This window comes from Pelophylax lessonae, assembly GCF_965119305.1.
Source record: "Pelophylax lessonae genome assembly, chromosome: 8".
In the NCBI taxonomy this organism is placed as follows: domain Eukaryota; kingdom Metazoa; phylum Chordata; class Amphibia; order Anura; family Ranidae; genus Pelophylax; species Pelophylax lessonae.
The window spans coordinates 270,062,768-270,328,578 of record NC_138775.1 but is presented as its reverse complement, the minus strand read 5'-3'; the positions used below and the strand labels follow the sequence as shown (position 1 = coordinate 270,328,578).

The window sequence follows — 265,811 nt, the reverse complement described above, 5'->3', positions numbered from 1 at the left end:
GGTTTGTGGGGCAAATCCCCTTCCACTAAGGTCCAAGGAGATTAAAAAAGGATACACCCGAAAGCCTATCTTGGTAATATAAAGTGATTGCAAAGGTTTTCTTTACAAATAAATAAAAAAGAGGTTATACTTACCTTAAGCAGTCCCTTACCTCCTCTTCTGGAGTCCCCGACCGGCGTTCCTCCTACGAGCGCCCCTCAGCAATCCGAGTGCTAAGGCGGCACCCGTACAGACGCACTCCCGAGCCAGACTGTGTGTGTCCTTAGACACCCACCGCTTGGCCTGGCCATGCCCTCCTATTCCTCCTCACAGGATTTGACTCTAGTGATACCTAGTTAAAACAAGCTCTCTATAGGGGAAATCAGGACCACCTTCCTCCTGCTGGGGATCCCTCTAGTGCAGGGATCTCGAAACTATCTAACTATAAAAGGTCAGTTTATTATCCTTCAGACTTTAGAGGGGCCGGACTGTGGCCAGTAGGTGCACAAAATGTCCTGGCATTGGTAACAATGTTGGTTGGTATCAGTGGAAGAATACTGCCCCATCATTGGTGTAAGGGAGAAGAATAGTGCCTTATCAATTGTGTCAGTTGGAGGAATAGTGCCCCATCAATGGTGTCAGTTGGAGGAATAGTGCCCCATCAATGGTGTCAGTGGGAGGAATGGTGCCCCATCAATGGTGTCAGTGGGAGGAATAGTGCCCCATCATTGGTGTCAGTGGGAGGAATAGTGCCCCATCATTGGTGTAAGGGAGAAGAATAGTGCCTTATCAATGGTGTCAGTTGGAGGAATAGTGCCCCATCAATGGTGTCAGTGGGAGGAATAGTGCCCCATCAATGGTGTCAGTGGGAGGAATAGTGCCCCATCATTGGTGTCAGTGGGAGGAATAGTGTCCCATCATTGGTGTAAGGGAGAAGAATAGTGCCCCATCAATGGAGTCAGTGGGAGGAATAGTGCCCCATCAATGGTGTCAGTGGGAGGAATAGTGCCCCATCAATGGTGTCAGTGGGAGGAATAGTGTCCCATCAATGGTGTCATTGGGAGGAATAGTGCCCCATCATTGGTGTCAGTGGGAGGAATAGTGCCCCATCAATGGTGTCTGATTGCCGCCTGACACCGGCGATCTCTCCCCGCTGACAGAGAAGAACGGACGGCTGATGTAAACACAGCCGTCCGTCCTTCTCCCTGCAATGATCACAGAGGCTATGTGATCCTGCTATATAGGATCGCAGGTCTCTTTGATCATCTCACAAGCCCAACCCCCCCACAGTTAGAATCACTCCCCTAGGCTTACATTTAACCCCTTGATCACCAATAGTATTAACCCCTTCCCTGCCAATGGCATTATTACAGTAACAGTGCATATTTTTAGCACTGATTACTGTAGTAATGTCACTGGTACCCCCAAAAGAGTCAAAAATGTCAGTTAGGGGTCCGATCTGTCCACCTAAATGTGGCAGTCCCACAAAAAAATCGCAGATCGCCGCCATTACTAGTAAAAAAAAAAAACAATAAAAATTACATAAATCTTTCCCATAGTTAGTAGACGCGATAACTTTTGTGCAGACCAATCAAAATACGCTTATTGCGATTTTTTTTACCAAAAATATGTAGCGGAAAACAAATTGGCCTAAAATGTTAAAAAAATGTGATTATTACATTTCTTTTGGGGGGGGGGGGGGTGGATGTTATATAGCAGAATGTGAAAAATATTGTTTTTTTTTTTTTCAAAATTGTTGCTCTTTTTTTGCTTATAGAGCAAAAAATAAAAATCGCACAGGTGATCAAATACCACCAAAAGAAAGCTCTATTTGTGGGAAAAAAAGGGTGTCAATTTTATTTGGGTACAGCGTCACACGACCGCGCAATTGTCCGTTAAATTAATGCAGTGCTGAATTGCAAAATAGGGCCTGGTCATTAAGCAGGAAAATCTTCCGGTCTTAAAGTGGTTAAAGAGGGTTACATCCTTGAAATAAAAGTGATCTAAATTTTTTTTTTTTTTTTAAGAGGGACAGTGTAAAAGTAAAAAATAAAAAGTAAAATAAATAGGAAAAAAAAAATTTAAAGCATTCCATCTGTCCAAGCTCGCACACAGAAGCAAACGCATATGCAAGTCGCTTCCACATATGTAAACAGTGTTCAAACCACACATGTGAGGTATCACCGCAATCGTTAGAGCGTGAGCAATAATTCTTGCACTAGACCTCCTCTGTGTTTCTAAACTGGTGACCTTTAGAAAATTTAAAGCGCCCCGTCCCTCCGAGCTCGCACAAAGAAGCGAAGGCATACACAAGTCGCACCCACATATGTAAACGGTTTTCAAATCACACATGTGAGGTATTGCCAAGATCATTAGAGTGAGGGGAATAATTCTAGCACTAGACCTGCTCTGTACCTCTAAACGGATAACCTGTATACATTCTTAAAGTGTCACGTATGGAGATTTTTAAGTACCAAAGTTTGTCGCCATTCAATGAGCATGCTCAATTTTAAAGCATGACATGTTCGGTATCAGTTTACTTGGCGTAGCATTATCTTTCACAATATATGAAAAAATTTGGGCTAACTTTACGGTTTTCTTTTTTTTTTTAATTCAAAAAAGAGTATTTTTTCCCCCAAAAAAACTGCATTTGTAAGACAGCTGAAAAAATACGGTGTGACATAAAGTATTGCAAAGATCTCCATTTTATTCTCTAGGGTCTCTGCTTGAAAAAAAAAAAAAATATATATATATATTATATATATATATATATATATATATATATATATATATATATATACAGTGGTGTATTTTGGTTTTGTGCTGCCCTAGGCAAGGCTAAAATTGGGTGCCCCCTGTAAATTTGCCCCACTCCTTCCTTTTTGAACGTATTTGACTCCCTCCAAAATGTAAGGACTACAAGTCCCAGCATGAACCCCAAAGATCTTATGAGGGGGGGGGGAGCGAGGGGGTGGAAGAGAGAGGGGGTGGGTGGGGGAGGGAGGTGTGAGAGAGAGAGGGGGATGAGAGAGAGAGAGAAGGGGGAGAGAGAGAGGGGGATGAGAGAGAGAGAGAGAGGGGGGATGAGAGAGAGAGAGAGGGGGGATGAGAGAGAGAGAGAGAGAGGGGGGGGAGAGAGAGAGGGGGGAGAGAGGGGGATGAGTGAGAGAGAGAGAGAGAGAGGGAGGGGGATGAGAGCGAGAGAGGGGGGATGAGAGAGAGAGAGAGATAGAGGGGGATGGGAAAGAGAGAGGGGGGTGAGAGAGAGAGAGGGGGGATGAGAGCAAGAGAGAGAGAGAGAGAGAGGGGGGTGGGAGAGAGGGGGGATGAGAGAGAAAGAGAGAAGGAGGGATGAGAGCGAGAGAGAGAGAGAGAGAGGGGGGATGGGAGAGAGGGGGATGAGAGAGAAAGAGAGACGGGGCATGAGAGAGAGAGAGAGGGGGGATGAGAGAGAGAGGGGGGAATGAGAGAGGGGGAATGAGAGAGAGGGAAGAGGGGGGTGAGAAAGAGAGGAGGGGGGTGCAAGAGGCAGCCCTAGAAACCACTGGCCAAAAATATTCTCAGGTGGAGGGGGGGACTTTTTTGCCCCCCCCCTGCAAAGTGCTGCCCTAGGCCAAAATACAGCACTGTATATATATATATATATATATATATATATATATATATAATGTTTGGGGGTTTAAGTAATTTTCAAGCAAAAAATATAGACTTGGTCCTTAAGTGGTTAAATCAATGTGGATTACATTTGACCATGACTATAACCTTACTATGTAGGCCACTGCACACTATTGTTTTTTGGTATTAGCCAGACCATCCCTGCAGGGTTCTCAATGGGATTAAATGTGTAAATGTTTTGGGTTTTACTTAACACAAAAGGTCTACATGATTAGTGACCACATAACACCATCCCATCCTTGATTAGCATTCCTCCCCTGGAGTTCTGCATTGTCTATGTGCTCCTCCACCCACAGCATTTTATTTTCTTATACGTAGGTGTTGGTTTTGCTTGGTCAACATATGGACAAAAAATGTATCCTCTAAGCAATGTTTTTTTGTTTAACTATATAAATTGGTGGCCAGGCTCATGCTGATATCACCTAAACTTATTTCAGTGAAATAAAGGCGATCAGTCAGCAAAATCCAAACCGGTAGATTTTCTCTTTGAGAACAAGGAAAGGTGGGGAGGGGGGAGTCTACTCCATGGATTAACATGCACACTCAGAAGATTGTAATAGTTTATGCTATGAACACTTCACAGAGCAATCATGTAGCAGTCTCCTTTTGGCTAAGATCAGCTCTATTATCTGTTCTTATAAATGTCCGGGGGTATAAGCCTGTTGATTCCCTGTCTCATAGCAGGCATACTGGCTGAAGAATATTCCATCTAGTATGATGGGGTTTGGGAGGGATCCTTCTCCACAAAGGTTTGAAACCTAGTTCCATTAGGTAATGTACAAAGTTTAGTATCCCTCATTTGAGGTTGGACTCCAAGGAACCCAGTGCCTCCTGGTAAGATGGATCTGCCGGCTTTGGTTTGGGGCTTGAAAGGCAGGAAGCCCGTGGAGATCATGCCCTATAGAAGTGATACCCTGAGGTGCCAGAAAATCACTATTGTTTTGAGACCCCCACTGTGAGTCACGTCTGGGGAGTAAGTGGCCTTTGGTTTTGTAACTCTCCCTTAACATTGTTTTGCCCTGGAGCCTTCATCAAGTACCTGGCGGTTCTGCTTTGGCAGATACCCAAGGAGCAGGCAGTGCCATCTTAAGAGCATTAAAGGGCCCTGGGCAATGCAGTGCACTGGGGCCCTGCCTACACAATCACTCACAAGGAAAAAAAAAGGAAATTATCAAAATTATTAGGCTATATTTATTGGTACAGCAGTGCAAGGCTAATGACAGCTTCCAAGTTCGACGGATGGGTCCGGTGAACACACACATGGACGGGAGTCAGACTCGACTGTCCTGTGCGTGCCTGTTCCCATGGAGGCAAACAGGCATTCCTGCAGTTGTGGGCTCCCCCTCCATGGCCCAAGTGGCCTGACAGCAGCGTAGGGCCAACAGGCGCTTGCCACCTGCTAAGTTCGGCGGTGGGATGCACACGGGAATCAGGACTAATGCTTGGCTGGGGCTGGGTCGCTGGGCAGGTGGGGCCACCTGGGAAATTGGGGCCCCCTGGCGTGCCCATTCGGTAAGATGGCCCTGGGGGCAGGATCTGCCTAGCTTTGGCCAGGTGATTTACAGTACTCAGCCACTTTCAAGAGCCTTACACCCTGGAGGGTCACAGATCAAGCAGGAGGACCACCACACCCTCGTGTACTTCAGCACTTTTTTTTAGTTCAGTTTTTATTTCCAGACAACAAAAAAGCAGTCTGATCTTCCAGTATTCATCTCATGTCATCCTTTAGGTAGCTTAAGCAAGTACACAGCTAAATACTGAGTATTGTTGAAAACATACAAATAAAAATCAATATGTCAAGAGAAACCATGAGTATGGCTTCATAGGTAAAGGATCCTGGGCAACCTGACCAAAATGGGACCTGTTATGGAGACTCTCATCCAATGTCCAAGACCTTTTACTATCAGGTTGGGGATCATTTATAAGTCTGCCTGCCCAATTAACTGCCCTCAGTACTCCATTCTTGCTTGACACAAATTTCAGGTGAACTTGAACATTTTTAGAAAGCACATGGCAATTTTAAGTTACTTTCAACCACTTTCAAACAACTGGTAATTTGCATATTATCGCAAGAAGAAACAATCAAAAACCTAGCAATCTACCATCTACTGGTTCAATTAACCACCAGAATTCATATGGTTGTAAAGTCGAAACAGGGCAATAAATTGGTTCTTGCTGGAGAAGGTTCTGAAGTGCTGTGAAATGTGGTTTTCAATGCTTAAGAAAAATGGTTTTACGCTACTCATGCTTTACTTCCCTCTAACTGGCACGGAGTATGGAGTGTATAGTGAATCTATGATCAACTGTGCCTGGAGGAAACCTAAAGTTGCTGGATATCATTGCAAATGTATATTATGAACATACTTAAGAAATAGGTGGTCAAAAACTCAAACACTCCAGGATTTGAAAGAATCTTCTTATCCATTTGAAAAACACATGGAGGGCTTGCCCTTCCTGATCTAATTGATTAGTTCTCACAAACAAAAAAAATATAAAGTTTGGATAAGGATATCCTTAACTTACAACTGAAATATATACCCTTAGTTGCCCCCAGAGTTGTGACCAAAGTCAGATACCTTACCTCCTACTGTTTCCACTACTATGCAAATTTGGGATAATATGCTTAAAAAAAGGATTCCTATCTTCCAGGCTGGGACCAATGACAGCTTTATTCTCTAACTCTTAATTCTCACTAGCCCTAAATTCTCCTACATTTTTAGCCTGGAGCAGAGCAGAAGCTACTTAATTGACTTGTCCCCCGCCTTAGAACTTCCCTCATCTATGAAGAGGGATCAGTTGACCTTGCTTGGGAAGTTTCAACTTTCTAACTTTGGTCACTCCATCTATCCATCCATTGTCTTTACTAACTAGACCCCCTTAGAGTTTTGAGCAATATCTTCTACCCGAACAGAGGCAGACCCATATAGTATCTATGATTCATAAATCTCTTCTATCTGCAATGTTTCCCAAATTTTATTATTTCATTACTAAACAGGAGAAAGTGTTGGGGTGGTCCATACTCCCCACTGACTCAGATAAGGTGATCACACCAAGACATAAAATGTCCATATCGGCTACAGAAACTACAAGATCATGTCCAGATAGTATAGCTGCCCTGTAGGCATGCATATCACAGAACTGACATGCCCTGATACATGTTGGAGATGTCTGAAGGAGGAATTCATGATGACTCACATATGGAGCAAATGCTTGCTCAGTTTACCTTTCTGGGACAAAATCCTAAAAAATGACAATACAATTTTAGACAGTGACATTACACCAGACCCCCTCATTACTCTATTAACAATTTTTCCAGGCTCTATTAGGGCTTGATGACAGTGTGCTCAATCATACAGACATTGGGGTTCTAACCAGGTTACTACAGTGTTGGAGTCGATTTTATACTTTAGGTATTGGCCGATCTAATGTGAGTATGCAAACTGATGGTTGAATACACAAGGAATTAGAAGCACACAAAGATTGTACACATGATCACATATTTATTTTGTTTTTGGTCACACATTTACAGCTCATTCATACTAGTGGTTGGGGGGCAGTAAAACTCCACGGTTGAACCACGGTTTTAACGTCCCACCCAACCACTCCTCCTTTAGCTGCAGAGGCAGCGGCTGCGGGTATACACATGGCACATTGCGAGCATATCATAGTGCAGGGTACAAAGAGTTAAAGCAGGAGGCGAGGAGGTAATACAACTCCTGATCACAACCTGCCAAACATCTCTGAAAAGTAATTAAGGAGTGGATCGCTTTTCAGAGGAGCGGTATATAATGTGGGGGTGAAAAGTTGGAAACGGCGCTACCTAGCGCATGTGCAAAGATGCGGGTGAGAAATAGAGGAAGAAAGTGCTTAGTGCATAGTATATAGTGCAAACATGTGTAGGTGTATATGCCTGTGACAAATTCCAAGTCACTGGCTAAAAGGACGATTTAAAACAATCACCTGGATATGACTAAAATGTGGTGATTTATAATAAATATAGTGGTGGAATACTTTCCAATAAATAACAGTGAAATTAATATTATGGTGAACGATAAGGTAAAAAGGATAAAAAAGTAGTTGCTACAATACAAAGCGGAGAGAATGCTATGAATGCCTTCTTAATGGTATAAATCCAAAAGAGCCACAAGAGGTCGCACTTACCCTATATAATTGATAGTGTGAGTAGGAGCCGAATAGGGTATAAGAAAAATACCTCAAACCTTTTCCCAGAATGTCCTCACGGACCGATGGGTCCCATCTGGGTCCCATCTGGGTATAAAGGGGAGAAGACAACGAACCTCTTAGTGCAGTAGTGAAGGAGAATATTCCAAAAGGCTTGTAGTAACTCACGCTTTAGGATGCAGCAGATCAGCTCAGACTCGTGCAGGCAACGCTGTGGAAGCTTCCGCGTTCCAACTGGGGCGAGCTGCGGACCGGAAGTGACGTTAGGTTCCGCCCTACGTACGTTTCGTCACAGGACGTCTACGGGAGCGGTCAAACCGTTCAAGCAGTCATGACAGTTCACAGAACAATACATTATAAATCTACCCAGCAAACTTACCAGTAAGCCAGCAAAATAAAAAGTCTAAACCGTTTTGACAAATTGTGTTAGGTTTACATTATATATACAGTATCTCACAAAACTGAGTACACCCCTCACATTTTTGTAAATATTTTATTATATCTTTTCATGTGACAACACTGAAGAAATGACACTTTGCTACAATGTAAAGTAGTGAGTGTACAGCTTGTATAACAGTGTACATTTGCTGTCCCCTCAAAATAACTCAACAAACAGCCATTAATATCTAAACCGCTGGCAACAAAAGTGAGTACACCCCTAAGTGAAAAATGTCCAAATTGGGCCCCAAGTGTCAATATTTTGTGTGACCAGCAAAATTTTCCAGCACTGCCTTAACCCTCTTGGGCATGGAGTTCACCAGAGCCTCACAGGTTGCCACTGGAGTCCTCCTCCACTCCTCCATGAAAACATCACAAAGCTGGTGGATGTTAGAGACCTTGCACTCCTCCACCCTCCGTTTGAGGATGCCCCACAGATGGTCAATAGGGTTTAGGTCTGGAGACATGCTTGGCCAGTCTATTAACTTTACCCTCAGCTTCTTTAGCAAGGCAGTGGTCGTCTTGGAGGTGTGTTTGGGGCCATTATGTTGGAATACCGCCGTGCGGCCTAGTCTCAGAAGGGAGGGGATCATGCTCTGCTTCAGTATGTCACAGTATATATTAGCATTCATGGTTCCCTCAATGAACTGTAGCTCCCCAGTGCTGGCAGCACTCATGCAGCCCCAGACTATGACACTCCCACCACCATGCTTGACTGTAGGCAAGACACACTTGTCTTTGTATTCTTCACCTGATTGCTGCCACACACGCTTGACACCATCTGAACCAAATAAGTTTATCTTGGTCTCTCCAGACCACAGGACATGGTTCCAGTAATCCATGTCCTTAGTATGCTTGTCTTCAGCAAACTGCGGTCTTTCTTGTGCATCATCTTTAGAAGAGGCTTCCTTCTGGGATGACAGCCATGCAAACCAATTTGATGCAGTGTGCGGCGTATCGTCTGAGCACTGACAGGCTGACCCCCCCACCCCTTCAACCTCTGCAGCAATGCTGCCAGCACTCATACCTTTATTTCCCAAAGACAACCTTTGGATATGACGCTGAGCACGTGCACTCAACTTCTTTGGTCGACCATGGCGAGGCTGGTTCTGAGTGGAACCTATCCTGTTAAACCGCTGTATGGTCTTGGCCAACTTGCTGCAGCTCAGTTTCAGGGTCTTGGCAATCTTCTTATAGCCTAGGCCATCTTTATGTGGAGCAACAATTCTTTTTTTCAGATCCTCAGAGAGTTCTTTGCCATGAGGTGCAGTGTTGAACTTCCAGTGACCAGTATGAGAGAGTGAAAGTGATAACACCAAATTTAACACACCTGCTCCCCATTCACACCTGAGACCTTGTAACACTAACGAGTCACATGACACTGGGGAGGGAAAATGTCTAATTGGGCCCAATTTGGACATTTTCACTTAGGGGTGTACTCTCTTATGTTGCCAGCGGTTTAGACATTAATAGCTGTTTGTTGAGTTATTTTGAGGGGACAGCAAATTTACACTGTTATACAAGCTGTACACTCACTACTTTACATTGTAGCAAAGTGTAATTTCTTCATTGTTGTCACATGAAAAAAAATAATGAATGTAAACAAAAATGTGAGGGGTGTACTCGCTTTTGTGAGATACTGTATCTATATATATGTATATATATATGTATATATACACATACAGTATTTGCAAATATATGTGAAGCTGCACTGCCACGTCAAGGCACCTCTGCAAAGTGCGGTCCCTAACTCTACTCTAATGTAATTTCCAAATTGAGACACAAATAGCAATAAATAAACTTAAAGTCAAAACTAGTTCAAGAATGTTGAAACAGAGGTTTTTGTTGCATATATTTGCAATATTATGTGAAGTCCCAAAGAACTCCCAGCTTCGGACATGCTATCACCACTGTGAACCTCATTGGGAGGCAGCAGAGCCATTGGATCTACCTTATGGCTTACGGTTGGTCACAGTGACACCTCCCTATACTATGCATACAGCCCTCAAATCTTCCGTAATGCTCCATTCACTTTTGTACAACTCCAAAGCAGCTTGACTTTGGAGTGCAACTTTAATGCAACTTTGAATGGGTATGACTTGGATGCGACTTTGGCTAAAAATAACGGACAACTGCTGCACAACTGTTGCATGTAAAACATTTAGGTATGACTCTCATGCAACTTTTGAGGGTTAACATTGAAGTCTATGGCCCTCAAGTTGCATGAAAGTCTGACCAAAATTGTGCATTAACTACTTTGAAGTCCCTGCAACTTTAAGTTGAACATATATTAATGGTTATCATTGAAAAACACGAGGTATGACTTTTCATCCAACTTTCATGTCCAAAGTCAGATGACAAGTCGTACAAGTGTGAATAGACATTTATAGCCAGTTCAACACATGCCTGAGAAAAAAAAAGGAGCAGCCTCCAACCTCCAATTTTAGCTAATCCAACACACAACAAAGAATAAAATACTGGCCTCCAACCTCCCCTTATAGCCAGTCCAACACACACCTAAATAAAAGTACCAATCTCCAACCTCCCCTACAGTTAATCCAAGACACACCTAAAAAAATACTGGCCTCCAACCTCCCCTTATAGCCAGTCCAGCACCCACCTGAGAAAAAATGCCATCTTCCAACATATCCTATAGCTCAAGGGTATTGAATTCAAATTCATGGAGGTCCGATTAGTAAAATTTTCTTCCAACAGAGGTCAAGATTGCATTTTTGTGCGATGACTCGGATTCTTTACATCACAGCCCAGGTGTGCAGGCACGACATCCCATTCATTTGAATGGGCTGCTGTGTCTGCGTTTTCAGCTGGGAAAAAGCCCTGGCACCTTTTTAAAAATGCAGTCGCATGGAAACTGTATGGTGCGTTTGTACCATGCAATTTCCACGTGCGGGAAATCACACCTTGTATTTCACTGCGCTTAAGAGTCATTGGTACCCTGCACGTTTTCTGTGCAGCTGCTTATCCCCCTTCACATCTTCCCCACCATAGCACTGTCCTTCTTTACATCATCACCCCCCCACACACAGCACTGTCCCCCTTCACATCACCACAGTACTGCCCCTAATAGGCCCCCCACAGCACTGCCCCTTCACCTCCCCCCCAGCACTGCCCCCCTAATATCCCCCCCCCCCAGCAGCACTGCCCCTTTCCCCCCCCCACAGCACTGCCCCTTCACATATCCCCCCAACAGTACTGTCCCTCTCTCATCCCCCAACAGCACTGTCCCTCTCACATCCCCCCACACCACTGCCCCCTTCAAATATCCCCCGACATTACTGTCTCTCTCACATCCCCCCACACCACTGCTACTTTCTGGTAAGAAAACCAACAGCTGATCGCGGCGGTCCTGATAGAGCAGTAGCTCGGGCCGGAAGCGGACCGCGGGCCGCCATTTAGTGATGCCTGCTATAGCTGATCCAACACATGCCTAAAAACAAATTACTGGCCTCCAACCTTCCCTTTTAACCAATCCAACACATGCCTAAACAAAAATACCAGCCTCCAACATCCCCCTTTAGCTGATACAACACGTCTGAAAAAAAATACTGGCCTCCCCCTATAGCCAGTCCAACACGTATCTAAATGAAAGTAGCAGCCTCCAACCTCCACCTTTAGCTGATCTAAGACACAGCTAAAAAAAATATGGCCTCCAACCTCCCCTTTAGCCAGTCCAACACACGCCTTAAAAAAATACTATCCTCCAACCTACCTAATAGCTAATCCAACAGATGCCTAAAAATCAAATTACTGGCCTCCGACCTCCCCTTATAGCCAGTCCAACACACACCTAGATAAAAGTATCAGCCTCCGACCATAACTGATCAGACACACACCTAAAAAAATATTGGCCTCCAACCTTCCCATATAGCCAGTCCAATACATGCCTAAAAAAATACCAGCTTTAACCTCCCCCAATAGCTGGCCCAGCAAATGTGGGTCGCCAACCCGCATACATGTGAACCAGGCCTAAAGCAATAGCAAAGTAATTTATAAATAAAAATACTTGTCCTCCTGCAGGTTTAACCACTTCTGGACCGCAAGGATTTGCCCCCTTAATGACCAGGCCATCAAATCGGAGCTGAGCGCCAGGACCAGTCATCCCCAGGTAGACCGGACACTGCTTGATGGCTATATAATAATGTAATGTGGGCTGCTATGCCTGTGCATCTATAAATGTGCTGCTATGCCCGTGTATGTATGTGTGTATATCTCTATATATCTCTATATCCATCTTATTCTTTCTATCTTATTCTATCTATCTATCTTATTCTTTCTATCTATCTTATTCTATCTATCTATCTATCTATCTATCTATCTATCTATCTATCTATCTATCTATCTATCTATCTATCTATCTATCTATCTATCTATCTATCTTATTCTATCTATCTATCTTATTCTATCTATCTATCTATCTATCTATCTATCTATCTATCTATCTATCTATCTATCTATCTATCTATCTATCTATCTATCTATCTATCTATCTATCTATCTAATTATTTCTATCTTATTCTTTCTATCTTATTCTTTCTATTTATCTATCATCTTATTCTATCTGCAGAGACTTGCTTGTATTAGGCAGTTTCTGTCCGTGTCTGAGCCCTGGAAGAAGCATGTGGGTGTGTGCTGGGAGCCGTCTGATTGGTTACAGGGAGGAGCTAAGCTCTCTCACTCTAGGATCATATTACAAGAGCTGTTTCTATTGAGTGAGTGAACTGTTGAGTGAGTGAAAGTCATCCAGCTCACTGAAAGTATCAATTCAAAAGGAAGACTTGAGGAGCAGAGAAACACGGTATTTAAAAAATGACCACAATATCAATACCGTGGTATGCAATACCGCGATATATCGAATTACTGAAAACCGGCACATCTCTAATCAGCATCCAACCTAGTCCTATAGCTAATTCAGGACACACCTAAAAAATACTGGCATCCAACCTTCCCTTAAAGCCAGTCCAGCACATGCCTGAAAAAAAAAGAATTACTATCCTCCAACCTACTCTATAGCTGATCCGACACATGTCTAAAAACAAATTACTGGCCTCCAACCTCCCCTTAAAGCCAGTCCAACACACGCCTAGATGAAAGTACCAGCCTCCAGCCATAGCAGATCCAACACACACCTAAAAACATACTGGCCTCCAAACTCCCTCTATAGCCAGTCCAATACATGGTTAAAAAAATACCAGCTTTAACCTCCCCCAATAGCTGGCCCAACACCTGAATGAGAAAAAGTATCATCCTCTAACCTCCTCTTTTAGCTAATGCAACTCACGTCAAACAAATTACTGGCCTCCAACCTCCCCTTAAAGCCAGTCCAACACACACCTAAATAAAATGACCAGCCTCCAGCCTCCCCATATAGCTGGTCCAACACACGCCTGAATAGAAATACTGGCCTCCAACCTCCCCCTATAGGAAGTTCAATACTTACCTAAATAAAAGTACCAGCCTGAAACCTCCCCGTGTGGATAAGAAGGGGGGGCAAACCTCAGTATGTTCTTGGTTTCAGACTGGTCACATGCTTTGCATCTTTTCCGTAGTTCAGAAAAAATAATATCTAAAGTCTTGCAATGTTTGTAGGGGGAGCTGATGGCACCTGTGGTCTTGCCATTTCTCCCCATCTGCTGCTGGTGAAAGAGAATCCAAAAAAAAGCTTCTGGTCCTTTGCTTTTAGTTTGGGCTTCTGTTTTAGTTTGGCAGGATCTATGATTTCCTCCATTGTCATCACTGTCGTCAGGTCTGGGGGGCACTGTGAAGAGAAGAAACATTATTACTGAAGATTATGTACATTGATGACCTTTCTATTAGAAATGGTTATACACACTCAGATGACGGGGGAGAATATAGAAAGCAGAACATTGGACAATGCGCTGCCATTGACCTATGTGTGGTTCATATACTTACTATGCTCATGGTAAATGGCGGGCTTACTTCTCCAGCCTCCAGTTCCTTCCAGTCTACGCTCTTAAAAAATGGGTGGCTTCGCAGATCTTTAACAAGAATCTCTCTTCCTTCTGGGCATTTGCATAGGAGCTGTAAAAATATACAAAAAATTAGGTTATCCATGGTACAAAGTAATAAAATAGCTTTTTTTTTTTGCTGATTACAGATGGAGTTTACTTACTTTGTCCCCTATGAGGTCCTTGAGATCCATATCGAAATCCTCAGGGAAAGTTGGACAATGGTTGAGGATGTAGTATGCCAACACCTCTTCCGAATCCATGTCTGTGTAGGCATCTGAATCATTGTCTGGCTTGTCGTCTGAATCATTGCCTGGATCCGCGTCTGAATCATTGCCTGGATCCGCGTCTGAATCATTGCCTGGATCCGCGTCTGAATCATTGCCTGCATCGTCGTCTGAATCATTGCCTGCATCGTCGTCTGAATCATTGCCTGCATCGTCGTCTGACTCATTGCCTGCATCGTCGTCTGACTCATTGCCTGCATCGTCGTCTGACTCATTGCCTGCATCGTCGTCTGAATCATTGCCTGGATCGTCGTCTGAATCATTGCCTGGATCGTCGTCTGAATCATTGCCTGGATCGTTGTCTGAATCATTGCCTGGATCGTTGTCTGAATCATTGCCTGGATCGTCATCTGAATCCCAGCCTGGATCATCGTCTGTATCCCAGCCTGGATCATCGTCTGTATCCCAGCCTGAGTCAGTGTCGGAGCTGTTGAATGGGTAAGTTCCAATCGCCATCTCATACACTATAACTCCCAGGGAGAAATAGTCAACGGCAAATCCATATGGCTCTTCCTTATAGATCTGTGGAAATATTAAAAAGAGTAGAATGGTCAGTACTGATTGTTTTACTGACAATAATATAAAAATATTGAAATAGAGCACCTACCCTCTAGTTCTATATGTATAGTAATTTTGCCGTCATTTTATGTATGTGCTTAAATTAAGTGTTGTATATGGTGAGGCTCTATTACCCTTTCGTAAACAGACATTTCGAATACAATGAATTAAATATATATAAAGTTGATACAGTGTTGAAAAAGTGCAAAAAAGTGCTTCTGACGTGCAATGGATGTGTGAAATATGCAATGGTTTCCAAAGTGCATAGAATAAAATAAATGTGCAAAATAAGGTATCCAGATGTCTCAATTAAACATTCACACATATCATTCCATTGTTTTGTAAAACACTGTGCAATATATATGCAATGTGCAATGCATTCCAAAGTGCTCACAATAAATGTGTAGACATGTTTCGATTATTGCATCTCAAAAACTGAAGAATTGTTGAGATTAATTAAGTGCAAACAGTTGTGACTTCATAAAAGTCACAACACTTTGCACTTAATTAATCTAATTTATCTCAACAATTCTTCAGTTTTTGATATGCAATAATCTAAACACGTCTACACATTTATTCTGAGCACTTTGGAATGCATTGCACATTGCATATATATTGCACAGTGTTTTACATTACTGACAAGAAGACAGGAAAACCAAAATGATCCAATACTCACTTCTGGTGCCATGTATTGTGGAGTGCCGAGGTTGGAAGTCAGCGTTCGGGATGCATGCACCTCTGTTGCTGATAAGCCAAAGTCAGCGATTCTCACATGTCCGACGCTATCCAGCAGAATGTTTTCTGGTTTGAGATCCCGGTGTACAATCCCCCGTTTATGAAGGAACTGCAGTCCACAAAGGATCTCCGCAGTGAGGAATCTGATGGAGAGATAGAAAAGATTATATATGAGGTTATTATATTATATAAACATTTTATATGGTAATCTAGGCCACAAAATAATAAATCATTTATCACAAAGCTTTAATTTAAATTATTTTTAATTATCAGGCATTGTCATGTATGAATGTAATAACTAAATCAGGTTGAAATTAAATATTATCAGTAAAAGGTAGATCATAGCACAATGTATACATAGAAGTGTTTTATAAGGATATTTGAAATTGTTAATTAATTTGTAGTAAATATGCTTTGCGAATTTTTTGTGATAGTAAAGGTGTCCAAATATGATTGAATGTGATTTTACAATCTCTCCTAAAGTGTATGTAAGACCAAAACAGAAAGCAATAAAAAAGCTTCCTCTCTCCATCCCAGTGGCGGCTGGTCAATAGGGGGCGCAGGGGCGAAGGCCCCCCCCCAAGGCTAGTCACTGTGTAAAAATCAGCATAAAAAAAGTGTACCTTTAATATGGTAGCGGGGCGCCGGACACATTGCCGGCTATGGGAGGGGTGGTGCTTTGGCATCACGTGCCTCTTTACTTGTAAGGTGATTGGTGGCCTTTTAGAGTGTCCTCGGGGCGCAGAGCGATGCGCCCAGAACACTCCCACTCTCCGTCTGCCGTCTTGTGATTGGTCCAGCCTGGCAGCATAGCACCAAGCTGGACCCTGAAATGCTGCATCCAAGTAGTGTGTAGCCTGAAGGTAGGTTCACATTCAGCAGATAGTGAGGCTTGTCAGAGCCGCTCAGTGTGTGTGACACTGTCAGGTAATGTTACTGCTTGCAGGGAGAAAGACCAGCTGTCAAAACTCAGCGGTGATGTCGGGGGTGGGCGGGACCGAACAGATATCAAACACCAGCCAAGGGGATGGGTCTGGGCGGCTGCTTCGTTTATGTGGCTCTGCCCCTTTCTTGAGCAGCCCAATCATTGTCTGGTGTTTGACAGCTGCTCTATCCTGCCTACCTCCGACATCACCACTGAGTTTTGACAGCTGGTCTTTCTCCCTGCAAGCAGTTACCTTACCTGACAGTGTCACACACACTGAGCAGGCTCTGAAAAGCCTCACTATCTGCTGAACGTGAAACTCCCCCTCTCCCCTGTTAGTGTCCATAAGTGGTGCCTATCAGTGCCGCCTATCAGTGACCACCAGTGCCGCCTCATCAGTGCCCATCAGTACCACCTATCAGTGCCCACCAGTGCCACCTCAGTGCCCAACAGTACCACCTATCAGTGCCCACCAGTGCCGCCTCATCAGTGCCCATCAGTGACACCCATCAGTGTCCAGCGATGCTGCCAATCAGTGCTGCCTATCGGTGCCGCCTATCAGTACTCATCAGTGCTGCCAATCGGTGCCACCTATCAGTGCTGCCAATCAGTGCCCATCAGTGCAGCCTCATCAGTGCCCATCAGTGCCAATCAGTGCCAATCAGGGCTGCCAATCAGCGCTGCCAAGCAGTTCCCATCAGTGCTGCCTATCAGTCCCTATCAGTGCCTCCTATCAGTGCTGCCACTCAGTGCCCAACAGTGCTGCCTATCGATGCCCATGAGTGCAGGGATAAGGAGAGGAACTCAGTAACCAGGCATATTGTCCATGGGGGGGCTGGCCTGGTTGGGCACAGCTGAAATCTGTTGATATTTATTAATGCCACATGCCGATCTTTAGTATAAAAGGTAATCACCACACTACTATTTACAATAAATTACTAGTAAAATAAAAAAAGTGTCAGTAAAAAGCTTTCTGCTAAGCACTGTTAGGTGTTCCCACACTACAAAAAAAAAAATGTGCAGCGCTAACTCACGAATGGTGGAACCCTCTAATGTATGGAAATCTTAATGCACTTAATTCTTTATGCACTGGTGTGCAGTCATGTTGGAACAGGAAGGGGTCATCCCCAAACTCTTCCCTCAAAGTTGGGAGCATGAAATTGTCCAAAATGTTTTGGTATGCTGACGCCTAAGGGGCCAAGCCCAACCCCTGAAAAACACCCCACACTATAATTCCCCCTCCACCAAATGATTTGGACCAGTGCCCAAAGCAAGGACCATAAAGACATGGATGAGCGAGTTTGAGATGGAGGAACTTGACTGGCCTGCACAGAGTCCTGATCTCAACCTGGGTGGCTAAACTCCAACATAAAAATGCATATTAATACTAAAGAAAAGGCCTTCAAAAAATACAAGGCTGAGGGGTCATTGGCAGCATTCAAGCATTACAAAGAGTGTAATAAGAAATGAAAAGACAAAATCAAGGCGGCTAAAATAGAACACGAGAGACATATAGCGGAAGAGAGTAAAAAGAACCCCAAGAAATTCTTTAAGTATATAAACAGTAAGAAAGCGAGGCCAGAACATGTTGGCCCCATAAAAGATGACAAAGGAAATTTGGCCACAGAGGACAGAGAAAAGGCGGAAGTGTTAAATAATTTCTTCTCTTCAGTCTTCACAAAAGAATCGGGGGGCTACACTAACCCAGCTTGTAATGTTAAACTAAATAATACACCTCAGGAAATACCCCCATGGCTAACAGAGGATAGACTTAGAACTAAACTAGAGAAACTTAACATAATTAAATCACTGGGACCGGATGGCTTGCACCCGAGGGTTCTTAAAGAGCTCAGCCAGGTGATTGCCAGACCATTATTCTTGATCTTTAAGGATAGTCTACAGACGGGTATGATGCCAGCTGATTGGAAAAAAGCCAACGTGGTACCAATATTTAAAAAAGGCCCGAGATATATCCCGGGTAACTATAGGCCAGTCAGCCTAACATCAGTAGTCTGCAAGATTTTGGAGGGGATGTTTAGGGGCCACATACAAGACTTTAGAAATGAAAACGGTATTATTAGTAGTAATCAGCATGGATTCATGAAAAATCGTTCTTGCCAAACCAATCTATTAACCTTCTACGATGAAGTGAGCTGCCACCTAGATAAAGGTAAGCCTGTGGTGTATCTGGACTTTGCAAAGGCATTTGACACCGTTCCCCACAAACGCTTACTGTACAAACTAAGGAATGTAGGTATGGACCATAGGGTGAGTACCTGGATAGAGAACTGGCTCCAGGGGAAGAGTGCAGAGGGTGGCGATAAATGGGGAGTACTCGGATTGGGCAGGTGTGGAAAGTGGGGTCCCCCAAGGTTCTGTCCTGGGACCAATCCTGTTTAATTTATTCATAAATGATCTAGAGGAGGGGATATCTAGTACAATCTCAGTATTTGCGGATGATACTAAACTAAGTATGCCAATATCTTCTATGCAGGATGTGGAAACCTTACAAGCGGACCTGAACAAAATAATGGGGTGGGCAACTACATGGCAGATGATGTTTAATGTTGAAAAATGTAAAGTAATGCACTTGGGCATCAGAAACATGAAAGCAAGCTACTCACTGGGGGGAAACCTCTGGGTGAGTCTAGGATGGAAAAGGACCTGGGGGTACTGGTAGACAACAGGCTTGGCAGTGGCATGCAATGCCAAGCCGCTGCAAGCAAAGCCAACAGAATACTGGCATGTATAAAAAAGGGGATTCACTCCAGAAATAAAGAGATTATTCTCCAAATCTACAAGACTCTGGACCGGCCACATCTGCAGAATGCTGTCCAGTTCTGGGCACCGGTCTGGAGAGAGTCCAGAGAGGGGCAACAAAAATAATTAGGGGAATGGAGGGCATCCGCTATGAGGAAAGACTACAAGCACTGAACTTATTCTCTCTGGAGAAGAGACGAGTGAGGGGGGGATATGATATCAAAGTACAAATACTGTACTGGTGGTGACCCTAGCATAAGGAACAAACTTTTTAGAGAAAGGGAATACAATAAGACACGTGGCCACTCACTAAAACTAGAGGAGAAACCGTTTAACCTTAAAATACGTAAGGGGTTCTTCACTGTCAGAGCAGTAAGGATGTGGACTTCCACAAGCAGTGGTATCAGCAGGAAGTATCGATCGTTTCAAAAACTATTAGATGGGCACCTTAAAGACCACAACATACAGGGGTATACAATGTACGGTTAACAGCAAACACACACACACACACACACACATCATAGGTTGAACTGGATGGACTGATGTCTTTTTTCAACCTCACAAACTATGTAACCTGATAGAACCCCTTTGGGATGAATTAGAGCGAAGACTGCAAGCCAGGCCTTCTCGTCCAACATCAAGTGCCTGACCTCACTAATACGCTTCTGGAAGAATGGTCAAACATTCCCATAGACACACTCCTAAACCTTGTGGACAGCCTTCCCAGAAGAGTTAATGCTGGTGTAGCTGCAAAGGGTGGGCCAACTCAATATTGAACCCTACGGACTAAGACTGGGATGCCATTAAAGTTCATGTGCTTGTAAAGGCAGGCGTCCCAATACTTTTGACAATAGTGTGTGTGTGTGTGTGTGTACACAAGCATGTGTGTTTGAGCTTTGGGGTGCACACCCTAATGCAATAGGCTGTGCACGCCTGACGTTAACCCAATACTGCAACCCCCCTTTATGCATTAACCCATTACTCACACCCCACATCCATGAATTACCACATATTGCACCCCCTTCATCTGTGTACAACATTAACCTTTTGCTGCACCTCTCTATACATTAACTTCTTACTCGCCTCCATCTCCATGAATTACCACATATTGCACCCCCCTCCATCTGTGTGCACCATTAACCCTTTGCTGCACATCTCTATACATTAACCCCTTACGCACCTCCATCTCCATGAATTACCATTTATTGCACCACCCCCCATCTGTGTACATCATTAACCCCTGCTCTTTCCCCCACCTATTGTCATACATTAGTCTTACTGCTCTCTCCATGCATTACCCCTCACTGCACCCCCTCATTGCAATATATAACTCCTTAACCTCTTAGTGATATATATCTATATCTATATCCCTTCCAATCTCCATACTTCCCCTACTGCACTCCCTTATCTTCACATAAATCACAAACCCCCCTCCCCCATATCTACACATCCCTCATCTCCATATGCATTATCTCCCTTACTACTGTACCCTCAATGGGGGGAATACACTGGGATCTGACCAGGGGGGGGGGGGGGGGGGGACACTGCCCGGAATCAGCCATTTATCATTTTGCTTCCACTTCACAATTATGTGTCGGTCTATCACATAAAATACATTTACGTTTTTGGTAGCAAGTTAACATGACTAAATGTGGATTATTTCAAGGGGTGACTGAATACTTTTTAAAGGCACTGTACCTTGATTACTGAAGGCCCCTTTCACTCTTGTGTGACCTCAAAGTCACGCAATTTTTTACCGTGTTTTTTTGCCGCGAAGCAATGCCTATTACATTTTTCTGTTTGCGCCCCCCCCCCCAAAAAAAAAATCTTTTTAGCACCAGCCGCTACTGCTCCATCCAATACTACAAAAAAAGTTTTACATTTACAGACAAACGTTATCAAAAATGACATTGTACAAGGACCCGTTAGATGGAAATCAAATTGATTCATTGGCAGACCTCCATACGATCTATTTGCTTAGAAATCTGAGAAGCGATAGGTTAGAAATTGCCCAATCAGATGAAGGGTTGGAAGCTTCCACTGGATGATGAACTGGCCAATAATGGTTGAATGGATTATAACAGTATCTATATGGACACACTGGGGGAGATTTATTAAAACTGGTGTACACAAAATGTGGTGCAGCACAGTAACCAGCTTCTAGGTTTTTTTGCCAAAGCTTAACTGAACATGCTGAAGTTACTGTTACAGTTTTAGTAAATCTCCCCCTCGGTGACATCTGTAGACACATCGTGATAGATTACTCTCCGGGTAAAATAGATTGTCTGGAATTAGTCTCAGTAGAAAATGAATTATGTCCAATGCCTGGGATGTCTGTTCAGTGTGTGATTGTACATGTATAGGTAGATCTTTGGAAGGACAGATGTACTGAAAGTCAGACAGTCTACTCTCTATTATTGTGATACCCTATTGTATCATCTATCTTGTATCTAGGAAAAGTCTATGCCTTGATGTGATCTATGTTAAGTACTATATTCTACCCCATCCCTATTATCATAATACCCCATTGCCTTACCTTGTTGTCACAATATCTACTGGGGCCCTTTCGTTTAAGAAGTTCTGCAGGTCTCCACCACTCAGGTATTCCATGATAAAGAATAAAAGATCCTGTAAAGAAGAAAGAAAGATCCAGGTTTTAGAAATTATTCGCTCTATGAATCCATAAGCAACTTTGGCTAGGTTGTGAGAAAAGTAGGCGTCACTTACAGCGGCATTCTATAAGGATAACCATTTAACACCAACCTCTCCCACAAAAGTATAAGGTAGAGTCACTTACCTTTGTCTGGAAGGTACCATATGCATGAATGCAGAATGGGCTGGCATGAACTTCCTTCATAATGTGGCTCTCGTTGAGGGTTTCTTTGTAGTCTCTCTTCTTCTTGATCATAATTTTGAGAGCCAGCGGTTGATCACTGGAGGTGTGTGATGCTAAAACCACCTGGAGGGAACAGAGGGAGAGTAAATTTTAGTTGACGATCAGAGAAGTTTATTCACATTTAATACTTTATTTATGGGTCACCAATAATGGTAGAATCACCATAATGGTCTATTATTTACTACAAGGGTCTACGCCGGTGAAACAGCTGAAATTCTGGGATCTTCTCTCACTCTTGGCTGGAGTCTCACTCATCCTGGTGCACAGTGCACTGAGATATACCTCAATAAAAACCACCAACAAAGGTGAGATCATCCCATTTCACTACTCAAACCTTCATGAAGAAGCTGTTGTTCTTCACCACCCTGATTCTTTCTATGTTATATAAAGTTAGATGCCTGAGTGAAGATTGAGTTGAAAACAGCTAAATACATTTCAGATGCATCAAAATCAAATATGTACAATACAAGTCTTATAGATTGTTTTAAATAAAAAGCTGCAACAACCTGAATAGAAAAGCCTGTCCTTTGCCCCCCCCCCCCCTCTGGCCTCTCCCCCAGAAGCAGTGGTCTTCCTACAGAGGTTTGACACGTCCCATTCTGAATCAGAGCCCAGAGCTCTCCAATCAGCATGGAACATGAGCTTTGCCAAAAGAGAGCTGTAGCTCTGACTCATCAGGGGGCATGTCGAACCACTGTAGAGAGACCACTGCTTCCCAAGAGAGAGCCAGCGCCCCACTCTATAACATGCTGGCAATGAACAGGTTTTTCCACTTTGGCATTAGCTGCTAAAGAAAACATTATTTATGATCACCTTTTGTGTTTGTTAATGCACCTGGAACTGATTTATCTGAATGAAATGGAAAGATTTGGGCTTTTAAGTGTATGTTTATGTAGCACTGCCCCCTTGAGGACTGCTGGATATTACACTTTCGGGTCCCCCTGGGTTACCGTTCACAATATTGGCATTCACAATTTAACACTTTACTTCTTGGCTCAGTCAATGATTAGTCCAGGGATATGTAGTTGTTTTTGGTGTTTTATTTTAAATAGGGATGGGAGAATAGAATTGTGGGATACTCCAAATTAACTATTCACAAGATGGAGGACTTCTAATTCTCAATACAGCCAGGCTGTTGATTCTCCCTGCCACTTAGGTGAATTTGGGGTTAAGTTTCTATCCAGATGAATGATTAACTAAATTCTCTTCAGGAGACTTTCCTAGCATCCTCTTTCTCGAACACTGACACCCGTTCTCTGACTATCCTACTCCGGGGTGGCCCCCCTCAGGTCAGGCCTCTTGACACAATCCCCTGTACTCACGGTACTGTTTTTCTACGGTCTCCAGTGTCTCCCCCTCAGTCAGCTTTCCTGGACCTCTGGGTTCAGCTCCGTTCCTCTGGCCCTAAGGACGACCTCCTGATGCCATGTGCCACTGCTACAGAGAAGGAGGCAGCCGCCACCCTCCCTCCAGGACTCACCAGCCAAAGACCCCACAGCACATGTGCTCCTGGCTTTTATACAGGATTCCAAAATGCACAGAGACAGCCAGTCTCTGCCAATCACCAGGACTGTATCAAAGCTTATGTACCCATTGGTGCGGTTTCCTTCCACTGTCCAACATGCCTCCTAATTGGACTAGTGTGAAACACTCTCTAGACCCAATGAATCACATACTGAGCACAATGAGCAGACCTAACTCACAGATCCTGCTCTCTGCTGGACAGGAAGCAAAATAGATTTGCCTGCTGCTCTTCTGATAGGCAGACAGAGCCAAAAACTATACTCTCTAATTATCACCTACCTAGGAGGGTGCTACATTTATCTCTGCAACAGCCACACAGACAGAAATCAAAATACTTAGGGTGAGGGGATTTCTGTCTGTGTCCTTGTTGCAGATTTTCCATCACTTCCTGTCTTGTGAAACCGTTGTCAGCAGGACAGGAAGTGAGGGGAAATCTCTCTAATGTAGTCCTGGATAGTGATAAGGCCAGACAGGGGTTCAAATCCTTCCCCACTCTACCTAAATATTTTAAATCAGAGAAAAGATCTGACCACTTACCTTTCCGAAACTCCCCTCTCCGAGAGGGCAATGGAATCTGAAGCCATCCAATCTTATTGGGATGATCTCCCTAGTGCTAGGGGACCGGCGGTAACATCTTGGTGGAGTCTCGGTGTGGATTTCACCTTCAGTCTCGCTCACTGGGGCAGGCCTGCCGTGTGAGCTGACTCTGCGGTAAGTACCGTATACATCTGCAATAAAAAAAAAAAAAAAAAAAGGAATCAGATTTAGCAACTACATCTACTTTTAATAGATTTTACATTGTAGAACATCAAGTTATAGAGAGAAAAGTTCAAATCTGCAGTGCCAGGGACAAGAACTAAACCCATTATGACAGGGACACAGGGACGGCCACTGTTGGTCTTTATATAAAACTGCTGGTTGCCTGACACTTATCCCAACCCACTGGCTGTGATGCTTTCTACTAGTTAGTGAGACAAGAAGCTGGGCAACAAGTATTTTCAATGATGTGGTGATGGACTTTTATAGTAAAATGAGCAGTGGCGGCCCGTCCAGTTGGGGCGCAGGGGTGCCGCCCCTCCTATCCATGCGTCTGGCCCCCTAATCTACATGCAGGGCGCTGGACGCATGGATTCCAAAGAGGTTTTTTTTTTGAAGCACGTGATTAGAGCCAGAGTCTCTAATAGGCTTCAAAAAAAGGGTGGGCTCGGGGCGCAGAGCACTGTGCCCTGAGCCCACCCAGTTGTGTGACAATAGTGAATGAATATTCGCTATTGTTAGACGGATCCTCCTCCTGGCCAATCAGAATCCTGAGACCCGTTTCCCGATTGGCCGAAAGGAGAAGCCATGCCATTGGCCAAGGAGGAGGAGGAGGGAGGAAACGCAGGTGACTGAGGGGAAGCTGCCGCCGTCTGCCCTCCACATGGGGAGTGAGCCGGCGACCCGGGGGAGGGGGGTATGGTGTGCGGGCTGGTGTGGCCTGTCTGCTGCCCCCCCCCCCAGGCCCATGGAGCACCAACCGCCACTGAAAATGAGTGGGCGGGTCACAAAGGAAGTTGTAAAACTGCAACAAGAAGTCGCTGTCACCTGCCTGGCTGTGCAGTGTGGCAGACCAGCTGAGAAAAATGGCAAATATATTTTAAGTGAAAAGAAAGGGCTTTTTGAACTGGCAGTATTGTTCAGAAAATGTGTCATATGTCATCCCTGAAATCAGACAGGAGACCAGCCACCCACTATGGGGGTCTTACACCAGCCTGACATTCCGCTGATATGTTTCTTTTGGCTGAGAGAGACGAATGTAGTAGGAATATTTATGTATGGTGTTCCTATCATTGGTTTATATAGATATTCATAATGTCTCTTTTATTAGTATATATGAAAGTTCTATTTAACCCAAAAGCAAACATTTATTATATTGCAGCTTACTCATTAGTAGATGTGATAGCTGCATTAGTTTTCTTTCTTTAGGCTTTCCTTTATTTTCACCTGGTGAACCGGCCAGTAAGTCTGTTGTTTATCGACAGAACAAGTTGTCCTGCAAATGTATCAGTTACCCACTTCTGGACCGCCGCCGCAGTTTTACGTCGGTACTTTGACGTTACATATCTGCTGCCATAACCCCGGTATTTTTTGAAACTACGGGCAGTCAGCTTTGACATAAGGGTGGTCCCAGCGGCAGATTCTCCGCGGGATCACCCTTATGGGTGACGGGAGAGGTGCCCCCTTCCCTCCCACCGCTTCCCGGTCGTTTTCCCTGCTTACCGGACCCATCGGTGGTGGGGAAAATGGTCCGATCTGCTGTCCCCTCAGGCAGGAAGTTGAGTGAGGGCAAGATGGTCCTCACTTGACTCTATTGCCTTGGAGGACCGGAGCGGCGTCATACGTCGCTTCCTAGCAACCGATTTAAAGAGCCCATTTTTTTTCCAAGATGAAAATAAATGATTTTTTTTTTTCTTTTTTAGTGTAGATGTGAGATCGGAGGTCTTTTTGATCCCAGATCTCACATTAAAGGGGTCCTGTCATGCTTATTTCTATTACAAGGGATGTTTACATTCCTTGTAATAGAAATAAAAGTGAGCAAAATAAAAATTTTTTAAAAAAAACAGTGTAAAAATAAAAAATAAAAGATAAAATAAATAGGAAAAAAGACATTAAATTGTCCCATCCCTGTTAGCTCGCGCGCAGAAGCAAGCGCATACGCAAGTCGCGCCCATAGATATAAACGGCGTTCAAACCACACATGTGAGGTATTGCCCCGATCGTTAGAGCGAGAGCAATAATTGGAGCCCTAGTCATCCTCTGTAACTCTAAACTGGTAACCTGTAGAAATTTTTAAAATGTCACCGATGGGGATTTTTAATTACCAATGCTTGTCGCCACTCCGCAAGCGTGCGCAGTTTTGAAGCATGACATGTTGGGTATCTATTTACTTGACATAACATTATCTTTCACAGTATAAAAACTTGGGCTAACTTTACTTTTTTCTTATTTTTTAATTTAAAAAAGTGAATATTTTCCCCCCAAAATTGTGTTTATATATAGCAGAAAGTGAAAAATATTGTTTTTTATTTTTTTCAGAATTGTCGCTCTTTTCTTGTTTATAGTGCAAAAAAAAAAAAAAAAAATCGCAAAGGTGATCAAATACCACCAAAAGAAAGCTCTATTTGTGGGGGGTAAAAGGGACATCAATTTTATTTGGGTACAGCGTCACACAACCGCGTAATTGTCCGTTAAGCCGAAGCAGTGACGAATTGCAAAATATGGCCTGATCATTAAGGGGGAAAATCTTCCAGTCCAGAAGTGGTTAAATGTGAACCTTAGAGAACTCCAGGTTTAGGACTACCAAGCTGGCTCAAAACGAACGTTCCTAATCTGTCAGCCTGCTGGATGTGCGGTAATACTCTATGTACCGTAGCTATGGTTACATACAGTATACCGCACTGAGCCAATCACGGCCAGTGATGTATTCTATTAATAAATAAAAAGCCAGCTCGGATTGGCTGAGTCAGAGGTTGTAACATTATCAGCCCGCCTCTCTGACTCCACCAATCCGAGCTGGCTTTGTATTTATTAATAGAATACATCGCTCGCTGTGATTGGCTCAGCGCAGTATACTGCATGTAACCATAGCTACGGTACATAGAGTATTACCGCACATCCAGCGGGCTGACAGATTAGGAACGTTCGTTTTGGGCCAGCTTGGTAGTCCTAAACCTGGAGTTCTCTTCCTCTTAAGGTTCACATTTTATACTCCTGTCTGATTAGTGGGTGTAAAGGAATGGCTGCTAGACAAGACCCCCCATCATCATGTTGTAGGGGGGGGGGAGTCTTATACGGAGAGTAGAGCCCAAAACCTATGTTTTAACTGGAAAATTAGGGGGGTGTCTTATACGCCGGGAAATACGCTATGTACATATAGGAATGTCACCCGTCATCAATGGGGAAAAGTAAAAAAATTAATCTATCAATATCCACAATCAGTGGTGGGACAAGGTATTTCAGCGCCAAGGGCGAGGATGCCAAAATGCACCCCCCCTTCGCAGAGCAGGGGGCGGAGCTAGTAGACGCATTTGCAGCACACAAAAACATATGGTGATGGTTGCTCAGTGCACCAGTATTACTATTCACATTTGTGATTGCTCATCACAGTGATAACAAAGCACACACACACAGCCAATACTGGTACGTCACTAGCCTGGGAGCCAATAGGGGGCGAGCCCGCACCGCCGGAGGCGCGCTCCCGCCCCCGCTCGTTCACTAGGATGCCCGCGCGTGTGACTGGCGGACCCGATGTCAGCCGGTCACTCGCTATCGTCGGGTGGAGAGGGAGAAAGGCAGGCGGCTAATGTAAACAAAGCCGCCTGTCATTCTCCCCTGTGTAAAAGCACAGATCATACGGTCCTGCAATGTAGGACTGTTGATCTCTGCTGTTACACACACAGCCACATCCAATCACAGTTAGAAGCACGCCCCTAGGGACATACTTAACCCCTCCCTCTCCAATAAAGTTAACCCCTTCCCTCCCAGTGTCATTTTTACGGGTAACAGTGCATATGTATAGCACTGATTACTGCAGTAATGTCACTGGTACCCCCAAAAGTGTCAAAAATGTCAGTCAAGGGTCCGATCTGTCCGCCGCAATGTCACAGTCCCGCAAAAAAAAAAAAAATCACAGATCGCCGTTAAAAAAAAAAAAAAAAAATCACAGATTACTCGTTAAAAAAAAAATAAAAATGATAAAAATCTTTCCCTTAGTTAGTAAACGTGATAACTTTTGCGCAAACCAATCAAAATACGCTTTTTGCGATTTTTTTTACCAAACATATGTAGCAGAAAACAAATTGGCCTAAAATGTTAAAAAATTTGGATTTTTAAAAATAATGAAAATTATTGTTATTTTTCCAAAATTGTCTTTTTTTTTGTTTATAGCGCATGATCAAAAAAAAAAAAAAAAAAAATCGCACAGCTGATCAAATACCACCAAAAGAAAGCTCTGTTTGAGGGAAAAAAAGGACGTCAAATTTGTTTAGGTACAGCATCGCACGACCGCGCAATTGTCCGTTAAAGTCTCGCAGTGCCGAATCGCAAAATAGGCCCTGGTCAGGAAGGGGGTAAAATCTTCCGGGGCTTAAGTGGTTAAATAAAGATCTTTATTCCTGTTAGCACTGTGAATTGAGTCTTATCTCTTTGTATAAAGCTTTCTAACAGGTCAGATATTTTTATTTCTGTCCTGTCTAAATATTTGACTTTTTACATTTTTATTTCTGATCTTCCAATATTTCTTTAGCAGTCTCAAACCCCGCCCCCTGACATCAGTCTGAGCTCTTTGTGTGCAGTCTAAACTCAAAACAATAATTACCATCAGTGCCTGTAATATGACACTATCAGAGCTGCAGACAGGAGAGGCTGATCATATAATGTTTCATAAAAAAAGTTTTCTCTGTACTTTCCCTCTGTTATGCTGGCAGTTGGGTGTGGATATTCCCAGTCTTCCTGATTTTAACTGGGGAAGAAGGAAGGAACACTCAGTCAGTCCTGATGGTGATTGGACACATAGAACACCTTAGACTGCTGTCATTATCACACACTGAGCTGCTGCTACACACACGGCAGGTCAGGCTGGTTTGGCTCCGAGGTGACTCTGCTGCTCGGCTCTGCACGCTACAGCCTCCATCTCCCTCACCCGAGGCAGTCATGTGTAGCCCCGCCCCTCAGCTGAATTCCCCAGAGGGAGGAGTGGCCAGAGCTCCTGTCCCTCCCATCATCTTCACACAGCTCCATGATCAACTCTCTGATCCATCCTGTGATAGGGTGCCATCTCTTCTTCCACGCCTCCCACCAGAAGTGTATCTCCTGCGTGCCAATTATCGGCCCGTGGGCGTGTTTTTTGGAGTGGGACCGAGGCATGGAACGCAGTGAGTTTAGTAAGTGACTTCCTCTTCACCGAGAAATGACCAATCCAGCCCACCGGGTGCTCCCGATTGGCCAATCCGGGTCTGGGAGGAGGAGTCACTACATAGAGAAGGAAATTGGCTCTGAGATCGCCCAGAGCAGGGAGGGATAAAAACAGAAGTCTGGGAGGGAGGGTGGTGATGTCCCGCAAACATCGGGAAGCTGTGACAGAGAAAGCAGGAGTGATAGAAAGGATTAGATAGGGGAGGGGGAAGCCGCTGTTAAGAAGCAGGAAAGTTGTGCAGTGTTGGTCTATTCTGGAGCCAATCAGGAAGCGCTGATAGTGTTAGCCCTCCCACCCTCACATGCCCCGCCTCCTCCACTCTGTCACTGGGGGAATAGTACAGCGCGCTGTGCAGGCAGGGGGCGGGGCTACCATCTACTCTACATGCAGGAACAGAGCCGCTCTCTGTCTTACATTGGGCAGAATATTCTGTGCAGGGCAAACTCCGCCCTCTTCCCACAGTAAATCATTCCGCCCAGGGCAGCTGCCCCCCCCCCCCCTAATACTGGCCCTGTCCACAATACTTACCATTCCAGTCTGTCTTGTAGTCTGAGCCATCGACTTTATAGCCGACACCAAAGCATCCAGCGGCCGCTCTAAAGCACCCGCGGAGAAAAGCTCGAGCCCTCTTCATTTTTGTGGGCTTCTTGGTTGGGGTATCTGCAGGTTGTGCAATGATACCATCCATAGGTGGTATTCCAGTGCTCTGTTTATCTTCGGTGTTAATGTGATAAACAGCCTTCTTACACTGAAAAAATCTCATTGTGAAGAATAATTCAAGCACACTTGAAGTATTCAAGAGAAAAAATTACAATACGATTGAATCAAATCACAGTAAATTGCTAGGATGAAATCACAAGCAAAATATCGCCAGAGAAAAAAAAACACGTCTGCACAGTATGCTGACCACTCTGGGGACTGGCAGAATCCAACTGTCAGCTTCTTATATAGGGGCGGCTGATGACATCACAGTCATGTGACCTAACTGCCGTTGTTGTTTTTGGCACTCAGCCAATAACTGACATTTTTTTTTTTTTTTTTTTAAAGGAAGTTTTTTCCTGTTGTATTAGCTTTGTGAATTCAGCCTCTGGGCTCAGTATACAAATCTCACATACCAATATATATATTATTTTATTTTTTTTTAATCAAAATGAGTTTTTTTTTTAATTGAGATTTAAAATTTACAGACCCATGGCTTAACCACTTCAGCTCCGGAAGGTTTTACCCCCTTATTAACCAGGCCATTTTTTTTGCGATTCGACACTGTGTTACTTTAACGACAAATTTTGCAAAAAAATAGTAACAATTTTGAAAAAAACGCCATATTTTTTACTTTCTGCTATAAAATATTCCCAATAAAAAAAATTTAAAAAATCAAACATTTTTTATCAGTTTAGGCCAATTTGTATTCTGCTACATATTTTTGGTAAAAAAAAAAATCCCAAAATGCGTATTTTAATTGGTTTGCGCAAATCTCACATACCAATATATTTATATATATATATATATATATATATATTTTTTTTTTCTTTTAAATCAAAGGGACAGTTTTTTTTAATTGATATTTAAAATTTACAGACCCATGGCTTAACCACTTCAGCTCCGGAAGGTTTTACCCCCCATAATGACCAGGCCATTTTTAGCGATTCGGCACTGTGTTACTTTAACGACAAATTTTGCGGTCGTGCGACGCCGTACCCTAATACAATTGTGTCCTTCTTTTTCCCACAAATAGAGCTTTCTTTTGGTGGTATTTGATCACCTGTGCGTTTTCTTTTAGATTTTGCGCTATAAACAAAAAAAGAGTGACAATTTTGGAAGAAAAAAAACGCCATATTTTTTACTTTCTGCTATAAAATATTCCCAATAAAAAAAAATTTAAAAAATCAAACTTTTTTTTATCAGTTTAGGCCAATTTGTATTTTGCTACATAATTTTGGTAAAAAAAAAAAAATCCCAAAATGCGTATTTTAATTGGTTTGCGCAAATCTCACATACCAATATATATATATATATATATATATATATATATATATATATATATATATATATATATATATATATATATATTTTTTTTTTTAATGAAAGGGAAAGTTTTTTTTAATTGATATTTAAAATTTACAGACCCATGGCTTAACCACTTCAGCTCCGGAAGGTTTTACCCCCCATAATGACCAGGCCATTTTTTCCAATTCGGCACTGTGTTACTGTAACGACAAATTTTGCGGTCGTGCGACGCCGTACCCTAATACAATTGATGTCCTTTTTTTTTTCACACAAATAGAGCTTTCTTTTTGTGGTATTTGATCACCTCTGCGTTTTTTTTAGATTTTGCTCTATAAACAAAAAAAGAGTGACAATTTTGGAAGAAAAAAAACGCCATATTTTTTACTTTCTGCTATAAAATATTCCCAATAAAAAAATTTTAAAAATCATTTTTTTTTTATCAGTTTAGGGCAATTTATATTCTGCTACATATTTTTGGTAAAAAAAAAAAAAAATCCCAAAAAACATATTTTAATTGGTTTGCGCAAAAGTTATAGCTTTTACAAACTACGGAATAGATTTTTGGAATTTTTTGTTTTTATTAGTAATGGCGGCGATCAGCGATTTTTAGCGGGACTGCGACAATGCGGCGGACAGTTCGGACCCCTAACTGACATTTTTGACACTTTTTGGGGACCAGTGACATTACTACAGTAATCAGTGCTAAATAATATGCACTGTTACTGTAATAATGACACTGGCAGGGAAGGAGTTAACACTGGGGGTGATCAAAGGGGTTAATGTATGCCTAACTGTCATTACTGACTGCGTGGGGGAAGGGCTCTCTGACAGGCACAGAGAGATCGGGGGTTGTAGCTTAGCTGAAACTGCTGATCTCTCCCTGCCTGTCTGACAGAAGAGCCGCCTGCTTTGTATTCTATTAATGAATAAAAAGACGGCTCGGATTGGCTGAGTCAGAGGTTGTAACATTATCAGCCCGCCTCTCTGACTCCGCCAATCTGAGCAGGCTTTGTATTCATTAATAGAATACATTGCTTGTTGTGATTGGCCCAGCGCAGTATACTGTATGTAGCCATAGCTACGGTACATAGAGTATTACCGCACATCCAGCGGGCTGACAGATTAGGAACGTTCGTTTTGGGCCAGCTTGGTAGTCCTAAACCCGGAGTTCTCTTCCTCTTAAGGTTCACATTTTATACTCCTGTCTGATTAGTGGGTGTAAAGGAATGGCTGCTAGACAAGACCCCTCATCATCATGTTGTAGGTGGGAGTCTTATACGGAGAGTAGAGCCCAAAACCTATGTTTTAACTGAAAAAATTAGGGGGTCGTCTTATACATCGGGAAATACAGTATGTACATATAGGAATGTCACCCGTCATCAATGGGGAAAAGTAAAAAAATGAATCTATCAATATCCACAATACTTACCATTCCAGTCTGTCTTGTAGTCTGAGCCATCGACTTTATAGCCGACACCAAAGCATCCAGCGGCCGCTCTAAAGCACCCGCGGAGAAAAGCTCGAGCCCTCTTCATTTTTGTGGGCTTCTTGGTTGGGGTATCTGCAGGTTGTGCAATGATACCATCCATAGGTGGTATTCCAGTGCTCTGTTTATCTTCGGTGTTAAAGTGATAAACAGCCTTCTTACACTGAAAAAATCTCATTCTGAAGAATAATTCAAGCACACTTGAAGTATTCAAGAGAAAAAATTACAATTCGATTGAATCGAATCACAGTAAATTGCTAGGATGAAATCACAAGCAAAATATCGCCAGAGAAAAAAAACACGTCTGCACAGTATGCTGACCACTCTGGGGACTGGCAGGATCCAACTGTCAGCGTCCTTATATAGGGGCGGCTGATGACATCACAACATGGTCATGTGACCTAACTGCTGTTGTTGTTTCTGGCACTCAGCCAATAACTGACATTTTTTTTTTTTTTTAAAAGGAAGTTTTCTCCTTTTGTATTAGCTTTGTGAATCCAGCCTCTGGGCTCAGTATACAAATCTCACATACCAATATATATATATATATATATATATATATATATATATATATATATATATTTATATTATTTTTATTTTTTTTATTTATTTATTTTTTAAATCAAAGTGACAGTTTTTTTAATTGATATTTAAAATTTACAGAACCACTTCAGCTCCGGAAAGGTTTTACCCCCCCCCCCCCTTCTTAATGACCAGGCCTTTTTTTGCGATTTAGCACTGTGTTACTTTAACGACAAATTTTGCCGTCATGCGACGACGTACCCTAATGCAATTGATGTCCTTTTTTTCCCACAAATAGAGCTTTCTTTTGGTGGTATTTGATCACCTGTGCGGTTTTTTTTTTAGATTTTGTGCTATAAACAAAAAAGGAGTGACAATTTTGAAAAAAAACGCCATATTTTTTACTTTCTGCTATAAAATATTCCCATTAAAAAATTTTAAAAAATCTAATTTTTTTGATCAGTTTAGGCCAATTTGTATTCTGCTATATATTTTTGGTTAAAAAAAAAATCCAAAAAAGCGTATTTTAATTGATTTGCGCAAAAGTTATACGTTTACAAACTACAGGATAGATTTTTGGAATTTTTTTTCTTTTATTAGTAATGGCGGCGATCAGCGATTTTTAGCGGGACTGCGACATTGCGGCGGACAGATCAGGCTCCTAACTAACATTTTTGACACTTTTTGGGGACCAGTGACATTAATACAGTAATCAGTGCTAAATAATATGCACTGTTACTTAAAAATGACACTGGCAGGAAAGGGGTTAACACTGGGGGTGATCAAAGGGGTTAATGTATGCCTAATTGTCATTACTGACTGTGTGGGGGAAGGGCTCTGTGACAGGCACAGAGAGATCGGGGTTGTAGCTTAGCTGAAACTCCAGATCTCTCCCTGCCTGTCTGACAGAAGAGCCGCCTGCTTTGTTTACATAAGCAGGCGGGTCTTCTCTCGGTTTCTCCAAGGATCGCAGGAGGGCAGCGGCAATCGCATGGCTCATCCCGCTGCCGACGCCTCGTGCACAAAATCACATAGTACTACGTGATTTTGTAAAACATGATATATTTTCTTAAAGCAGACACCCCCAAAGAATAAATGAGTGGTAGTTACAATTTTTTAAGGCCCACGATATTACTGCAAAGGTCTAAGAAACGCAAAATTTCAGTAAAAAACACCCTAAAATGAATATTAGGGCAAACAAACACAATAATCTACCCATATTTTTTGTAGTATATAAAAGATGAGGTTGCACCGAACAAATAAATACCAAACATGTCAATCCTTAAATTTGTGTGTGCCCGTGAAATGGCGACAAACTTCAGTACCCTAAATTTTCCATAGGCGACGCTTTGTAACATGTGTATCTGTAACGCTCTGGGGTTTGGTTTAGTGAACTGGATTTGCAGCTGCAGAATTTCCACTCAGTAGTCTTGTAGAGATGTGTTGAATCACCTTATCCAACTCTCCTGACTCATCATAGTGGCTCAGCCTGCTTCAGTATGCACATACACAAACACTCAGATAAGATGTTGCTGGAGTGATAGATATCTATGCAATAGTATTGAGGTGATATACTGAAGGAATAGGCTTGAGTAGTGATAGCAATTAATGATAGGCACTCAGGTAGTAATGTTGCAGGAGCGATAGCAGATGGTGATAGTTAGTATGCAGGAGAGCTAGCAATCATGTACAAGAAACAGGTGGTAGGTGATAGCAGATGAAGTGTACAGGAGATGCTAGGTTAATGCAAAGATATAAGTTACAGGTGGTAGTAGGCTCAAGAGCTGGCAAACTAGGTAACGCTGCAGGTGATAGGTATTGAAGAGCATGTATCATAGACTTATCAACAGTTCTTAATATGCAGGAATAGATAGCATGTGGTTTGATAGGAAGGGATCCCCTGCGGGGTACTTATCACTAGCTGGTAAGCGAGGTAAAGGATCAGGTAGCGAGGTATAGGATCAGGTAGCGAGGCTCCGGTCAATCCAGGTATAGGGAAGATAGCTGGAGGATTCGGCAGCGTCAGACAGGGATGTATAACGAGCGGTTGCACGAACACCTTGTGAGTGCACACCGGCGGTTGAAATAGCCGCTCAGAGCGGCGCCTAGTGATGACGTCATCAGATGTTAAAGAGACATGCAGCTATATGCGTTCCACCTACCTGAATGGTGGAACGCAATGCGGAAGTAAGAGGCTAGAAAGGTACTGAAAGTACCAGGATCTTACAGTACCCCCCCCCAAAAGGCCGGCTCCAGAAGGCCTATAGCACTGGTCTCTCAGGGTATTTAGAGTGGAACCTTTTTATAAGCCTGGATGCGTGAACGTCAGAAGCATCCAACCAGGTGTCGTCTTGGGGTCCATAGTTTTTCCATCTGATGAGATATTGGAGTTTTCCTCTGTGGATACGAGAATCCAAAATCTCCCTAATCTCAAATTCTTCTCCCCCTTCAACTTGTACTGGAGGTGGAGGCGAGATGGTAGGTCTAATTCCTTGGTTGGGTATATGTGGCTTTAGTAGAGATACGTGGAAAATGGGGTGTATCTTAAGATCTGCCGGTAAAGTGAGTCGAACTGCAGCTGTTCCAATGAGTTTCTCGATTGGGAAAGGTCCCAAAAACAGAGGTCCAAGCTTTTTACTGGGGATTTTTAACCTCAAGTTTTTTGTAGATAGCCAAACAAGATCCCCAATAGTATATTGAGGAGAAGGTCTTTTACGAAGGTCGTAGTACCTTTTTGGTTGGCTATGAGCATGTGAGATGGTGATGTTAAGTAAATCCAGAGAGTCTTTTATTTGGGTGAGATAGTCAGAGGCTACTGGATTACTTGATGGTAGGATGCGTGGTGGAAGAAGTGTGGGATGAAACCCATAGTTTAGGTAGAACGGACTTTGCTTAGTAGTACTGTGGGTTGCATTATTATAAGCAAATTCCGCCAAAGGGAGGAGGTCCACCCAATCATCCTGTAGGTATGAGGTGTAGCAACGCAAATATTGTTCAATACACTGGTTGACTCTTTCAGTTTGTCCATTGGTCTGTGGGTGATAAGGGGAAGTAAGTTTCCGCTCAATACGTAGTATACGACATAGAGCTTGCCAAAACTTAGAGATGAACTGTGAACCCCGGTCAGATAGAAGAGTCTTTGGAATTACATGTAGTTTGAACACATGTTTCACTAGTAATTCCGCTGTTTCCTTAGATGAAGGTAGTCTAGTCTGCGAATAGGAATGAAATGTGCCATCTTTGTCAGATGGTCCACTGACACTAGGATGGTAGTAAATCCTTTGGAAGGTGGTAATTCTACTATAAAGTCTAGAGACACAACTTCCCATGGAACTTTGGGTATTGGTAGACTGCAAAGTAGACCAAATGGTTTTGTAGTGTCAATTTTGGACCTTGCACAGATGTCACACGAGGAAACAAATTTCTGTACAGACGTCTTCATTCCAGGCCACCAAAATTGCCTGGTAAGCAAATTAAATGTCTTAGTCATACCCATATGTCCTGCCATAGGTACGTCATGTGATAGTTCCAAGATTTTAGTATGCATACCAGGAGGTATGTAAAGTTTGTTGTCAAAGTAGAGGAAGCCTTCTGCATCAGCACTTAATTGTGGTGGTGGTGAATCCAGTCCTAGACTGTGCAGAATCTCTTCCTTTAAGGAACGAACAACACCAATAATACGATCATGGGGTATTATAGGAAGTGAAGGGATTTCAGCACAGTTATCTTCGGTTAACCGTGATAACGCATCCGCCTTCTTGTTTTTATCTGCAGGTGTGTAGGTCACTAAGAAATTGAATCTTAGGAAGAATAATGACCAACGTACCTGCCAATGGGAAAGGGTCTTGTTGGTCTGAAGGTATTGGAGATTCTTATGATCTGTATATATGAGTATTGGCAACCGGGTACCTTCAAGTAAATGTCGCCAATTTTCAAGTGCCAGTTTTATGGCAAGCAGCTCTTTTTCACCCACTGGGTAGTTCACCTCTGGGCTACTTAGTGCTTTAGAGAAGAAAGCAACTGGGTGGAGTGGTGAAGTATTCGTTGGTCGTTGGGAAAGAACTGCTCCTACAGCCATATTTGACGCATCCACCTCTAGGATGTATTGGAGGGATGGGTCTGGATGGCGTAGTATGGGAGCAGAAGTGAAGCTTGATTTTAACAAGCGGAAAGCTTTATTTGCTTCTTCAGACCATTTGTATGTTTTTTTCACACTTGTGAGTTGTGTGAGCGGTCTTACAATAGAAGAGAAGTTCTTGATGAACGTCCTATAAAAGTTTGAGAACCCAAGGAATCGTTGTAATGCCTTACGAGTTGTTGGTACAGGCCAATCCAGAATACACGATATCTTGCTCATATCCATCTTGATGCCATTCTTTGATATGATGTATCCTAGGAATAATACTTCTTCCTTATGAAATAGGCATTTCTTCAGCTTTACATATAAATTGTGTGCGAGTAATCTGGACAACACAAGTCTTACATGTCTTACATGTTCAGACAAGGATTGAGAGTAAATGAGTATATCATCCAGATATACCACAACACAAACATTGAGTAGGTCTCTGAAGATGTCATTTATAAACCGCTGGAATGCTGCGGGAGCATTACACAATCCAACGGGCATCACTAGATATTCAAATAGTCCGTATCTAGTTCTGAAAGCCATCTTCCACTCATCCCCATTACGGATGCGGATGAGATTGTATGCCCCTTTTAGGTCCAACTTTGAAAAGTAGGTGGCTCCGCGCACTTGTTCAATGAGTTCCGGAATGAGAGGTAAAGGATAGCGATCCTTTATCGTGATAGTATTTAACTGCCTATAGTCAATGATAGGCCTGAGACTGATCCTTATTGCGGACTGCAGCTGTGGAAGAAGTAGAGGGTCTAATAAACCCTTTCGCTAAATTCTCATCCAAGTATTCCTTAAGATGAGAAAGTTCATCCTGAGATAGAGGATAAACATGTCCGAAAGGTAGTTTACTGTTAGGGAGTAGATCAATAGAACAATCATAGTCCCTATGGGGAGGCAATACTTGAGCATTTTTCTCAAGGAAGACTTCAGATAGATCCTGATAGCATGGTGGTGGTGTGATTTCATCTGACACCATGGACAGGATTTTTTTATGAGATTGGAGGTTACACGTGGTCTCGCAATAGTGAGAGGGGAAGGTTAGTGTCCGCGTTTTCCAATCAATGTTTGGTTGATGTATGTGTAACCAGGGAAGCCCCAAAATAATGGGAAAATGTGGTGATGGTAATACATCAAAGGTGGTGGTCTCAACATGAGACTCGTTAGTAGTAACAAGAAGTGCTTGTGTTTGATTGGTAATTGGACCAGAAGATAACGGAATACCGTTAATTAAACTAACCGAAACAGGAATAGGTTTTGAAATAATAGGTATTTTATTCAAAGCAACAAAACTAGTGTCAATGTAGTTCCCACAAGATCCTGTGTCGATCATAGCCTTGGTAGTGATTCTATTTTGGTCCCACTGTAAGATCAAATGAATGAAAAGGTAGGGATTAGAAAAAGAAGTCGTTAATCCCCCCAGTAACACATGCGAACACTCACCCTTTTTTTTGCGGACAAAGGGACAAACGCTTATCAAATGATCAGCGGGAGCACAATACATGCAGAGATTTTTAAGATTTTCTCCTGGCTCGTTCAACAGACGATAATGGTGGGCGTATGATTCCTACCTCCATAGGAGTAGGGTCAGAAGACGAAAACCGAGAAGGATTGGATAATGGTACTCCCATTTTTTCAGCCTTCCTTTCTCGTAAACGTCTGTCAATATTGATGCTGAGTTGTATTAAGGAATCCAAAGTGCCAGGTAAATCCGCTCGGGCGAGCTCGTCTTTAACGGCTTCGGATAACCCGAGCCTGAACTGGGTTCGCAGAGATGCATCATTCCACCCTGAATCAAGGGTCCATCTCTTGAACTCTGCTACGAAGTCTTCAACAGGTCTCCTTCCCTGTTTTAAAGCCCTCAATTGGCTGTCAGCAGTACTCTGCCTATTTGGGTCTTCATACAGGCTAGAGAGTTCTGCTAGGAACGCAGGACAGGAGTTGAGAAGAGGGTCATTTTTCTCAAAGAGAGAGTCTGCCCAAGCCCGTGGATCACCTGACATATATGAGATAGTGGTGCAGACTTTAATTTGGTCTGTATTGTAAGTACGAAGTTTTAAATTAAAAAGCAATTGACATGCGTTTTTAAATTCACGAAATTTTTTCCGATCACCTGTAAACACTTGTGGAGGGTTTATTTTGGGCTCACGGGGTTGAGCAGCAGTGAGCTGTGATACACGGGCTATCTGCTGTCTCAAAGTCTGATTTTCTTTTTGCACTTTGGTAAGAGAAACAATTAATGCATCTACCTTTTGTGTTAGGTGCATCACATGAGTGGCTAATTCTGCTGAATCCATTTTTTTGGTGTTCGTGCAATCTGTAACGCTCTGGGGTTTGGTTTAGTGAACTGGATTTGCAGCTGCAGAATTTCCACTCAGTAGTCTTGTAGAGATGTGTTGAATCACCTTATCCAACTCTCCTGACTCATCATAGTGGCTCAGCCTGCTTCAGTATGCACATACACAAACACTCAGATAAGATGTTGCTGGAGTGATAGATATCTATGCAATAGTATTGAGGTGATATACTGAAGGAATAGGCTTGAGTAGTGATAGCAATTAATGATAGACACTCAGGTAGTAATGTTGCAGGAGCGATAGCAGATGGTGATAGTTAGTATGCAGGAGAGCTAGCAATCATGTACAAGAAACAGGTGGTAGGTGATAGCAGATGAAGTGTACAGGAGATGCTAGGTTAATGCAAAGATATAAGTTACAGGTGGTAGTAGGCTCAAGAGCTACCAATCTAGGTAACGCTGCAGGTGATAGGTATTGAAGAGCATGTATCATAGACTTATCAACAGTTCTTAATATGCAGGAATAGATAGCATGTGGTTTGATAGGAAGGGATCCCCTGCGGGGTACTTATCACTAGCTGGTAAGCGAGGTAAAGGATCAGGTAGCGAGGTATAGGATCAGGTAGCGAGGCTCCGGTCAATCCAGGTATAGGGAAGATAGCTGGAGGATTCGGCAGCGTCAGACAGGGATGTATAACGAGCGGTTGCACGAACACCTTGTGAGTGCACACCGGCGGTTGAAATAGCCGCTCAGAGCGGCGCCTAGTGATGACGTCATCAGATGTTAAAGAGACATGCAGCTATATGCGTTCCACCTACCTGAATGGTGGAACGCAATGCGGAAGTAAGAGGCTAGAAAGGTACTGAAAGTACCAGGATCTTACAGTATCTCAATTGATGTTTTCACGCATAGGCGCCCCCCACGCATGCGTTTACGTTTGTACGTACATATATGTGAAGGTGGGGGAGGCTTCAAAAATTTTTAGGGTGAGGGATTTTATGTGCTTGTGTGTAACTTTATTTTTTTCTTAACTTTTTCCATCACAAAGAGGACAAAAAGTCCCCTATTTGATGATGTTTAGGTAACAGGTTCTCTTAAAAGACCCTGGATGTCTCCTCTGTGCTCCACTGAATGTTTTGCAATGCAGATTGTACTGCAAAACATTGCTTCCTGGCTATGCTATCTGGGGACATTTAGAGGCTGACCCGACCCAGAAGTGATGTCACAGGCAGGGGAGGACTGGGCCAGGGGGCAGGGGGGCTTCTGCTACAGACATGCCTAAAGGATTCCTGGTGAAGGGAAGTAAAAAGCCCCCGCCGCTGACCTACTAAGTGTGGGATGAAGACAAGGCCATAGTGCAGCCCCCCCCCCCCATCATGGTTGGTGTAAACTGTGTTTGAGCAGAGGCCGGTTCCATGTCCCACTGGAGACTCTCCTCCCCCTGCCAGCCCCAACCAAGCTTTCCCAGCTCTCCCCAACCCAGCCTCTGCGGACCAGGCCGGGAACCCGGATTCAGCTGGTGAGTAAAGAGTACCTGACAGGGCCGGCACTACCACTAGGCAATTTAAGCAGCCGCCTAGGGCGCCTGGCCGTTTCTCGTCACTTCTTACCTCTCCCCTCTCTCGCCACCTCCTTTACTGTACAGCCGGCGCCGCTCAGGACCATCACTGTGTCACTGAGTGTAGGCACCGCGGCTGCAAAAATACACTGCCCGACTCATCTGTCCTGACTGACAGTAGTGAGTCACTCTCTCTATCTCCTCCTGACCTGACACACAGTGAAAGAGGCAGCCCGCGCCTCTATGATCAGAGACACTGACAGACAGGTCACAGTCTGTGACCTGTCTGTCTCTCCCAGACTCTGTGGTGCCTGCCTGGTCCCTCCCACGATCATCCATGCTGCAAGAGTTACACAGACAGCCTTAGCCAGTGTACCGTGAAAAAAACCCTACCGTGAAAATCCCCTACCCTCGTGACCTCCTGTGCACGTACGTCATTCAACAGCTGAGCAGCTTCCCACTGCGCATGCTCACAGCTCCGGAGGGTATGGAATTTTCACGGGGTAGTGTTTTTTAACGTTACACCGCATCAGCTGTTGCCGCGCGTACATTAAATCATCTCCGCTCCAACCCGTCAGAATTCCCTGATCTCGGCTCCAAAATGTAAAAGCGGTGGCAGGTCTATGAAAATATAAATCACAGAGCCGAGATCATGTGGGACGCCGCACCTGCTGATGAATGACACGCACCCGCAGGGAAATCTCAGGGTTGGAGCAGAGATGATTTAATGTAGTGTCTGGGCATATGCCGTGGGAAGCACGGCAACAACTGATATATGACGCGGTGTAATGTTAAAAAATACTACCCCATGAAAATTCCCTACCCTCCGCAGCTGTGAGCATGTGCAGTGGGAAGCTGCTCAGCTGTTGAATGACGTATGTGCACAGGAAGTTACGAGGGTAGGGAATTTTCACGGGGTAGGGTTTTTTAACATTACACCAGCATACATGCTGTCCTGAAGTGTCATGTCAGACATAGGAAATATAGGGGGAACCCAAAAAGCAGCAATTAAAGATGGCAGGGTGACAAAAAAGGGGAAGGCGAGAAGAGAAGAGAAGAGAAGAGAAGAGAAGAGAAGAGGGGGGGGGCGAGAAGCCACCAAAAGCACACAGAATAGAGAAGGGGGAGGGGGGGAGACCCTCACTCGAAGCTCTTTCCAAGGCTACGTTGCCTTATAGAGAGCAGCAATACAACCTCACAAAGTACCTCTCAATCAAGGAGTAGCCCAAATAGAGACCCTGACTGTAAGCCCAGAGACCCATCAAGTCAGCCCTAGCGCCCTCTAACAACAGTACCTGACCTTCCTGTATACACAGTCACACCATGTGAGCAGCATTCTCTTTTGTGGTTTTATAGTGGATCCAAAAGAACCAGGTGTTATGAAATTGGATGTGTCTGTTCTGAAAAGTATGGATTAGTTCCTCCATGGTTGAGATTTTGTCAGCCACCAGAACCATTCCGCAAAAATGACTGGTTGTCCGCCAACAGACAGGGACAAGTAATCAGACTACGTTGACTATATGCATGTCTAACAATTTAAAATATAGGCGCTTAGGTACTTGGAATGATAGAGTAAATAGTGAGCAGGAGTAAATTCCAGAGGAAGACTCGAGATCGCCACCATAATGCGATGGATCTCTCTAAGATGTTTGCAACACTGGGCACTGTCACTAAATATGTATCAATGTGCCAGTGTCCTGGTGGCACATACAGCAGACATCAGAGATTCTAGGGAAGTATTTGTGCCACAGTTATAATTTTAGTTATTTGTGGGGGGCATTCCCAAATTGATTAAACACAACCCGTCCTTCTTTACGGAGCCTGGGCAATCCCTTAAGGCCAATGACACACTACAACAAAGCCCAAAACCCAGAATCCGGTGGAGTCTCTGCTAACATATTACCAAGATTGTACTTTAAATGGAGCAGAGAAAGGAAAACTATAGGTTTGACCATTCCTAGGCCACCCTCCTGCCTGGACAGGTAAGTTACATTGTGTTTGATCAGGTTCAGCCTATTTCCCCATAACAGTTGGAAAAAGCAGCTTTATGCCCTTGCATAGAGAGATTCTGGCAAGATACAGACAAAGCTGACATATAAAAAGGATCAGGTACGTTTTGTTCAAGTCTTTGGCATTGGCATCCACCAACCTGCCTTCCTAATTTCGATGACCATAGTCACCAGGACAAATTTAATGCTCAAAACTTTAATTTCCTGCTGGGGCTCTGGGAAGGCATTCAGAAGTTCGAAGCTTTCACCCTCCTCGCCCATCCAAAAATCATCACTCTTTTCATGGTTAACTTTAGAGCTAGAAGCCTCCATGTACTGCTCTATCACAGAGACCACCTCCTGCGCCTCCTTCATCCCAGAGATAATAACAGACACATCAGCGGCATAGGCCGCGACCTTTAAAGGCAGCACACCAGCAATGCCCAAAGGTATCCCGCACAATGATCCACCCTGTAACTTTCTTATGAAGGGGTCAATTGCGAATGCATATAGCAGGGGGCTCAAGGACACCTCTGGTGCACACCAGAGCCAACCTCAAAAGGCTGTCCAACCAAACCATTAACACGTGGGAAGCCCTCAGCTCCTTTATATAATGTTTTCAGCCAATCTATAAACCTGCCCTGCAGGCCATATCTACCAAGTAGCAAATACAGGTACTCAGATTGACTCAATCAAAAGTCTTCGCCTGATCCAATGTCAGCAAATACTTTCTTCATCCAGCAGCCCTGCATTGCTCCAAGCCTCCCCGATGGCTAAAACTGCTGAAAAGGTACTTCTGCATTGGACCGAGCAGTGCTGATGATTGGACAACAAATCGCCTGCTACTCACACATTGAGGGGTCTTTTTACCTTTTGACTGAAGAATCACAGCAGATTGCCTCTGGAGGGAGGGAGCGAATCCTCTTCTAGACAGCTGTTATAAACCTCTGCTAAAAAGGGAGCCAGAATGGACTTAAAACACTTATAAAATTCAGCTGTCAGCCCATCTGGCCCAGGTGATTTTTTGGTAGCCAGCTTTTCTATAGCATAAACTACCTCATCTGCTGAAATTGACTTTGTCAAATCCATCAAATGCAATGTACCCAATCCTGGAGTAGAATCCAGAAAGCTTTGCATCCTGTCCCGATTAAGGTCCTTTTTTCCCAGAAGGTCTGTGTAATATGACCTGAAGATCTTCAGGATCCCTGATCTAGACTTCACCAGGGAACCCATACTATCCCTCAGCCCTATGACCATCTTAACTGCTATGCCTTGCTTACAGTTCTGGTAAGGATCAGGGGAGTAATATTTCCCATAATCTCTCTCCAGAACCAAGGAGGCATTTTGGTTGTATTGACGCTTCCTAAGAAAAAGCTTCAACTCAGAGATCTCCCCTGGATCTCCGCCATACGAGACAAGACAATATACATACCAAGCTGCTTCTTCTTACACTATAAAAGTGACACTGTGACAGGGCAATGAAGGGGTTAACTGGGGGTGATCAGGGGAGGATCAGGGGGTTAAATCTTTATGAGGGGGTGGCGGGGACCCTAAGCCTCCTTGGGACAGAAATGAATTCGCTAGCGCTAACTCAAGTCACAATCGCACTAATACAAAATACAGAAAAACAGTATATTACATTTGTATTAGTGTGCAATGTGACAGGGGGGAAGGGGTTAACTGGGGGTAATCAGGGGGGGTCAGGAGGTATGAGGGGGTTAAATCTTTATTGGGAGGGGGTGGCGGGTATCCTAAGGATAAAAGGAACGACCAAAAGCGCTAAACCTGGTCACAAGTCACACTTATACGGGTATATAGGAAAATGCTATATACTGTATACAGTGTGTGTTGTGACAGGGGGTGTAGGGGTGATCAGGGGGTTAAATCTTTAAGGGGGGGTGGCGGGGACTCTAAACCTACTTGGGATAGAAACGAAGTCGCTAGCGCTAACTCAAGTTACAATCGCACTAGTACAAAATACAGAAAAGCAGTATATTACGTTTGTATTCGTGTGCAATGTGACAGGGGGAAAGGGGTTAACTGGGGGTGATCAGGGGGGGGGGATTAGGGGGATCAGGGGGTTAAATCTTTATGGGGGGGTGGCGGGTATTTTAAGTGTAAAAGGGAGGGCCGCAAGCGCTACACCTGGTCACAAATCACAATTATACAGGTATATAGGAAAATGCTATATACAGTATACAGTGTGTTGTGACAGGGGGTGTAGGGGTTAACTGGGGGGGGGGGCGATCAGGGGTTAAATGTGCCTATCTAAGTGTGTGTATGTGTGCTTGGTGCAGTACTCACAGTTAGATGTGCTCTCTCCTCTCAATGTATCCAAAAAGGATCATGGGAGGGGAGAGCGGGTCTTTTCTGAGCCTGTGTTTACATTACACCGGCTCAGCATGGAATCTGATTGGGCAGGACCGATCAACAGGTCCAGGGCAAAAATCATTGGCCTGGACCTGATGACTGATTGGTTCTGAACCCAATCAGGTCATCGGCGGCGGTGGGGGCACACGGGAGCGCGCCCCAGAACGTCGGGAGCAAGCGGCGTAGTACTACGTCACTTTGCCTGCACGGGGCTGACTCCCGCAGTAAATGTACTTGCGGCGGTCGGCAAGTGGTTAAGATGCAATGAAGCCAAATCCTTTAATACTAAATCCCTAAAAACTGTGACAGCTGGCGCTATCTTCCCTGGGGGATTAAATAATAAAGGGTTAGACAATCCGGAATGGACAATCTCTGTGGAATGATTGTTGGAAGTAATTGGGCGAGGGTTGGTCAAGATGTATCTTTGAACATTAATTTTCCTTATAAATTTTTGAATATCTATGAAGGTGTTAAATTTGTTCATGGACCTAGGGGGAACAAACTTAAGTCCTCTATCCAAAGTATATAGTTCTTATTCTGACAATTGGACCTTACTTAGATTGAATATACCTGATTGAGTTAGGTTCGTTGTCTTTTTCCTTTTGCGCCTCCCCCCTCTGGTGCCTCTCTTTGGTTGGGACCTCTCTTCCCGTTTTGATTTTCTCTGGGAAAATCCCAATGATGACTCGGCCCAGGTTGGGATTGGTTGTAATTATAAGGAGACATATTTCTAGAATCGACCTCATCATCAAAGTAAGGAGAATGATTTCCCCTATAAGAGTGTTGTTGTAATGGGGACTTTTTATAATGATTGCCACACATATTAGTTAAGGCATAAGGAAAGGGAATTTTTAAGGCTTTTATTCTTCATACTCGCCTTGGCAAGCGCTTGTAAAGAGTCCCTGGTTGAAAGAGACAAGCAAGATTTCAAACACCCCAGATGGGACTCGAACCCACAATCCCTGGCTTAGGAAGCCAGTGCCTTATCCATTAGGCCACTGGGGCTTGTTTTTAATAATGATTGCCACACATATTAGGTAAGGCATGAGGAAAGGGAATTTCTAAGGCTTTTATTCTTTTTTTTTTCTTTTTGTTTTTTTGTTTTTTCCTTTTTAAATCTCTTTTTATAAAAAAAAAATTTATAGCCAACAAGTCATACAAACATAACAAAGAAGAATAATCATAATATCAAAATCTATCCTCTATAGTAATATAAAGAATAGAAAAAAAAAGGGGGGGGGGAAAGAATATCGTTTCTCAACATCTTAACATATTAACATGGGCTGGTCCGATTGATTAATTTTTATTTTTTACTATTGCTATTGGAGATGGGTGTTCCCATATATATCCTAAAATGTTGGTCCGTCAACACTGCATACGTCCATATAATACCTTAATATAGGCAGAGAATAAGTCGGGGAAATCAATTTAAACAAGAAGGTGGTTGCATTATTCAGGCCTACGAATCACTTATCTTTAGTTTTCCCAAAGTTCGTTCTATTTCTGCTTTTAAGTACCAGTCCGTGTATCTGAAAGGTTTCATAAAGTATTGAATGTCCACGTCTGCAAGTTCTTGCTCTATAAAGGATTGTCAAATCATATAAATCGTGAAGAAGTGTCCACATGGACTATTTAATGGTCAACTAAATGTCCCAAAACTCAGGAGTTCTTCCAAACTCTTCAACTTGAAATATGAGCCACCAGATGAGTGATCTCCTTACCAGATAGATAAAGGAAATTAGCCCTCAAAACACCAGATGAAGTGGATCTGCAGCCTCGAATCCAAAAATTGAATCGGTTCCCGGATATTGTTTGCATGTGGAGAGAAATTAAATATCCATAGCGTGACACTGTATGACAATCTCTCAAACACCCAATATGTGAACCTTCACTAAGAAGGTGAAAGGAAAGGCCACCACACCAGTGCAATTAACACTGCCAACGGCCAGGTGATACGTGAATAAGACAGCCCAATAACCACCAAGAGGATATAGAACCGCCACCAAAATCACTGCCTCTTACCAGAGTCTGATTAATACAAGCCAAACAATCAATGACTTCAGTGTGTGCCAAACGCCATATGGAAATAGATGCAGAAATGTGAAGAGACACTCAGAGGTCTGATGATCTAGACCAAAATCACTGCCGCTTACCAGACTGTGACAGGTGACAAGCAAAGGGTCTCAAACAATCCTCTGGATAACTGATGTCAATTGCTCCAAGTCCAGCCGACCAAGCCAAAAAGGGAGACAAAAAAGCACTCCATAGTGTAAAACCAAACAAACTTTAATTCAAAAAAGAAGAGCAACTTACAAATATGTAGATGGAGAAAGCGTGGATAGGATGCGAGCCGCCGGCCGGTCGGCTCCTTCGCCCGTCCTCAAACTCAAAGCAGTGACGTCAGCACGCCGCGACCGACGCACGTTTCGTCAAATATGACGTTTTCAAGGTACTTTGCTTGTCACCTGTCACAGTCTGGTAAGCGGCAGTGATTTTGGTCTAGATCATCAGACCTCTGAGTGTCTCTTCACATTTCTGCATCTATTTCCATATGGCGTTTGGCACACACTGAAGTCATTGATTGTTTGGCTTGTATTAATCAGACTCTGGTAAGAGGCAGTGATTTTGGTGGCGATTCTATATCCTCTTGGTGGTTATTGGGCTGTCTTATTCACGTATCACCTGGCCGTTGGCAGTGTTAATTGCACTGGTGTGGTGGCCTTTCCTTTCACCTTCTTAGTGAAGGTTCACATATTGGGTGTTTGAGAGATTGTCATACAGTGTCACGCTATGGATATTTAATTTCTCTCCACATGCAAACAATATCCGGGAACCGATTCAATTTTTGGATTCGAGGCTGCAGATCCACTTCATCTGGTGTTTTGAGGGCTAATTTCCTTTATCTATCTGGTAAGGAGATCACTCATCTGGTGGCTCATATTTCAAGTTGAAGAGTTTGGAAGAACTCCTGAGTTTTGGGACATTTAGTTGACCATTAAATAGTCCATGTGGACACTTCTTCACGATTTATATGATTTGACATTTATGTAAATATTTGACAACATCACTCATTAGCGCGACTTACCCATTTCATAAGTTTTTGATTGTTTGTCGCAATTTAAGTCGCTGCTGGAATACAATAGTTAGCGCAGTTATATTCCATACTTAATCTATAAAGGATTGCCATTTGTCAAAGAACGTTTTTGTGGAGATATAATGTTGTAAAACCGTATCCGTTCGTTCCTTATGCAATAATGACCAAATCTCCCTTTTAAGAGCAGATAGAGTAGGGGGACTAGGCTGGATCCATGATTTTAGGATGGTCCTCTTAGCCCCCAAAAAACATAGATGTATCCACGGCGGGACAGTGGATGATAAGTTTGCCTGAGAGGTATTATTTGGTAAGTTTATTCCGAATAGCATAAGATGCAGAGATTTCCGTAGGTCGGTATTCATTACCGCATTGGCATAGTGCACTACTCTATCCCAGAACGGAATCACTCTAGGACAGTGCCAAAATCTATGAGCCAGTGTAGGCCTGATTGACTTACAGAGAGAACATATAGCTTTAGTTCTCTTATCTTTGGTGAAGAGGGTTGGAATATAGGCTTTATGAATAAATTTAAATTGAGTCTCTCTCCATATTTCGTTCACCGTAAGTGTCCTGATAAGCCTATAGCCCTGAAATATCAGATGTGAAAACTCTAATCCAGGAAAATCGATATGCCACTTTTCAAACATTCTATCTGTAGAGGGGGGGAGCAGTTCGTCTTGCAATAATTTAAATATTGTGGATATTGAGTAGGACCTCTGTTGTATCAGATTGTCAATCATTGTATGTTGAAAGCCCTCTAACAGGCTTGGCGCACATGAAGATATATACGAAGTTGCTTGGTGGTAGGCCAGGAAGTGAGATTTAGGAAGATCATATTCTGCAGCAAGATCCTGAAAAGATTTAAATTTAAGTCTGGAGGTCCCGCTTTCCATTTGTATCAAAGAGTATGCTTTCACCAAGCCCTTAGATTTCCACTATTCAAAGGCTAGATGGTCCCTTGCCTGGGGAAACATTGGATTTCCCATCAATGATAGATACTTTGAAATGCCTAGTGGAACATGTAATTTCTTGCGGGTTTCCCTCCAGGCTATAAAAGTATCTCCTAGCAAAACATGTTGTTGTATAGTTTTTGGTAAAGATGAGAATTTGCTATGCAGAATGCCCGCCAAACTCAGAGGATGAGCTATTTGCTCTTCCAAAGTGTTGTTAGTGTAACAATTTCCCTCCCCAAGCCAGTCCAGCCCATACCTCAACAAACATGCAAGATTATACAGTCTAACATTTGAAAGACCAGCCCCCCCCCCCCATGTTCTTCGGGAGATGCAACTTTTCCAGCGAGATTCGCGGGGGTTTGCCTTGCCAAATAAATTTTGAGAAAGCTCTGTTCAACATTTGAACATCCTTATGCTTCAATAGAAGCGGTATGGGTTTTATTCTTCATACTCGCCTTGGCAAGCGCTTGTATAGAGTCCATGGTTGAAAGAGACAAGCAAGATTTCAAACACCCCAGATGGGACTTGAACCCACATACTCTCCTTGGCAAGTGTTTGTATAGAGTCCCTGGTTGAAAGAGACAAGCAAGATTTCAAACACCCCACATGGGACTCAAACCCACAATCCCTGGCTTAGGAAGCCAGTGCCTTATCCATTAGGCCACTGGGGCTTGTTTTTTACAATGATTGCCACGCATATTAGTTAAGACATGAGGAAAGGGAATTTCTAAGGCTTTTATTCTTCATACTCGCCTTGGCAAGCGCTTGTAAAAAGTCCCTGGTTGAAAGAAACAAGATTTCAAACACCCCCGATGGGACTATGTAGACCCCTTATGTATTTATACATGGTGATCATATCCTCTCTTAAACTCCTCTTCTCAAGAGAGAATAAATTCAGTTCCTCAAATTTATCCTCATAACTGAGCTCCTCCATGCCTCATATCAGTTTGGTTGCCCTTCTCTGCACTTTCTCCAGCTCCCCGATGTCTGGAGAACTGGTGCCCAAAACTGAACTGCATATTGCAGATGAGGTCCTACTAATGATTTGTACAGGGACAAAATGATATCTCTCTCTGGAGTCCATGCCTCTGTTAATACAAGAAAGGATTTTGCTTGCTTTGGAAACCGCAGCTTGACATTGCATGCTATTATTAAGCTTATGATTATTATTATTATTATTATATAGGATTTATATAGCGCCAACAGTTTGCGCAGCGCTTGATCTACCAGAAAACCCAGATCCTTCTTCACCATTCACTTCCCCCAGTTGCACTCCCCCTAGTATGTATGATGCATACATATTCTTAGCCCCCAAGTGCATAACTTTACAATTATCAACATTAAACCTCATTTGCCACAAAGTTGCCCAATGAAACAATGCATTGAGGTCAACTTGTAAGTTGGAGACATCCTGTAAGGAATTTATTCCACTGCAAAGCTTGGTGTCATCTGCAAAGACTGAAATGGTACTTTTAATCCCAGACCCTATATCATTTATAAAGATATTAAAAAGTAAGGGTCCCAATACTGAACCTTGGGGTACACCACTGATAACCTTAGACCATTCAGAATAAAAATCGTTAACCACTACTCTCTGAATACACTTTTAGTTGTATTTCGTTTTCTATCCATTTACAAACTGATCTTTCCAAGCCTATAGACTTTACCTTACACATTAGCCGTGTGTAGGGAACTGTGTAAAACGCTTTTGCAAAATCCAAGTATACTACGTCCACAGCCATCCCTCTGTCCAAGGTTTTACTTACCTCCTCATAAATAGAAATCGGATTTGTCTGACAACTTCTGTCTTTCATGAATCCATGCTGTCTGTTATGTAAAATACTTTTTCCATCAAGAACTCATCTATGTGGGCTTTTATTAAACTCTCCAGTATCTTCCCGACTTTAGAAGTTAAACTAACTGGTCTATAGTTACTTGATAAAGACTGTGATCCTTTTTTAAATATAGGCACCACATTGGCCATACGCCAATCCAGTGGTACTATTCTAGTCAAATGAAAAGTCCCATTAAAAAGTCCCTAAAAATGAAACAATGACTTTGAAATGACAGAGCTCAATTCTTTTAGGATCTGTGGGTTGATGCCATCCAGGTTCAGGTGCTTTATTCTGTCTAAATAATTCTAGACCATATCACTTTTGAGCCATTATGGATCATTTAGGGCTGTGTCAATACCATCCCCATTATGGTTATAAACTCCCCCATGCTCCTTTGTATACACAGAGCTGAAGAAAGTATTTCATAAATGTGCCTTCTCTTTGTCCACAGTCACCCACTCCAGATTATTTTGTAAAGGGCCTACATGCTCAAACTTGATTTTCTTTACTGTTAATATATTTCAAGAATTTTTGAGGGTTTGTCCTACTATGTTTTGCAATCTGTCGTTCCTTTAGAATTTTTGCATCCTTGATTTCCTTTTTACATATTCTATTATATTCTTTGTAACATTTAAATGATGATAGTGTTCCTTCATTTTTGTATTTGTTTAAAAGCTCTTTTTTGAGTTTTTTATATAAGTGCAGACTAAAGGTACTTATACATCGCCGGTATGCATTCTGGTACTGATAGGATATCACAGAGGGATGCTTCTAACTGCACACCTATTGGTAATTAGTCATCATTAGTGTTAGGCGAATGGTTTGGGCCGAGCGATAGTTCAGCCTGTTCGGCAAACACCTTAATTTTCGGGGTGCTTGGCAGATTGTTTGCTCGCCGAGCGACCCACAATGCACTGCGTGCTGCACAGTGCATTCTAGGGCCTTAATTGGATGAAGTGTTGCACCGCTTTACTGATAAGGGCACAGAGCAATGTCAGAGCCCTGATTGGACAAAGTGATGATGACTTTATCCAATCACGACTCAGTGATTATAGTCCCACCCCACACTATAAAAGGATCCTTTCCAAGGGAAGCTTTTGCAGTGCATTGTTGGAGTGGAAGATAGATAGAGCAGGGCTCAGTTTGCTACTAGCGAGTTAATGTGTACACTGATTGTGACTCTGAGTGTAGAGTGTTAGTGTAGTGCTATTATAGTGTCAGTATAGTGTGTTGTCAGTATAGTGTTAGTGTAGTGCAGTGTTTTAGTGCTATATACAGTGCTTTATACACCTTTATTTTTTTGGTAGCTGCATGTTTTTTTTTTTTTTTTGTCCCCTGCCTGCCCCCTTTTTTTTAAATTGTCAGCCAGAGTTTTCTGACTGTGACGCTGGTGTTCCCCTTTTATTTATTTATTTATTTTTAATAGTTTTTTCATTTCTGTCAGCGTCAGTCCTCAATTTAAAGTGCACCAAACACCACTTTTCATTCAATAAAGTGCATACAATCATACATTTCCCAGTTTCTATTAAATGTGGGTAATAAGATCCTCCCCCCCTCCCCCCTCATCATGTCTGGAAGGCCAACCAGGAGAGGCAGATGTTCCCATGCCACTATGAGGGGCCCAGCAGTGTCTGTGTCCACAGGCAAAGGTGGACATGGTCTGTCCTCAGACAAAGCATAATTTCCTCTGTTTAGTGATGTTGCCCATGCTATCCCGCCACAGCATGCAAGGGAGGTGGTGGACTGGCTTACTAAACCATCCTCATCCTCTATGACCCAAGTTGACACTAGTGCGCAGTCCACTGCAGCTGCCAGAGCAGGTTATTCTGCCTCTAGAAGGTTGTGGGATGAAGGCACCACCAAAGACCAATTTTTCCACAACTGTTTTTGACGGGGCCATCACATTTCAATTCTTTACAGCAAGGCAATTCTTGCATTAATCAAGAGTACCTCCATAGGGTTACAGTGTAAAGGCACCACCAACACCCAAAGCCCAATTTTTCTGCACCTGCTACTTCTATCCAAAGTCTGCAAAAGAGACACCACAATTTATACAAAAAAAATCTCTAATCTTGTTCCGAGTGCAATACATTGTGGCCCCCAAGCCGTTGTCTTACCTCTGTGCTTGCCAACAAGGGTTTCTCCACCAAGTACTAAGTCATGTTTTGCTTGGGGATCAAATACTTATTTTACTCTCTGAACTGCAACTCAATTCATAACATTTGTATCATGTGATTTATTTGTGATATTCTGTCTGTATGATTTAAAATACACCTATGATAAAAAAAATTATAGACCCTTCATTTCTTAATTTCAAGTGGGCAAACTTACAAAATCTGCAGGGGATCAAATAACTATTTTCCAGACTGTAATAGCAATATTTCATAGGTGTGGGACCGCCGTGGAAGCTGAGAACTACTGTTGTATTTTCCGCCACTTCATTGTTTAATGTGGTCTTCCAGGTCCTGTGCCGATTGGTTGCTGTTCTGCATAGTAAACACTCAGCATGGTTGCCATTCACAGAAAACCTTGTGTTTTTTCAATAAATACAAGGCATTCTCTGACTTGACAAGGTGGGGATCATGATGTTAGCACCCCACCTCTCCACCTAACCAATCAGAGAATGCCTTATTATCATTGAAAATAAACAGTGTTCTGTGAATAGCAGCCGTGCTGAGTGAGCAACAACCCTTGTTCACTATGCAAAAGAGAGGATTTCTCAGTATTGGACCTGGAAAATAATGTTGAACACTGTAAAAGCAATGAGTACTACTGTGATTCTCTGCTTCCACAGCAGTCCCATAGGTATGGAATATGTATACTTACAATGCTTTTCAGCCGGTAATGCTGAATCATGTAAAAGCAATCTAATTGCTTTTACATGTGGTGGAAAGGGTCCCCACCACCTTCCGCTGCCTTTCTGGGCTCTCCCATTCCACCAGGAAGCCAGAGACTGAAGCCACCGGCTGACCATAGAGATGAAGGAGGACCAAAACTTCCTCAATCATCTTTATGGTCTATGAAACTGGAAACGACCAGGATACTTTTCCAGTTTTGGTTTGAGGTTTTCAAACCATTACCAGCTTAACAGGATCTGATTAACCACTTAAGCCCCGGAAGATTTTACCCCCATTCCGACCAGGGGGTATTTTGCGATTCGGCACTGCGTGACTTTAACGGACAATTGCGCGGTCGTGCGACGCTGTACCTAAACGAATTTGGCGTCCTTTTTTTCCCACAAACAGAGCTTTCTTTTGGTGGTATTTGATCACCTGTGCGATTTTTTGATCACGCGCTATAAACAAAAGAAGAGCGTCAATTTTGCAAAAATAGCAATATTTTTCACATTTTTTTATATGAAATTCCCCAAAAAAAAAATTTAAAAATCAAAATTTTTTTACTTTTTCGGCCAATTTGTTTTATGCTACCTATGTTTGGTAAAAAAAATCGCAAAAAGCGTATTTTGATTGGTTTGCGCAAAAGTTATCGCGTTTACTAACAAAGGGAAAGATTTCTGTCATTTTTGTTGTTTTTTTTTTTAACGTGTAATGGCGGCGATCTGCGATTTTTTTGCGGTACTGCGACATTGGGGCGGACAGATAGGACCCTTGACTGACATTTTTGACACTTTTGGGGCTACCAGTGACATTTCTACAGTAATCAGTGCTATATATATGCACTGTTACTGTAAAAATGCACTGGTAGTGAAGGGGTTAACTTTATTTGGGAGGGAGGGGCTGTGTGTGTCCCTAGGGGCGTGCTTTCTACTGTGATTGGCTGGGGCTTGAGCTGTATGGACACTGATCAACGGATCTACATACTAGATCCGAGTGATCAGTATCCTAACAGCAAGGAGAATGACAGGCAGCTTGTTTACACAGGCTGCCTGACATTCTCCCTCTCCCCCCGCCGATCGCGGAGTGACCGGCGGACATCGGGTCCGCCGGTCACACGCGCGGGGGGGTCCGTGACCACGCGGGAGCGGGAGCGCGCCTCCGGGGGCGCGCGCTCGCTCCCTAGACCCTCACAAGCTAGTGACGTAGCCCTACGTCACTTTGCCTGTGAGGGGCTGACTGCCGACGTAGATCGGCGTTAGGCAGTCGGCAAGTGGTTAAACTCATCTCAGTTTGACCAGATGCTTTTAAGGGCAGATGAGAGATCTGGCATCTAAAAGTTTCAACTATGGAGATTTTTAAGTACTGTAGTTTGTCGCTATTCAACGGGTGTTTGGTATCTATTTATTCAGTGGAAAATCATCTTTTTATAGTTTATAAAAAAAAATGGCTATTAATTGTGTTTTTGTACATTAGAATTCATTAATTTGCATTTTTTCCCAAAAATTTGCGTTTGAAAAAGCCACTGCACAAATACCGTGTGACATAAAAAAATTGCAAAACCCCATTTGATTCTCTAGGGCTTCTGCTTAGAAATAGATAGTTTGGGGGTCTAAGTAATTTTCTAGCAAAACAAAAAAATGCAAATATTCACATGTATGAGAGAAGTGTCAGAATTGGCCTGATATTGAGGTTGTTAAATGCTCACTGAAATCATACTTTTATTTACGTATATCCTTATTTTCCAGACTGCAATTGACACAAAGCCAGAAACATACCAGAAGGAAAACATGTTTGTCTTCTTCAGTATGTAACTCTCCGGCGTTTATTTGTGTGGTGTGGATTTGCAGCTGGGGAAGTTACACTCAGTAGTCATGTAGAGATGTGTTGAACTACCATATCCAACTCTCAAGACTCATCATTGTGCATCAGCCTGTCTCAGCAAGCACATACACAAACACAGACACTCATTAAAGATGTTCCTGGAGTGATATGTTTATATGTGAAAGTATAGAGGTGATACTGAGGGGACAGGCGTGGATAGTGATAGTAATGGTAAGAGGTAACAGATGGTGATAGTAAGCACTTAGGATAGCAATCATGTACAGGTAACAGGTGGTAGTGAAGAGCAGATGAAGTGTACAGGAGATGCTAGGCTAGTGCAGTGACAAGATGGTAATAGGCTCAAGAGCTTGCAATCTAAGTAGCGGTGCAGATGTTAGATGTAACAGTATAGTTCTTAGAGTAGCAATAGTCTTTAGTAAGCAGAGTAGTAGTGAAAGTAGATTAGGAAGGTATTCCCCTGTGGGGTACTTATCACTGGTAGGTTTGTAAGGAGAGGGTTCCGGCGGTGAGGTAATGATCTTGTAGCGAGATACAAGATGTTGTAGCAAGTCTTCGGTCAATCCAGGTATTAGGGAATAGCTGGAGGATTCGGCAGCGTTAGGTAATGCTGTAGCACGAACACATGTGAGTGAATGCCGGCGGTTGAAATAGCCGCTCAGAGCGGCACTCACTGATGAGGTCATGGAATTTAAAGGGACAGGTACTAGATGCGTTCCACCTATCTATATGGTGGAACGTAATGTACAAATAATAGGCTGGAAGGGTACCGCAGGTACCAGGATCTTACACAGTACAGTGTCTGACTTACAAAAGCTTGTTCCTGCAAAGCAAATCCATTTCTTCAGCAGCCAATGGCCAGCAGATAGTGTAAGGCCTACAACGGGAACGAGTTCAGTTACTCAGGACAATACGAACTACTCCAAGGACCTAATGACTAATAGACAAACTAAGTCACCCTCTTCCACTTTAAAGAACAAAACCGTTAAAAGGTCATTGTCGGCTAATGTGAAGTTTAATATACAATTTTTATCTTCAGATGGGACAAAACAGAAGGCTGAGTTAGTGAGGGAAGAGAAAGAGCCTACAGACAGACAGTTCAGGTATAGAGAAGTCAAAAAGATTTGGCAGGAAAGCAAACAATGCCCAAAACCTGGCCTGGCTTGGGAGGAAAGGGCTCAGCTTAGTCAGCTGGGAACAGTCATAAATGGAGTCAACCCCAAGAAGAGAGTAGACTATGACCGAGGTTCCCATTCCAGGCCACAGCAAGTCTCAAAGCCTTCTGGCTCAAGCAGTGCAAGATCATCCATGCCAAGGCCGAACAGTGTGGTGGAAATGCAAAGATGGAGCTACATAACTATCTCAAAACCTCTATCGCCACCAGGACACCAACAAGGCTCTTCAGAGATTGGCAGTTTATTTCCAGCTGTAGAGTCTCACCTTATGAAACATTCTCCAAGATCTGGGAGAAGATGTGATAATTCTCCCAACACTCTTACCACGAGACCCCTGGTGTTGGAGGCCAGAAAAGGAAGACAAAGTTACCTGCCAGCGGAAATACATCCACAGGGAGTCGAAATCCAGACTCACCAAGCAGAGAAGATAACGTCTTCTCCCAGACAAGACAACAGAACACAACAACGTGAGTTCACACGTCATAAATTCATCATGGTCATCTCCAATGCTTGGGAATCCTGAAATGAAAAGTCCTGTCCATGAATTTGGCAAAGAGCAAACAAAAAAATCTGGTACCTTTACAGCCCCTCATACTACAATCCCAGTTATCAGCATCCCAACGGCACAAACAGATACTTCCGAATAAATGTTTCTATCAGATTTTTCCAGATTTTTGTTTGCATCAAAATAATTATTACTTTATTTGTTTTTAAAGGTATCCAAGTTTGTATCAGTAATGAAACAATTAAAAATGCAGGAAAATATAAAAGCTTTAGGTCCGGTTCACACTGATGCGATGCGGGAAGGCTGCGAACTCGCAGCCTGTTCCCGCATCGCACACGCACCCCCGGCAGTTCACACTGCCATATGCGATCCGCTGGGGGTGTCAATGTAATCTTAACGACACCCCCAGTTTGATCGCATATCGCAGTGCGATCGTGCAGTTCGCACAGGATCGGATCGCACAAGTGTGAACTGCTGTGCGATCCGATCCTGATGCGGCTGCAAAAATGCCTCCTGTGCGTGTTTGCTGCGGGTGCGATGCGAATTTAGCCATACAGTTTGTATGGCTAAACTCGCACCGCACAGCCAATCGCATGTAATGTCGGAGCAGTGCGCTCCGACATTACATGCGAACCCCGCACACGCACAAGTGTGAACCGGGGCTAAATATATATTTTTGTAGAGTTTCTTATCGCAACTTGACGATGGGCTGGTGACCAAGTTGTATTAACCACTTAACCACCGGAAGATTTAACCAGGCCATTTTTTGAGATATGGCACTGCGTTAATTTAACTGACAACACTGTACCCAAATAAAATGTATGTCCCTTTTTCCCCCACAAAGAGAGATTTCTTTTGAGGGTCTGCAGTTTTTATTTTTTGCACTATAAACAAAAAAAGACCAACAATTTAAAAAAAAAAAAAAAAACTATATTTTTTACTTTTTGCTATGAAACATATCCAATAACAAACATTGTAAAAAATCAAATGTCTTCATAAATTTAGGCCAATATGTATTCTACTACATATTTTTTGTTAAAAATAAAAAATAAATCTGAATAAGTGTATATTGATTGGTTTGTTATAGCGTCTACAAACTATGCAATTTTTTTTTTTTTTTGTACTAGCAATGGCGGAAATTAGTGACTTATAGTGGGACTGCGATATTGCAGCAGACATTCTGACACTGACATTTTTTTGGGCATCAGTGACACTAATACAGTGATCAATGCTAAAAATATGCATTGTCACTGTACTAATGACAGGGGTTAACATCAGGGGCGATCAAAGGGTTAACAGTGTGCCTAGCTGGTGTTTTTCTAAACTGTGGAAGTTAATAGGGGAAGAAATGCTATGCAGGGACTCAAATTCCATCCCTTCCCTCCTGTCAGAACGGCGATCTGCCTTGTTTACATAGAAGATCGCAGTTCTGTGTCTTTTCGTGTCGGTTGACAAATATGCAATGCGGGAACCCTGCAAATCCGCTGAGGGTTCCCGCATCGCACTCAACTCAAAGGCAGTTCAAACTGCCATATGCGAATCGCTGGGGGTGTCAATACAAAGTTAACAACACCCCCAGATTGGTTCGCATATGGCAGTGCGAACTGTCAATTCGGACATGAATCAGATCGCATAAGTGTGAACACCCATGTGATCCGATTCTGGTGCGGACCAAAAAAAGTGTCCTGTGTGACTTTGGTCCAAATGCAATGGGAATTCAGCCATACAATCTGTATGGCTGAATTTGCAACGCTCAGATATTATATGTGATTTGCAGAGCAGTGCACTGCAAATGCGATGACAGACATCACATGGTATATGTGTGAACCGGCACTTTCTCACAATATGTGGGTTCCGGCGGAGATCGAGTCTGGGATACATGCTGATCAGCTTTCGCTGTGTGTAAGAGGGAGCAAGCCCCCGGCGGCGTGCATGTGCGTCCCATACCTGGAAGTGTCGGATCCTGTATATATACGTGATTCGGCACACAGGTGCCGTCCTGTAGCAGTATAATTGCTATAGGGCGAACCTAAACTGGGTAATTGCAGTAGAGCAAAGTAAGGCCACTGCGATGTCTGGTCTACAAGACCGACTGAATTACAGTTAAAACGGTATTTCAACACCGTGTTTAGTTGGTTGCCTGGAACTCATCTTTCATTTCCTATCACCCCCTGCACACCTGTTGAAATGTCAAATCAGGCTGATGGTTGAAGTGTTGGCACTCACTACTGCAATGGGAGAGGAAAGACCGCAGGATTTAAAATCTACCTGCAGCTAGTAGTATCAGATCCTGCCAGCCGGTGTTCAGTTGGAAAAATGTTTAGCACATAAAAGGCCAGGCAGAGGAGTCCTGATAGATGTCAAGGAGCAGTGGCGGCTGGTGCTCCATGGGCGCGGGGGGGGGGCGTCAGACGGACTGCAACATACTACCCCCCCGAACCACACCAGGCCACACACCATAACCCCCCACCCCCGGCGCCGGCTCACTCACCCTGCCTGGACATATAGAGGGAAGGCAGGGAGCAGCAGCAAACGGCTGCTTCGTTTTCCTCAATGGCGAATGGCATGGCTTCTCCTTTCGGTCAATCGGGAAACGGGTGTCAGGACCCGCTCCCTGATTGGCCAGGAGGAGGATCCGTGTGACAATAGCGAATATTCATTCGCTATTGTCACACAACTGGGTGGGTTCACTGCGCCCCCAACCCACCCTTTTTTTTAGCCTATTAGAGCCCCATTGAACTCCATGTGTCCAGGGCCCTGCATGTAGATTAGGGGGCCGGACGCATGAATCACCAAATATAGTGCAGGAACTACTTTTTCAAATTGTTGCGGCACCGCAAAGTCGGCATCGCTCCGATTTGAACGGTTCCATTGCCGACAATACGGTGCGACTTGTCATGGGTTTTGGACCTGTCAAATCGCATGACAAGTCACGCCGGTGTGAACCAGGGCTAAAATCTAGAAAATGATTGGTGACTATGCACAGCTGCACCAGACTCTGTGTGCGCTAGTTTTACTAAATCCTCCCCTCCTCAAAGGGTTCTGATAGGTGTCAAGAGGTGGAGACTCCAAAAAAAGTTAGAATCTCCATCTTCAGGGTAAAGCTTCGTACACACGATCAGATTATCGGACTAATTTTCTTCCGTTTTTTGTTGCATGCTAATCTCATATGGAAAGTGAAGAGGTTACTTAACATACGAAATTTCCCCGTACAACAGAATTCAACTTCAGAAGTGATGTCATGTGTTGAATTGTTCTGTATGTTTTCTTTCATTTCTGAGCATGCCTAGTCTTGTTCTTACGATTTATTTCAGACAAAAACTGTACTAATTAAACAAAAATCCCAAAAATCGGAATGGGCTGTCGAAAGCACTATAATAACGATCCGAAAATCAGCAGATCTTTCATCGGACGAAATTATACTTCCGATTTTCCTATCGTGTGTACGGGCCTTAAAGCAGACAAAAAACAGAGAGGTCAAAAGTAAAACCTAAGATGGCTAGTCAGAAATATATACGTTTTTTCTACAGCCAGCCTATATTAACCACTTGCCGACCGCCCACCGCAGTTTTACTGCAGCAGGCTGGCTCGGCTGCGCCAAATGACGTAGTACTATGTCGGTCACGCACGTGGTGCTGGGGGGCAAGCACATGCCACCGCCAGTGTGCTCCCATCCCCACTAGGCAGCAGGGATGCTGATGCACAAGGCCGGCAGCCGTGATTGCTGCAGAGCACCTGTGATCGCTCCCCGCTGGGAGAGAAGAACGGTCAGCTGTTGTAAACACAGCCGATCTTTCTTCTCTCTGAAATGATCACTTCAATCATCCTTCTATATAGGATCGCAGGTCTCTATGGTCATTTCACAAGTCCTTCCCCCCACAGTTAGAAACACTCCCCTAGGCTCACACTTAACCCTTTGATCACCTAGGGTTAACCCCTTCCCTGCCAGTTTCACTATTACAGTAACAGTGAATGTTTTTAGCACGGATTACTGTAGTAATGTCACTGGTCCCCCCAAAAGTGTCAAAAATGTCAGTTAGGGGTCCAATCTGTCCGCCGCAAAATCGCAGATCGCTGCCATTACTAATAAAAAATAAAAATAAATAAAAATGACATAAATCTTTCCCCTAGTTTGTAGACGCGATAACTTTTGCGCAAACCAATCAAAATACACTTATAGTGATTTTTTTTTTTTTTTTTTTTTAGCAAAAATATGTAGCAGAATACAAATTGGCCTAAAAGGATGAACAAATTTGATTTTCAAATTTTTTTTTTTTTGGGAATGTTATATAGTAGAATGTGAAAAATATTGTTTTTTTTTTTTTTTCGCAGAATTGTCGCTCTTTTATTGTTTATAGCGCAAAAAATAAACATTACAGAGGTGATCAAATACCACCAAAAGAAAGCTCTATTTGTGGGGGAAAAGGGACATCAATTTTATTTCTGTACAGCATCGCATCGCATCGTGCCCCATCAATGGTGTCATTGGGAGGAATAGTGCCCCATCATTGGTGTCAGTGGGAGGTATAGTGCCCCATCAATGGTGTCTGATTGCCGCCTGACACCGGCGATCTCTCCCCGCTGACAGAGAAGAACGGACGGCTGATGTAAACACAGCCGTCCGTCCTTCTCCCTGCAATGATCACAGAGGCTATGCGATCCTGCTATATAGGATCGCAGGTCTCTTTGATCATCTCACAAGCCCAACCCCCCCCCACAGTTAGAATCACTCCCCTAGGCTTACATTTAACCCCTTGATCAACAATAGTATTAACCCCTTCCCTGCCAATGGCATTATTACAGTAACAGTGCATATTTTTAGCACTGATTACTGTAGTAATGTCACTGGTACCCCCAAAAGAGTCAAAAATGTCAGTTAGGGGTCCGATCTGTCCGCCGCAATGTAGCAGTCCCACAAAAAATCGCAGATCGCCGCCATTACTAGTAAAAAAAAAAAACAATAAAAATGACATAAATCTTTCCCATAGTTAGTAGACGCGATAACTTTTGTGCAGACCAATCAAAATACGCTTATTGAGTTTTTTATTACCAAAAATATGTAGCGGAAAACAAATTGGCCTAAAATGTTAAAAAAATGTGATTATTACATTTCTTGGGGGGGGGGGGGGGAATGTTATATAGCAGAATGTGAAAAATATTGTTTTTTTTTTTTCAAAATTGTTGCTCTTTTTTTGCTTATAGAGCAAAAAATTAAAATTGCACAGGTGATCAAATACCACCAAAAGAAAGCTCTATTTGTGGGAAAAAAAGGACGTCAATTTTATTTGGGTACAGCGTCACACGACTGCGCAATTGTCCGTTAAATTAATGCAGTGCTGAATTGCAAAATAGGGCCTGGTCATTAAGCAGGAAAATCTTCCGGTCTTAAAGTGGTTAAAGAGGGATGTTTACATCCTTGAAATAAAAGTGATCTAAATTTTTTTTTTTTTTTTTTTAAGAGGGACAGTGTAAAAGTAAAAAATAAAAAGTAAAATAAATAGGAAAAAAAAAATTTAAAGCATCCCATCTGTCCAAGCTCACGCACAGAAGCAAACGCATACGCAAGTCACTTCCACATATGTAAACAGTGTTCAAACCACACATGTGAGGTATCACTGCGATCGTTAGAGCGTGAGCATAAATTCTTGCACTAGACCTCCTCTGTGTTTCTAAACTGGTGACCTTTAGAAAATTTAAAGCGCCCCGTCCCTCCGAGCTCGCACAAAGAAGCGAAGGCATACACAAGTCGCACCCACATATGTAAACGGTTTTCAAATCACACATGTGAGGTATTGCCAAGATCATTAGAGCGAGGGGAATAATTCTAGCACTAGACCTGCTCTGTACCTCTAAACGGATAACCTGTATACATTTTTAAAGTGTCACGTATGGAGATTTTTAAGTACCAAAGTTTGTCGCCATTCAATGAGCATGCTCAATTTTAAAGCATGACATGTTCGGTATCAGTTTACTTGGCGTAACATTATCTTTCACAATATATGAAAAAATTTGGGCTAACTTTACGGTTTTCTTTTTTTTAATTCAAAAAAGAGTATTTTTTCCCCAAAAAAAACTGCATTTGTAAGACAGCTGAAAAAATACGGTGTGACATAAAGTATTGCAACGATCTCCATTTTATTCTCTAGGGTCTCTGCTTGAAAAAAAAAAAAAACAAATATATATATATATATATATATATATATATATATATATATATATATATATTATATATATATATATATATAATGTTTGGGGGTTTAAGTAATTTTCAAGCAAAAAATATAGGCTTGGTCCTTAAGTGGTTAAATCAATGTGGATTACATTTGACCATGACTATAACCTTACTATGTAGGCCACTGCACACTATTGTTTTTTGGTATTAGCCAGACCATCCCTGCAGGGTTCTCAATGGGATTAAATGTGTAAATGTTTTGGGTTTTACTTAACACAAAAGGTCTACATGATTAGTGACCACATAACACCATCCCATCCTTGATTAGCATTCCTCCCCTGGAGTTCTGCATTGTCTATGTGCTCCTCCACCCACAGCATTTTATTTTCTTATACATAGGTGTTGGTTTTGCTTGGTCAACATATGGACAAAAAATGTATCCTCTAAGCAATGTTTTTTGTTTAACTATATAAATTGGTGGCCAGGCTCATGCTGATATCACCTATTTCAGTGAAATAAAGGCGATCAGTCAGCAAAATCCAAACCGGTAGATTTTCTCTTTGAGAACAAGGAAAGGTGGGGAGGGGGGAGTCTACTCCATGGATTAACATGCACACTCAGAAGATTGTAATAGTTTATGCTATGAACACTTCACAGAGCAATCATGTAGCAGTCTCCTTTTGGCTAAGATCAGCTCTATTATCTGTTCTTATAAATGTCCGGGGGTATAAGCCTGTTGATTCCCTGTCTCATAGCAGGCATACTGGCTGAAGAATATTCCATCTAGTATGATGGGGTTTGGGAGGGATCCTTCTCCACAAAGGTTTGAAACCTAGTTCCATTAGGTAATGTACAAAGTTTAGTATCCCTCATTTGAGGTTGGACTCCAAGGAACCCAGTGCCTCCTGGTAAGATGGATCTGCTGGCTTTGGTTTTGGGCTTGAGAGGCAGGAAGCCCGTGGAGATCATGCCCTATAGAAGTGATACCCTGAGGTGTCAGAAAATCACTATGGGTTTGAGACCCCACTGTAAGTCACGTCTGGGGAGTAAGTGGCCTTTGGTTTTGTAACTCTCCCTTAACATTGTTTTGCCCTGGAGCCTTCATCAAGTACCTGGCGGTACCATGGCAGTGCCATCTTAAGAGCATTAAAGGGCCCTGGGCAATGCAGTGCACTGGGGCCCTGCCTACACAATCACTCACAAGAAAAAAAAAGGAAATTATCAAAATTATTAGGCTATATTTATTGGTACAGCAGTGCAAGGCTAATGACAGCTTCCAAGTTCGACGGATGGGTCCGGTGAACACACACATGGACGGGAGTCAGACTCGACTGTCCTGTGCGTGCCTGTTCCCATGGAGGCAAACAGGCATTCCTGCAGTTGTGGGCTCCCCCTCCATGGCCCAAGTGGCCTGACAGCAGCGTAGGGCCAACAGGCGCTTGCCACCTGCTAAGTTCGGCGGTGGGATGCACACGGGAATCAGGACTAATGCTTGGCTGGGTCGCTGGGCAGGTGGGGCCACCTGGGCAATTGGGGCCCCCTGGCGTGCCCATTCGGTAAGATGGCCCTGGGGGCAGGATCTGCCTAGCTTTGGCCAGGTGATTTACAGTACTCAGCCACTTTCAAGAGCCTTACACCCTGGAGGGTCACAGATCGAGCAGGAGGACCACCACACCCTCGTGTACTTCAGCCCTTTTTTTAGTTCAGTTTTTATTTCCAGACAACAAAAAAGCAGTCTGATCTTCCAGTATTCATCTCATGTCATCCTTTAGGTAGCTTAAGCAAGTACACAGCTAAATACTGAGTATTGTTGAAAACATACAAATAAAAATCAATATGTCAAGAGAAACCATGAGTATGGCTTCATAGGTAAAGGATCCTGGGCAACCTGACCAAAATGGGACCTGTTATGGAGACTCTCATCCAATGTCCAAGACCTTTTACTATCAGGTTGGGGATCATTTATAAGTCTGCCTGCCCAATTAACTGCCCTCAGTACTCCATTCTTGCTTGACACAAATTTCAGGTGAACTTGAACATTTTTAGAAAGCACATGGCAATTTTAAGTTACTTTCAACCACTTTCAAACAACTGGTAATTTGCATATTATCGCAAGAAGAAACAATCAAAAACCTAGCAATCTACCATCTACTGGTTCAATTAACCACCAGAATTCGTTTGGTTGTAAAGTCGAGACAGGGCAATAAATTGGTTCTTGCTGGAGAAGGTTCTGAAGTGCTGTGAAATGTGGTTTTCAATGCTTAAGAAAAATGGTTTTATGCTACCCATGCTTTACTTCCCTCTAAGTGGCACGGAGTATGGAGTGTATAGTGAATCTATGATCAACTGGGCCTGGAGGAAACCTAAAGTTGCTGGATATCATTGCAAATGTGTATTATGAACATACTTAAGAAATAGGTGGTCAAAAACTCAAACACTCCAGGATTTGAAAGAATCTTCTTATCCATTTGAAAAACACATGGAGGGCTTGCCCTTCCTGATCTAATTGATTAGTTCTCACAAACAAAAAAAAATATAAAGTTTGGATAAGGATATCCTTGACTTACAACTGAAATATATACCCTTAGTTGCCCCCAGAGTTGTGACCAACGTCAGATACCTTACCTCCTACTGTTTCCACTACTATGCAAATTTGGGATAATATGCTTAAAAAAGGATTCCTATCTTCCAGGCTGGGACCAATGACACCTTTATTCTCTAACTCTTAATTCTCACTAGCCCTAAATTCTCCTACATTTTTAGCCTGGAGCAGAGCAGAAGGTACTTAATTGACTTGTCCCCCGCCTTAGAACTTCCCTCATCTATGAAGAGGGATCAGTTGACCTTGCTTGGGAAGTTTCAACTTTCTAACTTTGGTCACTCCATCTATCCATCCATTGTCTTTACTAACTAGACCCCCTTAGAGTTTTGAGCAATATCTTCTACCCGAACAGAGGCAGACCCATATAGTATCTATGATTCATAAATCTCTTCTATCTGCAATGTTTCCCAAATTTTATTATTTCATTACTAAACGGGAGAAAGTGTTGGGGTGGTCCATACTCCCCACTGACTCAGATAAGGTGATCACACCAAGACATAAAATGTCCATATCGGCTACAGAAACTACAAGATCATGTCCAGATAGTATAGCTGCCCTTTAGGCATGCATATCACAGAACTGACATGCCCTGATACATGTTGGAGATGTCTGAAGGAGGAATTCATGATGACTCACATATGGAGCAAATGCTTGCTCAGTTTACCTTTCTGGGACAAAATCCTAAAAAATGACAATACAATTTTAGACAGTGACATTACACCAGACCCCCTCATTACTCTATTGACAATTTTTCCAGGCAAATTTAAATCCATAAAAAAAAAAAGGTCTATTAGGGCTTGATGACAGTGTGCTCAATCATACAGACATTGGGGTTCTAACCAGGTTCCTACAGTGTTGGAGTCGATTTTATACTTTAGGTATTGGCCGATCTAATGTGAGTATGCAAACTGATGGTTGAATACACAAGGAATTAGAAGCACACAAAGATTGTACACATGATCACATATTTATTTTGTTTTTGGTCACACATTTACAGCTCATTCATACTAGTGGTTGGGGGGCAGTAAAACTCCACGGTTGAACCACGGTTTTAACGTCCCACCCAACCACTCCTCCTTTAGCTGCAGAGGCAGCGGCTGCGGGTATACACATGGCACATTGCGAGCATTTCATAGTGCAGGGTACAAAGAGTTAAAGCAGCAGGCGAGGAGGTAATACAACTCCTGATCACAACCTGCCAAACATCTCTGAAAAGTAATTAAGGAGTAGATCGCTTTTCAGAGGAGCGGTATATAATGTGGGGGTGAAAAGTTGGAAACGGCGCTACCTAGCGCATGTGCAAAGATGCGGGTGAGAAATAGAGGAAGAAAGTGCTTAGTGCATAGTATATAGTGCAAACATGTGTAGGTGTATATGCCTGTGACAAATTCCAAGTCACTGGCTAAAAGGACGATTTAAAACAATCACCTGGATATGACTAAAATGTGGTGATTTATAATAAATATAGTGGTGAAATACTTTCCAATAAAGAACAGTGAAATTAATATTATGGTGAACGATAAGGTAAAAAGGATAAAAAGGTAGTTGCTACAATACAAAGCGGAGAGAATGCTATGAATGCCTTCTTAATGGTATATCTCCAAAAGAGCCACAAGAGGTCGCACTTACCCTATATAATTGATAGTGTCAGTAGGAGCCGAATAGGGTATAAGAAAAATACCTCAAACCTTTTCCCAGAATGTCCTCACGGACCGATGGGTCCCATCTGGGTATAAAGGGGAGAAGACAACAAACCTCTTAGTGCAGTAGTGAAGGAGAATATTCCAAAAGGCTTGTAGTAACTCACGCTTTAGGATGCAGCAGATCAGCTCAGACTCGTGCAGGCAACGCTGTGGAAGCTTCCGCGTTCCAACTGGGGCGAGCTGCGGACCGGAAGTGACGTTAGGTTCCGCCCTACGTACGTTTCGTCACAGGACGTCTACGGGAGCGGTCAAACCGTTCAAGCGGTCATGACAGTTCACAGAACAATACATTATAAATCTCCCCAGCAAACTTACCAGTAAGCCAGCAAAATAAAAAGTCTAAACCGTTTTGACAAATTGTGTTAGGTTTACATTATATATACAGTATCTCACAAAACTGAGTACACCCCTCACATTTTTGTAAATATTTTATTATATCTTTTCATGTGACAACACTGAAGAAATGACACTTTGCTACAATGTAAAGTAGTGAGTGTACAGCTTGAATAACAGTGTACATTTGCTGTCCCCTCAAAATAACTCAACAAACAGCCATTAATATCTAAACCGCTGGCAACAAAAATGAGTCCAAATTGGGCCCCAAGTGTCAATATTTTGTGTGACCAGCAAAATTTTCCAGCACTGCCTTAACCCTCTTGGGCATGGAGTTCACCAGAGCCTCACAGGTTGCCACTGGAGTCCTCCTCCACTCCTCCATGAAAACATCACAAAGCTGGTGGATGTTAGAGACCTTGCACTCCTCCACCCTCCGTTTGAGGATGCCCCACAGATGGTCAATAGGGTTTAGGTCTGGAGACATGCTTGGCCAGTCTATTAACTTTACCCTCAGCTTCTTTAGCAAGGCAGTGGTCGTCTTGGAGGTGTGTTTGGGGCCATTATGTTGGAATACCGCCGTGCGGCCTAGTCTCAGAAGGGAGGGGATCATGCTCTGCTTCAGTATGTCACAGTATATATTAGCATTCATGGTTCCCTCAATGAACTGTAGCTCCCCAGTGCTGGCAGCACTCATGCAGCCCCAGACTATGACACTCCCACCACCATGCTTGACTGTAGGCAAGACACACTTGTCTTTGTATTCTTCACCTGATTGCTGCCACACACGCTTGACACCATCTGAACCAAATAAGTTTATCTTGGTCTCTCCAGACCACAGGACATGGTTCCAGTAATCCATGTCCTTAGTATGCTTGTCTTCAGCAAACTGCGGTCTTTCTTGTGCATCATCTTTAGAAGAGGCTTCCTTCTGGGATGACAGCCATGCAGACCAATTTGATGCAGTGTGCGGCGTATCGTCTGAGCACTGACAGGCTGACCCCCCCATCCCTTCAACCTCTGCAGCAATGCTGCCAGCACTCATACCTTTATTTCCCAAAGACAACCTTTGGATATGACGCTGAGCACGTGCACTCAACTTCTTTGGTCGACCATGGCGAGGCTGGTTCTGAGTGGAATCTATCCTGTTAAACCGCTGTATGGTCTTGGCCAACTTGCTGCAGCTCAGTTTCAGGGTCTTGGCAATCTTCTTATAGCCTAGGCCATCTTTATGTGGAGCAACAATTCTTTTTTTCAGATCCTCAGAGAGTTCTTTGCCATGAGGTGCAGTGTTGAACTTCCAGTGACCAGTATGAGAGAGTGAAAGTGATAACACCAAATTTAACACACCTGCTCCCCATTCACACCTGAGACCTTGTAACACTAACGAGTCACATGACACCGGGGAGGGAAAATGTCTAATTGGGCCCAATTTGGACATTTTCACTTAGGGGTGTACTCGCTTATGTTGCCAGCGGTTTAGACATTAATAGCTGTTTGTTGAGTTATTTTGAGGGGACAGCAAATTTACACTGTTATACAAGCTGTACACTCACTACTTTACATTGTAGCAAAGTGTAATTTCTTCAGTGTTGTCACATGAAAAAAAAAAAAAATTTAAACAAAAATGTGAGGGGTGTACTCGCTTTTGTGAGATACTGTATCTATATATATGTATATATATATGTATATATACACATACAGTATTTGCAAATATATGTGAAGCTGCACTGCCACGTCAAGGCACCTCTGCAAAGTGCGGTCCCTAACTCTACTCTAATGTAATTTCCAAATTGAGACACAAATAGCAATAAATAAACTTAAAGTCAAAACTAGTTCAAGAATGTTGAAACAGAGGTTTTTGTTGCATATATTTGCAATATTATGTGAAGTCCCAAAGAACTCCCTGCTTCGGACATGCTATCACCACTGTGAACCTCATTGGGAGGCAGCAGAGCTATTGGATCTACCTTATGGCTTACGGTTGGTCACAGTGACACCTCCCTATACTATGCATACAGCCCTCAAATCTTCCGTAATGCTCCATTCACTTTTGTACAACTCCAAAGCAGCTCGTATACACCACCATGTATATATCACTTCCCTGAGGAGACCCCCATACACCGCCATGTATATATCACATCCCTAAGGAGACCCCCCATACACCGCCATGTCTATATCACATCTTGGATATCCCTGAGGAGACCCCCATACGCCATGTATATATATCACATCCCTGAGGAGACCCCATACACCACCATGTATATATCACATCTTGCACTTTTGTACAACTCCAAAGCAGCTCGACTTTGGAGTGCAACTTTAATGCAACTTTGAATGGGTATGACTTGGATGCAACTTTGGCTAAAAATAACGGACAACTGCTGCACAACTGTTGCATGTAAAACATTTAGGTATGACTCTCATGCAACTTTTGAGGGTTAACATTGAAGTCTATGGCCCTCAAGTTGCATGAAAGTCTGACCAAAATTGTGCATTAACTACTTTGAAGTCCCTACAACTTTAAGTTGAACATATATTAATGGTTATCATTGAAAAACACGAGGTATGACTTTTCATCCAACTTTCATATCCAAAGTCAGATGACAAGTCGTACAAGTGTGAATAGACATTTATAGCCAGTTCAACACATGCCTGAGAAAAAAAAAGGAGCAGCCTCCAACCTCCAATTTTAGCTAATCCAACACACAACAAAGTATAAAATACTGGCCTCCAACCTCCCCTTATAGCCAGTCCAACACACACCTAAATAAAAGTACCAATCTCCAACCTCCCCTACAGTTAATCCAAGACACACCTAAAAAAATACTGGCCTCCAACCTCCCCTTATAGCCAGTCCAGCACACGCCTGAAAAAAATGCCATCTTCCAACATATCCTATAGCTCAAGGGTATTGAATTCAAATTCATGGAGGTGCGATTTGTAAAATTTTCTTCCAACAGAGGTCCAGATTGCATTTTTGTGCAATGACTCGGATTCTTTATATCACAGCCCAGGTGTGCAGGCACGACATCCCATTCATTTGAATGGGCTGCTGTGTCTGCGTTTTCAGCTGGGAAAAAACCCTGGCACCTTTTTAAAAATGCAGTCGCATGGAAACTGTATGGTGCGTTTGTACCATGCAATTTCCATGTGCGGGAAATCGCACCTTGTGTTTCACTGCGCTTAAGAGTCAATGGTACCCTGCACGTTTTCTGTGCAGCTGCTTATCCCCCTTCACATCTTCCCCACCATAGCACTGTCCTTCTTTACATCATCACCCCCCACACACAGCACTGTCCCCTTCACCTCCCCCCCAGCACTGCCCCCCAAATATCCCCCCCAACAGCACTGCTCCTTTCCCCCCCCCCACAGCACTGCCCCTTCACATATCCCCCAACAGTACTGTCCCTCTCTCATCCCCCAACAGCACTGTCCCTCTCACATCCCCCCACACCACTGCCCCCTTCAAATATCCCCCGACATTACTGTCTCTCTCACATCCCCCCACACCACTGCTACTTTCTGGTAAGAAAACCAACAGCTGATCGCGGCGGTCCTGATAGAGCAGTAGCTCGGGCTGGAAGCGGGCCGCGGGCCGCCATTTAGTGATGCCTGCTATAGCTGATCCAACACATGCCTAAAAACAAATTACTGGCCTCCAACCTTCCCTTTTAACCAATCCAACACATGCCTAAACAAAAATACCAGCCTCCAACATCCCCCTTTAGCTGATACAACACGTCTGAAAAAAAATACTGGCCTCCCCCTATAGCCAGTCCAACACGTATCTAAATGAAAGTAGCAGCCTCCAACCTCCACCTTTAGCTGATCTAAGACACAGCTAAAAAAAAATATGGCCTCCAACCTCCCCTTTAGCCAGTCCAACACACGCCTTAAAAAAATACCATCCTCCAACCTACCCAATAGCTAATCCAACAGATGCCTAAAAATCAAATTAATGGCCTCTGACCTCCCCTTATAGCCAGTCCAACACACACCTAGATAAAAGTACCAGCCTCCGACCATAACTGATCAGACACACACCTAAAAAAATATTGGCCTCCAACCTTCCCATATAGCCCATATAGCCAGTCCAATACATGCCTAAAAAAATACCAGCTTTAACCTCCCCCAATAGCTGGCCCAGCAAATGTGGGTCGCCAACCCGCATACATGTGAACCAGGCCTAAAGCAATAGCAAAGTAATTTATAAATAAAAATACTTGTCCTCCTGCAGGTTTAACCACTTCTGGACCGCAAAGATTTGCCCCCTTAATGACCAGGCCATCAAATCGGAGCTGAGCGCCAGGACCAGTCATCCCCAGGTAGACCGGACACTGCTTGATGGCTATATAATAATGTAATGTGGGCTGCTATGCCTGTGCATCTATAAATATGCTGCTATGCCCGTGTATGTATGTGTGTATATCTCTATATATCTCTATATCCATCTTATTCTTTCTATCTTATTCTATCTATCTATCTTATTCTTTCTATCTATCTTATTCTATCTATCTATCTATCTTATTCTATCTTATTCTATCTATCTATCTTATTCTATCTATCTATCTTATTCTATCTATCTTATTCTATCTATCTATCTATCTATCTATCTATCTATCTATCTATCTATCTATCTATCTATCTATCTATCTATCTATCTATCTATCTTATTCAATCTATCTATCTAATTATTTCAATCTTATTCTTTCTATCTTATTCTTTCTATCTATCTATCATCCTATTCTATCTGCAGAGACTTGCTTGTATTAGGCAGTTTCTGTCTGTGTCTGAGCCCTGGAAGAAGCATGTGTGTGTGTGCTGGGAGCCGTCTGATTGGTTACAGGGAGGAGCTAAGCTCTCTCACTTTAGGATCATATTACAAGAGCTGTTTCTATTGAGTGAGTGAACTGTTGAGTGAGTGAAAGTCATCCAGCTCACTGAAAGTATCAATTCAAAAGGAAGACTTGAGGAGCAGAGAAACACGGTATTTAAAAAATGACCACAATATCAATACCGTGGTATGCAATACCGCGATATATCGAATTACTGAAAACCGGCACATCTCTAATCAGCATCCAACCTAGTCCTATAGCTGATTCAGGACACACCTAAAAAATACTGGCATCCAACCTTCCCTTAAAGCCAGTCCAGCACACGCCTGAAAAAAAAAGAATTACTATCCTCCAACCTATTCTATAGCTGATCCGACACATGTCTAAAAACAAATTACTGGCCTCCAACCTCCCCTTAAAGCCAGTCCAACACACGCCTAGATGAAAGTACCAGCCTCCAGCCATAGCAGATCCAACACACACCTAAAAACATACTGGCCTCCAAACTCCCTCTATAGCCAGTCCAATACATGGTTAAAAAAATACCAGCTTTAACCTCCCCCAATAGCTGGCCCAACACCTGAATGAGAAAAAGTATCATCCTCTAACCTCCTCTTTTAGCTAATGCAACTCACGTCAAACAAATTACTGGCCTCCAACCTCCCCTTAAAGCCAGTCCAACACACACCTAAATAAAATGACCAGCCTCCAGCCTCCCCATATAGCTGGTCCAACACACGCCTGAATAGAAATACTGGCCTCCAACCTCCCCCTATAGGAAGTTCAATACTTACCTAAATAAAAGTACCAGCCTGAAACCTCCCCGTGTGGATAAGAAGGGGGGGGGGCAAACCTCAGTATGTTCTTGGTTTCAGACTGGTCACATGCTTTGCATCTTTTCCGTAGTTCAGAAAAAATAATATCTAAAGTCTTGCAATGTTTGTAGGGGGAGCTGATGGCACCTGTGGTCTTGCCATTTCTCCCCATCTGCTGCTGGTGAAAGAGAATCCAAAAAAAAGCTTCTGGTCCTTTGCTTTTAGTTTGGGCTTCTGTTTTAGTTTGGCAGGATCTATGATTTCCTTCATTGTCATCACTGTCGTCAGGTCTGGGGGGCACTGTGAAGAGAAGAAACATTATTACTGAAGATTATGTACATTGATGACCTTTCTATTAGAAATGGTTATACACACTCAGATGACGGGGGAGAATATAGAAAGCAGAACATTGGACAATGCTCTGCCATTGACCTATGTGTGGTTCATATACTTACTATGCTCATGGTAAATGGCGGGCTTACTTCTCCAGCCTCCAGTTCCTTCCAGTCTACGCTCTTAAAAAATGGGTGGCTTCGCAGATCTTTAACAAGAATCTCTCTTCCTTCTGGGCATTTGCATAGGAGCTGTAAAAATATACAAAAAATTAGGTTATCCATGGTACAAAGTAATAAAATAGCTTTTTTTTTTTGCTGATTACAGATGGAGTTTACTTACTTTGTCCCCTATGAGGTCCTTGAGATCCATATCGAAATCCTCAGGGAAAGTTGGACAATGGTTGAGGATGTAGTATGCCAACACCTCTTCCGAATCCATGTCTGTGTAGGCATCTGAATCATTGTCTGGCTTGTCGTCTGAATCACTGCCTGTCTTGTCGTCTGAATCATTGCCTGGATTGTCGTCTGAATCATTGCCTGGATCCACATCTGAACCATTGCCTGGATCCGTGTCTGAATCATTGCCTGGATCCGCGTCTGAATCATTGCCTGCATCGTCGTCTGAATCATTGCCTGCATCGTCATCTGAATCATTGCCTGCATCGTCGTCTGACTCATTGCCTGCATCGTCGTCTGACTCATTGCCTGCATCGTCGTCTGACTCATTGCCTGCATCGTCGTCTGACTCATTGCCTGTATCGTCGTCTGAATCATTGCCTGGATCGTCGTCTGAATAATTGCCTGGATCGTCGTCTGAATCATTGCCTGGATCGTCATCTGAATCCCAGCCTGGATCATCGTCTGTATCCCAGCCTGGATCATCGTCTGTATCCCAGCCTGAGTCAGTGTCGGAGCTGTTGAATGGGTAAGTTCCAATCGCCATCTCATACACTATAACTCCCAGGGAGAAATAGTCAACGGCAAATCCATATGGCTCTTCCTTATAGATCTGTGGAAATATTAAAAAGAGTAGAATGGTCAGTACTGATTGTTTTACTGACAATAATATAAAAATATTGAAATACAGCACCTACCCTCTAGTTCTATATGTATAGTAATTTTGCCGTCATTTTATGTATGTGCTTAAATTAAGTGTTGTATATGGTGAGGCTCTATTACCCTTTAGTAAACAGACATTTCAAATACAATGAATTAAATATATATAAAGTTGATACAGTGTTGAAAAAGTGCAAAAAAGTGCTTCTGACGTGCAATGGATGTGTGAAATATGCAATGGTTTCCAAAGTGCATAGAATAAAATAAATGTGCAAAATAAGGTATCCAGATGTCTTAATTAAACATTCACACATATCATTCCATTGCTTTGTAAAACACTGTGCAATATATATGCAATGTGCAATGCATTCCAAAGTGCTCACAATAAATGTGTAGACATGTTTCGATTATTGCATCTCAAAAACTGAAGAATTGTTGAGATAAATTAGATTAATTAAGTGCAAACAGTTGTGACTTCATAAAAGTCACAACACTTTGCACTTAATTAATCTAATTTATCTCAACAATTCTTCAGTTTTTGATATGCAATAATCTAAACACGTCTACACATTTATTCTGAGCACTTTGGAATGCATTGCACATTGCATATATATTGCACAGTGTTTTACATTACTGACAAGAAGACAGGAAAACCAAAATTATCCAATACTCACTTCTGGTGCCATGTATTGTGGAGTGCCGAGGTTGGAAGTCAGCGTTCGGGATGCATGCACCTCTGTTGCTGATAAGCCAAAGTCAGCGATTCTCACATGTCCGACGCTATCCAGCAGAATGTTTTCTGGTTTGAGATCCCGGTGTACAATCCCCCGTTTATGAAGGAACTGCAGTCCACAAAGGATCTCCGCAGTGAGGAATCTGATGGAGAGATAGAAAAGATTATATATGAGGTTATTATATTATATAAACATTTTATATGGTAATCTAGGCCACAAAATAATAAATCATTTATCACAAAGCTTTAATTTAAATTATTTTTAATTATCAGGCATTGTCATGTATGAATGTAATAACTAAATCAGGTTGAAATAAAATATTATCAGTAAAAGGTAGATCATAGCACAATGTATACATAGAAGTGTTTTATAAGGATATTTGAAATTGTTAATTAATTTGTAGTAAATATGCTTTGCGAATTTTTTGTGATAGTAAAGGTGTCCAAATATGATTGAATGTGATTTTACAATCTCTCCTAAAGTGTATGTAAGACCAAAACAGAAAGCAATAAAAAAGCTTCCTCTCTCCATCCCAGTGGCGGCTGGTCAATAGGGGGCGCAGGGGCGAAGGCCCCCCCCCCCCCAAGGCTAGTCACTGTGTAAAAATCAGCATAAAAAAAGTGTACCTTTAATATGGTAGCGGGGCGCCGGACACATTGCCGGCTATGGGAGGGGTGGTGCTTTGGCATCACGTGCCTCTTTACTTGTAAGGTGATTGGCGGCCTTTTAGAGTGTCCTCGGGGCGCAGAGCGATGTGCCCAGAACACTCCCACTCTCCGTCTGCCGTCTTGTGATTGGTCCAGCCTGGCAGCATAGCACCAAGCTGGACCCTGAAATGCTGCATCCAAGTAGTGTGTAGCCTGCAGGTAGGTTCACATTCAGCAGATAGTGAGGCTTGTCAGAGCCGCTCAGTGTGTGTCTGACACTGTCAGGTAATGTTACTGCTTGCAGGGAGAAAGACCAGCTGTCAAAACTCAGCGGTGATGTCGGGGGTGGGCGGGACCGAACAGATATCAAACACCAGCCAAGGGGATGGGTCTGGGCGGCTGCTTCGTTTATGTGGCTCTGCCCCTTTCTTGAGCAGCCCAATCATTGGCTGGTGTTTGACAGCTGCTCTATCCTGCCTACCTCCGACATCACCACTGAGTTTTGACAGCTGGTCTTTCTCCCTGCAAGCAGTTACCTTACCTGACAGTGTCACACACACTGAGCAGGCTCTGAAAAGCCTCACTATCTGCTGAATGTGAAACTCCCCCTCTCCCCTGTTAGTGTCCATAAGTGGTGCCTATCAGTCCCGCCTATCAGTGACCACCAGTGCCGCCTCATCAGTGCCCATCAGTACCACCTATCAGTGCCACCAGTGCCACCTCAGTGCCCAACAGTACCACCTATCAGTGCCCACCAGTGCCGCCTCATCAGTGCCCATCAGTGACACCCATCAGTGCCCAGCGATGCTGCCAATCAGTGCTGCCTATCGGTGCCGCCTATCAGTACTCATCAGTGCTGCCAATCGGTGCCACCTATCAGTGCTGCCAATCAGTGCCCATCAGTGCAGCCTCATCAGTGCCCATCAGTGCCAATCAGTGCCAATCAGGGCTGCCAATCAGTGCCAATCAGGGCTGCCTATCAGTCCCTATCAGTGCCTCCTATCAGTGCTGCCACTCAGTGCCCAACAGTGCTGCCTATCGACGCCCATGAGTGCAGGGATGAGGAGATGAACTCAGTAACCAGGCATATTGTCCATGGGGGGGCTGGCCTGGTTGGGCACAGCTGAAATCTGTTGATATTTATTAATGCCACATGCCGATCTTTAGTATAATAGGTAATCACTAGGGATGATCGAACGGTTCGGGTCCACCATCGGTTCGGCCCGAACATTGGGTGTTCGAGGTTCGGCCGAATTTAGAACTTTTTGCCCAAAAAGTTCGGAATTCGGCAACCAGAACCGCCCAAAATGCAATGCTTCAGGAAATGGGCTTTAAAAGCCCGTGATTGGACCAGAACCATTAGCAAAAGCCAATTGAGGGGGCAGGAGAATGCTAGGAATGTGATTGGAGTGACAAGGGGGTCCCTAGACCAATCATTAGTGAATACGCCCCCCAGTATATAAGATCGCCCCCGCCATATTCCCAGCATTGTTATACTGGACATGGAAGAGAGTGGAAGCAGTTCTGTTAATTTTACTTTAAAAGTGTCATTTAGCTATTTTTAGTGTGAGGAAAGGGATATCTAGTGTAGTTAGAGTGCTCCTTTACACTTAAGTTAGCTTCAAAAATTTAGTTTCTGTAGGGAAAGTGTTAAGTGTCAGGGGACCGTAGTGTAGTGTAGGGTTAACTGACAGTGACTGCTATGGCAGGGTGACAAAACCCTTCCATAGCAGGGTGACCGCTATAGAGAAATGATCATTTCTCTGCTTCGGGACAGGTATGTGGCTTCTCACCAGCAAGCATTTTTTAATGCTGCAGGGGCTGCCACTGCCAGTGCTTTTTTGAGGACATGTTTGATGTCAGACATGACATCTGAATATGTGTATAGGGGGAATATATAGACATATATGTCTGAATATATACCCCTAGACATATATAGGTGTGATAGTAGCAGAAATAAATGCTTGCGCTAATGAAATCATTTACAGTAATATATTTCTGCTACTATCACACCTATATATGTCTAGGGGTATATATTCAGACATATATGCCTATATATACCCCCTATACACATGTTCAGATGTTTTGCCTGCCTCAAAAGAACCCCAAAAAATGCCAAAAAAACGCTAGTGTCAAAAAAAAAAAAATGCCCAGGTGTGTTTTTGCTGGCATTTTTTGGGGGGTTTTGGAGGCAGGCAAAACATCAGAACTTGTGCACAGTACCACTATACACAAGTTCAGATGTTTTGCCTGCCTCAAAAGAACCCCAAAAAATGCCAAAAAAAACGCTAGCGTCAAAAAAAAAATGCCCAGGTGTGTTTTTGCTGGCATTTTTTGGGGGGTTTTGGAGGCAGGCAAAACATCAGAACTTGTGCACAGTACCACTATACACAAGTTCAGATGTTTTTCCTGACTGCAAAGAACCCAAAAAAATGCCTGCTATTAAACCGGCAAGGTGTTACAGCAGAGAAGCCATATTCCTGTGCTTAAAGTTTTCTAATACAAACAATCTTTTTTTTTATGGTTCTGGACATGCTACAGAGCTGAAACTTCACAGGTACACCTTTTAGACCCCCCAGACACAAAATCACACAAAAAAAAGTTCTTAAAAATTGTCATTTTTGATAAAAAAGCCAATTATTGAAAAATTAAAAAAAAAAAAAAAAAAAAAAGAGATTTTTTGATTTTTACTTTGGATTTAGTATCTGGGGGGTCTAATGTGAGTGCATGTGAAGTTTCAGCTCTGTAGCATGTCCAGAACCCCCCAAAAATTAGCATTTTCTTATAATTTTTATTAGAACAGGAATACGGCTTCTCTACGGCGCTTTTTCTTGCATTTATCGGGCATTTTTGGAGGCAGGCATGACTTTTTTTGGATTTAGTGTCTGGGAGGTCTAAAAAGTGTACCTGTGAAGTTTCAGCTCTGTAGCATGTCCAGAACCAGAAAAAAGATAATTTTTCAGTAGAGCAGGGATGGTGGGACCCCTCTTTTACACTTATATGATCTTTTTTTGGGGTTCTGGACATGCTACAGAGCTGAAACTTCACAGGTACACCTTTTAGACCCCCCAGACACAAAATCACACAAAAAAAGTTCTTAAAAATTGTCATTTTTGATAAAAAAGCCAATTATTGAAAAATTAAAAAAAAAAAAAAAAGAGAGATTTTTTGATTTTTGGATTTAGTGTCTGGGGGGTCTAAAAAGTGTACATGTGAAGTTTCAGCTCTGTAGCATGTCCAGAACCATAAAAAAAAAGATCGTTTGTATTAGAAAACTTTAAGCACAGGAATATGGCTTCTCTGCTGTAACACCTTGCCGGTTTAATAGCAGGCATTTTTTTGGGTTCTTTGCAGTCAGGAAAAACATCTGAACTTGTGTATAGTGGTACTGTGCACAAGTTCTGATGTTTTGCCTGCCTCCAAAATTCCCCAAAAAATGCCAGCAAAAACACACCTGGGCATTTTTTTTTTTTGACGCTAGCGTTTTTTTTGGCATTTTTTGGGGTTCTTTTGAGGCAGGCAAAACATCTGAACATGTGTATAGGGTGTATATATAGGCATATATGTCTGAATATATACCCCTAGACATATATAGGTGTGATAGTAGCAGAAATATATTACTGTAAATGATTTCATTAGCGCAAGCATTTATTTCTGCTACTATCACACCTATATATGTCTAGGGGTATATATTCAGACATATATGTCTATATATCCCCCCTATACACATGTTCAGATGTTTTGCCTGCCTCAAAAGAACCCCAAAAAATGCCAAAAAAAACGCTAGCGTCAAAAAAAAAAAATGCCCAGGTGTGTTTTTGCTGGCATTTTTTGGGGAATTTTGGAGGCAGGCAAAACATCAGAACTTGTGCACAGTACTACTATACACAAGTTCAGATGTTTTTCCTGACTGCAAAGAACCCAACAAAAATGCCTGCTATTAAACCGGCAAGGTCTTACAGCAGAGAAGCCATATTCCTGTGCTTAAAGTTTTCTAATACAAACGATCTTTTTTTTTCTGGTTCTGGACATGCTACAGAGCTGAAACTTCACATGCACACTTTTTAGACCCCCCAGATACTAAATCCAAAGTAAAAATCAAAAATCTCTTTTTTTTTTTTTTTTTTTAAATTTTTCAATAATTGGCTTTTTTATCAAAAATGACAATTTTTAAGAACTTTTTTTTGTGTGATTTTGTGTCTGGGGGGGTCTAAAAGGTGTACCTGTGAAGTTTCAGCTCTGTAGCATGTCCAGAACCAGAAAAAAAGATCATATAGGTGTTAAAGTTAAAGGAGGCTCCCGAACCACATCCCTGTTCTACTGAAAAATTATCTTTTTTTTTTTCATGGTTCTGGACATGCTACAGAGCTGAAACTTCACATGCACACCTTTTAGACCCCCCAGATACTAAATCCAAAGTAAAAATCAAAAAAATCTCTTTTTTTTTTTTTTTTAATTTTTCAATAATTGGCTTTTTTATCAAAAATGACAATTTTTAAGAACTTTTTTTTGTGTGATTAATAGTTAATGGGGCATGACCCAGAACCCTAGGCACTTTTTAGGGGCATTTATTGGGTTTTAGGGCTTAAAAATGGTGTTTTTTGATTACAGAAGTTCGGGTCCCATTGATTTCAATGGGGTTCTGAAATCCGGGCCGAACTTTCGTGAAGTTCGGGTGTTCTGGTCGAACCGAACTTTTCAAAAGTTCGATCATCCCTAGTAATCACCACACTACTATTTACAATAAATTACTAGTAAAATAAAAAAACTGTCAGTAAAAAGCTTTCTGCTAAGCACTGTTAGGTGTTCCCACACTACAAAAAAAAAATGTGCAGCGCTAACTCACGAATGGTGGAACCCTCTAATGTATGGAAATCTTAATAAAGTTAAACATTACCACAATGCCTGTCTCTGTAGTATGTAACTGCACATAAAAAAGGCATCAAACTGAAAACAAGACATAAACATGAAGGTGGAAACTCCTCTTATAGATATTTGCCATACAGATTAACTTCAAGTGCAATAATTCCAGAGATATGTGATTTCACATGTAATACACATCAAAAGGAAAATAAGGCATATATATTTTTCAAAACTTAGCAGGGATGGTGGAACCCCTCTACAGATATTTGTCATACAATTTAAGTGCAAAAACTTTTTAGTTGGAAGGTTCACACCAGTAGAGAAATTTTTATTTTTTAGATTCTTACACCTAATTTTATATGTTTTAGTTACTATTATAATGTAAATTATTGCACTTGAAGTTAATTTTCCACCACCCATGCTAAGTCTATGTCTTTATGGACCTTTCTTTATGCACTGGTGTGCAGTCATGTTGGAACAGGAAGGGGTCATCCCCAAACTCTTCCCTCAAAGTTGGGAGCATGAAATTGTCCAAAATGTTTTGGTATGCTGACGCCTAAGGGGCCAAGCCCAACCCCTGAAAAACACCCCACACTATAATTCCCCCTCCACCAAATGATTTGGACCAGTGCCCAAAGCAAGGACGATAAAGACATGGATGAGCGAGTTTGAGGTGGAGGAACTTGACTGGCCTGCACAGAGTCCTGACCTCAACCTGGGTGGCTAAACTCCAACATAAAAATGCATATTAATACTAAAGAAAAGGCCTTCAAAAAATACAAGGCTGAGGGGTCATTGGCAGCATTCAAGCATTACAAAGAGTGTAATAAGAAATGTAAAGACAAAATCAAGGCGGCTAAAATAGAACACGAGAGACATATAGCGGAAGAGAGTAAAAAGAACCCCAAGAAATTCTTTAAGTATATAAACAGTAAGAAAGCGAGGCCAGAACATGTTGGCCCCATAAAAGATGACAAAGGAAATTTTGCCACAGAGGACAGAGAAAAGGCGGAAGTGTTAAATAATTTCTTCTCTTCAGTCTTCACAAAAGAATCGGGGGGCTACACTAACCCAGCTTGTAATGTTAAACTAAATAATACACCTCAGGAAATACCCCCATGGCTAACAGAGGATAGACTTAGAACTAAACTAGAGAAACTTAACATAAATAAATCACTGGGACCGGATGGCTTGCACCCGAGGGTTCTTAAAGAGCTCAGCCAGATGATTGCCAGACCATTATTCTTGATCTTTAAGGATAGTCTACAGACGGGTATGATGCCAGCTGATTGGAAAAAAGCCAACGTGGTACCAATATTTAAAAAAGGCCCGAGATATATCCCGGGTAACTATAGGCCAGTCAGCCTAACATCAGTAGTCTGCAAGATTTTTGAGGGGATGTTAAGGGGCCACATACAAGACTTTAGTAATGAAAACGGTATTATTAGTAGTAATCAGCATGGATTCATGAAAAATCGTTCTTGCCAAACCAATCTATTAACCTTCTACGATGAAGTGAGCTGCCACCTAGATAAAGGTAAGCCTGTGGATGTGGTGTATCTGGACTTTGCAAAGGCATTTGATACCGTTCCCCACAAACGCTTACTGTACAAACTAAGGAATGTAGGTATGGACCATAGGGTGAGTACCTGGATAGAGAACTGGCTCCAGGGGAAGAGTGCAGAGGGTGGCGATAAATGGGGAGTACTCGGATTGGGCAGGTGTGGAAAGTGGGGTCCCCCAAGGTTCTGTCCTGGGACCAATCCTGTTTAATTTATTCATAAATGATCTAGAGGAGGGGATATCTAGTACAATCTCAGTATTTGCGGATGATACTAAACTAAGTATGCCAATATCTTCTATGCAGGATGTGGAAACCTTACAAGCGGACCTGAACAAAATAATGGGGTGGGCAACTACATGGCAGATGAGGTTTAATGTTGAAAAATGTAAAGTAATGCACTTGGGCATCAGAAACATGAAAGCAAGCTACTCACTGGGGGGAAACCTCTGGGTGAGTCTAGGATGGAAAAGGACCTGGGGGTACTAGTGGACAACAGGCTTGGCAGTGGCATGCAATGCCAAGCCGCTGCAAGCAAAGCCAACAGAATACTGGCATGTATAAAAAAGGGGATTCACTCCAGAAATAAAGAGATTATTCTCCAAATCTACAAGACTCTGGACCGGCCACATCTGCAGAATGCTGTCCAGTTCTGGGCACCGGTCTGGAGAGAGTCCAGAGAGGGGCAACAAAAATAATTAGGGGAATGGAGGGCATCCGCTATGAGGAAAGACTACAAGCACTGAACTTATTCTCTCTGGAGAAGAGACGAGTGAGGGGGGATATGATATCAAAGTACAAATACTGTACTGGTGGTGACCCTAGCATAAGGAACAAACTTTTTAGAGAAAGGGAATACAATAAGACACGTGGCCACTCACTAAAACTAGAGGAGAAACGGTTTAACCTTAAAATACGTAAGGGGTTCTTCACTGTCAGAGCAGTAAGGATGTGGACTTCTCTTCCACAAGCAGTGGTATCAGCAGGGAGTATCGATCGTTTCAAAAAACTATTAGATGGGCACCTTAAAGACCACAACATACAGGGGTATACAATGTACGGTTAACAGCAAACACACACACACACACACATCATAGGTTGAACTGGATGGACTGATGTATTTTTTCAACCTCACAAACTATGTAACCTGATAGAACCCTTTTGGGATGAATTAGAGCGAAGACTGCAAGCCAGGCCTTCTCGTCCAACATCAAGTGCCTGACCTCACTAATACGCTTCTGGAAGAATGGTCAAACATTCCCATAGACACACTCCTAAACCTTGTGGACAGCCTTCCCAGAAGAGTTAATGCTGGTGTAGCTGCAAAGAGTGGGCCAACTCAATATTGAACCCTACGGACTAAGACTGGGATGCCATTAAAGTTCATGTGCTTGTAAAGGCAGGCGTCCCAATACTTTTGACAATAGTGTGTGTGTGTGTGTGTGTGTGTGTGTGTACACAAGCATGTGTGTTTGAGCTTTGGGGTGCACACCCTAATGCAATAGGCTGTGCACGCCTGACGTTAACCCAATACTGCAACCCCCCTTTATGCATTAACCCATTACTCACACCCCACATCCATGAATTACCACATATTGCACCCCCTTCATCTGTGTACAACATTAACCTTTTGCTGCACCTCTCTATACATTAACCCCTTACTCGCCTCCATCTCCATGAATTACCACATATTGCACCCCCCTCCATCTGTGTGCACCATTAACCCTTTGCTGCACATCTCTATACATTAACCCCTTACTCGCCTCCATCTCCATGAATTACCATTTATTGCACCACCCCCCATCTGTGTACATCATTAACCCCTGCTCTTTCCCCCACCTATTGTCATACATTAGTCTTACTGCTCTCTCCATGCATTACCCCTCACTGCACCCCCTCATTGCAATATATAACTCCTTAACCTCTTAGTGATATATATCTATATCTATATCCCTTCCAATCTCCATACTTCCCCTACTGCACTCCCTTATCTTCATATAAATCACAAACCCCCCTCCCCCATATCTACACATCCCTCATCTCCATATGCATTATCTCCCTTACTACTGTACCCTCAATGGGGGGAGTACACTGGGATCTGACCAGGATCAGTATGGGGGGGGGGGGGACACTGCCCGGAATCAGCCATTTATCATTTTGCTTCCACTTCACAATTATGTGTCGGTCTATCACATAAAATACATTTACGTTTTTGGTTGTAAGTTAACATGACAAAATGTGGATTATTTCAAGGGGTGACTGAATACTTTTTAAAGGCACTGTACCTTGATTACTGAAGGCCCCTTTCACTCTTGTGTGACCTCAAAGTCACGCAATTTTTTACCGTGTTTTTTTGCCGCGAAGCAATGCCTATTACATTTTTCTGTTTGCGCCCCCCCCCCCCCCCCCAAAAAAAAATTTTTTTAGCACCAGCCGCTACTGCTCCATGAAATACTACAAAAAAAGTTTTACATTTACAGACAAAACGTTATCAAAAATGACATTGTACAAGAACCCGTTAGATGGAAATCAAATTGATTCATTGGCAGACCTCCATATGATCTATTTGCTTAGAAATCTGAGAAGCGATAGGTTAGATATTGCGCAATCAGATGAAGGGTTGGAAGCTTCCACTGGATGATGAACTGGCCAATAATGGTTGAATGGATTATAACAGTATCTATATGGACACACTGGGGGAGATTTATTAAAACTGATGTACACAAAATGTGGTGCAGCACAGTAACCAGCTTCTAGGTTTTTTTGCCAAAGCTTAACTGAACATGCTGAAGTTACTGTTGCGGTTTTAGTAAATCTCCCCCTCGGTGACATCTGTAGACACATCGTGATGACATCTGTAGACACATCGTGATAGATTACTCTCCGGGTAAAATAGATTGTCTGGAATTAGTCTCAGTAGAAAATGAATTATGTCCAGTGCCTGGGATGTCTGTTCAGTGTGTGATTGTACATGTATAGGTAGATCTTTGGAAGGACAGATGTACTGAAAGTCAGACAGTCTACTCTCTATTATTGTGATACCCTATTGTATCATCTATCTTGTATCTAGGAAAAGTCTATGCCTTGATGTGATCTATGTTAAGTACTATATTCTACCCCATCCCTATTATCATAATACCCCATTGCCTTACCTTGTTGTCACAATATCTACTGGGGCCCTCTCTACGAAGAAGTTCTGCAGGTCTCCACCACTCAGGTATTCCATGATAAAGAATACAAGATCCTGTAAAGAAGAAAGAAAGATCCAGGTTTTAGAAATTATTCGCTCTGTGAATCCATAAGCAACTTTGGCTAGGTTGTGAGAAAAGTAGGCGTCACTTACAGCGGCATTCTAAGAGGATAACCATTTAACACCAACCTCTCCCACAAAAATATAAGGTGGAGTCACTTACCTTTGTCTGGAAGGTACCATATGCATGAATGCAGAATGGGCTGACATGAACTTCCTTCAAAATGTGGCTCTCGTTGAGGGTTTCTTTGTAGTCTCTCTTGTTCTTGATCATGATTTTGAGAGCCAGCGGTTGATCACTGGAGGTGTGTGATGCTAAAACAACCTGAAGGGAACAGAGGGAGAGTAAATTTTAGTTGACGATCAGAGAAGTTTATTCACATTTAATACTTTATTTATGGGTCACCAATAATGGTAGAATCACCATAATGGCCTATTATTCACTACAGGGGTCTACACCGGTGAAACAGCTGAAATTCCGGGACCTTCTCTCACCCTTGGCTGAAGTCTCACTCATCCTGGTGCACTGAGATATACCTCAATAAAGAATCCACCAAGAAAGGTGAGATCATCCCATTTCACTACTCAATCCTTCATGAAGAAGCTGTTGTTCTTCACCACCCTGATTCTTTCTATGTTATATAAAGTTAGACGCCTGAGTGAAGATTGAGTTGAAAACAACTAAATACATTTCAGATGCATCAAAATCAAATATGTACAATACAAGTCTTATAGATTGTTTTAAATAAAAAGCTGCAACAACCTGAATAGAAAAGCCTGTCCTTTGCCCCCCCCCCCTGGCCTCTACCCCAGAAGCAGTGGACATGTCCCATTCTGAATCAGAGCCCAGAGCTCTCCAATCAGCATGGAACATGAACTTTGCTGATTGGAGAGCTGTAGCTCTGACTCATCAGGGGGCATGTCGAACCACTGTAGAGAGACCACTGCTTCCCAAGAGAGAGCCAGCGCCCCACTCTATAACATGCTGGCAATGAACAGGTTTTTCCACTTTGGTATTAGCTGCTAAAGAAAACATTATTTATGATCACCTTTTGTGTTTTTTAATGCACCTGGAACTGATTCATCTGAATGAAATGGAAAGAATTGGGCTTTTAAGTGTATGTTTATGTAGCACTGCCCCCTTGAGGACTGCTGGATATCACACTTTCGGGTCCTCCTGGGTTACCGTTCACAATATTGGCATTCACAATTTAACACTTTACTTCTTGGCTCAGTCAATGATTAGTCCAGGGATATGTAGTTGTTTTTGGTGTTTTATTTTAAATAGGGATGGGAGAATAGAATTGTGGGGTACTCCAAATAAACTATTCACAAGATGGAGGACTTCTAATTCTCAATACAGCCAGGTTGTTGATTCTCCCTGCCACTTAGGTGAATTTGGGGTTAAGTTTCTATCCAGATGAATGATTAACTAAATTCTCTTCAGGAGACTTTCCTAGCATCCTCTTTCTCGACCACTGACACCCGTTCTCTGACTATCCTACTCCGGGGTGGCCCCCCTCAGGTCAGGCCTCTTGACACAATCCCCTGTACTCACGGTACTGTTTTTCTACGGTCTCCAGTGTCTCCCCCTCAGTCAGCTTTCCTGGACCTCTGGGTTCAGCTCCGTTCCTCTGGCCCTAAGGACGACCTCCTGATGCCATGTGCCACTGCTACAGAGAAGGAGGCAGCCGCCACCCTCCCTCCAGGACTCACCAGCCAAAGACCCCACAGCACATGTGCTCCTGGCTTTTATACAGGATTCCAAAATGCACAGAGACAGCCAGTCTCTGCCAATCACCAGGACTGTATCAAAGCTTATGTACCCATTGGTGCGGTTTCCTCCCACTGTCCAACATGCCTCCCAATTGGTCTAGTGTGAAACACTCTCTAGACCCAATGAATCACATACTGAGCACACTGAGCAGACCTAACTCACAGATCCTGCTCTCTGCTAGACAGGAAGCAAAATAGATTTGCCTGCTGCTCTTCTGATAGGCAGACAGAGCCAAAAACTATACTCTCTAATTATCACCTACCTAGGAGGGTGCTACATTTATCTCTGCAACAGCCACACAGACAGAAATCAAAATACTTAGGGTGAGGGGATTTCTGTCTGTGTCCTTTATGCAGATTTTACATCACTTCCTGTCTTGTGAAACCGTTGTCAGCAGGACAGGAAGTGAGGGGAAATCTCTCTAATGTAGTCCTGGATAGTGATAAGGCCAGACAGGGGTTCAAATCCTTCCCCATTCTACCTAAATATTATAAATCAGAGAAAAGATCTGACCACTTACCTTTCCGAAACCTCCCTCTCCGAGAGTGCAATGGAATCTGAAGCCATCCAATCTTATTGGGATGATCTCCCTAGTGCTAGGGGACCGGCGGTAACATCTTGGTGGAGTCTCGGTGTGGATTTCACCTTCAGTCTCGCTCACTGGGGCAGGCCTGCCGTGTGAGCTGACTCTGCGGTAAGTACCGTATACATCTGCAATAAAAAAAAAAAAAGGAATCAGAATTAGCAACTACATCTACTTTTAATAGATTTTTCATTGTAGAACATCAAGTTATAGAGAGAAAAGTTCAAAACTGCAGTGCCAGGGACAAGAACTAAACCCATTATGACAGGGACACAGGGACAGCCATTGTTGGTCTTTATATAAAACTGCTGGTTGCCTGACACTTATCCCAACCCACTGGCTGTGATGCTTTCTACTAGTCAGTGAGTCAAGAAGCCGGGCAACAAGTATTTTCAATGATGTGGTGATGGACTTTTATAGTAAAATGAGCAGTGGCGGCCCGTCCAGTGGGGGCGCAGGGGTGCCGCCCCTCCTATCCATGCGTCTGGCCCCCTAATCTACATGCAGGGCGCTGGACGCATGGATTCCAATGAGGTTTTTTTTTTTGAAGCACGTGATTAGAGCCAGAGTCTCTAATAGGCTTCAAAAAAAGGTGGGCTCGGGGCGCAGAGCACTGTGCCCTGAGCCCACCCAGTTGTGTGACAATAGCGAATGAATATTCGCTATTGTTACACGGATCCTCCTCCTGGCCAATCAGAATCCTGAGACCCGTTTCCCGATTGGCCAAAAGGAGAAGCCATGCCATTGGCCAAGGAGGAGGAGGAGGAGGGAGGAAATGCAGGAGACTGAGGGGAAGCTGCCGCTGCCTGCCCTCCACATGGGGAGTGAGCCGGCGACCCGGGGGAGGGGGTATGGTGTGCAGGCTGGTGTGGTCCGTCTGCTGCCCCCCCCCCAGGCCCATGGAGCACCAACCGCCACTGAAAATGAGTGGGCGGGTCACAAAGGAAGTTGTAAAACTGCAACAAGAAGTTGCTGTCACCTGCCTGGCTGTGCAGTGTGGCAGACCAGCTGAGAAAAATGGCAAATATATTTTAAGTGAAAAGGAAGGGCTTTTTGAACTGGCAGTATTGTTCAGAAAATGTGTCATATGTCATCCCTGAAATCAGACAGGAGACCAGCCACCCACTATGGGGGTCTTACACCAGCCTGACATTCCGCTGATATGTTTCTTTTGGCTGAGAGAGACGAATGTAGTAGGAATATTTATGTATGATGTTCCTATCATTGGTTTATATAGATATTCATAATGTCTCTTTTATTAATATATATGAAAGTTCTATTTAACCCAAAAGCAAACATTTATTATATTGCAGCTTACTCATTAGTAGATGTGATAGCTGCATTCGTTTTCTTTCTTTAGGCTTTCCTTTATTTTCACCTGGTGAACCGGCAAGTAAGTCTGTTGTTTATCGACAGAACAAGTTGTCCTGCAAATGTATCAGTTACCCACTTCTGGACCGCCGCCGCAGTTTTACGTCGGTACTTTGACGTTACATATCTGCTGCCATAACCCCGGTATTTTTTGAAACTGCGGGCAGTCAGCTTTGACATAAGGGTGGTCCCAGCGGCAGATTCTCCGCGGGATCACCCTTATGGGTGACGGGAGAGATGCCCCCTTCCCTCCCACCGCTTCCCGGTCCTTTTCCCTGCTTACCGGACCCATCGGTGGTGGGGAAAATGATCCGATCTGCTGTCCCCTCAGGCAGGAAGTCGAGTGAGGGCAAGATGGTCCTCACTTGACTCTATGGCCTTGGAGGACCGGAGCGACATCATACGTCGCTTCCTAGCAACCGATTTAACCACTTAAGCCCCGGAGGATTTGGCTGCTAAACGACCAGAGGGTATTTTGCGATTCGGCACTGCGTGACTTTAACGGACAATTGCGCGGTCGTGCGACGCTGTACCTAAACGAATTTGGCGTCCTTTTTTTCCCACAAACAGAGCTTTCTTTTGGCGGTATTTGATCACCTGTGCGATTTTTTGATCACGCGCTATAAACAAAAAAAGAGCGTAAATTTTGCAAAAATAGCAATATTTTTCCCTTTTTTTTATATGAAATTCCCCCCAAAAAAAATGTAAAAATCAAAATTTTTTAATATTTTCGGCCAATTTGTTTTATGCTACCTATGTTTGGTAAAAAAAATCGCAAAAAGCGTATTTTGATTGGTTTGCGCAAAAGTTATTGCGTTTACTAACAAAGGGAAAGATTTTTGTCATTTTTGTTGTTTTTTTTTTAACGCGTAATGGCGGCGATCTGCGATTTTTTTTGCGGTACTGCGACATTGCGGCGGAAAGATCGGACCCTTGACTGACATTTTTGACACTTTTGGGGTTACCAGTGACATTTCTACAGTAATCAGTGCTATATATATGCACTGTTACTGTAAAAATACACTGGTAGTGAAGGGGTTAACTTTATTTGAGAGGGAGGGGCTGTGTGTGTCCCTAGGGGCGTGATTCTAACTGTGATTGGCTGTGGCTTCAACTGTATGCAGAGTGATCAATGGATCTACATAGTAGATCCATGTGATCAGCTCTCATACAGAGAGGAGAATGACAGGCAGCTTGTTTACACAAGCTGCCTGACTTTCTCCCTCTCCCCCGCCGATCGCAGAGTGGCCGGCGGCGATCGGGTCCGCCGGTCACACGCGCGGGGGGGTCCGTGACCACGCGGGAGCGGGAGCGCGCCTCCGGCGGCGCGTGCTCGCTCCCTAAACCCTCACAGGCGAGCGACGTAGACCTACGTCACTTTGCCTGTGAGGGGCTGACCGCCGCCGTAGATAGTCGTGCGGCGGTCGGCAAGTGGTTAAAGAGCCCATTTTTTTTCCAAGATGAAAATAAATGACTTTTTTTCTTTTTTAGTGTAGATGTGAGATCGGAGGTCTTTTTGATCCCAGATCTCACATTAAAGGGGTCCTGTCATGCTTATTTCTATTACAAGGGATGTTTACATTCCTTGTAATAGGAATAAAAGTGATCAAAATAAAAAAATAAAAAAAACAGTGTAAAAATAAAAAATAAAAGATAAAATAAATAGGAAAAAAAGACATTAAATTGTCCCATCCCTGTTAGCTCACACGCAGAAGCAAGCGCATACGCAAGTCGCGCCCATAGATGTAAACGGCGTTCAAACCACACATGTGAGGTATTGCCGCGATCGTTAGAGCGAGAGCAATAATTGGAGCCCTAGACCTCCTCTGTAACTCTAAACTGGTAACCTGTAGAAATGTTTAAAATGTCACCGATGGGGATTTTTAAGTACCAATGCTTGTCGCCACTCCCCAAGCGTGCGCAGTTTTGAAGCATAACATGTTGGGTATCTATTTACTTGGCATAACATTATCTTTCACATTATAAAAACTTGGGCTAACTTTACTTTTTTCTTATTTTTTTATTTAAAAAAGTGAATTTTTTTCCCCAAAAATTGTGTTTGTATATAGCAGAAAGTGAAAAATATATTTTTTTTCAGAATTGTCGCTCTTTTCTTGTTTATAGTGCAAAAAAAAAAAAAAATCGCAAAGGTGATCAAATGCCACCAAAATAAATCTCTATTTGTGGGAAAAAAAGGACGTCAAATTCGTTTAGGTACAGCGTCGCACGACCGTGCAATTGTCCGATAAAGTCACGCAGTGCCGAATCGCAAAATAGGCCCTGGTCAGGAAGGGGGTAAAATCTTCCAGGGCTTAAGTGGTTAAATAAAGATCTTTATTCCTGTTAGCACTGTGAATTGAGTCTTATCTCTTTGTATAAAGCTTTCTAACAGATCAGATATTTTTATTTCTGTCCTGTCTAAATATTTGACTTTTTACATTTTATTTCTGATCTTCCAATATTTCTTTAGCAGTCTCAAACCCCGCCCCCTGACATCAGTCTGAGCTCTTTGTGTGCAGTCTAAACTCAAAACAATAATTACCATCAGTGCCTGTAATATGACACTATCAGAGCTGCAGACAGGAGAGGCTGATCATATAATGTTTCATATATAAAGTTTTCTCTGTACTTTCCCTCTGTTATGCTGGCAGTTGGGTGTGGATATTCCCAGTCTTCCTGATTTTAACTGGGGAAGAAGGAAGGAACGCTCAGTCAGTCCTGCTGGTGATTGGACACACAGAACACCTTAGACTGCTGTCATTATCACACACTGAGCTGCTGCTACACACACGGCAGGTCAGGCTGGTTTAGCTCCGAGGTGACTCTGCTCGGCTCTGCACTCTACAGCCCCGCCCCTCAGCTGAATTCCCCAGAGGGAGGAGTGGCCAGAGCTCCTGTCCCTCCCATCATCTCCACACGGCTCCATGATCAACTCTCTGATCCATCCTGTGATAGGGTGCCCATCTCTTCTTCCACGCCTCCCACCAGAAGTGTATCGCCTGCAAGCCAATTATCGGCCCGGGGGCGTGTTTTTTGGAGTGGGACCGAGGCATGGAACGCAGTGAGTTTAGTAAGTGACTTCCTCTTCACCGAGAAATGACCAATCCAGCCCACCGGGTGCTCCCGATTGGCCAATCCGGGTCTGGGAGGAGGGGTTACTACATAGAGAAGGAAATGGGCTCTGAGATCGCCCAGAGCAGGGAGAGATAAAAGCAGAAGGCTTTGGGGTGGTGATGTCCCGCGAACATCGGGAAGCTGTGAGAGAAAGCAGGAGTGATAGAAAGGATTAGATAGGGGAGGGGGAAGCCGCTGTTCAGAACGGGGAAAGTTGTACAGTGTGCATCTATTCTGGAGCCAATCAGGAAGCGCTGATAGTCGGAGCCCTCCCACCCTCACCTGCCCCGCCTCCTCCACTCTGTCACTGGGGGAATAGTACAGCGCGCTGTGCAGGCAGGGGGCGGGGCTACCATCTACTCTACATGCAGGAACAGAGCCGCTCTCTGTCTTACATTGGGCAGAATATTCTGTGCAGGGCAAACTCCGCCCTCTTCCCCACAGTAAATCATTCCGCCCAGGGCAGCTGCCCCCCCCCCCTAATACCGGCCCTGTCCACAATACTTACCATTCCACTCTGTCTTGTAGTCTGAGCCATCGACTTTATAGCCGACACCAAAGCATCCAGCGGCCGCTCTAAAGCACCCGCGGAGAAAAGCTCGAGCCCTCTTCATTTTTGTGGGCTTCTTGGTTGGGGTATCTGCAGGTTGTGCAATGATACCATCCATAGGTGGTATTCCAGTGCTCTGTTTATCTTCGGTGTTAATGTGATAAACAGCCTTTTTACACTGAAAAAATCTCATTGTGAAGAATAATTCAAGCACACTTGAAGTATTCAAGAGAAAAAATTACAATACGATTGAATCAAATCACAGTAAATTGCTAGGATGAAATCACAAGCAAAATATCGCCAGAGAAAAAAAAACACGTCTGCACAGTATGCTGACCACTCTGGGGACTGGCAGGATCCAACTGTCAGCTTCTTATATAGGGGCGGCTGATGACATCACAGTCATGTGACCTAACTGCCGTTGTTGTTTTTGGCACTCAGCCAATAACTGACTTTTTTTTTTTTTTTTTAAAGGAAGTTTTCTCCTTTTGTATTAGCTTTGTGAATTCAGCCTCTGGGCTCAGTATACAAATCTCACATACCAATATATATATATATATATATATATATATATATATATTTTTTTTTTTTTTTTTTATCAAAATGACAGTTTTTCTTAATTGAGATTTAAAATTTACAGACCCATGGCTTAAACAACTTCAGCTCCGGAAGGTTTTACCCCCTTAATAACCAGCCCATTTTTTTTGCGATTCGACACTGTGTTACTTTAACGACAAATTTTGCAAAAAAAGAGTAACAATTTTGAAAAAAACGTAATATTTTTGACTTTCTGCTATAAAATATTCCCAATAAAAAAATTTAAAAAATCAAACTTTTTTGATCAGTTTAGGCCAATTTGTATTCTGCTACATATTTTTGGTAAAAAAAAAAAAATCCCAAAATGCGTATTTTAATTGGTTTGCGCAAATCTCAAATACCAATATATATATATATATATATATATATATATATATATATATATATATATATATATAAATATATATATTTTTTTTTTTTTAAATCAAAGTGACAGTTTTTTTAAATTGATATTTAAAATTTACAGACCCATGGCTTAACCACTTCAGCTTCGGAAGGTTTTACCCCCCATAATGACCAGGCCATTTTTTGCGATTCGGCACTGTTACCTTAACGACAAATTTTGCGGTCGTGTGACGCCGTACCCTAATACAATTGATGTCCTTCTTTTTTCCCCACAAATAGAGCTTTCTTTTGGTGGTATTTGATCACCTTTTTTTTTTTTTTTTTTTTTTTTAGATTTTGCGCTATAAATAAGAAAAGAATGATAATTTTGAAAAAAAAAAAAAAAAAAACGCCATATTTTTTACTTTCTGCTATAAAATATTCCCAATAAAAAAAAAGAAAAATCTAATTGTTTTTATCAGTTTAGGCCAATTTGTATTCTGCTACATATTTTTGGTAAAAAAAAAAATATTCCCAAAAAACGTATTTTAATTGGTTTGCGCAAAAGTTATAGCGTTTACAAACTACGGGATAGATTTTTGGAATTTTTTTTGTTTTGTTTTTATTAATAATGGCGGCTTTCAGCGATTTTTAGCGGGACTGCGACATTGCGGCGGACAGATCGGGCCCCTAACTGACTTTTTTGACACTTTTTGGGTACCAGTGACATTAATACAGCAATCAGTGCTAAATAATATGCACTGTTACTGTAATAATGACACTGGCAGGGAAGGGGTTAACACTGGGGGTGATTAAAGGGGTTAATGTATGCCTAACTGTCATTACTGACTGTGTGGGGGAAGGGCTCTGTGACAGGCACAGAGAGATCAGGGTTGTAGCTTAGCTGAAACTGCTGATCTCTCCCTGCCTGTCTGACAGAAGAGCCGCCTGCTTTGTATTCTATTAATGAATAAAAAGCCAGCTCGGATTGGCTGAGTCAGAGGTTGTAACATTATCAGCCCGCCTCTCTGACTCCGCCAATCCGAGCAGGCTTTGTATTTATTAATAGAATACATCGCTCGCTGTGATTGGCTCAGCGCAGTATACTGTATGTAACCATAGCTACGGTACATAGAGTATTACCGCACATCCAGCGGGCTGACAGATTAGGAACGTTCGTTTTGGGCCAGCTTGGTAGTCCTAAACCTGGAGTTCTCTTCCTCTTAAGGTTCACATTTTATACTCCTGTCTGATTATTGGGTGTAAAGGAATGGCTGCTAGACAAGACCCCATCATGTTGTAGGGGGGAGTCTTATACGGAGAGTTGAGCCCAAAACCTATGTTTTAACTGAAAAAATTAGGGGGTCGTCTTATACATCGGGAAATACAGTATGTACATATAGGAATGTCACCCGTCATCAATGGGGAAAAGTAAAAAAATGAATCTATCAATATCCACAATACTTACCATTCCAGTCTGTCTTGTAGTCTGAGCCATCGACTTTATAGCCGACACCAAAGCATCCAGCGGCCGCTCTAAAGCACCCGCGGAGAAAAGCTCGAGCCCTCTTCATTTTTGTGGGCTTCTTGGTTGGGGTATCTGCAGGTTGTGCAATGATACCATCCATAGGTGGTGTTCCAGTGCTCTGTTTATCTTCGGTGTTAATGTGATAAACAGCCTTCTTACACTGAAAAAATCTCATTGTGAAGAATAATTCAAGCACACTTGAAGTATTCAAGAGAAAAAATTACAATACGATTGAATCAAATCACAGTAAATTGCTAGGATGAAATCACAAGCAAAATATCGCCAGAGAAAAAAAAACACGTCTGCACAGTATGCTGACCACTCTGGGGACTGGCAGGATCCAACTGTCAGCTTCTTATATAGGGGCGGCTGATGACATCACAGTCATGTGACCTAACTGCCGTTGTTGTTTTTGGCACTCAGCCAATAACTGACATTTTTTTTTTTTTTTTTTAAAGGAAGTTTTTTCCTGTTGTATTAGCTTTGTGAATTCAGCCTCTGGGCTCAGTATACAAATCTCACATACCAATATATATATATATATTATTTTATTTTTTTTTAATCAAAATTAGTTTTTTTTTTTTAATTGAGATTTAAAATTTACAGACCCATGGCTTAACCACTTCAGCTCCGGAAGGTTTTACCCCCTTATTAACCGAGCCATTTTTTTTTGCGATTCGACACTGTGTTACTTTAACGACAAATTTTGCAAAAAATAGTAATAGTTTTGAAAAAAACGCCATATTTATTACTTTCTGCTTTAAAATATTCCCAATAAAAAAAATTTAAAAAATCAAACATTTTTTTATCAATTTAGGCCAATTTGTATTCTGCTACATATTTTTGGTAAAAAAAAAAAATTCCAAAATGCGTATTTTAATTGGTTTGCGCAAATCTCACATATCAATATATATATATATATATATATATATATATATTTTTTTTTTTTTTTTCTTTTAAATCAAAGGGACAGTTTTTTTTAATTGATATTTAAAATTTACAGACCCATGGCTTAACCACTTTAGCTCCGGAAAGTTTTACTCCCTAAATAACCAGGCCATTTTTTTGCGATTCGACACTGTGTTACTTTAAAGACCAATTTTGCAAAAAAATAGTAACAATTTTGAAAAAAACACCATATTTTTTACTTTCTGCTATAAAATATTCCCAATAAAAAAATTTAAAAAATCAAACTTTTTTTATCAGTTTAGGCCAATTTGTATTCTGCTACATATTTTTGGTAAAAAAAAAAAAATCCCAAAATGCGTATTTTAATTGGTTTGTGCAAATCTGACATACCAATATATATATATATACATATATATATATATATATATATATATATATATATATATATATATATATATATATATATATAATATATATAAATATATATATATATATATATATATTTTTTTAATTAAAGTGACAGTTTTTTTTAATTGATATTTTAAATTTACAGACCCATGGCTTAACCACTTCAGCTCCGGAAGGTTTTACCCCCCATAATGACCAGGCCATTTTTTCCAATTTGGCACTGTGTTACTTTAACGACAAATTTTGCGGTCGTGCGACGCCGTACCCTAATACAATTGATGTCCTTTTTTTTCCCCACAAATAGAGCTTTCTTTTGGTGGTATTTGATCACCTGTGCATTTTTTTTAGATTTTGCGCTATAAACAAAAAAAGAGTGACAATTTTGAAAAAAAAAAAACGCCATATTTTTTACTTTCTGCTATAAAATATTCCCAATAAAAAAAAACACATTTTTTTTATTTTTTTTATCAGTTTAGGCCAATTTGTATTCTGCTACATATTTTAGTTAAAAAAAATCCCAAAAAGCGTATTTTTATTGGTTTGCGCAACAGTTATAATGTTTACAAACTACGGGATAGATTTTTGGAATTTCCCGATAAAAAAAAAAAATCAAATCTTTTCATCAGTTTAGGCCAATTTGTATTCTGCTACATATTTTTGTAAAAAAAATTCCAATAAGTGTATTTTGATTGGTTTGCGCAAAACTTATCACGTCTACAAACTAGGGGAAGGATTTATGTCATTTTTATTGTTTGTTTTTTATTAGTAATAGTGGCGATCAGCGATTTTTAGCGGGACTGCGACATTGCGGCGGACAGATCGGGCCCCTAACTGACACTTTTGACACTTTTTGGGGACCAGTGACATTAATACAGTAATCAGTGCTAAATAATATGCACTGTTACTGTAATAATGACACTGGCAGGGAAGGGGTTAACACTTGGGGTGATCAAAGGGGTTAATGTATGCCTAACTGTCATTACTGACTGTGTGGGGGATGGGCTCTGTGACAGGCACAGAGAGATCGGGGTTGTAGCTTAGCTGAAACTGCTGATCTCTCCCTGCCTGTCTGACAGAAGAGCCGCCTGCTTTGTATTCTATTAATGAATAAAAAGACGGCTCGGATTGGCTGAGTCAGAGGTTGTAACATTATCAGCCCGCCTCTCTGACTCCGCCAATCTGAGCAGGCTTTGTATTCATTAATAGAATACATCGCTCACTGTGATTGGCTCAGCGCAGTATACTGTATGTAGCCATAGCTACGGTACATAGAGTATTACCGCACATCCAGCGGGCTGACAGATTAGGAACGTTGGTTTTGGGCCAGCTTGGTAGTCCTAAACCTGGAGTTCTCTTCCTATTAAGGTTCACATTTTATACTCCTGTCTGATTAGTGGGTGTAAAGGAATGGCTGCTAGACAAGACCCCCCATCATCATGTTGTAGGGGGGGGAGTCTTATACGGAGAGTGGAGCCCAAAACCTATGTTTTAACTGGAAAAATTAGGGGGTCGTCTTATACATCAGCAAATACGGTATGTACATATAGGAATGTCACCCGTCATCAATGGGGAAAAGTAAAATAATGAATCTATCAATATCCACAATACTTACCATTCCAGTCTGTCTTGTAGTCTGAGCCTTCGACTTTATAGCCGACACCAAAGCATCCAGCGGCCGCTCTAAAGCACCCGCGGAGAAAAGCTCGAGCCCTCTTCATTTTTGTGGGCTTCTTGGTTGGGGTATCTGCAGGTTGTGCAATGATACCATCCATAGGTGGTGTTCCAGTGTTCTGTTTATCTTCGGTGTTAATGTGATAAACAGCCTTCTTACACTGAAAAAATCTCATTGTGAAGAATAATTCAAGCACACTTGAAGTATTCAAGAGAAAAAATTACAATACGATTGAATCAAATCACAGTAAATTGCTAGGATGAAATCACAAGCAAAATATCGCCAGAGAAAAAAACACGTCTGCACAGTATGCTGACCACTCTGGGGACTGGCAGGATCCAACTGTCAGCTTCCTTATATTGGGGCGGCTGATGACATCACAGTCATGTGACCTAACTGCCGTTGTTGTTTTTGGCACTCAGCCAATAACTGACATTTTTTTTTTTTTTAAAGGAAGTTTTCTCCTTTTGTATTAGCTTTGTGAATCCAACCTCTGGGCTCAGTATACAAATCTCACATACCAATATATATATATATATATATATTATTTTATTTTTATTTTTTTTATTTTTTTATTTTTTAAATCAAAGTGACAGTTTTTTTAATTGATATTTAAAATTTACAGAACACTTCAGCTCCGGAAGGTTTTACCCCGCTTAATGACCAGGCCATTTTTTGCGATTTAGCACTGTGTTACTTTAACGACAAATTTTGCGGTCGTGCGACACTGTACCCTAATACAATTGATGTCCTTTTTTTTCCCACAAATAGAGCTTTCTTTTGGTGGTATTTGATCACCTGTGCGTTTTTTTTTTAGATTTTGCGCTATAAACAAAAAAAGAGTGACAATTTTGAAAAAAAAAACGCCATATTTTTTACTTTCTGCTATAAAATATTCCCATTAAAAAAATGGTTAAAAATCAAATTTTTTTTTATCAGTTTAGGCCAATTTGTATTCTGCTATATATTTTTGGTTTAAAAAAAAATCCCAAAAAGCGTATTTTAATTGATTTGCGCAAAAGTTATAGCGTTTACAAACTACAGGATAGATTTTTGGAATTTTCTTTCTTTTATTAGTAATGGCGGCGATCAGCGATTTTTAGCGGGACTGCGACATTGCGGCGGACAGATCGGGCTCCTAACTAACATTTTTGACACTTTTTGGGGACCAGTGACATTAATACAGTAATCAGTGCTAAATAATATGCACTGTTACTGTATAAATGACACTGGCAGGGAAGGGGTTAACACTGGGGTGATCAAAGGGGTTAATATATGCCTAACTGTCATTACTTACTGTGTGGGGGAAGGGCTCTGTGACAGGCACAGAGAGATCGGGGGTTGTAGCTTAGCTGAAACTCCTGATCTCTCCCTACCTGTCTGACAGAACCATCTTTGTTTACATAAGCAGGCGGGTCTTCTCTCGGTTTCTCCAAGGATCGCAGGAGGGCAGCAGCAATTGCATGGCTCCTCCCACAGCCCGCTGCCGACGCCTCATGCACAAAATCACAAAGTACTACGTGATTTTGTAAAACCTGATATATTTTCTTAAAGCAGACACCCCCAAAGAATAAATGAGTGGTAGTTACAATTTTTTAAGGCCCACGATATTACTGCAAAGGTCTAAGAAACGCAAAATTTCAGTAAAAAACACCCTAAAATGAATATTAGGGCAAACAAACACAATAATCTACCCATATTTTTCGTATTATATAAAAGATGAGGTTGCACTGAAAAAATAAATACCAAACATGTCAATCCTTAAATTTGTGTGCGCCTGTGAAATGGCGACAAACTTCAGTACCCTAAATTTTCCATAGGCGACGCTTTGTAACATGTGTATCTCAATTGATGTTTTCACGCATAGGCGTGGTATATATATAGACGTACATATATGTGAAGGTGGGGGAGGCTTCAACATTTTTTGGGGTGAGGGATTTTATGTGCTTGGGTGTAACTTTATTTTTTTCTTAACTTTTTCCATCACAAAGAGGACAAAAAGTCCCCTATTTGATGATGTTTAGGTAACAGGTTCTCTTAAAAGACCCTGCATGTCTCCTCTGTGCTCCACTGAATGTTTTGCAATGCAGATCGCACTGCAAAACATTGCTTCCTGGCTATGCTATCTGGGGACATTTAGAGGCTGACCCAGAAGTGATGTCACAGGCAGGGGAGGACTGGGCCAGGGGGCAGGGGGGCTTCTGCTACAGACATGCCTAAAGGATTCCTGGTGAAGGGAAGTAAAAAGCCCCCGCCGCTGACCTACTAAGTGTGGGATGAAGACAAGGACAGAGCGCAGCCCCCCCCCCAGCATGAATGGTGTAAACTGTGTCTGAGCAGAGGCCGGTTCCATGTCCCACTGAAGACTCTCCTCCCCCTGCCAGCCCCAACCGAGCTTTCCCAGCTCTCCCCAACCAGCCTCTGCTGACCAAGCCGGGAACCCGGATTCAGCTGGTGAGTAAAGAGTACCTGACAGGGCCGGCACTACCACTAGGCAATTTAAGCAGCCGCCTAGGGCGCCTGGCCGTTTCTCGTCACTTCTTACCGCTCCCCTCTCTCGCCACCTCCTTTACTGTACAGCTGGCGCCGCTCAGGACCATCACTGTGTCACTCAGTGTAGGCACCGAGGCTGCAAAAATACACTGCCCGACTCATCTGTCCTGACTGACAGTAGTGAGTCACTCTCTCTCTCTCCTCCTGACCTGACACACAGTGAAAGAGGCAGCCCGTGCCTCTATGATCAGAGACACTGACAGACAGGTCACAGTCTGTGACCTGTCTGTCTCTCCCAGACTCTGTGGTGCCTGCCTGGTCCCTCCCACGATCATCCATGCTGCAAGAGTTACACAGACAGCCTGAGCCAGTGTTCCGTGAAAAAAACCCTACCCGTGAAAATCCCCTACCCTCGTCACCTCCTGTGCACGTACGTCATTCAACAGCTGAGCAGCTTCCCACTGCGCATGCTCACAGCTCCGGAGGGTATGGAATTTTCACGGGGTAGTGTTTTTTAACGTTACACCGCATCAGCTGTTGCCGCACGCACATTAAATCATCTCCGCTCCAACATTAAATCATCTCCGCTCCAACCCGTCAGAATTCCCTGATCTCGGCTCCAAAATGTAAAAGCGGCGGGTCTATGAAAATATAAATCATGGAGCCGAGATCATGTGGGACGCCGCACCTGCTGATGAATGACACGCGCCCGCAGGGAAATCTCAGGGTTGAAGCAGAGATGATTTAATATAGTGGCTGGGCTTGCACAGTGGGAAGCGCGGCAACAACTGATATATGTAACGTTAAAAAAATACTACCCCATGAAAATTCCCTACCCTCCGCCGCTGTGAGCATGCACAGTGGGAAGCTGCTCAGCTGTTGAATGACGTACGTGCACAGGGAGTGACGAGGGTAGGGAATTTTCATGGGGTAGGGTTTTTTAACATTACACCAGCATACATGCTGTCCTGAAGTGTCATGTCAGACATAGGAAATATAGGGGGAACCCAAAAAGCAGCAATTAAAGATGGCAGGGTGACAAAGAAGGGGAAGGCGAGAAGAGAAGAGGGGGGGGGGGGGGCGAGAAGCCACCAGAAGCACACAGAATAGAGAAGAGGGGGGGAGACCCTCACTCGAAGCTCTTTCCAAGGCTACGTTGCCTTATAGAGAGCAGCAATACAACCTCATAAAGTACCCCTCAATCAAGGAGTAGCCCAAATAGAGACACTGACTGTGAGCCCAGAGACTCATCAAGTCAGCCCTAGCACCCTCTAACAACAGTACCTGACCTTCCCGTATACACAGTCACACCATGTGAGCAGCATTCTCTTTTGTAGTTTTATAGTGGATCCAAAAGAACCAGGTGTTATGAAATTGGATGTGTCTGTTCTGAAAAGTATGGATTAGTTCCTCCATGGTTGAGATTTTGTCAGGCACCAGAACCATTCCGCAAAAATGACTGGTTGTCCGCCAACAGACAAGTAATCAGACTACATTGACTATATACTCAAAAGGTAAGGAGACACAGAGGTACTCCTGAAAGAATCAACTGGGGACACCAAAAATAGGTGAAAAAGGTGATGGAACTTTATTGTTGCACAAACAACTGAAAATCATCAAACATGGTGTATAGATGGTGTAGCATGACTCACAGTTAAAATAACTGTGAGTCATGCTACACCATCTATACACCATGTTTGATGATTTTCAGTTGTTTGTGCATCAATAAAGTTCCATCACCTTTTTCACCTATTTTTGGTGTCCCCAGTTGATTCTTTCAGGAGTACCTCTGTGTCTCCTTACCTTTTGAGTATATACTATTGTCTTTCAACGGCCACCAACTAGGTCTGTCTGGAGGGGTTTAAACTACTTTTCCTGCCACGTATCAGGCACCCCAACCCGGTGGCAACCCTTGGGAGTCTACTCCCCCCCCCCTTTTTATTACGTTGAATATATGCATGTCTAACAATTTAAAATATAGGCGCTTAGGTACTTGGAATGATAGAGTAAATAGTGAGCAGGAGTAAATTCCAGAGGAAGACTCGAGATCACCACCATAATGCGATGGACCTCTCTAAGATGTTTGCAACACTGGGCACTGTCACTAAATATGTATCAATGTGCCAGTGTAACGCTCCTGCGTTTTTATAGTAAGCTGGATTTGCAGCTGCAGAATCTCCACTCAGTAGTCATGTAGAGATGTGTTGGAATACCAGATCCAACTCTCCAGACTCATCACTGTGGGCCTGTCTGCTTCAGCATACAGATATACACACACTCAATAAGATGTTCCTGGAGTGATGGGATGTATCTGTGTAATGTTCCGGTACCTTTGGTACCCTAAATTACACTTTTCACAAGTGTATGCGCCCCACCATTTACTTTTGGAAAGGTGCGCATACACCTTTAAGACTGGAGCTGTCATCACTCAGCGCCGGACTAGATGGCTATTTAAGGCGTCGGTTCTCACTCACATGTGTTTGTTCAAACACCCTTACCTGGATGCTAACCTTGCTTGAAGCTTCCATGCTTGCAAGCTTACCTCGCTGACGGAACCTCGCCGCGCTGATCCCTGTATCCCGCTACTGGATCATCCGCCTCTCCTGAACCACCCTTCGGCTGTATCGCTAATAGTGCTAAGTACCCCGCAGGGGAATTCTCTATAAACTTATACTAAGCTTACACTATCTAGCTCTGCATAGTAAAGACTGTTTATTACATCTGCATAACTAGATTGCTAGCTCTTGAGACTACTGCTACTTTTCTGCACTGGGTTGATCTCTTTTGTATGTCCACCTGCTATTCTGTCATCTGCTACCATACAACATTGCTAAACCTTCCTGCATCCATCTGCTACTGTCTCACCTTCAAGTGTCTATCACCTACCACCTCCACTCAACCTATCCCTCAACCTTCATCATTGTGTTACCACATACATAAAGTCATTCTAGGAACCAGCTTGCTAATTGTGTGTATTTACTGGCTGAAATAAGACCTTCCACACATGATGAGTCATTGAGGTTGGGAATGGTATCTCAGCATATCTCTTACATGACTACTGACGTGGAAACTATTTCTGCAGCTGAAAATCCACACCATATAAGAAACGCAGGAGCGTTACAGATTGAACGAACCAAAAAATGGATTCAGCAGAAATAACCACTCAGGTGACACAATTAAAACAGCAAGTATCTGCGTTAATACACGCACTTGCTGAATTAAAAGAAGACAATCAGGCTCTGTCGCAGCAGGTAATTAGACTGACACAACTTACCTCTGCTCAGTCCCCTGAACCCAAGATAAATCCCCCTTTGGTATTTACAGGCGATCGCAAAAAATTTCGCGAATTTAAAAACGCATGTGAGTTACTTTTTTTGCTAAAACCTCGTACCTACCTTACTGATCACATTAAGGTTTGTACTATTATTTCTTACCTATCAAATGATCCTCGAGCCTGGGCAGATTCTCTTTTTGAGAAAAACGACCAGCTTCTCAACTCCTATGCCTTGTTCCTGGCAGAGCTCACTAGCCTATATAATGACCCCAATAGGCAGAGTACTGCTGATCTTCAGTTAAGATCCTTGAAACAAGGAAGGAGGCCTGTAGAAGACTTTGTCGCAGAGTTCAAGAGATGGACCCTTGATTCAGAATGGAATGATGCATCTCTGAAAACCCAATTTAGGCTTGGCCTATCAGAAGCCGTTAAGGACGAGCTCGCCCGAGCGGATCTGCCAAAAACCCTGGATGCACTAATACAACTCTGTATTACCATAGATAGAAGACTACGAGAAAGAAAGGCTGAAAATATGGGAATGCCATTATCCGTTTCCTCTCGGAGTCTGGCCGTTGACCCCGTTCCTATGGAGATAGGAACCATACGCCCACCGCTATCAACTCTGGAAAAAGCCAAAAGACGAAATGAAAATCTCTGCTTGTACTGTGCATCCCCGGATCACAAGATAAACGTCTGTCCCCTAGTCAACAAAAAGAAGGGTGAGTGTTCACATGTCTCCCTAGGAGGTTAGACAACTTCATTCACTAACCCCTACATTTCTGTTTTTTTGACATTACAGTGGGACCAGAACAGGATTACTACTAAGGCCATGATTGACACAGAATCTTGTGGAAATTATATGGATATATGTTTTGCTGCTTTAAATAAAATTCCTATTATTTCTAAACTCAAACCTGTCTCAGTAAGTCTTATTACCGGTGTTCCGTTATCCTCTGGTCCGATCACCGATCAGACACAAGCACTTCTAGTCACTATTAACGAGTCTCATAGGGAGACTTCTACCTTCGATTTAATACCATCACCCCACTTTCCCATTGTGTTGGGACTTCCCTGGTTGCACACACACCAACCAACCATAGATTGGAAGAAACGGTCCTTGACCTTCCCTTCTTGTTATTGCGAGGAAACGTGTAACCTCCCGTTTTCTGGGAAGATTCTGTCTGTGGTGACAGATGAGATTGCACCACTATGTTATCAGGATCTTTCTGAGGTTTTTTTTGAGAAAAATGCTCAAGCATTACCTCCTCATCGAGACTATGATTGTAGCATTGATCTACTCCCAAATAGCAAATTGCCGTTCGGTCATGTTTATCCTCTTTCACAGGATGAACTTGCCCATCTCAAAACCTATTTGGATGAGAACTTGGAAAAAGGTTTTATTAGACCTTCCACTTCTTCCACAGCAGCAGGACTCTTTTTTGTTCGCAATAAAGATTCAAGTCTCAGACCTATCATCGACTACAGGAAATTGAATGCTATCACAATAAAAGATCGCTATCCTCTACCGCTTATCCCTGAGCTCATTGAGCAGGTGCGTGGAGCTACCTATTTTTCAAAATTAGACCTGAAAGGAGCATACAATCTCATTCGAATCCGTGATGGACACGAGTGGAAGACTGCATTCAGAACTAGATACGGATTGTTCGAATATCTTGTGATGCCATTCGGCCTATGCAATGCCCCTGCAGTTTTCCAACGATTTATAAACGATATTTTTAAAGACTTACTAGATGTCTGTGTTGTGGTATATCTGGACGATATACTTATATATTCACGGACCCTGTCTGAACACATAAGACATGTAAGACTTGTATTATCGAGATTGCTTGCACATAATCTTTATGTGAAGCTGAAGAAATGCTTGTTCCATAAAGATGAGGTACTCTTTCTAGGCTACATCATATCCAAAACAGGAATCGAGATGGACATGAGTAAAATATCCTGCATTCAGGATTGGCCTACACCAACTACACGCAAGGCGCTACAGCGATTCCTGGGATTTGCAAATTTCTACAGGAAGTTCATAAAAAACTTTTCTGCTATTGTGAGACCCCTCACACAGCTCACTAGCATAAAAATACCATTTAAATGGTCAGAAGAAGCAAATAAGGCTTTCCACTTGTTAAAGACAAGGTTTACTTCCGCTCCCATATTACGCCATCCAGACCCATCCCTCCAATACATTCTGGAGGTAGATGCGTCAAACATGGCAGTAGGAGCAATACTCTCCCAACGACCTACCCACACTTCACCACTTCATCCAGTCGCTTTTCTTTCTAAATCCCTGAGCAGTCCCGAGATAAATTACCCCGTGGGTGAAAAGGAACTGCTTGCTATAAAATTGGCTCTGGAGAATTGGCGACATTAACTCGAAGGCACCCAACTACCAATAATTATATACACGGACCATAAAAACCTCCAATATCTTCAGACTAGCAAAACTCTCTCGCATCGACAGGTACGATGGTCACTATTCTTTCTAAGGTTTAACTTCCTAGTGACCTACACACCTGCAGATAAGAACAAAAAGGCGGATGCACTATCACGACTAACTGAAGAAAACTACTTTGAAATCCCTTCCGTTCCTATAATACCTCACAAACGCATTATTGGAGTTGTCCGTTCCTTAAAGGAAGAGGTTCTGCATGGTATAAGTTTGGATTCACCCCCACCACAACTAAATACTGATGCAGAAGGCTTCCTCTACTACAACGACAAACTTTACATACCACCTACCCTACGCACCAAGATCTTGGAATTATCACATGATGTGCCTATGGCAGGACATATGGGTATGACAAAGACTTTCAATTTGATTTCTCGACAATTCTGGTGGCCTGACATGAAAACATCTATACAAAAATTCGTCTCTTCATGCAATGTCTGTGCCAGGTCCAAAATTGACACTATGAGACCATCCGGTCTACTATGCAGTCTACCAATACCCCAAACTCCATGGGAGGTTTTGTCATTGGACTTCATCGTAGAATTGCCTCCTTCCAAAGGATTTAATACCATCTTGGTGTCAGTGGACCATCTGACAAAGATGGCACATTTCATTGCTATTCGCAGACTACCTTCGTCCAAACAAACGGCAGAACTCCTGATGAAACATGTCTTCAGATTACATGGTATCCCAAAAACTCTTCTGTCTGACCGTGGTTCCCAATTTATTTCTAAATTCTGGCAAGAACTATGTCACATACTATGGATTGAGCGGAAGCTCACTTCTCCTTACCATCCGCAGACCAACGGACAGACTGAAAGAGTCAAACAATGCATCGAGCAGTATTTACGTTGTTACACTTCTTACCAACAGGATGATTGGTTGGATCTTCTCCCCCTGGCAGAATTTGCCTACAACAACGCAACTCACAGTACAACCAAGCAGAGTCCGTTCTACTTGAACTATGGGTTCCATCCCTCTATTCTCCCTCCACGCATCCTTCCTTCAAATAACCCAGTAGCCTCAGACTATCTTACCCAAATAAAGGATTCTCTGGGTTTACTAAATACTACCATTGCACACGCTCACAGTCAACAAAAGAAGTACTATGATCTTCGTAGAAGACCTTCTCCACAGTATACTATCGGGGACCTTGTTTGGCTCTCAACAAAAAACTTGAGACTGAAGATCCCTAGCAAAAAGCTTGGACCTCTGTTCTTGGGACCTTTCCCAATCAAGAAACTTATTGGAAAAGCTGCAGTGCAGCTTACATTGCCAATGGACCTAAAAATCCATCCCATTTTCCATGTGTCGCTACTAAAACCCCATGTTCCGGACCAAGGAATAAGGCCTAATATTCCACCTCCCCCTCCTGTACAAGTTGAAGGTGGAGAAGAATACGAGATAAAAGAGATTCTGGATTCTCGTATCTACAGAAGAAGACTTCAGTACTTGGTTAGATGGAAGAACTATGGGCCCCAAGACGACACCTGGCTAAACACCTCTGACATACATGCCCCTAGATTAATCCGCAATTTTCATGCGAGATACCCAGACAAACCAGCTCCAGAGGCCTTCAGGAGCAGGCCTTAAGGGGGGGGGGGTATTGTAATGTTCCGGTACCTTTGGTACCCTAAATTACACTTTCCACAAATGTATGCGCCCCACCATTTACTTTTGGAAAGGTGCGCATACACCTTTAAGACTGGAGCTGTCATCACTCAGCGCCGGACTAGATGGCTATTTAAGGCGTCGGTTCTCACTCACATGTGTTCATTCAAACACCCTTACCTGGATGCTAACCTTGCTTGAAGCTTCCATGCTTGCAAGCTTACCTCGCTGACGGAACCTCGCCGCGCTGATCCCTGTATCCCGCTACTGGATCATCCGCCTCTCCTGAACCACCCTTCGGCTGTATCGCTAATAGTGCTAAGTACCCCGCAGGGGAATTCTCTATAAACTTATACTAAGCTTACACTATCTAGCTCTGCATAGTAAAGACTGTTTATTACATCTGCATAACTAGATTGCTAGCTCTTGAGACTACTGCTACTTTTCTGCACTGGGTTGATCTCTTTTGTATGTCCACCTGCTATTCTGTCATCTGCTACCATACAACATTGCTAAACCTTCCTGCATCCATCTGCTACTGTCTCACCTTCAAGTGTCTATCACCTACCACCTCCACTCAACCTATCCCTCAACCTTCATCATTGTGTTACCACATACATAAAGTCATTCTAGGAACCAGCTTGCTAATTGTGTGTATTTACTGGCTGAAATAAGACCTTCCACACATGATGAGTCATTGAGGTTGGGAATGGTATCTCAGCATATCTCTTACATGACTACTGACGTGGAAACTATTTCTGCAGCTGAAAATCCACACCATATAAGAAACTCAGGAGCGTTACAATCTGACAGTATGGAGGTGATGTGCTGAAGGGACAGGTGTGAGCAGTGACAGTAATGGTAAGCACTTGATAGTAATGTTCAGGAGAGTAGTAGATGGTAATAGGTAGAATGCAGATAGGTTAGTAATCATGTATGGTAACAGGTGGTAAGGACAGCAGATGACATATACAGGATAGACTAACCCAGTGCAAGGATAGATGGTAGTAGACTCAAGAGCTAGCAATCTATGCAACAGTGCAGATGATAGAATTAGTATGCATAGATAGTAACAGTTCTTAATGTGCAGAAGTAGATAGTGTAAGTTAGTTATGGAGGTTTCCCCTGTGGGGTACTTATCACTAGTAAGGTTAGTAAGTAGAGGGGTCCAGTAGTGAGGGAGTGATCCGGTAGCGAGATACGGGATCAGTAGCGAGGTTCCGGTCTGTTCCAGGTAAAGGCAAATAGCTGGAGGCTCCGGCAGCGAGACAAGGCTTGTGAGCATGTGGTAACAATAGTGAAAGCAGTATGCCAAGAGTGATCGGGTAGCGAAATACAGGATCAGATAGTGAAACAAGTTCAGGTAGCGAGATACAAGAGCGAGTGACATCAGGTATGGCTGCTTCACAGACGGCTTGAACGAACTAACCATGCGGTTAGAACGAACAATGTGAGAGAGAAAGCCGGCGATTGAAATAGCCGCTGAGCGTGTAACGCTCCTGCGTTTCATGTATGGTGCGGATTTTCAGCTGCAGAAATATTCCACTTCAGTAGTCATGTAAGAGAGATGCTGAGATACCATTCCCAACCTCAATGACTCATCATGTGTGGAAGGTCTTAATTCAGCTAGTAAATACACACACTCAACAAGCTGGTTCCTAGAGTGACTTTATGTATGTAGTAACACAGTGATGAAGATTTAAGAGACAGGTTGAGTGGAGGTGGTAGGTGACAGACACTTGAAGGTAAGACAGTAGCAGATGGATGCAGGCAGGTTTAGCAATCATGTATGGTAGCAGATGACAGAGTAGCAGGTGGACATACAAGAGAGATCAACCCAGTGCAGGAATAAGTAGCAGTAGTCTTAAGAGCTAGCAATCTAGATATGCAGATGTGATAAATAGTCTTTACTATGCAGAGCTAGATAGTGTAAGCTTAGTATAAGTTTATAGAGAGTTCCCCTGCGGGGTACTTAGCACTAATAGCAATACAGCCGAAGGTTGGTTCAGGAGGAGCGGATGATCCGGAAGCGGGATACAGGGATCAGCGCAACGAGGTTCCGTCAGCGAGGTATGCTTGCAAGCACGAAAGCTTCAAGCCAAGTTAGCATCCAGGTAAGGGTGTTTGAACGAACACATGTGAGTGAGAACCGGCGATTTAAATAGCCATCTAGTCCGGCGCTGAGTGATGACAGCTTCAGTCTTAAAGGTGTATGCGCACCTTTCCAAAAGAGAATGGTGGGGCACATACACTTGTGAAAAGAGTAATTTAGGGTACCAAAGGTACCGGAACATTACAATACCCCCCCCCCCCCCTTAAGGCCGGCTCCTGAAGGCCTCTGGAGCTGGTTTGTCTGGGTATCTCGCATGAAAATTGCGGATTAATCTAGGGGCATGTATTTCAGAGGTGTTTAGCCAGGTGTCGTCTTGGGGCCCATAGTTCTTCCATCTAACCAAGTACTGAAGTCTTCTTCTGTAGATACGAGAATCCAGAATCTCTTTTATCTCGTATTCTTCTCCACCTTCAACTTGTACAGGAGGCGGAGGTGGAATATTAGGCCTTATTCCTTGGTCCGGAACATGGGGCTTCAGTAGCGACACATGGAAAATGGGATGGATTTTTAGGTCTATTGGCAATGTAAGCTGTACTGCAGCTTTTCCAATAAGTTTTTTGATTGGGAAAGGTCCCAAGAACAGAGGTCCAAGCTTTTTGCTAGGGATCTTCAGTCTTAAATTTTTTGTTGAGAGCCAAACGAGGTCCCCGATAGTGTACTGTGGAGAAGGTCTTCTGCGAAGATCATAGTACTTCTTTTGTTGACTGTGAGCGTGTGCAATGGTAGTATTTAATAAACCCAGAGAATCCTTTATTTGGGTAAGATAGTCTGAGGCTACTGGGTTGTTTGAAGGAAGGATGCGTGGTGGAAGAATAGAGGGATGAAACCCATAGTTCAAGCTGTAACGCTCCTGCGTTTCATGTATGGTGTGGATTTTCAGCTGCAGAAATATTCCACTTCAGTAGTCATGTAAGAGAGATGCTGAGATACCATTCCCAACCTCAATGACTCATCATGTGTGGAAGGTCTTAATTCAGCTAGTAAATACACACACTCAACAAGCTGGTTCCTAGAGTGACTTTATGTATGTAGTAACACAGTGATGAAGATTTAAGAGACAGGTTGAGTGGAGGTGGTAGGTGACAGACACTTGAAGGTAAGACAGTAGCAGATGGATGCAGGCAGGTTTAGCAATCATGTATGGTAGCAGATGACAGAGTAGCAGGTGGACATACAAGAGAGATTAACCCAGTGCAGGAATAAGTAGCAGTAGTCTTAAGAGCTAGCAATCTAGATATGCAGATGTGATAAATAGTCTTTACTATGCAGAGCTAGATAGTGTAAGTTTAGTATAAGTTTATAGAGGGTTCCCCTGCGGGGTACTTAGCACTAATAGCAATACAGCCGAAGGTTGGTTCAGGAGGAGCGGATGATCCGGAAGCGGGATACAGGGATCAGCGCAGCGAGGTTCCGTCAGCGAGGTATGCTTGCAAGCACGAAAGCTTCAAGCCAAGTTAGCATCCAGGTAAGGGTGTTTGAACGAACACATGTGAGTGAGAACCGGCGATTTAAATAGCCATCTAGTCCGGCGCTGAGTGATGACAGCTTCAGTCTTAAAGGTGTATGCGCACCTTTCCAAAAGAGAATGGTGGGGCGCATACACTTGTGAAAAGAGTAATTTAGGGTACCAAAGGTACCGGAACATTACAGAGCGGCGCTCAGCGATGACGTCATCCGACTTAAAGGTATATGCGTTCCACCTAACTAAGAAGGTGGGACGCAATATTAAAAGGAAAATGGCAAATAAGGGTACCAAAGGTACCAGAATCTTACAGCCAGTGTCCTGATGGCACATACAGCAGACATCAGAGATTCTGGGGAAGTATTTGTGCCACAGTTATAATTTTAGTTATTTGTAGGGGGCATTCCCAAATTGATTAAACACAACCCCTCCTTCATTACGGAGCCTGGGCAATCCCTTAAGGCCAATGACACACTAAAACAAAGCCCAAAATCCTCTTCTCCAGAAGCTTCCTGGGGAGGGACTTGATATCCCCCACTGTCACCTGCCACTGTCAAAGTATTTTCACACACGGGGCAACATAAGCCGGAAGCTTGCCATGTCGGACTCTCAGACTTTTTACTGGCCCGCCATCTTACCAACATTGTGGAAAAGGCCTAAACCGAGATTGAAAAATACCCACCCATCCCAGCGGAGTCTCTGCTAACATATTACCAAGATTGTACTTTAAAAGGAGCAGAGAAAGGAAAACTATAGGTTTGACCATTCCTAGGCCACCCTCCCGCCTGGACAGGCAAGTTAGATTGTGTTTGATCAGGTTCAGCCTATTTCCCCATAACAGTTGGAAAAAGCAGCTTTATGCCCTTGCATAGAGAGATTCTGGCAAGATACAGACAAAGCTGACATATAAAAAGGATCAGGTACTGTCTTATGAAGGGTTCAAATGCGAATGCATATAGCAGGGGGCTCAAGGACACCTCTGGTGCACACCAGAGCCAACCTCAAAAGGCTGTCCAACCAAACCATTAATACGTGGGAAGCCCTCAGCTCCTTTATATAATGTTTTCAGCCAATCTATAAACCTGCCCTGCAGGCCATATCTACCAAGTAGCAAATACAGGTACTCAGATTGACTCAATCAAAAGTCTTCGCCTGATCCAATGTCAGCAAATACTTTCTCCATCCAGCAGCCCTGCATTGCTCCAAGCCTCCCCGATGGCTAAAACTGCTGAAAAGGTACTTCTGCATTGGACCGAGCAGTGCTGATGATTGGACAACAAATTGCCTGCTACTCACACATTGAGGGGTCTTTACCTTTTGACAGAAGAATCACAGCAGATTGCCTCTGGAGGGAGGGAGCGAATCCTCTTCTAGACAGCTGTTATAAACCTCTGCTAAAAAGGGAGCCAGAATGGACTTAAAACACTTATAAAATTCAGCTGTCAGCCCATCTGGCCCAGGTGATTTTTTGGTAGCCAGCTTTTCTATAGCACGAACTACCTCATCTGCTGAAATTGACTTTGTCAAATCCATCAAAGGCAATATACCTAATCCTGGAGTAGAATCCAGAAAGCTTTGCATCCTGTCCCGATTAAGGTCCTTTTTTCCCAGAAGGTCTGTGTAATATGACCTGAAGATCTCCAGGATCCCTGATCTAGACTTCACCAGGGAACCCATACTATCCCTCAGCCCTATGACCATCTTAACTGCTATGCCTTGCTTACAGTTCTGGTAAGGATCAGGCGAGTAATATTTCCCATAATCTCTCTCCAGAACCAAGGAGGCATTTCGGTTGTATTGACGCTTCCTAAGAAAAAGCTTCAACTCAGAGATCTCCCTTGGATCTCCGCCATACGAGACAAGACAATATACATACCAAGCTGCTTCTTCTTACACTATAAAAGTGACACTGTGACAGGGCTATGAAGGGGTTAACTGGGGGCGATCAGGGGAGGATCAGGGGGTTAAATATTTATGGGGGGGTGGCGGGGACCCTAAGCCTCCTTGGGACAGAAACTAATTCGCTAGCGCTAACTCAAGTCACAATCGCACTAATACAAAATACAGAAAAACAGTATATTACGTTTGTGTGCAATGTGACAGGGGGAAGGGGTTAACTGGGGGTAATCAGGGGGGGTCAGGAGGTATCAGGGGGTTAAATCTTTATTGGGAGGGGGTTGCGGGTATCCTAAGGATAAAAGGAACGACCGCAAGCGCTAAACCTGGTCACAAGTCACACTTATACGGGTATATAGGAAATGCTATATACTGTATACAGTGTGTGTTGTGACAGGGGGTGTAGGGGTGATCAGGGGGTTAAATCTTTATTGGGGGGGTGGCGGGGACTCTAAACCTACTTGGGACAGAAACGAAGTCGCTAGCGCTAACTCAAGTCACAATCGCACTAATACAAAATACAGAAAAGCAGTATATTATGTTTGTATTAGTGTGCAATGTGACAGGGGGAAAGGGGTTAACTGGGGGTGATCAGGGGGGATTAGGGGGGATCAGGGGGTTAAATCTTTATGGGGGGGTGGCGGGTATTTTAAGTGTTAAAAGGGAGGGCCGCAAGCGCTACACCTGGTCACAAATCACAATTATACAGGTATATAGGAAAATGCTATATACAGTATACACTGTGTGTTGTGACAGGGGGTGTAGGGGTTAACTGGGGGGGGGGGGGCGATCGGGGGTTAAATGTGCCTATCTAAGTGTGTGTATGTGTGCTTGGTGCAGTACTCACAGTTAGATGTGCTCTCTCCTCTCAATGTATCCAAAAAGGATCATGGGAGGGGAGAGCGGGTCTTTTCTGAGCCTGTGTTTACATTACACAGGCTCAGCATGGAATCTGATTGGGCAGGATCGGTTCTTAACCCAATCAGGTCATCGGTGGCGGTGGGGGCGCGCAGGAGCGCACCCCAGAACGTCAGGAGCGAGCGGCGTAGTACTACGTCACTTTGCCTGCACGGGGCTGACTGCCGCAGTAAATGTACTTGCGGCGGTCGGCAAGTGGTTAAGAGGCAATGAAGCCAAATCCTTTAATACTAAATCCCTAAAAACTGTGACAGCTGGTGCTATCTTCCCTGGGGGATTAAATAATGAAGGGTTAGACAATCCGGAATGGACAATCTCTGTGGAATGATTGTTGGAAGTAATTGGGCGAGGGTTGGTCAAGATGTATCTTTGAACATTAATTTTCCTTATAAATTTTTGAATATCTATGAAGGTGTTAAATTTTTTCATGGACCTAGGGGGAACAAACTTAAGTCCTCTATCCAAAGTATATAGTTCTGATTCTGACAATTGGACCTTACTTAGATTGAATATACCTGATTGAGTTAGGTTCGTTGTCTTTTTCCTTTTGCGCCTCCCCCCTCTGGTGCCTCTCTTTGGTCGGGACCTCTCTTCCCGTTTTGATTTTCTCTGGGAAAATCCCAACGATGACTCGGCCCAGGTTGGGATTGGTTGTAATTATAAGGAGAAATATTTCTAGAATTGACCTCATCATCAAAGTAAGGAGAATGATTTCCCCTATAAGATTGTTTTTGTAATGTGGACTTTTTATAATGATTGCCACACATATTAGTTAAGGCTTAAGGAAAGGGAATTTTTAAGGCTTTTATTCTTCATACTCGTCTTGGCAAGCGCTTGTAAAGAGTCCCTGGTTGAAAGAGACAAGCAAGATTTCAAACACCCCAGATGGGACTCGAACCCACAATCCCTGGCTTAGGAAGCCAGTGCCTTATCCATTAGGCCACTGGGGCTTGTTTTTAATAATGATTGCCACACATATTAGCTAAGGCATGAGGAAAGGGAATTTCTAAGGCTTTTATTCTTTCTTTTTTTTTTTTTTGTTTTTTCCTTTTTAAATCTCTTTTTATAAAAAAAAAAATTTTTTATAGCCAACAAGTCATACAAACATAACAAAGAAGAATAATCATAATATCAAAATCTATGCTCTATAGTAATATAAAGAATAGAAAAAAAAAAAAAAAAAAGGGGGAAAGAATATCGTTTCTCAACATCTTAACATATTAACATGGGCTGGTCCGATTGATTAATTTTTTTTTTTTTACTATTGCTATTGGAGATGGGTGTTCCCATATATATCCTAAAATGTTGGTCCGTCAACACTGCATACGTCCATATAATACCTTAATATAGGCAGAGAATAAGTCAGGAAATCAATTTAAACAAGAAGGTGGTTGCATTATTCAGGCCTACGAATCACTTATCTTTAGTTTTCCCAAAGTTCGTTCTATTTCTGCTTTAAAGTACCAGTCCGTGTATCTGAAAGGTTTCATAAAGTATTGAATGTCCACGTCTGCAAGTTCTTGCTCTATAAAGGATTGCCATTTGTCAAAGAATGTTTTTGTGGAGATATAATGTTGTAAAACTGTATCCGTTCGTTCCTTATGCAATAATGACCAAAGCTCCCTTTTAAGAGCAGATAGAGTAGAGGGACTAGGCTGGATCCATGATTTTAGGATGGTCCTCTTAGCCGCCAAAAAACATAGATGTATCCACGGCGGGACAGTGGATGATAAGTTTGCCTGAGAGGTATTATTTGGCAAGTTTATTCCGAATAGCATAAGATGCGGAGATTTCCGTAGGTCGGTATTCATTACCGCATTGGCATAGTGCACTACTCTATCCCAGAATGGAATCACTCTAGGACAGTGCCAAAATCTATGAGCCAGTGTGGGCCTGATTGACTTACAGAGAGGACATATAGCTTTAGTTCTCTTATCTTTTGTGAAGAGGGCTGGAATATAGGCTTTATGAATAAATTTAAATTGAGTCTCTCTCCATATTTCGTTCACCGTAACTGTCCTGATAAGCCTATAGCCCTGAAGTATCAGATGTGAAAACTCTAATCCAGGAAAATCGATATGCCACTTTTCAAACATTCTATCTGTAGAGGGGGGGGGGCAGTCTTGCAATAATTTAAATATTGTGGATATTGAGTAGGACCTCTGTTGTATCAGAGTGTCAATCATTGTATGATGAAAGCCCTCTAACAGGCTTGGCGTACATGTAGATATATACGAAGTTGCTTGGTGGTAGGCCAGGAAGTGAGATTTAGGAAGATCATATTCTGCAGCAAGATCCTGAAAAGATTTAAATTTAAGTCTGGAGGTCCCGCTTTCCATTTGTATCAAAGAGTATGCTTTCACCAAGCCCTTAGATTTCCAATATTCAAAGGCTAGATGATCCCTTGCCTGGGGAAACATTGGATTTCCCATCAATGATAGATACTTTGAAATGCCTAGTGGAACATGTAATTTCTTGAGGGTTTCCCTCCAGGCTATAAAAGTATCTCTTAGCAAAACATGTTGTTGTATAGTTTTTGGCAAAGATGAGAATTTGCTATGCAGAATGCCCGCCAAACTCAGAGGATGAGCTATTTGCTCCTCCAAAGTGTTGTTAGTGTAACAATTTCCCTCCCCAAGCTAGTCCAGCCCATACCTCAACAAACATGCAAGATTATACAGTCTAACATTCGGAAGACCAGCCCCCCCCCCCCCATGTTCTTCGGGAGATGCAACTTTTCCAGCAAGATTCGCGGGGTTTGCCTTGCCAAATACATTTTGAGAAAGCTCTGTTCAACATTTGAACATCCTTATGCTTCAATAGAAGCGGTATGGTTTTTATTCTTCATACTCGCCTTGGCAAGCGCTTGTATAGAGTCCCTGGTTGAAAGAGACAAGCAAGATTTCAAACACCCCAGATGGGACTCGAACCCACAATCCCTGGCTTAGGAAGCCAGTGCCTTATCCATTAGGCCACTGGGGCTTGTTTTTTATAATGATTGCCACACATATTAGTTAAGGCATGAGGAAAGGGAATTTCTAAGGCTTTTATTCTTCATACTCACCTTGGCAAGCGCTTGTAAAAAGTCCCTGGTTGAAAGAGACAAGATTTCAAACACCCCAGATGGGACTATGTAGACCCCTTATGTATTTATACATGGTGATCATATCCTCCCTTAATCTCCTCTTCTCAAGAGAGAATAAATTCAGTTCCTCAAATTTATCCTCATAACTGAGCTCCTCCATGCCTCATATCAGTTTGGTTGCCCTTCTCTGCACTTTCTCCAGCTCCCCGATGTCTGGAGAACTGGTGCCCAAAACTGAACTGCATATTGCAGATGAGGTCCTACTAATGATTTGTACAGGGGCAAAATTATATCTCTCTCTGGAGTCCATGCCTCGGTTAATACAAGAAAGGACTTTGCTTGCTTTGGAAACCGCAGCTTGACATTGCATGCTATTAATAAGCTTATGATTATTATTATTATATAGGATTTATGTAGCGCCAACAGTTTGCGCAGCGCTTGATCTACCAGAAAACCCAGATCCTTCTTCACCATTCACTTCCCCCAGTTGCACTCCCCCTAGTATGTATGATGCATACATATTCTTAGCCCCCAAGTGCATAACTTTACAATTATCAACATTAAACCTCATTTGCCACAAAGTTGCCCAATGAAACAGTGCACTGAGGTCGACTTGTAAGTTGGAGACATCCTGTAAGGAATTTATTCCACTGCAAAGCTTGGTGTCATCTGCAAAGACTGAAATGGTACTTTTAATCCCAGACCCTAAATCATTTATAAAGATATTAAAAAGTAAGGGTCCCAACACTGAACCTTGGGGTACACCACTGATAACCTTAGACCCTTCAGAATAAAAATTGTTAACCACTACTCTCTGAATACACTTTTAGCTGTATTTCGTTTTCTATCCATTTACAAACTGATCTTTCCAAGCCTATAGACTTTACCTTACACATTAGCCGTGTGTAGGGAACTGTGTCAAACGCTTTTGCAAAATCCAAGTATACTACGTCCACAGCCATCCCTCTGCCCAAGGTTTTACTTACCTCCTTATAAATAGAAATCCGATTTGTCTGACAACTTCTGTCTTTCATGAATCCATGCTGTCTGTTATGTAAAATACTTTTCCAGCAAGAACTCATCTATGTGGGCTTTTATTAAACTTTCCAGTATCTTCCCGACTTTAGAAGTTAAACAAACTGGTCTATAGTTACTTAATAAAGACTGTGATCCCTTTTTAAATATAGGCACCACATTGGCCTTACGCCAATCCAGTGGTACTATTCTAGTCAAATGAAAAGTCCCATTAAAAAGTCCCTAAAAATGAAAGAATGGCTTTGAAATGACAGAGCTCAATTCTTTTAGGATCTGTGGGTGTATGCCATCCAGGTTCAGGTGCTTTATTCTGTCTAAATAATTCTAGACCATATCACTTTTGAGCCATTATGGATCATTTAGGGCTGTGTCAATACCATCCCCATTATGGTTATGAGCTCCCCCATGCTCCTTTGTATACACAGAGCTGAAGAAAGTATTTCATAAATGTGCCTTCTCTTTGTCCCCAGTCACCCACTCCAGATTATTTTGTAAAGGGCCTACATGCTCAAACTTGATTTTTTTTACTGTTAATATATTTCAAGAATTTTTGGGGGTTTGTCCTACTATCTTTTGCAATCTGTCGTTCGTTTAGAATTTTTGCATCCTTGATTTCCTTTTTACATATTCTATTATATTCTTTGTAACATTTAAATGATGATAGTGTTCCTTCATTTTTGTATTTGTTTAAAAGCTCTTTTTTGAGTTTTTTATATAAGTGCAGACTAAAGGTACTTATACATCGCCGGTATGCATTCTGGTACTGATAGGATATCACAGAGGGATGCTTCTAACTGCACACCTATTGGTAATTAGTCATCATTAGTGTTAGGCAAATGGTTTGGGCCGAGCGATAGTTCAGCCTGTTCGGCAAACACCTTAATTTTCGGGGTGCTCGGCAGATTGTTTGCTCGCCGAGCGACCCACAATGCACTGCGTGCTGAACAGTGCATTCTAGGGCCTTAATTGGATGAAGTGTTGCACCGCTTTACTGATAAGGGCACAGAGCAATGTCAGAGCCCTGATTGGACAAAGTGATGATGACTTTATCCAATCACGACTCAGTGATTATAGTCCCACCCCACACTATAAAAGGATCCTTTCCAAGGGAAGCTTTTGCAGTGCATTGTTGGAGTGGAAGATAGATAGAGCAGGGCTCAGTTTGCTACTAGCGAGTTAATGTGTACACTGATTGTGACTCTGAGTGTAGAGTGTTAGTGTAGTGCTATTATAGTGTCAGTATAGTGTGTTGTCAGTATAGTGTTAGTGTAGTGCAGTGTTTTAGTGCTATATACAGTGCTTTATACACCTTTATTTTTTTGGTAGCTGCATGGTTTTTTTTTTTTTTTGTCCCCTGCCTGCCCCCTTTTTTTTAAATTGTCAGACAGAGTTTTCTGACTGTGACGCTGGTGTTCCCCTTTTATTTATTTATTTATTTTTAATAGTTTTTTCATTTCTGTCAGCGTCAGTCCTCAATTTAAAGTGCACCAAACACCACTTTTCATTCAATAAAGTGCATACAATCATACATTTCCCAGTTTCTATTAAATGTGGGTAATAAGATCCTCCCCCCCTCCCCCCTCATCATGTCTGGAAGGCCAACCAGGAGAGGCAGATGTTCCCATGCCACTATGAGGGGCCCAGCAGTGTCTGTGTCCACAGGCAAAGGTGGACATGGTCTGTCCTCAGACAAAGCATAATTTCCTCTGTTTAGTGATGTTGCCCATGCTATCCCGCCACAGCATGCAAGGGAGGTGGTGGACTGGCTTACTAAACCATCCTCATCCTCTATGACCCAAGCTGACACTAGTGCGCAGTCCACTGCAGCTGCCAGAGCAGGTTATTCTGCCTCTAGAGGGTTGTGGGATGAAGGCACCACCAAAGACCAATTTTTCCACAACTGTTTTTGACGGGGCCATCACATTTCAATTCTTTACAGCAAGGCAATTCTTGCATTAATCAAGAGTACCTCCATAGGGTTACAGTGTAAAGGCACCACCAACACCCAAAGCCCAATTTTTCTGCACCTGCTACTTCTATCCAAAGTCTGCAAAAGAGACACCACAATTTATACAAAAAAAATCTCTAATCTTGTTCCGAGTGCAATACATTGTGGCCCCCAAGCCGTTGTCTTACCTCTGTGCTTGCCAACAAGGGTTTCTCCACCAAGTACTAAGTCATGTTTTGCTTGGGGATCAAATACTTATTTTACTCACTGAACTGCAACTCAATTTATACCATTTGTATCATGTGATTTATTTGTGATATTCTGTCTGTATGATTTAAAATACACCTATGATAAAAAAAATTATAGACCCTTCATTTCTTAATTTCAAGTGGGCAAACTTACAAAATCTGCAGGGGATCAAATAACTATTTTCCAGACTGTAATAGCAATATTTCATAGGTGTGGGACCGCCGTGGAAGCTGAGAATTACTGTTGTATTTTCCGCCACTTCATTGTTTACTGTGGTCTTCCAGGTCCTGTGCCGATTGGTTGCTGTTCTGCATAGTAAACACTCAGCATGGTTGCCATTCACAGAAAACCTTGTGTTTTTTTCAATAAATACAAGGCATTCTCTGACTTGACAAGGTGGGGATCATGATGTTAGCACCCCACCTCTCCACCTAGCCAATCAGAGAATGCCTTATTATCATTGAAAATAAACAGTGTTCTGTGAATGGCAGCCGTGCTGAGTGAGCAACAACCCTTGTTCACTATGCAAAAGAGAGGATTGCTCAGTATTGGACCTGGGAAATAATGTTGAACACTGTAAAAGCAATGAGTACTACTGTGATTCTCTGCTTCCACAGCAGTCCCATAGGTATGGAATATGTATACTTACAATGCTTCAATGTAACCAATGCTACTTATCCAATGTAACCATGTAATAAAAACCATACTTGGAATTCAGCTTAAACCATTTCCCTCCTGTAGGACGTACCCATACGCCCTCGGGTTGAAGTGATTATACCAGGGCCATGGCTGCAGCTGCAGTCATGACATCAGTATCAATCTTTTCAGCCGGTAATGCTGAATCATATAAAAGCAATCTAATTGCTTTTACATGTGGTGGAAAGGGTCCCCACCACCTTCCGCTGCCTTTCTGGGCTCTCCCATTCCACCAGGAAGCCAGAGACTGAAGCCACCGGCTGACCATAGAGATGAAGGAGGACCAAAACTTCCTCAATCATCTTTATGGTCTATGAAACTGGAAACGACCAGGATATTTTTCCAGTTTTGGTTTGAGGTTTTCAAACCATTACCAGCTGATTAAGGATCTGATTAAGGATCTGATTAAGCTCATCTCAGTTTGACCAGATGCTTTTAAGGGCAGATGAGAGATCTGGGGTCTAAAAGTTTCAACTATGGAGATTTTTAAGTACTGTAGTTTGTCGCTATTCAACGGGTGTTTGGTATCTATTTATTCAGTGGAAAATCATCTTTTTATAGTTTATAAAAAAAAAATGGCTATTATATTGTGTTTTTGTACATTAGAATTCATTAATTTGCATTTTTTCCCAAAAATTTGCGTTTGAAAAAGCCACTGCACAAATACCATGTGAAATAAAAAAATTGCAAAACCCCATTTGATTCCCTAGGGCTTCTGCTTAGAAATAGATAGTTTGGGGGTCTAAGTAATTTTCTAGCAAAACAAAAAAATGCAAATATTCACATGTATGAGAGAAGTGTCAGAATTGGCCTGATATTGAGGTTGTTAAATGCTCACTGAAATCATACTTTTATTTACGTATATCCTTATTTTCCAGACTGCAATTGACACAAAGCCAGAAACATACCAGAAGGAAAACATGTTTGTCTTCTTCAGTACAGTGTCTGACTTACAAAAGCTTGTTCCTGCAAAGCAAATCCATTTCTTCAGCAGCCAATGGCCAGCAGATAGTGTAAGGCCTACAACGGGAACGAGTTCAGTTACTCAGGACAATACGAACTACTCCAAGGACCTAATGACTAACAGACAAACTAAGTCACCCTCTTCCACTTTAAAGAACAAAACCGTTAAAAGGTCATTGTCGGCTAATGTGAAGTTTAATATACAATTTTTATCTTCAGATGGGACAAAACAGAAGGCTGAGTTAGTGAGGGAAGATAAAGAGCCTACAGACAGACAGTTCAGGTATAGAGAAGTCAAAAAGATTTGGCAGGAATGCAAACAATGCCCAAAACCTGGCCTGGCTTGGGAGGAAAGGGCTCAGCTTAGTCAGCTGGGAACAGTCATAAATGGAGTCAACCCCAAGAAGAGAGTAGACTATGACCGAGGTTCCCATTCCAGGCCACAGCAAGTCTCAAAGCCTTCTGGTTCAAGCAGTGCAAGATCATCCATGCCAAGGCCGAACAGTGTGGTGGAAATGCAAAGATGGAGCTACATAACTATCTCAAAACCTCTATCGCCACCAGGACACCAACAAGGCTCTTCAGAGATTGGCAGTTTATTTCCAGCTGTAGAGTCTCACCTTATGAAACATTCTCCAAGATCTGGGAGAAGATGTGATAATTCTCCCAACACTCTTACCACGAGACCCCTGGTATTGGAGGCCAGAAAAGGAAGACAAAGTTCCCTGCCAGCGAAAATACATCCACAGGAAGTCAAAATCTAGACTCACCAAGCAGAGAAGATAACGTCTTCTCCCAGACAAGACAACAGAACACAACAACAAGGTGACAACATGAGTTCACACGTCATAAATTCATCATGGTCATCTCCAATGCTTGGGAATCCTGAAATGAAAAGTCCTGTCCATGAATTTGGCAAAGAGCAAACAAAAAAATCTGGTACCTTTACAGCCCCTCATACTACAATCCCAGTTATCAGCATCCCAACGGCACAAACAGATACTTCCGAATAAATGTTTCTATCAGATTTTTCCAGATTTTTGTTTGCATCAAAATAATTATTAATTTATTTTTTTTTAAAGGTATCCAGGTTTGTATCAGTAATGAAACAATTAAAAATGCAGGAAAATCGCAGCTTGACGATGGGCTGGTGACCAAGTTGTATTAACCACTTAACCACCGTAAGATTTAACCAGGCCATTTTTTGAGATATGGCACTGCGTTAATTTAACTGACAACACTGTACCCAAATAAATTGTATGTCCCTTTTTCCCCCACAAAGAGAGATTTCTTTTGAGGGTCTGCAGTTTTTATTTTTTGCACTATAAACAAAAAAAGACCAACAATTTAAAAAAAAAAAAAAAACTATATTTTTTACTTTTTGCTATGAAACATATCCAATAACAAACATTGTAAAAAATCAAATGTCTTCATAGGCCGATATGTATTCTACTACATATTTTTTGTTAACCACTTGCCGACCGCCGCACGACTATCTACGTCGGCGGTCAGCCCCTCACAGGCAAAGTGACGTAGGGCTACGTCACTAGCTTGTGAGGGTCTAGGGAGCGAGCGCGTGCCGCCGGAGGCGCGCTCCCGCTCCCGCATGGTCACGGACCCCCCCGCGCGTGTGACCGGCGGACCCGATGTCCGCCGGCCACTCTGCGATCGGCGGGGGAGAGGGAGAAAGTCAGGCAGCTTGTGTAAACTGTCATTCTCCCCTCTGTATGAGAAATGATCATATGGATCTACTATGTAGATCCGTTGATCACTCTGCATACAGCTGAAGCCACAGCCAATCACAGTAAGAATCACGCCCCTAGGGACACACACAGCCCCTCCCTCTCAAATAAAGTTAACCCCTTCACTACCAGTGTATTTTTACAGTAACAGTGCATATATATAGCACTGATTACTGTAGAAATGTCACTGGTAACCCCAAAAGTGTCAAAAATGTCAGTCAAGGGTCCGATCTGTCCGCCGCAATGTCGCAGTACCGCAAAAAAAATCGCAGATCGCCCCCATTACGCGTTAAAAAAAAAAACAACAAAAATGACATAAATCTTTCCCGTAGTTAGTAAACGCAATAACTTTTGCGCAAACCAATCAAAATACGCTTTTTGCGATTTTTTTTACCAAACATAGGTAGCATAAAACAAATTTTGATTTTTACATTTTTTTGGGGGGGAATTTCATATAAAAAAAAGTGAAAAATATTGTTATTTTTGCAAAATTTACGCTCTTTTTTTGTTTATAGCGCGTGATCAAAAAATCGCACAGATGATCAAATACCGCCAAAAGAAAGCTCTGTTTGTGGGAAAAAAAGGACGCCAAATTCGTTTAGGTACAGCGTCGCACGACCACTCAATTGTCCGTTAAAGTCACGCAGTGCCGAATCGCAAAATACCCCCTGGTCGTTTAGCAGCCAAATCCTCCGGGGCTTAAGTGGTTAAAAATAAAAAAGAAATCCGAATAAGTGTATATTGATTGGTTTGTTATAGCGTCTACAAACTATGCAATTTTTTTTTTTTTTGGTACTAGCAATGGTGGAAATTAGTGACTTATAGTGGGACTGCGATATTGCAGCAGACATTCTGACACTGACATTTTTTTGGGCATCAGTGACACTAATACAGTGATCAATGCTAAAAATATGCATTGTCACTGTACTAATGACAGGGGTTAACATCAGGGGCGATCAAAGGGTTAACAGTGTGCCTAGCTGGTGTTTTTCTAAACTGTGGAAGTTAATAGGGGAAGAAATGCTATGCAGGGACTCAAATTCCATCCCTTCCCTCCTGTCAGAACGGCGATCTGCCTTGTTTACATAAGAAGATCGCAGTTCTGTGTCTTTTCGTGCCGGTTGACAAATATGCAATGCGGGAACCCTGCAAATCCGCTGAGGGTTCCCGCATCGCACTCAACTCGCAGGCAGTTCAAACTGCCATATGCGAATCGCTGGGGGCGTCAATACAGAGTTAACAACACCACCAGATTGGTTCGCATATGGCAGTGCGAACTGTCAATTCGGACATGAATCAGATCGCATAAGTGTGAACACCCATGTGATCCGATTCTGGTGCGGACCAAAAAAAGGGTCCTGTGTGACTTCGGTCCAAATGCAATGGGAATTCAGCCATACAATCTGTATGGCTGAATTTGCAACGCTCAGATATTATATGTGATTTGCAGAGCAGTGCACTGCGAATGCGATGACAGACATCACATGGTATATGTGTGAACCGGCACTTTCTCACAATATGTGGGTTCCGGCGGAGATCGAGTCTGGGATACATACTGATCAGCTTTTGCTGTGTTTAAGAGGGAGCAAGCCCCGGCGGCGTGCATGTGCGTCCCATACCTGGAAGTGTCGGATCCTGTATATATACGTGATTCGGCACACAGGTGCCGTCCTGTAGCAGTATAATTGCTATAGGGCGAACCTAAACTGGGTAATTGCAGTAGAGCAAAGTAAGGCCACTGCGATGTCTGGTCTACAAGACCGACTGAATTACAGTTAAAACGGTATTTCAACACCGTGGTTAGTTGGTTGCCTGGAACTCATCTTTCATTTCCTATCACCCCCTGCACACCTGTTGAAATGTCAAATCAGGCTGATGGTTGAAGTGTTGGCACTCACTACTGCAATGGGAGAGGAAAGACCGCAGGATTTAAAATCTACCTGCAGCTAGTAGTATCAGATCCTGCCAGCCGGTGTTCAGTTGGAAAAATGTTTAGCACATAAAAGGCCAGGCAGAGGAGTCCTGATAGATGTCAAGGAGCAGTGGCGGCTGGTGCTCCATGGGCGCGGGGGGGGGCGTCAGACGGACCGCAACATACTACCCCCCCGAACCACACCAGGCCACACACCATAACCCCCACCCCCGGCGCCGGCTCACTCACCCTGCCTGGACATATAGAGGGAAGGCAGGGAGCAGCAGCAAACGGCTGCTTCGTTTTCCTCAATGGCGAATGGCATGGCTTCTCCTTTCGGTCAATCGGGAAACGGGTGTCAGGACCCGCTCCCTGATTGGCCAGGAGGAGGATCCGTGTGACAATAGCGAATATTCATTCGCTATTGTCACACAACTGGGTGGGTTCACTGCGCCCCCAACCCACCCTTTTTTTTAGCCTATTAGAGCCCCATTGAACTCCATGTGTCCAGGGCCCTGCATGTAGATTAGGGGGCCGGACGCATGAATCACCAAAAATAGTGCAGGAACTACTTTTTCAAATTGTTGCGGCACCGCAAAGTCGGCATCGCTCCGATTTGAACGGTTCCATTGCCGACAATACGGTGCGACTTGTCAAGGGTTTTGGACCTGTCAAATCGCATGACAAGTCACGCCGGTGTGAACCAGGGCTAAAATCTAGAAAATGATTGGTGACTATGCACAGCTGCACCAGACTCTGTGTGCGCCAGTTTTACTAAATCCTCCCCTCCTCAAAGGGTTCTGATAGGTGTCAAGAGGTGGAGACTCCAAAAAAATGAGAATCTCCATCTTCAGGGTAAAGCTTCGTACACACGATCAGATTATCGGACTAATTTTCTTCCGTTTTTTGTTGCATGCTAATCTCATATGGAAAGTGAAGAGGTTACTTAACATACGAAATTTCCCGTACAACAGAATTCAACTTCAGAAGTGATGTCATGTGTTGAATTGTTCTGTATGTATTCTTTCATTTCTGAGCCTAGAGACTAGGCATTCTTGTTCTTACGATTTATTTCAGACAAAAACTGTACTAATTAAACAAAAATTGGACGCTGTGTTCACCTACAATAAAAATTATATAGCCTGCACTTCCGGTTTTTGTCGTCCCAAAAATCGGAATTGGCTGTCGAAAGCACTATAATAACGATCCGAAAATCAGCAGATCTTTCATCGGACTAAATTTTACTTCCGATTTTCCTATCGTGTGTACGGGCCTTAAAGCAGACAAAAAACAGAGAGGTCTAAAGTAAAACCTAAGATGGCTAGTCAGAAATATATACGTTTTTTCTACAGCCAGCCTATATTAACCACTTGCCGACCGCCCACCGCAGTTTTACTGCAGCAGGCTGGCTCAGCTGCGCCAATTGACGTAGTACTATGTCGGTCACGCACGTGGTGCTGGGGGGCAAGCACATGCCACCGCCAGTGTGCTCCCATCCCCATTAGGCAGCAGGGATGCCGATGCACAAGGCCGGCGGCCGTGATTGCCGCAGGGCACCTGTGATCGCTCCCCGCTGGGAGAGAAGAACGGTCAGCTGTTGTAAACACAGCCGATCTTTCTTCTCTCTGAAATGATCACTTCAATCATCCTTCTATATAAGATCGCAGGTCTCTATGGTCATTTCACAAGTCCCTCCCCCCACAGTTAGAAACACTCCCCTAGGCTCACACTTAACCCTTTGATCACCTAGGGTTAACCCCTTCCCTGCCAGTTTCACTATTACAGTAACAGTGAATGTTTTTAGCACTGATTACTGTAGTAATGTCACTGGTCCCCCCAAAAGTGTCAAAAATGTCAGTTAGGGGTCCGATCTGTCCGCCGCAAAATCGCAGATTGCTGCCATTACTAATAAAAAATAAAAATAAATAAAAATGACATAAATCTTTCCCCTAGTTTGTAGACGTGATAAGTTTTGCACAAACCAATCAAAATACACTTATAGCGATTTTTTTTTTTTTTTTAGCAGAATACAAATTGGCCTAAAAGGATGAACAAATTTGATTTTCAAATTTTTTTTTTTTTTTTGGGAATGTTATATAGTAGAATGTGAAAAATATTGTTTTTTTTTTTTTTTTTTGCAGAGTTGTCGCTCTTTTATTGTTTATAGCGCAAAAAATAAACATTACAGAGGTGATCAAATACCACCAAAAGAAAGCTCTATTTGTGGGGGAAAAGGGACATCAATTTTATTTGTGTACAGCATCGCACGACCACACAATTTTATGTTAAAATAACGCAGTGCCAAATTACAAAAAATGGCCTGGTCATTAAGGGGGAAAAATCCTTCCGGGCCAGAACTGGTTAATAAAAGAAAGTGGTGTGCTGTGTTTAGCTTAATAGTAGAGTTGAATCAATTTTTGATTTTTTTTTTGCATAAATTATATTTTTCTTTTCTTTGGCAAATAAACAATAAAAAAATAAAAATGGTTTTCAATGTTTAAATAAAAGGAATGGTAGAGAAGTGAATAGTTACTATGTGGAAATATGGTTTTACTACCACAATACAATTTTGTACTGTCTTTGTTATTTTTTTTTTATTTGCCCTAACAGTTAAATTTTCACTACAGGTTTGTGGGGCAAATCCCCTTCCACTAAGGTCCAAGGAGATTAAAAAAGGATACACCCGAAAGCCTATCTTGGTAATATAAAGTGATTGCAAAGGTTTTCTTTACAAATAAATAAAAAAGAGGTTATACTTACCTTAAGCAGTCCCTTACCTCCTCTTCTGGAGTCCCCGACCGGCATTCTCCGTCGTTCCTCCTACGAGCGCCCCTCAGCAATCCGAGTGCCAAGGCGGCACCCGTACAGACGCACTCCCGAGCCAGACTGCGTGTGTCCTTAGACACACACCGCTTGGCCTGGCCATGCCCTCCTATTCCTCCTCACAGGATTTGACTCTAGTGATCCCTAGTTAAAACAAGCTCTCTATAGGGGAAATCAGGACCACCTTCCTACTGCTGGGGATCCCTCTAGTGCAGGGATCTCGAAACTATCTAACTATAAAAGGTCAGTTTATATCCTTCAGACTTTAGAGGGGCCGGACTGTGGCCAGTAGGTGCACAAAATGTCCTGGCATTGGTAACAATGTTGGTTGGTGTCAGTGGAAGAATACTGCCCCATCATTGGTGTAAGGGAGAAGAATAGTGCCCCATCAATGGTGTAAGGGAGAAGAATAGTGCCTTATCAATGGTGTCAGTTCGAGGAATAGTGCCCCATCAATGGTGTCAGTGGGAGGAATAGTGCCCCATCAATGGTGTCAGTGGGAGGAATAGTGCCCCATCATTGGTGTCAGTGGGAGGAATAGTGCCCCATCATTGGTGTAAGGGAGAAGAATAGTGCCTTATCAATGGTGTCAGTTGGAGGAATAGTGCCCCATCAATGGTGTTAGTGGGAGGAATAGTGCCCCATCATTGGTGTCAGTTGGAGGAATAGTGTCCCATCATTGGTGTAAGGGAGAAGAATAGTGCCCCATCAATGGAGTCAGTGGGAGGAATAGTGCCCCATCAATGGTGTCAGTGGGAGGAATAGTGCCCCATCAATGGTGTCAGTGGGAGGAATAGTGTCCCATCAATGGTGTCATTGGGAGGAATAGTGCCCCATCATTGGTGTCAGTGGGAGGAATAGTGCCCCATCAATGGTGTCTGATTGCCGCCTGACACCGGCGATCTCTCCCCGCTGACAAAGAAGAACGGACGGCTGATGTAAACACAGCCGTCCGTCCTTCTCCCTGCAATGATCACAGAGGCTATGCGATCCTGCTATATAGGATCGGAGGTCTCTTTGATCATCTCACAAGCCCAACCCCCCCACAGTTAGAATCACTCCCCTAGGCTTACATTTAACCCCTTGATCACCAATAGTATTAACCCCTTCCCTGCCAATGGCATTATTACAGTAACAGTGCATATTTTTAGCACTGATTACTGTAGTAATGTCACTGGTACCCCCAAAAGAGTCAAAAATGTCAGTTAGGGGTCCGATCTGTCCGCCGCAATGTGGCAGTCCCACAAAAAATCGCAGATCGCCGCCATTACTAGTAAAAAAAAAAAACAATAAAAATGACATAAATCTTTCCCATAGTTAGTAGACGCGATAACTTTTGTGCAGACCAATCAAAATACCCTTATTGCGATTTTTTTTACCAAAAATATGTAGCGGAAAACAAATTGGCCTAAAATGTTAAAAAAATGTGATTATTACATTTCTTTGGGGGGGGGGGGGGGATGTTATATAGCAGAATGTGAAAAATATATTTTTTTTTTTTCAAAATTGTTGCTCTTTTTTTTGCTTATAGAGCAAAAAAATAAAAATCGCACAGGTGATCAAATACCACTAGTGTTGAGCGAACACGGACTGTATTATTCGTGTTCGTACCGAATAATTGGATTTTTTTTACCCGAACACGGACACGGACACTTTACTGTATGTTCGGGTAAAAATCCGTGTTCGGTCGTTTTATTTCCGGGTTTTGCATGCTTTGGCGCTCTTTTCATGGCGGGCTTTCAACAGCCAATCAACAATCGTTTAACTGGTGTGCCTTAAGCCATCCCAGCCATGCCTGCAAATGTCTTAGTAGCTGTGATTGGCCGTCTGAAGCATGTGACCAAGTCTTTATAAGTTCGAGGCAGCCGCAGCGGCGTCATTATGCTGCTTAGATTCAGGGACAGAGCACACATCAACGTGCTGGCTGCTGATTAGGGAAAGATAGGCAGGAAAAAACCATTTGTGTCCGGATAGAATTGAGGGACAGGTCGGAGTGTTTAGGCAGGGCGAGTTTTAGGCATTTTAGGGATAGAGTCTGCTGAATTATAGGGTCAGTGTCTTCTACAAACTACAATCGATATTGCTGTGTGGGGGGTGGGGTGAATCTGCACTCAATCCTGATCTACGATCTCTTCTCAATCCTGTTAGGGACAGAGTCTGCTGAATTTTAGGGAAACTGTGTTCTACAAACTACAATCGATATTGCTGTGTGGTGTGGGATTGGAGATAGGCAGGTGTCAGTGATCCACATCCATTTTTCTGTGTGTGAGCTGCAGTGAACACAATCTTTTTGGGCTGCAGTGAACACAATCTTTTTGGGCTGCAGTGAACACAATCTTTTTGGGCTGCAGTGAACACAATCTTTTTGGGCTGCAGTGAACACAATCTTTTTGGGGTGCAGTGAACAAAATCTTTTTGGGGTGCAGTGAACACAATCCTTTTTGGTGTGCAGTGAACACAATCTTTGTGGGGTGCAGTGAACAAAATCCTTTGTGGGGTGCAGTGAACACAATCTTTTTGGGGTGCAGTGAACAAAATCCTTTTTGGGGTGCAGTGAACAACATCCTTTTTGGGGTGCAGTGAACACAATCTTTTTGGGGTGCAGTGAACAAAATCCTTTGTGGGGTGCAGTGAACACAATCTTTTTGGGGTGCAGTGAACACAATCTTTTTGGGGTGGAGTGAACAACATCCTTTTTGGGGTGCAGTGAACAAAATCCTTTTTGGGGTGCAGTGAACAAAATCATTTTTGGGATGCAGTGAACACAATCTTTTTGGGGTGCAGTGAACACAATCTTTGTGGGGTGGAGTGAACAACATCCTTTTTGGGGTGCAGTGAACAACATCCTTTTTGGGGTGCAGTGAACACAATCTTTTTGGGGTGCAGTGAACACAATCTTTGTGGGGTACAGTGAACAGAATCTTTGTGGGGTGCAGTGAACACAATCTTTGGGGGGTACAGTGAACACAATCTTTTTGGGGTGCAGTGAACACAATCTTTGTGGGGTGCAGTGAACACAATCTTTTTGGGGTGGAGTGAACAAAATCATTTTTGGGGTGCAGTGAACAACATCCTTTTTGGGGTGCAGTGATCAAAATCCTTTTTGGGGTGCAGTGAACACAATCTTTTTGGGGTGCAGTGAACAAAATCCTTTGTGGGGTGCAGTGAACACAATCTTTTTGGGGTGCAGTGAACACAATCTTTTTGGGGTGGAGTGAACAACATCCTTTTTGGGGTGCAGTGAACAAAATCCTTGTGGGGTGCAGTGAACAAAATCCTTTGTGGGGTGCAGTGAATGGCTGCTGATTAGGGAAAGATAGGCAGGAAAAAACCATTTGTGTCCGGATAGAATTGAGGGACAGGTCGGAGTGTTTAGGCAGGGCGAGTTTTAGGCATTTTAGGGATAGAGTCTGCTGAATTATAGGGTCAGTGTCTTCTACAAACTACAATCGATATTGCTGTGTGGGGGGTGGGGTGAATCTGCACTCAATCCTGATCTACGATCTCTTCTCAATCCTGTTAGGGACAGAGTCTGCTGAATTTTAGGGAAACTGTGTTCTACAAACTACAATCGATATTGCTGTGTGGTGTGGGATTGGAGATAGGCAGGTGTCAGTGATCCACATCCATTTTTCTGTGTGTGAGCTGCAGTGAACACAATCTTTTTGGGCTGCAGTGAACACAATCTTTTTGGGCTGCAGTGAACACAATCTTTTTGGGCTGCAGTGAACACAATCTTTTTGGGCTGCAGTGAACACAATCTTTTTGGGGTGCAGTGAACAAAATCTTTTTGGGGTGCAGTGAACACAATCCTTTTTGGTGTGCAGTGAACACAATCTTTGTGGGGTGCAGTGAACAAAATCCTTTGTGGGGTGCAGTGAACACAATCTTTGTGGGGTGCAGTGAACACAATCTTTTTGGGGTGGAGTGAACAAAATCATTTTTGGGGTGCAGTGAACAACATCCTTTTTGGGGTGCAGTGATCAAAATCCTTTTTGGGGTGCAGTGAACACAATCTTTTTGGGGTGCAGTGAACAAAATCCTTTGTGGGGTGCAGTGAACAGAATCTTTGTGGGGTGCAGTGAACACAATCTTTGGGGGGGTACAGTGAACACAATCTTTTTGGGGTGCAGTGAACACAATCTTTGTGGGGTACAGTGAACAGAATCTTTGTGGGGTGCAGTGAACACAATCTTTGGGGGGTACAGTGAACACAATCTTTTTGGGGTGCAGTGAACACAATCTTTGGGGGGTACAGTGAACACAATCTTTTTGGGGTGCAGTGAACACAATCTTTGTGGGGTGCAGTGAACACAATCTTTGGGGGGGTACAGTGAACACAATCTTTTTGGGGTGCAGTGAACAACATCCTTTTAGGGTGCAGTGAACACAATCTTTGTGGGGTGCAGTGAACAACATCCTTTTAGGGTGCAGTGAACACAATCTTTGTGGGGTACAGTGAACAGAATCTTTGTGGGGTGCAGTGAACACAATCTTTGGGGGGTACAGTGAACACAATCTTTGTGAGGTGCAGTGAACACAATCTTTGTGGGGTGCAGTGAACACAATCATTGTGGGGTGCAGTGAACTCAATCTTTGTGGGGTACAGTGAACACAATCTCATACTTCTGAAGATTTGAGGGTGCTGCCTGTTCCATACTCCCCCTACTCCTCATCTAGCCTTTTAGGGGTACAAACAATAGTAATTGGGGCCTAGTGTGGTTGTGTACGTGTGATATACATACACTTTTTTTGGATCATATTTTCTATTCCGCTATTTAATCAAAAACCTTTGGGGATCAGTTAAATTGGGGGATAGTCTGTGTTGGTACGTGTGAGAGAGATCCACCTTTCCAAGTTGTTGGGGTTCATCTCATACTTCTGAAGGTTTGAGGGTGCTGCCTGTTCCATACTCCCCCTACTCCTCATCTAGCCTTTTAGGGGTACAAACAATAGTAATTGGGGCCCAGTGTGGTTGTGTACGTGTGATATACATACACTTTTTTTGGATCATATTTTCTATTCCGCTATTTAATCAAAAACCTTTGGGGATCAGTTAAATTGGGGGATAGTCTGTGTTGGTACGTGTGAGAGAGATCCACCTTTCCAAGTTGTTGGGGTTCATCTCATACTTCTGAAGGTTTGAGGGTGCTGCCTGTTCCATACTCCCCCTACTCCTCATCTAGCCTTTTAGGGGTACAAACAATAGTAATTGGGGCCCAGTGTGGTTGTGTACGTGTGATATACATACACTTTTTTTGGATCATATTTTCTATTCCGCTATTTAATCAAAAACCTTTGGGGATCAGTTAAATTGGGGGATAGTCTGTGTTGGTACGTGTGAGAGAGATCCACCTTTCCAAGTTGTTGGGGTTCATCTCATACTTCTGAAGGTTTGAGGGTGCTGCCTGTTCCATACCCCCCCTACTCCTCATCTAGCCTTTTAGGGGTACAAACAATAGTAATTGGGGCCTAGTGTGGTTGTGTACGTGTGATATACATACACTTTTTTTGGATCATATTTTCTATTCCGCTATTTAATCAAAAACCTTTGGGGATCAGTTAAATTGGGGGATAGTCTGTGTTGGTACGTGTGAGAGAGATCCACCTTTCCAAGTTGTTGGGGTTCATCTCATACTTCTGAAGGTTTGAGGGTGCTGCCTGTTCCATACTCCCCCTACTCCTAGCCTTTTAGGGGTACAAACAATAGTAATTGGGGCCTAGTGTGGTTGTGTACGTGTGATATACATACACTTTTTTTGGATCATATTTTCTATTCCGCTATTTAATCAAAAACCTTTGGGGATCAGTTAAATTGGGGGATAGTCTGTGTTGGTACGTGTGAGAGAGATCCACCTTTCCAAGTTGTTGGGGTTCATCTCATACTTCTGAAGGTTTGAGGGTGCTGCCTGTTCCATACCCCCCCTACTCCTCATCTAGCCTTTTAGGGGTACAAACAATAGTAATTGGGGCCTAGTGTGGTTGTGTACGTGTGATATACATACACTTTTTTTGGATCATATTTTCTATTCCGCTATTTAATCAAAAACCTTTGGGGATCAGTTAAATTGGGGGATAGTCTGTGTTGGTACGTGTGAGAGAGATCCACCTTTCCAAGTTGTTGGGGTTCATCTCATACTTCTGAAGGTTTGAGGGTGCTGCCTGTTCCATACTCCCCCTACTCCTCATCTAGCCTTTTAGGGGTACAAACAATAGTAATTGGGGCCCAGTGTGGTTGTGTACGTGTGATATACATACACTTTTTTTGGATCATATTTTCTATTCCGCTATTTAATCAAAAACCTTTGGGGATCAGTTAAATTGGGGGATAGTCTGTGTTGGTACGTGTGAGAGAGATCCACCTTTCCAAGTTGTTGGGGTTCATCTCATACTTCTGAAGGTTTGAGGGTGCTGCCTGTTCCATACTCCCCCTACTCCTCATCTAGCCTTTTAGGGGTACAAACAATAGTAATTGGGGCCCAGTGTGGTTGTGTACGTGTGATATACATACACTTTTTTTGGATCATATTTTCTATTCCGCTATTTAATCAAAAACCTTTGGGGATCAGTTAAATTGGGGGATAGTCTGTGTTGGTACGTGTGAGAGAGATCCACCTTTCCAAGTTGTTGGGGTTCATCTCATACTTCTGAAGGTTTGAGGGTGCTGCCTGTTCCATACTCCCCCTACTCCTCATCTAGCCTTTTAGGGGTACAAACAATAGTAATTGGGGCCCAGTGTGGTTGTGTACGTGTGATATACATACACTTTTTTTGGATCATATTTTCTATTCCGCTATTTAATCAAAAACCTTTGGGGATCAGTTAAATTGGGGGATAGTCTGTGTTGGTACGTGTGAGAGAGATCCACCTTTCCAAGTTGTTGGGGTTCATCTCATACTTCTGAAGGTTTGAGGGTGCTGCCTGTTCCATACTCCCCCTACTCCTCATCTAGCCTTTTAGGGGTACAAACAATAGTAATTGGGGCCCAGTGTGGTTGTGTACGTGTGATATACATACACTTTTTTTGGATCATATTTTCTATTCCGCTATTTAATCAAAAACCTTTGGGGATCAGTTAAATTGGGGGATAGTCTGTGTTGGTACGTGTGAGAGAGATCCACCTTTCCAAGTTGTTGGGGTTCATCTCATACTTCTGAAGGTTTGAGGGTGCTGCCTGTTCCATACTCCCCCTACTCCTCATCTAGCCTTTTAGGGGTACAAACAATAGTAATTGGGGCCCAGTGTGGTTGTGTACGTGTGATATACATACACTTTTTTTGGATCATATTTTCTATTCCGCTATTTAATCAAAAACCTTTGGGGATCAGTTAAATTGGGGGATAGTCTGTGTTGGTACGTGTGAGAGAGATCCACCTTTCCAAGTTGTTGGGGTTCATCTCATACTTCTGAAGGTTTGAGGGTGCTGCCTGTTCCATACTCCCCCTACTCCTCATCTAGCCTTTTAGGGGTACAAACAATAGTAATTGGGGCCCAGTGTGGTTGTGTACGTGTGATATACATACACTTTTTTTGGATCATATTTTCTATTCCGCTATTTAATCAAAAACCTTTGGGGATCAGTTAAATTGGGGGATAGTCTGTGTTGGTACGTGTGAGAGAGATCCACCTTTCCAAGTTGTTGGGGTTCATCTCATACTTCTGAAGGTTTGAGGGTGCTGCCTGTTCCATACCCCCCCTACTCCTCATCTAGCCTTTTAGGGGTACAAACAATAGTAATTGGGGCCTAGTGTGGTTGTGTACGTGTGATATACATACACTTTTTTTGGATCATATTTTCTATTCCGCTATTTAATCAAAAACCTTTGGGGATCAGTTAAATTGGGGGATAGTCTGTGTTGGTACGTGTGAGAGAGATCCACCTTTCCAAGTTGTTGGGGTTCATCTCATACTTCTGAAGGTTTGAGGGTGCTGCCTGTTCCATACCCCCCCTACTCCTCATCTAGCCTTTTAGGGGTACAAACAATAGTAATTGGGGCCTAGTGTGGTTGTGTACGTGTGATATACATACACTTTTTTTGGATCATATTTTCTATTCCGCTATTTAATCAAAAACCTTTGGGGATCAGTTAAATTGGGGGATAGTCTGTGTTGGTACGTGTGAGAGAGATCCACCTTTCCAAGTTTTTGGGGTTCATCTCATACTTCTGAAGATTTGAGGGTGCTGCATGTTCCATACTCCTCTTCCTCATCCTCCCTTTAGGGTAGGAAAAAATTTAATCGGGCCTAGTCTGTGTTTGTACGTGTGAGATACACAGTTTTTTATCCTATTCCGCTATTCAATACACACCCTTTTGGTGTAAAAAACATTAAATTGCGGCATAGTTTGCATATTTGACATTTGCATATATTGTGCCTTGTTGCGCTGTTTTGGGTACTCCACCAACATGGCCAGTGGCAATGACGCCATTCTCAGCTTAACTATCCCACTTCTATGCCTCCTTGAAAAAACAATTTGGGCGATGATGGAAGAGGATGTGGCACAGGATGAGGAGGAGGAGGAGGAGGATGAAGAGGTAACATTTCAAAGGCTTTCAGGGCAGTCATTCGCAAGGGGCTCCGAGGGTGGGTTCCTGCACACACAAACGCCAGGGACACAATTGTCCAGCAGGGGCACAGTTCTGGAGGATGAGGAGGATGAGGAGGAGGAGGAGCTGGAGGAGGAGATGGAACCATGTTCACAGCAGGGTGGCACCCAGGCCAGCTCATGGCCATCACTGGTGCGTGGCTGGGGGGATACAGAGGACACGGACGATACACCTCCCACAGAGGACAGCCTTTCGTCGCCTCTGGGCAGCCTGGCACACATGAGCGATTACATGCTGCAGTGTCTCCACAACGACCGCCGAGTTGCCCACATTCTAACTTGTGCTGATTACTGGGTGGCCACGCTGCTGGATCCCCGTTACAAGGACAACGTACCGTCCTTAATTCACTCACTGGAGCGCGATCGCAAGATGCGCGAGTACAAGCGCACGCTGGTAGACGCCATGCTGCTGGCATTCCCATCTGACAGCGGGGCCACAGTGGAAGCACAAGGCAGAGGAGGAGGAGGAGGAGGTCGCCAACGCAACCAGGGCACCGCCAGCACCTCAGAAGGCAGGGTTAGCATGGCCGAAATGTGGAAAAGCTTTGTCAGCACGCCACAACAAACAGCAGCACCAGCAGCTCAGATGGAACGTCTTAGCAGGAGGCAGCATTTTACCAACATGGTGGAGCAGTATGTGTGCACACGCCTACATGTAGTGAATGACGGGTCTGCCCCCTTCAACTTCTGGGTCTCCAAATTGGGCACATGGCCTGAGCTTGCCCTTTACGCCTTGGAGGTGCTGGCGTGCCCTGCAGCCAGTGTATTATCTGAACGGGTATTTAGCACGGCTGGGGGCGTTATAACAGACAAGCGCAGCCGCCTGTCCAGAGACAATGTGGACAAGCTCACGTTCATTAAAATGAACCAGGCATGGATCCCACGGGACTTTTCCGTACCTTATGCAGAATAGCAATGGATACCGACCTTACCCACCCATTGTTCCATTTTTGCTCTTTCTCACTCTTTTGGGGTGTACCCTCATTTAAAATTTTTGAAAAGAAGCAGTGTTGGCTACCTCGTCCTCCTCCTCAGGGCCAGATTAATGTAGGGGCTATTGGAGCTGCAGCTCCAGGCCCCTACCTTTTATATAGGCCCCGGGTTGGCCATATTCACTGTTACCGCTCTTCTGTCACTTGTAAACACAGAAGTCTGGCTTCTATGCTCGCTTCCCCAGGCAGCACCCTCAGAACCTCCCCACACAGCGTGAAGGCCGGACAAGGAGGGACAGTTGGCGATGCATGGATGTGTTTATGGGCTTCAGAGACAGCATCCCATGTTGAATTAGGCATGCATGGCTGCACCCTTCCTCCTCTGGGTGCATGGCAAGGCACGGCCCTTAAGGCCCTTCAAAATCCTCAGCACCAAGCCCATGATGCTGTTAATCCGGCCCTGGTCCTCCTCCACCGCCGCTTCCACCTACACCGCCCATAGGTGTGCGCAGCCTATTGCATTAAGGTGTGCACCCCAAAGTTGAAATACACATGCATGTGTTTGCCAGCAGGGAGAGTAATGTATCGGGGCCATGTACCTGTAGGCAAGGAGAAATAGAGCAGAGCAGGTCCCAGGGAGATCTTTCCCATCTCCTCACTGGCAATGCTATGTGCCCTAGGTGATTAGGGTGTGCCCAGGCACACCCAGCACACCCTGTGCGCACGCCTATGTCACCGCCACATCCACCACCACCTCAACCTCCCTCCTACTCCATATGGGCCTCGTCCTTCAGAGATGAAGAAGAACATTGTTTTATTTTTCTGTTTTTTTTTGTTGTTTTAAGTTATTTCCCTATCCACATTTGTTTGCAGAGCACTTGCCATGCTCTTAATTACGTTTTGCTGCCATTTGCAGCACTCTAGCCCTTTCCTTTGGTGTTTTAGAGCCATTTTAGTGCCTTAAAGTTCGGGTCCCCATTGACTTCAATGGGGTTCGGTGTCCGGGAAAAGTTCGGTAAAAGTCTGGGACACGGACCCGGACTTTTTTTTAAAGTTCGGCCGAACCCGTCGAACACGGACATCTAGGTGTCCGCTCAACCCTAAATACCACCAATTGTCCGTTAAATTAATGCAGTGCTGAATTGCAAAATAGGGCCTGGTCATTAAGCAGGAAAATCTTCCGGTCTTAAAGTGGTTAAAGAGGGATGTTTACATCCTTGAAATAAAAGTGATCTAAATTTTTTTTTTTTTTTAAGAGGGACAGTGTAAAAGTAAAAAATAAAAAGTAAAATAAATAGGAAAAAAAAAATGTAAAGCATCCCATCTGTCCAAGCTCGCGCACAGAAGCAAACGCATACGCAAGTCGCTTCCACATATGTAAACAGTGTTCAAACCACACATGTGAGGTATCACTGCGATCGTTAGAGCGTGAGCAATAATTCTTGCACTAGACCTCCTCTGTGTTTCTAAACTGGTGACCTTTAGAAAATTTAAAGCGCCCCGTCCCTCCGAGCTCGCACAAAGAAGCGAAGGCATACACAAGTCGCACCCACATATGTAAACGGTTTTCAAAGCACACATGTGAGGTATTGCCAAGATCATTAGAGCGAGGGGAATAATTCTAGCACTAGACCTGCTCTGTACCTCTAAACGGATAACCTGTATACATTTTTAAAGTGTCACGTATGGAGATTTTTAAGTACCAAAGTTTGTCGCCATTCAATGAGCATGCTCAATTTTAAAGCATGACATGTTCGGTATCAGTTTACTTGGCGTAACATTATCTTTCACAATATATGAAAAAATTTGGGCTAACTTTACGGTTTTCTTTTTTTTTAATTCAAAAAAGAGAATTTTTTCCCCAAAAAAAACTGCATTTGTAAGACAGCTGAAAAAATACGGTGTGACATAAAGTATTGCAACGATCTCCATTTTATTCTCTAGGGTCTCTGCTTGAAAAAAAAAAAAAAAATATATATATATATATATATATATATATATATATATATATAATGTTTGGGGGTTTAAGTAATTTTCAAGCAAAAAATATAGGCTTGGTCCTTAAGTGGTTAAATAAATGTGGATTACATTTGACCATGACTATAACCTTACTATGTAGGCCACTGCACACTATTGTTTTTTGGTATTAGCCAGACCATCCCTGCAGGGTTCTCAATGGGATTAAATGTGTAAATGTTTTGGGTTTTACTTAATACAAAAGGTCTACATGATTAGTGACCACATAACACCATCCCATCCTTGATTAGCATTCCTCCCCTGGAGTTCTGCATTGTCTATGTGCTCCTCCACCCACAGCATTTTATTTTCTTATACTTAGGTGTTGGTTTTGCTTGGTCAACATATGGACAAAAAATGTATCCTCTAAGCAATGTTTTTTGTTTAACTATATAAATTGGTGGCCAGGCTCATGCTGATATCACCTAAACTTATTTCAGTGAAATAAAGGCGATCAGTCAGCAAAATCCAAACCGGTAGATTTTCTCTTTGAGAACAAGGAAAGGTGGGGAGGGGGGAGTCTACTCCATGGATTAACATGCACACTCAGAAGATAGTAATAGTTTATGCTATGAACACTTCACAGAGCAATCATGTAGCAGTCTCCTTTTGGCTAAGATCAGCTCTATTATCTGTTCTTATAAATGTCCGGGGGTATAAGCCTGTTGATTCCCTGTCTCATAGCAGGCATACTGGCTGAAGAATATTCCATCTAGTATGATGGGGTTTGGGAGGGATCCTTCTCCACAAAGGTTTGAAACCTAGTTCCATTAGGTAATGTACAAAGTTTAGTATCCCTCATTTGAGGTTGGACTCCAAGGAACCCAGTGCCTCCTGGTAAGATGGATCTGCCGGCTTTGGTTTGGGGCTTGAGAGGCAGGAAGCCCGTGGAGATCATGCCCTTTAGAAGAGATACCCTGAGGTGCCAGAAAATCACTATGGGTTTGAGACCCCACTGTGAGTCACGTCTGGGGAGTAAGTGGCTTTTGGTTTTGTAACTCTCCCTTAACATTGTTTTGCCCTGGAGCCTTCATCAAGTACCTGGCGGTTCTGCTTTGGCAGATACCCAAGGAGCAGGCAGTGCCATCTTAAGAGCATTAAAGGGCCCTGGGCAATGCAGTGCACTGGGGCCCTGCCTACACAATCATTCACAAGAAAAAAAAAGCAAATTATCAAAATCATTAGGCTATATTTATTGGTACAGCAGTGCAAGGCTAATGACAGCTTCCAAGTTCGACGGATGGCTCTGGTAAACACACACATGGACGGGATTCAGACTCGACTGTCCTGTGCGTGCCTGTTCCCGTGGAGGCAAACAGGCATTCCTGCAGTTGTGGGCTCCCCCTCCATGGCCCAAGTGGCCTGACAGCAGCGTAGGGCCAACAGGCACTTGCCACCTGTTGGCCCTATCTTCAGGACTAATGCTTGGCTGGGGCTGGGTCGCTGGGCAGGTGGGGCCACCTGGGCAATTGGGGCCCCCTGGCATGCCCATTCGGTAAGATGGCCCTGGGGGCAGGATCTGCCTAGCTTTGGCCAGGTGATTTACAGTACTCAGCCACTTTCAAGAGCCTTACACCCTGGAGGGTCACAGATCGAGCAGGAGGACCACCACACCCTCGTGTACTTCAGCACTTTTTTTTAGTTCAGTTTTTATTTCCAGACAACAAAAAAGCAGTCTGATCTTCCAGTATTCATCTCATGTCATCCTTTAGGGAGCTTAAGCAAGTACACAGCTAAATACTGAGTATTGTTGAAAACATACAAATAAAAAACAATATGTCAAGAGAAACCATGAGTATGGCTTCATAGGTAAAGGATCCTGGGCAACCAGACCAAAATGGGACCTGTTATGGAGACTCTCATCCAATGTCCAAGACCTTTTACTATCAGGTTGGGGATCATTTATAAGTCTGCCTGCCCAATTAACTGCCCTCAGTACTCCATTCTTGCTTGACACAAATTTCAGGTGAACTTGAACATTTTTAGAAAGCACATGGCAATTTTAAGTTACTTTCAACCACTTTCAAACAACTGGTAATTTGCATATTATCGCAAGAAGAAACAATCAAAAACCTAGCAATCTACCATCTACTGGTTCAATTAACCACCAGAATTCGTTTGGTTGTAAAGTCGAAACAGGGCAATAAATTGGTTCTTGCTGGAGAAGGTTCTGAAGTGCTGTGAAATGTGGTTTTCAATGCTTAAGAAAAATGGTTTTACGCTACTCATGCTTTACTTCCCTCTAAGTGGCACGAGTATGGAGTGTATAGTGAATCTATGATCAACTGGGCCTGGAGGAAACCTAAAGTTGCTGGATATCATTGCAAATGTGTATTATGAACATACTTAAGAAATAGGTGGTCAAAAACTCAAACACTCCAGAATTTGAAAGAATCTTCTTATCCATTTGAAAAACACATGGAGGGCTTGCCCTTCCTGATTTAATTGATTAGTTCTCACAAACAAAAAAATATATAAAGTTTGGATAAGGATATCCTTGACTTACAACTGAAATATATACCCTTAGTTGCCCCCAGAGTTGTGACCAACGTCAGATACCTTACCTCCTACTGTTTCCACTACTATGCAAATTTGGGATAATATGCTTAAAAAAAGGATTCCTATCTTCCAGGCTGGGACCAATGACACCTTTATTCTCTAACTCTTAATTCTCACTAGCCCTAAATTCTCCTACATTTTTAGCCTGGAGCAGAGCAGAAGGTACTTAATTGACTTGTCCCCCGCCTTAGAACTTCCCTCATCTATGAAGAGGGATCAGTTGACCTTGCTTGGGAAGTTTCAACTTTCTAACTTTGGTCACTCCATCTATCCATCCATTGTCTTTACTAACTAGACCCCCTTAGAGTTTTGAGCAATATTTTCTACCCGAACAGAGGCAGACCCATATAGTATCTATGATTCATAAATCTCTTCTATCTGCAATGTTTCCCAAATTTTATTATTTCATTACTAAACGGGAGAAAGTGTTGGGGTGGTCCATACTCCCCACTGACTCAGATAAGGTGATCACACCAAGACATAAAATGTCCATATCGGCTACAGAAACTACAAGATCATGTCCAGATAGTATAGCTGCCCTGTAGGCATGCATATCACAGAACTGACATGCCCTGATACATGTTGGAGATGTCTGAAGGAGGAATTCATGATGACTCACATATGGAGCAAATGCTTGCTCAGTTTACCTTTCTGGGACAAAATCCTAAAAAATGACAATACAATTTTAGACAGTGACATTACACCAGACCCCCTCATTACTCTATTAACAATTTTTCCAGGCAAATTTAAATCCATAAAAAAAAAGGTCTATTAGGGATTGATGACAGTGTGCTCAATCATACAGACATTGGGGTTCTAACCAGGTTCCTACAGTGGTGGAGTCGATTTTATACTTTAGGTATTGGCCGATCTAATGTGAGTATGCAAACTGATGGTTGAATACACAAGGAATTAGATGCACACAAAGATTGTACACATGATCACATATTTATTTTGTTTTTGGTCACACATTTACAGCTCATTCATACTAGTGGTTGGGGGCAGTAAAACTCCACGGTTGAACCACGGTTTTAACGTCCCACCCAACCACTCCTCCTTTAGCTGCAGAGGCAGCGGCTGCGGGTATACACATGGCACATTGCGAGCATTTCATAGTGCAGGGTACAAAGAGTTAAAGCAGGAGGCGAGGAGGTAATACAACTCCTGATCACAACCTGCCAAACATCTCTGAAAAGTAATTAAGGAGTGGATCGCTTTTCAGAGGAGTGGCAGTCCCTGCGGTACATGTGAAGAACAATGGAGTCTGCCTCTAATAGGATTCCAGGTTACAGACACATGTCCTGAAAGGCCTATTCCTCTCTCCGGAGACACTTCAGGTCTATTGGCTTTGTCCTGGAAGGTCCAAAATTTAACAGGAATTTCCATTTTTGTTCCATATGCAGAGTGACTCATTAACAAGGTTATGCTGAGGCTAAGCTCAGGGTCATGTTACTTTGGGCAAATTAAAACAATTCCTAAACAAATGGGGACGGTTGTCCATTGAGGTGGAAATTGTATGCCGGATAAAGTTTTCATTGTTAGCTTTCAGAGTACAGTAGGGCTCCTACATATCACAGGATGGATAATTGTGTTGCCTATTAGGGCAGGCCATGAACTGAACTATTTCCTGCAACCTGTGAAATTCACTCAATTTTTGCCCAGGACCAGAGGATCTTTTTTATTCCTGACCGAAGGGCCTGCCATGGCATTTCACTGTGGCACTAAGCACTTTATGCAGTTCAGTTTTGGGCACCAGTTCTCAAAAAGGATATCGGGGAACTGGAGAAAGTGCAGAGAAGGGCAACCAAACTGATAAGAGGCATGGAGGAACTCCGCTATGAGGAAAGATTAGAGGAACTGAATTTATTCTCTCTTGAGAAGAGGAGATTAAGGGGGGGGGATATGATCACCATGTATAAATACATACGGGGTCCATATAGTGAACTTGGTGTTGAGTTATTCACTTTAAGGTCAACACAGAGGTCAAGGGGGCACTCTTTATGTCTAGAGGAAAACAGATTTAGTCTCCAAATACGGAAAGGTTTCTTCACCTTAAGAGCTGTGAAAATGTGGAATCGACTCCCTCCAGAGGTGGTTCTGTCCAGCTCAGTAGATTTCTTTAAAAAAGGCCTGGATTATTTCCTAGGTGTACATAATATAAATGGGTACTGATATTTATAGGTAAAGTTGATCCAGGGAATATCAGGTTGCCTCTCAGGGGATCAGGAAAGAATTTTTTTCCCCTGCTGTAGCAAATTGGATCATGCTTTGCTGGGGTTTTTTCGCCTTCCTCTGGATCAACTGCGGGTATAGGATTGTGTGTATGTGATTGTAGGGTTGAGTTTTCGTTTCTGTTTTTTATTGGTTGAGCCAGATGGACTTGTGTCTTTTTTCAACCTGACTAACTATGCAACTTATCCTCTTTCATTTGTCCTTTTTTATGTGTGTTTGTCTTTTTGCATGGTACGCACTTTTTTCACAGCACGATTAGTAAGGTGTAGGTCCTCGGGCCTGCCCTGAATGTCTTGGGAAAGGGTGGACATGGCCTTCTGGTCTCGTCCTCCCTCTCTGTCATGGGTTCTTCCTTAGGGGGAGCCCCACTCAGTGTTTTGGTTGGACTGTTTTGGCAGTCCTCCCAGAGAATGGGGCCTGCATGGTTTTGGTTAGGTGAGCCAGTGAGTACCCCAGTCCCTTTCAGGAGCCTTGTGCCCCGGGGGATTAGGGCAAGGGTCCTTCCTCTTCGGAGGAGGACCCCGTGTACACCCTGTGCACTTTTTTGTGTTCCCACTTTTGCGCGTGCACTTTTTTTTTTGCATTGGGTGTTACGTTTTAGAGTATGTTTCAGGACACCATGGGGCTTAAAAAAACAAACAAACACAGACAGTGTTGCCACGCACCAGTATTTCTAATGCCAGTAAATGCTGGTGAAAGGAAAAGGTTGCCATTAAAAAATTGTGCATGTGCAGCTTGGGTTTTGAGCTGGCAGAGACCACCCAAGTGGCTGCTACAGTGTGTTCATTGGGGTCTGGCAGAAGCGGTGCCTGAGTATGTCATGTGATTTCATGGTGCAAGGGAGCTGAGCGGAGCGGCCGGAGCCTCGTGTGCAGGTCTGTGGGATGGGAGCAAGTCAAGCCGGGAGTTAGTGCTGTTTGGACTGGAGTCAGTGCTGCTGCACACTGCTGTCAGTGTCACTGTGAGGGTCAGTGTCATGTGTGTGTGCCGCCGATTCTAATTTCCTGCCCTCCTGAGTCCTGTCTCTGAGATACCGCTTGCCGCCCGCCCGCCACAGATATACTGCGGCAGGCTGGCTTCGGCTGCGCGAATCGCAGTACCTGTACGTTGCTCCTCGGGAGCGAGTGTGGGGGCACGCAGGTGAAAATGAGTGAGTGTGGAAAATGATCTGTGGGGTCGGCGGCCACGATTGCCACCGGGCTCCCGCGATCACTCCCTGGGAAGAAAAAACGGCGGTCTGTCGTTGTAAACACGGCAGACCGTTGTTCTGTCATCAATCAACACAGGGCTCCTGTGTTTCTCCTATTTAGTGTTGATTCCATAAGCCCACCCCCCTCACAGTTAGAAAACAGCCCCTAGGCTCACATTTAGCCCTTTGATCACCCCTGGTATTAACCCCTTTCCTGCTAGTGTCATTACTACAGTAACAGTGCATATTGTTAGCACTGATTTCTATAGTAATTTCACTGGTCCCCCCAAAAGTGTCAAAAATGTGAATTAGGTGTCTGCTGCAATGTCGCAGTCCTGCTAAAAATTACAGATCGCCGCCATTACTAGTAAAAAAAAAAAAGATGACAGTTCTTTCCCCTAGTTTGTAGATGCGATGACTTTTGCGCAAACCAATCAAAATACACTCATTGGGATTTTTTTTACCAAAAATATGTAGCAGAATATAAATTGGCCTAAATGGATGAAAAAATTTGATTTTTAATTTTTTTTATTGGGAATGTTTTAGAAAAAGTAACAGAAACAGTAAAAGTTTACAGAAAGTAAAAAATATTGTTTTTATTTTTTTTTTTTCAAAATCGTCGCTCTTTTTTTGTTTATAGCGCAAAAAAAAAAATTGCACTGCTGATCAAATACCGCCAAAAGAAATCTCTGTTTGTGGGAAAAAAGGACATAAATTTTATTAGGGTACAGCGTTGCACAACCGCGCAATTGTCAGTTATAGTACAGCAGTGCGGAATCGCAAAAAATGGCCTGGTCATTAAGGGGGAAAATCTTCGGGTCCAGAAGTGGTTAAAAATACAATAAGAAATATGTTTTTTGCCTTAATATCTACCTTAGCTGCCTACCGCCCACCGTACAGTCTCCATATGAGACTAGCATGCAAAAAGAGAAGATGGACGATTAATCATCTGATATTCATCCGATATTCTCATAGTGTGTACAAGCCTTAAGCCGGCCTTAGGTAGCATATTTACATGGAGAGTAGGGGGAGCTAAAAGGGCCTACATCAGTGGTTGGTAACTTATGAGCTAAAGGGGGCCTCAAATGCAGCCCCTGACATCACCAAAGGGCTGTACATAATGTTCAATATATGTAATGCTTTGGAGGACTGTCAGAAACTTCAGATCTAATAGAGGAAATGGGGGTCAGAGAGTGAGGACAGGATACATTGTTGGAGGGGGATATGCTGCAGAAGACAATGCAAAACTGGGAACATGAGGCTTCTAGAGATCAATGCTATTATCCTAATCAATGTTCCCACTACAGACTGCTGAGGTCCAATCAGGCCCGGACTGGCACACAAAACAGGTCCGGAATTCTAGACTGGGCAGCCAATTCCTTCAGGGATCATGGTGGAAGGGGGGGGGGAGTAGGCGCCCACTGGGGTGGCCGGCGATGGGACGCCCACAGAGCTGGTCCTCCAAACTGTATCGCAAACCCCACCAACTTCCCCCACCCCAAAAGACCCCCCATTGATAGACCCCCCCCCACCTACTGCCCTTCCCCTGACCCCAACTACTACCTCTTCCCTTCTCTTTTTTGTGTGGATTGTGCTGCGACATATGTCCATTAGCAAGATGCATTGGGATGCCATTCAGAATGAATTGCACCGCATCACACAAACTGGCGTGATGTGGGACCTATATGTAACCACAACAAAGTAATGTTAATGGGCCCTAATATTTTGCAATTTTTTTAAATCTCTTTATGAATTTTCAATTAATTTAATTTTAGATACTTTGTACAATTTCACTTTTTCCATGCTGCACTAATTTCTTTATATTTATAAAGGTGAGATATGGTCAGGAAATGCTGCCTAGTTTTCAGTCACTTGTCCGGTTCTGAACTTATTCACCCTTTTAGCTTTGAAGGCTTAACAATTAGAAACAAAGCTGAGCGGTGACACCCCACCCAGGGTGCTAGTCAGAAGTTCTGCTTTATACTTCATATGTTATAATGAGAGGTCTCATGTGCAGGGAGGAGAGGAGGAGGTCATCTGTCAAGGATTTATAGGACTTAAAGTGATTGTAAAGTCAGAAGGTTTTTTATCTTAATGCATTCTATGCAGGGGAGAACTGGGCCAGGAGGCAGGGGGGCAATTGCCACACGGACTGCTCTGATGCCCCATAAAAAGGCTGCACCGCTTCTGCCACAGACATGCCTAAAGTATTCATGGTGAAGGGAAGTAAAAAGTCTCCGCTGCTGACCTACTAAGTGTGGGATGAAGACAAAGACAGAGCGCAGGCCTCCATGGAAGGGGTAAACTGTGTCTGAGCAGAGGCCAGTTCCATGCCTCACTGGGGACTCTCCTCCCCTGGCCAGCCCTGACCGAGCTTTCCCAGCTCCACTTAACCAGCCTCTGCTGGCCAAGCTGGGAACCCAGATTCGGCTGGTGAGTAAAGAGTACCTGGAACGGAGCTTCAGCATGGAATGGGGGTCAGGAGGAGAAGTGGGAGAGTGAAAGGGGGTCCAAGTCACTGCACCATGGGCCTTTAGTTTGTACTTGCCCCCTGGGCGAAAGGTGCCAATTAGCCCCTGGTTACAGGTGTGTCAACTTCCCACGTACCTGACTGATGAGCCCGATAGTGCAGAGGAAGGCCTCCCTTACGTATCTGACTCGCGGCCCCTGGTAGAGCAGACAGGTGGCACGAGAGAGCAGAATGGTATGAGGGCCTGGCGGGTCAGCTGTTGGACGGGTAGCTCCAAGGTCCCAGATGCTCTAAGAGGAGACAACCAGCAGGTAGGAGGATCCCAACAGCAGGCAGGCAGAAGGACGGAACATCCGAGTCCACACTCACTCTGGGGGTTCACAGGCAAACAGATCAGTTCACAGGCCGGGTCAACAACAGGCGGGCGGCGTGGAATCCAAAGGAGCATGCAGGTACAAGGTCAGAGGGGAGCCGAGGTCAGGTGCAGGCAGAAAGCAAGGGAAGTCCAAAGTCAAGCCGGGTCGTACAGGAGATCAATCACAGAAGCAGGTAAACAGGAGCAGGGGTCACAGGAAGCTGCGGATCAGACAGCAAGGACATAATGCTGCTGCAGAGTTTAAATAGAGCAGCCTGTTGCCAATCACTGCAATTAGGCTGCAGACTCTGCACTAAGTTAACCCCTTAGGTAGCAGACCTATGACATTGCCCCCCCCCCCCCCCCTAAAGGGCAGCCTCCGGATGCCCAATTGAGCCAACTTCTCGGCATGGGATCTCTTGAAGGATTGCATTAGTTCCTTAGCATGAATATTGCTTTCAGGCTCCCAAGAGTTATCTTCCGGTCCATACCCCTTCCATTTAATTAGGTACTGAACCTGATTGTACCTCCTTCTACAATCCAAGATTGTTTCCACCTCAAATTCCTCCTCTCCATTGACTATTACAGGCTCTGGTGGACCAGTATTTCGTTCAGGAAAAGGATTCGGAACCACAGGTTTCAACAGAGTCACATGGAAGACGGGGTGAACTTTAAGTGAATCGGGTAATTCCAGCTCATGGGCTACATCATTGATCTTCCTCTTAACAGGGAAGGGACCCAAAAACTTAGGGCCCAATTTTTTTGAGGGGCAAGCCATTTTCAAGTTCACTGTAGACAACCATACCTGGTTGCCAGGTTCCAGAATTAGTTCTCCTCGCTTCTTCCTGTCAAAGATCTTTTTATTATACTCCTGTGTCTTGGCCATAGTCTCTTGTAAAAGTTTGTTGTTTTCAGAGAAGAAATTCATTGTTTCAGAGACTGCAGGGATTGAGCATTCAGGTATAATACTAGGCAGGAAGGATGGGTGAAAGCCGTAATTAGCAAAAAACTGAGTTTGTTTGATGGCAGAATGGAAAGAATTATTATAAGCAAACTCGGCAATGGGGAGTAAAGAGACCCAGTCATCTTGGGAGAAGGAAGAGAAGCAACGGAGGTACTGCTCCAGGGTCTGGTTGGTTCTTTCTGTTTGTCCGTTCGTCTGAGGGTGGTATGCGGAGGAAAAAGCCAATTCAATCTCTAGAGAACCACACAGAGCTTTCCAGAACCTGGAGGTGAACTGGACACCCCGGTCGGACACGATATTGGCTGGAACACCATGGAGCCTTACAATTAGTGTTGAGCGAACACGGACTGTATTATTCGTGTTCGTACCGAATAATTGGATTTTTTGTACCCGAACACGGACACGGACACTTTACTGTATGTTCGGGTAAAAATCCGTGTTCGGTCGTTTTATTTCCGGGTTTTGCATGCTTTGGCGCTCTTTTCATGGCGGGCTTTCAACAGCCAATCAACAATCGTTTAACTGGTGTGCCTTAAGCCATCCCAGCCATGCCTGCAAATGTCTCAGTAGCTGTGATTGGCCGTCTGAAGCATGTGACCAAGTCTTTATAAGTTCGAGGCAGCCGCAGCGGCGTCATTATGCTGCTTAGATTCAGGGACAGAGCACACATCAACGTGCTGGCTGCTGATTAGGGAAAGATAGGCAGGAAAAAACCATTTGTGTCCGGATAGAATTGAGGGACAGGTCGGAGTGTTTAGGCAGGGCGAGTTGTAGGCATTTTAGGGATAGAGTCTGCTGAATTATATAGGGTCAGTGTCTTCTACAAACTACAATCGATATTGCTGTGTGGGGGGTGGGGTGAATCTGCACTCAATCCTGATCTACGATCTCTTCTCAATCCTGTTAGGGACAGAGTCTGCTGAATTTTAGGGAAACTGTGTTCTACAAACTACAATCGATATTGCTGTGTGGGGGGTGGGGTGAATCTGCACTCAATCCTGATCTACGATCTCTTCTCAATCCTGTTAGGGACAGAGTCTGCTGAATTTTAGGGAAACTGTGTTCTACAAACTACAATCGATATTGCTGTGTGGGGGGTGGGGTGAATCTGCACTCAATCCTGATCTACGATCTCTTCTCAATCCTGTTAGGGACAGAGTCTGCTGAATTTTAGGGAAACTGTGTTCTACAAACTACAATCGATATTGCTGTGTGGTGTGGGATTGGAGATAGGCAGGTGTCAGTGATCCACATCCATTTTTCTGTGTGTGAGCTGCAGTGAACACAATCTTTTTGGGCTGCAGTGAACACAATCTTTTTGGGCTGCAGTGAACACAATCTTTTTGGGCTGCAGTGAACACAATCTTTTTGGGCTGCAGTGAACACAATCTTTTTGGGGTGCAGTGAACAAAATCTTTTTGGGGTGCAGTGAACACAATCCTTTTTGGTGTGCAGTGAACACAATCTTTGTGGGGTGCAGTGAACAAAATCCTTTGTGGGGTGCAGTGAACACAATCTTTTTGGGGTGCAGTGAACAAAATCCTTTTTGGGGTGCAGTGAACAACATCCTTTTTGGGGTGCAGTGAACACAATCTTTTTGGGGTGCAGTGAACAAAATCCTTTGTGGGGTGCAGTGAACACAATCTTTTTGGGGTGCAGTGAACACAATCTTTTTGGGGTGGAGTGAACAACATCCTTTTTGGGGTGCAGTGAACAAAATCCTTTTTGGGGTGCAGTGAACAAAATCATTTTTGGGGTGCAGTGAACACAATCTTTTTGGGGTGCAGTGAACACAATCTTTGTGGGGTGCAGTGAACACAATCTTTTTGGGGTGGAGTGAACAACATCCTTTTTGGGGTGCAGTGAACAAAATCCTTTTTGGGGTGCAGTGAACAACATCCTTTTTGGGGTGCAGTGAACACAATCTTTTTGGGGTGCAGTGAACACAATCTTTGTGGGGTACAGTGAACAGAATCTTTGTGGGGTGCAGTGAACACAATCTTTGGGGGGTACAGTGAACACAATCTTTGTGAGGTGCAGTGAACACAATCTTTGTGGGGTGCAGTGAACACAATCATTGTGGGGTGCAGTGAACTCAATCTTTGTGGGGTACAGTGAACACAATCTCATACTGAAGGTTTGAGGGTGCTGCCTGTTCCATACTCCCCCTACTCCTCATCTAGCCTTTTAGGGGTACAAACAATAGTAATTGGGGCCTAGTGTGGTTGTGTACGTGTGATATACATACACTTTTTTGGGATCATATTTTCTATTCCGCTATTTAATCAAAAACCTCTGGGGATCAGTTAAATTGGGGGATAGTCTGTGTTGGTACTTGTGAGAGAGATCCACCTTTCCAAGTTGTTGGGGTTCATCTCATACTTCTGAAGGTTTGAGGGTGCTGCCTGTTCCATACTCCCCCTACTCCTAGCCTTTTAGGGGTACAAACAATAGTAATTGGGGCCTAGTGTGGTTGTGTACGTGTGATATACATACACTTTTTTGGGATCATATTTTCTATTCCGCTATTTAATCAAAAACCTCTGGGGATCAGTTAAATTGGGGGATAGTCTGTGTTGGTACGTGTGAGAGAGATCCACCTTTCCAAGTTGTTGGGGTTCATCTCATACTTCTGAAGGTTTGAGGGTGCTGCCTGTTCCATACTCCCCCCTACTCCTAGCCTTTTAGGGGTACAAACAATAGTAATTGGGGCCTAGTGTGGTTGTGTACGTGTGATATACATACACTTTTTTGGGATCATATTTTCTATTCCGCTATTTAATCAAAAACCTCTGGGGATCAGTTAAATTGGGGGATAGTCTGTGTCGGTACGTGTGAGAGAGATCCACCTTTCCAAGTTGTTGGGGTTCATCTCATACTTCTGAAGGTTTGAGGGTGCTGCCTGTTCCATACTCCCCCCTACTCCTAGCCTTTTAGGGGTACAAACAATAGTAATTGGGGCCTAGTGTGGTTGTGTACGTGTGATATACATACACTTTTTTGGGATCATATTTTCTATTCCGCTATTTAATCAAAAACCTCTGGGGATCAGTTAAATTGGGGGATAGTCTGTGTTGGTACGTGTGAGAGAGATCCACCTTTCCAAGTTGTTGGGGTTCATCTCATACTTCTGAAGGTTTGAGGGTGCTGCCTGTTCCATACTCCCCCTACTCCTAGCCTTTTAGGGGTACAAACAATAGTAATTGGGGCCTAGTGTGGTTGTGTACGTGTGATATACATACACTTTTTTGGGATCATATTTTCTATTCCGCTATTTAATCAAAAACCTCTGGGGATCAGTTAAATTGGGGGATAGTCTGTGTTGGTACGTGTGAGAGAGATCCACCTTTCCAAGTTGTTGGGGTTCATCTCATACTTCTGAAGGTTTGAGGGTGCTGCCTGTTCCATACTCCCCCTACTCCTAGCCTTTTAGGGGTACAAACAATAGTAATTGGGGCCTAGTGTGGTTGTGTACGTGTGATATACATACACTTTTTTGGGATCATATTTTCTATTCCGCTATTTAATCAAAAACCTCTGGGGATCAGTTAAATTGGGGGATAGTCTGTGTTGGTACGTGTGAGAGAGATCCACCTTTCCAAGTTGTTGGGGTTCATCTCATACTTCTGAAGGTTTGAGGGTGCTGCCTGTTCCATACTCCCCCTACTCCTCATCTAGCCTTTTAGGGGTACAAACAATAGTAATTGGGGCCTAGTGTGGTTGTGTACGTGCGAGATACATACACTTTTTTTGATCATATTTCCTATTCCGCTATTCAATAAAAACCTTTGGGGATCAATTAAATTGCGGGATAGTCTGTGTCGGTACGTGTGAGATCCACCTTTCCAAGTTTTTGGGGTTCATCTCATACTTCTGAAGCTTTGAGGGTGCTGCCTGTTCCATACTCCTCCTCCTCCTCATCCATCCTTTTAGGTGTACAAACAATAGTAATTGGGGCCTAGTGTGCTTCTGTACGTGTGAGATACATACACATTTTTTGATCATATTTCCTATTCCGCTATTCAATAAAAACCTTTGGGGATCAATTAAATTGCGGAATAGTCTGTGTCGGTACGTGTGAGATCCACCTTTCCAAGTTTTTGGGGTTCATCTCATACTTCTGAAGCTTTGAGGGTGCTGCCTGTTCCATACTCCTCCTCCTCCTCATCCATCCTTTTAGGTGTACAAACAATAGTAATTGGGGCCTAGTGTGTTTCTGTACGTGCGAGATACATACACTTTTTTTGATCATATTTCCTATTCCGCTATTCAATAAAAACCTTTGGGGATCAATTAAATTGCGGGATAGTCTGTGTCGGTACGTGTGAGATCCACCTTTCCAAGTTTTTGGGGTTCATCTCATACTTCTGAAGCTTTGAGGGTGCTGCCTGTTCCATACTCCTCCTCCTCCTCATCCATCCTTTTAGGTGTACAAACAATAGTAATTGGGGCCTAGTGTGCTTCTGTACGTGTGAGATACATACACATTTTTTGATCATATTTCCTATTCCGCTATTCAATAAAAACCTTTGGGGATCAATTAAATTGCGGAATAGTCTGTGTCGGTACGTGTGAGATCCACCTTTCCAAGTTTTTGGGGTTCATCTCATACTTCTGAAGCTTTGAGGGTGCTGCCTGTTCCATACTCCTCCTCCTCCTCATCCATCCTTTTAGGTGTACAAACAATAGTAATTGGGGCCTAGTGTGTTTCTGTACGTGCGAGATACATACACTTTTTTTGATCATATTTCCTATTCCGCTATTCAATAAAAACCTTTGGGGATCAATTAAATTGCGGGATAGTCTGTGTCGGTACGTGTGAGATCCACCTTTCCAAGTTTTTGGGGTTCATCTCATACTTCTGAAGCTTTGAGGGTGCTGCCTGTTCCATACTCCTCCTCCTCCTCATCCATCCTTTTAGGTGTACAAACAATAGTAATTGGGGCCTAGTGTGTTTCTGTACGTGCGAGATACATACACTTTTTTTGATCATATTTCCTATTCCGCTATTCAATAAAAACCTTTGGGGATCAATTAAATTGCGGGATAGTCTGTGTCGGTACGTGTGAGATCCACCTTTCCAAGTTTTTGGGGTTCATCTCATACTTCTGAAGCTTTGAGGGTGCTGCCTGTTCCATACTCCTCCTCCTCCTCATCCATCCTTTTAGGTGTACAAACAATAGTAATTGGGGCCTAGTGTGCTTCTGTACGTGTGAGATACATACACATTTTTTGATCATATTTCCTATTCCGCTATTCAATAAAAACCTTTGGGGATCAATTAAATTGCGGGATAGTCTGTGTCGGTACGTGTGAGATCCACCTTTCCAAGTTTTTGGGGTTCATCTCATACTTCTGAAGCTTTGAGGGTGCTGCCTGTTCCATACTCCTCCTCCTCCTCATCCATCCTTTTAGGTGTACAAACAATAGTAATTGGGGCCTAGTGTGCTTCTGTACGTGTGAGATACATACACATTTTTTGATCATATTTCCTATTCCGCTATTCAATAAAAACCTTTGGGGATCAATTAAATTGCGGAATAGTCTGTGTCGGTACGTGTGAGATCCACCTTTCCAAGTTTTTGGGGTTCATCTCATACTTCTGAAGGTTTGAGGGTGCTGCCTGTTCCATACTCCCCCTACTCCTAGCCTTTTAGGGGTACAAACAATAGTAATTGGGGCCTAGTGTGGTTGTGTACGTGTGATATACATACACTTTTTTGGGATCATATTTTCTATTCCGCTATTTAATCAAAAACCTCTGGGGATCAGTTAAATTGGGGGATAGTCTGTGTTGGTACGTGTGAGAGAGATCCACCTTTCCAAGTTGTTGGGGTTCATCTCATACTTCTGAAGGTTTGAGGGTGCTGCCTGTTCCATACTCCCCCCTACTCCTAGCCTTTTAGGGGTACAAACAATAGTAATTGGGGCCTAGTGTGGTTGTGTACGTGTGATATACATACACTTTTTTGGGATCATATTTTCTATTCCGCTATTTAATCAAAAACCTCTGGGGATCAGTTAAATTGGGGGATAGTCTGTGTCGGTACGTGTGAGAGAGATCCACCTTTCCAAGTTGTTGGGGTTCATCTCATACTTCTGAAGGTTTGAGGGTGCTGCCTGTTCCATACTCCCCCCTACTCCTAGCCTTTTAGGGGTACAAACAATAGTAATTGGGGCCTAGTGTGGTTGTGTACGTGTGATATACATACACTTTTTTGGGATCATATTTTCTATTCCGCTATTTAATCAAAAACCTCTGGGGATCAGTTAAATTGGGGGATAGTCTGTGTTGGTACGTGTGAGAGAGATCCACCTTTCCAAGTTGTTGGGGTTCATCTCATACTTCTGAAGGTTTGAGGGTGCTGCCTGTTCCATACTCCCCCTACTCCTAGCCTTTTAGGGGTACAAACAATAGTAATTGGGGCCTAGTGTGGTTGTGTACGTGTGATATACATACACTTTTTTGGGATCATATTTTCTATTCCGCTATTTAATCAAAAACCTCTGGGGATCAGTTAAATTGGGGGATAGTCTGTGTTGGTACGTGTGAGAGAGATCCACCTTTCCAAGTTGTTGGGGTTCATCTCATACTTCTGAAGGTTTGAGGGTGCTGCCTGTTCCATACTCCCCCTACTCCTAGCCTTTTAGGGGTACAAACAATAGTAATTGGGGCCTAGTGTGGTTGTGTACGTGTGATATACATACACTTTTTTGGGATCATATTTTCTATTCCGCTATTTAATCAAAAACCTCTGGGGATCAGTTAAATTGGGGGATAGTCTGTGTTGGTACGTGTGAGAGAGATCCACCTTTCCAAGTTGTTGGGGTTCATCTCATACTTCTGAAGGTTTGAGGGTGCTGCCTGTTCCATACTCCCCCTACTCCTCATCTAGCCTTTTAGGGGTACAAACAATAGTAATTGGGGCCTAGTGTGGTTGTGTACGTGCGAGATACATACACTTTTTTTGATCATATTTCCTATTCCGCTATTCAATAAAAACCTTTGGGGATCAATTAAATTGCGGGATAGTCTGTGTCGGTACGTGTGAGATCCACCTTTCCAAGTTTTTGGGGTTCATCTCATACTTCTGAAGCTTTGAGGGTGCTGCCTGTTCCATACTCCTCCTCCTCCTCATCCATCCTTTTAGGTGTACAAACAATAGTAATTGGGGCCTAGTGTGCTTCTGTACGTGTGAGATACATACACATTTTTTGATCATATTTCCTATTCCGCTATTCAATAAAAACCTTTGGGGATCAATTAAATTGCGGAATAGTCTGTGTCGGTACGTGTGAGATCCACCTTTCCAAGTTTTTGGGGTTCATCTCATACTTCTGAAGCTTTGAGGGTGCTGCCTGTTCCATACTCCTCCTCCTCCTCATCCATCCTTTTAGGTGTACAAACAATAGTAATTGGGGCCTAGTGTGTTTCTGTACGTGCGAGATACATACACTTTTTTTGATCATATTTCCTATTCCGCTATTCAATAAAAACCTTTGGGGATCAATTAAATTGCGGGATAGTCTGTGTCGGTACGTGTGAGATCCACCTTTCCAAGTTTTTGGGGTTCATCTCATACTTCTGAAGCTTTGAGGGTGCTGCCTGTTCCATACTCCTCCTCCTCCTCATCCATCCTTTTAGGTGTACAAACAATAGTAATTGGGGCCTAGTGTGCTTCTGTACGTGTGAGATACATACACATTTTTTGATCATATTTCCTATTCCGCTATTCAATAAAAACCTTTGGGGATCAATTAAATTGCGGAATAGTCTGTGTCGGTACGTGTGAGATCCACCTTTCCAAGTTTTTGGGGTTCATCTCATACTTCTGAAGCTTTGAGGGTGCTGCCTGTTCCATACTCCTCCTCCTCCTCATCCATCCTTTTAGGTGTACAAACAATAGTAATTGGGGCCTAGTGTGTTTCTGTACGTGCGAGATACATACACTTTTTTTGATCATATTTCCTATTCCGCTATTCAATAAAAACCTTTGGGGATCAATTAAATTGCGGGATAGTCTGTGTCGGTACGTGTGAGATCCACCTTTCCAAGTTTTTGGGGTTCATCTCATACTTCTGAAGCTTTGAGGGTGCTGCCTGTTCCATACTCCTCCTCCTCCTCATCCATCCTTTTAGGTGTACAAACAATAGTAATTGGGGCCTAGTGTGTTTCTGTACGTGCGAGATACATACACTTTTTTTGATCATATTTCCTATTCCGCTATTCAATAAAAACCTTTGGGGATCAATTAAATTGCGGGATAGTCTGTGTCGGTACGTGTGAGATCCACCTTTCCAAGTTTTTGGGGTTCATCTCATACTTCTGAAGCTTTGAGGGTGCTGCCTGTTCCATACTCCTCCTCCTCCTCATCCATCCTTTTAGGTGTACAAACAATAGTAATTGGGGCCTAGTGTGCTTCTGTACGTGTGAGATACATACACATTTTTTGATCATATTTCCTATTCCGCTATTCAATAAAAACCTTTGGGGATCAATTAAATTGCGGGATAGTCTGTGTCGGTACGTGTGAGATCCACCTTTCCAAGTTTTTGGGGTTCATCTCATACTTCTGAAGCTTTGAGGGTGCTGCCTGTTCCATACTCCTCCTCCTCCTCATCCATCCTTTTAGGTGTACAAACAATAGTAATTGGGGCCTAGTGTGCTTCTGTACGTGTGAGATACATACACATTTTTTGATCATATTTCCTATTCCGCTATTCAATAAAAACCTTTGGGGATCAATTAAATTGCGGAATAGTCTGTGTCGGTACGTGTGAGATCCACCTTTCCAAGTTTTTGGGGTTCATCTCATACTTCTGAAGGTTTGAGGGTGCTGCCTGTTCCATACTCCCCCTACTCCTAGCCTTTTAGGGGTACAAACAATAGTAATTGGGGCCTAGTGTGGTTGTGTACGTGTGATATACATACACTTTTTTGGGATCATATTTTCTATTCCGCTATTTAATCAAAAACCTTTGGGGATCAGTTAAATTGGGGGATAGTCTGTGTTGGTACGTGTGAGAGAGATCCACCTTTCCAAGTTGTTGGGGTTCATCTCATACTTCTGAAGGTTTGAGGGTGCTGCCTGTTCCATACTCCCCCTACTCCTAGCCTTTTAGGGGTACAAACAATAGTAATTGGGGCCTAGTGTGGTTGTGTACGTGTGATATACATACACTTTTTTGGGATCATATTTTCTATTCCGCTATTTAATCAAAAACCTTTGGGGATCAGTTAAATTGGGGGATAGTCTGTGTTGGTACGTGTGAGAGAGATCCACCTTTCCAAGTTGTTGGGGTTCATCTCATACTTCTGAAGGTTTGAGGGTGCTGCCTGTTCCATACTCCCCCTACTCCTAGCCTTTTAGGGGTACAAACAATAGTAATTGGGGCCTAGTGTGGTTGTGTACGTGTGATATACATACACTTTTTTGGGATCATATTTTCTATTCCGCTATTTAATCAAAAACCTTTGGGGATCAGTTAAATTGGGGGATAGTCTGTGTTGGTACGTGTTAGAGAGATCTACCTTTCCAAGTTGTTGGGGTTCATCTCATACTTCTGAAGGTTTGAGGGTGCTGCCTGTTCCATACTCCCCCTACTCCTAGCCTTTTAGGGGTACAAACAATAGTAATTGGGGCCTAGTGTGGTTGTGTACGTGTGATATACATACACTTTTTTGGGATCATATTTTCTATTCCGCTATTTAATCAAAAACCTTTGGGGATCAGTTAAATTGGGGGATAGTCTGTGTTGGTACGTGTGAGAGAGATCCACCTTTCCAAGTTGTTGAGGTTCATCTCATACTTCTGAAGGTTTGAGGGTGCTGCCTGTTCCATACTCCCCCTACTCCTAGCCTTTTAGGGGTACAAACAATAGTAATTGGGGCCTAGTGTGGTTGTGTACGTGTGATATACATACACTTTTTTGGGATCATATTTTCTATTCCGCTATTTAATCAAAAACCTTTGGGGATCAGTTAAATTGGGGGATAGTCTGTGTTGGTACGTGTGAGAGAGATCCACCTTTCCAAGTTGTTGGGGTTCATCTCATACTTCTGAAGGTTTGAGGGTGCTGCCTGTTCCATACTCCCCCTACTCCTAGCCTTTTAGGGGTACAAACAATAGTAATTGGGGCCTAGTGTGGTTGTGTACGTGTGATATACATACACTTTTTTGGGATCATATTTTCTATTCCGCTATTTAATCAAAAACCTTTGGGGATCAGTTAAATTGGGGGATAGTCTGTGTTGGTACGTGTGAGAGAGATCCACCTTTCCAAGTTGTTGGGGTTCATCTCATACTTCTGAAGGTTTGAGGGTGCTGCCTGTTCCATACCCCCCCTACTCCTCATCTAGCCTTTTAGGGGTACAAACAATAGTAATTGGGGCCTAGTGTGGTTGTGTACGTGTGATATACATACACTTTTTTTGGATCATATTTTCTATTCCGCTATTTAATCAAAAACCTTTGGGGATCAGTTAAATTGGGGGATAGTCTGTGTTGGTACGTGTGAGAGAGATCCACCTTTCCAAGTTGTTGGGGTTCATCTCATACTTCTGAAGGTTTGAGGGTGCTGCCTGTTCCATACTCCCCCTACTCCTCATCTAGCCTTTTAGGGGTACAAACAATAGTAATTGGGGCCCAGTGTGGTTGTGTACGTGTGATATACATACACTTTTTTTGGATCATATTTTCTATTCCGCTATTTAATCAAAAACCTTTGGGGATCAGTTAAATTGGGGGATAGTCTGTGTTGGTACGTGTGAGAGAGATCCACCTTTCCAAGTTGTTGGGGTTCATCTCATACTTCTGAAGGTTTGAGGGTGCTGCCTGTTCCATACTCCCCCTACTCCTAGCCTTTTAGGGGTACAAACAATAGTAATTGGGGCCTAGTGTGGTTGTGTACGTGTGATATACATACACTTTTTTTGGATCATATTTTCTATTCCGCTATTTAATCAAAAACCTTTGGGGATCAGTTAAATTGGGGGATAGTCTGTGTTGGTACGTGTGAGAGAGATCCACCTTTCCAAGTTGTTGGGGTTCATCTCATACTTCTGAAGGTTTGAGGGTGCTGCCTGTTCCATACCCCCCCTACTCCTCATCTAGCCTTTTAGGGGTACAAACAATAGTAATTGGGGCCTAGTGTGGTTGTGTACGTGTGATATACATACACTTTTTTTGGATCATATTTTCTATTCCGCTATTTAATCAAAAACCTTTGGGGATCAGTTAAATTGGGGGATAGTCTGTGTTGGTACGTGTGAGAGAGATCCACCTTTCCAAGTTGTTGGGGTTCATCTCATACTTCTGAAGGTTTGAGGGTGCTGCCTGTTCCATACTCCCCCTACTCCTCATCTAGCCTGTTAGGGGTACAAACAATAGTAATTGGGGCCCAGTGTGGTTGTGTACGTGTGATATACATACACTTTTTTTGGATCATATTTTCTATTCCGCTATTTAATCAAAAACCTTTGGGGATCAGTTAAATTGGGGGATAGTCTGTGTTGGTACGTGTGAGAGAGATCCACCTTTCCAAGTTGTTGGGGTTCATCTCATACTTCTGAAGGTTTGAGGGTGCTGCCTGTTCCATACTCCCCCTACTCCTCATCTAGCCTTTTAGGGGTACAAACAATAGTAATTGGGGCCCAGTGTGGTTGTGTACGTGTGATATACATACACTTTTTTTGGATCATATTTTCTATTCCGCTATTTAATCAAAAACCTTTGGGGATCAGTTAAATTGGGGGATAGTCTGTGTTGGTACGTGTGAGAGAGATCCACCTTTCCAAGTTGTTGGGGTTCATCTCATACTTCTGAAGGTTTGAGGGTGCTGCCTGTTCCATACCCCCCCTACTCCTCATCTAGCCTTTTAGGGGTACAAACAATAGTAATTGGGGCCTAGTGTGGTTGTGTACGTGTGATATACATACACTTTTTTTGGATCATATTTTCTATTCCGCTATTTAATCAAAAACCTTTGGGGATCAGTTAAATTGGGGGATAGTCTGTGTTGGTACGTGTGAGAGAGATCCACCTTTCCAAGTTGTTGGGGTTCATCTCATACTTCTGAAGGTTTGAGGGTGCTGCCTGTTCCATACTCCCCCTACTCCTAGCCTTTTAGGGGTACAAACAATAGTAATTGGGGCCTAGTGTGGTTGTGTACGTGTGATATACATACACTTTTTTGGGATCATATTTTCTATTCCGCTATTTAATCAAAAACCTTTGGGGATCAGTTAAATTGGGGGATAGTCTGTGTTGGTACGTGTGAGAGAGATCCACCTTTCCAAGTTGTTGGGGTTCATCTCATACTTCTGAAGGTTTGAGGGTGCTGCCTGTTCCATACTCCCCCTACTCCTAGCCTTTTAGGGGTACAAACAATAGTAATTGGGGCCTAGTGTGGTTGTGTACGTGTGATATACATACACTTTTTTGGGATCATATTTTCTATTCCGCTATTTAATCAAAAACCTTTGGGGATCAGTTAAATTGGGGGATAGTCTGTGTTGGTACGTGTGAGAGAGATCCACCTTTCCAAGTTGTTGGGGTTCATCTCATACTTCTGAAGGTTTGAGGGTGCTGCCTGTTCCATACTCCCCCTACTCCTAGCCTTTTAGGGGTACAAACAATAGTAATTGGGGCCTAGTGTGGTTGTGTACGTGTGATATACATACACTTTTTTGGGATCATATTTTCTATTCCGCTATTTAATCAAAAACCTTTGGGGATCAGTTAAATTGGGGGATAGTCTGTGTTGGTACGTGTGAGAGAGATCCACCTTTCCAAGTTGTTGGGGTTCATCTCATACTTCTGAAGGTTTGAGGGTGCTGCCTGTTCCATACTCCCCCTACTCCTAGCCTTTTAGGGGTACAAACAATAGTAATTGGGGCCTAGTGTGGTTGTGTACGTGTGATATACATACACTTTTTTGGGATCATATTTTCTATTCCGCTATTTAATCAAAAACCTTTGGGGATCAGTTAAATTGGGGGATAGTCTGTGTTGGTACGTGTGAGAGAGATCCACCTTTCCAAGTTGTTGAGGTTCATCTCATACTTCTGAAGGTTTGAGGGTGCTGCCTGTTCCATACTCCCCCTACTCCTAGCCTTTTAGGGGTACAAACAATAGTAATTGGGGCCTAGTGTGGTTGTGTACGTGTGATATACATACACTTTTTTGGGATCATATTTTCTATTCCGCTATTTAATCAAAAACCTTTGGGGATCAGTTAAATTGGGGGATAGTCTGTGTTGGTACGTGTGAGAGAGATCCACCTTTCCAAGTTGTTGGGGTTCATCTCATACTTCTGAAGGTTTGAGGGTGCTGCCTGTTCCATACTCCCCCTACTCCTAGCCTTTTAGGGGTACAAACAATAGTAATTGGGGCCTAGTGTGGTTGTGTACGTGTGATATACATACACTTTTTTGGGATCATATTTTCTATTCCGCTATTTAATCAAAAACCTTTGGGGATCAGTTAAATTGGGGGATAGTCTGTGTTGGTACGTGTGAGAGAGATCCACCTTTCCAAGTTGTTGGGGTTCATCTCATACTTCTGAAGGTTTGAGGGTGCTGCCTGTTCCATACTCCCCCTACTCCTAGCCTTTTAGGGGTACAAACAATAGTAATTGGGGCCTAGTGTGGTTGTGTACGTGTGATATACATACACTTTTTTGGGATCATATTTTCTATTCCGCTATTTAATCAAAAACCTTTGGGGATCAGTTAAATTGGGGGATAGTCTGTGTTGGTACGTGTGAGAGAGATCCACCTTTCCAAGTTGTTGGGGTTCATCTCATACTTCTGAAGGTTTGAGGGTGCTGCCTGTTCCATACTCCCCCTACTCCTAGCCTTTTAGGGGTACAAACAATAGTAATTGGGGCCTAGTGTGGTTGTGTACGTGTGATATACATACACTTTTTTGGGATCATATTTTCTATTCCGCTATTTAATCAAAAACCTTTGGGGATCAGTTAAATTGGGGGATAGTCTGTGTTGGTACGTGTGAGAGAGATCCACCTTTCCAAGTTGTTGGGGTTCATCTCATACTTCTGAAGATTTGAGGGTGCTGCATGTTCCATACTCCTCTTCCTCATCCTCCCTTTAGGGTAGGAAAAAATTTAATCGGGCCTAGTCTGTGTTTGTACGTGTGAGATACACAGTTTTTTATCCTATTCCGCTATTCAATACACACCCTTTTGGTGTAAAAAACATTAAATTGCGGCATAGTTTGCATATTTGACATTTGCATATATTGTGCCTTGTTGCGCTGTTTTGGGTACTCCACCAACATGGCCAGTGGCAATGACGCCATTCTCAGCTTAACTATCCCACTTCTATGCCTCCTTGAAAAAACAATTTGGGCGATGATGGAAGAGGATGTGGCACAGGATGAGGAGGAGGAGGAGGAGGATGAAGAGGTAACATTTCAAAGGCTTTCAGGGCAGTCATTCGCAAGGGGCTCCGAGGGTGGGTTCCTGCACACACAAACGCCAGGGACACAATTGTCCAGCAGGGGCACAGTTCTGGAGGATGAGGAGGATGAGGAGGAGGAGGAGCTGGAGGAGGAGATGGAACCATGTTCACAGCAGGGTGGCACCCAGGCCAGCTCATGGCCATCACTGGTGCGTGGCTGGGGGGATACAGAGGACACGGACGATACACCTCCCACAGAGGACAGCCTTTCGTCGCCTCTGGGCAGCCTGGCACACATGAGCGATTACATGCTGCAGTGTCTCCACAACGACCGCCGAGTTGCCCACATTCTAACTTGTGCTGATTACTGGGTGGCCACGCTGCTGGATCCCCGTTACAAGGACAACGTACCGTCCTTAATTCACTCACTGGAGCGCGATCGCAAGATGCGCGAGTACAAGCGCACGCTGGTAGACGCCATGCTGCTGGCATTCCCATCTGACAGCGGGGCCACAGTGGAAGCACAAGGCAGAGGAGGAGGAGGAGGAGGTCGCCAACGCAACCAGGGCACCGCCAGCACCTCAGAAGGCAGGGTTAGCATGGCCGAAATGTGGAAAAGCTTTGTCAGCACGCCACAACAAACAGCAGCACCAGCAGCTCAGATGGAACGTCTTAGCAGGAGGCAGCATTTTACCAACATGGTGGAGCAGTATGTGTGCACACGCCTACATGTAGTGAATGACGGGTCTGCCCCCTTCAACTTCTGGGTCTCCAAATTGGGCACATGGCCTGAGCTTGCCCTTTACGCCTTGGAGGTGCTGGCGTGCCCTGCAGCCAGTGTATTATCTGAACGGGTATTTAGCACGGCTGGGGGCGTTATAACAGACAAGCGCAGCCGCCTGTCCAGAGACAATGTGGACAAGCTCACGTTCATTAAAATGAACCAGGCATGGATCCCACGGGACTTTTCCGTACCTTATGCAGAATAGCAATGGATACCGACCTTACCCACCCATTGTTCCATTTTTGCTCTTTCTCACTCTTTTGGGGTGTACCCTCATTTAAAATTTGTGAAAAGAAGCAGTGTTGGCTACCTCGTCCTCCTCCTCAGGGCCAGATTAATGTAGGGGCTATTGGAGCTGCAGCTCCAGGCCCCTACCTTTTATATAGGCCCCGGGTTGGCCATATTCACTGTTACCGCTCTTCTGTCACTTGTAAACACAGAAGTCTGGCTTCTATGCTCGCTTCCCCAGGCAGCACCCTCAGAACCTCCCCACACAGCGTGAAGGCCGGACAAGGAGGGACAGTTGGCGATGCATGGATGTGTTTATGGGCTTCAGAGACAGCATCCCATGTTGAATTAGGCATGCATGGCTGCACCCTTCCTCCTCTGGGTGCATGGCAAGGCACGGCCCTAAGGCCCTTCAAAATCCTCAGCACCAAGCCCATGATGCTGTTAATCCGGCCCTGGTCCTCCTCCACCGCCGCTTCCACCTACACCGCCCATAGGTGTGCGCAGCCTATTGCATTAAGGTGTGCACCCCAAAGTTGAAATACACATGCATGTGTTTGCCAGCAGGGAGAGTAATGTATCGGGGCCATGTACCTGTAGGCAAGGAGAAATAGAGCAGAGCAGGTCCCAGGGAGATCTTTCCCATCTCCTCACTGGCAATGCTATGTGCCCTAGGTGATTAGGGTGTGCCCAGGCACACCCAGCACACCCTGTGCGCACGCCTATGTCACCGCCACATCCACCACCACCTCAACCTCCCTCCTACTCCATATGGGCCTCGTCCTTCAGAGATGAAGAAGAACATTGTTTTATTTTTCTGTTTTTTTTTGTTGTTTTAAGTTATTTCCCTATCCACATTTGTTTGCAGAGCACTTGCCATGCTCTTAATTACGTTTTGCTGCCATTTGCAGCACTCTAGCCCTTTCCTTTGGTGTTTTAGAGCCATTTTAGTGCCTTAAAGTTCGGGTCCCCATTGACTTCAATGGGGTTCGGTGTCCGGGAAAAGTTCGGTAAAAGTCCGGGACACGGACCCGGACTTTTTTTTAAAGTTCGGCCGAACCCGTCGAACACGGACATCTAGGTGTCCGCTCAACCCTACTTACAATTTCTTTGACGAAAGTTTTTGCAGTTTCCACAGCCGAGGGTGTACCTTTCATGGGCATAAAATGGGCCATTTTGGACAGTCTGTCCACCACCACGAAGATGGTAGAAAAACCCTCTGCTGGGGGGAGTTCCACAATGAAGTCCATTGAGATCATTTTCCAGGGTCTCTCTGGAACGGGCAATGGCTTCAGTAAACCCCAGGCCTTTACCCTGCTGTTCTTGCTTCGGGAGCAAGTAGTACAAGACTCCACATAGCTCTTACAGTCGCCTACCACCTGAGGCCACCAGAACGTGCGTTGTACCAGTTCGGCCGTCTTCAGGGCACCGAAGTGTCCGGCCAGCTTGTGGTCATGACAGAGCTCTAACACCGTCATTCTTAAGTCCTTAGGTACAACAATTTTACCTTCATGCCACAGTAGGCCATCCTGTGCCTGTGAGCTGGTTTCAGAGGACGAAGCAATCTCAGCAGAAGCCTGTTTGAGTCGGGATAGGAGATTCTCCTGTAATACAAGAAAGTTTCCTGAGGGAAGGATGGTGTCTTGGAGTGTGGATCTTTCAGGGTCGTTGAACATACGTGAAAGTGCATCTGGTTTTGTATTCTTCGACCCTGGCCTGTACGTTATATGGAATGAGAATCTAGAGAAAAAAAGTGCCCACCTTGCCTGCCGAGGTTTTAATCTCTTAGCCGTTCTCAGATATTCTAGATTCTTGTGGTCTGAATAGATAAGAATGGGATGGGATGTGCTGCACCTTCAAGTAAGTAACGCCATTCTTCCAATGCGGCCTTGATGGCCAAGAGCTCGCGGTCTCCCACATCATAATTACTTTCCGCTATTGATAATTTGCGGGAAAAGAAAGCAACCGGGTAAAGTAGGGCTTTAGCTCCTTGCCGTTGAGACAGCACAGCCCCACTGCAACTTCAGAGGCGTCAACTTCAAGAACAAACGGTAAGGCAGGGTCAGGGTGCTTCAAGATGGGTGCTGACGTGAACAGCTTCTTGAGGGCTTCAAAAGCAGATTGCGCTTTGGGAGACCAGAGGAATCGGGTTCCTTGCTTAGTTAGTTCGGTAATGGGGGCGATAATAGCACAGAACCCCCTAATAAACTTCCGGTAGAAGTTGGCAAACCCGATGAAGCGTTGAACCCTCTTTCTGTTCATAGGAGCTGGCCAATCTAAGATGGCGGTGACTTTCTGAGGGTCCATCTTGATGCCTTCAACAGAGATGATCAGACCTAAGAACTGGATACACTGAAGTTCAAAGTCGCACTTCTCCGGTTTGGCGTAGAGGCCATGTTGCCGTAGTCGGGTTAGCACATTTCGGACATGTCTACGGTGGTCATCAACTGAGGAGGAGAAAATCAGGATGTCATCCAGGTACACGATGACGTACAAGTCCAGATAGTCACGGAAAATGTCATTGACAAAGTGCTGAAAGGTGGCCGGTGCATTGCATAACCCAAAAGGCATGACTAGGTACTCAAAGTGCCCGAATCGAGTATGAAATGCCGTTTTCCATTCGTCTCCTTCTCGAATACGGATTAGATTGTATGCTCCCCGCAGATCCAGTTTAGTGAAGATGACTGCGGCTCCCAGTCTTTGAAACAGTTCGGGCACAAGAGGCAGAGGATAACGGTTCTTTACAGTAATCTTGTTCAATTCTCTGTAGTCTATGCAGGGTCGCAGTGAATGGTCCTTCTTTTCAACAAAGAAGATGCCTGCACCAGCCGGAGAGGTAGATGGGCGAATAAACCCTTTTCTTAGGTTGTCATCAATATAGTCCTTTAGCGTGCCCAATTCAAGCTCAGTTAAAGGGTAAATCCTTCCGAAAGGGACCTCAGCTCCTGGTAACAGTTCAATAGGGCAGTCGTAGGACCTATGAGGAGGGAGAGTCTCTGCACCCTTCTTACTGAATACGTCCAGAAAATCGTGGTATGCCACTGGGATTGATTTTTGTAATTCAAGGTCTGAGTCAAGGCAGAGTAAGGATGAGGGGTTGACTGAAGGTTCTTGCAGGCAATGTTGCTGGCAATAGCTTGAAGGAAATGTGATTTCTCCAGTGGCCCAGTTGATTTGGGGGTTATGGGCCTGTAGCCAGGGCATACCTAGGATGATGGGGAACAGAGGTGATGAAATGGCATCCAGGCGTAAAAACTCTTGGTGATGGGAAGCAATGATAGTAAGCAAAGGGACTGTCTCTTGTGTGACTGGACCGGATTTAATGACAGAGCCATCAGCAAGATGTACAGCTAGTCCCCGGGCCTTTGGTTGAAGTGGAATGAGGTGTTTGGCTGCAAACGTCAAGTCTATGAAGAAGCTGCAGGCTCCGGAATCAATTATGACGGATACCTGGATACTCCTTCCTGGGAGCTGTAACATGATGGGGAGAGTAAGATGAGAGGCTTGGTTAGGTGAAACAGGAACATGCACTGAGTAGATTGAAAGGCACTTACGCATCTTTGCAGGGCAGGACCTCACATAATGCCCTGGTTCCCCACAGTACATACAGAGGTTATTGATCTGCGCTGTCGTTCCTCCATGGTGAGAGAGGGACGAAGCAAGCCCAACTGCATGGGTTCGGAGGTGTCCGGGCCCGGAGCGACTGGAGCAGAAGGAGTCTGGCTGGAGAAACTGGGAACTTTAGGTAGCATCCAAGTTGGCCGATATTGGCCTGAGGATCTTTCAGAGCGACGTTCCCTTAGACGTCGGTCAATCTGAATTAACAAGTTAATAAGTGCGTCCAGGGATTGGGGTATCCCAACTCGTGCCAGTTCATCTTTTAAAGGATCAGATAGTCCCATCTGAAATTGGTAACGAAGGGCCGCATCGTTCCAATTGGTATCAGAACTCCAACGCCTGAACTCGGCCACATAGTCCTCTGCGGCTCTGTGGCCTTGTTGAAGTGCATGTATTGCGGCCTCAGCGGTAGCAGTCTGCTGGGGGTCCTCATAAAGTTGGGACATCGCTTCAAAGAACGTGGTGAGGTTGCTTAGCGATTCGGCCTTTTGTTCCAGAAGGCGATGTGCCCAGGCTTGGGGTTCTCCGGTCAACAAGGAGATAACGAAGCCCTCTTTGGTTGCTTCCAAAGAAAAGGTGCGGGGTTGCAGGGCAAAATAGAGTTCACAAGCATTATGAAAGACTCTGTATTTGCTACGTTCACCCGAAAATCTTTCGGGTGTGGGTACCCTTGGTTCTGGTGGTAACATCACTACCGCAGGTGCGGATGAGGTAGCACCTGTAGGGTTGGCGGGAGATGACAGAATTTGAACTCGTTCTTCCAGCCGAGTATATCCCTCTTGTAGATCCTTAACAGCTTGTGTCAGACCCGCCAGATGTCGGCACAGTTCTTCCATGGGGGAGGTTCCTCGCTCGGGCTCAGACATGGCTGTCTGATACTGTCAACTTCCCACGTACCTGACTGATGAGCCGATAGTGCAGAGGAAGGCCTCCCTTACGTATCTGACTCGCGGCCCCTGGTAGAGCAGACAGGTGGCACGGGAGAGCAGAATGGTATGAGGGCCTGGCGGGTCAGCTGTTGGACGGGTAGCTCCAAGGTCCCAGATGCTCTAAGAGGAGACAACCAGCAGGTAGGAGGATCCCAACAGCAGGCAGGCAGAAGGACGGAACATCCGAGTCCACACTCACTCTGGGGGTTCACAGGCAAACAGATCAGTTCACAGGCCGGGTCAACAACAGGCGGGCGGCGTGGAATCCAAAGGAGCATGCAGGTACAAGGTCAGAGGGGAGCCGAGGTCAGGTGCAGGCAGAAAGCAAGGGAAGTCCAAAGTCAAGCCGGGTCGTACAGGAGATCAATCACAGAAGCAGGTAAACAGGAGCAGGGGTCACAGGAAGCTGCGGATCAGACAGCAAGGACATAATGCTGCTGCAGAGTTTAAATAGAGCAGCCTGTTGCCAATCACTGCAATTAGGCTGCAGACTCTGCACTAAGTTAACCCCTTAGGTAGCAGACCTATGACAAGGTGTGGCTTTCCACATCACAGGGAAAACATTGCATTTAGAAAAAACTGAATTTTTGTAAAATCTTACCTGTAAAATTCCTTTCTCTGAGTCCTCCGACAGTCGCTGCCTCCTCTAAGTCATCACTGTTGGGTATTGTCCTCTGCTCCGCAGGAGTAGCTAGGCATATAGACTTAGTTCAAAACAAAAGGCATTTGCATATACACACCCCTGGGGGCTGTCCCATCTTGTCAATACCCCCCTGCAGTGATCACTCCAAACTCAGTTTGGTAGCATAGCAGTAGGTAAAAAGAACCCCAAAAGAGGGGCGGGGGCGGCGACTGTCAGAGGACTCAGAGGAAGGAATTTACAGGTAAGATTTTACAAAAATTCAGTTTTCTCTTACGTCCTCCGACAGTCGCCGCCTCCTCTAAGTCATCACTGTTGAGATGTCCCAAAGCAGTATAGACATGAGGGGTGGGAGACGCAACCGTAGAAAAGGCAACGCAGTACCCACATCAGAGAAAGGAATCTTACATGCACCGTAAGAGAACCTACTGGGCAACAGAAAAAACAATGCTCAACAGGAGCAACAGCCCAGGAAAGCAAATACCAACAGCCAGGGACCCAGAAAAAACTCAAGGGTCCTTCATGGCACTGCCGCACTGAGAACCTTGCGGCCAAAGGAAGCATCAGCTGATGCCAGAACATCTACTTTGTAGAATTTTGAAAAGGTGTGCATCGACGACCAAGTCGCAGCCTTGCACACCTGGGCCACCGAGGCCCGATGCCAATAGGCCCAGGACGCACTCAAAGATCTGGTAGAGTGCGCCTTAACAGGGAAGGGTGGAACCCGTTCCTTCAAGGCATAAGCCTGCTCAATGGTCTTTCTGATCCATTTGGCAATTGTTGCGGCAGACGCAGCCATGCCCTTCCGAGATCCCTCAGGAAGGACAAAAAGGGAATCCGTCTTACGAAAGGATTCCGTAGACGACAGGTAAACCCTGATCGCCCTGACAACATCCAAGGAATGCAAGGCAATCTCTTTAGGATGCTTGGGCTTCGTACAAAGCGAAGGTAGGACAATGTCCTCATTAAGGTGGAACACAGAGATCACCTTAGGAAGAAAGGACGGGGGAGGTCACAAAACCACCTTATCCTTGTGAATTATCAAGTAAGGAGAGCGGCAAGACAACGCCGCCAGCTCCGGCACTCTGTGAGCCGAAGTGATCGCCACTAAAAAAGTGACCTTTTTTGACAGCAGAGGCAACGATATCTCCCGGATGTTTTTAAAGGGAGCACGCTGTAACACAGACAGAACCAAGTCCCATGGAGGTAAAGGCTCCTTCCTGGGAGGAGCCAAATGTCGCACACCTTGAATGAAGGTGCGACTCAAGAAATGAGACGCCACAGGGCGTTGGAAAAGGATAGCCAGTGCAGACACCTGGCCCTTAATCGTGGCCAGCGCCAGGCGCTGGTCCACCCCAGACTGAAGGAAAGCCAACACTCTTGACACCGAGTACGAGCGAGGGGAAAACCCCCTGGACTCACACCAGGCGAAATAGGCCTTCCAGGTACGGTAATAGATCTTACCTGAGGAGGTTTTCCTAGCCTTGATAAGAGTAGGGATAACCTCAGGGGAGAGACCCCTGTCCCTCAGGACCTGGGTCTCAACAGCCAGGCCATGAAAGCCAGCGACTGTAAAGCAGGATGGAAGATCGGTCCTTGAGACAGTAGATCTTCCCGCATTGGCAGTCGCCACAAAGGCGCCACTGCCAGATGAACAACGTCGGCGTACCAGGACTGGCGAGGCCAGTCCGGCGCCACCAGAATCACAAAGTGCGGTTCCGAGGTTAACCTGCGGAGGAACCTGGACAGCAACTGAATCGGAGGAAAGGCATACATCAGACGATACTGATGCCAAGGGGCCACTAACGCATCCGAGGCGTCCGCCAGCGGATCGCGCGTTCTTGCCAAGAACCTTTCCATCTTTCGGTTTAGCCGAGATGCGAACAAATCCACATCCGGGGATCCCCACTTCGCACACAGCATTTGGAAGACCTTCGGGTGTAGGGACCATTCTCCCTGGTCCAGGGTCTGGTGGCTCAGATAGTCGGCCTGCCAATTCTCCACACCCGGAATGTGAACTGCTGAGATCGCCGGGACATGAGTCTCGGCCCAAGACAGAATTTCGGTCACCGCCCGGGCCGCCCAGGCACTCCTGGTGCCCCCTTGGTGGTTGATGTAAGCCACCGCTGTAGCATTGTCCGTCTGTATCCGTACAGGACGACCCCGAAGACGGTCCGACCACTGGAAGAGACAGAGTTTGATCGCTCGCAATTCCAGCACATTTATCGGGAGGGAGGATTCCTCCTCCGACCAAGTGCCCTGGGCAGACAGGTTGCCCAGGACCCCACCCCAGCCCAACAGGCTGGCATCCGTGGAAATCACCGTCCACACCAACGGACAGAAGGACTTGCCCTCCGCCACCAACGGGGACTGGAGCCACCACAGAAGAGCCAATCTGGTCCGACGAATCAATGAGACACTCAGATCCAGAGACTGAGGCAGTCTGTCCCACCTGGCCAGGATCTCCGCCTGGAGAGCCCGCGTGTGAAACTGAGCAAAGGGTATCGCCTCGAAGGCAGACACCATTAACCCCAGGGACCGCATACAGGTCCTGAGTGACGAGAACGGATTGTCCCTGAGGGACCTGAGCTCGTCCTGCAAGGTCCGGAGCTTTTCCTCCAGCAAGAACACCTTTGCCTGAGCAGAGTCCAGAACCATTCCCAGATAAGGAAGACGAACCGATGGAGACAACGTCGATTTCTGAACGTTGATGGTCCATCCGAACTCCTGGAGCGTCTGCACCGTGATGGACAGATTGCGCACTAGGTCCTGGCTGACACGTGATCTCAGAAGTAGATCGTCCAGGTAACCCAAGACCACAATGCCCTGGGCCCTCAGCAGGCCCAGAACCGGCGCCAACACTTTGGTAAAAACCCTTGGTGCCGAAGCAAGACCGAAAGGTAACGCCACAAACTGGTAGTGGTCCTCTGCGATAGCAAACCGAAGGTACCGCTGATGACCATCGATAATGGGGATGTGCAGGTACGCATCCTTGAGATCTATCGAGGCCAGGAATTCCCCTGGGCTCAGGGAGGCCACCCCCGAGCGGAGAGACTCCATACGGAACTTCCGAACGCGCACAAAGCGGTTCAGCGCCTTCAGGTCCAGAATAGGACGCACTTTGCCCTCCTTTCTGGGCACAGTGAACATATTGGAATAAAACCCCTGAAACCTGTCCCGATGAGGCACCGGGACAATCACCCCCTGAGCAAGAAGGTCCTGAACCGCTCAGTGCAGATCCTGCAGATGCCCCGGAGGCAAACGAAGATTTGAGGGAAAGAATCTGTCCGCCGACCGGGAAAGGAATTCGATCTTGTATCCCGATCGAATGATTTCCTAAACCCCCCTGTCCGATATCTGGAGCAGCCAAGGTCGGAGGAAACCGCGCAAACGTCCCCCCACCCCTGAAATGGGTGAGGGCGCCCCTTCAGGCAGAGGCGGACTGACTCACCGAGCCGGCATTGCCTGACTTCTGCTTACCCGCCCAGGGCTTCTTCTGGCCGCCCTGGGTCTTGAAGGGCTTGCCCTTGGATTGGTTCCGAAAGGCACGAAAGGACCCCCTGATTGGATCTAGGCGCAGAACCCCGATTGCCTCGAAAGGACTTATTCTTCGGATTCTGGGGCAGCATGGTGCTCTTGCCCCCCGTGACGCCTTTTACCAGGGTATCCAACGCCTCACCAAAAAGGCGAGAGCCAGCATAGGGAAAATCAGCAACTGTTTTCCGCGAGGACTGGTCAGCCGACCAGCTCTTCAGCCATATCAGTCGTCGGTTAAGTACCCAGACACTAGACAGGCGTGCTACTAAGGGGGCCTCATTTAAGGCCGCATCACACAGATACATGATTCCTTGGTGGTTTTGATCCACCATTTCCAGCCGGGCAGGCGGAACATCATCAGACACGAGGTTGCTCCTAAGCATCTTAGTCCAATCAGCAACCGCCTGAGCCACCAACACGGACGCAAAAATGGGTTTGAGCAACGAGCCCGCCACCGTATAGGAATGGCGGGCTAAAGCCTCCAACCGCCGGTCCGTGTGATCCCGGAAAACCGGGGAATCCTCCGTAGGAATCAAGGAAGCCTTGTTTAACATGGCAACAGTGTGATCCACCTGTGGGGGCACACACCATCGCGATTCCGTAGCTGGTGCAAAGGGATAAAGCAATTTGAACCGACTAGGCACCATGAATGGACGTTTTAACGTGTGCCACATTTCATTAACAGTGTAATGAAACTCAGCGGGGCAGGGAAAAACCTGCGCCGACTTGCGGGTCCTGTGCGTCCCAAATGAGGACACAACGCCCGGAGGACTGGGCTCATCCTCCAAATGTAGTGTTTCCTTAACAGAAACAATTAATTCATCCATGGTCGCCTGCTCTTGAGGCGACCCCGGGGAGGAGGTATCAACCCTCCCCACCTCTGCCTCCCCTTCGGACCCCAGGGGGTCCAAGGATGAGCGGGACCCTGAAAAGGGCATGCTCGCCGCAGCAGCAGCCATATCACCATCTGAATCAGAGGAGAGAGACAATCTGGGCCTCTTCTAGCAGCACGTTCAGCCATCAGCATTTCCATATTTGACACCAAAGTCGCCAATAACAGCGCAAGAATTAAGTACTGTCCCTTTAAGATCGCTGCGGAGTGCGCAGCCCACCGCTACAGCTACAGTGACAAAAGACCCCCAAACAGGAGAAGAAAAAAACTGAGCCAGAAGCGACAATACAGAAAGATATTGAGATAAAGAAAAGATATTTATTTCCCAAAGACAACCTTTGGATATGACGCTGAGCACGTGCACTCAACTTCTTTGGTCGACCATGGCGAGGCCGGATCTGAGTGGAACCTATCCTGTTAAACCACTGTATGGTCTTCTTATAGCCTAGGCCATCTTCTTATAGCCTAGGCCATCTTTATGTGGAGCAACAATACTTTTTTTTCAGATCCTCAGAGAGTTCTTTGCCATGAGGTGCAGTGTTGAACTTCCAGTGACCAGTATGAGAGAGTGAAAGTGATAACACCAAATTTAACACACCTGCTCCCCATTCACACCTGAGACCTTGTAACACTAACGAGTCACATGACACCGGGGAGGGAAAATGTCTAATTGGGCCCAATTTGGACATTTTCACTTAGGGGTGTACTCGCTTATGTTGCCAGCGGTTTAGACATTAATAGCTGTTTGTTGAGTTATTTTGAGGGGACAGCAAATTTACACTGTTATACAAGCTGTACACTCACTACTTTACATTGTAGCAAAGTGTAATTTCTTCAGTGTTGTCACATGAAAAAAAATAATAAATTTAAACAAAAATGTGAGGGGTGTACTCGCTTTTGTGAGATACTGTATCTATATCTATATCTATATATATATATATATATATACACATACAGTATTTGCAAATATATGTGAAGCCTCACTGCCACGTCAAGGCACCTCTGCAAAGTGCGGTCCCTAACTCTACTCTAATGTCATTTCCAAATTGAGACACAAATAGCAATAAATAAACTTAAAGTCAAAACTAGTTCAAGAATGTTGAAACAGAGGTTTTTGTTGCATATATTTGCAATATTATGTGAAGTCCCAAAGAACTCCCAGCTTCGGACATGCTATCACCACTGTGAACCTCATTGGGAGGCAGCAGAGCCATTGGATCTACCTTATGGCTTACGGTTGGTCACAGTGACACCTCCCTATACTATGCATACTAGGCCTGCAGAATATAATCGCCGAATCGATGCATCGCGATGCGACCCTTCACGATTCTGCATCGATTCGGGGTGACTGCAAAATCGATTACCTAATGACCTCATTTCCGGGGGCGGGGGCGAGTTGTCTGTCAGTACAGATTGTAATGGCGGCCCTGGCGAGTGATGAGAGTGGCGGCGGTGGTGGCCGGGCCTCGCGGGAGAGAGGAGAGCGGAGCTATCAGTGCTCTGGTCCCAGGAAGATTCGGGGCGGCCGCGGCCTTCCCAGCCGGAGATGTGACGGCGGAGGATGACGAGAACCAGGAGAGCGGCAGAGCCAGGTGAGGGGGCGGACAGGGGAAGCACACTGAGGGAGAGGGGGAGCCGGACTATCCGGCATGGTCACAGCAACTAGGAAAGATCTGTGCCAGTGAAGAGACACACACCGATATTAGAAACATTACAGATTGCTTTGTATTGTGCTCCCCGAAGTCATGTGATTCTTCCTGTCCTCTGCAGACGGTCAGACATGCTGGGGTTACACTGCACATTGTTACTAGAGATGAGACATGCTGGGGTTAGTATATCATAAATCACATCCCTGATATTCTTGAGGAGACCTCCATACACAAGTGGTGTATGGAGGTCTCCTCAGGGATATCCAGGATGTGATATAGACATGGCGGTGTATGTGGGTCTCCTCAGGGATGTGATATATACATGGCATATGGGGGTCTCCTCAGGGATATCCAGGATGTAATATAGACATGGCAGTGTATAGGGGTCTCCTCAGGGATGTGATATAGACATGGCGGTGAATGGGGGTCTCCTCAGGGATGTGATATAGACATGGCAGTGAATGGGGGTCTCCTCAGGGATGTGATATAAACATGGTGGTGTATGGGGATCTCCTCAGGGATGTGATATATACATGGTAGTGTATGGGGGTCTCCTCAGGGATGTGATATAGACATGGTGGTGAATGGGGGGTCTCCTCAGGGATGTGATATAAACATGGTGGTGTATGGGGGTCTCCTCAGGGATGTGATATATACATGGTGGTGTATGGGGGTCTCCTCAGGGATGTGATATATACCACCATGTATATATCACTTCCCTGAGGAGACCCCCATACACCGCCATGTATATATCACATCCCTGAGGAGACCCCCCATACACCGCCATGTCTATATCACATCTTGGATATCCCTGAGGAGACCCCCATACGCCATGTATATATATCACATCCCTGAGGAGACCCCATACACCACCATGTATATATCACATCCTGGATATCCCTGAGGAGACCTCCATACACCGCCATGTATTTATCACATCCCTGAGGAGACCTCCTATATGTTTGCAGTTCACTATGCAGGGCTTGCAGGCCATGCCAGGTCCAGGGAAGTGTCCTTTAAAAAAAAAATAAAAATGATTCTTTAATTTGTGACTGCTTAATTGTTTGTTTTTTTTTTTTTATAAAGTTTTGAAAACCATTGGGCAGTGGGCTGGGCATGGGCTGGGCATGGGCATTGGGGAGTAATCGTGATGCATCGTGATGCATCGCGGAATCGAATCCTATCAAATCGTGACCCTAATAATCGTATTCGCATTGAATCGTGAGGTAAGTGAAGATGTGCAGCCCTAATGCATACAGCCCTCAAATCTTCCGTAATGCTCCATTCACTTTTGTACAACTCCAAAGCAGCTCGACTTTGGAGTGCAACTTTAATGCAACTTTGAATGGGTATGACTTGGATGCAACTTTGGCTAAAAATAACGGACAACTGCTGCACAACTGTTGCATGTAAAACATTTAGGTATGACTTTCATGCAACTTTTGAGGGTTAACATTGAAGTCTATGGCCCTCAAGTTGCATGAAAGTCTGACCAAAGTTGTGCATTAACTACTTTGAAGTCCCTGCAACTTTAACCACTTGCCCACCGCTCACATTGAGCGTACTGCGGCAAAGTGGCTCGTTCCCGTCCAGCGACGTAGACCTACCTCGCTGGACTCCTCCCCCTGTAGGCGGCGCTCGCGCGCCGCCGGAGGCGCGCTCCCGCTGTTTTCATTCACAGCGGGAGTCGGGCCAGGGGAGAAGCAGCGGCGATCGTCGGGGAATCGAGTGAGGAGATCCGCCCGCCTGTGTAAACAGAGCGGGCGGATCTCCATAGTGACAGGGACTGACAGATCGGAGTGTTCAGCATAGCTGGACACCGGATCTGTCCCTGTCTCACACAGTCACCTCCCCCCCCACACGTCAGTAAGCACCAGGCATACATTAACGCCTCCCTCTCCAATAAAATTAACCCCTTCACTGCCAGTGTCATTTTTACAGTAACAGTGCATATGTATAGCACTGATTACTGCAGTAATGTCACTGGTACCCCCAAAAGTGTCAAAAATGTCAGTCAAGGGTCCGATCTGTCCGCTGCAATGTCGCAGTCCCACAAAAAAAATCGCAGATCACCGCCATTACGCGTTAAAAAAAAAACCACCAAAAATGACAGAAATCTTTCCCTTTGTAAGTAAACGCAATAACTTTTGCGCAAACCAATCAAAATACGCTTATTGCGATTTTTTTTACCAAACATAGGTAGCAGAAAACAAATTGGCCAAAAATTTAAAAAAAATTTGATTTTTACATTTTTTTGGGGGGGAATTTCATATAAAAAAATGTTAAATATATTGTTATTTTTTTAAAATAAACGCTCTTTTTTTGTTTATAGCTCAAAAAGTAAAAATCGCACAGGTGATCAAATACCACCAAAAGAAAGCTCTGTTTGTGGGAAAAAAAAGGACGTAAATTTCGTTTGGGTACGGCATCGCACGACCGCGCAATTGTCAGTTAAAGTCGCACAGCACCGAATCGCAAAAAGTGGCCTGGACGGAAGACAGCAAAATCCTCTGGTGGTAAAGTGGTTAAGTCGAACATATATTAATGGTTATCATTGAAAAACATGAGGTATGACTTTTCATCCAACTTTCATGTCCAAAGTCGGATGACAAGTCGTACATGTGTGAATAGACATTTATAGCCAGTTCAACACATGCCTGAGAAAAAAAAAAAGGAGCAGCCTCCAACCTCCAATTTTAGCTAATCCAACACACAACTAAGAATAAAATACTGGCCTCCAACCTCCTCTTATAGCCAGTCCAACACACACCTAAATAAAAGTACCAATCCCCAACCTCCCCTACAGTTAATCCTGAAAAAAAATGCCATCTTCCAACATATCCTATAGCTCAACGGTATTGAATTCAAATTCATGGAGGTTTGATTAGTAACATTTTCTTCCAACAGAGGTCCAGATTGCATTTTTGTGCAATGACTCGGATTCTTTATATCACAGCCCAGGTGTGCAGGCACGGCATCCCATTCATTTGGATGGGCTGCTGTGTCTGCATTTTCAGCTGGGAAAAAGCCCTGGCACCTTTTTAAAAATGCAGTCGCATGGAAACTGTATGGTGCGTTTGTACCATGCAATTTCCATGTGCGGGAAATCGCACCTTGTATTTCACTGCGCTTAAGAGTCAATGGTACCCTGCACGTTTTCTGTGCAGCTGCTTATCCCCCTTCACATCTTCCCCACCATAGCACTGTCCTTCTTTACATCATCACCCCCCCCCATACACAGCACTGTCCCCCTTCACATCACCACAGCACTGCCCCTAATATGCCCCCCACAGCACTGCCCCTTTCACCTCCCCCCAGCACTGCCCCCCTAATATCCCCCCAACAGCACTGCCCCTTCACCCCCCCACAGCACTGCCCCTTCACATATCCCCCCAACAGCACTGTCCCTCTCTCATCCCCCAACAGCACTGTCCCTCTCACATCCCCCCACACCACTGCCCCCTTCAAATATCCCCCCACAGTACTGTCTCTCTCATATCCCCCCACACCACTGCTCCTTTCTGGTAAGAAAACCAACAGCTGATCGCGGCGGTCCTGATAGAGCAGTAGCTCCGGCCAGACGCGGACCGCGGGCCGCCATTAAGTGATGCCTGCTATAGCTGATCCAACACATGCCTAAAAACAAATTACTGGTCTCCAACCTTCCCTTTTAATCAATCCAACACATGCCTAAACAAAAATACCAGCCTCCAACATCCCCCTTTAGCTGATACAACACGTCTGAAAAAAAATACTGGCCTCCCCCTATAGCCAGTCCAAAACGTATCCAAATGAAAGTAGCAGCCTCCAACCTCTACCTTTAGCTGATCTAAGGCACAACTAAGAATAAAATACTGGCCTCCAACCTCCCCTTATAGCCAGTCCAACACACACCTAAATAAAAGTACCAATCTCCAACCTCCCCTACAGTTAATCCAAGACACACCTAAAAAAAAATACTGGCCTCCAACCTCCCCTTATAGCCAGTCCAGCACACGCCTGAAAAAAAATGCCATCTTCCAACATATCCTATAGCTCAAGGGTATTGAATTCAAATTCATGGAGGTCCGATTAGGAAAATTTTCTTCCAACAGAGGTCCAGATTGCATTTTTGTGCGATGACTCGGATTCTTTACATCACAGCCCAGGTGTGCAGGCACGACATCCCATTCATTTGAATGGGCTGCTGTGTCTCCGTTTTCAGCTGGTAAAAAGCCCTGGCACCTTTTTAAAAATGCAATCGCATGGAAACTGTATGGTGCGTTTGTACCATGCAATTTCCATGTGCGGGAAATCATACCTTGTATTTCACTGCGCTTAAGAGTCATTGGTACCCTGCATGTTTTCTGTGCAGCTGCTTATCCCCCTTCACATCTTCCCCACCATAGCACTGTCCTTCTTTACATCATCACCCCCCCCACACACAGCACTGTCCCCCTTTATATCACCACAGCACTGCCCCTAATATGCCCCCCACAGCACTGCCCTTTCACCTCCCTGCCAGCACTGCCCCCCTAATATTCCCCCCAACAGAACTGCCCCTTCCCCCCCCACAGCACTGTCCCTCTCTCATCCCCCAACAGCACTGTCCCTCTCACATCCCCCCACACCACTGCCCCCTTCAAATATCCCCTGACATTACTGTCTCTCTCACATCCCTCCACACCACTGCTCCTTTCTGGTAAGAAAACCAACAGCTGATCGCGGCGGTCCTGATAGAGCAGTAGCTCGGGCCGGATGCGGACCGTGGGCCGCCATTTAGTGATGCCCGCTATAGCTGATCCAACACACGCCTGAAAACAAATTACTTGCCTCCAACCTTCCCTTTTAACCAATCCAACACATGCCTAAACAAAAATACCAGCCTCCAACATCCCCCTTTAGCTGATACAACACGTCTGAAAAAAAATACTGGCCTCCCCCTATAGCCAGTCCAACACGTATCTAAATGAAAGTAGCAGCCTCCAACCTTCACCTTTAGCTGATCTAAGACATAGCTAAAAAAAATATGGCCTCCAACCACCCCTTTAGCCAGTCCAACACACGCCTTAAAAAAATACCATCCTCCAACCCACCCAATAGCTGATCCAACAGATGACTAAAAATCAAATTACTGGCCTCCGACCTCCCCTTATAGCCAGTCCAACACACACCTAGATAAAAGTACTAGCCTCCGACCATAACTGATCAGACACACACCTAAAAAAATATTGGCCTCCAACCTTCCCATATAGCCAGTCCAATACATGCCTAAAAAAATACCAGCTTTAACCTTCCCCAATAGCTGGCTCAGCAAATGTGGGTCGCCAACCCGCATACATGTGAACCAGGCCTAAAGCAATAGCAAAGTAATTTATAAATAAAAATACTTTTCCTCCTGCAGGTTTAACCACTTCTGGACCACAAGGATTTGCCCCCTTAATGACCAGGCCATCAAATCGGAGCCGAGCGCCAGGACCAGTCATCCCCAGGTAGACTGGACACTTCTTGATGGCTATATAATAATGTAATGTGGGCTGCTATGCCTGTGCATCTATAAATATGCTGCTATGCCCCTGTATGTATGTGTGTATATCTCTATATATCTCTATATCTATCTTATTCTTTCTATCTATCTAATTCTATCTTATTCTATCTATCTATCTTATTCTTTCTTTCTATCTATCTATCTTATTCTATTTATCTATCTTATTCTATCTATCTATCTCTTTCTATCTTATTCTTTCTATCTATCTATCATCTTATTCTATCTGCAGAGACTTGCTTGTATTAGGCAGTTTCTGTCTGTGTCTGAGCCCTGGAAGAAGCATGTGGGTGTGTGCTGGGAGCCGTCTGGTTACAGGGAGGAGCTAAGCTCTCTTACTCTAGGATCATATTACCAGAGCTGTTTCTATTGAGTGAGTGAACTGTTGAGTGAGTGAAAGTCATCCAGCTCACTGAAAGTATCAATTCAAAAGGAAGACTTGAGGAGCAGAGAAACAGGGTATTTAAAAATGACCACAATATCAATACCGTGGGTATGCAATACCGCGATATATCGAATTACTGAAAACCGGCACATCTCTAATCAGCATCCAACCTAGTCCTATAGCTGATTCAGGACACACCTAAAAAATACTGGCATCCAACCTTCCCTTAAAGCCAGTCCAGCACACGCCTGAAAAAAAAAGAATTACTATCCTCCAACCTACTCTATAGCTGATCCGACACATGTCTAAAAACAAATTACTGGCCTCCAACCTCCCCTTAAAGCCAGTCCAACACACGCCTAGATGAAAGTACCAGCCTCCAGCCATAGCAGATCCAACACACACCTAAAAACATACTGGCCTCCAAACTCCCTCTATAGCCAGTCCAATACATGGTTAAAAAAATACCAGCTTTAACCTCCCCCAATAGCTGGCCCAACACCTGAATGAGAAAAAGTATCATCCTCTAACCTCCTCTTTTAGCTAATGCAACTCACGTCAAACAAATTACTGGCCTCCAACCTCCCCTTAAAGCCAGTCCAACACACACCTAAATAAAATGGCCAGCCTCCAGCCTCCCCATATAGCTGGTCCAACACACGCCTGAATAGAAATACTGGCCTCCAACCTCCCCCTATAGAAAGTTCAATACTTACCTAAATAAAAGTACCAGCCTGAAACCTCCTCGTGTGGATAAGAAGGGGGGGGGGCAAACCTCAGTATGTTCTTGGTTTCAGACTGGTCACATGCTTTGCATCTTTTCTGTTGTTCAGAAAAAATAATATCTAAAGTCTTGCAATGTTTGTAGGGGGAGCTGATGGCACCTGTGGTCTTGCCATTTCTCCCCATCTGCTGCTGGTGAAAGAGAATCCAAAAAAAAGCTTCTGGTCCTTTGCTTTTAGTTTGGGCTTCTGTTTTAGTTTGGCAGGATCTATGATTTCCTCCATTGTCATCACTGTCGTCAGGTCTGGGGGGCACTGTGAAGAGAAGAAACATTATTACTGAAGATTATGTACATTGATGACCTTTCTAATAGAAATGGCTATACACACTCAGATGACGGGGGAGGATATAGAAAGCAGAACATTGGACAATGCGCTGCCATTGACCTATGTGTGGTTCATATACTTACTATGCTCATGGTAAAGGGCGGGCTTAATTCTCCAGCCTCCAGTTCCTTCCAGTCTACGCTCTTAAAAAATGGGTGGCTTCGCAGATCTTTAACAAGAATCTCTCGTCCTTCTGGGCATTTGCATAGGAGCTGTAAAAATATACAAAAAATTAGGTTATCCATGGTACAAAGTAATAAAATAGCCCTTTTTTTGCTGATTACAGATGGGGTTTACTTACTTTGTCCCCTATGAGGTCCTTGAGATCCATATCGAAATCCTCAGGGAAAGTTGGACAATGGTTGAGGATGTAGTATGCCAACACCTCCTCCAAATACATGTCTGTGTAGGCATCTGAATCATTGTCTGGCTTCTCGTCTGAATCATTGCCTGGCTTGTCGTCTGAATCATTGCCTGGACCGCTGTCTGAATCATTGCCTGGATTGTCGTCTGAATCATTGCCTGGATCCGCGTCTGAATCATTGCCTGCATCGTCGCCTGAATCATTGCCTGGATCCGCGTCTGAATCATTGCCTGCATCGTCGTCTGAATCATTGCCTGCATCGTCGTCTGAATCATTGCCTGCATCGTCGTCTGAATCATTGCCTGCATCGTTGTCTGAATCATTGCCTGCATCGTCGTCTGAATCATTGCCTGCATCGTTTTCTGAATCATTGCCTGGATCGTCGTCCAAATCCCAGCCTGGATCGTCGTCTGAATCCCAGCCTGGATCATCGTCTGAATCACTGCCTGAGTCAGTGTCGGAGCTGTTGAATGGGTAAATTCCAATCGCCATCTCATACACTATAACTCCCAGGGAGAAATAGTCAACGGCAAATCCATATGGCTCTTCCATATAGATCTGTGGAAATATTAAAAAGAGTAGAATGGTCAGTACTGATTGTTTTACTTACAATAATATAAAAATATTGAAATACAGCACCTACCCTCTAGTTCTATATGTATAGTAATTTCGCCGTCATTTTATGTATGTGCTTAAATTAAGTGTTGTATATGGTGAGGCGCTATTACCCTTTAGTAAACAGACATTTTGAATACAATGAATAAAATATATATAAAGTTGCTACAGTGTTGAAAAAGTGCAAAAAAGTGCTTCTGACATGCAATGGATGTGTGAAATATGCAATGGTTTCCAAAGTGCATAAAATAAAATAAATGTGCAAAATAAGGTATCCAGATGTCTTAATTAAACATTCACATATATCATTCCATTGTTTTGTAAAACACTGTGCAATATATATGCAATGCATTTCAAAGTGCTCAGAATAAATGTGTAGACATGTTTCGATTATTGCATCTCAAAAACTGAAGAATTGTTGAGATAAATTAGATTAATTAAGTGCAAAGAGTTGTGACTTCATAAAAGTCACAACACTTTGCACTTAATTAATCTAATTTATCGCAACAATTCTTCAGTTTTTGATATGCAATAATCTAAACACGTCTACACATTTATTCTGAGCACTTTGGAATGCATTGCACATTGCATATATATTGCACAGTGTTTTACATTACTGACAAGAAGACAGGAAAACCAAAATGATCCAATACTCACTTCTGGTGCCATGTATTGTGGAGTGCCGAGGTTGGAAGTCAGCGTTCGGGATGCATGCACCTCTGTTGCTGATAAGCCAAAGTCTGCGATTCTCAAATGTCCGACGCTATCCAGCAGAATGTTTTCTGGTTTGAGATCCCGGTGTACAATCCCCCGTTTATGAAGGAACTGCAGTCCACAAAGGATCTCCGCAGTGAGGAATCTGATGGAGAGATAAAAAAGATTATATATGAGGTTATTATATTATATAAACATTTTATATGGTAATCTAGGCCACAAAATAATAAATCATTTATCACAAAGCTTTAATTTAAATTATTTTTAATTATCAGGCATTGTCATGTATGAATGTAATAACTAAATCAGGTTGAAATAAAATATTATCAGTAAAAGGTAGATCATAGCACATGGATATTTGAAATTGTTAATTAATTTGTAGTAAATATGCTTTGCGAATTTGTTGTGATAGTAAAGGTGTCCAAATATGATTGAATGTGATTGTACAATCTCTCCTAAAGTGTATGCAAGACCAGAGCGCCCCGAACACTCCCACTCTCCGTCTGCCGTCTTGTGATTGGTCCAGCCTGGCAGCATAGCACCAAGCTGGACCCTGAAATGCTGCATCCAAGTAGTGTGTAGCCTGCAGGTAGGTTCACATTCAGCAGATAGTGAGGCTTGTCAGAGCCGCTCAGTGTGTGTGACACTGTCAGGTAATGTTACTGCTTGCAGAAAGAAAGACCAGCTGTCAAAACTCAGCGGTGATGTCGGGGGTGGGCGGGACCGAACAGATATCAAACACCAGCCAATGGGATGGGTCTGGGTGGCTGCTTCGTTTATGTGGCTCTGCCCCTTTCTTGAGCAGCCCAATTATTGGCTGGTGTTTGACAGCTGCTCTATCCTGTCTACCCCCGACATCACCACTGAGTTTTGAAAGCTGGTCTTTCTCCCTGCAAGCAGTTACCTTACCTGACAGTGTCACACACACTGAGCGGCTCTGACAAGCCTCACTATCTGCTGAATGTGAAACTCTCCTCTGTTAGTGTCCATAAGTGATGCCTATCAGTCCCGACTATCAGTGCCCACCAGTGCCGCCTCATCAGTGCCCATCAGTACCACCTATCAGTGCCCACCAGTGCCACCTCATCAGTGCCCACCAGTGCCACCTCAGTGCCCAACAGTACCACCTATCAGTGCACATCAGCCCCACCTATCAGTGCCCACCAGTGCCGCCTCATCAGTGCCCATCAATGACACCTATCAGTGCCCAGCGATGCTGCCTATCGGTGCTGTCTATCAGTACTCATCAGTGCTGCCAATCGGTGCCACCTATCAGTGCTGCCAATCAGTGCCCATCAGTGCAGCCTCATCAGTGCCCATCAGTGCCCATCAGTGCCAATCAGCGCTGCCAAGCAGTTCCCATCAGTGCTGCTTATCAGTCCCTATCAGTGCCTCCTATCAGTGCTGCCACTCAGTGCTGCCTATCAATGCCCATGAGTGCAGGGATGAGGAGATGAACTCAGTAACCAGGCACATTGTCCATGGGGGGGCTGGCCTGGTTGGGCACAGCTGAAATCTGTTGATGATTATTAATGCCACATGCCGATCTTTAGTATAATAGGTAATCACCACACTACTATTTACAATAAACTACTAGTAAAATAAAAAGTGTCAGTAAAAAGCTTTCTGCTAAGCACTGTTAGGTGTTCCCACGCCACAAAAAAAAATGTGCAGCGCTAACTCACGAATGGTGGAACCCTCTAATGTATGGAAATCTTAATAAAGTTAAACATTACCACAATGCCTGTCTCTGTAATATGTAACTGCACATAAAACACGCATCAAACTGAAAACAAGACATAAACATGAAGGTGGAAACTCCTCTTATTGATATTTGCCATACAGATTAACTTCAAGTGCAATAATTCCAGAGATATATGATTTCACATGTAATACACATCAAAAGGAAAATAAGGCATATATATATTTCAAAACTTAGCAGGGATGGTGGAACCCCTCTACAGATATTTGTCATACAATTTAAGTGCAAAAACTTTTTAGTTGGAAGGTTCACACCAGTAGAGAACTTTAGAATTTTTATTTTTTAGATTCTTACACTTAATTTTATATGTTTTAGTTACTATTATAATGTAAATTATTGCACTTGAAGTTAATTTTCCACCACCCATGCTAAGTCTATGTCTTTATGGACCTTTCTTTATGCACTGGTGTGCAGTCATGTTGGAACAGGAAGGGGTCATCCCCAAACTCTTCCCTCAAAGTTGGGAGCATGAAATTGTCCAAAATGTCTTGGTATGCTGACGCCTAAGGGGCCAAGCCCAACCCCTGAAAAACACCCCACACTATAATTCCCCCTCCACCAAATGATTTGGACCAGTGCCCAAAGCAAGGACCATAAAGACATGGATGAGCGAGTTTGAGGTGGAGGAACTTGACTGGCCTGCACAGAGTCCTGACCTCAACCTGGGTGGCTAAACTCAAACATAAAAATGCATATTAATACTAAAGAAAAGGCCTTAAAAAAATACAAGGCTGAGGGGTCATTGGCAGCATTCAAGCATTACAAAGAGTGTAATAAGAAATGTAAAGACTAAATCAAGGCGGCTAAAATAGAACACAAGAGACATATAGCGGAAGAGAGTAAAAAGAACCCCAAGAAATTCTTTAAGAATATAAACAGTAAGAAAGCGAGGCCAGAACACATTGGCCCCATAAAAGATGACAAAGGAAATTTGGCCACAGAGGACAGAGAAAAGGCGGAAGTGTTAAATAATTTCTTCTCTTCAGTCTTCACAAAAGAATCGGGGGGCTACACTAACCCAGCTTGTAATGTTAAATTAAATAATACACCTCAGGAAATACCCCCATGGCTAACAGAGGATAGACTTAGAACTAAACTAGAGAAACTTAACATAAATAAATCACTGGGACCGGATGGCTTGCACCCGAGGGTTCTTAAAGAGCTCAGCCAGGTGATTGCCAGACCATTATTCTTGATCTTTAAGGATAGTCTACAGACGGGTATGATGCCAGCCACATACAAGACTTTAGTAATGAAAACGGTATTATTAGTAGTAATCAGCATGAATTTGTGAAAAATCGTTCTTGCCAAACCAATCTATCAACCTTCTACGATGAAGTGAGCTGCCACCTAGATAAAGGAAAGCCTGTGGATGTGGTGTATCTGGACTTTGCAAAGGCATTTGACACCGTTCCCCACAAACGCTTACTGTACAAACTAAGGAATGTAGGTATGGACCATAGGGTGAGTACCTGGATAGAGAACTGACTCAAGGGGAGAGTCCAGAGGGTGGCGATAAATGGGGAGTACTCGGATTGGGCAGGTGTGGAAAGTGGGGTCCCCCAAGGTTCTGTCCTGGGACCAATCCTGTTTAATTTATTCATAAATGATCTAGAGGAGGGGATATCTAGTACAATCTCAGTATTTGCGGATGATACTAAACTAAGTATGCCAATATCTTCTATGCAGGATGTGGAAACCTTACAAGCGGACCCGAACAAAATAATGGGGCGGGCAACTACATGGCAGATGAGGTTTAATGTTGAAAAATGTAAAGTAATGCACTTGGGTATCAGAAACACGAAAGCAAGCTACATACTGGGGGGAAACCTCTGGGTGAGTTTAGGATGGAAAATTACCTGGGGGTACTAGTGGACAACAGGCTTGGCAGTGGCATGCAATGCCAAGCCGCTGCAGGCAAAGCCAACAGAATACTGGCATGTATAAAAAAGGGGATTCACTCCAGAAATAAAGAGATTATTCTCCAAATCTACAAGACTCTGGTCCGGCCACATCTGGAGAATGCTGTCCAGTTCTGGGCACCGGTCCTCAGGAAGGATGTGCTGGAACTGGAGAGAGTCCAGAGAGGGGCAACAAAAATAATTAGGGGAATGGAGGGCATCCCCTATGAGGAAAGACTACAAGCACTGAACTTATTCTCTCTGGAGAAGAGACGAGTGAGGGGGGATATGATATCAAAGTACAAATACTGTACTGGTGACCCTAGCATAAGGAACAAACTTTTTAGAGAAAGGGAATACAATAAGACACGTGGCCACTCACTAAAACTAGAGGAGAAACGGTTTAACCTTAAAATACGTAAGGGGTTCTTCACTGTCAGAGCAGTAAGGATGTGGAATTCTCTTCCACAAGCAGTGGTATCAGCAGGGAGTATCGATAGTTTAAAAAAACTATTAGATGGGCACCTTAAAGACCACAACATACAGGGGTATACAATGTACGGTTAATAGCAAACACACACACACACACACACACATCATAGGTTGAACTGGATGGACTGATGTCTTTTTTCAACCTCACAAACTATGTAACTATGCAACTATGTAACCTGATAGAACCCCTTTGGGATGAATTAGAGCAAAGACTGCGAGCCAGGCCTTCTCGTCCAACATCAAGTGCCTGACCTCACTAATACGCTTCTGGAAGAATGGTCAAACATTCCCATAGACACACTCCTAAACCTTGTGGACAGCCTTCCCAGAAGAGTTAATGCTGGTGTAGCTGCAAAGGGTGGGCCAACTCAATATTGAACCCTACGGACTAAGACTGGGATGCCATTAAAGTTCATGTGCGTGTAAAGGCAGGCATCCCAATACTTTTGACAATATAGAGTGAGTGTGTGTGTGTGTGTGTGTGTGTGTGTGTGTATATATATATATATATATATATATATATATTTATACACACACATATATATATACACACACAAGCATGTGTGTTTGAGCTTTGGGGTGCACACCCTAATGCAATAGGCTGTGCACGCCTATGACGTTAACACAATACTGCAACCCCCCTTTATGCATTAACCCATTACTCACACCCCATATCCATGAATTACCACATATTGCACCCCCTTCATCTGTGTACAACATTAACCTTTTGCTGCACCTCTCTATACATTAACCCCTTACTCGCCTCCATCTCCATGAATTACCACATATTGCACCCCCCTCCATCTGTGTGCACCATTAACCCTTTGCTGCACCTCTCTATACATTAACCCCTTACTCACCTCCATCTCCATGAATTACCATTTATTGCACCACCCCCCATCTGTGTACATCATTAACCCCTGCTCTTTCCCCCACCTATTGTAATACATTAGTCTTACTGCTCTCTCCATGCATTACCCGTCACTGCACCCCCTCATTGCAATATATAACTCCTTAACCTCTTATTGATATATAGCTATATCTATATCCCTTCCAATCTCCATACTTCCCCTACTGCACTCCCTTATCTTCATATAAATCACAAACCCCCCCCATATCTACACATCCCTCATCTCCATATGCATTATCTCCCTTACTACTGTACCCTCAATGGGGGGAGTACACTGGGGACTGACCAGGATCAGTATGGGGGGGGGGGGGGGGGGGGGAGACACTGCCCGGAATCAGACATTTATCATTTTCCTTCCACTTCACAATTATGTGTCGGTCTATCACATAAAATACATTTACGTTTTTGGTTGTAAGTTAACATGACAAAATGTGGTTTATTTCAAGGGGTGACTGAATACTTTTTAAAGGCACTGTACCTTGATTACTGAAGGCCCCTTTCACTCTTGTGTGACCTCAAAGTCACGCAATATTTTACCGTGTTTTTTTGCTGCGAAGCAATGCCTATTACATTTTTCTGTTTGCGCCCCCCCAAAAAAAAAATTTTTAGCACCAGCCGCTACTGCTCCATCCAATACTACAAAAAAAGTTTTACATTTACAGACAAACGTTATCAAAAATGACATTGTACAAGGACCCGTTAGATGGAAATCAAATTGATTCATTGGCAGACCTCCATACGATCTATTTGCTTAGAAATCTGAGAATCGATAGGTTAGAGATTGCGCAATCAGATGAAGGGTTGGAAGCTTCCACTGGATGATGAACTGGCCAATAATGGTTGAATGGATTATAACAGTATCTATATGGACACACTGGGGGAGATTTATTAAAACTGGTGTACACAAAATGTGGTGCAGCACAGTAACCAGCTTCTAGGTTTTTTTGCCAAAGCTTAACTGAACATGCTGAAGTTACTGTTACAGTTTTAGTAAATTTCCCCCTCGTGACATCTGTAGACACATCGTGATAGATTACTCTCCGGGTAAAATAGATTGTCTGGAATTAGTCTCAGTAGAAAATGAATTATGTCCAGTGCCTGGGATGTCTGTTCAGTGTGTGATTGTACATGTATAGGTAGATCTTTGGAAGGACAGATGTACTGAAAGTCAGACAGTCTACTCTCAAGCCTATTATTGTGATACCCTATTGTATCATCTATCTTGTATCTAGGAAAAGTCTATGCCTTGATGTGATCTATGTTAAGTACTATATTCTACCCCATCCCTATTATCATAATACCCCATTGCCTTACCTTGTTGTCACAATATCTACTGGGGCCCTTTCGTTTAAGAAGTTCTGCAGGTCTCCACCACTCAGGTATTCCATGATAAAGAATAAAAGATCCTGTAAAGAAGAAAGAAAGATCCAGGTTTTAGAAATTATTCGCTCTATGAATCCATAAGCAACTTTGGCTAGGTTGTGAGAAAAGTAGGCGTCACTTACAGCGGCATTCTATAAGGATAACCATTTAACACCAACCTCTCCCACAAAAGTATAAGGTAGAGTCACTTACCTTTGTCTGGAAGGTACCATATGCATGAATGCAGAATGGGCTGGCATGAACTTCCTTCATAATGTGGCTCTCGTTGAGGGTTTCTTTGTAGTCTCTCTTCTTCTTGATCATAATTTTGAGAGCCAGCGGTTGATCACTGGAGGTGTGTGATGCTAAAACCACCTGGAGGGAACAGAGGGAGAGTAAATTTTAGTTGACGATCAGAGAAGTTTATTCACATTTAATACTTTATTTATGGGTCACCAATAATGGTAGAATCACCATAATGGTCTATTATTTACTACAAGGGTCTACGCCGGTGAAACAGCTGAAATTCTGGGATCTTCTCTCACTCTTGGCTGGAGTCTCACTCATCCTGGTGCACAGTGCACTGAGATATACCTCAATAAAAACCACCAACAAAGGTGAGATCATCCCATTTCACTACTCAAACCTTCATGAAGAAGCTGTTGTTCTTCACCACCCTGATTCTTTCTATGTTATATAAAGTTAGATGCCTGAGTGAAGATTGAGTTGAAAACAGCTAAATACATTTCAGATGCATCAAAATCAAATATGTACAATACAAGTCTTATAGATTGTTTTAAATAAAAAGCTGCAACAACCTGAATAGAAAAGCCTGTCCTTTGCCCCCCTGGCCTCTCCCCCAGAAGCAGTGGTCTTCCTACAGAGGTTTGACACGTCCCATTCTGAATCAGAGCCCAGAGCTCTCCAATCAGCATGGAACATGAGCTTTGCTGATTGGAGAGCTGTAGCTCTGACTCATCAGGGGGCATGTCGAACCACTGTAGAGAGACCACTGCTTCCCAAGAGAGAGCCAGCGCCCCACTCTATAACATGCTGGCAATGAACAGGTTTTTCCACTTTGGCATTAGCTGCTAAAGAAAACATTATTTATGATCACCTTTTGTGTTTGTTAATGCACCTGGAACTGATTTATCTGAATGAAATGGAAAGATTTGGGCTTTTAAGTGTATGTTTATGTAGCACTGCCCCCTTGAGGACTGCTGGATATTACACTTTCGGGTCCCCCTGGGTTACCGTTCACAATATTGACATTCACAATTTAACACTTTACTTCTTGGCTCAGTCAATGATTAGTCCAGGGATATGTAGTTGTTTTTGGTGTTTTATTTTAAATAGGGATGGGAGAATAGAATTGTGGGATACTCCAAATTAACTATTCACAAGATGGAGGACTTCTAATTCTCAATACAGCCAGTCTGTTGATTCTCCCTGCCACTTAGGTGAATTTGGGGTTAAGTTTCTATCCAGATGAATGATTAACTAAATTCTCTTCAGGAGACTTTCCTAGCATCCTCTTTCTCGACCACTGACGCCCGTTCTCTGACTATCCTACTCCGGGGTGGCCCCCCCTCAGGTCAGGCCTCTTGACACAATCCCCTGTACTCGCGGTACTGTTTTTCTACGGTCTCCAGTGTCTCCCCCTCAGTCAGCTTTCCTGGACCTCTGGCTTCAGCTCCGTTCCTCTGGCCCTAAGGACAACCTCCTGATGCCATGTGCCACTGCTACAGAGAAGGAGGCAGCCGCCACCCTCCCTCCAGGACTCACCAGCCAAAGACCCCACAGCACATGTGCTCCTGGCTTTTATACAGGATTCCAAAATGCACAGAGACAGCCAGTCTCTGCCAATCACCAGGACTGTATCAAAGCTTATGTACCCATTGGTGCGGTTTCCTCCCACTGTCCAACATGCCTCCCAATTGGTCTAGTGTGAAACACTCTCTAGACCCAATGAATCACATACTGAGCACACTGAGCAGACCTAACTCACAGATCCTGCTCTCTGCTAGACAGGAAGCAAAATAGATTTGCCTGCTGCTCTTCTGATAGGCAGACAGAGCCAAAAACTATACTCTCTCATTACCACCTACCTAGGAGGGTGCTACATTTATCTCTGCAACAGCCACACAGACAGAAATCAAAATACTTAGGGTGAGGGGATTTCTGTCTGTGTCCTTGTTGCAGATTTTCCGTCACTTCCTGTCTTGTGAAACCGTTGTCAGCAGGACAGGAAGTGAGGGGAAATCTCTCTAATGTAGTCCTGGATAGTGATAAGGCCAGACAGGGGTTCAAAGCCTTCCCCACTCTACCTAAATATTTTAAATCAGAGAAAAGATCTGACCACTTACCTTTCCGAAACTCCCCTCTCCGAGAGGGCAATGGAATCTGAAGCCATCCAATGTTATTGGGATGATCTCCCTAGTGCTAGGGGACCGGCGGTAACATCTTGGTGGAGTCTCGGTGTGGATTTCAGCTTCAGTCTCGCTCACTGGGGCAGGCCTGCCGTGTGAGCTGACTCTGCGGTAAGTACCGTATACATCTGCAATAAAAAAAAAAAAAGGAATCAGATTTAGCAACTACATCTACTTTTAATAGATTTTTCATTGCAGAACATCAAGTTATAGAGAGAAAAGTTCAAAACTGCAGTGCCAGGGACAAGAACTAAACCCATTATGACAGGGACACAGGGACGGCCATTGTTGGTCTTTATATAAAACTGCTGGTTGCCTGACACTTATCCCAACCCACTGGCTGTGATGCTTTCTACTAGTCAGTGAGTCAAGAAGCCGGGCAACAAGTATTTTCAGTGATGTGGTGATGGACTTTTACAGTAAAATGAGCAGTGGCGGCCCGTCCAGTGGGGGCGCAGGGGTGCCGCCCCTCCTATCCATGCGTCTGGCCCCCTAATCTACATGCAGTGCGCTGGATGCATGGATTCCAATGGGGCTTTTTTTTTTTTTTTTTTGAAGCACGTGATTAGAGCCAGAGTCTCTAATAGGCTTCAAAAAAGGGTGGGCTCGGGGCGCAGAGCACTGTGCCCTGAGCCCACCCAGTTGTGTGACAATAGCGAATGAATATTCGCTATTGTTACACGGATCCTCCTTCTGGCCAATCAGAATCCTGAGACCCCTTTCCCGATTGGCCAAAAGGAGAAGCCATGCCATTGGCCAAGGAGGAGGAGGAGGGAGGAAACGCAGGAGACTGAGGGGAAGCCGCCGCTGCTGCCTGCCCTCCACATGGGGAGTGAGCCGGCGACCCGGGAGAGGGGGTATGGTGTGCGGGCTGGTGTGGTCTGTCTGACGACCCCCCCCCCCCCGCCAGTCCCATGGAGAGCCAACCGCCACTGAAAATGAGTGGGCGGGTCACAAAGGAAGTTGTAAAACTGCAACAAGAAGTCGCTGTCACCTGCCTGGCTGTGCAGTGTGGCAGACCAGCTGAGAAAAATGGCAAATATATTTTAAGTGAAAAGGAAGGGCTTTTTGAACTGGCAGTATTGTTCAGAAAATGTGTCATATGTCATCCCTGAAATCAGACAGGAGACCAGCCACCCACTATGGGGGTTTTACACCAGCCTGACATTCCGCTGATATGTTTCTTTTGGCTGATAGAGACACGAATGTAGTAGGAATATTTATGTATGGTGTTCCTATCATTGGTTTATATAGATATTCATAATGTCTCTTTTATTAGTATATATGAAAGTTCTATTTAACCCAAAAGCAAACATTTATTATATTGCAGCTTACTCATTAGTAGATGTGATAGCTGCATTCGTTTTCTTTCTTTAGGCTTTCCTTTATTTTCACCTGGTGAACCGGCCAGTAAGTCTGTTGTTTATCGACAGAACAAGTTGTCCTGCAAATGTATCAGTTACCCACTTCTGGACCGCCGCCGCAGTTTTACGTCGGTACTTTGACGTTACATATCTGCTGCCATAACCCCGGTATTTTTTGAAACTACGGACAGTCAGCTTTGACATAAGGGTGGTCCCAGCGGCAGATTCTCCGCGGGATCACCCTTATGGGTGACGGGAGAGGTGCCCCCTTCCCTCCCACCGCTTCCCGGTCGTTTTCCCTGCTTACCGGACCCATCGGTGGTGGGGAAAATGGTCCGATCTGCTGTCCCCTCAGGCAGGAAGTCGAGTGAGGGCAAGATGGTCCTCACTTGACTCTATTGCCTTGGAGGACCGGAGCGGCGTCATACGTCGCTTCCTAGCAACCGATTTAAAGAGCCCATTTTTTTTCCAAGATGAAAATAAATGATTTTTTTTTTCTTTTTTAGTGTAGATGTGAGATCGGAGGTCTTTTTGATCCCAGATCTCACATTAAAGGGGTCCTGTCATGCTTATTTCTATTACAAGGGATGTTTACATTCCTTGTAATAGAAATAAAAGTGAGCAAAATAAAAAAAATTAAAAAAAAAACAGTGTAAAAATAAAAAATAAAAGATAAAATAAATAGGAAAAAAGACATTAAATTGTCCCATCCCTGTTAGCTCGCGCGCAGAAGCAAGCGCATACGCAAGTCGCGCCCATAGATATAAACGGCGTTCAAACCACACATGTGAGGTATTGCCCCGATCGTTAGAGCGAGAGCAATAATTGGAGCCCTAGTCATCCTCTGTAACTCTAAACTGGTAACCTGTAGAAATTTTTAAAATGTCACCGATGGGGATTTTTAATTACCAATGCTTGTCGCCACTCCGCAAGCGTGCGCAGTTTTGAAGCATGACATGTTGGGTATCTATTTACTTGACATAACATTATCTTTCACATTATAAAAACTTGGGCTAACTTTACTTTTTTCTTATTTTTTAATTTAAAAAAGTGAATATTTTCCCCCCAAAATTGTGTTTATATATAGCAGAAAGTGAAAAATATTGTTTTTTATTTTTTTCAGAATTGTCGCTCTTTTCTTGTTTATAGTGCAAAAAAAAAAAAAAAAAATCGCAAAGGTGATCAAATACCACCAAAAGAAAGCTCTATTTGTGGGGGGTAAAAGGGACATCAATTTTATTTGGGTACAGCGTCACACAACCGCGTAATTGTCCGTTAAGCCGAAGCAGTGACGAATTGCAAAATATGGCCTGATCATTAAGGGGGAAAATCTTCCAGTCCAGAAGTGGTTAAATGTGAACCTTAGAGAACTCCAGGTTTAGGACTACCAAGCTGGCTCAAAACGAACGTTCCTAATCTGTCAGCCTGCTGGATGTGTGGTAATACTCTATGTACCGTAGCTATGGTTACATACAGTATACCGCACTGAGCCAATCACGGCCAGTGATGTATTCTATTAATAAATAAAAAGCCAGCTCGGATTGGCTGAGTCAGAGGTTGTAACATTATCAGCCCGCCTCTCTGACTCCACCAATCCGAGCTGGCTTTGTATTTATTAATAGAATACATCGCTCGCTGTGATTGGCTCAGCGCAGTATACTGCATGTAACCATAGCTACGGTACATAGAGTATTACCGCACATCCAGCGGGCTGACAGATTAGGAACGTTCGTTTTGGGCCAGCTTGGTAGTCCTAAACCTGGAGTTCTCTTCCTCTTAAGGTTCACATTTTATACTCCTGTCTGATTAGTGGGTGTAAAGGAATGGCTGCTAGACAAGACCCCCCATCATCATGTTGTAGGGGGGGGGGAGTCTTATACGGAGAGTAGAGCCCAAAACCTATGTTTTAACTGGAAAATTAGGGGGGTGTCTTATACGCCGGGAAATACGCTATGTACATATAGGAATGTCACCCGTCATCAATGGGGAAAAGTAAAAAAATTAATCTATCAATATCCACAATCAGTGGTGGGACAAGGTATTTCAGCGCCAAGGGCGAGGATGCCAAAATGCACCCCCCCTTCGCAGAGCAGGGGGCGGAGCTAGTAGACGCATTTGCAGCACACAAAAACATATGGTGATGGTTGCTCAGTGCACCAGTATTACTATTCACATTTGTGATTGCTCATCACAGTGATAACAAAGCACACACACACAGCCAATACTGGTACGTCACTAGCCTGGGAGCCAATAGGGGGCGAGCCCGCACCGCCGGAGGCGCGCTCCCGCCCCCGCTCGTTCACTAGGATGTGTGTGACTGGCGGACCCGATGTCAGCCGGTCACTCGCTATCGTCGGGTGGAGAGGGAGAAAGGCAGGCGGCTAATGTAAACAAAGCCGCCTGTCATTCTCCCCTGTGTAAAAGCACAGATCATACGGTCCTGCTATGTAGGACTGTTGATCTCTGCTGTTACACACACAGCCACATCCAATCACAGTTAGAAGCACGCCCCTAGGGACATACTTAACCCCTCCCTCTCCAATAAAGTTAACCCCTTCCCTCCCAGTGTCATTTTTACGGGTAACAGTGCATATGTATAGCACTGATTACTGCAGTAATGTCACTGGTACCCCCAAAAGTGTCAAAAATGTCAGTCAAGGGTCCGATCTGTCCGCCGCAATGTCACAGTCCCGCAAAAAAAAAAAAAATCACAGATCGCCGTTAAAAAAAAAAAAAAAAAAATCACAGGATTACTCGTTAAAAAAAAAACAATAAAAATCTTTCCCTTAGTTAGTAAACGTGATAACTTTTGCGCAAACCAATCAAAATACGCTTTTTGCGATTTTTTTTACCAAACATATGTAGCAGAAAACAAATTGGCCTAAAATGTTAAAAAATTTGGATTTTTAAAAATAATGAAAATTATTGTTATTTTTCCAAAATTGTCTTTTTTTTTGTTTATAGCGCATGATCAAAAAAAAAAAAAAAAAAAAAAAAAAAAAAAAAAAAATCGCACAGCTGATCAAATACCACCAAAAGAAAGCTCTGTTTGAGGGAAAAAAAGGACGTCAAATTTGTTTAGGTACAGCGTCGCACGACCGTGCAATTGTCCATTAAAGTCACGCAGTGCCGAATTGCTAAATAGGCCCTGGTCAGGAAGGGGGTAAAATCTTCCGGGGCTTAAGTGGTTAAATAAAGATCTTTATTCCTGTTAGCACTGTGAATTGAGTCTTATCTCTTTGTATAAAGCTTTCTAACAGATCAGATATTTTTATTTCTGTCCTGTCTAAATATTTGACTTTTTACATTTTATTTCTGATCTTCCAATATTTCTTTAGCAGTCTCAAACCCCGCCCCCTGACATCAGTCTGAGCTCTTTGTGTGCAGTCTAAACTCAAAACAATAATTACCATCAGTGCCTGTAATATGACACTATCAGAGCTGCAGACAGGAGAGGCTGATCATATAATGTTTCATAAAAAAAGTTTTCTCTGTACTTTCCCTCTGTTATGCTGGCAGTTGGGTGTGGATATTCCCAGTCTTCCTGATTTTAACTGGGGAAGAAGGAAGGAACACTCAGTCAGTCCTGATGGTGATTGGACACACAGAACACCTTAGACTGCTGTCATTATCACACACTGAGCTGCTGCTACACACACGGCAGGTCAGGCTGGTTTGGCTCCGAGGTGACTCTGCTCGGCTCTGCACGCTACAGCCTCCATCTCCCTCACCCGAGGCAGTCATGTGTAGCCCCGCCCCTCAGCTGAATTCCCCAGAGGGAGGAGTGGCCAGAGCTCCTGTCCCTCCCATCATCTTCACACAGCTCCATGATCAACTCTCTGATCCATCCTGTGATAGGGTGCCATCTCTTCTTCCACGCCTCCCACCAGAAGTGTATCTCCTGCGTGCCAATTATCGGCCCGGGGGCGTGTTTTTTGGAGTGGGACCGAGGCATGGAACGCAGTGAGTTTAGTAAGTGACTTCCTCTTCACCGAGAAATGACCAATCCAGCCCACCGGGTGCTCCCGATTGGCCAATCCGGGTCTGGGAGGAGGAGTCACTACATAGAGAAGGAAATTGGCTCTGAGATCGCCCAGAGCAGGGAGGGATAAAAACAGAAGTCTGGGAGGGAGGGTGGTGATGTCCCGCAAACATCAGGAAGCTGTGACAGAGAAAGCAGGAGTGATAGAAAGGATTAGATAGGGGAGGGGGAAGCCGCTGTTAAGAAGCAGGAAAGTTGTGCAGTGTTGGTCTATTCTGGAGCCAATCAGGAAGCGCTGATAGTGTTAGCCCTCCCACCCTCACATGCCCCGCCTCCTCCACTCTGTCACTGGGGGAATAGTACAGCGCGCTGTGCAGGCAGGGGGCGGGGCTACCATCTACTCTACATGCAGGAACAGAGCCGCTCTCTGTCTTACATTGGGCAGAATATTCTGTGCAGGGCAAACTCCGCCCTCTTCCCACAGTAAATCATTCCGCCCAGGGCAGCTGCCCCCCCCCCCCAATACTGGCCCTGTCCACAATACTTACCATTCCAGTCTGTCTTGTAGTCTGAGCCATCGACTTTATAGCCGACACCAAAGCATCCAGCGGCCGCTCTAAAGCACCCGCGGAGAAAAGCTCGAGCCCTCTTCATTTTTGTGGGCTTCTTGGTTGGGGTATCTACAGGTTGTGCAATGATACCATCCATAGGTGGTATTCCAGTGCTCTGTTTATCTTCGGTGTTAATGTGATAAACAGCCTTTTTACACTGAAAAAATCTCATTGTGAAGAATAATTCAAGCACACTTGAAGTATTCAAGAGAAAAAATTACAATACGATTGAATCAAATCACAGTAAATTGCTAGGATGAAATCACAAGCAAAATATCGCCAGAGAAAAAAAAACACGTCTGCACAGTATGCTGACCACTCTGGGGACTGGCAGGATCCAACTGTCAGCTTCTTATATAGGGGCGGCTGATGACATCACAGTCATGTGACCTAACTGCCGTTGTTGTTTTTGGCACTCAGCCAATAACTGACATTTTTTTTTTTTTTTTAAAGGAAGTTTTCTCCTTTTGTATTAGCTTTGTGAATTCAGCCTCTGGGCTCAGTATACAAATCTCACATACCAATATATATTAATAGATATATATATATATATTTTTTTTTAATCAAAATGACAGTTTTTTTTAAATTTAGATTTAAAATTTACAGACCCATGGCTTAACCACTTCAGCTCCGGAAGGTTATACCCCCTTAATAACCAGGCCATTTTTTTTGCTATTCGACACTGTGTTACTTTAATGACAAATTTTGCAAAAAAATAGTAACAATTTTGAAAAAAACACCATATTTTTTACTTTCTGCTATAAAATATTCCCAATAAAAAAAATTAAAAAAATCAAACTTTTTTTATCAGTTTAGGCCAAATTGTATTCTGCTACATATTTTTGGTAAAAAAGAAAAAAATCCCAAAATGCGTATTTTAATAGGTTTGCGCAAATCTCACATACCAATATATATATATATATATATATATATATATATTTTTTTTTTTTTTTTTTTAATCAAAGTGACATTTTTTTTTAATTGATATTTAAAATTTACAGACCCATGGCTTAACCACTTCAGCTCCGGAAGGTTTTAACCCTCCCCCCCCCCTATAATGACCAGGCCAGTTTTTTGCGATTCGGCACTGTGTTACTTTAACGACAAATTTTGCGGTCGTGCGACAATGTACCCTAATACAATTTATGTCCTTTTTTTCCCCACAAATAGAGCTTTCTTTTGGTGGTATTTGATCACCTGTGCGTTTTTTTTTAGATTTTGCGCTATAAACAGAAAAAGAGTGACAATTCTGAAAAAAAAAAAAAAAAAACGCCATATTGTTCACTTTCTGCTATAAAATATTCCCAATAAAAAAAATAAAAAAAAACATAAATTTTTTATCAGTTTAGGCCAAACTAGGGGAAAGATTTAGGTCATTTTTATTTATTTATTTGTTTTTATTAGTAATGGCGGCGATCAGCGATTTTTAGCAGGACTGCGACATTGCGGCAGACAGATCGGGCCCCTAACACTTTTTGGGGACCAGTGACATTACTACAGTAATCAGTGTTAAATAATATGCACTGTTACTGTATAAATGACACTGGCAGGGAAGGGGCTAACACTGGGGGTGATCAAAGGGGTTAATGTATGCCTAAGTGTCATTACTGACTGTGTGGGGGAAGGGCTCTGTGACAGGCACAGAGAGATCGGGGGTTGTAGCTTAGCTGAAACTGCTGATCTCTCCCTGCCTGTCTGACAGAAGAGCCGCCTGCTTTGTATTCTATTAATGAATAAAAAGACAGCTCGGATTGGCTGAGTCAGAGGTTGTAACATTATCAGCCCGCCTCTATGACTCCGCCAATCCGAGCAGGCTTTGTATTTATTAATAGAATACATCGCTCGCTGTGATTGGCTCAGCGCAGTATACTGTATGTAGCCATAGCTACGGTACATAGAGTATTACCGCACATCCAGCGGGCTGACAGATTAGGAACGTTCGTTTTGGGCCAGCTTGGTAGACCTAAACCTGGAGTTCTCTTCCTCTTAAGGTTCACATTTTATACTCCTGTCTGATTAGTGGGTGTAAAGGAATGGCTGCTAGACAAGACCCCCCCATCATCATGTTGTAGGGGGGAGTCTTATACGGAGAGTAGAGCCCAAAACCTATGTTTTAACTGGAAAAATTAGGGGGTCGTCTTATACATCGGGAAATACGGTATGTACATATAGGAATGTCACCCGTCATCAATGGGGAAAAGTAAAAAAAATGAATCTATCAATATCCACAATACTTACCATTCCAGTCTGTCTTGTAGTCTGAGCCATCGACTTTATAGCCGACACCAAAGCATCCAGCGGCCGCTCTAAAGCACCCGCGGAGAAAAGCTCGAGCCCTCTTCATTTTTGTGGGCTTCTTGGTTGGGGTATCTGCAGGTTGTGCAATGATACCATCCATAGGTGGTGTTCCAGTGCTCTGTTTATCTTCGGTGTTAATGTGATAAACAGCCTTCTTACACTGAAAAAATCTCATTGTGAAGAATAATTCAAGCACACTTGAAGTATTCAATAGAAAAAATTACAATACGATTGAATCAAATCACAGTAAATTGCTAGGATGAAATCACAAGCAAAATATCGCCAGAGAAAAAAAACACGTCTGCACAGTATGCTGACCACTCTGGGGACTGGCAGGATCCAACTGTCAGCGTCCTTATATAGGGGCGGCTGATGACATCACAACATGGTCATGTGACCTAACTGCTGTTGTTGTTTCTGGCACTCAGCCAATAACTGACATTTTTTTTTTTTTTTAAAAGGAAGTTTTCTCCTTTTGTATTAGCTTTGTGAATCCAGCCTCTGGGCTCAGTATACAAATCTCACATACCAATATATATATATATATATATATATATATATATATATATATATATATATTTATATTATTTTTATTTTTTTTATTTATTTATTTTTTAAATCAAAGTGACAGTTTTTTTAATTGATATTTAAAATTTACAGAACCACTTCAGCTCCGGAAAGGTTTTACCCCCCCCCCCCTTCTTAATGACCAGGCCTTTTTTTGCGATTTAGCACTGTGTTACTTTAACGACAAATTTTGCCGTCATGCGACGACGTACCCTAATGCAATTGATGTCCTTTTTTTCCCACAAATAGAGCTTTCTTTTGGTGGTATTTGATCACCTGTGCGGTTTTTTTTTTAGATTTTGTGCTATAAACAAAAAAGGAGTGACAATTTTGAAAAAAAACGCCATATTTTTTACTTTCTGCTATAAAATATTCCCATTAAAAAATTTTAAAAAATCTAATTTTTTTGATCAGTTTAGGCCAATTTGTATTCTGCTATATATTTTTGGTTAAAAAAAAAATCCAAAAAAGCGTATTTTAATTGATTTGCGCAAAAGTTATACGTTTACAAACTACAGGATAGATTTTTGGAATTTTTTTTCTTTTATTAGTAATGGCGGCGATCAGCGATTTTTAGCGGGACTGCGACATTGCGGCGGACAGATCAGGCTCCTAACTAACATTTTTGACACTTTTTGGGGACCAGTGACATTAATACAGTAATCAGTGCTAAATAATATGCACTGTTACTTAAAAATGACACTGGCAGGAAAGGGGTTAACACTGGGGGTGATCAAAGGGGTTAATGTATGCCTAATTGTCATTACTGACTGTGTGGGGGAAGGGCTCTGTGACAGGCACAGAGAGATCGGGGTTGTAGCTTAGCTGAAACTCCAGATCTCTCCCTGCCTGTCTGACAGAAGAGCCGCCTGCTTTGTTTACATAAGCAGGCGGGTCTTCTCTCGGTTTCTCCAAGGATCGCAGGAGGGCAGCGGCAATCGCATGGCTCATCCCACAGCCCGCTGCCGACGCCTCGTGCACAAAATCACATAGTACTACGTGATTTTGTAAAACATGATATATTTTCTTAAAGCAGACACCCCCAAAGAATAAATGAGTGGTAGTTACAATTTTTTAAGGCCCACGATATTACTGCAAAGGTCTAAGAAACACAAAATTTCAGTAAAAAACACCCTAAAATGAATATTAGGGCAAACAAACACAATAATCTACCCATATTTTTTGTAGTATATAAAAGATGAGGTTGCACCGAACAAATAAATACCAAACATGTCAATCCTTAAATTTGTGTGTGCCCGTGAAATGGCGACAAACTTCAGTACCCTAAATTTTCCATAGGCGACGCTTTGTAACATGTGTATCTGTAACGCTCTGGGGTTTGGTTTAGTGAACTGGATTTGCAGCTGCAGAATTTCCACTCAGTAGTCTTGTAGAGATGTGTTGAATCACCTTATCCAACTCTCCTGACTCATCATAGTGGCTCAGCCTGCTTCAGTATGCACATACACAAACACTCAGATAAGATGTTGCTGGAGTGATAGATATCTATGCAATAGTATTGAGGTGATATACTGAAGGAATAGGCTTGAGTAGTGATAGCAATTAATGATAGGCACTCAGGTAGTAATGTTGCAGGAGCGATAGCAGATGGTGATAGTTAGTATGCAGGAGAGCTAGCAATCATGTACAAGAAACAGGTGGTAGGTGATAGCAGATGAAGTGTACAGGAGATGCTAGGTTAATGCAAAGATATAAGTTACAGGTGGTAGTAGGCTCAAGAGCTGGCAAACTAGGTAACGCTGTAGGTGATAGGTATTGAAGAGCATGTATCATAGACTTATCAACAGTTCTTAATATGCAGGAATAGATAGCATGTGGTTTGATAGGAAGGGATCCCCTGCGGGGTACTTATCACTAGCTGGTAAGCGAGGTAAAGGATCAGGTAGCGAGGTATAGGATCAGGTAGCGAGGCTCCGGTCAATCCAGGTATAGGGAAGATAGCTGGAGGATTCGGCAGCGTCAGACAGGGATGTATAACGAGCGGTTGCACGAACACCTTGTGAGTGCACACCGGCGGTTGAAATAGCCGCTCAGAGCGGCGCCTAGTGATGACGTCATCAGATGTTAAAGAGACATGCAGCTATATGCGTTCCACCTACCTGAATGGTGGAACGCAATGCGGAAGTAAGAGGCTAGAAAGGTACTGAAAGTACCAGGATCTTACAGTACCCCCCCCCATAAGGCCGGCTCCAGAAGGCCTATAGCACTGGTCTCTCAGGGTATTTAGAGTGGAACCTTTTTATAAGCCTGGATGCGTGAACGTCAGAAGCATCCAACCAGGTGTCGTCTTGGGGTCCATAGTTTTTCCATCTGATGAGATATTGGAGTTTTCCTCTGTGGATACGAGAATCCAAAATCTCCCTAATCTCAAATTCTTCTCCCCCTTCAACTTGTACTGGAGGTGGAGGCGAGATGGTAGGTCTAATTCCTTGGTTGGGTATATGTGGCTTTAGTAGAGATACGTGGAAAATGGGGTGTATCTTAAGATCTGCCGGTAAAGTGAGTCGAACTGCAGCTGTTCCAATGAGTTTCTCGATTGGGAAAGGTCCCAAAAACAGAGGTCCAAGCTTTTTACTGGGGATTTTTAACCTCAAGTTTTTTGTAGATAGCCAAACAAGATCCCCAATAGTATATTGAGGAGAAGGTCTTTTACGAAGGTCGTAGTACCTTTTTGGTTGGCTATGAGCATGTGAGATGGTGATGTTAAGTAAATCCAGAGAGTCTTTTATTTGGGTGAGATAGTCAGAGGCTACTGGATTACTTGATGGTAGGATGCGTGGTGGAAGAAGTGTGGGATGAAACCCATAGTTTAGGTAGAACGGACTTTGCTTAGTAGTACTGTGGGTTGCATTATTATAAGCAAATTCCGCCAAAGGGAGGAGGTCCACCCAATCATCCTGTAGGTATGAGGTGTAGCAACGCAAATATTGTTCAATACACTGGTTGACTCTTTCAGTTTGTCCATTGGTCTGTGGGTGATAAGGGGAAGTAAGTTTCCGCTCAATACGTAGTATACGACATAGAGCTTGCCAAAACTTAGAGATGAACTGTGAACCCCGGTCAGATAGAAGAGTCTTTGGAATTACATGTAGTTTGAACACATGTTTCACTAGTAATTCCGCTGTTTCCTTAGATGAAGGTAGTCTAGTCTGCGAATAGGAATGAAATGTGCCATCTTTGTCAGATGGTCCACTGACACTAGGATGGTAGTAAATCCTTTGGAAGGTGGTAATTCTACTATAAAGTCTAGAGACACAACTTCCCATGGAACTTTGGGTATTGGTAGACTGCAAAGTAGACCAAATGGTTTTGTAGTGTCAATTTTGGACCTTGCACAGATGTCACACGAGGAAACAAATTTCTGTACAGACGTCTTCATTCCAGGCCACCAAAATTGCCTGGTAAGCAAATTAAATGTCTTAGTCATACCCATATGTCCTGCCATAGGTACGTCATGTGATAGTTCCAAGATTTTAGTATGCATACCAGGAGGTATGTAAAGTTTGTTGTCAAAGTAGAGGAAGCCTTCTGCATCAGCACTTAGTTGTGGTGGTGGTGAATCCAGTCCTAGACTGTGCAGAATCTCTTCCTTTAAGGAACTAACAACACCAATAATACGATCATGGGGTATTATAGGAAGTGAAGGGATTTCAGCACAGTTATCTTCGGTTATCCGTGATAACGCATCCGCCTTCTTGTTTTTATCTGCAGGTGTGTAGGTCACTAAGAAATTGAATCTTAGGAAGAATAATGACCAACGTACCTGCCAATGGGAAAGGGTCTTGTTTGTCTGAAGGTATTGGAGATTCTTATGATCTGTATATATGAGTATTGGCAACCGGGTACCTTCAAGTAAATGTCGCCAATTTTCAAGTGCCAGTTTTATGGCAAGCAGCTCTTTTTCACCCACTGGGTAGTTCACCTCTGGGCTACTTAGTGCTTTAGAGAAGAAAGCAACTGGGTGGAGTGGTGAAGTATTCGTTGGTCGTTGGGAAAGAACTGCTCCTACAGCCATATTTGACGCATCCACCTCTAGGATGTATTGGAGGGATGGGTCTGGATGGCGTAGTATGGGAGCAGAAGTGAAGCTTGATTTTAACAAGCGGAAAGCTTTATTTGCTTCTTCAGACCATTTGTATGTTTTTTTCACACTTGTGAGTTGTGTGAGCGGTCTTACAATAGAAGAGAAGTTCTTGATGAACGTCCTATAAAAGTTTGAGAACCCAAGGAATCGTTGTAATGCCTTACGAGTTGTTGGTACAGGCCAATCCAGAATACACGATATCTTGCTCATATCCATCTTGATGCCATTCTTTGATATGATGTATCCTAGGAATAATACTTCTTCCTTATGAAATAGGCATTTCTTCAGCTTTACATATAAATTGTGTGCGAGTAATCTGGACAACACAAGTCTTACATGTCTTACATGTTCAGACAAGGATTGAGAGTAAATGAGTATATCATCCAGATATACCACAACACAAACATTGAGTAGGTCTCTGAAGATGTCATTTATAAACCGCTGGAATGCTGCGGGAGCATTACACAATCCAACGGGCATCACTAGATATTCAAATAGTCCGTATCTAGTTCTGAAAGCCATCTTCCACTCATCCCCATTACGGATGCGGATGAGATTGTATGCCCCTTTTAGGTCCAACTTTGAAAAGTAGGTGGCTCCGCGCACTTGTTCAATGAGTTCCGGAATGAGAGGTAAAGGATAGCGATCCTTTATCGTGATAGTATTTAACTGCCTATAGTCAATGATAGGCCTGAGACTGATCCTTATTGCGGACTGCAGCTGTGGAAGAAGTAGAGGGTCTAATAAACCCTTTCGCTAAATTCTCATCCAAGTATTCCTTAAGATGAGAAAGTTCATCCTGAGATAGAGGATAAACATGTCCGAAAGGTAGTTTACTGTTAGGGAGTAGATCAATAGAACAATCATAGTCCCTATGGGGAGGCAATACTTGAGCATTTTTCTCAAGGAAGACTTCAGATAGATCCTGATAGCATGGTGGTGGTGTGATTTCATCTGACACCATGGACAGGATTTTTTTATGAGATTGGAGGTTACACGTGGTCTCGCAATAGTGAGAGGGGAAGGTTAGTGTCCGCGTTTTCCAATCAATGTTTGGTTGATGTATGTGTAACCAGGGAAGCACCAAAATAATGGGAAAATGTGGTGATGGTAATACATCAAAGGTGGTGGTCTCAACATGAGACTCGTTAGTAGTAACAAGAAGTGCTTGTGTTTGATTGGTAATTGGACCAGAAGATAACGGAATACCGTTAATTAAACTAACCGAAACAGGAATAGGTTTTGAAATAATAGGTATTTTATTCAAAGCAACAAAACTAGTGTCAATGTAGTTCCCACAAGATCCTGTGTCGATCATAGCCTTGGTAGTGATTCTATTTTGGTCCCACTGTAAGATCAAATGAATGAAAAGGTAGGGATTAGAAAAAGAAGTCGTTAATCCCCCCAGTAACACATGCGAACACTCACCCTTTTTTTTGCGGACAAAGGGACAAACGCTTATCAAATGATCAGCGGGAGCACAATACATGCAGAGATTTTTAAGATCTTCTCCTGGCTCGTTCAACAGACGATAATGGTGGGCGTATGATTCCTACCTCCATAGGAGTAGGGTCAGAAGACGAAAACCGAGAAGGATTGGATAATGGTACTCCCATTTTTTCAGCCTTCCTTTCTCGTAAACGTCTGTCAATATTGATGCTGAGTTGTATTAAGGAATCCAAAGTGCCAGGTAAATCCGCTCGGGCGAGCTCGTCTTTAAGGGCTTCGGATAACCCGAGCCTGAACTGGGTTCGCAGAGATGCATCATTCCACCCTGAATCAAGGGTCCATCTCTTGAACTCTGCTACGAAGTCTTCAACAGGTCTCCTTCCCTGTTTTAAAGCCCTCAATTGGCTGTCAGCAGTACTCTGCCTATTTGGGTCTTCATACAGGCTAGAGAGTTCTGCTAGGAACGCAGGACAGGAGTTGAGAAGAGGGTCATTTTTCTCAAAGAGAGAGTCTGCCCAAGCCCGTGGATCACCTGACATATATGAGATAGTGGTGCAGACTTTAATTTGGTCTGTATTGTAAGTACGAGGTTTTAAATTAAAAAGCAATTGACATGCGTTTTTAAATTCACGAAATTTTTTCCGATCACCTGTAAACACTTGTGGAGGGTTTATTTTGGGCTCACGGGGTTGAGCAGCAGTGAGCTGTGATACACGGGCTATCTGCTGTCTCAAAGTCTGATTTTCTTTTTGCACTTTGGTAAGAGAAACAATTAATGCATCTACCTTTTGTGTTAGGTAAAGAAAGGGGGGGTAAACCTGGCGCACAACTAGGGAAATGAGTGTCCAAAAACTTCCACAAGCTCCAATACAGACAGTATGCTACTTAAATGGCACAGTAGCCTAAAGATATTGAATTGAATTAGAAGAGTCCATAAAAAGTCCATGTACATACGTCTCCATATGCTACACTCCGCAAGCTGCTCTGTAAGCAAGTAGAAGGGACTTGTGGCGAGCTGTAAGAGGAAAAACAGGCGCCACACTAAGTGCAGTATATCTGGATAAACGTTTAATAGACCAAATAGAAAGGTACTCACAAACGATGATATAAAAACAGCATATCAGTAGTAAAGGAAATGGTAATCCCAGTGTCCAAATTCAGGATGGCACAAGCGGTCTCAAAGCATCGGGCTGTAACGAGTGGAGGATCGATACTTCCCGTCTACTGGGGACACAGCGCTGGCCGCTCTGACGTGATGTAGGAAGGACAATCCGCACCCTGAGGAAGAGATTCGGTGAGCACCGCAGGTTTGTGGAGGCTGGTAATGATAAGCACAGTGTTCCACGCCACTTCCTGCTGCATCATGAACACCTGTCTCTCGGCCTCAGGGTGTGGATTATCGAGTCCATACCTGCTACTTTGGCGCCTGCAGAACGTTTTAAGAGATTATGCCAAAGGGAGGCCTATTGGATATATACTTTGGACACTTTAGTGCCGGGTGGTTTGAACGAAGAAATTGAGACCAACACTCTCATATGACTCCATCCAATAATTTTGGATTGGACGTCTGAGAATAATGCCCCACCACCTTTTTTATACCCTTTTATAACAATTATGTATGGAGCCAGAATAGGATACATTAGTGGATGGTTATATTGGCTGATGGTCTTTTGGATGATTTTATCCTCTTTTCTACGGTGTTTTATATATATATATATATTTTTATATATTTTTTTTATATATATTTTTATATATAAAATTTTTTTTTAAAAAAGAATAATGATATTCTTTAGTATAATGATATCTATACATATATTTACGGTTCTATTATTACTATATCATTGTATTATGATAATATATCCCTATGTGTAACAATATGTGGATGTATACATATACAATGTGCATTTTAAACTTGTATAATTTAATGTTAGCATTTTTTATTTTTTTATTATTTTTTTTTTTTTTTTTTTTTTTTTTTTTTTTTTTTTTTTTTTTTATTATTATTTTATTATATTATTTTTAGTTTTATTTTTATTTTTATTTTCTCATTATCCTTTTCCTCCTTTTTTTCAATTTTTTCATTTTTTCTTATTTTTTTATTTTTTTATTTTTTCCAACCATTATTATCATTATTATTTTTCTTATTATTTATATTATTATTTATTTTATTTTTATTTTTATTTTTATTTTTATTCTTATTTATTTTCACATCAATCCCTATTTCCATTTATTCCGAAATTTCTTATTTTGTTGAGAACTAGTTATAACAGATTTCTTGTTACTATATATTTGACTACTGCTCTGGTTTCTTTTCATAATGTACACTGCCCCTGTTCAGTATCACAGCGGGTTCCTCTTGAGTGAGGATTATTGGCACTCTTTAGGACCCAGCTGGCTCTGCCTCCTTGTCTACTTAAGCCCTTGAGCAAAATGGCGCATTATCGGCCTGAGGAAGGAGCGCATGCTCCGACAACGCGTCGCCGGCGCCAGTACGTATCCCGGAAGTGACGTCAGAGCGGCCAGCGCTGTGTCCCCAGTAGACGGGAAGTATCGATCCTCCACTCGTTACAGCCCGATGCTTTGAGACCGCTTGTGCCATCCTGAATTTGGACACTGGGATTACCATTTCCTTTACTACTGATATGCTGTTTTTATATCATCGTTTGTGAGTACCTTTCTATTTGGTCTATTAAACGTTTATCCAGATATACTGCACTTAGTGTGGCGCCTGTTTTTCCTCTTTTGTGTTAGGTGCATCACATGAGTGGCTAATTCTGCTGAATCCATTTTTTTGGTGTTCGTGCAATCTGTAACGCTCTGGGGTTTGGTTTAGTGAACTGGATTTGCAGCTGCAGAATTTCCACTCAGTAGTCTTGTAGAGATGTGTTGAATCACCTTATCCAACTCTCCTGACTCATCATAGTGGCTCAGCCTGCTTCAGTATGCACATACACAAACACTCAGATAAGATGTTGCTGGAGTGATAGATATCTATGCAATAGTATTGAGGTGATATACTGAAGGAATAGGCTTGAGTAGTGATAGCAATTAATGATAGACACTCAGGTAGTAATGTTGCAGGAGCGATAGCAGATGGTGATAGTTAGTATGCAGGAGAGCTAGCAATCATGTACAAGAAACAGGTGGTAGGTGATAGCAGATGAAGTGTACAGGAGATGCTAGGTTAATGCAAAGATATAAGTTACAGGTGGTAGTAGGCTCAAGAGCTACCAATCTAGGTAACGCTGCAGGTGATAGGTATTGAAGAGCATGTATCATAGACTTATCAACAGTTCTTAATATGCAGGAATAGATAGCATGTGGTTTGATAGGAAGGGATCCCCTGCGGGGTACTTATCACTAGCTGGTAAGCGAGGTAAAGGATCAGGTAGCGAGGTATAGGATCAGGTAGCGAGGCTCCGGTCAATCCAGGTATAGGGAAGATAGCTGGAGGATTCGGCAGCGTCAGACAGGGATGTATAACGAGCGGTTGCACGAACACCTTGTGAGTGCACACCGGCGGTTGAAATAGCCGCTCAGAGCGGCGCCTAGTGATGACGTCATCAGATGTTAAAGAGACATGCAGCTATATGCGTTCCACCTACCTGAATGGTGGAACGCAATGCGGAAGTAAGAGGCTAGAAAGGTACTGAAAGTACCAGGATCTTACAGTATCTCAATTGATGTTTTCACGCATAGGCGCCCCCCACGCATGCGTTTACGTTTGTACGTACATATATGTGAAGGTGGGGGAGGCTTCAAAAATTTTTAGGGTGAGGGATTTTATGTGCTTGTGTGTAACTTTATTTTTTTCTTAACTTTTTCCATCACAAAGAGGACAAAAAGTCCCCTATTTGATGATGTTTAGGTAACAGGTTCTCTTAAAAGACCCTGGATGTCTCCTCTGTGCTCCACTGAATGTTTTGCAATGCAGATTGTACTGCAAAACATTGCTTCCTGGCTATGCTATCTGGGGACATTTAGAGGCTGACCCGACCCAGAAGTGATGTCAAAGGCAGGGGAGGACTGGGCCAGGGGGCAGGGGGGCTTCTGCTACAGACATGCCTAAAGGATTCCTGGTGAAGGGAAGTAAAAAGCCCCCGCCGCTGACCTACTAAGTGTGGGATGAAGACAAGGCCATAGTGCAGCCCCCCCCCCCCATCATGGTTGGTGTAAACTGTGTTTGAGCAGAGGCCGGTTCCATGTCCCACTGGAGACTCTCCTCCCCCTGCCAGCCCCAACCAAGCTTTCCCAGCTCTCCCCAACCCAGCCTCTGCGGACCAGGCCGGGAACCCGGATTCAGCTGGTGAGTAAAGAGTACCTGACAGGGCCGGCACTACCACTAGGCAATTTAAGCAGCCGCCTAGGGCGCCTGGCCGTTTCTCGTCACTTCTTACCTCTCCCCTCTCTCGCCACCCCCTTTACTGTACAGCCGGCGCCGCTCAGGACCATCACTGTGTCACTGAGTGTAGGCACCGCGGCTGCAAAAATACACTGCCCGACTCATCTGTCCTGACTGACAGTAGTGAGTCACTCTCTCTATCTCCTCCTGACCTGACACACAGTGAAAGAGGCAGCCCGCGCCTCTATGATCAGAGACACTGACAGACAGGTCACAGTCTGTGACCTGTCTGTCTCTCCCAGACTCTGTGGTGCCTGCCTGGTCCCTCCCACGATCATCCATGCTGCAAGAGTTACACAGACAGCCTTAGCCAGTGTACCGTGAAAAAAACCCTACCGTGAAAATCCCCTACCCTCGTGACCTCCTGTGCACGTACGTCATTCAACAGCTGAGCAGCTTCCCACTGCGCATGCTCACAGCTCCGGAGGGTATGGAATTTTCACGGGGTAGTGTTTTTTAACGTTACACCGCATCAGCTGTTGCCGCGCGTACATTAAATCATCTCCGCTCCAACCCGTCAGAATTCCCTGATCTCGGCTCCAAAATGTAAAAGCGGTGGCAGGTCTATGAAAATATAAATCACAGAGCCGAGATCATGTGGGACGCCGCACCTGCTGATGAATGACACGCACCCGCAGGGAAATCTCAGGGTTGGAGCAGAGATGATTTAATGTAGTGTCTGGGCATATGCCGTGGGAAGCACGGCAACAACTGATATATGACGCGGTGTAATGTTAAAAAATACTACCCCATGAAAATTCCCTACCCTCCGCAGCTGTGAGCATGTGCAGTGGGAAGCTGCTCAGCTGTTGAATGACGTATGTGCACAGGAAGTTACGAGGGTAGGGAATTTTCACGGGGTAGGGTTTTTTAACATTACACCAGCATACATGCTGTCCTGAAGTGTCATGTCAGACATAGGAAATATAGGGGGAACCCAAAAAGCAGCAATTAAAGATGGCAGGGTGACAAAAAAGGGGAAGGCGAGAAGAGAAGAGAAGAGAAGAGGGGGGGGGGGGCGAGAAGCCACCAAAAGCACACAGAATAGAGAAGGGGGAGGGGGGGAGACCCTCACTCGAAGCTCTTTCCAAGGCTACGTTGCCTTATAGAGAGCAGCAATACAACCTCACAAAGTACCTCTCAATCAAGGAGTAGCCCAAATAGAGACCCTGACTGTAAGCCCAGAGACCCATCAAGTCAGCCCTAGCGCCCTCTAACAACAGTACCTGACCTTCCTGTATACACAGTCACACCATGTGAGCAGCATTCTCTTTTGTGGTTTTATAGTGGATCCAAAAGAACCAGGTGTTATGAAATTGGATGTGTCTGTTCTGAAAAGTATGGATTAGTTCCTCCATGGTTGAGATTTTGTCAGGCACCAGAACCATTCCGCAAAAATGACTGGTTGTCCGCCAACAGACAGGGACAAGTAATCAGACTACGTTGACTATATGCATGTCTAACAATTTAAAATATAGGCGCTTAGGTACTTGGAATGATAGAGTAAATAGTGAGCAGGAGTAAATTCCAGAGGAAGACTCGAGATCGCCACCATAATGCGATGGATCTCTCTAAGATGTTTGCAACACTGGGCACTGTCACTAAATATGTATCAATGTGCCAGTGTCCTGGTGGCACATACAGCAGACATCAGAGATTCTAGGGAAGTATTTGTGCCACAGTTATAATTTTAGTTATTTGTGGGGGGCATTCCCAAATTGATTAAACACAACCCGTCCTTCTTTACGGAGCCTGGGCAATCCCTTAAGGCCAATGACACACTACAACAAAGCCCAAAACCCAGAATCCGGTGGAGTCTCTGCTAACATATTACCAAGATTGTACTTTAAATGGAGCAGAGAAAGGAAAACTATAGGTTTGACCATTCCTAGGCCACCCTCCTGCCTGGACAGGTAAGTTACATTGTGTTTGATCAGGTTCAGCCTATTTCCCCATAACAGTTGGAAAAAGCAGCTTTATGCCCTTGCATAGAGAGATTCTGGCAAGATACAGACAAAGCTGACATATAAAAAGGATCAGGTACGTTTTGTTCAAGTCTTTGGCATTGGCATCCACCAACCTGCCTTCCTAATTTCGATGACCATAGTCACCAGGACAAATTTAATGCTCAAAACTTTAATTTCCTGCTGGGGCTCTGGGAAGGCATTCAGAAGTTCGAAGCTTTCACCCTCCTCGCCCATCCAAAAATCATCACTCTTTTCATGGTTAACTTTAGAGCTAGAAGCCTCCATGTACTGCTCTATCACAGAGACCACCTCCTGCGCCTCCTTCATCCCAGAGATAATAACAGACACATCAGCGGCATAGGCCGCGACCTTTAAAGGCAGCACACCAGCAATGCCCAAAGGTATCCCGCACAATGATCCACCCTGTAACTTTCTTATGAAGGGGTCAATTGCGAATGCATATAGCAGGGGGCTCAAGGACACCTCTGGTGCACACCAGAGCCAACCTCAAAAGGCTGTCCAACCAAACCATTAACACGTGGGAAGCCCTCAGCTCCTTTATATAATGTTTTCAGCCAATCTATAAACCTGCCCTGCAGGCCATATCTACCAAGTAGCAAATACAGGTACTCAGATTGACTCAATCAAAAGTCTTCGCCTGATCCAATGTCAGCAAATACTTTCTTCATCTAGCAGCCCTGCATTGCTCCAAGCCTCCCCGATGGCTAAAACTGCTGAAAAGGTACTTCTGCATTGGACCGAGCAGTGCTGATGATTGGACAACAAATCGCCTGCTACTCACACATTGAGGGGTCTTTTTACCTTTTGACTGAAGAATCACAGCAGATTGCCTCTGGAGGGAGGGAGCGAATCCTCTTCTAGACAGCTGTTATAAACCTCTGCTAAAAAGGGAGCCAGAATGGACTTAAAACACTTATAAAATTCAGCTGTCAGCCCATCTGGCCCAGGTGATTTTTTGGTAGCCAGCTTTTCTATAGCATAAACTACCTCATCTGCTGAAATTGACTTTGTCAAATCCATCAAATGCAATGTACCCAATCCTGGAGTAGAATCCAGAAAGCTTTGCATCCTGTCCCGATTAAGGTCCTTTTTTCCCAGAAGGTCTGTGTAATATGACCTGAAGATCTTCAGGATCCCTGATCTAGACTTCACCAGGGAACCCATACTATCCCTCAGCCCTATGACCATCTTAACTGCTATGCCTTGCTTACAGTTCTGGTAAGGATCAGGGGAGTAATATTTCCCATAATCTCTCTCCAGAACCAAGGAGGCATTTTGGTTGTATTGACGCTTCCTAAGAAAAAGCTTCAACTCAGAGATCTCCCCTGGATCTCCGCCATACGAGACAAGACAATATACATACCAAGCTGCTTCTTCTTACACTATAAAAGTGACACTGTGACAGGGCAATGAAGGGGTTAACTGGGGGTGATCAGGGGAGGATCAGGGGGTTAAATCTTTATGAGGGGGTGGCGGGGACCCTAAGCCTCCTTGGGACAGAAATGAATTCGCTAGCGCTAACTCAAGTCACAATCGCACTAATACAAAATACAGAAAAACAGTATATTACATTTGTATTAGTGTGCAATGTGACAGGGGGGAAGGGGTTAACTGGGGGTAATCAGGGGGGGGTCAGGAGGTATGAGGGGGTTCAATCTTTATTGGGAGGGGGTGGCGGGTATCCTAAGGATAAAAGGAACGACCAAAAGCGCTAAACCTGGTCACAAGTCACACTTATACGGGTATATAGGAAAATGCTATATACTGTATACAGTGTGTGTTGTGACAGGGGGTGTAGGGGTGATCAGGGGGTTAAATCTTTAAGGGGGGGTGGCGGGGACTCTAAACCTACTTGGGATAGAAACGAAGTCGCTAGCGCTAACTCAAGTTACAATCGCACTAGTACAAAATACAGAAAAGCAGTATATTACGTTTGTATTCGTGTGCAATGTGACAGGGGGAAAGGGGTTAACTGGGGGTGATCAGGGGGGGGGATTAGGGGGATCAGGGGGTTAAATCTTTATGGGGGGGTGGCGGGTATTTTAAGTGTAAAAGGGAGGGCCGCAAGCGCTACACCTGGTCACAAATCACAATTATACAGGTATATAGGAAAATGCTATATACAGTATACAGTGTGTTGTGACAGGGGGTGTAGGGGTTAACTGGGGGGGGGGCGATCAGGGGTTAAATGTGCCTATCTAAGTGTGTGTATGTGTGCTTGGTGCAGTACTCACAGTTAGATGTGCTCTCTCCTCTCAATGTATCCAAAAAGGATCATGGGAGGGGAGAGCGGGTCTTTTCTGAGCCTGTGTTTACATTACACCGGCTCAGCATGGAATCTGATTGGGCAGGACCGATCAACAGGTCCAGGGCAAAAATCATTGGCCTGGACCTGATGACTGATTGGTTCTGAACCCAATCAGGTCATCGGCGGCGGTGGGGGCACACGGGAGCGCGCCCCAGAACGTCGGGAGCGAGCGGCGTAGTACTACGTCACTTTGCCTGCACGGGGCTGACTCCCGCAGTAAATGTACTTGCGGCGGTCGGCAAGTGGTTAAGATGCAATGAAGCCAAATCCTTTAATACTAAATCCCTAAAAACTGTGACAGCTGGCGCTATCTTCCCTGGGGGATTAAATAATAAAGGGTTAGACAATCCGGAATGGACAATCTCTGTGGAATGATTGTTGGAAGTAATTGGGCGAGGGTTGGTCAAGATGTATCTTTGAACATTAATTTTCCTTATAAATTTTTGAATATCTATGAAGGTGTTAAATTTGTTCATGGACCTAGGGGGAACAAACTTAAGTCCTCTATCCAAAGTATATAGTTCTTATTCTGACAATTGGACCTTACTTAGATTGAATATACCTGATTGAGTTAGGTTCGTTGTCTTTTTCCTTTTGCGCCTCCCCCCTCTGGTGCCTCTCTTTGGTTGGGACCTCTCTTCCCGTTTTGATTTTCTCTGGGAAAATCCCAATGATGACTCGGCCCAGGTTGGGATTGGTTGTAATTATAAGGAGACATATTTCTAGAATCGACCTCATCATCAAAGTAAGGAGAATGATTTCCCCTATAAGAGTGTTGTTGTAATGGGGACTTTTTATAATGATTGCCACACATATTAGTTAAGGCATAAGGAAAGGGAATTTTTAAGGCTTTTATTCTTCATACTCGCCTTGGCAAGCGCTTGTAAAGAGTCCCTGGTTGAAAGAGACAAGCAAGATTTCAAACACCCCAGATGGGACTCGAACCCACAATCCCTGGCTTAGGAAGCCAGTGCCTTATCCATTAGGCCACTGGGGCTTGTTTTTAATAATGATTGCCACACATATTAGGTAAGGCATGAGGAAAGGGAATTTCTAAGGCTTTTATTCTTTTTTTTTTCTTTTTGTTTTTTTGTTTTTTCCTTTTTAAATCTCTTTTTATAAAAAAAAAAAATTATAGCCAACAAGTCATACAAACATAACAAAGAAGAATAATCATAATATCAAAATCTATCCTCTATAGTAATATAAAGAATAGAAAAAAAAAAGGGGGGGGGGAAAGAATATCGTTTCTCAACATCTTAACATATTAACATGGGCTGGTCCGATTGATTAATTTTTATTTTTTACTATTGCTATTGGAGATGGGTGTTCCCATATATATCCTAAAATGTTGGTCCGTCAACACTGCATACGTCCATATAATACCTTAATATAGGCAGAGAATAAGTCGGGGAAATCAATTTAAACAAGAAGGTGGTTGCATTATTCAGGCCTACGAATCACTTATCTTTAGTTTTCCCAAAGTTCGTTCTATTTCTGCTTTTAAGTACCAGTCCGTGTATCTGAAAGGTTTCATAAAGTATTGAATGTCCACATCTGCAAGTTCTTGCTCTATAAAGGATTGTCAAATCATATAAATCGTGAAGAAGTGTCCACATGGACTATTTAATGGTCAACTAAATGTCCCAAAACTCAGGAGTTCTTCCAAACTCTTCAACTTGAAATATGAGCCACCAGATGAGTGATCTCCTTACCAGATAGATAAAGGAAATTAGCCCTCAAAACACCAGATGAAGTGGATCTGCAGCCTCGAATCCAAAAATTGAATCGGTTCCCGGATATTGTTTGCATGTGGAGAGAAATTAAATATCCATAGCGTGACACTGTATGACAATCTCTCAAACACCCAATATGTGAACCTTCACTAAGAAGGTGAAAGGAAAGGCCACCACACCAGTGCAATTAACACTGCCAACGGCCAGGTGATACGTGAATAAGACAGCCCAATAACCACCAAGAGGATATAGAACCGCCACCAAAATCACTGCCTCTTACCAGAGTCTGATTAATACAAGCCAAACAATCAATGACTTCAGTGTGTGCCAAACGCCATATGGAAATAGATGCAGAAATGTGAAAAGACACTCAGAGGTCTGATGATCTAGACCAAAATCACTGCCGCTTACCAGACTGTGACAGGTGACAAGCAAAGGGTCTCAAACAATCCTCTGGATAACTGATGTCAATTGCTCCAAGTCCAGCCGACCAAGCCAAAAAGGGAGACAAAAAAGCACTCCATAGTGTAAAACCAAACAAACTTTAATTCAAAAAAGAAGAGCAACTTACAAAAATGTAGATGGAGAAAGCGTGGATAGGATGCGAGCCGCCGGCCGGTCGGCTCCTTCGCCCGTCCTCAAACTCAAAGCAGTGACGTCAGCACGCCGCGACCGACGCACGTTTCGTCAAATATGACGTTTTCAAGGTACTTTGCTTGTCACCTGTCACAGTCTGGTAAGCGGCAGTGATTTTGGTCTAGATCATCAGACCTCTGAGTGTCTCTTCACATTTCTGCATCTATTTCCATATGGCGTTTGGCACACACTGAAGTCATTGATTGTTTGGCTTGTATTAATCAGACTCTGGTAAGAGGCAGTGATTTTGGTGGCGGTTCTATATCCTCTTGGTGGTTATTGGGCTGTCTTATTCACGTATCACCTGGCCGTTGGCAGTGTTAATTGCACTGGTGTGGTGGCCTTTCCTTTCACCTTCTTAGTGAAGGTTCACATATTGGGTGTTTGAGAGATTGTCATACAGTGTCACGCTATGGATATTTAATTTCTCTCCACATGCAAACAATATCCGGGAACCGATTCAATTTTTGGATTCGAGGCTGCAGATCCACTTCATCTGGTGTTTTGAGGGCTAATTTCCTTTATCTATCTGGTAAGGAGATCACTCATCTGGTGGCTCATATTTCAAGTTGAAGAGTTTGGAAGAACTCCTGAGTTTTGGGACATTTAGTTGACCATTAAATAGTCCATGTGGACACTTCTTCACGATTTATATGATTTGACATTTATGTAAATATTTGACAACATCACTCATTAGCGCGACTTACCCATTTCATACGTTTTTGATTGTTTGTCGCAATTTGAATCGGTTCCCGGATATTGTTTGCATGTGGAGAGAAATTAAATATCCATAGCGTGACACTGTATGACAATCTCTCAAACACCCAATATGTGAACCTTCACTAAGAAGGTGAAAGGAAAGGCCACCACACCAGTACAATTAACACTGCCAACGGCCAGGTGATACGTGAATAAGACAGCCCAATAACCACCAAGAGGATATAGAACCGCCACCAAAATCACTGCCTCTTACCAGAGTCTGATTAATACAAGCCAAACAATCAATGACTTCAGTGTGTGCCAAACGCCATATGGAAATAGATGCAGAAATGTGAAGAGACACTCAGAGGTCTGATGATCTAGACCAAAATCACTGCCGCTTACCAGACTGTGACAGGTGACAAGCAAAGTACCTTGAAAACGTCATATTTGACGAAACGTGCGTCGGTCGCGGCGTGCTGACGTCACTGCTTTGAGTTTGAGGACGGGCGAAGGAGCCGACCGGCCGGCGGCTCGCATCCTATCCACGCTTTCTCCATCTACATTTTTGTAAGTTGCTCTTCTTTTTTGAATTAAAGTTTGTTTGGTTTTACACTATGGAGTGCTTTTTTGTCTCCCTTTTTGGCTTGGTCGGCTGGACTTGGAGCAATTGACATCAGTTATCCAGAGGATTGTTTGAGACCCTTTGCTTGTCACCTGTCACAGTCTGGTAAGCGGCAGTGATTTTGGTCTAGATCATCAGACCTCTGAGTGTCTTTTCACATTTCTGCATCTATTTCCATATGGCGTTTGGCACACACTGAAGTCATTGATTGTTTGGCTTGTATTAATCAGACTCTGGTAAGAGGCAGTGATTTTGGTGGCGGTTCTATATCCTCTTGGTGGTTATTGGGCTGTCTTATTCACGTATCACCTGGCCGTTGGCAGTGTTAATTTTCGGGGTGCTTGGCAGATTGTTTGCTCGCCGAGCGACCCACAATGCACTGCGTGCTGCACAGTGCATTCTAGGGCCTTAATTGGATGAAGTGTTGCACCGCTTTACTGATAAGGGCACAGAGCAATGTCAGAGCCCTGATTGGACAAAGTGATGATGACTTTATCCAATCACGACTCAGTGATTATAGTCCCACCCCACACTATAAAAGGATCCTTTCCAAGGGAAGCTTTTGCAGTGCATTGTTGGAGTGGAAGATAGATAGAGCAGGGCTCAGTTTGCTACTAGCGAGTTAATGTGTACACTGATTGTGACTCTGAGTGTAGAGTGTTAGTGTAGTGCTATTATAGTGTCAGTATAGTGTGTTGTCAGTATAGTGTTAGTGTAGTGCAGTGTTTTAGTGCTATATACAGTGCTTTATACACCTTTATTTTTTTGGTAGCTGCATGTTTTTTTTTTTTTTTTGTCCCCTGCCTGCCCCCTTTTTTTTAAATTGTCAGCCAGAGTTTTCTGACTGTGACGCTGGTGTTCCCCTTTTATTTATTTATTTATTTTTAATAGTTTTTTCATTTCTGTCAGCGTCAGTCCTCAATTTAAAGTGCACCAAACACCACTTTTCATTCAATAAAGTGCATACAATCATACATTTCCCAGTTTCTATTAAATGTGGGTAATAAGATCCTCCCCCCCCTCCCCCCTCATCATGTCTGGAAGGCCAACCAGGAGAGGCAGATGTTCCCATGCCACTATGAGGGGCCCAGCAGTGTCTGTGTCCACAGGCAAAGGTGGACATGGTCTGTCCTCAGACAAAGCATAATTTCCTCTGTTTAGTGATGTTGCCCATGCTATCCCGCCACAGCATGCAAGGGAGGTGGTGGACTGGCTTACTAAACCATCCTCATCCTCTATGAACCAAGTTGACACTAGTGCGCAGTCCACTGCAGCTGCCAGAGCAGGTTATTCTGCCTCTAGAAGGTTGTGGGATGAAGGCACCACCAAAGACCAATTTTTCCACAACTGTTTTTGACGGGGCCATCACATTTCAATTCTTTACAGCAAGGCAATTCTTGCATTAATCAAGAGTACCTCCATAGGGTTACAGTGTAAAGGCACCACCAACACCCAAAGCCCAATTTTTCTGCACCTGCTACTTCTATCCAAAGTCTGCAAAAGAGACACCACAATTTATACAAAAAAAATCTCTAATCTTGTTCCGAGTGCAATACATTGTGGCCCCCAAGCCGTTGTCTTACCTCTGTGCTTGCCAACAAGGGTTTCTCCACCAAGTACTAAGTCATGTTTTGCTTGGGGATCAAATACTTATTTTACTCACTGAACTGCAACTCAATTCATAACATTTGTATCATGTGATTTATTTGTGATATTCTGTCTGTGTGATTTAAAATACACCTATGATAAAAAAAATTATAGACCCTTCATTTCTTAATTTCAAGTGGGCAAACTTACAAAATCTGCAGGGGATCAAATAACTATTTTCCAGACTGTAATAGCAATATTTCATAGGTGTGGGACCGCCGTGGAAGCTGAGAACTACTGTTGTATTTTCCGCCACTTCATTGTTTAATGTGGTCTTCCAGGTCCTGTGCCGATTGGTTGCTGTTCTGCATAGTAAACACTCAGCATGGTTGCCATTCACAGAAAACCTTGTGTTTTTTCAATAAATACAAGGCATTCTCTGACTTGACAAGGTGGGGATCATGATGTTAGCACCCCACCTCTCCACCTAACCAATCAGAGAATGCCTTATTATCATTGAAAATAAACAGTGTCCTGTGAATAGCAGCCGTGCTGAGTGAGCAACAACCCTTGTTCACTATGCAAAAGAGAGGATTTCTCAGTATTGGACCTGGAAAATAATGTTGAACACTGTAAAAGCAATGAGTACTACTGTGATTCTCTGCTTCCACAGCAGTCCCATAGGTATGGAATATGTATACTTACAATGCTTTTCAGCCGGTAATGCTGAATCATGTAAAAGCAATCTAATTGCTTTTACATGTGGTGGAAAGGGTCCCCACCACCTTCCGCTGCCTTTCTGGGCTCTCCCATTCCACCAGGAAGCCAGAGACTGAAGCCACCGGCTGACCATAGAGATGAAGGAGGACCAAAACTTCCTCAATCATCTTTATGGTCTATGAAACTGGAAACGACCAGGATACTTTTCCAGTTTTGGTTTGAGGTTTTCAAACCATTACCAGCTTAACAGGATCTGATTAACCACTTAAGCCCCGGAAGATTTTACCCCCATTCCGACCAGGGGGTATTTTGCGATTCGGCACTGCGTGACTTTAACGGACAATTGCGCGGTCGTGCGACGCTGTACCTAAACGAATTTGGCGTCCTTTTTTTCCCACAAACAGAGCTTTCTTTTGGTGGTATTTGATCACCTGTGCGATTTTTTGATCACGCGCTATAAACAAAAGAAGAGCGTCAATTTTGCAAAAATAGCAATATTTTTCACATTTTTTTATATGAAATTCCCCAAAAAAAAAATTTAAAAATCAAAATTTTTTTACTTTTTCGGCCAATTTGTTTTATGCTACCTATGTTTGGTAAAAAAAAATCGCAAAAAGCGTATTTTGATTGGTTTGCGCAAAAGTTATCGCGTTTACTAACAAAGGGAAAGATTTCTGTCATTTTTGTTGTTTTTTTTTTTAACGTGTAATGGCGGCGATCTGCGATTTTTTTGCGGTACTGCGACATTGGGGCGGACAGATCGGACCCTTGACTGACATTTTTGACACTTTTGGGGCTACCAGTGACATTTCTACAGTAATCAGTGCTATATATATGCACTGTTACTGTAAAAATGCACTGGTAGTGAAGGGGTTAACTTTATTTGGGAGGGAGGGGCTGTGTGTGTCCCTAGGGGCGTGCTTTCTACTGTGATTGGCTGGGGCTTGAGCTGTATGGACACTGATCAACGGATCTACATACTAGATCCGAGTGATCAGTATCCTAACAGCAAGGAGAATGACAGGCAGCTTGTTTACACAGGCTGCCTGACATTCTCCCTCTCCCCCCGCCGATCGCGGAGTGACCGGCGGACATCGGGTCCGCCGGTCACACGCGCGGGGGGGTCCGTGACCACGCGGGAGCGGGAGCGCGCCTCCGGGGGCGCGCGCTCGCTCCCTAGACCCTCACAAGCTAGTGACGTAGCCCTACGTCACTTTGCCTGTGAGGGGCTGACTGCCGACGTAGATCGGCGTTAGGCAGTCGGCAAGTGGTTAAACTCATCTCAGTTTGACCAGATGCTTTTAAGGGCAGATGAGAGATCTGGCATCTAAAAGTTTCAACTATGGAGATTTTTAAGTACTGTAGTTTGTCGCTATTCAACGGGTGTTTGGTATCTATTTATTCAGTGGAAAATCATCTTTTTATAGTTTATAAAAAAAAATGGCTATTAATTGTGTTTTTGTACATTAGAATTCATTAATTTGCATTTTTTCCCAAAAATTTGCGTTTGAAAAAGCCACTGCACAAATACCGTGTGACATAAAAAAATTGCAAAACCCCATTTGATTCTCTAGGGCTTCTGCTTAGAAATAGATAGTTTGGGGGTCTAAGTAATTTTCTAGCAAAACAAAAAAATGCAAATATTCACATGTATGAGAGAAGTGTCAGAATTGGCCTGATATTGAGGTTGTTAAATGCTCACTGAAATCATACTTTTATTTACGTATATCCTTATTTTCCAGACTGCAATTGACACAAAGCCAGAAACATACCAGAAGGAAAACATGTTTGTCTTCTTCAGTATGTAACTCTCCGGCGTTTATTTGTGTGGTGTGGATTTGCAGCTGGGGAAGTTACACTCAGTAGTCATGTAGAGATGTGTTGAACTACCATATCCAACTCTCAAGACTCATCATTGTGCATCAGCCTGTCTCAGCAAGCACATACACAAACACAGACACTCATTAAAGATGTTCCTGGAGTGATATGTTTATATGTGAAAGTATAGAGGTGATACTGAGGGGACAGGCGTGGATAGTGATAGTAATGGTAAGAGGTAACAGATGGTGATAGTAAGCACTTAGGATAGCAATCATGTACAGGTAACAGGTGGTAGTGAAGAGCAGATGAAGTGTACAGGAGATGCTAGGCTAGTGCAGTGACAAAATGGTAATAGGCTCAAGAGCTTGCAATCTAAGTAGCGGTGCAGATGTTAGATGTAACAGTATAGTTCTTAGAGTAGCAATAGTCTTTAGTAAGCAGAGTAGTAGTGAAAGTAGATTAGGAAGGTATTCCCCTGTGGGGTACTTATCACTGGTAGGTTTGTAAGGAGAGGGTTCCGGCGGTGAGGTAATGATCTTGTAGCGAGATACAAGATGTTGTAGCAAGTCTTCGGTCAATCCAGGTATTAGGGAATAGCTGGAGGATTCGGCAGCGTTAGGTAATGCTGTAGCACGAACACATGTGAGTGAATGCCGGCGGTTGAAATAGCCGCTCAGAGCGGCACTCACTGATGAGGTCATGGAATTTAAAGGGACAGGTACTAGATGCGTTCCACCTATCTATATGGTGGAACGTAATGTACAAATAATAGGCTGGAAGGGTACCGCAGGTACCAGGATCTTACACAGTACAGTGTCTGACTTACAAAAGCTTGTTCCTGCAAAGCAAATCCATTTCTTCAGCAGCCAATGGCCAGCAGATAGTGTAAGGCCTACAACGGGAACGAGTTCAGTTACTCAGGACAATACGAACTACTCCAAGGACCTAATGACTAATAGACAAACTAAGTCACCCTCTTCCACTTTAAAGAACAAAACCGTTAAAAGGTCATTGTCGGCTAATGTGAAGTTTAATATACAATTTTTATCTTCAGATGGGACAAAACAGAAGGCTGAGTTAGTGAGGGAAGAGAAAGAGCCTACAGACAGACAGTTCAGGTATAGAGAAGTCAAAAAGATTTGGCAGGAAAGCAAACAATGCCCAAAACCTGGCCTGGCTTGGGAGGAAAGGGCTCAGCTTAGTCAGCTGGGAACAGTCATAAATGGAGTCAACCCCAAGAAGAGAGTAGACTATGACCGAGGTTCCCATTCCAGGCCACAGCAAGTCTCAAAGCCTTCTGGCTCAAGCAGTGCAAGATCATCCATGCCAAGGCCGAACAGTGTGGTGGAAATGCAAAGATGGAGCTACATAACTATCTCAAAACCTCTATCGCCACCAGGACACCAACAAGGCTCTTCAGAGATTGGCAGTTTATTTCCAGCTGTAGAGTCTCACCTTATGAAACATTCTCCAAGATCTGGGAGAAGATGTGATAATTCTCCCAACACTCTTACCACGAGACCCCTGGTGTTGGAGGCCAGAAAAGGAAGACAAAGTTACCTGCCAGCGGAAATACATCCACAGGGAGTCGAAATCCAGACTCACCAAGCAGAGAAGATAACGTCTTCTCCCAGACAAGACAACAGAACACAACAACGTGAGTTCACACGTCATAAATTCATCATGGTCATCTCCAATGCTTGGGAATCCTGAAATGAAAAGTCCTGTCCATGAATTTGGCAAAGAGCAAACAAAAAAATCTGGTACCTTTACAGCCCCTCATACTACAATCCCAGTTATCAGCATCCCAACGGCACAAACAGATACTTCCGAATAAATGTTTCTATCAGATTTTTCCAGATTTTTGTTTGCATCAAAATAATTATTACTTTATTTGTTTTTAAAGGTATCCAAGTTTGTATCAGTAATGAAACAATTAAAAATGCAGGAAAATATAAAAGCTTTAGGTCCGGTTCACACTGATGCGATGCGGGAAGGCTGCAAACTCGCAGCCTGTTCCCGCATCGCACACGCACCCCCGGCAGTTCACACTGCCATATGCGATCCGCTGGGGGTGTCAATGTAATCTTAACGACACCCCCAGTTTGATCGCATATCGCAGTGCGATCGTGCAGTTCGCACAGGATCGGATCGCACAAGTGTGAACTGCTGTGCGATCCGATCCTGATGCGGCTGCAAAAATGCCTCCTGTGCGTGTTTGCTGCGGGTGCGATGCGAATTTAGCCATACAGTTTGTATGGCTAAACTCGCACCGCACAGCCAATCGCATGTAATGTCGGAGCAGTGCGCTCCGACATTACATGCGAACCCCGCACACGCACAAGTGTAAACCGGGGCTAAATATATATTTTTGTAGAGTTTCTAATCGCAACTTGACGATGGGCTGGTGACCAAGTTGTATTAACCACTTAACCACCGGAAGATTTAACCAGGCCATTTTTTGAGATATGGCACTGCGTTAATTTAACTGACAACACTGTACCCAAATAAAATGTATGTCCCTTTTTCCCCCACAAAGAGAGATTTCTTTTGAGGGTCTGCAGTTTTTATTTTTTGCACTATAAACAAAAAAAGACCAACAATTTAAAAAAAAAAAAAAAAACTATATTTTTTACTTTTTGCTATGAAACATATCCAATAACAAACATTGTAAAAAATCAAATGTCTTCATAAATTTAGGCCAATATGTATTCTACTACATATTTTTTGTTAAAAATAAAAAATAAATCTGAATAAGTGTATATTGATTGGTTTGTTATAGCGTCTACAAACTATGCAATTTTTTTTTTTTTTGTACTAGCAATGGCGGAAATTAGTGACTTATAGTGGGACTGCGATATTGCAGCAGACATTCTGACACTGACTTTTTTTGGGCATCAGTGACACTAATACAGTGATCAATGCTAAAAATATGCATTGTCACTGTACTAATGACAGGGGTTAACATCAGGGGCGATCAAAGGGTTAACAGTGTGCCTAGCTGGTGTTTTTCTAAACTGTGGAAGTTAATAGGGGAAGAAATGCTATGCAGGGACTCAAATTCCATCCCTTCCCTCCTGTCAGAACGGCGATCTGCCTTGTTTACATAGAAGATCGCAGTTCTGTGTCTTTTCGTGTCGGTTGACAAATATGCAATGCGGGAACCCTGCAAATCCGCTGAGGGTTCCCGCATCGCACTCAACTCACAGGCAGTTCAAACTGCCATATGCGAATCGCTGGGGGTGTCAATACAAAGTTAACAACACCCCCAGATTGGTTCGCATATGGCAGTGCGAACTGTCAATTCGGACATGAATCATATCGCATAAGTGTGAACACCCATGTGATCCGATTCTGGTGCGGACCAAAAAAAGTGTCCTGTGTGACTTTGGTCCAAATGCAATGGGAATTCAGCCATACAATCTGTACGGCTGAATTTGCAACGCTCATATATTATATGTGATTTGCAGAGCAGTGCACTGCAAATGCGATGACAGACATCACATGGTATATGTGTGAACCGGCACTTTCTCACAATATGTGGGTTCCGGCGGAGATCGAGTCTGGGATACATGCTGATCAGCTTTCGCTGTGTGTAAGAGGGAGCAAGCCCCCGGCGGCGTGCATGTGCGTCCCATACCTGGAAGTGTCGGATCCTGTATATATACGTGATTCGGCACACAGGTGCCGTCCTGTAGCAGTATAATTGCTATAGGGCGAACCTAAACTGGGTAATTGCAGTAGAGCAAAGTAAGGCCACTGCGATGTCTGGTCTACAAGACCGACTGAATTACAGTTAAAACGGTATTTCAACACCGTGTTTAGTTGGTTGCCTGGAACTCATCTTTCATTTCCTATCACCCCCTGCACACCTGTTGAAATGTCAAATCAGGCTGATGGTTGAAGTGTTGGCACTCACTACTGCAATGGGAGAGGAAAGACCGCAGGATTTAAAATCTACCTGCAGCTAGTAGTATCAGATCCTGCCAGCCGGTGTTCAGTTGGAAAAATGTTTAGCACATAAAAGGCCAGGCAGAGGAGTCCTGATAGATGTCAAGGAGCAGTGGCGGCTGGTGCTCCATGGGCGCGGGGGGGGGCGTCAGACGGACTGCAACATACTACCCCCCCGAACCACACCAGGCCACACACCATAACCCCCCACCCCCGGCGCCGGCTCACTCACCCTGCCTGGACATATAGAGGGAAGGCAGGGAGCAGCAGCAAACGGCTGCTTCGTTTTCCTCAATGGCGAATGGCATGGCTTCTCCTTTCGGTCAATCGGGAAACGGGTGTCAGGACCCGCTCCCTGATTGGCCAGGAGGAGGATCCGTGTGACAATAGCGAATATTCATTCGCTATTGTCACACAACTGGGTGGGTTCACTGCGCCCCCAACCCACCCTTTTTTTTAGCCTATTAGAGCCCCATTGAACTCCATGTGTCCAGGGCCCTGCATGTAGATTAGGGGGCCGGACGCATGAATCACCAAAAATAGTGCAGGAACTACTTTTTCAAATTGTTGCGGCACCGCAAAGTCGGCATCGCTCCGATTTGAACGGTTCCATTGCCGACAATACGGTGCGACTTGTCATGGGTTTTGGACCTGTCAAATCGCATGACAAGTCACGCCGGTGTGAACCAGGGCTAAAATCTAGAAAATGATTGGTGACTATGCACAGCTGCACCAGACTCTGTGTGCGCCAGTTTTACTAAATCCTCCCCTCCTCAAAGGGTTCTGATAGGTGTCAAGAGGTGGAGACTCCAAAAAAAGTTAGAATCTCCATCTTCAGGGTAAAGCTTCGTACACACGATCAGATTATCGGACTAATTTTCTTCCGTTTTTTGTTGCATGCTAATCTCATATGGAAAATGAAGAGGTTACTTAACATACGAAATTTCCCCGTACAACAGAATTCAACTTCAGAAGTGATGTCATGTGTTGAATTGTTCTGTATGTTTTCTTTCATTTCTGAGCATGCCTAGTCTTGTTCTTACGATTTATTTCAGACAAAAACTGTACTAATTAAACAAAAATCCCAAAAATCGGAATTGGCTGTCGAAAGCACTATAATAAACGATCCGAAAATCAGCAGATCTTTCATCGGACGAAATTATACTTCCGATTTTCCTATCGTGTGTACGGGCCTTAAAGCAGACAAAAAACAGAGAGGTCAAAAGTAAAACCTAAGATGGCTAGTCAGAAATATATAAGTTTTTTCTACAGCCAGCCTATATTAACCACTTGCCGACCGCCCACCGCAGTTTTACTGCAGCAGGCTGGCTCGGCTGCGCCAAATGGCGTAGTACTATGTCGGTCACGCACGTGGTGCTGGGGGGCAAGCACATGCCACCGCCAGTGTGCTCCCATCCCCACTAGGCAGCAGGGATGCTGATGCACAAGGCCGGCAGCCGTGATTGCTGCAGAGCACCTGTGATCGCTCCCCGCTGGGAGAGAAGAACGGTCAGCTGTTGTAAACACAGCCGATCTTTCTTCTCTCTGAAATGATCACTTCAATCATCCTTCTATATAGGATCGCAGGTCTCTATGGTCATTTCACATGTCCCTCCCCCCACAGTTAGAAACACTCCCCTAGGCTCACACTTAACCCTTTGATCACCTAGGGTTAACCCCTTCCCTGCCAGTTTCACTATTACAGTAACAGTGAATGTTTTTAGCACGGATTACTGTAGTAATGTCACTGGTCCCCCAAAAGTGTCAAAAATGTCAGTTAGGGGTCCAATCTGTCCGCCGCAAAATCGCAGATCGCTGCCATTACTAATAAAAAATAAAAATAAATAAAAATGACATAAATCTTTCCCCTAGTTTGTAGACGTGATAAGTTTTGCACAAACCAATCAAAATACACTTATAGCGATTTTTTTTTTTTTTTTTTAGCAAAAATATGTAGCAGAATACAAATTGGCCTAAAAGGATAAACAAATTTGATTTTCAAATTTTTTTTTTTGGGAATGTTATATAGTAGAATGTGAAAAATATTGTTTTTTTTTTTTTTTTGCAGAATTGTCGCTCTTTTATTGTTTATAGCGCAAAAAATAAACATTACAGAGGTGATCAAATACCACCAAAAGAAAGCTCTATTTGTGGGGGAAAAGGGACATCAATTTTATTTGTGTACAGCATCGCACGACCACACAATTTTATGTTAAAATAACGCAGTGCCGAATTACAAAAAATGGCCTGGTCATTAAGGGGGAAAAATCCTTCCGGGCCAGAACTGGTTAATAAAAGAAAGTGGTGTGCTGTGTTTTCTTAGCTTAATAGTAGAGTTGAATCAATTTTATCTGCAATGTTTCACAAATTTTATTATTTCATTACTAAACGGGAGAAAGTGTTGTGGTGGTCCATACTCCCCACTGACTCAGATAAGGTGATCACACCAAGACATAAAATGTCCATATCGGCTACAGAAACTACAAGATCATGTCCAGATAGTATAGCTGCCCTGTAGGCATGCATATCACAGAACTGACATGCCCTGATACATGTTGGAGATGTCTGAAGGAGGAATTCATGATGACTCACATATGGAGCAAATGCTTGCTCAGTTTACCTTTTTGGGACAAAATCCTAAAAAATGACAATACAATTTTAGACAGTGACATTACACCAGACCCCCTCATATCTATTAGGGCTTGATGACAGTGTGCTCAATCATACAGACATTGGGGTTCTAACCAGGTTCCTACAGTGGTGGAGTCGATTTTATACTTTAAGTATTGGCCGATCTAATGTGAGTATGCAAACTGATGGTTGAATACACAAGGAATTAGAAGCACACAAAGATTGTACACATGATCACATATTTATTTTGTTTTTGGTCACACATTTACAGCTCATTCATACTAGTGGTTGGGGGGCAGTAAAACTCCACGGTTGAACCACGGTTTTAACGTCCCACCCAACCACTCCTCCTTTAGCTGCAGAGGCAGCGGCTGCGGGTATACACATGGCACATTGCGAGCATTTCATAGTGCAGGGTACAAAGAGTTAAAGCAGGAGGCGAGGAGGTAATACAACTCCTGATCACAACCTGCCAAACATCTCTGAAAAGTAATTAAGGAGTGGATCGCTTTTCAGAGGAGTGGCAGTCCCTGCGGTACATGTGAAGAACAATGGAGTCTGCCTCTAATAGGATTCCAGGTTACAGACACATGTCCTGAAAGGCCTATTCCTCTCTCCGGAGACACTTCAGGTCTATTGGCTTTGTCCTGGAAGGTCCAAAATTTAACAGGAATTTCCATTTTTGTTCCATATGCAGAGTGACTCATTAACAAGGTTATGCTGAGGCTAAGCTCAGGGTCGTGTTACTTTGGGCACATTAAAAAAATTCCTAAACAAATGGGGACGGTTGTCCATTGAGGTGGAAATTGCATGCCGGATAAAGTTTTCATTGTTAGCTTTCAGAGTACAGTAGGGCTCCTACATATCACAGGATGGATAATTGTGTTGCCTATTAGGGCAGGCCATGGAAGGAACTATTTCCTGCAAACTGTGAAATTCACTCAATTTTTGCCCAGGACCAGAGGATCTTTTTTATTCCTGACCGAAGGGCCTGCCATGGCATTTCACTGTGGCACTAAGCACTTTATGCAGTTCAGTTTTGGGCACCAGTTCTCAAAAAGGATATCGGGGAACTGGAGAAAGTGCAGAGAAGGGCAACCAAACTGAGAGGCATGGAGGAACTCCGCTATGGGGAAAGATTAGAGGAACTGAATTTATTCTCTCTTGAGAAGAGGAGATTAAGGGGGGGATATGATCACCATGTATAAATACATAAGGGGTCCATATAGTGAACTTGGTGTTAAGTTATTCACTTTAAGGTCAACACAGAGGTCAAGGGGGCACTCTTTATGTCTAGAGGAAAACAGATTTAGTCTCCAAATACGGAAAGGTTTCTTCACCTTAAGAGCTGTGAAAATGTGGAATCGACTCCCTCCAGAGGTGGTTCTGTCCAGCTGAGTAGATTTCTTTAAAAAAGGCCTGGATTATTTCCTAGGTGTACATAATATAAATGGGTACTGATATTTATAGGTAAAGTTGATCCAGGGAATATCAGGTTGCCTCTCAGGGGATCAGGAAATAATTTTTTTCCCCTGCTGTAGCAAATTGGATCATGCTTTGCTGGGGTTTTTTCGCCTTCCTCTGGATCAACCGCGGGTATAGGATTGTGTGTATGTGATTGTAGGGTTGAGTTTTCGTTTCTGTTTTTTATTGGTTGAGCCAGATGGACTTGTGTCTTTTTTTCAACCTGACTAACTATGCAACTTATCCTCTTTCATTTGTCCTTTGTTATGTGTGTTTGTCTTTTTGCATGGTACGCACTTTTTTCACAGCACGATTAGTAGGGTGTAGGTCCTCGGGCCTGCCCTGAATGTCTTGGGAAGGGGTGGACATGGCCTTCTGGTCTCGTCCTCCCTCTCTCTCATGGGTTCTTCCTTAGGGGGAGCCCCACCCAGTGTTTTGGTTGGACTGTTTTGGCAGTCCTCCCAGAGAATGGGGCCTGCATGGTTTTGGTTAGGTGAGCCAGTGAGTACCCCAGTCCCTTTCAGGAGCCTTGTGCCCCGGGGGATTAGGGCAAGGGTCCTTCCGCTTCTAGGGAGGACCCCGTGTACACCCTGTGCACTTTTTTGTGTTCCCACTTTTGCGCGTGCACTTTTTTTTTTGCATTGGGTGTTACGTTTTAGAGTATGTTTCAGGACACCATGGGGCTTAAAAAATCAAACAAACACAGACAGTGTTGCCACGCACCAGTATTTCTCATGCCAGTAAATGATGGTGAAAGGAAAAGGTTGCCAGTAAAAAATTGTGCATGTGCAGCTCGGGTTTGGAGCTTGCAGAGACCACCCAAGTGGCTGCTACAGTGTGTTCATTGGGGTCTGGCAGAAGTGGTGCCTGAGTATGTCGTGCGATTTCATGGTGCAAGGGAGCTGAGCGGAGCGGCCGGAGCTTCGTGTGCAGGTCTGTGGGATGGGAGCAAGTCAAGCCGGGAGTTAGTGCTGTTTGGACTGGAGTCAGTGCTGCTGCATACTGCTGTCAGTGTCACTGTGAGAGTCAGTGTCATGTGTGTGTGCCGCCGATTGTAATTTCCTGCCCTCCTGAGTCCTGTCTCTGAGATACCGCTTGCCGACCGCCCGCCACAGATATACTGCGGCAGGCTGGCTCGGCTGCGCGAATCGCAGTACCTGTACGTTGCTCCTCAGGAGCGAGTGTGGGGGCACGCAGGTGAAAATGAGTGAGTGTGGAAAATGATCTGGCCACGATTGCCACCGGGCTCCCGCGATCACTCCCTGGGAAGAAAGAACGGCGGTCTGTCGTTGTAAACACGGCAGACCGTTGTTCTGTCATCAATCAACACAGGGCTCCTGTGTTTCTCCTATTTAGTGTTGATTCCATAAGCCCACCCCCCTCACAGTTAGAAAACAGCCCCTAGGCTCACATTTAGCCCTTTGATCACCCCTGGTATTAACCCCTTTCCTGCTAGTGTCATTACTACAGTAACAGTGCATATTGTTAGCACTGATTTCTATAGTAATTTCACTGGTCCCCCCAAAAGTGTCAAAAATGTGAATTAGGTGTCTGCTGCAATGTTGCAGTCCTGCTAAAAATTACAGATCGCCGCCATTACTAGTAAAAAAAAAAAATGACAGTTCTTTCCCCTAGTTTGTAGATGCGATGACTTTTGCGCAAACCAATCAAAATACACTCATTGGGATTTTTTTTACCAAAAATATGTAGCAGAATATAAATTGGCCTAAATGGATGAAAAAATTTGATTTTAAATTTTTTTTATTGGGAATGTTTTAGAAAAAGTAACAGAAACAGTAAAAGTTTACAGAAAGTAAAAAATATTGTTTTTATTTTTTTTTTTTCAAAATCGTCGCTCTTTTTTTGTTTATAGCGCAAATAAAAAAAATTGCACTGCTGATCAAATACCGCCAAAAGAAATCTCTGTTTGTGGGAAAAAAGGACATACATTTTATTAGGGTACAGCGTTGCACGACCGCGCAATTGTCAGTTATAGTACAGCAGTGCGGAATCGCAAAAAATGGCCTAGTCATTAAGGGGGAAAATCTTCGGGTCCAGAAGTGGTTAAAAATACAATAAGAAATATGTTTTTTGCCTTAATATCTACCTTAGCTGCCTCCCGCCCACCGTACAGTCTCCATATGAGACTAGCATGCAAAAAGAGAAGATGGACGATTAATCATCTGATATTCATCCGATATTCTCATAGTGTGTACAAGCCTTAAGCCGGCCTTAGGTAGCATATTTACATGGAGAGTAGGGGGAGCTAAAAGGGCCTACATCAGTGGTTGGTAACTTATGAGCTAACGGGGGCCTCAAATGCAGCCCCTGACATCACCAAAGGGCTGTACATAATGTTCAATATATGTAATGCTTTGGAGGACTGTCAGAAACTTCAGATCTAATAGAGGAAATGGGGGTCAGAGAGTGAGGACAGGATACATTGTTGGAGGGGGATATGCTGCAGAAGACAATGCAAAACTGGGAACATGAGGCTTCTAGAGATCAATGCTATTATCCTAATCAATGTTCCCACTACAGACTGCTGAGGTCCAATCAGGCCCGGACCGGCACACAAAACAGGTCCGGAATTCTAGACTGGGCAGCCAATTCCTTCAGGGATCATGGTGGAAGGGGGGGGGGAGTAGGCGCCCACTGGGGTGGCCGGCGATGGGACGCCCACAGAGCTGGTCCTCCAAACTGTATCGCAAACCCCACCAACTTCCCCCACCCCAAAAGACCCCCCATTGATAGACCCCCCCCCACCTACTGCCCTTCCCCTGACCCCAACTACTACCTCTTCCCTTCCCTTTTTTGTGTGGATTGTGCTGCGACATATGTCCATTAGCAAGAAGCATTGGGATGCCATTCAGAATGAATTGCACCGCATCACACAAACTGGCGTGATGTGGGACCTATATGTAACCACAACAAAGTAATGTTAATGGGCCCTAATATTTTGCAATTTTTTTAAATCTCTTTATGAATTTTCAATTAATTTAATTTTAGATACTTTGTACAATTTCACTTTTTCCATGCTGCACTTATTTCTTTATATTTATAAAGGTGAGATATGGTCAGGAAATGCTGCCTAGTTTTCAGTCACTTGTCCGGTTCTGAACTTATTCACCCTTTTAGCTTTGAAGGCTTAACAATTAGAAACAAAGCTGAGCGGTGACACCCCACCCAGGGTGCTAGTCAGAAGTTCTGCTTTATACTTCATATGTTATAATGAGAGGTCTCATGTGCAGGGAGGAGAGGAGGAGGTCATCTGTCAAGGATTTATAGGACTTAAAGTGATTGTAAAGTCAGAAGGTTTTTTATCTTAATGCATTCTATGCAGGGGAGAACTGGGCCAGGAGGCAGGGGGGCAATTGCCACACGGACTGCTCTGATGCCCCATAAAAAGGCTGCACCGCTTCTGCCACAGACATGCCTAAAGTATTCATGGTGAAGGGAAGTAAAAAGTCTCCGCTGCTGACCTACTAAGTGTGGGATGAAGACAAAGACAGAGCGCAGGCCTCCATGGAAGGGGTAAACTGTGTCTGAGCAGAGGCCAGTTCCATGCCTCACTGGCGACTCTCCTCCCCTGGCCAGCCCTGACCGAGCTTTCCCAGCTCCACTTAACCAGCCTCTGCTGGCCAAGCTGGGAACCCAGATTCGGCTGGTGAGTAAAGAGTACCTGGAACGGAGCTTCATCATGGAATGGGGGTCAGGAGGAGAAGTGGGAGAGTGAAAGGGGGTCCAAGTCACTGCACCATGGGCCTTTGGTTTGTACTTGCCCCCTGGGCGAAAGGTGCCAATTAGCCCCTGGTTACAGGTGTGTCAACTTCCCACGTACCTGACTGATGAGCCCGATAGTGCAGAGGAAGGCCTCCCTTACGTATCTGACTCGCGGCCCCTGGTAGAGCAGACAGGTGGCACGGGAGAGCAGAATGGTATGAGGGCCTGGCGGGTCAGCTGTTGGACGGGTAGCTCCAAGGTCCCAGATGCTCTAAGAGGAGACAACCAGCAGGTAGGAGGATCCCAACAGCAGGCAGGCAGAAGGCCGGAACATCCGAGTCCACACTCACTCTGGGGGTTCACAGGCAAACAGATCAGTTCACAGGCCGGGTCAACAACAGGCGGGCGGCGTGGAATCCAAAGGAGCATGCAGGTACAAGGTCAGAGGGGAGCCGAGGTCAGGTGCAGGCAGAAAGCAAGGGAAGTCCAAAGTCAAGCCGGGTCGTACAGGAGATCAATCACAGAAGCAGGTAAACAGGAGCAGGGGTCACAGGAAGCTGCGGATCAGACAGCAAGGACATAATGCTGCTGCAGAGTTTAAATAGAGCAGCCTGTTGCCAATCACTGCAATTAGGCTGCAGACTCTGCACTAAGTTAACCCCTTAGGTAGCAGACCTATGACATTGCCCCCCCCCCCTAAAGGGCAGCCTCCGGATGCCCAATTGAGCCAACTTCTCGGCATGGGATCTCTTGAAGGATTGCATTAGTTCCTTAGCATGAATATTGCTTTCAGGCTCCCAAGAGTTATCTTCCGGTCCATACCCCTTCCATTTAATTAGGTACTGAACCTGATTGTACCTCCTTCTACAATCCAAGATTGTTTCCACCTCAAATTCCTCCTCTCCATTGACTATTACAGGCTCTGGTGGACCAGTATTTCGTTCAGGAAAAGGATTCGGAACCACAGGTTTCAACAGAGTCACATGGAAGACGGGGTGAACTTTAAGTGAATCGGGTAATTCCAGCTCATAGGCTACATCATTGATCTTCCTCTTAACAGGGAAGGGACCCAAAAACTTAGGGCCCAATTTTTTTGAGGGGCAAGCCATTTTCAAGTTCACTGTAGACAACCATACCTGGTTGCCAGGTTCCAGAATTAGTTCTCCTCGCTTCTTCCTGTCAAAGATCTTTTTATTATACTCCTGTGTCTTGGCCATAGTCTCTTGTAAAAGTTTGTTGTTTTCGGAGAAGAAATTCATTGTTTCAGAGACTGCAGGGATTGAGCATTCAGGTATAATACTAGGCAGGAAGGATGGGCGAAAGCCGTAATTAGCAAAAAACGGAGTTTGTTTGATGGCAGAATGGAGAGAATTATTATAAGCAAACTCGGCAATGGGGAGTAAAGAGACCCAGTCATCTTGGGAGAAGGAAGAGAAGCAATGGAGGTACTGCTCCAGTGTGTGGTTGGTTCTTTCTGTTTGTCCGTTCGTCTGAGGGTGGTATGCGGAGGAAAAAGCCAATTCAATCTCTAGAGAACCACACAGAGCTTTCCAGAACCTGGAGGTGAACTGGACACCCCGGTCGGACACGATATTGGCTGGAACACCATGGAGCCTTACAATTTCTTTGACAAAAGTTTTTGCAGTTTCCACAGCCGAGGGTGTACCTTTCATGGGCATAAAATGGGCCATTTTGGACAGTCTGTCCACCACCTCGATGATGGTAGAAAAACCCTCTGCTGAGGGGAGTTCCACAATGAAGTCCATTGAGATCATTTTCCAGGGTCTCTCTGGAACGGGCAATGGCTTCAGTAAACCCCAGGCCTTTACCCTGCTGTTCTTGCTTCGGGAGCAAGTAGTACAAGACTCCACATAGCTCTTACAGTCGCCTACCACCTGAGGCCACCAGAACGTGCGTTGTACCAGTTCGGCCATCTTCAGGGCACCGAAGTGTCCGGCCAGCTTGTGGTCATGACAGAGCTCTAACACCGTCATTCTTAAGTCCTTAGGTACAACAATTTTACCTTCATGCCACAGTAGGCCATCCTGTGCCTGTGAGCTGGTTTCAGAGGACGAAGCAATCTCAGCAGAAGCCTGTTTGAGTCGGGATAGGAGATTCTCCTGTAATACAAGAAAGTTTCCTGAGGGAAGGATGGTGTCTTGGAGTGTGGATCTTTCAGGGTCGTTGAACATACGTGAAAGTGCATCTGGTTTTGTATTCTTCGACCCTGGCCTGTACGTTATATGGAATGAGAATCTAGAGAAAAAAAGTGCCCACCTTGCCTGCCGAGGTTTTAATCTCTTAGCCGTTCTCAGATATTCTAGATTCTTGTGGTCTGAATAGATAAGAATGGGATGTGCTGCACCTTCAAGTAAGTTACGCCATTCTTCCAATGCGGCCTTGATGGCCAAGAGCTCGCGGTCTCCCACATCATAATTCCTTTCCGCTATTGATAATTTGCAGGAAAAGAAAGCAACCGGGTAAAGTAGGGCTTTAGCTCCTTGCCGTTGAGACAGCACAGCCCCACTGCAACTTCAGAGGCGTCAACTTCAAGAACAAACGGTAAGGCAGGGTCAGGGTGCTTCAAGATGGGTGCTGACGTGAACAGCTTCTTGAGGGCTTCAAAAGCAGATTGCGCTTTGGGAGACCAGAGGAATCGGGTTCCTTGCTTAGTTAGTTCGGTAATGGGGGCGATAATAGCACAGAACCCCCTAATAAACTTCCGGTAGAAGTTGGCAAACCCGATGAAGCGTTGAACCCCCTTTCTGTCCATAGGAGCTGGCCAATCTAAGATGGCTGTGACTTTCTGAGGGTCCATCTTGATGCCTTCAACAGAGATGATCAGACCTAAGAACTGGATACACTGAAGTTCAAAGTCGCACTTCTCCGGTTTGGCGTAGAGGCCATGTTGCCGTAGTCGGGTTAGCACATTTCGGACATGTCTACGGTGGTCATCAACTGAGGAGGAGAAAATCAGGATGTCATCCAGGTACACGATGACGTACAAGTCCAGATAGTCACGGAAAATGTCATTGACAAAGTGCTGAAAGGTGGCCGGTGCATTGCATAACCCAAAAGGCATGACTAGGTACTCAAAGTGCCCGAATCGAGTACGAAATGAAGTTTTCCATTCGTCTCCTTCTCGAATACGGATTAGATTGTATGCTCCCCGCAGATCCAGTTTAGTGAAGATGACTGCGGCTCCCAGTCTTTGAAACAGTTCGGGCACAAGAGGCAGAGGATAACGGTTCTTTACAGTAATCTTGTTCAATTCTCTGTAGTCTATGCAGGGTCGCAGTGAATGGTCCTTCTTTTCAACAAAGAAGATGCCTGCACCAGCCGGAGAGGTAGATGGGCGAATAAACCCTTTTCTTAGGTTGTCATCAATATAGTCCTTTAGCGTGCCCAATTCAAGCTCAGTTAAAGGCTAAATCCTTCCGAAAGGGACCTCAGCCCCTGGTAACAGTTCAATAGGGCAGTCGTAGGACCTATGAGGAGGGAGAGTCTCTGCACCCTTCTTACTGAATACGTCCAGAAAATCGTGGTATGCCACTGGGATTGATTTTTGTTATTCAAGGTCTGAGTCAAGGCAGAGTAAGGATGAGGGGTTGACTGAAGGTTCTTGCAGGCAATGTTGCTGGCAATAGCTTGAAGGAAATGTGATTTCTCCAGTGGCCCAGTTGATTTGGGGGTTATGGGCCTGTAGCCAGGGCATACCTAGGATGATGGGGAACAGAGGTGATGAAATGGCATCCAGGCGTAAAAACTCTTGGTGATGGGAAGCAATGATAGTAAGCAAAGGGACCGTCTCTTGTGTGACTGGACCGGATTTAATGACAGAGCCATCAGCAAGATGTACAGCTAGTCCCCGGGCCTTTGGTTGAAGTGGAATGAGGTGTTTGGCTGCAAACGTCAAGTCTATGAAGCAGCTGCAGGCTCCGGAATCAATTATGACGGATACCTGGATACTCCTTCCTGGGAGCTGTAACATGATGGGGAGAGTAAGATGAGAGGCTTGGTTAGGTGAAACAGGAACATGCACTCAGGAGATTGAAAGGCACTTACGCATCTTCGCAGGGCAGGACCTCACATAATGCCCTGGTTCCCCACAGTACATACAGAGGTTATTAATTTGTCTGCGCTGTCGTTCCTCCATGGTGAGAGAGGGACGAAGCAAGCCCAACTGCATGGGTTCGGAGGTGTCCGTGCCCGGAGCGACTGGAGCAGAAGGAGTCTGGCTGGAGAAACTGGGAACTTTAGGTAGCATCCAAGTTGGCCGATATTGGCCTGAGGATCTTTCAGAGCGACGTTCCCTTAGACGTCGGTCAATCTGAATTGACAAGTTAATAAGTGTGTCCAGGGATTGGGGAATCCCAACTCGTGCCAGTTCATCTTTTAAAGGATCAGATAGTCCCATCCGAAATTGGTAACGAAGGGCCGCATCGTTCCAATTGGTATCAGAACTCCAACGCCTGAACTCGGCCACGTAGTCCTCTGCGGCTCTGCGGCCTTGTTGAAGTGCATGTATTGCGGCCTCAGCGGTAGCAGTCTGCTGGGGGTCCTCATGAAGTTGGGACATCGATTCAAAGAACGTGGTGAGATTGCTTAGCGATTCAGCCTTTTGTTCCAGAAGGCGATGTGCCCAGGCTTGGGGTTCTCCGGTCAACAAGGAGATAACGAAGCCCTCTTTGGTTGCTTCCAAAGAAAAGGTGCGGGGTTGCAGGGCAAAATAGAGTTCACAAGCACTATTAAAAACTCTGTATTTGCTACGTTCACCCGCAAATCTTTCGGGTGTGGGTACCCTTGGTTCTGGTGGTAACATCACTACCGCAGGTGCGGATGAGGTAGCACCTGTAGGGTTGGCGGGAGATGACAGAATTTGAACTCGTTCTTCCAGCCGAGTATATCCCTCTTGTAGATCCTTAACAGCTTGTGTCAGACCCGCCAGATGTCGGCACAGTTCTTCCATGGGGGAGGTTCCTCGCTCGGGCTCAGACATGGCTGTCTGATACTGTCAACTTCCCACGTACCTGACTGATGAGCCCGATAGTGCAGAGGAAGGCCTCCCTTACGTATCTGACTCGCGGCCCCTGGTAGAGCAGACAGGTGGCACGGGAGAGCAGAATGGTATGAGGGCCTGGCAGGTCAGCTGTTGGACGGGTAGCTCCAAGGTCCCAGATGCTCTAAGAGGAGACAACCAGCAGGTAGGAGGATCCCAACAGCAGGCAGGCAGAAGGACGGAACATCCGAGTCCACACTCACTCTGGGGGTTCACAGGCAAACAGATCAGTTCACAGGGCGGGTCAACAACAGGCGGGCGGCGTGGAATCCAAAGGAGCATGCAGGTACAAGGTCAGGTGCAGGCAGAAAGCAAGGGAAGTCCAAAGTCAAGCCGGGTCGTACAGGAGATCAATCACAGAAGCAGGTAAACAGGAGCAGGGGTCACAGGAAGCTGCGGATCAGACAGCAAGGACATAATGCTGCTGCAGAGTTTAAATAGAGCAGCCTGTTGCCAATCACTGCAATTAGGCTGCAGACTCTGCACTAAGTTAACCCCTTAGGTAGCAGACCTATGACAAGGTGTGGCTTTCCACATCACAGCAAGAGGGGGAGGAGAGCAGACAAGTGTTTGCTTTTCTCCTTCCCACCCCACCTGCCAGCACCCGCTATGTCGGTCCCAAGCCCGCAGTTTGCCAAGCAGAGCCCGGAAAACAAATCAGGGAAAACATTGCATTTAGAAAAAAACTGAATTTTTGTAAAATCTTACCTGTAAAATTCCTTTCTCTGAGTCCTCCGACAGTCGCTGCCTCCTCTAAGTCATCACTGTTGGGTATTGTCCTCTGCTCCGCAGGAGTAGCTAGGCATATAGACTTAGTTCAAAACAAAAGGCATTTGCATATACACACCCCTGGGGCCTGTCCCATCTGGTCAATACCCCCCTGCAGTGATCACTCCCAACTCAGTTTGGTAGCATAGCAGTAGGTAAAAAGAACCCCAAAAGAGGGGCGGGGGCGGCGACTGTCGAAGGACTCAGAGGAAGGAATTTACAGGTAAGATTTTACAAAAATTCAGTTTTCTCTTACGTCCTCCGACAGTCGCCGCCTCCTCTAAGTCATCACTGTTGAGATGTCCCAAAGCAGTATAGACATGAGGGGTGGGAGACGCAACCGTAGAAAAGGCAACGCAGTACCCACATCAGAGAAAGGAATCTTACATGCACCGTAGGAGAACCTACTGGGCAACAGAAAAAACAATGCTCAACAGGAGCAACAGCCCAGGAAAGCAAATACCAACAGCCAGGGACCCAGAAAAAACTCAAGGGTCCTTCATGGCACTGCCGCACTGAGAACCTTGCGGCCAAAGGAAGCATCAGCTGATGCCAGAACATCTACTTTGTAGAATTTTGAAAAGGTGTGCATCGACGACCAAGTCGCAGCCTTGCACACCTGGGCCACCGAGGCCCGATGCCAATAGGCCCAGGACGCACTCAAAGATCTGGTAGAGTGCGCCTTAACAGGGAAGGGTGGAACCCGTTCCTTCAAGGCATAAGCCTGCTCAATGGTCTGTCTGATCCATTTGGCAATTGTTGCTGCAGACGCAGCCATGCCCTTCCGAGATCCCTCAGGAAGGACAAAAAGGGAATCCGTCTTACGAAAGGATTCCGTAGACGACAGGTAAACCCTGATCGCCCTGACAACATCCAAGGAATGCAAGGCAATCTCTTTAGGATGCTTGGGCTTCGTACAAAGCGAAGGTAGGACAATGTCCTCATTAAGGTGGAACACAGAGATCACCTTAGGAAGAAAGGACGGGGGAGGTCACAAAACCACCTTATCCTTGTGAATTATCAAGTAAGGAGAGCGGCAAGACAACGCCGCCAGCTCCGGCACTCTGTGAGCCGAAGTGATCGCCACTAAAAAAGTGACCTTTTTTGACAGCAGAGGCAACGATATCTCCCGGATGTTTTTAAAGGGAGCACGCTGTAACACAGACAGAACCAAGTCCCATGGAGGTAAAGGCTCCTTCCTGGGAGGAGCCAAATGTCGCACACCTTGAATGAAGGTGCGAATCAAGAAATGAGACGCCACAGGGCGTTGGAAAAGGATAGCCAGTGCAGACACCTGGCCCTTAATCGTGGCCAGCGCCAGGCGCTGGTCCACCCCAGACTGGAGGAAAGCCAACACTCTTGACACCGAGTACGAGCGAGGGGAAAACCCCCTAGACTCACACCAGGCGAAATAGGCCTTCCAGGTACAGTAATAGATCTTACCTGAGGAGGTTTTCCTAGCCTTGATAAGAGTAGGGATAACCTCAGGGGAGAGACCCCTGTCCCTCAGGACCTGGGTCTCAACAGCCAGGCCATGAAAGCCAGCGACTGTAAAGCAGGATGGAAGATCGGTCCTTGAGACAGTAGATCTTCCCGCATTGGCAGTCGCCACGAAGGCGCCACTGCCAGATGAACAACGTCGTCGTACCAGGACTGGCGAGGCCAGTCCGGCGCCACCAGAATCACAAAGTGCGGTTCCGAGGTTAACCTGCGGAGGAACCTGGACAGCAACTGAATCGGAGGAAAGGCATACATCAGACGATACTGATGCCAAGGGGCCACTAACGCATCCGAGGCGTCCGCCAGCGGATCGCGCGTTCTTGCCAAGAACCTTTCCATCTTTCGGTTTAGCCGAGATGCGAACAGATCCACATCCGGGGATCCCCACTTCGCACACAGCATTTGGAAGACCTTCGGATGTAGGGACCATTCTCCCTGGTCCAGGGTCTGGCGGCTCAGATAGTCGGCCTGCCAATTCTCCACACCCGGAATGTGAACTGCTGAGATCGCCGGGACATGAGTCTCGGCCCAAGACAGAATTTCGGTCACCGCCCGGGCCGCCCAGGCACTCCTGGTGCCCCCTTGGTGGTTGATGTAAGCCACCGCTGTAGCATTGTCCGTCTGTACCCGTACAGGACGACCCCGAAGACGGTCCGACCACTGGAAGAGACAGAGTTTGATCGCTCGCAATTCCAGCACATTTATCGGGAGGGAGGATTCCTCCTCCGACCAAGTTCCCTGGGCAGACAGGTTGCCCAGGACCCCACCCCAGCCCAACAGGCTGGCATCCGTGGAAATCACCGTCCACACCAACGGACAGAAGGACTTGCCCTCCGCCACCGACGGGGACTGGAGCCACCACAGAAGAGCCAATCTGGTCCAACGAATCAATGAGACACTCAGATCCAGAGACTGAGGCAGTCTGTCCCACCTGGCCAGGATCTCCGCCTGGAGAGCCCGCGTGTGAAACTGAGCAAAGGGTATCGCCTCGAAGGCAGACACCATTAACCCCAGGGACCGCATACAGGTCCTGAGTGACAAGAACGGATTGTCCCTGAGGGACCTGAGCTCGTCCTGCAAGGTCTGGAGCTTTTCCTCCAGGAAGAACACCTTTGCCTGAGCAGAGTCCAGAACCATTCCCAGATAAGGAAGACGAACCGATGGAGACAACGTCGATTTCTGAACGTTGATGGTCCATCCGAACTCCTGGAGCGTCTGCACCGTGATGGACAGATTGCACACTAGGTCCTGGCTGACACGTGATCTCAGAAGTAGATCGTCCAGGTAACCCAAGACCACAATGCCCTGGGCCCTCAGCAGGCCCAGAACCGGCGCCAACACTTTGGTAAAAACCCTTGGTGCCGAAGCAAGACCGAAAGGTAACGCCACAAACTGGTAGTGGTCCTCTGCGATAGCAAACCGAAGGTACCGCTGATGACCATCGAAAATGGGGATGTGCAGGTACGCATCCTTGAGATCTATCGAGGCCAGGAATTCCCCTGGGCTCAGGGAGGCCACCCCCGAGCGGAGAGACTCCATACGGAACTTCCGAACGCGCACAAAGCGGTTCAGCGCCTTCAGGTCCAGAATAGGACACACTTTGCCCTCCTTTCTGGGCACAGTGAACATATTGGAATAAAACCCCTGAAACCTGTCCCGATGAGGCACCGGGACAATCACCCCCTGAGCAAGAAGGTCCTGAACCGCTCAGTGCAGATCCTGCAGATGCCCCGGAGGCAAACGAAGATTTGAGGGAAAGAATCTGTCCGCCGGCCGGGAAAGGAATTCGATCTTGTATCCCGATCGAATGATTTCCTAAACCCCCCTGTCCGATATCCGGAGCAGCCAAGGTAGGAGGAAACCGCGCAAACGTCCCCCCACCCCTGAAATGGGTGAGGGCGCCCCTTCAGGCAGAGGCGGACTGACTCGCCGAGCCGGCATTGCCTGACTTCTGCTTACCCGCCCAGGGCTTCTTCTGGCCGCCCTGGGTCTTGAAGGGCTTGCCCTTGGATTGGTTCCAAAAGGCACGAAAGGACCCCTGATTGGATCTAGGCGCAGAACCCAGATTGCCTCAAAAGGACTTATTCTTCGGGTTCTGGGGCAGCATGGTGCTCTTGCCCCCCGTGACGCCTTTTACCAGGGTATCCAACACCTCACCAAAAAGGCGAGAACCAGCATAGGGAAAATCAGCAACTGTTTTCCGCGAGGACTGGTCAGCCGACCAGCTCTTCAGCCATATCAGTTGTCGGTTAAGTACCCAGACACTAGACAGGCGTGCTACTAAGGGGGCCTCATTTAAGGCCGCAACACACAGATACATGATTCCTTGGTGGATTTGATCCACCATTTCCAGCCGGGCAGGCGGAACATCATCAGACACGAGGTTGCTCCTAAGCATCTTAGTCCAATCAGCAACCGCCTGAGCCACCAACACGGACGCAAAAATGGGTTTGAGCAACGAGCCCGCCACCGTATAGGAATGGCGGGCTAAAGACTCCAACCGCCGGTCCGTGTGATCCCGGAAAACCGGGGAATCCTCCGTAGGAATCAAGGTAGCCTTGTTTAACATGGCAACAGTGTGATCCACCTGTGGGGGCACACACCATCGCGATTCCGTAGCTGGTGCAAAGGGATAAAGCAATTTGAACCGACTAGGCACCATGAATGGACGTTTTAACGTGTGCCACATTTCATTAACAGTGTAATGAAACTCAGCGGGGCAGGGAAAAACCTGCGCCGACTTGCGGGTCCTGTGCATCCCAAATGAGGACACAACGCCCGGAGGACTGGGCTCATCCTCCAAATGTAGTGTTTCCTTAACAGAAACAATTAATTCATCCATGGTCGCCTGCTCTTGAGGCGACCCCGGGGAGGAGGTATCAACCCTCCCCACCTCTGCCTCCCCTTCGGACCCCAGGGGGTCCAAGGATGAGCGGGACCCTGAAAAGGGCACGCTCGCCGCAGCAGCAGCCATATCACCATCTGAATCAGAGGAGAGAGACAATCTGGGCCTCTTCTAGCAGCACGTTCAGCCATCAGCATTTCCATATTTGACACCAAAGTCGCCAATAACAGCGCAAGAATTAAGTACTGTCCCTTTAAGATCGCTGCGGAGTGCGCAGCCCACCGCTACAGCTACAGTGACAAAAGACCCCCAAACAGGAGAAGAAAAAAACTGAGCCAGAAGCGACAATACAGAAAGATATTGAGATAAAAAAAAGATATTTATTTCCCAAAGACAACCTTTGGATATGACGCTGAGCACGTGCACTCAACTTCTTTGGTCGACCATGGCGAGGCCGGATCTGAGTGGAACCTATCCTGTTAAACCACTGTATGGTCTTGGCCAACTTTCTGCAGCTCATTTTCAGGGTCTTGGCAATCTTCTTATAGCCTAGGCCATCTTTATGTGGAGCAACAATACTTTTTTTTCAGATCCTCAGAGAGTTCTTTGCCATGAGGTGCAGTGTTGAACTTCCAGTGACCAGTATGAGAGAGTGAAAGTGATAACACCAAATTTAACACACCTGCTCCCCATTCACACCTGAGACCTTGTAACACTAACGAGTCACATGACACCGGGGAGGGAAAATGTCTAATTGGGCCCAATTTGGACATTTTCACTTAGGGGTGTACTCGCTTATGTTGCCAGCGGTTTAGACATTAATAGCTGTTTGTTGAGTTATTTTGAGGGGACAGCAAATTTACACTGTTATACAAGCTGTACACTCACTACTTTACATTGTAGCAAAGTGTAATTTCTTCAGTGTTGTCACATGAAAAAAAATAATAAATTTAAACAAAAATGTGAGGGGTGTACTCGCTTTTGTGAGATACTGTATCTATATCTATATATATATATATACACATACAGTATTTGCAAATATATGTGAAGCCTCACTGCCACGTCTAGGCACCTCTGCAAAGTGCGGTCCTTAACTCTACTCTAATGTCATTTCCAAATTGAGACACAAATAGCAATAAATAAACTTAAAGTCAAAACTAGTTCAAGAATGTTGAAACAGAGGTTTTTGTTGCATATATTTGCAATATTATGTGAAGTCCCAAAGAACTCCCAGCTTCGGACATGCTATCACCACTGTGAACCTCATTGGGAGGCAGCAGAGCCATTGGATCTACCTTATGGCTTACGGTTGGTCACAGTGACACCTCCCTATACTATGCATACTAGGCCTGCGGAATATAATCGCCAAATCGATGCATCGCGATGCGACCCTTCACGATTCTGCATCGATTCGGGGTGACTGCAAAATCGATTACCTAATGACCTCATTTCCGGGGGCGGGGGGAGTTGTCTGTCAGTACAGATTGTAATGGCGGCCCTGGCGAGTGATGAGAGTGGCGGCGGTGGTGGCCGGGCCTCGCGGGAGAGAGGAGAGCGGAGCTATCAGTGCTCTGGTCCCAGGAAGATTCGGGGCGGCCACGGCCTTCCCAGCCGGAGATGTGACGGCGGAGGATGACGAGAACCAGGAGAGCGGCAGAGCCAGGTGAGGGGGCGGACAGGGGAAGCACACTGAGGGAGAGGGGGAGCCGGACTATCCGGCATGGTCACAGCAACTAGGAAAGATCTGTGCCAGTGAAGAGACACACACCGATATTAGAAACATTACAGATTGCATAAGATGTGCTTATAACCTGTGCTGCAGCTTTGTATTGTGCTCCCCGAAGTCATGTGATTCTTCCTGTCCTCTGCAGACGGTCAGACATGCTGGGGTTACACTGCACATTGTTACTAGAGATGAGACATGCTGGGGTTAGTATATCATAAATCACATCCCTGATATTCTTGAGGAGAAGTGGTGTATGGAGGTCTCCTCAGGGATATCCAGGATGTGATATAGACATGGCGGTGTATGGGGGTCTCCTCAGGGATGTGATATATACATGGCATATGGGGGTCTCTTCAGGGATATCCAGGATGTAATATAGACATGGCGGTGTATGGGGGTCTCATCAGGGATGTGATATAGACATGGCGGTGTATGGGGGTCTCCTCAGGGATGTGATATAGACATGGCGGTGAATGGGGGTCTCCTCAGGGATGTGATATAGACATGGCAGTGAATGGGGGTCTCTTCAGGGATGTGATATAAACATGGTGGTGTATGGGGATCTCCTCAGGGATGTGATATATACATGGTAGTGTATGGGGGTCTCCTCAGGGATGTGATATATACATGGTGGTGTATGGGGGTCTCCTCAGGGATGTGATATATACATGGTGGTGTAACACCACCATGTATATATCACTTCCCTGAGGAGACCCCCATACACCGCCATGTATATATCACATCCCTGAGGAGACCCCCCATACACCGCCATGTCTATATCACATCTTGGATATCCCTGAGGAGACCCCCATACGCCATGTATATATATCACATCCCTGAGGAGACCCCATACACCACCATGTATATATCACATCCTGGATATCCCTGAGGAGACCTCCATACACCGCCATGTATTTATCACATCCCTGAGGAGACCTCCTATATGTTTGCAGTTCACTATGCAGGGCTTGCAGGCCATGCCAGGTCCAGGGAAGTGTCCTTTAAAAGCAAAATAAAAATGATTCTTTAATTTGTGACTGCTTAATTGTTTGGGTTTTTTTTTATAAAGTTTTGAAAACCATTGGGCAGTGGGCTGGGCATGGGCTGGGCATGGGCATTGGGCAGTAATCGTGATGCATCGTGATGCATCGCAGAATCGAATCCTATCAAATCGTGACCCTAATAATCGTATTCGCATTGAATCGTGAGGTAAGTGAAGATGTGCAGCCCTAATGCATACAGCCCTCAAATCTTCCGTAATGCTCCATTCACTTTTGTACAACTCCAAAGCAGCTCGACTTTGGAGTGCAACTTTAATGCAACTTTGAATGGGTATGACTTGGATGCAACTTTGGCTAAAAATAACGGACAACTGCTGCACAACTGTTGCATGTAAAACATTTAGGTATGACTCTCATGCAACTTTTGAGGGTTAACATTGAAGTCTATGGCCCTCAAGTTGCATGAAAGTCTGACCAAAGTTGTGCATTAACCACTTTGAAGTCCCTGCAACTTTAACCACTTGCCCACCGCTCACATTGAGCGTACTGCGGCAAAGTGGCTCGTTCCCGTCCCCGTAGGTCTACGTCGCTGGACTCCTCCCCCTGTAGGCGGCGCTCGCACGCCGCCGAAAGCGCGCTCCCGCTGTTTTCATTCACAGCGGGAGTCGGGCCAGGGGAGGAGCAGCGGCGATCGCCGCTGCTCTGCCCCGATCGTCGGGGAATAGAGTGAGGAGATCCGCCCGCCTGTGTAAACAGAGCGGGCGGATCTCCATAGTGACAGGGACTGACAGATCGGAGTGTTCAGCATAGCTGGACATCCGATCTGTCCCTGTCTCACACAGTCACCTCCCCCCCACACGTCAGTAAGCACCAGGCATACATTAACCCCTCCCTCTCCAATAAAATTAACCCCTTCACTGCCAGTGTCATTTTTACAGTAACAGTGCATATGTATAGCACTGATTACTGCAGTAATGTCACTGGTACCCCCAAAAGTGTAAAAAATGTCAGTCAAGGGTCCGATCTGTCCGCCGCAATGTCGCAGTCCCGCAAAAAAAATCGCAGATCACCGCCATTACGTGTTAAAAAAAAAACCACCAAAAATGACAGAAATCTTTCCCTTTGTTAGTAAACGCAATAACTTTTGCGCAAACCAATCAAAATACGCTTATTGCGATTTTTTTTACAAAACATAGGTAGCAGAAAACAAATTGGCCAAAAATTTAAAAAAAATTTGATTTTTACATTTTTTTTGGGGGGGAATTTCATATAAAAAAATGTTAAAAATATTGTTATTTTTTCAAAATAAACGCTCTTTTTTTGTTTATAGCGCAAAAAGTAAAAATCGCACAGGTGATCAAATACCACCAAAAGAAAGCTCTATTTGTGGGAAAAAAAGGACGTAAATTTCGTTTGGGTACGGCGTCGCACGACCGTGCAATTGTCAGTTAAAGTCGCACAGCGCCGAATCGCAAAAAGTGGCCTGGACGGAAGACAGCAAAATCCTCTGGTGGTAAAGTGGTTAAGTCGAACATATATTAATGGTTATCATTGAAAAACATGAGGTATGACTTTTCATCCAACTTTCATGTCCAAAGTCGGATGACAAGTCGTACATGTGTGAATAGACATTTATAGCCAGTTCAACACATGCCTGAGAAAAAAAAAAAAGGAGCAGCCGCCAACCTCCAAATTTAGCTAATCCAACACACAACTAAGAATAAAATACTGCCCTCCAACCTCCCCTTATAGCCAGTCCAACACACACCTAAATAAAAGTACCAATCTCCAACCTCCCCTACAGTTAATCCAAGACACACCTAAAAAAAATACTGGCCTCCAACCTCCCCTTATAGCCAGTCCAGCACACGCCTGAAAAAAAATGCCATCTTCCAACATATCCTATAGCTCAAGGGTATTGAATTCAAATTCATGGAGGTCCGATTAGGAAAATTTTCTTCCAACAGAGGTCCAGATTGCATTTTTGTGCGATGACTCGGATTCTTTACATCACAGCCCAGGTGTGCAGGCATGACATCCCATTCATTTGAATGGGCTGCTGTGTCTCCGTTTTCAGCTGGTAAAAAGCCCTGGCACCTTTTTAAAAATGCAGTCGCATGGAAACTGTATGGTGCGTTTGTACCATGCAATTTCCATGTGCGGGAAATCACACCTTGTATTTCACTGCGCTTAAGAGTCATTGGTACCCTGCATGTTTTCTGTGCAGCTGCTTATCCCCCTTCACATCTTCCCCACCCTAGCACTGTCCTTCTTTACATCATCACCCCCCCACACACAGCACTGTCCCCCTTTATATCACCACAGCACTGCCCCTAATATGCCCCCCACAGCACTGCCCCTTCACCTCCCTCCCAGCACTGCCCCCCTAATATTCCCCCCAACAGAACTGCCCCTTCCCCCACCCACAGCACTGTCCCTCTCTCATCCCCCAACAGCACTGTCCCTCTCACATCCCCCCCACACCACTGCCCCCTTCAAATATCCCCTGACATTACTGTCTCTCTCACATCCCTCCACACCACTGCTCCTTTCTGGTAAGAGAACCAACAGCTGATCGCTGCGGTTCTGATAGAGCAGCAGCTCGGGCCGGACGCGGACCGTGGGCCACCATTTAGTGATGCCCGCTATAGCTGATCCAACACACGCCTAAAAACAAATTACTTGCCTCCAACCTTCCCTTTTAACCAATCCAACACATGCCTAAACAAAAATACCAGCCTCCAACATCCCCCTTTAGCTGATACAACAAGTCTGAAAAAAAATACTGGCCTCCCCCTATAGCCAGTCCAACACGTATCTAAATGAAAGTAGCAGCCTCCAACCTCCACCTTTAGCTGATCTAAGACACAGCTAAAAAAAATATGGCCTCCAACCTCCCCTTTAGCCAGTCCAACACACGCCTTAAAAAAATACCATCCTCCAACCCACCCAATAGCTGATCCAACAGATGACTAAAAATCAAATTACTGGCCTCCGACCTCCCCTTATAGCCAGTCCAACACACACCTAGATAAAAGTACTAGCCTCCGACCATAACTGATCAGACACACACCTAAAAAAATATTGGCCTCCAACCTTACCATATAGCCAGTCCAATACATGCCTAAAAAAATACCAGCTTTAACCTCCCCCAATAGCTGGCTCAGAAAATGTGGGTCGCCAACCCGCATGCATGTGAACCAGGCCTAAAGCAATAGCAAAGTAATTTATAAATAAAAATACTTTTCCTCCTGCAGGTTGAACCACTTCTGGACCGCAAGGATTTGCCCCCTTAATGACCAGGCCATCAAATCAGAGCCGAGCGCCAGGACCAGTCATCCCCAGGTAGACTGGACACTGCTTGATGGCTATATAATAATGTAATGTGGGCTGCTATGCCTGTGCATCTATAAATATGCTGCTATGCCCCTGTATGTATGTGTGTATATCTCTATATATCTCTATATCTATCTTATTCTTTCTATCTATCTAATTCTATCTTATTTTATCTATCTTATTCTTTCTTTCTATCTATCTATCTATCTTATTCTATCTATCTATCTTATTCTTTCTATCTATGTAATTCTATCTTATTCTATCTATCTAATTCTATCTTATTCTATCTATCTTATTCTATCTATCTATCTATCTTATTCTATCTATCTATCTATCTATCTATCTATCTATCTATCTATCTATCTATCTTATTCTATCTATCTATCTATCTATCTTATTCTATCTATCTTATTCTATCTATCTATCTATCTATCTTATTCTATCTATCTATCTATCTATCTATCTATCTATCTATCTATCTATCTATCTATCTATCTATCTATCTATCTATCTATCTATCTATCTATCTATCTATCTATCTATCTATCTATCTATCTATCTATCTATCTATCTATCTATCTATCTATCTATCTATCTATCTATCTATCTATCTATCTATCTATCTATCTATCTATCTATCTATCTCTTTCTAGGTTATTCTTTCTATCTATCTAACTATCATCTTATTCTATCTGCAGAGACTTGCTTGTATTAGGCAGTTTCTGTCTGTGTCTGAGCCCTGGAAGAAGCATGTGGGTGTGTGCTGGGAGCCGTCTGGTTACAGGGAGGAGCTAAGCTCTCTTACTCTAGGATCATATTACCAGAGCTGTTTCTATTGAGTGAGTGAACTGTTGAGTGAGTGAAAGTCATCCAGCTCACTGAAAGTATCAATTCAAAAGGAAGACTTGAGGAGCAGAGAAACACGGTATTTAAAAATGACCACAATATCAATACCGTGGGTATGCAATACCGCGATATATCGAATTACTGAAAACCGGCACATCTCTAATCAGCATCCAACCTAGTCCTATAGCTGATTCAGGACACACCTAAAAAATACTGGCATCCAACCTTCCCTTAAAGCCAGTCCAGCACACGCCTGAAAAAAAAAGAATTACTATCCTCCAACCTACTCTATAGCTGATCCGACACATGTCTAAAAACAAATTACTGGCCTCCAACCTCCCCTTAAAGCCAGTCCAACACACGCCTAGATGAAAGTACCAGCCTCCAGCCATAGCAGATCCAACACACACCTAAAAACATACTGGCCTCCAAACTCCCTCTATAGCCAGTCCAATACATGGTTAAAAAAATACCAGCTTTAACCTCCCCCAATAGCTGGCCCAACACCTGAATGAGAAAAAGTATCATCCTCTAACCTCCTCTTTTAGCTAATGCAACTCACGTCAAACAAATTACTGGCCTACAACCTCCCCTTAAAGCCAGTCCAACACACACCTAAATAAAATGACCAGCTTCCAGCCTCCCCATATAGCTGGTCCAACACACGCCTGAATAGAAATACTGGCCTCCAACCTCCCCCTATAGGAAGTTCAATACTTACCTAAATAAAAGTACCAGCCTGAAACCTCCCCGTGTGGATAAGAAGGGGGGGGGGCAAACCTCAGTATGTTCTCGGTTTCAGACTGGTCACATGCTTTGCATCTTTTCTGTAGTTCAGAAAAAATAATATCTAAAGTCTTGCAATGTTTGTAGGGGGAGCTGATGGCACCTGTGGTCTTGCCATTTCTCCCCATCTGCTGCTGGTGAAAGAGAATCCAAAAAAAAGCTTCTGGTCCTTTGCTTTTAGTTTGGGCTTCTGTTTTAGTTTGGCAGGATCTATGATTTCCTCCATTGTCATCACTGTCGTCAGGTCTGGGGGGCACTGTGAAGAGAAGAAACATTATTACTGAAGATTATGTACATTGATGACCTTTCTATTAGAAATGGTTATACACACTCAGATGATGGGGGAGGATATAGAAAGCAGAACATTGGACAATGCGCTGCCATTGACCTATGTGTGGTTCATATACTTACTATGCTCATGGTAAAGGGCGGGCTTACTTCTCCAGCCTCCAGTTCCTTCCAGTCTACGCTCTTAAAAAATGGGTGGCTTCGCAGATCTTTAACAAGAATCTCTCGTCCTTCTGGGCATTTGCATAGGAGCTGTAAAAATATACAAAAAATTAGGTTATCCATGGTACAAAGTAATAAAATAGCCCTTTTTTTGCTGATTACAGATGGAGTTTACTTACTTTGTCCCCTATGAGGTCCTTGAGATCCGTATCGAAATCCTCAGGGAAAGTTGGACAATGGTTGAGGATGTAGTATGCCAACACCTCCTCCGAATACATGTCTGTGTAGGCATCTGAATCATTGTCTGGCTTCTCGTCTGAATCATTGCCTGGCTTGTCGTTTGAATCATTGCCTGGACCGCTGTCTGAATCATTGCCTGGATTGTCGTCTGAATCATTGCCTGGATTGTCGTCTGAATCATTGCCTGGATCCGCGTCTGAATCATTGCCTGCATCGTCGCCTGAATCATTGCCTGCATCGTCGTCTGAATCATTGCCTGCATCGTCGTCTGAATCATTGCCTGCATCGTCGTCTGAATCATTGCCTGCATCGTCGTCTGAATCATTGCCTGGATCGTCATCTGAATCATTGCCTGGATCGTCATCTGAATCATTGCCTGGATCGTCGTCCGAATCCCAGCCTGGATCATGGTCTGAATCCCAGCCTGGATCATCGTCTGAATCACTGCCTGAGTCAGTGTCGGAGCTGTTGAATGGGTAAGTTCCAATCGCCATCTCATACACTATAACTCCCAGGGAGAAATAGTCAACGGCAAATCCATATGGCTCTTCCATATAGATCTGTGGAAATATTAAAAAGAGTAGAATGGTCAGTACTGATTGTTTTACTTACAATAATATAAAAATATTGAAATACAGCACCTACCCTCTAGTTCTATATGTATAGTAATTTCGCCGTCATTTTATGTATGTGCTTAAATTAAGTGTTGTTTATGGTGAGGCGCTATTACCCTTTAGTAAACAGACATTTTGAATACAATGAATAAAATATATATAAAGTTGCTACAGTGTTGAAAAAGTGCAAAAAAGTGCTTCTGACATGCAATGGATGTGTGAAATATGCAATGGTTTCCAAAGTGCATAAAATAAAATAAATGTGCAAAATAAGGTATCCAGATGTCTTAATTAAACATTCACTTATATCATTCCATTGTTTTGTAAAACACTGTGCAATATATATGCAATGCATTCCAAAGTGCTCACAATAAATGTGTAGACATGTTTCGATTATTGCATCTCAAAAACTGAAGAATTGTTGAGATAAATTAGATTAATTAAGTGCAAAGAGTTGTGACTTCATAAAAGTCACAACACTTTGCACTTAATTAATCTAATTTATCGCAACAATTCTTCAGTTTTTGATATGCAATAATCTAAACACGTCTACGCATTTATTCTGAGCACTTTGGAATGCATTGCACATTGCATATATATTGCACAGTGTTTTACATTACTGACAAGAAGACAGGAAAACCAAAATGATCCAATACTCACTTCTGGTGCCATGTATTGTGGAGTGCCGAGGTTGGAAGTCAGCGTTCGGGATGCATGCACCTCTGTTGCTGATAAGCCAAAGTCTGCGATTCTCACATGTCCGACGCTATCCAGCAGAATGTTTTCTGGTTTGAGATCCCGGTGTACAATCCCCCGTTTATGAAGGAACTGCAGTCCACAAAGGATCTCCGCAGTGAGGAATCTGATGGAGAGATAAAAAAGATTATATATGAGGTTATTATATTATATAAACATTTTATATGGTAATCTAGGCCACAAAATAATAAATCATTTATCACAAAGCTTTAATTTAAATTATTTTTAATTATCAGGCATTGTCATGTATGAATGTAATAACTAAATCAGGTTGAAATAAAACATTATCAGTAAAAGGTAGATCATAGCACAATGTATACATAGAAGTGTTTTATATGGATATTTGAAATTGTTAATTAATTTGTAGTAAATATGCTTTGCGAATTTGTTGTGATAGTAAAGGTGTCCAAATATGATTGAATGTGATTTTGCATACACTTTAGGAGAGATTGTAAGACCAAAACAGAAAGCAATAAAAAAGCTTCCTCTCTCCATCCCAGTGGCGGCTGGTCAATAGGGGGTGCGGGGGCGCAGGGGCGCCCCCCCCAAGGCTAGTCACTGTGTAAAAATCAGCATAAAAAAGTGTACCTTTAATATGGCAGCGGGGGCGCCGGACACATTGCTGGCTATGGGAGGGGTGGGGCTTTGGCATCACGTGCCTCTTTACTTGTAAGGTGATTGGCGGCCTTTTAGAGTGTCCTCGGGTCGCAGAGCGATGCGCCCCGAACACTCCCACTCTCTGTCTGCCGTCTTGTGATTGGTCCAGCCTGGCAGCATAGCACCAAGCTGGACCCTGAAATGCTGCATCCAAGTAGTGTGTAGCCTGCAGGTAGGTTCACATTCAGCAGATAGTGAGGCTTGTCAGAGCCGCTCAGTGTGTGTGACACAGTCAGGTAATGTTACTGCTTGCAGGAAGACCAGCTGTCAAAACTCAGCGGTGATGTCGGGGGTGGGCGTGACCGAACAGATATCAAACACCAGCCAATGGGATGGGTCTGGGTGGCTTCTTCGTTTATGTGGCTCTGCCCCTTTCTTGAGCAGCCCAATCATTGGCTGGTGTTTGACAGCTGCTCTATCCTGCCTACCCCCGACATCACCACTGAGTTTTGACAGCTGGTCTTTCTCCCTGCAAGCAGTTACCTTACCTGACAGTGTCACACACACTGAGCGGCTCTGACAAGCCTCACTATCTGCTGAATGTGAAACTCTCCCCTGTTAGTGTCCATAAGTGGTGCCTATCAGTCCCGACTATCAGTGCCCACCAGTGCTGCCTCATCAGTGCCCATCAGTACCACCTATCAGTGCCACCTCATCAGTGCCCACCAGTGCCACCTCAGTGCCCAACAGTACCACCTATAAGTGCACATCAGCCCCACCTATCAGTGCCCACCAGTGCCGCCTCATCAGTGCCCATCAGTGACACCTATCAGTGCCCAGCGATGCTGCCAATCAGTGCTGCCTATCGGTGCTGTCTATCAGTACTCATCAGTGCTGCCAATTGGTGCCAATCGGTGCCACCTATCAGTGCTACCAATCAGTGCCCATCAGTGCAGCCTCATCAGTGCCCATCAGTGCCCATCAATGCCAATCAGTGCCAATCAGCGCTGCCAAGCAGTTCCCATCAGTGCTGCTTATCAGTCCCTATCAGTGCCTCCTATCAGTGCTGCCACTCAGTGCTGCCTATCAATGCCCATGAGTGCAGGGATGAGGAGATGAACTCAGTAACCAGGCACATTGTCCATGGGGGGGCTGGCCTGGTTGGGCACAGCTGAAATCTGTTGATGATTATTAATGCCACATGCCGATCTTTAGTATAATAGGTAATCACCACTATTTACAATAAACTACTAGTAAAATAAAAAGTGTCAGTAAAAAGCTTTCTGCTAAGCACTGTTAGGTGTTCCCACATTCTTAATAAAGTTAAACATTACCACAATGCCTGTCTCTGTAATATGTAACTGCACATAAAACATGCATCAAACTGAAAACAAGACATAAACATGAAGGTGGAAACTCCTCTTATTGATATTTGCCATACAGATTAACTTCAAGTGCAATAATTCCAGAGATATATGATTTCACATGTAATACACATCAAAAGGAAAATAAGGCATATATATTTTTCAAAACTTAGCAGGGATGGTGGAACCCCTCTACAGATATATGTCATTCAATTTAAGTGCAAAAACTTTTTAGTTGGAAGGGTCACACCAGTAGAGAACTTTAGAATTTTTATTTTTTAGATTCTTACACTTAATTTTATATGATTTAGTTACTATTATAATGTAAATTATTGCACTTGAAGTTAATTTTCCACCACCCATGCTAAGTCTATGTCTTTATGGACCTTTCTTTATGCACTGGTCATGTTGGAACAGGAAGGGGTCATCCCCAAACTCTTCCCTCAAAGTTGGGAGCATGAAATTGTCCAAAGTGTCTTGGTATGCTGACGCCTAAGGGGCCAAGCCCAACCCCTGAAAAACACCCCACACTATAATTCCCCCTCCACCAAATGATTTGGACCAGTGCCCAAAGCAAGGACCATAAAGACATGGATGAGCGAGTTTGAGGTGGAGGAACTTGACTGGCCTGCACAGAGTCCTGACCTCAACCTGGGTGGCTAAACTCAAACATAAAAATGCATATTAATACTAAAGAAAAGGCCTTCAAAAAATACAAGGCTGAGGGGTCATTGGCAGCATTCAAGCATTACAAAGAGTGTAATAAGAAATGTAAAGACGAAATCAAGGCGGCTAAAATAGAACACGAGAGACATATAGCGGAAGAGAGTAAAAAGAACCCCAAGAAATTCTTTAAGTATATAAACAGTAAGAAAGCGAGGCCAGAACACATTGGCCCCATAACAGATGACAAAGGAAATTTGGCCACAGAGGACAGAGAAAAGGCGGAAGTGTTAAATAATTTCTTCTCTTCAGTCTTCACAAAAGAATCGGGGGGCTACACTAACCCAGCTTGTAATGTTAAACTAAAGAATACACCTCAGGAAATACCCCCATGGCTAACAGAGGATAGACTTAGAACTAAACTAGAGAAACTTAACATAAATAAATCACTGGGACCGGATGGCTTGCACCCGAGGGTTCTTAAAGAGCTCAGCCAGGTGATTGCCAGACCATTATTCTTGATCTTTAAGGATAGTCTACAGACGGGTATGATGCCAGCTGATTGGAAAAAAGCCAACGTGGTACCAATATTTAAAAAAGGGCCGAGATATATCCCGGGTAACTATAGGCCGGTCAGCCTAACATCAGTAGTCTGTAAGTATTTGGAGGGGATGTTAAGGGGCCACATACAAGACTTTAGTAATGAAAACGGTATTATTAGTAGTAATCAGCATGAATTCGTGAAAAATCGTTCTTGCCAAACCAATCTATCATCCTTCTACGATGAAGTGAGCTGCCACCTAGATAAAGGAAAGCCTGTGAATGTGGTGTATCTGGACTTTGCAAAGGCATTTGACACCGTTCCCCACAAACGCTTACTGTACAAACTAAGGAATGTAGGTATGGACCATAGGGTGAGTACCTGGATAGAGAACTGGCTCCAGGGGAGAGTCCAGAGGGTGGCGATAAATGGGGAGTACTCGGATTGGGCAGGTGTGGAAAGTGGGGTCCCCCAAGGTTCTGTCCTGGGACCAATCCTGTTTAATTTATTCATAAATGATCTAGAGGAGGGGATATCTAGTACAATCTCAGTATTTGCGGATGATACTAAACTAAGCATGCCAATATCTTCTATGCAGGATGTGGAAACCTTACAAGCAGACCCGAACAAAATAATGGGGTGGGCAACTACATGGCAGATGAGGTTTAATGTTGAAAAATGTAAAGTAATGCACTTGGGTATCAGAAACACGAAAGCAAGCTACTCACTGGGGGGAAACCTCTGGGTGAGTTTAGGATGGAAAATTACCTGGGGGTACTAGTGGACAACAGGCTTGGCAGTGGCATGCAATGCCAAGCCGCTGCAGGCAAAGCCAACAGAATACTGGCATGTATAAAAAAGGGGATTCACTCCAGAAATAAAGAGATTATTCTCCAAATCTACAAGACTCTGGTCCGGCCACATCTGGAGAATGCTGTCCAGTTCTGGGCACCGGTCCTCAGGAAGGATGTGCTGGAACTGGAGAGAGTCCAGAGAGGGGCAACAAAAATAATTAGGGGAATGGAGGGCATCCGCTATGAGGAAAGACTACAAGCACTGAACTTATTCTCTCTGGAGAAGAGACGAGTGAGGGGGGATATGATATCAAAGTACAAATACTGTACTGGTGACCCTAGCATAAGGAACAAACTTTTTAGAGAAAGGGAATACAATAAGACACGTGGCCACTCACTAAAACTAGAGGAGAAACGGTTTAACCTTAAAATACGTAAGGGGTTCTTCACTGTCAGAGCAGTAAGGATGTGGAATTCTCTTCCACAAGCAGTGGTATCAGCAGGGAGTATCGATAGTTTCAAAAAACTATTAGATGGGCACCTTAAAGACCACAACATACAGGGGTATACAATGTACGGTTAACAGCAAACACACACACACACACACACACACATCATAGGTTGAACTGGATGGACTGATGTCTTTTTTCAACCTCACAAACTATGTAACTATGCAACTATGTAACCTGATAGAACCCCTTTGGGATGAATTAGAGCGAAGACTGCGAGCCAGGCCTTCTCGTCCAACATCAAGTGCCTGACCTCACTAATACGCTTCTGGAAGAATGGTCAAACATTCCCATAGACACACTCCTAAACCTTGTGGACAGCCTTCCCAGAAGAGTTAATGCTGGTGTAGCTGCAAAGGGTGGGCCAACTCAATATTGAACCCTACGGACTAAGACTGGGATGCCATTAAAGTTCATGTGCGTGTAAAGGCAGGCATCCCAATACTTTTGACAATATAGAGAGTGTGTGTGTGTGTGTATATATATATATATATATATATATATACACACACACACATATATATATACACACACAAGCATGTGTGTTTGAGCTTTGGGGTGCACACCCTAATGCAATAGGCTGTGCACGCCTATGACGTTAACCCAATACTGCAACCCCCCTTTATGCATTAACCCATTACTCACACCCCATATCCATGAATTACCACATATTGCACCCCCTTCATCTGTGTACAACATTAACCTTTTGCTGCACCTCTCTATACATTAACCCCTTATTCGCCTCCATCTCCATGAATTACCACATATTGCACCCCCCTCCACCTGTGTGCACCATTAACCCTTTGCTGCACCTCTCTATACATTAACCCCTTACTCACCCCCATCTCCATGAATTCCCACTTATTGCACCACCCCCCATCTGTGTACATCATTAACCCCTGCTCTTTCCCCCACCTATTGTCATACATTAGTCGTACTGCTCTCTCCATGCATTACCCCTCACTGCACCCCCTCATTGCAATATATAACTCCTTAACCTCTTAGTGATATATATCTATATCCCTTCCAATCTCCATACTTCCCCTACTGCACTCCCTTATCTTCATATAAATCACAACCCCCCCCCCCCCATATCTACACATCCCTCATCTCCATATGCATTATCTCCCTTACTACTGTACCCTCAATGGGGGGAGTACACTGGGGACTGACCAGGATCAGTATGGGGGGGGGGGGGGGGACACTGCCCGGAATCAGCCATTTATCATTTTCCTTCCACTTCACAATTATGTGTCGGTCTATCACATAAAATACATTTACGTTTTTCGTTGTAAGTTAACATGACAAAATGTGGATTATTTCAAGGGGTGACTGAATACTTTTTAAAGGCACTGTACCTTGATTACTGAAGGCTCCTTTCACTCTTGTGTGACCTCAAAGTCACGCAATTTTTTACCGTGTTTTTTTGCAGCGAAGCAATGCCTATTACATTTTTCTGTTTGCGCCCCCCCCCCCAAAAAAATATTTTTAGCACCAGCCGCTACTGCTCCATCCAATACTACAAAAAAAGTTTTACATTTACAGACAAACGTTATCAAAAATGACATTGTACAAGGACCCGTTAGATGGAAATCAAATTGATTCATTGGCAGACCTCCATATGATCTATTTGCTTAGAAATCTGAGAAGCGATAGGTTAGAGATTGCGCAATCAGATGAAGGGTTGGAAGCTTCCACTGGATGATGAACTGGCCAATAATGGTTGAATGGATTATAACAGTATCTATATGGACACACTGAGGGAGATTTATTAAAACTGGTGTACACAAAATGCGGTGCAGCACAGTAACCAGCTTCTAGGTTTTTTTGCCAAAGCTTAACTGAACATGCTGAAGTTACTGTTGCGGTTTTAGTAAATCTCCCCCTCGGTGACATCTGTAGACACATCGTGATGACATCTGTAGCCACATCGTGATAGATTACTCTCCGGGTAAAATAGATTGTCTGGAATTAGTCTCAGTAGAAAATGAATTATGTCCAGTGCCTGGGATGTCTGTTCAGTGTGTGATTGTACATGTATAGGTAGATCTTTGGAAGGACAGATGTACTGAAAGTCAGACAGTCTACTCTCTATTATTGTGATACCCTATTGTATCATCTATCTTGTATCTAGGAAAAGTCTATGCCTTGATGTGATCTATGTTAAGTACTATATTCTACCCCATCCCTATTATCATAATACCCCATTGTCTTACCTTGTTGTCACAATATCTA

The 265,811-nt window shown here is 43.9% G+C and overlaps 1 long non-coding RNA gene and 3 pseudogenes across 4 annotated transcripts; all 4 read left to right on the top strand.

Moving 5' to 3' along the window:
- The first annotated feature begins 22,622 nt into the window (after positions 1-22,622).
- On the top strand, positions 22,623-194,658 carry LOC309562042. The gene is made up of 3 exons (XR_014225615.1): positions 22,623-22,681; positions 87,938-87,968; positions 194,586-194,658. It is a non-coding gene; the product is annotated as an uncharacterized lncRNA (long non-coding RNA).
- LOC309561673 lies at positions 25,451-58,639 on the top strand (annotated as a pseudogene). Its single transcript has 3 exons — positions 25,451-25,615; positions 56,724-56,785; positions 57,612-58,639. The product of its transcript is annotated as an uncharacterized misc_RNA (transcript).
- LOC309561672 lies at positions 90,666-125,462 on the top strand (annotated as a pseudogene). The gene is made up of 2 exons: positions 90,666-90,830; positions 124,365-125,462. The product of its transcript is annotated as an uncharacterized misc_RNA (transcript).
- A 23,322-nt stretch (positions 194,659-217,980) lies between the features above and the next one.
- Positions 217,981-229,249, top strand: LOC309562245 (annotated as a pseudogene). Its single transcript has 3 exons — positions 217,981-218,001; positions 227,334-227,395; positions 228,222-229,249. The product of its transcript is annotated as an uncharacterized misc_RNA (transcript).
- The last annotated feature ends 36,562 nt before the right edge of the window (positions 229,250-265,811 follow it).